This window comes from Astatotilapia calliptera, chromosome 11, assembly GCF_900246225.1.
Source record: "Astatotilapia calliptera chromosome 11, fAstCal1.2, whole genome shotgun sequence".
Lineage (NCBI taxonomy): Eukaryota > Metazoa > Chordata > Actinopteri > Cichliformes > Cichlidae > Astatotilapia > Astatotilapia calliptera.
Window position 1 is genome coordinate 32,325,619 of NC_039312.1, and position 247,402 is coordinate 32,573,020.

The following is a 247,402-nucleotide window of genomic DNA, read 5'->3' on the forward strand; positions in this document are numbered from 1 at the left end:
CGGCTTTAGATACTGTGTAGCAGCAACAGCCGCATTGGGAAGTCTCCTAACAGAGGGCTTTGTGAACTAGCACTTCCTTTTCTAACAGTCTGAATATTACTGTGCACATATATATTATTGTATATATTACAGTAACCTTAGTGCATTTTTTCCTTATTTAATTAATAAATGATCAAGAAAGGTATCCTAATCAGACCGTTTTTGCAGATTTTGCAGAATATTTTGGTGGGCTGGGTTGGGGTTTTAGATTCAGAATAACAAAATAGCAGAGCGTGTGAAGTGTTCCTGGTCTTATTCAGGTTGAATTTCAGATCATGTTATCGCTTTCGATTTTTCACTTATTTGATTTCTAAAGTGCTGCTGCTTGAATGTTAAGTCAAACTACTTTAGTGGGACGAGAGCATGAGTGACAAAGAGAATCAGGGTCACATCCTCGCCCTGTCTACTTAAGCTTGAGACATGTTTGACGTCCTTAAGACCACATTTACTTCCACAGTACAAGACAGAGAGGATGCTTATGTGATGCATGCTAAATGTGTGGCATTCATATTTAAAACTACACTCAGCCAGTTGAGCTGAGCAGGTCAGTAATTCCACAACTGAGTCATGTACTCACTGGGGACAATGAAATATGAAAATGTGTGCTGTTTTATTGGATGTGGTAATTGCATCTTGGGCCATCAGTGAGGACACAAATTGTGTCTTGGTGAAGGCCTGATATGTATTTTGAGGAAGGATAATGGGCTTCTGCCTCATTTTTGTTAGATTCCTAACGAAAACATTTGCACTTGCTATGCACTCATTTCTACACTCATCACGGGGAAAAAAAGACTATTTGGTGCAAAATGAATAAACACTGAGCGGGTTAGATGCATAATTTCTTTGTGAAATCAGAGCCACAAAAATTTGATCTCTTGCTTTTCTCCATTTTGTTTATGTTTTGTTAGATTATTTCAGCAGGGCAGGACACAATTTGCACAATTGAAACGAGAGAGTCCTGGACCATAATTACGAAAAATAAAATAAAATAATAATAATAATAATAATAAAAATAAACTTGTACTTCATGTGCATTGAAACTGTTACTCCTGCTGGCCTCCTTCCCGTTTGAGCTCTTGGGCAAAGATAACATGTCATTTGCAGTATACTCTGTGTGTGTGCGCGTGCTGGTTTGGTAAAATCCATAAAACGTGCTCTGCAACCGTACACATCAGTAAGTCAACAGAAATCATACTGATGTACTGAGCGAAATCTGAGCGACGGTGTTGCCAAACATGGCACTCCAATGGAAACAAATGATTGCGTTCCTGAAAAGAAGAGTCGGAGGAATTCTGTTGCGTGGATTTTGGCTCTTTAAAGTCCAACAACAGAGTAGCATGCACTGCAAACTGTGTTTCCATAAAGGCAGGAAACATGCTGCTAGTAAGCACGGTTGAAAATGTCAGATTTAAGTGGCTGACTTAAATAATTGACCCCTGTTAGCAACTCCACTTTCCCAGCTATACACAGAGTGTAGACGGATAGTTGAACAGCTGTTTTGTGGACCTGTGGTCAAGTCTCGCATGTTTTCAAGGCACAGGTATTTATTACAGGTGAGAGAATTTTCAAAGGATGCCGTATTAATTTTAACATTGATTAAGCATATACTTAATACCATTTATTTTTTTCCTTTTTTTAAAAATTCTATGACTCCTCAGCCTAAATCCTTCAAACATACACGTGACAATCATATAGGGTTCTGTAGGCCCATTTAAAATATGTGTGTGGGAATAATGGGCACAGTGTACTTTTATAAGTCATACCAAATTATTTTTGTGGTCCATTGGCTTTGGGTTCAAATGTGTTGAATACAAGCCAATAGCTTTAATGGACAGTGCTGTTAGAATCAGAGGCCTGATGTTTGTTTGACACTTAAACTGAGATCATTTCTAAGCTGAGAAAAGGTTAAAGCTGTTGTTTATTGTGCTGCATAATTACATTGCATTCATTTATTTATTTACGCTATATCTTGTGTTTGAGGGCTATTCTAATGCTACTGTGAATTAATTTTAAGTGGCAACAAATCCGATGAAAAGATCAGAACTCTGATTCTTTTTCACTTCCCTACCTTGCTTGTGTCAGTGTGTCTTCTTCTTGGTCTTTAGAAACGGGAACTTGATGCAGCTGTTTGGGTGTGGAGTAAAACATGTTTAAAGGATGTAAAGATGAGAGGTTTATAGGTTCCACAGCTCTGTTGTTATTACTCATATTGATACATTTTAAAATTTCCAAAGTTGTTTTAATCTAATTTCGGGCTTCATTTTACTTTTACATTTTTGTATTCGTACTTTGGTAAACTTCACCTGCATGTAATAGATATTTAGCTCTGGGGACTGATTATTTATTTATTTATTATTGCTGCACAGATCCCTGTGTACCTGCTTGGCATGCTGCTTTTTCTCTGTAGAGCTTTGTTGTCACTGGCTACTAATTACAGCCTGAGGACTATGCCTCTGGATGGCCAAGTCTGAGTGAGGCGTGTCCCCATGGTTTCACCTGCCTGTCCCTCATTGCTTCTATTAGCTTACTGTTAGCTCCACTTGGCAGCCATTATTAGCCTGGGTATTAAGGTCTAGCTGACTCACTGTGATACCTAGATAAGTGCCTGTCACAGCACCCACGTGCATGTTCATTGTTCTTTAGACCTCGGGGGGATTTACTGCAGCTTGGAGCGCTAATAATAATAATTACCCCTCTGAAGACTGTTGGGTCCCTGCCCGTGCAGCCATGTTTACAGTCAACTCCATCTGGGTCTGTGAGCACTTATAAGGCTTTGCTCAGGGGATTTATTGTGAGTAAGTCCTGATCTATGCACCGATGTTGGCCTGTAAAACTAAATAATGACAGTCGAAGTTATCCCATGCCGATTAAGGTGAGGAAACACTGATGTTGTGAAAACTAAAAATCATATGTGTGTGAAATTACCAGAGTCCTGTCTCCCTGATGCATTCTCTTAATCTTAGCAGACTCTGTGACGGACAGAGTTCATCGACGAAATGTTTTACCACACATTTTTTTTCTTTCTTTCTTTTTTCAAAAGTAAATTAAACTTTCAAAAAGAAATGCCCTTTACTCAAAGCCATATCAAACATGAACCCCTGTTGGAACTCATATAGTGGTTGAAAAGGCTTGAATTTTTTCCGAGGTATACCAAGAATATTTTTATTGTGTCTTTAACTGTGGGGATGTCTGCACCTGTATAAAAACTATACATTTTGTTTGTGTTCTTCTGTAACACTTGAAGATTCTGACGGGTCTGAATGAAATGTTTTATTTTATATCCCTGTGTTATTTATTTAAAATTCTACTGTCAATTTAACATGTTTACTACCTTAATATCAACGTTCTGCACCTCTCATTAATCGCTCACCTTCACGTTGCCACTCCTACCTGCACTCTGAGCTCCTCCTCTGTTACTCTCCTTTTACCATCTGCTCGCTCCTCTCCATGAGCTCACTCAGCCCTAAAAAGTATATAAAGTCAAATCTGTGATTAAGACCAAATATTAAACATTGTTTGATGAAATTGAAGTTCCAGATCACCCACATGAGATACTCCACTGGCTGTCTATGCAAATAATTTCTTCTGCTGCTGCTTCTTAAGTTTAAAATAAAGCGTTTCTGAATTTTAAATGCGGTCAGTGGTGTTCATGTTCATAACCCTTAAAAATTACAAAAACGAAATCTTCATCGTCACATTTCTCTTTCCGTCTCCTCAGTTCGTTAACTCGCACTCTCCCTTTTGACCTTTGCTAATGTGTCTGTTTCACATGGCTTTCGCTCCACATTTCATCTCTTACACACACACACACACACACACACACACACACACACACACACACACACACACACACACACACACACACCCTGCCAGCTCCCAGTTGGAGGTGACTTGCGATCTCTGGAGATCTTTTTATTTTCCAGCGCACACAGCAGATCTGTCCAGTGCCAATTAGCTTTTTATCAACGCTAACAACTTCACCAACAACCTGTACACTGGGTGACTGATTGACAAGCTGCCAAGCTTTGTTTTTACAGTGAAATCAAGTGGAGAGAATAAAAATTGTCCCAGTTGATTAAATTACGTCTTTCGAGCATGGCCTATTAATAATAATCTCTGTGCCTTCACACTTTTTATTTCAAATCTAAGGACATATGTTCCCCTGTGGTTTTCTTGAGGCTTGAAATTAAGTAGAAACTGAGGTAGAGATGTAAAGATGAAAGGTTTTCTGCCTAATCGGTCTAAAACTTTATTTATAAGACTCACGACCAATAAGTGAGCCGCATCAGTATCCTGTTGTCTGTGTTTGTGAGCAGTTCATGCTTATACTCCATGAATGAGCTATATTGGCCAAAATGCTGTCTTGGAAAAAAAAAAAACATGTAGTTTATGTATTTACAGTATTTTGCAATAGTCTTGAGCTGCTTTTCATATTTGGTTTCCAAGGAGCCAGAGTGTCTTGCATTTATTTATTTATTTATTTATTATTATTATTAACTGTGTTTTTAATGGGCTTGAGGTAGTTCTCCAGGCTTTCTGAAGGTCTTTCATTTTGACATTGGTTGCTTTTTCACTCATTTTCAACTTGGCAAAGAACCCATTTTAAATGGTGTCTTCAGGCTGTTTGTTACTGACAGCGTTTCGGAAAAACAGTTTGTTCCCATTTATTCAGGTAACTCTACAAAAAGTGGCAAGGATGCAAGGTACAGAATTCTATACTATATGTTTGAGTCGTGACTTTACTTTGGGTTACAAAGTTTGACTTTGTTTATGCTTTATATGTTTTCCCTGTGAATTGAATTTTAGACCCAAATATTCCCTCAATTATTTTGCACTCCGTTGATTTTAAAAGTAGTAAAGTTCCAATGGCAGGAAGTTTGCTGTGTAATATGTTACTTTCACTTCCTGATCTTCTTCTCTGTAATTTGTAGAAAATGTGTGCCTAACTGTTGACATTAAGAATGCAATCATTTGTTTTTCAGTGAGTGTTTTAGAGTAGTTTGTCTGTACAGCTGCATTATAAATTATGTTTTGTAAGCCAAAGCAAAAAAATAAAAATGAAGCTCTAAAGGGGAAGGAGTGACGAGAGCGGGATGAATATATCGCAGGGTTTTTGCATTTGAGCAGTAAAATCAGTGACTTTGCAGAGTGAAATTCTGATGTCTTTGTATTTTTTGTGGACTCATACTGTAATATGTGTGGGATATATTTAGGAGCTGGTCCATGGCTGGAAATGACTGTTGAGTACGCGAAGGAGAAAGAAAAGCAACTAGACTTATTTAAGTTTCTTAAAGACCCTTTACTTCACATCTGAGGAGCTCCTTCAGTTCAGTGGAGAGTCCCAGGTATTTAAACCCTAGCAGGAGATTTTCCTTAAGAGGGTCACTGACCTACTATTGATTAGGGCTGGGCGATATGACCCAAAATTCATATCTCGATATTTTTTAGCTGGATGGCGATATAAGATATATATCTCGATTTTTTTTTTTAAGCCATAAGTTAAGAACAAAAAGAGAGTTCTTAGTCACACTGTGTCCCAGATGTCACACGGGCACTTTTATTTACATACAGCGTAGATGTACATGAAGAAATTACTCAAAAATAAATTATCAGCATTTATTAAATAATCATGGTCCATAAATAAAAGAAAACAATGTTGTTTTTGTGCATAACAAAAAGCTCACAATTGTGCAGTCAAAATGTAAACTAATAGACGCTGAGCATAATAACAAAGAGACAGATTTCACAGCTGCACCACGTCTCTAAACAGGTGCCATTTGTGGTCCTTATACACACACAGTACGTATCACTCCGCGAGGCTCCTCCTCTGTAGCCGTAATCCTCCGACATCAAGCGGTGCAGCTCCGTAGCTTAGCAAAGTCATATTAAAACATTTTTTGACAGATTGCTGAGCGCTGTGTACCACATAAAATCGGTTCGCGGTCAGTAAGCACAACCAGAATTCATACATAAGGCGCACTGTCGAGTTTTGAGAAAATGAAAGGATTTTAGGCCGTGCAGCCCCTCCGGGCTGCATGTCGTTAGCGCGGTTAGCTCGCTAACACGTTGACGCCGTCCAGCCCCACGCACGGGGCCATCCGCGGTAACTCGCTAACGGAGATTTTCCGCTTTCATCTTGTCATTGCCTGCAGGTGAAGCTATGGGGGAGGCGAGGCCGAGTAACGTTGCGTAGAGACAAAAGTGGACGAAAGAGAGGCAAACCTGCGGCTCCACAAGTATAATTATAACGTAACATAGGCTATATCGATATAAACGATATTGCCACATCTTATATCTCGTATGAAAATATATCGATATTTTTAAAAAACTCGATATATCGCCCAGCCCTACTATTGATCATGTGCCTCATCACATGATCCAAGGTGTGAAAAAGGGTGTGGGTCATTAGCTCTGTCCCAATTCGTAGGCCGCATCCTTCAGAGGACCTGGCTTTCTGGGTCTATGTGGGCCGGGTCCTTTGAAGACCCAGAAGGCCGGAAGTGCTTGCTCCTTACTTGTCAAGGCGCCAACTAACAACTCTACTCCCAGTCTGCTTGTCCTCGTTGTTTAACAGGCTCTACTTCCGTCGGTCACACTCTCGCTGTTGTAAATAATCTGACAGAGCTGACAGTGATTCAGAAACTATTTCCATTTTCAGTTTATTAAATGATGCAGGATTTTTTTCACTATGCAGAGACTGTAACAGTGACGCTGACACTGATCCTTACATGATCGCCGCTGTCAACCCAGAGAAGGTTCACCACCCACTTAGTGAGCCGTCCTGGAGCCGTGGCTGGTGTGAATGCACCACTTCGATGATGGGATGTGACAGCAGATCCCTGAGCAAGCCTGAAGTGTCCACACACATCTTTATCCCTGTCATACGCATAAAAATGCAGCCACACTGCACCACTGGGCTCACATTGCTGCTTTTGTTCATGCTTATACTGTATCTTTGCTTGTGTGCCTTACTAAACGCTTGAGGTTTTTAGGATTAAATGAACTTGGCATGTGTGTTGCGTGCTAATACAAGAGCAATTCTCAAATACCTGACATGGTGTATCTTTCCAACTGTATGTAAATGATTTAAGATGCAGTCACACAGGCCTTGAGACTGGTTGATGAACCTTGACAAACTGGTCGCAAGAAACAAATGTGTATTCTACAACCAGTTTATGTGATTACTGGGTGTTGCCACGAAATTGGTGTGAAAGAGAGTGCTTCACCGAAAAACCTTGTGATTTGCTTGCTAGCAGATTGCTAAAATCGCTCATATTTTGGATGAAAGATGCGGACTTCTCTGCAAACGCATCTCGTTTCTTTGTTTTTGTTTGGAACCTGCTAGCAACCAAAGCAATTGCAAGGAGGTTTTCGGTGCAGCGCCATATACCTCATTGTTTCCAGTTTCACCTAGCAACTACCTGCAACCTTCATCAACTATTTGCCAGACGGTTGCGGAATACACAGTTTTCCCTAGTAACCAGTATATTAGTATTAGTATTAGTATATTATATAGTAACCAGGGTATTATTGACCAGCCTACAGGCCTGCAGCCTATTTGGCAGTGACTATCAGAAATCAGTGGGGAACATATATTTCTCCGTTACAACTAGTGGTTACCAGATGGTCACATATTGGTTTTTGGGACTTTGCTAATTGGACTTTTGATGACTTTGATGAAAGAACTTTAATTGGCAACAAAGCTCATTTTGTTACAGTCAGAGAGGAGAATTATCTTGTTAGACAGAAGTTGCGTGCTGGTTAGAGTGTATTTTAGGTGATTTACAGCCACGTTTTTATGATCACACCCAGTTTCAAAACACCAAGATGGTCACAGTGCAAAACACTTAGTTTGAGGCCTTATAATGGATCTAACCAACAAATAACATAGACATAGTTAACAATGATATTAGACAATTTATTGGTCTATCCTTATTATATCATTGTGAACTGCAGCATATACATTTTCATTTATAAAATTTAAGATCAGGCTTAAACTGGGTTGGCTCATATTCACGGACATGTTCAACACTTCACAAGATCAGATGTTCGTCTTGAAGCAAAGCTTCTAGTAACCACCAGTGACAAAGCAACTTTAATATTTAGTAAGAATAGTTTGTTTTTTTTTGTTTTGTTTTTTAGGCAGCACAGAGCTGCTGGAACATATATGGATAAAACTTGCCAACAGGCACCACTGACTTCACGTAAATATGGTGTTTAGGCTGTATGTCTGCTTTACCAGAACAAAAGGAAAAGAAAATTGCATATTGTTCTGTATTCTATTCACTGCTTTATTGCAGCTTTTGTTTTTAGTGCACAGACATAGACAGCCGACACTGTCAGACTCCATCTGTCATCAAAGGATGTCAAATGGAAAACGGCTGAATTCCAGTGTATCCTGGAACCATTTCCACCTCTTCCATTTGAGTGAACCTGGGCAGTGATTGTACCACGCCCACTCTTTACACTTAATTATTTAATTGTGGAATTTGGTTCAAAGTGTGTTAGGTGTGCTAACTAGTAATGTTGGGCACTGTATTAAAATACTCTAACAAGACAAGGTCACCTACAAAACTGGAGACTGTAGATGCATTTGCTTTAAAAAAAACAAAACACAAAAAACTAACATGCAGTTAGCTTAGCTAGCATGATTTCCAGGATAGCTTGTTAGCTCAGAAGGTTGTTGATTTCTGTGTGCAATCAGATAAAGCCATGTCTTCACTGCACGTCACTCCAAAATCATACACAATAACCCTTTTCAGTGTTAACAAATCAAAAAGGAGCCCCTACCTCGTGCTAGTATTTAAAAATTGCCATTTAGAAGATTTGTAATTTTTTATTTTATTTTTTTTAACCAAACTGAAATCTCAAGGAGGTAAACCAGAAATTAGTAGAACAAAAGTAACAGAAAACCATTGCTCTCAAAATATCAACCACTACTGGACATGGACATTTGACATCATCCCTGCAAAAAGTGGAGTGTGACTGCACCCTCAGTCACCGTCTTTCTTTGTCTTTCTCTTTAAAATGTTTCGTTTCAAATGAAAGCAACTATGTTTACTATGTGCTAAATGGATCTGAAATTATTGCCAGTGAGAATGTGAAGCTTTGGAACAATTGTAAGATTTAAAAGATAAGTATCTACAAAACAATGGCTCATTGGGGTTTGTTTTCTTTCTTTAATAAACCTGACTTCAAATGCCATTTATCCCACAAGTCTTCACTTAGCCGAGGACTCCCTCCTCCTCACGCCACCACCAAACAGCAGTCCATCTAGATTCCACCCCGTCTCCTTCCAGCAAACACTATTTAAACAACCCGGTAAACATGTCTGTCTTCATTCATTACCCTGCTTCTCATCATGATCAAGCCTCCCGATTTAATGAGGCAAATAGATATTTCTGCGGTGATTGTCTCGCTCTCCCACAAAGTATTAAGACTATTAAATGGACACATCTGTTTTTAATTAGGAGCTAAAGTCACCTCGACGCTGCCTTCCATGTTAATGGACTCTGATTCCATCAAACCTGCCTGACAAACAATGCAGTGCAGTGCGGTTAGCAGTAAACAAAGGGCTCTGGGTGTGAAGTTAAAAAAAAGGACAGAGATACTAACACACAATTCTGTGCAGACAAAGATGCAAAAGACGTTACATCTTTTCAGATATCTATAGGCTATTTTTAGAATTGAATTTCAGTAGCTTACTTAAGTGTGATTGTAAGAGGCCACAGATTTAGTGACGGCACATGTTCCTGATTGTGTCAAATTTGTAAGAAAACTGTCTTACAGATATCAGTCCAGCGTCATTGCTATTCTAGCTGTTCAGTTAGAGCCACTCACTGTTAACTGTCTCACCCAGATGAATATAATTCAGCTATCTTGTGAATAAAGATGCAAAAAAGTCCCGTATTTTCTGTTTTATTCATATGAAACTTGATTACGCTGAGCTTTGATGAATTGCAGGTTGTAGCAACAGTCAGTCTCTCAGGATCGATGGTAAGAGTTTCACACGGTTACCATCAAAAGTTACAAGTCTCACTTCATATATCTTGCCTTTGAGGAGACGGGGGAAGCTTGTATTCATATGCAAAATTTATATTTAAAAAAAAAAAAAAAAAGGCTTCAGCATCCTTCACACCCTGTGAGCTTCCAAGCCTGTCAGCTTTTATATACAGCATGCCATAGTAAAGGTTAAGTTCTGACTTATTTTGTTATTTTTCTTTTTTAAAGAAAGTGCCATATGCTCACAGTGCCACAGCAGTGTTTCCTCACGGAGGGCATCTGCGCTGCATTGTGGGAGCGGGTTACTGCATTCCCCCGGCATGTAGGCAGAAAGGAAGTGGGCAGGTGTGATACTCTGGGAGGCAGTTCCCAGCAGAATAAAACATGATTAGATGGAAAACTCAGGAGCATCTTCAGGGGACGGAGAAACAGGCGGCGATTCTGAGCTCCACCTGCCATCTAGTGGAAATGAGATTTATGTGCAAACAGAAATAAACCACACATTATTTTTTCTTCTTCTTCCATATAAATTTATAAAAACTACAATCATGAGAGCAAGCCAGCATTCTTTTTTTATTACCAGGAGTAAGCTGTACGTAAAGACAACTCTGCTTTGATTTCTAATACAAAAGGTCTTGTGCCTTGCCGTGCTGCAGAGCGTTGGCTGGAATGTGCTGACGCTGGCCTGTTCTCACCTGGAAACGGCAAACATGAAAAATTAAAACAGGTCATGTCTTTATTTAGAGTAGGAAGTGCTGTGTGGACAGGGTGCAGTTGATGTGCGCAGCTGTGCGTTAAGTGTCTGACTCCCCTGTGACTGCACATGATTTACACTACAATGCTCTCCTCTTACCACCAGGTGGCAGCAGATAACCACGTCAGACTCTTCTTCCCCAGACATCAGTTTCCTGTCTCAGTCTGCATCACAGGAGACGTTCCAGACAGTTAAGGATTGCAATTCTGTTTTTTCTTTTTCTTTTCAGTGAGAAAATACCAGCTTTAGTTTGACTGCAATCTTTATTCTGATCATAACTGGGTTATTTGACACATTTTATGCTCCAGTTCTGAATTATTAGTGACCAAAGATTCATGGCCAACTGTAACTATAAGGGCAAATGTCAGAACTATGCAGCTGTTACGGGTTAGCCACAGTGTCTATATTCACATCTCATTGTCACGAGTAGTTTTTTTTGGCACAATACACAGAAAATTGTGGATTTTGGACACAGAGGATCATTTATCTTATGTTAGAACAGTTTTATAGTTGTTTTTATTAAATATTTTCAGTGGTTTGGTTCTTTGGCTCTTTACTGTAGTCATGTTATGTCCTAACTGACACCATTGATTTTGTTAGAAAAAGATATGAGCAGATTAAATCACTTAGAACGTTTTATGTCATATTTATTTGTCCAAAAGTGGTCTCCAAAGCTCCTCAGGATTGGTGCTGCTGTTACCCTTTTCTTGGACAGTTGCTCAGCATATTCTATGACCTACTTGTCTTTAAGGTTTGCTGTCATGTTTTCTTACAGAGCAGCTACTTCTTATTGCAGTACAGCTCGGCTGTGTTCTATATTTTTGCTTACTGAAGCTAATGTGTGTGTCTACGTGACCGATGCAGCTCCATCTTGTTTAACACTAGGCTGGTTTTTGCTGTCTTCATCGTCCCTCGTGACTGAGTTACACTGGTTAAGAATTCTAGCTGCAAGCAAGGAGGAAGCATCCCAACCTGTGTGTGTGTGTGGTCTTTGTGAATGAATCAAAAGACTGGATATATATTAGAAGGTCATGATGCTGATTAGACCATTTACTTTGATTTATAAAAAGAAACAAAGAAGAAAAACTGAGGCTTCTGACAAAGTAAGAGATAATTAAATAGGATTCAATTACGAGTCCAGTGACTTAATAGCAATTATAGAAAGTCACTGAGGTCATAATTCACATCCATCTCCTTGCAGATGGTATATATTAAACCTGTTGCACCCTAAGCTTGGTTTTTTTTCCTTTGTTTGTTTTTTTTTTTACTCGGCACATATTTGAAATGAATACTCCTCCTATATCCCATGACCTCTTGTGCCTGAAGAGTAAATTTAAATAACATAATGTAGGTGTTTACTCAGTGATGACAGCTGGCCAGCATCCAACATGAATGCCTCTGAGAAGCTGTGTTTTGGTCTGGATAAACACAGTCAATGATGGCTCTCTGCTTTTACTGGAGGATGACTGACAACTGACGTGTGTGAAGCAGCTTTGGTAAGAAGCACAGGACACATGTTAGGCCTTCTTTTATTATCATTGTTTATTATATTAAGAAATAGATATCGTACTAGAAGACTCATGGATTAATACTAAAGGGAGAATTTGGCAACAGCAAAGATCTTTTAGTAGAAATATAAATTCTGGAGCTTTTTGAAACTTTATTTTGGTGCAAGGTTATTTATCCGTGTTGACTTTTATGATTCTGTATTTAGTTTTATGTCAAGGTGGCTGTTGAAATTCGCAATAATATAGATAATGCTTGAAGATATTGCGCCTCGAGGTGTAGCAATGTGGCTGCTTGTGGTAAAAACTTTCTTTAGAAATTTCTAAAAGGGATAGTTGCTTCACTAGTTCAACATTGTACTGTATGAACCTACCAAGTGACTCATTGTCAGACAATAAACTCCTGATTAAGGCTCCTCGATTACAGCAGTAATTCTAATCTCAGTTACTTAACATGATTATTCATTAAGTTAACAAACATTTATGAATCTTCCTCTTTTTTTCATGAAAAAAGGTGGAACCCCACACTAGGCTGTGTTTTGATCTTTAATGACCCGAGGTTTCCAGGGGGGTGCCAACCAGTCTCTAGGCCTGTGTGACCGGGGCCTAATGAGAGGTTAAAGGTCAGGTGTAGCTGTACATTGAGAGGAAAAGATTTGCTTTATAAAGTCAGATAATAATGTGGCGCTTTGCAGCAGTGGTTGGCTGACCTGTGCTGATATTCCAATATTCGCTGCTCAGCTGGCTGCTCAGCAGCTAACTAACATCGAGCACAGTTAATGATCACTCTTGGCTGCTTCAGGACTGCAATTTCAAATCCAAAAAACCTCTTTGGCCACCAGCATTCACAAATGGTGACGCACGTTTCCAACAGCAGTAAGTGTTTGTGAACATGACATTAAAATATCAAACATGAAGGAACATGAGCGGCCTTTTATGGGCAAGAACAGGAGCTCCTGCCAGGTATGAGATGCAGTGACGGTCTCCCTCATCGATGAATGGGAATATTTTAAAAAGTATAACATGGACTTCAGTTGTTGAGATAAAAGCTGATGGGACTTAGCGATCAGACACACTGTTTGTCAGTTGTGCAAACACAATTTCACGCACTTCCTCTTTTTCTTGCTCTTTAACAAGTGGTTATTGTACCATGTTTGTTTCCCCTCTTTCTCTGATTCCCCTCTCTCTGGTTTTTCCCCTCCAACAATGGATCATAACTCAGACAGGAACCAGCTGCTTCAGCAATTACATTAATATCTGTCCCAGACTTTATTGGCTTGCCAGCCACTCTAATCAAGTCAAAGGGAACTAGGCTATCCCTCTTCGTAACAGAAAGTTCACCCTCAATCTGCTTTGATTGAGAATGGATGTCATTCCTCTGCCGTTAGTGCTGTAGCGTGCAGTGTTCCTCTTAACCATTACATCCAGGCGATGTGAGCGTGAGTTATGGTATCAGCCCCGAGCAGTGCCTGAGAAGAGCGGCCGAGCTCATATCCTGCCAGTGTGCCTCTGAGCAAGTCAGGCGAGACGCACGTGCCAGTGACCGCACCATTACATCAGCTACTTTCACTCCACGTATTCTGGCTGCTGCTTTGTGTGAGAAGAAGGAGCCATTATGTGGTATAGTATAGTCGGAGTTTGTTTGGAGAGCTGGCGAGGGGAAGCAGAATTCTGACAGAGCAGTTATGGCATTAGTCCAAACAGAGCTACACTGTTCAATGGCAAGAACAAGTCGTTATTGTGTCACACTCTGAGAAATACTGTAGGCTGCACTGTGACATTGTCCCCAAGAACGGGTCATTCAACTCCGCTTCCTTCCTGAAACCCCCGCCAACTTATCATTCTCACTTTTTTTAGCAGCAGCACTGATCACATACATTACAATTTGTTGGATGTACTTTGAACCAAAGCCTCTGAAGGTTTCTGTTAAAGAAAAGCTGCACAACGTTTTAAAAAATGATATTTGTGTTGAGACTTGGTGTTTTTCCACCAAGAAATTTAACTACATGTTGACCATATCTGTGATCAGTCCTTTTGGTGGTAATATGTCATGTAAACACATTATCTTGATTACGTCTTAATGCATTCTCAATCATCCAGGAAAGTAATTCTTCAAAAAGTTGATTCTGTTCATCTGGACGTAGCGTTTTGTGGGAGAAACGTTTCATCACTCATCCAAGTGACTTCTTCAGTCTCAGCTGACTGCAGGTGTCCCCAATCTTATAAACAGTACATTTGCATAATGACTGAAACCAGCCCACTGAAGGAACAAAGGGCTGGGAGGTCAGTGCCTTAATCATAATTATGCAAATTCTCATGACCATTGATCAACAACCACTGACCAAAACCCACTGATCAAAGACCACTGATCAATGGCCATGAGTACCATTCACAGAGAGTTGGGGAATGGCTGCAATCGCAGCATAGCAAGATGCCGAAAGATGTACCCTTAGGCCCCCGTCCTCGATTCAGAGATGGTCTTTCCCTTTTCACGTAAACGGCCTCCTTGACTCCGTGCTCAAACCAGCGTTCCTCCCTGTCCAGGATGTTACATCCTCATCCTTGAAAGAGCGTCCACTGGCCTGTAGGTGTAAATAGACTGCAGAGTCCTGGCCTGACGAGGTAGCTCTTCTGTGTTGTGCCATCTGCTTCGCCAGAGGTTGTTTGGTTTCCCCGATGTATAAATCCTGGCAATCCTCCTGCACTTAACAGCGTACACTGTTACTCTGTTTGTGTCGAGGGACCCACCCGATCCTTGGGGTGGACCAATTTTTGACGCAGCGTGTTTTGGGGTTTAAACGCCACAGAGACCTGGTGTTTAGAAAAAATGCGTCTCAACTGCTCCGATACTCTGTGGATATCCGTAGTTTTTTTCTTTGTTTTGCTCTGACAATCACTCTATAGATGCAGTTTCTTTTATTCATATTGTTTCTAGGGCAGTAACTGTTGCTCAGTATTTATTAACTCCAAGTCCAACAGGATCCGCTCCGCTTGCAGAGTAATTCACAACAACTGCGACGGCCACTTGCGTAGGCAACAGTATAGGCGCTGTACAGATTCAGTGCAGGGTTATAAATCAAGCTTAGAAGTGAGAAGGGAAACAGATCAGTCTTACCTCTGTGAATGAAGTTAATCCTTTAAGATGATTAGTTCAGTTTTGTATAAACAGTTTGCTAGGGTTGGGCTAAATATATTTGCAATCAGCAGCTGGCCTTTCACAGAACCATGTCTCTGTTGTTGTGGCCTTTGTGGACGTTTCTTTATCTAGAGGCTTCAAGGCATCCTTCATGCGACTGTGGTAGTCATTAGCTTGTGGGCTTTGACTCTAGCATAATTTATAATAAGTATTTTTGTTCTTTGACGCAGTGTATGAGGCATTGGGGTTTGCAAACACACCTTAATGAATAATTGTACAACTGTTGGTTCTTGGACTGATGAATGCCAGTAGGAAAATTATAACAGATTACCTAACCCTGCTTGTGCATTATGTTAGTAGACGTTTGGCTCAAACCTGAGTACTGTATGCGGATGTTGCATATGTTATCTGGACACGGAACAGCTATTCCATTCTTTGTAAGCTAGTTTTCTTAGCAACACAATCCACATCACAGTAGCTGGTTGAAAAATGTTAACACTTCTCAAAAGGGCATCCACACAGGTGAGACGGGCAACACGTGGCAACCAACAGAGCAGGAAATACTGATGAAATCCAGCAACTTGCAGCGAAAATGGTCCAAATTAGTAGGGGTGCACCACGCTGACTTTTTCTTGTGCCAATCTGATATTGAGATCTTGGCTTCAGAGTTCTGTCCATCCAGAGTACTGCTCTGATATCAGTGTTAAATTAATATGCTGTATATATTTCTAAGTACAAGGAAGTGTGGTTAGAGTTATGTCACCATAAGTATTAGAGTTGGGCGATTGGATAAATAAATCCATATAAATAAATTTTTACACGGGCGATTTATTAATTAATTTGCCCATGAGTAATTTTGCTAATAATGATGGAGGTAATAGAAGCAGTCAACAGGGAAAAAATAATAATATCGCTGTTTTAAGAGCACCGTTTTTCATCTGTGAGCAAATGCACCCTCCTCAGAGTGCGCCCAGATGTTTGTTGATGGAGCTGCAGAAGCTGGTGATAGCCTTGCATACTTAGACGGATGGTGGACACGCTCATGCTTATGCAAGTTAGTTTGAGTGCTTTGCTTGCACTATACGTCTGCACAAGTGGCACACCGCTTTGGTTACATCCGTAGGTTTACCTCTTTCATCTGGTTTAAAGCCAAAGAGATCCCAAAGTGGCGACCTTATATGTTTTTTTTATTATTGTCAGAGTTAATGCGCAATCAGCACGACTAACGCAATTTAACAATTAACCCATCTGAAGCGCAGACTGAGTCAAAATCCCTGAAATGTCTCTGTCAACCCATTTCGGGCAGTTTGTCCAAAGTTTGTTCATTCTGCGCTCCAGATGGGTTGAGTGTGCTAAAAATTTTAATCGTGTTAATCGTGATGACCAGGTCAACGCCGCATTAATGCCTTAACGTTAAATTTTTGGGGGAAATTAGTGCATCCATGTTTGGATTTCTATGTCGTAAACACGCAAAGTAGTCTGTGCATGATCACATTGCTCCACACATCAAAAAGTCTGCGCATGCGCGAATATATTGCCCACCGTCGATTATTGGACTGACGATTGTCGGTTGGAAAATTTCTACATATCACCCAACCCTAATAAGTATACTAAAAGTTTCCAGACAAGTGTTAGATTGCACACAACAACAGTGACAGTATCACTGAAAGAAGCTGTGAGAGAAAGCAAATCACCATCGTGTTCACAACATTTCATAAATTCTTTACGTGTGGATGCGGTGTAAAAGCTTCCCAGAATCCCTTAGGCCTAACATGTCGATCTTCTTTTCATGCAGAAATGTGAAACATTAGTTTCAAGTCTTTAACATAAGAATATCATCTCCGTTATAAGCAACACAATAACTTAAAGACTATTTTTTTCAGAAAAAACACTGAATATTCCCCCAAATAACACCAAATGTAGATAATTATGAAGCCCTGCTGTGCTGCTTTGATGTTAATAGCATGAAACATTGTTTAGTCAGGCTAAACCTTCAGTGTCAATAAATAAACTTAACTCCTTGCCTTTGGGCATAAAACGCTTCATGGTTATACAAGGCACCCTGTAAAACTAAGTGCCCTGATGGCTGTTGGTGATATAAATTTTCCTTCCATTAAGTGTCTCCTGAGATAAGTCTGCCAAACAGTATCTCATCGTTCCAGAGGAGAAAAACGGTGTCATTGGCTGCTGCGTTATCCATGGCATCTGCCCAGTTTCTTGTGCATTCCTCACATCTTTTGAAAGAGAAGGCTTGTGCTTCAGCCTTAAGATGAGCACTGAGAGTCTGCATTTAGTGAACCTTTCCTGAACATGGCCTGTATATGCCTCCACGGTCTCTCCTTTAACTGCACCATGGGGCTCATGACTGGGTCATGATCATGGCAATGCTTAATCTACTCTAAAATGCACTAAGTGCTACTGAAGAGCAAACACTTGCCTCCCACAAAGGGGAAAGATGGCGCTCTGGGACAGGCAGTTTAGTGTCGAGCAGAGCATGAAATATTCACTAAGAAAAGATGTGAAGGATGGAAGAAGTGACTGCCACAGTGTGTGGCGTTCGTGTGTGCCAGGTCTAGATGCCTCGAGGCGAGGAGACTCGTGAGCACAGACAGAAGTACAAATGTAGTGGGAGTCTGCAGTGATTCGCAGGTCATTTGAATGCTCTGATGTCCTCGTTTGAAAGACTGTCGCTCTCTGGACCTAAAAATAACTACACAATGTCTTTAAAGGAGTTTTAATCTTTTATAGCTACATGACAAAGCCACACTATTATTGAATATTCACCAGGAATTTGTGTTGGGTTATCCTTTGTTGTTTATCTCAATAAGCTTGGGTCTATTGATTAAGTGTTTCTGGTGGTCGATACAGGTCAATAAACAGAAGTTGATAAGTTTATTGAGCTTTTAAACCCAAAAGCATCTCATTTTAAAATGTTTAATTAAAGATGGACAAACTGTTCTGTTGAAGAAAAAAAAAAAAAAAAAAACAAGTTAAGGTCTCTCTTGGAAATGAGATTTTGAATCTCAATGAGATTTGTTTTACCTGAATAAATAAAGGCCTATAAAGGCAAATAAAAATTCTGGTTTATTTTATTTAACCTGACTTATTGTCAGGATAAGGCTCTGAACCACTTTAGACAAACTATGTTTTTTCACTGTACCACAACCAAAGAACGAGTTTGAACCACTAAGGATTGAAACATCAAGGCCTCCACCTGGCCAGTCCAGGGCCAGTTTGACTTGGGAGACCCTGCAGGGGGCATATTGCCCCAGACAACAGAGCTCCTGTGATTCACTGTGCCGTGAGCCAACGTTCCCCCAAAACGTTTTGGAATGAGTTTGTGACCAGAGCTGAGGAAATCAGCTATATCACTGTCGTATTCATGAGTGAGGCAAAGAGGGAGCCAGAGAGATGGTGTCTCTCAGATGATTTACAAACACCTCGCCGTTCCCACAGAAGTGTTGGAGTGGGTGGCTAGTGAGAGGGAGGCTTGGGAATCTCCTGTTAGACTGCAGATGGATGGATGGATGAGTGCATTCATTGTAGTAAATAGGTTTAGCATAAAGTCCATGTTTATCATTCATTTGACTGTAATATAGCATGCATCTTCCTGCAACACACTGATCACTTTCATTCGTGCCTTTCTCGTATTTTTGTATATATTTCTCTTGTTTGCTAATTATTCCTGCTGTCTACTACCTATATTTTAGTCAGCACAGTTGGTGTGGAGCACCCAGAATTTCATTGTAGATGTACAATGATAATAAAGGGCTATTATATTCTAGTCTATTTTTTAATTTTACAATTGGTCTTGTGGCACAGGTGACATCCTATCACTGTACGAGCTCCTGAGAGCAGTCTGCACGCCTAGTTGCTCGATTTTATACACCTCTGACCATGGAAGTGATTGGAACACCTGAATTCAATAATTTGGATGGATGGAGTGAATATTTTTGGCAATATAGTGTATTTCATTTAGGCTGGGAAGGCTAGCAGTTAGAGTGCAATCCACACACTAGGAGATGCGAGTTACCCCTTGGGACCAATCAAATGACCGAAGAGAGGAAGAGATTTTAGTAGACCAGAAGTTTTTTGGTTTAATTAATGCTATGGAAAAATATCCTCATGATAGTTTGTCCTCTGTTTGCTGTGTGGAACCAAAAATGATAAACTGCTGCTGAAAACCACATGCGTGCAACTCGTAATACCCCCTTAGCTACAGAAAACAGAATAATCAACCCTGAGCTGTAAAACAATTTCTGCATTCATCAGTGATAATATCTAGCAGTTGATATGGGAATAACCATGAGTTTGATTGTTTCGATTAGGTTTTTAAATGAACTCTTTATTTTTGCCAGAGTTTGACAACAGGTCTCTTTTAAAGGCTTTTCCAGCCAATAGCTCCAAACCCAAATCTTTATTCTATTGTTTAAAGTCCTAAAGAAACAACAAAACAAAACCGTTTGCGCTTGATAAATGATGCAAAAAATCATTCGAATAATTTTGAGTCAGTCAAATAATCAATTAAACGACTGGTCATTTCAGAGCCACGCGCAATATCGGGTCAATAAAAGGACCAGAGTGCACGCACTCTGTCAATAGCAGCATGTTTTATTTTAGCAATGCATCGTGGGATAAGGAAGGTTTCTGTGACCCATTACTTTTGATATTATTTATTATTAAAATATTAGTGGTTAGTGTCAACCAACAGAAGCTATGCAGTAAATTAATAAAGCGGTCCACAGAAAATTAATCAGGGTCATTTTTGGTAATTTTGTTTCCAGTATTTAAAGTAGGCACAAAATTATCCAGTTTCAGCTGCCAAGTGTGATAATCATCCGCTTTTGTATGTCAGATACCTTTAAATGTAAAGAAAAACCCACATTCATCTTTATCCTAAATTAACAACTAAACCCAGTAGTTCAGTTTTAGCTTTAAAACCACTTCACTTTGTTTTTGTATTGATTAATTTTTTCAGACTGAGCCATTTAAATAAACTTTATGGAAATTACCACATGGAGACTTTTTGATTGATGAAGTTGTGAAATCAAAATCAATTAAAGTCACACTGCAAATGCGTCATTGAAGGTTAATCCTGCTAGTATGCAAGAGCTGGACAATAACTCTTACACTGGCAATTATTCGCTGCCAAGTTCCAGGAAAACAAATATATCAACATAAAAAGACTTCTGGCAGCAGCTGTTTGGATCACAGGGAGTTCTGAACCCAATGGCATTTATTAAACAGTCCAGGAGTAATACATTAGAACCATTACACCACTAGAGTCGTGAACATTTTTGTATTTTTTGTGTTTTGTTTTTTTTGGGTTTTTTTTTTGTCTGTTGGCTGAATAAAACAAGCCGTTATAAAATGTGTTTTTATTTTAAAAATGCATTTATTCATTTTTGTGACTATGAATTTCAGATTAAGTATTCTACATTACCACTCAGAAGTAGTAGTTCTTGATCTAAAAAGTAAAGCCAGTGTGGAACTGCCTCAACCATCCAGTCGTATGAAAGTCTGTGGGACAAAGTAAGTGCTTGGCTTTCTTGCTCAAAGCCTTTATTAAATACTTTGCTGTTTCAAATGTTATTGAGTACAACATTATGCTGATGTTGTAAATTATGGTAGTTTTAGATGATAAAGCAAGGACACTTTGTGGCCATTAAACATACAGTTTATTGTCCCTGTCTGCGTCTTACTTGTTACATTCAGTTTGAAAAGGTGAAGCTGGTGATGGTGACACCAAACATTTTGCATCTTCAAAACAGGACTGTGCCAATTAATCAGTAACGTCATGGTGGTTTATTTAAAATATTAGCGAGATTTTCCCTGGCTTCAGTGGTGCAGAGTCAAGCAGTGTCTTTGTCTTCACCAAGCTGCTACCGAGTGTACTAAAAGTTCCATCCATCCATCTTCTTCCACTTATCTGGGGCCGGGTCGCGGGGCCATGAGCCTAATCAGGGAAACCCAGACCTCCCTTTCCCCGGCTACTTCCTTCAGCTTGTCCAGGGGAAAACCAAGGCATTCCCAGGCCACCTGAGAGATATAATCTCTCCAGCGTGTCCTGGGTCTGCCCCGGGGCCTCCTCCCGGTGGGACATTCCCATAACACCTTACCCAGGAGGCGCCCAGGTGGCATCCTTGTCAGATGCCCCCACATCCTCAACTGGCTCCTTTTCATGTGGAAGAGCAGCGGCTCTACTCTGAGCTCCTCCCAGATGGGCAAACCCCCACCTCATCTCTGAGGGAGAGGCCAGCCACCCTTCGGTGTCCAGTCCAACACACACCGGCAACTAGTCCAACTTATTGCCGGCTATGCAGACCAAGCTCCTGCAACGGTTGAACAAGGATTGAATGGCCCATAGTAATGGGCCAGACACCCCATACTCCCAAAGCGCCTCCCACAGGACACTCCGAGGGACAAGGTCAAATGCCTTCTCTAGGTCCACAAAACACACGTAGACCGGTTGGGCAAACTCCCATGCACCCTCAAGTATCCTTGAAAAGGTAAAGAGCTGGTCCAGTTTTCCATGACCAGGACGAAAAGTGCATTATTGCTCCTGCGTCTGAGGTTCACCTAACAGACGAACTCTCCTTCCCAGCACCCTGGCATAGACTTTCCCAGGGAGGCTGAGGTGTGATCTCCTATAGTTGGAACACCCTCCGGTCCCCCATCTTGAAGATGGGAACCACCAATCCAGAGGTACCGCCCCTCATCTCCATGCAACATTGTAGAGGCAAGAGGCCAAGACAGCCCTAGAACAAACCTCGTCCACCCCAGGGGCCCTGCCACCACGGAGTTGTTTAACCCCTAGAGATAGACAAGTCGTCACCCTCATCCCCAGACTCTGCTTCTTCCATGGAAGACGTGCCAGTGGGATTAAGGAGGTCCTTGAAGTATTCCTTCCACCGCCTGAGAGCATTCTCAGTCGAAGTCAGCAGCACCCCACCCGCACTATACAGAGTGCAGGTAGAGCACAGTTTTCCCCTCCTGAGGCAGTCCGAAAGTCTTTTTCCATGGCCTCTCTGAAACTCTTCCCACACCTGAGTTTTTAGCTTCCGCCACTGACCGAGCCATGTTCCGCTTGGCCTGTCCGGTACCTATCGGCTGCCTCAGAATAACTAACCAATCCCAATAGGATAGTGTATAAAAAGACGTTCCACAGTTAAATTATGTCTCCCATCATTTTCTCTTGTCATTATATTTTCACCATACTGTGTGGTTATGTTTTGTGTGTTATCTATTATCTCTGAATTTTCTTACTCCTGAAAATTCTGTATCCACCAGGCTCTGCTTATAACAACATGGGAATTTAGCCGGTCTTTTCTTTTCCCCATTTTTAGAGTTAAGCTCCACGCTCCAGGCTTAGGGGTCATTCACACCACTCTTCACATTCACACAGGCTTCCTGTGGGGTTTTAAATGTCATCTGACTGCTGACTGACGAGGTGTCAAAGATAAGAATAGTTCGATCTGTTGAGAGGATGGAGGAGGAATCAATAAGCTGAAGAAACAAGTGAGGAAAAGAAGATCATGATACAGAGTGGTATAAAAACAGAAGGATGGAGTCTGATGAACTGATGACCTGTACTCCATCTCAGACCTCATCTGCAAAAGGTATCTGGAGTTTACTGCAGCCAAACAGCGTTGACGTGCTGTGATAGACTCCTCCAATGCAAGCAGGAGGGACACACACTGTTCTGCCAGCGTCGAGCTAGCACAGGATTCAGTGACGTCTGCTTGGAAAACCCAAACAGAACGCATCTTCGCTGACAGCCTATCCTGCACTGCCTTTTGTTTTATGCCTTGTCCAAACAGCTTCCCACAGAGTTCGCTTGAGTGCCAGCGCACTGCTGTAAACATGCAGATGATGATTTAGCTTCAGACGTTGCACTCAAGACCCATCCGTCTATCCGTTCATCTTAACCGCAGTGCTGTTGCTTAACTTCTGGGAAAGTGTGAGCCAGGCTTCGTCTGCTGATTAATTCCAGACGATGTTTAGTGTCATAACCCTCCACCCTTGTATTGTTTGAGAGCCCTCTTCATTGTAAGAAAGCTCTCCTAGGAAGTTGATTTACTCGAACACAAAATTTATACATCAGGACAGCCTCGATTATCACATCGCCACGTTTCAGGTGACGTTTGCTAAATCAAGCTATTTTCTTTTCCAGAAAGGAGTACTTGAATATGTCTTTTTTTTTTTTAGGGTTTCAATTATGATTTGTTATCTAGCACAAAGATAGAAATTACTAGTAAGATTGTAAAACCTGCAGCCTTGACACTATAGAACAACATTTAATGAGTCCCACTGACAGCAGAGCATGGCTCAGAAAGTGCCGATACCCTCGTTTTGAACTCTCTGATGGCTAATAAAAGACATTTTGCTGTATAAACATTCGGGTGACATGCTAACGCTCGTTAAAAAGCTCTTTACAGAAAGCATTAGAGGGCCATTCGGGTCAGTTTCAGTGCTCTTTACACCCATTTAGCTGATTGTCACTGCCTCCACGTGTGGTAGATCATTGAGGTTGACCCCCAATAAAAAAGGAAAAAAAAAAACCCAGCTGATTAATAAATTAAATCTTTTTTAGTGACCATGTGTGAAATCGAGTATTGGTTACTTGCTCTTTACTCAGTTTTTGCAGTTTTCTCAGTTAGGGACTCCAAACATAATACACTCGTGACTCACTATATAAATAAAGTTTGTTTGGTAGCAACTGCACAGCTGTCTTACCCATAAAATAGGGTCTGCCTTTGCTTGCTACCTGTGCATGAGCACTTGTGAGCGTGCATGCTGGCGACAGACCCATCCAAAGCAAGCCTAAGCTTTATTTCCCCAGGCTGGCTCTGCTCAGCTCAACACACAGGGAGCTAATTGATACTGATGGATGTGCAAAAAAAAAAAAACCAGCTGGGGGAGTTGGAACGAGGCATCTCTGCCCTTGAAAATAGTCACATCTTTGTGGACTCACGCACTGTGAGCATGATTGATGTGAATATTAAAAGCGAAACTAACCTTGGGAACATTTAGCATTTAACATTCCAAGGCTGTAATGTGACTTGGAATAAGAGCAGCAGGAGACTTGGGTTTGGTTCCTGGATTAGAAACCATTAGCGAGGCCTGCGTGAGTCAAAGCTGCAGGGAGGGGATGAAAAATAGGTGGAATATTCCTTTAATGCAAGAGGGATTTTCTTATTCTTTGAGAAGGAGCAAATGGGGATTCAGTATGACGCTGGGATGTAAATTACCTAACAGAGCAACCTACATTGGCAAAAATAGGCAGAAGCAGGGCTGACTGGAGTGGGAAGGTCAGTCTGACACGGTGCAGCCTGAAGAAGAGTGGAGGACGGTTGCTGCAGGGAGGCGGGCGAGCTGATCACTGTGCAGCGAGAGAGCAGATGACGGGAAGTAAGTAAACACTGCCTAAGAACGAGGAAGCCATCTCTGCCCCCAGGTTAAAAAGTATCGAGTAAAGTCAAACACAAACACATGATCTATCCAACAATGTTTATTGAGTTCATTTTTTTTTCTTTTTTATTTGACAGGTAAAGAGACTTGAAATACAGCTGAAATGCTCTCAACAACAACTGTAAATACGCCAACTGGCACAGCACTGACGTCTTGTTGTGGGTTTATGATCTGCAGGAGGTGTGGACAGCATTTAAAAGAAAAAAAAAAACGCACATTATCATGAGCAACAAGGAAGAATTTGAAAAAGGATGCAGACATTTATGGATGTGTTTGGCTACACTGACAGCTAGCAGTTAAATCATTTTTATTCTGTGGACAAAGATATTGATGTTCAGCTTGTTTGAAAAGGGCTACCACCCTGTTTTAAAAGAAAAGTCGTGCCACAACCCAACTCATGTTTGTTGAGTGTAAAAGACGGGCAGCTGGTGAGCAGAGTCACACAGTTAAACTTTTTAAGGTTTCAGCTTTATCTCTTCCTAAATCGCAACACCAGCGTCAAAGTCGCACTGACTTAATTTGTACTCTCCTCAGATCATTAAGCTCTCCCCATAAGGCAACAAATCAGATACTTGTTTTGAAAATTTTCAAAACGAGACCTTCTGTGGTCCAATAGATTATTGTTGGACTCGTGTAGAGTAGCTTTCAGAATAATCCTCAGCACTGTCCCTCATCTGTCTGACCTCAACCAGATTCTCTTCATTGGCTGCCCCTCATGAACAAATCATTTAAATAGGTGGGTGAGGCTTCTGTGCGCCTCAGGTGACCACGTTAGGGATATCCGCTCTCACAGTTGGATAACAGGAGGCCCACAGAGGTCACTCACACAAAGGCTGATCTCCATATTTGAAACTGGCCATGTTAAATATGAACATCCACTATTTTTAATGTGTATACATAAAAGACAAGCATAACCGGCCTCCTTTTAAAGGCTCTGAAATGTCAAGTGCATTTTACATCATTTTCTAGGGTTAATTATTTTATATATACTTATTATTTCAGGCCGCCTTTGTCCAGTAATTAAAAATATCTACTTTACTATTGTGAGATTATAAATAGAGATAATATTGGAGGGACAAATGAAAGGCAAGCCGGCGTGTCAATGGAGCAACGTCACAGTAAAGTCATGTTCAAAGACAATGCCCTTTTCTCAGTCCCTGCTTGCACTTGCTTTTAGTTAGCAGTAGCGAGGCACAGTTTAATCAAAGGGTAACTGTGGATCGATTGCTGCTCTGTCACCAGGAATGGATATGAAGCTTTTATTACTTTGAAGTCGGTGTCCTTCTCTACCATCTCTTCAGCCCTGAGTTTATATTCTTACAAAGGGTTGTCAAAGTGCTGTTAATCACAGACAGAATCTGCTTGAGCTGTATGATACAGTTTTTCGTCAGGTGAGAACTTAAAAGTGGATAAGTGGAGCTGTGGTAACTGCAAAATGAGGCATTTCAGGGAAACATCTTTGTGGCGTAAACTGAATCCATAGCCTTTTGTTTCTTCCCATACAAAGTGAGTGCAGCATGTTCTCATACCCGTGGTGTCAAATACTGCCATTCTTATCAAAGCTGCTAACGTCTCAGACACACAAGGAGTCCTGTGGCACCTCTGCCATGGTGCACCGCAGTACTGCAATAGCAAGACAGGTTTCAACTAAAGGTTTGTGGAGGACATGGTGTTACAAATAAATGCACAGGTTACATTTTCAGTGTGCAGGGCTTTCTAAATATAGCCAGTCAGTATTTAGTATTGAATGAACGCAACTAAAACTTGTGACTTAACGTGTACTCACAATGGCTTCCCTGCACCTTGGCCAAACATAACTCTCTCCTACCCAGACCTCCCAGGCACTTGAGTTTATCTCAGCATCTCAAACATGGAAAGTATAAAAGATGGATTTGGCGAAGCTAATGGGCTTTAAACTTGTGTTCTTTCATGGCCAGCAGGGGAGCAATGACTCTGGGTACAAAAAACCTCTGATGGTAGGGGAATCTCTGGTAAAATACCCCAGACTTCTTCGCTTTCTTAATAACGTAAACGCTTCTAATGACGATGGGATCAATCGCTAGCTTTGGGTTGTCTTAAACAAATGGGGAAAGCGCTCGGCTTCATAACAGGATTTTACTAACCAGCGACAAAGTCACGGGGCTGCACCCAGTCTACAATGTGAGGTCCTGTCTCACAAGCTCCCAACACATGAGGTTAGTGATTTCAAGCATGTAGGTCACCTTTGTCCGTATAGATTTCATTACTTAACACAGTGATTGTCATGAAGACGGCTGTTATGGACTGTGTAATGGTTGATGATTATCACTGTTTGTTGAACACTGGTTTTGACTTGTGGTTGTTTCAGTCTGTTAAAAATGGTAGATGCAATAAGATGAAGGCTCATCCAGCACTTTTTTGGGGGGTCAATAATTTGTTCTATTTAATTCAGTTCTTTTGTTAATTATTTTTATTTGGTGTTGTTTTCAAAACCTTTTTCAAAATTACCTATTTGTAATTTTGAAGAGTACTACTGTGTCCATTTAATATCGCTGTGACCTTTGCACCAAGACACTGAGGCCAAAGGTCAACTTGTACGCGTGTCTTCAGCTGTGTCTTAGAGAGCGGCAGTGTTTGAAACCTTGAGATGAGTCCCTGTAGGATCTATTCAATGATTCTGCTCAGCAAAACCAAGTAATTACAAGAAAACAGACTGATGAGTTTTCTTTTTTTTCCACAGCCAGAACAGATTTCTCATTTGGTTTATTTTGAATATCTGTGGAATTGGTTTGGCTTTTTTTCTTTTTTTTTTCTTGGAAGAAATCTAATCTTTTTAATATTTATTACAGGTTTCAGCACTCTCGTGTGGGAGGAGCATGCTCCAAAAATAAAAGCCCCATATATTCCCCAATGAAACGCTAATGTGATTAAAACTGCGAGCTGTTGAGTGCATTAACGTCCAGTCACCGGTTTCTTCCGTGCAGTTGCTGGTTCTGAATTTTGAGACTTTGTTGTTGTTTGCACCAAAGAAACTGTATGAATACATTCTCTTATTCGTCCTTCTGTCTCGACGTGTTGGCGCACTCCACCGGGAAAACTCGGGTCACTTTTCCTCGTGATAAACCTCGTTACCAGATGTCCACAGACAAATAAAACTTTGTATTTCCACAGACATATTCATATATCTTTTATAAAATAAATCTTGTATTTCCAAGTGTACAATAATAAAATGATGCACTCTGCAGAAAAAAAGGTAACAGAAAACTCCATATATACACACAGTATACTGTTTTGGCAGACAAAAACATGGACAAGTTCAGTATTGTAAACAGCTCTTTACTCCCATTCACATGTGTTCGTCTACCATTTATTGACTTCTCCCGTCGGCTTGTTGTTCCTCCTGTCCCGTTACATTCATACAGTAAATCCAGAAAATTGTGCTTTAGGAAATCTCTTACAACAATCCGCGGCTTTTTTTCCTTCATATCTTTTCTTAACACCTGTTCTGCTGAGTAGAAGTGCACTGTCTCCAAACAGCTGAATGTCTTAAACAGTCTGGTGGCTGGTAGTTCACTCATCTCTCCTGGTTCAGTCAGGAGAAGAGTTGGGGTTAGACGAATGGCAGCAAACTTGTGCAGTGGCGTGGAGGATGTAGAGATCTGAGCTTGATGACTGGGAAGGTTTGGTGGCACATGTGCAGCAAATGCTCCATTAGTAATTTGCCAGTTATCTAGACTTGAATTAACTTGCAGTGAAGCCGTGTGGTGAACTGAGCTCGTGCCTGGAAAAGCAGCGTTTTACTGATGGCAGAAGTTAGAGAGGTTAAAGCTGCGCTTGGGATGCAGGAATGTTTGTGATGGAATGTGAAGAAACACTAGCGTGCACGGAGCAGTGATGTCTGGGTAAAGACACAGACTGGTGAAGGAGCAAAGCTTTGGGTTTTGAGCTCAGGAGGCAAGAACAGAGTGGAGGTCTGAAGGTGGGCGTCAGGTCTGCGCGTCTAGTTGTCCTCGTCCGTCAGCTCCTCCTCCGCGATGGCCTTCTCCGGGATGGCCTCAAGGCTGCATCTGCTCTTGGACTCAGAGCCGAAGGAACCGCTCACCGCGCTACCTTTAGTCAGTTTACAGGTGAGCGCGGCATAGTGGATCTGCTTGAGGTTCTCCTGGACTTCGCTTCGGGCATGCTTCAGTAGATCCGCCTGGCCCTGAGAGGTAAACACAGATCACAGAGTCAGACAGCAGCAAATTGGGTGTCAGGAAAAACTGTAGCTTGTAAAACTTCTTTCAGTTTAATTTGTGCAACGCTAATTCACTACACAAACATCTCAAGGGGTGTTACACTGTAAAATAAAGAAAACCATACAATATCAAAGAGCACCCCAAATATTTGATGGTATATTATTAGCATATATTTTCTATTCTCTATGAACAGCACTTGGGAACAGTGGGGTTAAAGACCTCTAGTTGAACCAGGCTCAGGGAGGAAGCTGCAGAGCTGATCGCTCTTACCTCTGTGTTTAGATTAATGTGTTGTAGAGTTGTGTCAGTGTCAGATTTAAGATGTTATTGGCTCCGAAAAGTTTATTACAAATGCTTTGTGAAGGTCACTGACTCACAGTCCATAAACATTCCAGTTTCACTAACGTCCCACAAAGTGTCCTCGTGCCTCTGCTGTGCAGTGACAAACGTAACGAATCATCCATCCGTCCATCTTTTTAAACGCTTGTCTAATTCAAGGTCACAGAGAGGGTGGAGCTTATCCCAGCTGTCATTGGGCGAGAGTCAGACCCTGAACAGGTCGCAGAGCTGAACACGTCTCCTGTATACTTTAATTTCACTGCAGTTGGTTTTATAAGCACAACATACAGTTGAGTTTTTAATGAAATTTGAAATGTTTTTCACACCTAGTTCTACCTGTAACTTTATTTTTCTTAAACATGTATTCACTGCTTCAACATTACCTGAACATCTGTGCAGTTCTAACACTGAAAGTCCACAGCAGGCTTAAATAGTTCATTTTAAGTTGGTTAAAACACAAGTTACATGAGGTTTCTTTTATACGTGAGAGCCTTTATCATTGTGGAACACGTCACTGTTAAAGCAGCATTTACGGCCGACTAGATCATTTTCCTGACCAACAATCAGATTTCCTCCCAGCAGCGTTTCTCTGTCGTCACTTCCTTTAAATGTCAGAGTAGCTGATGCTGCAGTCATCAACGTGCACTTTAGTTCAACTTGTCAGGCTGACTATGATCAAAACTTGATCTGCACTGTAACACCTTATTGATTAACAGTGATCAGCTCTGGTCCTGGTGCTGTGGCAGGGAACACACTCGGTGCTTTTAGCCATAAATCATGCAGCTCACTGTAGTGTATCTATTTATTCCTTTCCTTTGTTTCGTTTGTATACAGTCTACATGCCATTGTAGCAGGATAAAGGTTAAGTAAGCTGAGCGTATACAAGCAATCCCTGTGTCCTGAAAATCTCAAGACTCCTCTAAACACTTGCTGAAAGGCACTTTTTTTTTTTTCCCAACTAATGTCATGATGTCAAAAAGGATCAGAAGAAATGTAGCTTACAGCGAAGTGAGAGGATGAAGCGAGCAGGGCCCATTGTATGATAAATAAAGGTTATTATGCAAAGCTCCTCTAAGCAACGTGGTGGCATTGGCCTCCATTAATAAAACTGGCTTGACTTATAAGTGATGTGACTGAAAATCTCACCTTCAGAATGGTGATGTTCCACGTGAAGCTCTCCACAGCCTTGTGCAGCTTTCTGCCTTTCAAGCCTTCCTTCACAGCCAGGTCGTGGAGGTTCTCGTGAAATTCCATAGCTGCGAGAGAGAAACAGACGAGAATGAGTGTCGAGTCAGTGCGGTGTTTGTTTAGGAAAGAAGAACAGCTGCTGCGAGAGTGGAGTCTGGGATATGCGAGGCTTGCTAGGCTTGTTGTCACTGTGAGGAAACGCATGCAAGCAAAGACCCTGGCATGTACTGTCGACATTCACATTTCTCCAGCAGCGGAAGTACAGAGACTCTCCGGAGGTGGGAGAGCATTACTGTCTCCTCACTGCACGCATACGAGGTGATAATGGATCGCAGTGGCCACAGTTACATACATACCAGGTCTGGAAAGCAGGTGAGATTGTCCTGTAGCACAAACTCAAGCGCCTGCCATGAAAATATTAAGTCGTGTGGAAAGCAGACGTGATGGAAAATGTGCTCTGTTTTTCAGCTTTTCATTGACCGCGGAAGGAAAATGTATCCGACTTTTCTTGGGACTGCTTTGTTTTATTAGAATCCACACAGTGTTTATACATAGATTTTCACTGGGATGTCCCTGTCAGCGAGGGACTGTTTTATGCCTCTCTTCAGCATCATCAATGGGAAATCTATATCATGCAGTGACTAGTGTGCAAATCCTGGGTAAACCCTCCTAATACAGGGATGCTAAGGGACAGGAGTACAGATGAGGAGAAGGAAACAGTGAGGCGGGATAAAAGAGACCCAGAAACAGAGAGAGTGGGAGACGGACACGACGCTCTTTCACTGTGGATTAGCATCACGGCCTCCAACAGAGGAGGGATTTGTCTCCTGAGGAGCTTTCCCACCTCTTCCCTCCTCTCCTATTTTTCCCCCTCCTTCCTCTGCATGACTGAGTCTGACTAAGGACATGTTTAAAGTTGACTTTGCTTTGCAGGGCAGCAACAGGAAACTTCAGCCTGAGAACCATAAACCAAAGGCAGACAGAGCAGAGACTCCATGACTGCGTAACATCTCTGCACTGGAAACTCCACATACATTTCCGCTTGAATCTCTGATAACAGCTTGAGCCAGTCGTAGTTCCTGTCAGTGCTGTTGCCATGGAAACATGGTGTGCACGAGAGAGAGAGAGAGAGCGAGAGACAACAACCCCCCCCCCAAACCCCATTTGTGTGAAATCTCCATTATAGGTGTGTGGTGCTGGGCTGTTTTGGAGCCACTCAACTGAGGATTTGCGTCTGTCACCAGACTTCTGGCATGAATACAACCTCAGGAAGCTGACGGGACTCAGTCAGTTGTGACACATTTATCATATTTGTAGCAGATGTCACGTCACCGCTCCCAAGTTGTTTTTTTGTATTTTCCCCACCATTTTTTGCTATAATCGAATGTGAAATGACATCTGTTTAATTCCAGGTCACTACTGTAACTACAGAGCTGCTGCTGCTGCGCACATGAACCATGACGGTGCTGAAGAAGGTGCACACACACACTTAACTTACACTGAAGGTTGCCTAGCAACGTTTTATGGAGTCTGGCAGGCAAGAAAGGGGAAAGCTCGTTCTTAGCAAAGCATTTGAGACTCTAATCTCTGAGGTAATGCTGCAAGACTGCAACTGTACAGTAAAGCCCGCTTCGAGAAGGCTGAGGCGTAATGTGAAGGATTGCAGCATGACCTGAATTTTTCAATAGGTTAAATTCATAATTCTTTCAGCAAGACAGGATCATATCTACTTATACCACACATGCCACTAAAACCTAATTTTATCAGACATGGAGTACAAATCCAGATTAAGCAATTATCCAGGTCTGGGTCACAGGGGCAGCAGTCTAAGCAGAGACACCTGACCTCCCTCTTCCCACTATATCCAACAGCACTTTCACAGGACACTGAGACGTTCCCAAGCCTGCCAAGAGACACAGAGCCTCCAGGATGTCCTGGAGTGCTCTAGGTAGGACGTGCCAGAAACGCATTGCATAGGTGGTGTCCGGGAGGCGTGAACTACATCTTTCAGTGTGGAGGAGCAGTGGCTCTGCTCTGAGCCCCCCCTCACTGAGCTCTTCGGCCTGTGTCTGTGCCCATACCCCTTTCAGAGTACACTACTCCCAGCTCGTGGCCACGGGTGAGGATAAAGTGTATATTGATCAGTAAATCTCAACTCATTCTTTACCACAATGGGCCAGTCCCCAGAGATGCTGCAACAATACAACAGCTTCTTGGTCAATTGCACTTTTTTCTGTTTGTTTAATATTGCTGAAATTAAGCCTTTTGGCTAAGAACTCACACAACTGTACTTGTATACAGTCGTGTGTCTGTATGTATAACTGGAGTGATGATAAACTGTTGACTCTATGTATAAATGTTCAGAAATCTACATCTTAAAGTAGAAAAGCTGACAAGCAGATAATTAGCCAGAAAATGAAAAGAATCAAAGTAATGGTTATTATATCCTTAAAATATCCACTGCTCTACAAACGGATTAAAGAAAGCTTAAAGGGACAAGATTGTTTTAGACAATTTGATTTTTGAGAATCTGTCATGTTATCTTGTAAAATAAACTTTGGCTCTTTGCTTTGTATTCTGCCAAATGTCACAGTGGCTCCACTTTGCACTGAATACTGTAATTTTGAACTTGGCATTTAAAAGAACATCTTCTGTGCTGATCATGTTAGTCTGCAGCAGCTTTGGCCATCCAGCTCCCCCAAATGTTAATTGGAACCTAAGTGAGTATCGGGTGAGAGAGGTGACATCCCTGTTTGAGCTGCAAACACCTGACTGAGTTCGCCGACACCACCTACGTCCATTTTTTTCTCTCTCTCTCCTCCTTCGTCTGAGCTGATGTGATGGATTATTCACAGCTTTAATAGCTGCTCCTGCTGAAACATTCTGCTTTCTGTAAAGGGGGAATTGGGTTTATACTGACCCAGTTTCTACTCAACAGACGCACAAAACCATGCTGCATGCACCGCTGGGATAGAATTATGTCAGTTTGGGATGGAAAATAAATCAATGTTCAAGTTCATCAGTTTGCCATCTGTTGTGTCCTAGTTTGCAATTGTTGGTTGTTTAATTTTCTCCAGTTGATTTTGGATAATCATATATAAATATGCTTTGAGATTTAAGTCCCCATCATGCTTCTCTGGAAGCTTTTGAAATAAAAAAAAAAAAATAAAATGCTTGTCTTCTTAAATTTTTACTCCCGTCTTACTCGTTTGTTGGACTATGGTTTCATTTAAAGTGTCCTAATATGTCCTTCCATACAGGAGGTTGGCCGCTGCACCCTGCCTACATTTTTGAGGCAGCTCATGGTTTTCACGTGTAATATATGCTGTTTCATGTCGTTCTGCGTTTCTATTGGTCGAAATGTATTCCACACAGGCCATGCAGTTCAACGCAGCTGAACCAGGAAACGCTCGCATTGGCTGCATTTGTCAGGTCGGACCGAGGAGCAACTTCTGAAGCCAAAACAGCGCCAATACCTCCAGTTCCCCTAGTGGCCACTTGAGGCTGGCTTTGAAAAGCAGTCAATTCTTGTCAAGCTCTAAATTTGTAAGATGCAAGGAAACAAAAGCATCTTTGATCTGTACAGTCCCACGTAAAAAATCTCCAAAACATGTTTACAGTCGACCACTGTAGACAGTTTTCCACCCTCAAACAACTCTGAGGGTCCTTTTTTTTTTTTTTTAAAGGTATTCTGGAGGTGGAGGTGTGCCAGCTTTAATTAAAGAGTTTAACTGACTGTAGCGTATAACATTTAATCGACTAGTGAACTGTTCACATGCCACACTCAGTCTGTGTCTGCCTACAACACTTTACAATTTAACTGGATCATAATAGCTAGTTATCTGCTATGAGCCAGGCTGCACTAAAGAGGTGAGAGCTCAACAAGAGTGATGCGCTGTTCTTTACCACTAAAATGTGGTTAATTCAAAACTCAGTTTGGTAACCTGCGCAGGCATACTAGCATATTCAATTATATGATAATAGCCACTTTTTAAATCTCCTCTAAATCAGTAACAAATCAAGATCAAGCATCTGCCCCGGAACACAACAGAACTGATAATGAAATGCAATTTTGTGAGGTAAAAATGATCTAATAATGCCTGGCAGGCATCTTTTTCAGGCTTTTATCTTTTTAACTACTTTACATGGAAGATAAGCAACACAACAGCTGGCACATGTAATCTCACTGTGGTAAGCCGGTAACAGTAACGTCATAGTCTAAATTTGCAAACTGCAGACAAAGAAAAGCCAAAAAAGAGGGGAAAAAAAGGACGCCTTTTGATGTGTACAATGAAGGCCGTACAGATCACAGGGTGTTATTATGGCTGAGGGACACAAACAGGTCATGCATTTAGGACAGAAGCTGTTCTGAATTGTGCATGCTACAGTCCAATTTGGAGCCAAACAGAAAATGCTCTAAATAAAAATTCAAAGGCTTTGGGGGATCTTTCTGATGTCAGTAAGTTCAAGTACATCTTTAGCCCAAAGCCACTGGCTGGTAATTGTTAAGGTCTGGAAGGTGGTTGAAACGAAAAACACCAAAATGCCTTTGATTCACATTGCTTAAAAAGGCACAGTCGTCATCCTCTCTGATGCAGCAAGACAATAGACAATGAATATTTTATAAGTCACCCATCTGAAAGCCAATAAAGCTGAGCTGTGGTAATGATGGTCCATCTCTGCGCCCTTCCATTCTCACTAAGCGTTTCCAGCAGGCTTGCTCAATGTTAAATTAGCCCTCTAGACTACTTAGACAGGATTCATTGCGAGAAAGTGCTACAATATGAATCACATTAGCTTCAAAATTAAGAGGTTTTACCCATATTTTTGGTTCACTGCTATAGCTGCTTCATGAAACAAGAACGGCCCTAAAATAAAAGGCAGTCCTCTTCAATCATTAACACAGACTCAAGAAGAAACGGTGCCTCCAGAGCCCATCTGTGTGCTGCATCTTAAATCCAGTGAGCTATGAGGATGACCAAACTTGAATGGATTTGCTTTTCCCTTATTGACACAAAGTCGAAATGTTACAATCGGCTGGCAGGCCAAGGCTCCATAAAGGCATGGAGCTCTAACTGGTACTGAATGGCGTGTGTGTGGATAGATTGCCATCTATTAACTTCACACAGTCTTCCCCCATTTCACTCGTCACTCAGTCTCGAACCATGTAATTAGAATACAGGACAGAGGCTCTTACAGGTGTGAATTAAACACCTCTATTTGAATGGCAGCTTTTCAAAGAGAAACAGTGACTGGATCACATTAATGAACCTGAATCAAATGGTAATTCCACTTATGCAAATAAGAAAATTCTAATTAATTCATATTGACTGATCCCACGTCACCTCTGTGGCTTCAGAGGAGACATGCGGCCACAGGCAAACACTCAGATGCTGATTAGTGGTGTCAGGAAATTCTGCCTTTTAAGGGTTTTCCTCCTCTCCTGTGTGACTGTATCTTACCTGCTTTTTGGGTTTGTAGGATTCTCTCGTACACCCCCTCTGAGCTCTCTAGCAGCGTCTTGCTGGTCTGGATTACCTGAAAGCACACAAACATATTTGCTCACATTTGCCTTTAGTTTCCACATCAGCAAAACTAGCATCCCACAACAAAGCAGGAAGCAGTCTGTCTGCTAGCAGGCAGTTTCTATCCAGGGAGTGCTTAGAAAACAAGTTGTTATTACAGGGGATGTGAGTGGGCCAGGCTGCTAAATTGCATTTTTGAAAGCCAAAATTAGAGGGTAGGAGACACAAGCAATTAGGTTGTTTATTAAAAGTTACTTTTCTTCCCTGAAACACCACCAGTGTCCTGTTTTAAATGAGAAAAATATATATGTGCAAATCTGACTTTGGTTGGAAAGTATTTTTTTCAAAGGAAGTGCTGATAATTAAGGTCATTTCAATTAAAAACATGTCAGTCATTCTCAAGCAGCAACACCATTACTGTGTTCTCTGTGAAGCTGCAGCTGCGACAGATGCTAAGTTTAGCTCCTCTGGTCTTATGCGCACCTCTAATTGAGTGCACAAACTCTGCTGACCTGCAGACTGTTGAAACTCTTGTGGCAATCCATTTACATATTAAATGCCAGCGCTGCTTCTTCCTAACAGTAAACAAAAAAAATAAAGAAATAACGAAAACATTTTTTTAACACAAGGAAGACGGCAGCAGCATGTTGTTTCAGGAGGTTAATGGTGCATATGTAGGCTGTCAGAGACGGGGGTAAATAAGCATGGAGTAAACAGGGTGCCTGGAAGACCATCTGGATCTTTTGCCACAATTATTTTAGTAATAGCTTCATTTTTTTCATCTGATGGGGATGCTATTTATACCCTAATGTTACTGCACTTTTGATTTCAATTAAGTGCCTGTAGGTTACTGGTGCGGCACGGTCGTAATTGACTTGTTCACTCCCGGTGTGACTTAAGCATATAGAGGTTGTGCTGCGAAGCCAGGCGGCCCGGCTCAGCTGCCAAGATGGAAATTAAGGAATGATGAATAATGTTTTATTGCAGAGATCGGAGAGACAAAGCCAAAAACAAGCATCACTGTGGCCCCAACATCAATCTTTGGAGCCTGCCAGCCAGATCCCAGAGAAGAGGGAAATCAGGGAGGCCCGTATAGAGAGCGATAGAGGGGAAAATATATAGTACTTAATCCAACAGAGGCTGTACTTCACTGCTCTGACAGTCTTACTGTAATGACGCAGTCCCACCTCGTCCTTAACTGGTGCTTAATCTGAACAAAACTTTGCACGAATATTATCACACATACACTGATGATTAACAGTTCTTTGGATTTTCATGTATATTATCTTCATCTCATCATCATCCTGCAATGCAATATTACGTATTCTGTTTGTGTCTGCTTCGCGTGTCATGTTCAGCATACGCCGACCATACGTTACTTAGCAGGCATCAAAATTTCTATCCGCAACTGAACTTTGTTGCCGAGTTACAAAAGATACGTAGGGAGAATTTGAAAAAGTGCGACAGGTCTGGTTTGTATTTAATAAAGCTGTCTCTTTAAACAAAATCAAAACTATGGTACATTTTACTACCATATATCTTCCTTCCAGAAGCACATTAGGCTTTTCTCATTTCTCTATTTGGTGCCTCGCAATCTTCTCTGTCCTCCTGCCTGTGACTCCAAAATCCATCACTGGACACCACATTGAAGGATGCCTTCATTTCTAACATACTTCTCAAGGACAGAGGAGAGAGGAGTAATACTCGAGGATGCACAGAAGCGATTTTGCCATCAGAATGTAAAAGGCGTGGCACGCAGCTGACCTATACAAACACAGGTGACACGACGACACCACAAACAACTAGATCTTTGCACTCGCATGCTGTTTCAGTTATTTGCAATTTGGTTAATCGCCTGCATGATAGCCTACCTTGTCACATTGCACCATGGTGTGAATTGCATCATGTGATCACATATCTGAATCAATAAAATACAGCAGTAGCTGGACTACAACAAAATTTATGTTGCTGCTGTGCCAGCTTTGATGGCTGAGAGGCGAGGATGTCTCATTTTGTTGAATCCCCGTTGCCTCGATTATTCTCTCCTCGCATCTCTGGTAGGAGGGACTAAGATGCACGGGAAGGATACAAGGAAAGGAATCGAGGGTGTATAATCCATGAAATTAGAGAGCTTTGTTTGTTCCTACCGTTTTGGTCTTTTCAGATGTGTTAATAAGGAAAATATGAAATAATGCCAGCCTTATCCTTTATGAGCATGTCGACAGACTTGTCACGGCCTGAGCTGCTATTCTTTCTAACGCACTCTAAGAAAATAAGTGAGAACACAGCAGACGTTTTCTGAAGATAAATATGAACGTGCAGCCTTTTTCCCCCCGAAGCATGACTATGCAGAGTCATTGCCTGATACTGTGCTCAGTATGGGGGACAGACACCGTTGCACAAACCCATATGGTGACTCACCATGTTCTTCTACAGGCAGTCATGACTAAGTGACTGTGGCTGTTTGTCTCACTCTGCAGCTGCAGTTGCGGCACTTAGAGCTGCCTCACACACTGTGATTACTTTCCTGATGGGTAAAGAAATTACTGTCTTGGTGGCAGACACAGCAAATCAAGCGTCTTTAAAGGCATATTCTAGTAAGGTAAGTGGGTGGACTGCTCCCTATTTGCACACTAAACTGCATCCTCTAAATGTTATGGCCGTTGTTGTTATTATTATTATTACCACCCACATTAACAAAGACACAAATGGTCTTTTATTTTCAAGGTGACGTTAGTTCAATGATACATTTCTGCAAACTAAAACTAAAAAGAGAATATATATTGTGAACAACAACTTTAATGTTATTAAAAATATTGTGTTAATGAGTCTTGTTTGATGTATGCGGTTGAACTGCAGATAACAGACATCTTAGCAGAACCATTCTAGAACAAAGTTTATTCCCCAATAAAAGCCTAACATATGGGTTTTGAAGTCCCCTCGGTTCAGTGTTTCAAAGACTTTGTATTTTCTCCATCCACACTCTGTGCCCTTAGTTAATCTGTTGTGAGTACAAACAGAAATCGGACCATATTACCTAAGAGCTCGAGCTGGCATACTACCGAGTCTCTCCAGCTTTTTCTCTTAGCACACAAATGGGCAGCATTGAGACCCACATTCTATTTTTGCCAATCAGGAGCTGAAAGCCTGGCTACTCCCTGCGGTGGATTTTGACACACTACCAGAATTTCTAATTGTACTTATCCATACATTATTTAACATTATTTTAAGGTTGCACTCCCTCTTTTTCTTACGCGTATGCACTTGTCAGCTCATCTTTTGCCGCCACACCTTTCTGCTTGCCATCACTTCTGGCACTCTGCTGATGATCAAGGCCTGCAGCTTCACACCACTTAAGCCCTTGATCTTAATTTATTTGATTTTAGTCCCCAAACACCCGTCATTTTCTTCTTTCTTCCTCTCCAACTCAATTTTCCTGGCGCTCCTTCCATCAGGGCCAATTACCTAGCTTTCCGTTCTCATGTCTGAATAGAGCAGAGGGGTCACCTTAATCGGTCTGCATCAGAGTCCTTTTCCTATGTTCGTCCTTGAGTTGCAAGGTATGAAGCTTTTGCCATTTCCATTTTTTTAGTTTAATGCATAATGTATCATTTGGATAACAAATAATGCAAATGCACAGGTGTATTCTTTGAATCCAGAGTTGAACCTAAAGACAAAAGAGCCAAGAACTGTAGTTTCTCTAATGGCCACATGGGACTAGTAGGTAAGCCAGTGTTGTATTAACACGTCCATCTTTCCAGCAGTAAAAATCATATTTACAGCCTGGTTTAAAAAAAGATTTTGGACTTTCTTTTCTTGAATGTTCATACCTAATCTATGTGTTTATTAAGTTTTCAAATCAGAGACAAAATTGTTTCTCTTGTTGCTGTGCTTTTGCCTCCTTGTTCATGTTGTGCCAAGAATCAGTGTCAGAGAACATCGTGTTTTAAGGTTAATGGTGTAGCTGGGAATAGCCTCAATGGCATGTTGCATAACTTGTAAACATTGATTTTATTACTTAACAGAACTTCAGCCCTGTTACCTAACCATCTCTGTGTGTCCCCATTAGGTCAGTAAGCCCAGGTATTGATCTGATTGGCGTTGGTTTGCCTTGTTAGATCATCCCTTCCTGTTGATGGCAAAAGCATGCATGAGTGGAATGGGTTGCTGCCAAATACAAATTAAGTTTTCTTTTCTATGCACTGCAAAAGAACCACGAGTTTGGACAACAAAGACAGAACACACTTAGATCCAGACGACAAGAGATTAAATTATATCTGCTACTTTGTTTCTAGACATTATTTCAGGTCATGGAATTGAATGCCTCTCTCCTCTTTTTATTTACTGTCATTTTTGATATTCACTAGAGTTACTACTGTGTAAATAAAGTAAATGAATCATGCAAAAAACTTCTCACCATGTCATATGTGGTAACGACTTTCTTTAGGACCTCTGGTAGCAGGCCTTGAGGCTCTAAGTTGGGGTACTGCTCATTGAGGTTGAACACCAGAAGGGGGTTATTGTCAGGCCCAGTCAGTCGAGGGGAAAGGGCCAAGATGCACTGCTTCAGGTTAGCCACCGCTGAAAGGCCGCACAGCTCTTTAAAGGACGCTATGGCATTCTGCAGAGAATGGAGAAAGCGTAATTACAGTCTGGCTTGCATGAACTTATGCTGGTTTACACTGGCATGCCAAGCAAAACATGCATCAAATGGCATAAGCATTACAAAAAGTCTAAAAGGAAAGGAACCTAATATTCCAGCTTTCGAAAATATGCCCTTCATCTGCCCCACAACCGCACAGAACAGCACTTTCTCAAAGGAAACGCCTGGAAGCTCATTCATTACCTGTGGGAACTTTCATTTTGGCTCTTATAAGCCACTCATAAACACTCAATCCTTTTGGACTGACACCAGGTTCACAAAGACACACAGACACACACAGAGACACAAACACCCTAACCTTTCTGTGAAAGGCCAAATTTAAATCCTACATAAACAAGCAGAGGGAAAAACTGGCAGGAGGGCCAAGATGTGTTATAATCACAAGGCCAGTGGCTTGTTATCACACAACGACCGCAATATAAACAACGCTACCAAAATAAAACCTAATACAACGCCTGAAGAAACACAACCTGAGACCATCCACAGTGCAGAGACACTCGAGCAGTGTATTTCCTATGCAGCCCTTTGCATTTCTTTGAAAGCTTGAACAATGACATAAATGCCTCTTTTTCTGAAAAGAGGGATCACAGTAAGTCTGTCTGGACTGGAGTCCATTAAACACTGTGGGTTAAAGCTAAGCAGTTAAAACAAACAGCTTTATATTGTTTTTCCATCACTGGTACCATTAAAAAATGTGGTCCAGTTTACACAATAGAAGTTATGAATAACTTCTATAACATGGATCGTTAAAACATGGATCTCACCATTATGTTTGCTCGTTTCTCTCCATTCCTTGACACACATAAGGACTTGGTCAAATCTAATTCAGTCCAGGGTGGTGGTTTTTGTGTTTCCTTTCCAAAGATGAAGTCTTTTAAATCAACGGTCCCCAACCCCCGGGCCTCGGACCGGTACCGGTCCGTGAGTAATTTGGTACCGGGCCGCGAGAGTTGAGGCTCAGGTGTGAAATGTATGGTTTTCAGGGTTTTTATCGGTTTTCAGCGTTATTTTGTTTTCGTTTTTATCGTTAACTCGGTTTTCCTGGGTCTTTTCACCTGTGTTATGAATAAATCTTCTTTTTTTCGGTACCGGTACTAGTTTTATTTTGTTGTATTTATCCGCGACACCTTAAAGGCCGGTCCGTGAAAATATTGTCGGGCATAAACCGGTCCGTGGCGCAATAAAGGTTGGGGACCGCTGTTTTAAATTACTTTAGATGTCTTGTATTAAATCTAGTTATAATTAATAGATTGTGTTCAGTCTACTGTTCAGATGTGTTCAGACATAAACTTTCCATGCATATCCATGCAGTACAAAATATATCTTGGATGACACTGTTAATTCAGACCCACTCTAGTTAATCACACAAAAAAAGGGTGGGGAAAAAAAAAAAATCAATACTTCATGCCTTACCTGCATGTTTTCTCTGAGGTCTGTTGCCTCTCTCAGTGGCTGAATGGCTGTTTTGAAGACATCATCCAGAGCTTTGATCAATAGCACCCTCATGCTTGCATACTCTCTACTCCTCTTGCCTTTTCGTACAGACAGCCCCCTTTTGTGAGGTTTGCCGCCTCCTCTTCGATTGGTTATTGCCACATGAACAAACAATAAGGTATGTGGCAGCACTTCCCCTGTCAGAGACTGCAGCGGAACATGGCGGAAACCTGGCTGCAGACACTCAAACGGGATTGTGTATTGACCGATAAACTCATCGCCAATATAGTCGTCATCCAGCACCACAAAGCGCACCATTGCAAGTTCGGGGAGGTTTATCTGAAACTCGAAGCTCTCGTCAAACAGAGGGTTGTCCCCGTTTTGGTTGACCGTTTTAGTCCTTTGCTCAGCGCAGTCGGCGGGAATGCCGTGTATTTCGACATACACGTAGGGATCTACTACGTCTCCTTTGGCACCTGAGCCTTTGGGTTTTGGAAAGTTTTGTCCACTGATAATCTTGATGTGCAAGAGCTGTGGAGAAACACCAGGCACTGAATCTTTAGTGTTGGCACTGAAATATGAAACCTGCTCCCTCATGATCGCTGGACGCAGCACATAACCACAGTTCCCATTCTGACGGAACCAGCCAATGTTTAAATCCATCATCAGGCCAGGAGTCTGGTAGTTCATTGCTACAATCTGACAGCCACACTTCCAGAAATCTTGTGGATTCATGTTGCTGGAGTCAATCCGCATGGGACTAGGGTAAACCCGTGCTAGGAACTTCTTGTTATAGTTAACAAAGTCACCTGGGAATTCACTGGCACAGCGACTGGCAAAGACTTCATTGAAAGAGCACAGCTCCCAATGCTTCTGTTTTTGGAAAGATGTTGGAAAGTCTTTGAACTCCACAGACTTGCACAAAGTCACCAGATCAGAGAGCTCCTTGGACAGCTGAAATTTCTTGAGTGCAACTGTTTGTTGTTCAGCAGTCTCAATGCTCATCCTTTGAGACATCTCTGCCCCTTCATCCTCATCTGTCACCTCACCTTCTGAAGCAGTGCAATTTGTGCCCAACTTCTTACCCTTCAGTAGGATCTTCCCCTTCAGTTCATTAGGAGATGGAAGGTAACAGTCCTCAGGTTTTGGAGGATCTAGGTGGAGCTTGTCTCCAAGGATTTTCTTTAGGTGCTGGAACATGACTCTCTGTTGCTTCAAGGAACAGTGGTTTTCTAAGCACAGTATCAATGGAAACTCAGAGGCAACAAAGGCATATTTGTTAATGACGTCAATGACACTGCGAAAAACTATCTGTGAGGTCATTGTGTGACCAGTGTAAATTACAGGTTCATTATCAGGTCCGTCCCACACATCCAGCTCTACACTGCGGCAGCCCATCTTGAGAGCACGGATATAGCCTGTCACATCAGAGGGGCCTCTGAACTGATCTTCTATCAGGTAGGTGTTGTGTGATGCATTGATGTAGTAGTGGGACAAGGGTTGGTTCACGTCTTGGCAGACTGATTTATGTTCAGGGTCAAATATATGGCACTCTGAGGACATAAGATAGTTAGAGAACCCGTCCAAAGACAGCCAACCTTTGAGCTGGCCCTCTTTCGATGGCTCATATTTCTGAATTACGTCAAAGCTGGTCTCTTCGCTGACTTGTGCCATTCCCTGTTCTGCCTCCAGAAATATCATTAAGTCCTTGGTATCAAGAAATTCTTTATTACTGGAAAACTGAACAAAGAGAAAATATATTTCTGGTCTGGTACAAAGATCGTGAAAGACTTCAATGAACTCCTCTTTTGCCACATCCGAACCTGATTTGTCCTTAACTTTATGCAGCTCCTTGAATTTCAGTTCTATTTTCACATTTTTGAGTCCCGGATTCAACTTTTTGACTAACTGTACAGCAGTGCATATAGAAAGTTGCTTGCTGTTTGTAGTATCCTCCTCATCAAAAAGCTCACCTAACCACGATGAGCGCATGTTGTTCTGACTGCTCTCAATCATATTTAAGGTATGTTTCCCATAGGATATCAGGTACCTCAGCCCTGTGACCCACGTGTTGGCTACATCTGCAGTGTTCGCCACCAAGTCTAGGGACTCATAGTTCTCCCCAAAAATGACAGAGAAAGCACAGTCCTCCGAAATCTGATCATAGGTTCCATTAGTTCTAAAAGTATCTGTGTTTTTGCCTGTCCGAACCTCTTTGATAGATTTTACATCGATTTTAGCCTTGTCTACTTCCTTCTTTGAAGGCTCCCATCTCAAAGACTGCATGTCGGCGTCAAGGAGAAAGTAGCGATGGTAAATGCGCGAATTGGATCGCACTTTTTTGAGCTCAGACCCATCAACCATGGCACTGATGCAATCACTTGCGCTACTAATCTTCTTCTCAGTGGGCATGCTGCTGAATGAGACAGTCTTCTTTCTTTCCTTCCGCTGTTTTCCATCCTGCAGAGAAAAGGAAAAACACTGTGTATCAATAGAAATCTTTTCATTTAAAGTACAGGAAACAACAACAACAATGAAAATATGACAGTATGCAGTTATAATCAAGGTTTAACTTTAAAGGGGTAAGCCAGTCTAGGCTTACTTAAATCATATACTAAAAAAGTACTGTTCCGTGTGGATCACTATTTTGTTTTTTCCCCCAGGTTAATTTTAGAGTCATCAATCTCTCTAGCAGACCTGTAGCACAATCTCCACATTTTTTATTTCTTTCCAACTCAAGAAAAATCTAAATACAGCACCCAGCATGCTGCCCACTCTGACATACTGTTTGCCCAGATAGTCCTCCTTCTTGGTCCAACAGCAGCAACCTTGTTGGTTGACTTAAGGCACCTGTCGCTGTGTATTATACAGATACAACAAGGAATCTCCCTTAGGAGAGCATCACCCACACAAATCCAGTCATCTACAGCAGTCACACGTCTGACATTTTCAGTGAACCCTGCTCTTTCCATCGCAGCAGTTCCCTTCAGTACAACAGCATTTTACACTTGACATTATTGAAGTCATTTCACAATTTTAGAAAAACCCACACCCTTATTAATCATCCTGTGGCAGCATTGTTCAGCTATATGATGTAACTAGACTACGTTGCAATACATTCCAGTAGAAACATCAACCTTTATTTTCTTTTAATCTAACGACTGAATGAGTGAAATGCTATTGTTTTTAGAGGCACAAAGGGATTGGCTACTCATTATTACATCATGTATATAGAGGTCAAGATGCAGCAAAAGCAATGGACACTCCTGATAGTTCTCCCTGCTGCCGACAGCCCACTCTCAGTGAGATTGTTTATTAGTTTGTACAATTAAGATGTCTAAGTAGCTGGAATGATGAGGATGGAAGGCTGAAACAAAATCTTCTCTAACATAAAAACCATCTATACAACCAAGCGTAGTAACAAACATCTTACATAACAGAAATGATCAAGCAAATCTGTCAGTAGGCGCTTCTGAGATGAAACACAGACCGAAACAATTATATAATGTAATTTTTTTTCCAAATTGATTCATCAGCATCTGTGTGTTGGAGTATAAAAAAAACAGACACTGACTCTTATCTTGTGCCCCTGTAATGATCATGGATGGACCTTATTTTGCAGTCTGTTGCTTAAGGTCAGTTCTTGCCCCAACCTAAAATGGGAATTCCTTACATAATCCTTCTGATCTGGACAAAAAGGTGGATTTTAGGATAGTCATCAGTAGGCAGTAACCATAATACAGTCAGTATAAGGAGATAAAAATACTGCACACACCCAGTGTGTACCTATTGTAGTGCACACACCCAGTGCACTACAATAGGTATAGATTGCCAAAGCACCCTTGTCTTACCATTTAATGTTTCCTTACAAAAAAAAACTGTTATGCAACAGTCTTTTTTTCAGTCAGGTGATCCACAATACTGCAAGCTGCAAGTGCAGCTTCATTTAGCCTTACATGGTTTTCAAAAGACAACATGATCATGATCAGATGGGCTATTTATAGCTACATTTATTTGTTTTATAGGGTACATATTAATCTCCATCACTTATCTCTGTTCATCTGTTTCTTTGCCAAGTCAAAGCACAGCACCAGATCAAGCTAGCTACAATTTCCCCGTAATGTTAGCAGTTACAAGAAAGATGGTGATCTTTCTTTCCCTGCTGACTTTTAGTCAGATTTAAAGGACCTTTATTTGGGATCCGTGGTCAAAAATTAAGGGCTGTAACTTCATTAGAGTAGAAAAGTTCCACAGGACCATATGTTAGAAAAGTATGGGTGTAAATATATATCATGAGCAAGACATTATAGCACCAGTAAGTACAAGCTGTATTCAGTACTTATCAACCTTATCTAACCCCCGCTCAGTCTGTTTAACATCACTGTGTGGTAACAAGGACTGTAAGCAAACACAGAAACATTATTTTCTTGGGTAAGCATCCAAAATACATGACCGTGCCACGCTATTAGTCATCCCTTCTTTGAATCCTCTGCAACAGAACAATACACAGCAGGACAATGGAGGTTCCGGTTTTGAGAAATATTCTGCATTGATCCTCATTTCATTATGTTTATTACAGATGGTTTCGTTTTTTTACTTTTATTACTTTATTAATTTTGTTGAGAGAAGGAAACCCGTGCTGCATTGTTAGGGCACGACAGTAGAACGCAAATGAGAATATTAAACGTTTTGTTTGTGCTTCACAATGCTAAGATAATACCCTGGGTATTACCATCAGACACCCTGAAAAGAGAAGTTAATTCTAAGCCTGTATGTATGGTTTCAGTGTATGTTCGATATCTGTGTGTGTGTGTGTGTGTGTGTGTGTGTGTGTGTGTGTGTGTGTGTGTGTGTGTGTGTGTGTGTGTGTGTGTGTGTGTCGACAGCAAGATAGTGGGGGAGAGAACCAAGTAAGACTGCATATGTCCAACTGCTCAAAGATCCCATAGGAGTCTGAATTCCCTAACGGACGGAAAACTGCATTTTTTTTCTGGCTCAGCGAGCAGTTATGAACTGTCTGTGCAACTGAAGACATCACATGGGACCCATTACTCTTTGCTCTACTGTTCTACCTAAATCCTCCACAACAACCATCACCTCAGTCTCACTGCAGCATAAATCACCTTTTAGCTCGGTGCCAGGACAGGCTTAAATATACAGTAACAAAAATTAAGTGAATGAAATGAATTTCATCTGAGTACAAATGTAACAAGCAGCCACAAATGTGCCCCTTTGTGATGGTGCATGGCCCTTATTTACTGCTAATTTATAAAATCACAGTCGTCAACAAGAATTCCTACAGTGTCTCAACTGTTAGGGGTCTTAGAAAGAAAACAGTATATTATATATATACCTTTACACAAAGCCAAACTGATGTACTGGACAGCTGATATTGGCCTCGCTCAGATATGGCCATATCAGGGTATATCGCTTTAGATATGCAACAAATATAAACAATGAGGAAAAATTACCCATTTCTTGCAAATAAATAAATAAGAAATTCAAGAGGAACTGTTTTTTGAAGATCGCCCTCCTTTCACAAAGCATTCCCAAATAGTTGTGGCTGATTTGTTACGTGGCAGACTTTGTCCAAACATAAAATGAGGTCTAGTCCAGAGGTCCAAAAAACTACTAACATTTTTGTTAGTAGTCGTCTTCAGATTTCCATGTGTCCTCTGCTTGCATAGCAACATCTAATCTCGCCCCTCTATACAATCTTCTCGTGCCTGGCAGCTCGAAATGCGTTCTTCAGTTTCAGTTGTTTGCCAGCTTCCAGATAACCAGATAACAGTAAAAGCAAGAGAAAGAAATATTGAATACAAAAATATTTGCATATTTTAGCTGAGCTAAGACTTGTGCAGCGCTAAGGGACTACAAGAGCTGCAGAGCTTCCTGACAAACTACCTGATGTAACTCATTGTTACCACCTGGGGGCAATGCTAAAAACTTGTTGGACGACTGGAACAGACTTGTTCCTGCTTGTGCACGCAACGTAAACCAAAGTGCACAAACACCAAAAACAAAACAATACACTGTTTTATTTTATTTTTTATTACGTAAAAAATTATTTTAACTAAGAAAAAGAAACATGAGATATTATATTGCAGTTAAACTGATATTAGCTCACTAATACACTATACAACAACAAACAACCACAATCTTCTAGTAATGAGAATTCGGTTTTATTAAAATTAGCAAATAGGGACTTTTTGTTCTCCAGCTGCACTGCTGTCAAATCCCAGGGGAGTTCAGACCTGGTGCAGACCCAGCTGTTTTTATGTACCATATGGTAAGAGTCTGTTGGTCACATGAAGTGTGAAAGAGGTAACACAAGATAAATCTAACAGCTCTGCCATTTCCTGAGTGGATATAAATGAAACTTGTGACTAAAACTTGTTTTTCACACGAGTTTTCCATGCTGAAATAAAAAAGGAATATGTATTTAAAAAGGCCAACCTGCTGTATCTTTCCCATACAGTTTAACAGATTCAACTTTCATTTATGCAGGTGTTTGTCTTCTGTTTGTTTTTCTGTGCAGTGGTTCAAAATAAGAACTTTTTGGTTGGGTATTTCAACCATCCATTTCTTAATCTCTAAGAGGTTTTGTGTTGTGTAATCTAACTGACATGGAGCGGATTGATCAGCTGTGGCCTTTTTTGTCAGTTTGCTCAAAAGATGGCAGCCTGCAATAACTGTACTATCTACTCTTTTAGGGGCAAATAATAATCCATGCCATTGTCCAAGATTGACTCACCAGACAAGGAGATTAGTGGAAGAAGAAAATCTAAAATCCACCAACCAAGCATATCTTTTCATTTAAAATAGTGAATTACCTATTTTCTATCACATATTAATTTGCTACAGTTATAGATTGGCAAATGATATCTCTTAGACTAAGTAGAGTTTAAGTTAGATGATTAGGAAAAAGGTCAGGGTTAGAGAACAGACCTTCCTAGGATACAAGAGGGGTAATGTTTAACTCCCACAAAGTGTGAGTAAATCAGGACAGGGTGTCCACCACCTAGCATGTGAGAAGCTAACCAAAACAGTCATAATGAACTATGCTAAGAATCTCTACCCTGTTAACGGGCACTCTGGTTATGCCCTCGACTTATTTAGGTCACAATCTGACACACATTTTATTTCCATCTTTTATTCCATCTTTATGGCTTCTCCAGCCAAGACATGATTACTAGCCAGTCAAATCAAGGAATATGATGGGGCTGATCAATTATGGAAAAAATATCTACTTGCAATTATATTGGCATGTTCTGAGATCAAGATTAATTAACACCATAGCTGGGTGTTTGACACAATCGTGCATTTGTTGAACTTTTAAGGAAAACTGGCATTTTTTATTTGCTTGTCCTTGCCGGGCTTCTCGAAAACAAAGTGTGTGCGAAGGGCTGAACTGGTTTTTACTACTCTTTGTAATCAAAGCTGATCTAAACCTGCCACATCCTGTAGGGGGATGTGTTTGAGGTTTAACGAAGAGCAAAGGCACATAGCTGTCAAAGAAAGATAAAAAGAAGATGCAAAACAACACATGATTACAAAAAAAACTAAATTTGAAAATTGTTTTATCTCAATTGTCTTCTTCTTCATAGTTGTTGGATGCTGCAATTATAAATGGATTTAAATTTTGTTTAAGCTCACATCCCTACACCAGGGCTCAAAGCATCCAAAGGAGGGTGACTGCTGTAGATTCAGTGCATGAAAGATCTACTGTGAGCTGAGCAGATCAGCTCAGCCTTGGATTTAATAAATGTTGAACAGTTAACATTACCAAACTGCTGCCACACAATGAGAGAAAAGACTTCTGAGCATACTAAGTTTATATAGGGATTGGCAGAGCTGTGAAAACAAGTAAAGGACAGATGCCGCTCTAGCACATTAGCAGCTGCTGTGCATCCTGATTTTTACGATTACAGCGATGTGGACGGGTCATTGGCACATGGCAGTGGATCTTTAGAGTCAGTTATACTCATCAGCTGGTCCTGGCCAATCAGCTGAAAACCCACCAATTCTAGTCACCAGCCAATCCAGTGGGTGCATCTCAACACAGGATACTGTGTAGGTCATAACATGTAGTGCGGCTAATCAATATGCAACATCAAAAAGCAATTTATAATTTTAAAGTATTAAAAATATTTTTGGCCAATGGACTTTTTCCATCTACTAGTCTGCTTGGCTGCTGAGTCAAAAAGTGAATTTGGATACCGTTTAGGTACATACAGCCACTTGCACAAAATAAACATACATAGGCTTTTATGACATCACATTTTGGGTTGGGTTCAGGGCACTGTGCGGGCTACTCACATTCTCCCAAATACCAAAGTCATCTAACCATTGTTTTGTGAACCTTGTTTTTGTACACATGCAGGGTCATGCTGGAATGTCCAAAAATGTCCTGGTAAACTGAAGCATTAAGATCTCTCTTCACTGGAACCAAAAGGGCCAGCACAAACCCAGAAAAACAACCTCATACCACTATCCCTCCTGCTCCAAGCTTTACACTTGGAATGCTGCAGTAAGGCAGATGATGTTTTTCTAACATTCACCAAATGCAGACTGCATGATTTGTCAATTCACACAACATGTTTCCACTTTTCAAGTGTCTAGTGGCTGCGCGACTTACATCACTCTGTCAAATGTTTGGCGGTGCCTGTTGGCCATGATAACCCATCGCCATCAAGCTCCCAGTGCACAGTTTTTATGCTGATGTTAATACCAGAGGAGGTTAGGAAACTCCGCAGTTAATGAGCAAGCAGAGCACTGCAACTCCTCATTCCTCATTGGAACTTGGCGGTGTTTGATTTTATACACCAGTGGCAATGGGACTGAAAGAAACATATGAATTCAGTGATTAACAGGTGTAGCCTCACTTTTGTCCATATAATGTAGATTCACCCACTGTAGCAGAGACCCTTCTTATCTGCTAAACACAAACTACACCAATCAGAAACAGCTGTTAGGTGAAGTGAAAAGCATATTCATCTTGTTACAATGTAATGTTCTACAGCCCACAATCCAAAGGACTTGCTCTCCTGACAATCAACCAAAATGTGCAACAAAATCCACACAGTTAAAATGTTTCCTCAAATTTGACACTTAAGTCTTTTTATGGCAACATTTTCAGCACTGAAAAAGAAGAGGATACAATTAACAAGGAAAAAATTGCCTTGGGTGGGCTGAGTTAATTGCTTACCACCATTTTCTTCCAACTGTTCTCTATGGAGCTGTTCCAGGCTTTACATCATCAGCTCTCCAGGCAGAGAGCGAGCCTATCATCTTCTCAATATTAGATTGAGACATTAGTCACAGTTACAATAAATGAATCTGTTAATTCTGTGATATTAATAAGAATCTTTACTTATTAATAGTACAGAAAGTTAATATTCCACAGGGTTGATTCTTTACTAAGTTTTAGACAAAAGCTGTCACATTTTATTAAACTGTGTGAACTGTAAAGAGCCGTTGATAGCATTATCTGCAGTGCAATAACATTAAAAACAACAGTAACAAATATGCCTAAATGGGCATACTGATCACCTTATCTCATACCCTGATCAATCTTTCGTGACATTGTGAGGGCAGCCTGCGCAATCAATTGAATTACACAACAAGCGCTAGGACATAACACAGGGGTAACTTCTGTTCAATTTCCTGTAAGGCCCTCACAAAAAGTTAATTTGTTATGGTTCTTTTCAAAACGAGATAAGGAAGAAAAAAATGCAAGACTGAGTAATTAGTCAATTTCCTAATTGCTCATCAAAGTGATGACAATAAGCTAGTAATGAATTTAAACCAGTGAAAATCATACTGTAAATGATACCTGCCCTGTAGATATGAGCTGTTTGAAACGAGAAGCAATAGATTTCTTCTTCTTCTTATCATCAAATGCCCTTTTTCTAAGCCTTTACCCATGACCATGTAACCTTCTGCAACTGGTTTCTTGTTATCTTTATAGCTGGTATGAATTTATTGGACCTTGAGAGAAATGTCAGCCATCAACCAAACATAATTGAGTTTTGATTCATTACCAGTAATAGATCTCATTCCAAGGTCACCACAATATTTTCCATCAATATGTAGGACATTTCTTTAATCCATGAACACTGCGTGCGGCCTTTCATGCTACTCCGAATAAAAAGGGTCAAAGACCCCCTTTCCACAACACAGCATTTCTTTTCCTTTCTACAGTGGTAAACTGGAATTCACTAGAATTTGGACCTCCTTTCAGAGAGTTAACAACATAATGGCTTACAGTCAAAAGGGCAATCAGTACCCTATGGAGGGAAGAGAAGGCCGGGTTAATTCTCATAAGGAAATAATGACTCAGGGTTTCATCTTTGAGGCTTCTCCAGATTTCCGCAGAGAAGTTATGTCTCTTGCCTTGAAAAGAATTTCACCTCCAAACACCCTTTACGCCACAAAGGAAACTCAATACAGAGCTTTACACCTCATGTTTATCATATTTGACAATCTAGGATCTAAAATAATTCTGGTAAAACAGTCAACAGGACCAGTGATGGAAAAATAAACTGGAGCTGAGCGTGGGAGTGACACATGCTCAGAAACATTCCTTCATAGAAGTGGACCTTTCACCCTTCCTCCAGATCTCCTCTATTTAGCAAATATAAAGACTGGGCCATTTGCTACTCCTTTACACTGTATTGTTTATTGCAAAATCATAAGTTTCTTTAATTTACATTTCAAATTCACAATGTTTATAAATGTAAAAATGTGATACTGTTACAATGCAATCACCTAAGCTTCAAGATCTCAGTTGCTTCCAGTCAATATGAAAAATGGTGGCAAGAAGAAGTAGCCATAAATGCATAGGAGGAAACAAAGGTACCTGAAGGTACAGTCACTGCAGGTTGCATCGATGTAGTGTGCAGTTGCAGATGTCGGGCTTGTGGTTATGGCTCACTCACAGTGTAGATTTGATGCAGAAGTATGACTACCTCATTAGACCTCACGAGTAAAATCTTGGGTTATAACATATTGCTTTCTGAGATTCTACTTTGTTAAATAAATAATCTCTGATCCCATCTCAAACTGCTCCTTCCCCATCTCCTTACTTTGTCTGACTCAGCAACCACTCCAAAGAACGCACACATAAACACCACATGCGGTCTGCTGACTTAGTGAATTTTAGAAAGTTCAGTTGCTTCCTTCATTCCAACATGATTCTGAATTTATTACCATTTTATTGCAGTTGTTTCTAGTAAAAAAAAGAATTCATACGTTGCTCAAACACCTGCTTTAAATTTTCATTGTCAGGGTGCCATCTGACATTCATGTTCTGTATTCATTTAATGTATTGTGTTATTGTCTCATTTATGGTTAATATAAAATGTTCTATGCATAACATTTATGCATGTGTTTTCTGCAGTTTTCCCTGAGTCACTTTATACATCTGACTGAATTAATTCAAGTAGCTGATTAGGACTGTTGCGCTTACTTTAAGCACAACAATCTCACTGGAAGAGCAGTTAAAAGGCTCTGCTTACACCAGATCAATGCTATATTCTCCCACGTTAAGCTAATTTGCCTGCAAATTCAGTGGGTCTTATTCAGAGACCAATAAACAAACAGTCATCAGTCGGTCACCTCAGACATTAGGCAGCAATAACATCAAACCACTCCCACATACGTAACATAAAGACAGAAGAACAGCCCACATGCCCACATATTATCTTTTCTACAACCAGTCTGGTGGTTTGACAAATACTCCAAAGCAAAACCTAAACTGTTAAGAGATGCCCACACTGATTTTCTTTACTGACACACATTTTTCATTGCCACAAAAAGAAACCTGAACCTCTGACTGCAATAGGCAGATTGCAACTAAAATAATGATTCCAGAGTATATTATAAAAAAAGCTCTAGTCTAGCCCTGTTATTAATAGGGATGGGTACCGGTATCCGGTGCCACCTGACATAAATGGTAGTAACCAGACCAAAAAGCAGCGCACATTTCGGTGCTTTATTTCGGTGCTTTTTTCCCTAAGATGTCATACACTTTGGATTCTAGCCAATCATTTTACCTTTCCAAGGATAGTAGGCGGGCCCAGGTACATATGTTCTTTTAGAGCAGAGCTACAGATTAAAAACGCCCAAGGCGAAGCGGTCAAATTCTGGCTGTACTTCACAGCAAAAGATGCAAACTCAGCAGCCTGCAACAAGTGCTTTAAGGTGATACTGTGCAAAGGAGGTAACACCTCGAATCTGATGAAACACCTGGCGACGTATAGCATTTTGTTAAAAGCCGAGAAATGCACCGTATTTGATAGCTTGCTGTGAGACCTCACATCAAGAACATCTACTGCGGGTGTGGTGCCTGTTATCGGACCCGGAGTTAGCAACATCCCCCAAAAACCCGAAAAGTAGAGTCCTGGCCCCTAGCCCTGCCAGTGTAGCAGAAATGATGACAGATGATGACGGCAGCAGCAGCCGTTCTTCTCTGGGTCAGTAGCTTAATGTTGTTCGTGTATAATTTACGTTGAGTAGGCTAACCATGTTATTAAATTAATGCATGCAAGGTGAACTAGCAAACACCGTCGTAGTTACATGCGGCTGTCTTCTTGTTTGATGGCAGATACTCCCTTCACCCTGGCCAAAAAGGCTAAAATGACCAAAGAGGAAGTGGAAAACAGCTAAACATGAGAGGTTTTTGGACAAAGTTTATGTTTTTTCCATTGTTTAAGCACTGCTTCCAGCCAAGCGTGATGCCATAAATCCCCTATAGCTGCAGAAAAGGCTAACATTGTTGTCTTTTTACAAAAAAAACAGCTGAACATGAGAGGTTTTTGGACCAATTTTGTGTTCTCCATTCTTTAAGCACCGGTTCGAGCACCGGTTCGAGCACCGTTTAAGCACCGGCACAGTTTCAAAAGTACCAGTTTGGTACTGGTATCGGATAAAACCTAAACGATACCCATCCCTAGTTATTAATGCTCTAAAAACATATATCAGTGACCATCTATAGAATAGCTGCTTTATAAATATCACATTTAGTTTTTGTTTGTTTATGACCTTTGGATTCCTGGATGGGTTAAGTGTGGATTAGATGAACAGGACACACGAGGAAGACACTGGGGAAAAAAAGACACCCTAAATTAAATTAATTGATTAATTAAATATTTTCCAATCGCATTTGTTGCCTCAATAACAAGTTTGAAGTCTCACTCTATACAACATAAAATTCATTTTGTCAATTAAGGTCCCCACTATAGTCAGAAAGGAGAAGGCAATGCTCACTGGACAACAGCTTGGAAATGACAAGTTGTTAGCCAAGTAGTGTCCATGATGTTTGTTTTAAAAAGCTAAGACGGCATCCAAGAACAACTGAACTAGTAACTAACTGTACTAACTGTAAGTAACTAACTAACTGTTCAGTCGACCATGCAGCTGATTTTTCTCCGTCATTACTTGGCCTTTTTGGAAGGCACCATATATTTTTCTATGCAGGGAAAACATTGTACATGGAGACCGACAAGTCTGCTAGAATACTCAGTTAATCTGCTGCAAATTTTATTGCAGGTAAGACAAAGTTAGCGAGCAAATGAGTGCATTTGCGTTGAACCTTTAGGTGCCAAAGTTGGATGTCAGACCTTCTCGGTACCCCTTTTTGTTTTAAGTACCACAGACAACCCGTTTGTTTGTTCTCCGAAGTCTTGGCAATTGGGGAAAAAGACAAAAAGAAAAAACAAACAAACACATTTTAACCGACAAATATAAAAAACAACGTAAAGTTAGACTTTTCTGCAGGATATGTCAGGTTTGGGTAGGTAAGCCTTCAGAGGGTTCACTGCAATTTTATCTGTGATAGTATTGGCTGTAGGGGAAAAATTCACAAGAAGCTCCACACGAGGCTCCATAAATATATCATTATATACTCTGTGAGGAACTCTCCAGTCAGTTCCTCCAGCTGTAGAATAACTTCAACACAACCATTCACAACTGCAGAACTGCATGTCAGGTCCAGCATAGCAGCAAGTAAAACTAGCTCGACAAAAATGTTGGAAGTGGGTTGACAGGTCGTTTAAAAAAAATGAATAAATAAATCTTTAAAAGTATTTGATATATGAAGCTAAAAATTCACAGCAATCATTATTAATTATCCATATTATCATTATCAACATATCATTATATATCCAAACTTTTGACCATACATTTTGTGGCAAATCTGAGATGGTCAAGCAGAAGAGGAAGCAGGAAATGTGGCGAAGCAAAGCAGGGCAAAGACGTGCAGTGAAGCCTGGGATTAACTATGATTTTAGATTGAAAAACTGGCAATTTTGTTTGGCTCTTTACACCACTTATAGACAAGTCTTGCAATGTTACAGCTCCAAGTAGACTGTAAAACTGTGAAACATCGAGAAATTCTCGCATTATTGATGGCAGGTCAACACTGCATTTCACATTTTGGTAAGAACTCCACCAGGCAATATGAAGCAAAACTGTCATGTCAGAGTTCAGTATAAAAAAAAAAAAAAAGACTGAAAAGCAGTGGCACATTCTCAGCATCTGATAAGGCGTCCATGATGAGGCAGCGCGATGCAAGCAAAATTGACACCATCCGTTAGCTGGAGACTGCATCATATTTCCACCTTCAGGAGTCGTATTACCATCACAACAGCTGAACTGATTCATCCGTGGACTCTCTTAAGGCTGAACAGAAGGCACTGAGAAAAACAGAGACCTGACTAACTTTGTTTCATTTCTAAAAGGACTACAAAAGGTTAATATGCAGAATCAATCCAACATATTAATGCACTACTTTTCTATTAATGTTATTGTCATACTAACATCAGTAACATAACTCAAAGTGAAAGTGATCAGAACTCAAGAACAATGTTATTGATAAACACTCCCAGAGAACAGCTGTTAAAGGTCCCTGCAGTCAGGATATTAGTTTGTGATTTTAATCACACAAAGCTTCCCAGTTTATAAAGTCAACATAAACACTAAATGTGATCTAATTACAATAACAGAAGACTCAGTGTAAACAGAGCTGGAGATAATATACACATTAATATCTTCTCACAGTTTATTTTTATGTGAGTATTAAATATTTACTGTGTAGAAGTTACAGTTACCCAAAGCGATCCACGTTAAAAGAACTAATGGGACAACAGAAAATAAAGCATGAAGTCTATAGCAGTGCTGCAAAAACGGTATTCATAATCAATTTATCTGAGGATTTTTTTCATTATTGAATCATTTGAAATTAAATTAATATATTACAGAGACAGTGCTTTCACTTGACAAAAGCAGCCTTGTTTTCCTGAATTAATGAAACAATTATCTCAAAAATTCCAAAACTCAAATTTTATTACTCCATTTTTTCTGAATGAACAAGACATGTTAAAATCCCAGAAAGCCTCTAATGCCCTGAAACCTTGATTTCATAAGCAATAAAGAGCAAACCCTTAATACACTTAGGGGTAATTCACTCAAAATTCATCCACAGAGTCTACGTGGTGTCCAATGATGTTGACTCAAGAGACAAAGGCACAAGTATATCCCAATATTTCAAGAGAAAACTACATTTACAAAAAAAAAAAAAAATCATGTGAGCCATCATTAACAATGAAATCAAGCTTTAAAGTCAACATAAGCTCTTTTAGGATTTTAAGATGTCCTGTTAATTCAGATAGCAAGTGTTTTTTTTGTTTTGTTTTTTAATGAAAAGCGCCGTCTTACGCTTCCATAGAAATTAAGAAGCCAAGTAGCAGCCAGGTGCAGCTAATCAAATACAATCAGTCAACAGCAAGAGTGACCAGGGGTTTTGGCAGTTTGTTGGTCTGGGGCATTCTGGTGTGTTTTAACACGCTGCCAAAATCTTCCTAGAAGAAGACCTCAGAGCAAATTCACCTCAAGGTCAGAACGTTCAAACTCAAGAGCTCTTCGGGCCTCTACAGGCCACATGCATGCATGTAAAATGTTAAGGTTAATAACAGTTACAGTTAGAAAAAGACTGACAGAAAATATGGCTCCTTTGCCAGGAGAAAGTATTTCTCTCTAAAAAGAACATAGCAGCACAGCTTAGCTTGCCTTTAGGTTGCATGTGAGCCAAGTCCAGACCTCATCTCAACTGAAATGAAGAGAGCTGTGCATTAACAAATGTCCACAAAACTTCAGTTTAGTTCTGCCAAACGTGGTTATACAAGCTACTGAGCCATGGGGTGTACTTAATTTTCACAGGACTACCTATCATCCTGTGTAAATGTGTTTGTGAAAAATATGCTTGACTGCATATTAAAGTATAAAATTAATGCCATCCATTACAAGGGCATAGAAGGACTTCTGCCGTTAATGTGGTAGAAATGTATTTGATGCCAAGTTTTTTGAGCTACCCCTGAAATAACTTGGTGAAGCAAACAGCATTTGTGCAAATCAGTGACACCCGACCTGGTAAATTAATAGGCAGTGATTCCGGTTAGTGCTTCTGCAAGTTGCCTTGCATACGTAAACACAACGGCTAGATGTGTGACGCACAGCAGGACATCAAGGACAGCTGTCAAAAAACCATCAATAAATTATACAATCAGCTGCCAGCGGCACTAGTTCAGACAAATGGATAAGACTCCAGCACGCACACCACATTATTCAAGTAACTTTTTGAAGAAGAAGAATAAATTCAGATTCCATTTGAGAAAAATCTCTTCTTGGCAGATTCAGGCTAAATGATGATGGGCCCGTCTGTCGTAACATTTCAGTAGTACATAGTAGCATGCATAATTAAAGTGACAATGCAACAGCAATAACACCACCACTTGCAACATCATATTTAAAAAGGAAAGCGTTTCGCCACCCGCTTTACTCAATCATGCCCTAAACAAGACTTCAGACCTTTTGTCTTTCTTTTTTTTCTAAACTACAGAATTTAAGGATTATATCAGTTGGTATCTTGCTCGGGGACTAGTAAGTTTGTTGAGACTCTTTTTCACACTGCATTTCCCTAATTAATTTTCATACTTATTTCTCTCTGGGCGTTTAAAATAGGACAAGCAGTGACTGTACACTTACACATTCCAGTGTGAGTACTCACATGGAAGAATGTATGGCTGTGCATTCAACAGTAATTATATAGCACAGTTAATTAGAGTGTAGAAGGGAAACACCAGTGCTCAAAAGCTATTAATAAACATGGTAAACACTGATGACTGCAGTATGTTACAGCAGGTATAATAAGAGCATCCTTAATCTATATCTATCGATATTCGAATCAAGGAAATACTTTCACAACACTACAAGCCAGAGAATTTACCAGCTAAGACTGACATTGAATGATGCCTCAGTCTTCAAGTTGTATAAAACCTGATCTTGAAATCTTAAAAGGTGTGCATAATGTAGCATGTGCATTGCATACCAGGAGCTGAGAAGAAACAGCAGGAGAGTGCTAGTATTATTTGTTAAATAGCGTGTGATAACACCAGTATTATCCAACAAGTTGTGTTTCAGTTTTGTGAAGTGAAATTCTAGTATTTTAATAGTCTGGTACTTAATACTAATTACCTGATATTTATGTGTGTGCATTACATCTGTACACTTCACTTGTATTTTTATTTTATTCCTATTTATTCTATTTATCCCCTTCGTATATTTTATTTATATATGTCTCTGTATTTATATATATGTGTGTGTGTGTGTGTGTGTGTGTGTGTGTGTGTGTGTGTGTGTGTGTGTGTGTGTGTGTGTGTGTGTGTGTATTCTGTAACTGTAACTTCTGTCGGTGCTGTGCTTTTGGAAACCGAATTTCCCAGAGGAACCCACCCGAGGGATTAATAAAGTTTTATCTTATCTTATCTCTTATCTTTATGCTAGCGGTCCCCAACCTTTTTTGTGCTACGGACCGGTTTATGCCTTTAAGGTGTCGCGGATAAATACAACAAAATAAAACCAGTACTGGTACCCAAAAAAGAAGATTTATTCATAACACACGGGAAAAGACCCAGGGAAACAGAGTTAACGATAAAAACGATAAAAAAAAAATAATAACGATAAAAACCCTGAAAACCATACATTTCACACCTGACCTTCAACTCTCGCCCGATACCAAGCGACTCGTGGCCTGGGGCTCGGGGACTGCTGCTTTATGGTACCTAACCTTAGCTATTATGTTGAGCTCATGGTCAAATATGTTACCTTTTGCCTCCAAAAACCAACATGGCAGAGACCAAAACTGATGGGTGACATCACAGTGGCTACATTCATCTTTTATATACAGTCTGTGCTCATCACTATAAGGAGGAAACTCTCTCCAAACAGTCTGCTTTTACACACCCAACCACTGCTAGAAAACATTCAGTGTTCTGCATCGACGTAATGTAAAGTGTTTGTGTAAATGTAGATCTTTAAAAATGGAAAAGCACCGCTGTATGAGTTGCCACTGAAACTAAGTCAGCAATCTGATACAATGATGAAGATCACCATGACGTAACTTGTTTGGACTCACAGCACGGCTGGTCCGCCATAATTAATGCCATATTGTTTTCCCTTTTAACAGAAGGACATCACAGTTTGTGTTCTTCTCATACCAGAGCTGTGAAAAAAACTGTTGTTTATAAAGCAAAGTAATGGAGTGATTCAACTTAATCGAAAGGATCTGAGGTGGGACATAGGGGTAAGAAAAGTGTAGCTACGAGATGCACTGCCACCCAAAAGCTTCACAGGTGAATGCTTAAAAAAGAAAAGAAAAAAAAAAGAAAATGGACTGGTCAAAGTAGTAGCCATATCCCAGTAGATAAACTGGGAGCAGCAGAAATAAACTTTTTGTTTTAAATTTCAAGCTGTCAAAGAAGAGTTGTTACTGAATGTGCGCATACATCTGTGAAGACACAACCTTCCAAACCAGGTATACAGAGTGTTTTCACTACAATCACAAGAACCAGTGCCTAAATGTTTTTACAGCACTCAAGCCCAATAAAAAGGGGGGAAAAATGCAGATGAAATGCCCTCAAACATTTTGTTTTGGTGTCATTGAGGGTCTCCTCACTCTTTGTTATATATAAACCACTATTGTGGATTTTATGTCGCAATCGTTTAAAGATGAAACCTACCACCACGTCACTGCGTCCACTTCAATATGTAAACCAGGACAGCTACAGATTACTGGATTTTTAACCTTTAAAAAAAAGGTTCACTGGCTTCATTTTCCAAGTTATTTAGGTTTTTTATAGCCTAAAGACACATAACTACAAGTATTACATGTAGCTACAAGTAAGTACATTTTATCTGAAAGTGTTTCTTTTCTCAAATCCCTTCAAACCTTCAGAGGGTTTGAAACATCACTATAAAAAGAAACTTCATCTTTCATAAAGAGGATGTGGCCACCGGACAATGAAATCATAACAGTAAAAACTGTTTCCAATTATTAAGAAAACCTATAACCTAAAAATAACTCTAATCTCTCCTGCTGCATTATTTTCCACTGCACGAGTGACTTTTCATGTTTTTCCATTGCGTTCAGCTACGGCTAGGCTTTACAGACCAAATTCATATTGACATTTTATGTTTCAGTATTTTCAACAAAAGCAACTATGCGAAATGTCACAAACAAAACTCTGGTAAATATCTAGATAATATTTAAACAGTTGGTTTCTTTATTAAACAATTGCTGCCATTTTTAACAACTGTATTAGAACAGACTTGTGGTAGAACAATGGTAGTTTACCCTTGACTGGGTAAACTACCTCGTTTCAGTCTGTGATAGTTTTTTCTTCCTTCCACTCTGGGGCTGTGTGAAGCACAGATCCACTGATCTTACCAGGTAGAAAGCCAGCCCCAAGCAGAAAGAAGCACCGACCTGCACAGAAACTGAAGGCATGATCGAGCGTTGACATGGACGGCAGCAAAACCAATTTAAGCGGTCTACAAGAAATAAATAATATAGTTTAAGTATACAATATATGTAGAATATTTTCCCTGCATCAGCATGAGGCTCCACTGGAAAAAACAGGAATTTACTTTGCTAAAAATGAGACATGTTTATCTATAGGTTCCTCAATGGGTTAGTTTGTGCTACTCTCTGACTTTGATGACAAAATGTGTTAGTTCAGATTAACCAATAAATTCATTGATGCATCAGCTTTTGTCAACATTATGTAAAATAAGGTCCTACCATCTAGCTTCATACGTCTTAACTTTTATCCATTTAAAAAAAAAAAAAGAAGAAGAAGAAAAAAAACAATCATTTTAAACATGACTACTGTCTTTCTAGAGCAGCACACTGCAAAACTGCACCATTAGCAGGACTGTCATCCGTCTTACTTTTTACCTGAACTGTTTGCAACTTCTCATCACAGTGTAAGGGATGCTGCAGCCCTGATTAGTAACAGGGAGCTGGATAACATCTGAGACGCAGATGTTAACTGGCATTATGAAAAACAGGCAAGATCAGTTTAACTAATGGTATCAGAGTTGAAAAATTTAGTTCAGAGCTTGTGAACTCGTAACTCTGAACCCACATACAACTCTGCCAGCCTGCAACCCCCAATTCATCTACAGGCAAAAAGTTAAATGAACAAAACTATAAAAATGACAATGCTAAGTTGAGGTACCAACAATCATAAACAGCCCACTGAACAGTAGTCAGGTTTGGTAACATTCTATTTTTATTACAAGGTTCAGACATATTTTGTGGCTCCACACGGAATTTTGTTAGTCCAATAAACTTAAAGGTTGCCGACTCCTGGTCTAGTCAACGAATCCATCACAGACCTTCCGAGGGTTCCACAAACCCTCTCCGGTTCTCTAGAGCAGCGGTCCCCAACCCCCGGGCCTCGGACCGGTACCGGTCCGTGAGTCGTTTGGTACCGGGCCGCGAGAGTTGAGGCTCAGGTGTGAAATGTATGGTTTTCAGGGTTTTTATCGGTTTTCAGCGTTATTTTGTTATCGTTTTTATCGTTAACTCGGTTTTCCTGGGTCTTTTCACGTGTGTTATGAATAAATCTTCTTTTTTTCGGTACCGGTACTAGTTTTATTTTGTTGTATTTATCCGCGACACCTTAAAGGCCGGTCCGTGAAAATAATGTCGGGCATAAACCGGTCCGTGGCGCAAAAAAGGTTGGGGACCGCTGCCATAGAGGTCCTGGCACATGAAAGTTTTCTGTCACTGGGATGATGAGCGACAGTCTGAGCGTAGATTTGGGGTGGAGTATAGCATTATTCAGCAACCACCAAATTAAAAGCTCAACAAATGGTGTAATTTTGTCACCCAAGGACTTTGGCTTGACTCAGTATGTAATTTAGGAAGAACGGCCCCAACCATGCAGCTTTAAATGTGCACTGGCTTGTAACTCTTAACCACACACATGTATACACACCCACACTAATTATGTGACACAGAAACCTTTCTAGAAGTCAAGTTGTTAAGCACAGAGGTACTACAAGCTGTTACTATGACACCATGGTGGGTGATGTTCCAACCACATCCTCCCATCGCTTCAGAGAAAGAGTTTAACAAGAAGTGATTGTGTGAAACAAGCCGTCTCGTAAACGCTGGCCTACTCCTTCGCCACCAACATCTCAGTGCATTACTTGATCAGTCATACCTATCAGGAACAAAAACAAATACCTGCAAGAAAGGATTTCCTTGTAGTCAAGGGCACAGCTTGCTGCATTCTTGATTTACTGGATGTATTCCTCAGGATATTCAGAGAGAGTTTAGTCATCACACAAGTGGAACAGTGAATGATTAGCATGTTGCAGTTTTATTTTCCATTCACAGACACATTTACGTATGCAACTTAAATTGTTTTTGTTTTTTTAAATAATTTCAGCTTTAAAAAGGGGAAATTTGGAAGATAAATTCCACTTTAGTTAGCTTTATTGTTAGTGGGGGTTTTCTCTTAATTTTTTTTAACCCATTGCTGATTAATATTTTCACTTCCTGTATGAACACAAATCTTTTTACCCAACTGACTTCTCCTAATGGCGGCCTACCGTAACATATGTTTTGTCTCCAACTTGTCGTAAGTTGTCTCTGCTGTGATTCACTAGATATTTATCCATCTGCGTACTGTGTTGCGAAGGAAATGCCACAAAACCATTTCAAACTACCTGAGGTACATTTCACATATTTCATTATGCTTTGTCATGAAGGCTACTGTTATACAATCTGATATGGCGGTTATTGAATTTAGGTCATTGAGCATTTAAGAAGGATTTCTCATCTGCATGGATAGCCTGGCACTGCACCATCATGTGGAAATCGCTGGACCAGTTAACTAAAATTGGACAGTTGCATGAAGAGCATCGATCTCTGCCTCTCCTTGGACAAAATGTTCTCAGTTCAATCAAAAATATCTTAGAGAAAAAGTCAGAAATCTTTTCATATCTATTACATTTAAATAAACGTGTCTGAATTCAGGGCATTTCTTAACACGTGCCTTCAGATCTCTCGGGAACTAAGACGGACTCTTGCATAGTGAGAGATTACTTGGAATTTTGCACCATTGATTGATGTCGATATTATCCCCGTCAATCATCAGGTAACATCAAAGCTCAGCAGCTGCAATTTTCCAAGAATTTGCCTCCTTGCTGAACCTGTTGGCAAAAATGTGAGCACCTGAACCCTGCCCTGCATCCAGAGCAGAGGAACTTTCCTCAGGTATAACATCACAGATCGAAAACTGGGTGCTCATTTTGTGTTAATGCACAATTAGGACACAGACTTCACTCAAAAGCACGCTGCTCTCTGATAGGTGCCTCTGAATAAATTCCTCACATGGCTCATGCATTTTAAATCTGGCAGGCCCCTGAGGAAATAAAATCCCTGGTCTAACAGCTAATTTACTGACCTCTAGAAGCCAAACGTAAACACGCATTTTAATTAAAAAGGCACACATTTCTGAGATCTTTTGGGAGCCATTTTGAGTCTCTGCTAGGTTAACGTTTACCAGGCAGACAGTATAAATAATGTGAAGAACAGAGTAGTGAGCAGTTTGTTCAGTCTAGACAGCATCTCCAGTGCAGTCTTGTGACTCACATTGTGACAACGACAGTAGCAGTGGGGAAAATTACAATTCAGAGCTGCTGACATTAGCTAAAGAAAATGTCTTGGGGCTTTCGACATAATGTGCAACGTGAGGAAGTGTCATCATCTTTGATACCCTTAAGCAATATTCACAACATCTACACCCATGAGGTGACTAAACCAAAAGACAAAGCTTTAGACTGAGAACCAAAATCAAATTACGAACCAGCAGATTAGACCTCTGTATGTGTCAAATGTTTAGTATTTGCATACCTCGCAGAAACATGCACACTTGTGCATTTCAGCAGCCATATTAGTATTCAGAATCAGCACCTGGAACATGTTAAGTCTTGCTCGCAGACTCTCGCTGACCACATGGCTCTCTCCCAGCAGCATTTTCTCGTGTTACCTTCTACATTATAAATACTATGATAACAGTGTGCAGGACTAATCTTAAAATTGGTGCATAGGTGCAGGATTTTTCTGGCAAAAAACATGCCTTAAGGAAACAGTGACGTTTCTCTTTTTTTGGCGGGGGTGGGGGGTTCAAAAGTATGTCGATCATACACAGAAATTCAGCATGATGAATTCGATTTATGGTGCATAAGTTGCAGATCATTTCTAATCAGACAATTCAGTGGTTGCTTTACAAATGAATTTACAGATAAAATGTGAGAAGTGGTTGAAAATGCAAACCCAGCCTTCTCAAGCCGCTCTTTGCACAGCTTGAGAAGATTGGCTTTGGTATTTTCTGCTCTACAACTCCTTCCAGTTGGAAACGGTGGCAGCGCTGGTAGTTGGAAGTGGACCAGAGGTGCGCAAGTAGACGACTATAAAGAATAGAATGAAGAAATTCAAATCGGGTATGGTTTTTGTTTTCTACTAGTGGAAGTGCAGAACTTTTTGATTACAACAAGCCACGCAAACAATGCAGGAATGTTCTTCTTGTCAGGCGTAGCTCGACATGCATCCTGACAACACTGGAGGAGCTGACTGTTTTATGATTCGTAATGTTAAAGCAGTCACACACAAAAGACCTCTCTGATTGACAGCCTCAGCAGACTGAGGCAAAACGATTTGTTTATATTTTGGAAAATGAGGTTCAGTGAATTAACTATCAACTTTTTTGTTGTTGTTGCTGTGTACCACCAGATGTACTGAAAAATAAAACAGGATTAGTAATTAGTGATTTTCAGGTAAGTTTGGAAGCGCTTTGGTGCAAGCCCAAATTCACTAGCTGCCAAGCTGAGGCATGTTTGGTTGAAGTAAGTTCAAGATAGTTCATTGTTATAAAGACATGTTTTTAACCTCAAGCAATGAAAGATGCTCCCAAAGTCAGTAAGTGACACTGAGTAACTACTATGATTACAATAATCTGTCTGATCTGCCATAATCAGACAGCACTAGGGAAACATAAAACATTTTTAGTCGTGCATAACATTTTATTAAGAGCACCAGCTACTATCATTACCCTTCCACTCTCTCATCCCCACTTTACCTCAGTCAGCTTTCATTTACGGGTATTTGTTGTTCTCCAATTTAATCTCTGTTATTGCACACATTAGTTTTCCCTCCTAAATTAGCACAGACAGCATATTACTTTGAACCACATGCTTCACCTAAACGTCTGTTTCTTCCCTTCTGGTAACTGTATCGTGGCTCTTCAGGCACAAGTGCTTTAGTAGCCAGAATTTCTTGACATACAAGCTAAAGTCAACATACACTCTGCTATAGACATTATATTTAAAGTACAGGATGTGCTTCCTATTACTGGCTCATATTGTGTGAAAATTTCACAGCAATCATGGTGCACAAAACCAAAGATGTACACAGAAGAGACTGCACAGTAACTTCCAACATCCAGTGTCCTGCGTAGATGTGCAACACACTGGCTCACCAGAATGAATGGTATAACACAGAGGCTTGAACTTCAGTGTTTACCTTGATAATGCTGCTCCTGCGTGGTATTTCAGATTTGGTGTCCAGACCGGCAGAGGTGTTGGCGTTGTCCACCCCGGTTTGGCTGCCAGGTGCGACGAGGGATCCCGAGCCGACCATATTTTCAGATATCCCACAGTCTCCATTCAAGACCGACACTTCGCAATGCGTCTTACCAGCTGCGTTGTCGCTGGGCACGGCAGTATCGTCGGGATTCAATGGAGGCAGGCTGCCGTCCTCTTCAAACTCCGCCATAGGCACTTCGAGCACACACACACGCTCCCTTTCTCTCTCACACACACACACAAGCTGACGAGCTGCTGGGTAACAAAGCCGTATGTTTCAGCCGTACTCCCAATTTCCTGCCTGGCCTATTGCCTCGATGTAACATTTACACCAAATCACGCCGTATCATCTCTCGGTGCAGATAGCTGACAGGTTCCTACAGAGAGAGGGGTTTTCTCCGTGCATTGTGCTCTGTGGAGAGAAACCACAGCGATTAGCATAATTAGGCAGCATGACAGTAGTAACAACAGCAACGTGAACAGTGGCAGCTTTTGTACAGAAGGCGTTCAGCAGTGCGCTGAAAGCGGATGTTAACTTGCAATCACTACAGGCTGTCATCACAAATGCAGAAAATACAGCCGGTTTTTCCCCATTTATGTGCATGCTTTCTTGTGCATTTCTGCACAAGTTCGCACACACAGCGACTCCATTACGGTCCATTTAACTGTAATAACAATAATAACAACCCCCCCACACCAGCGTACCGGTGGTCGTTAAGGTAAATAACGTTAACAGAAACTTATCAGGTCAATTAACGTCTCCACTAAAGTCACGATTAGCTTCATGTGACGCTCGTCTGTTTTGTGTACTTGCCTTTTAAAGCGCCTGGTCCCACACTATCCATGAATGACCCGTCTTCTTTGAGCACAGCACCCTTGGCTGTCTTTCACTACTGTGTGCCGAGCAGCGCTTAGCTTAGCTACAGCTAACTCCACTCGCCTGCTAGCTGTTTGAAGTTAGTTTTCCCAGCCAACTAAAACCCTAAAAAGGAAGGAGAGAAATGCTTCCCCTGAATTTTTTTTTTCAGGTCAGACTTCAGCGGTTATTACGTTTTCTTAAAAGAAAAATGAGAAAAGAAACGAAAACGTTGATTTCCCGTTAAATCACGCGCATACAGTAGTCTCCATGGAACAAAGTTGTGTATGTCTCGTGAACGCGCAGCAGGAGAAACAGGCCGAGCTGTCAATCAAACCCATAGACAAGGGCTGCCAAACATACGGCCTGCGGGCTCGTACCGGTCCGCCACAGGGTCCCGTTTGGAACACCACAGGGTCCCGTTTGGTCCACTTGATGGTTTGGCAAAGTGTAAAAATTGCAGAATAAACCTTAATTACTCCTGTTAATCAATAACATGTACCACCGGTCCTTTTGTGGTGGTGCTGAAACTGAAAGATACAGAACGTATTTATAGATCTAGTCCAGTGATTTAATTCTTAAAGGTGTCAAATATGTTTTCAATGTTTTATTACTTTACGGTGTGATCTGTAAAATATAATGTACATGTACAGCCAACGAAATCACACTTATTTATCTCAAAAGACCTCACCTGCTCATCATTAGTGTTATAAATTACTCTCAGGAAATAAGAAAAATGATTAAGTACGAAGTAATACCCCTTGTTTTAAAGTTATAGAAATGTGGTTTTTAATGGTTTTTAAGGTTTTTAAAAATGTGAGCAAAATTTTTAAAAACCTTACCTGTGGCTGAGCTGAATAGTTCTCAAAGTTTTACTTCATGTCCAGAAGAGAATATTTGGACGTGTAATAATATTTACTTATTAAATGATTAAATATAAACAATTACAGAATGTTTTTACTGAGCTTACCCACTTAAGCTGAAATTAGGTTGCACTTTGACTAAAATAAGTTAGAAATCCGTGCTGTAGACTACCAGGAAATATTAGACCCACACACACACATCAATTACTTTCACTTTTCTACATAGCAAACAAGGCTGCGTGCCACACACTGTAAAATACCCACATGCCTTTCACATTACTCTCACATAGTTTAAGTGTTTTCTTGCTGACTTATGTCACATAAGTCAAAACAAAAGTACGTGCAAAAAGGCCACAAAACCAACAGCACCACAAAGTCATCAAGAACATACAGAGAGTAAACTAAGGGTGACTGAACAGCATTTCAATTCCAGGTTTGTATAAACTTTTCAGCCATAAATGGATATAAATGTTGGATGTTACCTATCTGTCTGAGCTAAAATAAAGGTTACAACGTATTCCAAGGAGACACAACATACCATGCATGCAGTGCAAACCAACCCAAATCCTCTTTTTATGGTAACATTTGGATGATTGGAACAGAACTTTTATCATCGTTTCAGCCACGATAATCATTATGTCGAATAATTTGTGTCTTACATGGAATGTGGATGACACAGTGCATTTGTGTTTTCATTTTCGTCACAGGGAATTAAGACAATGTAAAGTTGGTTTTCCTCACTTTCACAGAAACTCCCTTGTGAGTGAACGTAGCTGATTATTGTAATAGCACAACGGCCACCTTCATTGGGCAAGTGTTTCGTGTTATGTCATACCCGGGGAACTATGTGCTAGAGTAGGTCCAACCACCTGGGAAGGGGCTCAGTGTGAATTGTAGAGGTGTTTTGGGGTCAAATGCATTTTTCATGCTTACACCTGCTGTGTCGCTTAGGTCATGTCAGAGCAATGAGAAAATGCAATTTTGATAATGTGGTTTAACAGTTAGAGCTCATTTTCACTTATCAAGTGAGAAAATAAGCCCTGTAGTTATACTGTTCCAGTCACCATTCATTCTACCTACAACATTTAACAAGGATAATACAAAAAAACCCCACCAAAAAACATAAATAAGTCTTGCTGGTGTAGTTCTGCTTTCTTTTTCTTTAATTTTATTATATATTTCTGTATCATGTTATCTTCTTTTCAAGCATCATCTGTGAATAATGCATAAAAAGAAAGTAAACAACACGAAACAAAATAAAAGTCAACAGCAGCAAGAAGCAAGTGCACACAAAAGATTCTTGGGCAAATGTCATTAATCTCACAGTTTTATTCATCAGTTTCACATACAGGAAGTCCTTGAAGATACAGGAAATAGATGGATAACCAAAATATTGTCAAGCTGCTTTTAGGAAGAGCAAAGACAACGTTCCATGGAAAGCCTTTCTACAGCAGGGAATGCTGTTTTCTAACAATGACCTGGCAGGGTTGACTCTACACTTACTTTTGAAAGTAAACAGATTAATGCTTTGAAATATAAACTGCTTTCTCTGCATGACTGTAGGACATGTTCTGAATGACTAATGTTGTTGTTGTCCATCTGAGTGGTATTTATGATGAATCAAAAACAGCTCACATTATGTCTAATTTCCTTGTATTTATACGGACGGTGCTCGGAAGATGTACTAATCTGAAAGGTGAAGTAACGGCTCTTACTACATAACAGTCTCATTGCACTATTGCGTCAGATTTCTTGTGAAAATATTCTCACAGTAACTACTCTTTGAAAGAAAGTAATCGGGTTTTAGGAGGGATGATTAAGCGATTTAAAATATTAGTCATGCATAGTCAACACAGACCTTAAATGTAATTCATAGAGCCTAAATTCATACCCTCCTTTACAAAAAGACACACAGAGTGAGTGATGAGGCTTAATGTTATTTTACATGGTTTAGTAGGCTTTGTTCATAGTCCACTGCCTCAGATGAAAGCAGCCAAAGCGAGTGTTGTGAAATACAAAAGCAGGAGGTGGGGTGAGTTGTACAACAGAGACATCTGCTGACTTATAATGGTACACTGTCTTTTTTTGTGCAGGGCAAAGTTTGTTCTGACTTGTCCTGTGACCATTCGCGTTTGCATTACAAAACACTTATAATAATAATAAAAACAAAACGTCTACCCATGCTGTTATGTTTTAAATATAAAAGAGCATTTTCCTTTTTCAACGTGGTCTTTTTGCACAAGTGTGTAAAACAGTTTAGTTGTCGGTGATTTTCCTTCGGCTGTGGTTCGGCTTAAAGCTTTTTTGGTGGTGCCTCCAAACAGTTCTCTGTGGTACCATGTAAGATGCTACCGTTGTCCCCTTGACAAGAGCTACTATTTGTAGTTAACTATTTGTTTTTAACCAATTTTCTCCTTAGTATAAGAAACAAAACAGTCGGGTACATTCAGTATTTTTTTAATTAATATTTATTCATACATTTGGAAATTGATTTTTACTGTATCCTTATTATTGAGTGTGTGTTCAGTATTTCATTTAGTTTCTTTGCTTTATTGATTGTTTGTTTAATTGTTTGTTTTAGGTCATCACTAGTTAATGAGAAAAATGTCATTTTTGCAGCTTTTTAAACTTCTTGATATTGCAGTGTCATCTTTAACCGTGGGAAATTCTCTGCTGACTTTCATTACATTTTACAATAAAAATGAATGTGAAGGCATGAGCATATTGCATATTAATGTAAACTCAATAAATATGTGTATGTAAATATAATAAAGCTCTGATGACTGTTACATATGGGATCAATTTACTGAAGACTGTTCATATTCAGTCATTTAAAGACAGTTGAACTTCAGCATATGCAGAATATGCTATTTTTAATGTACTAATACTTATTGTATCAGTATGTGCTGAGTCAATATTTAAATGCACCATCTGGTGCTGCCAGCATCATTGGATTAACAATAACACTTTATTTAATGTTTGTTCCGACAAAATACTGCGATTCATTATGACTGTCTGTCCACAATCTGCAAAGTGTCTTTGATTAAAGGTGAAGTGTTAAAGAAATGTCTCCAGACAATAGAACAGATTTGTCTGTATTTATTTATTTTCCATGTTCTCTTTCATATGTCATTGGTATCTTATCTCATGTTACAGACAGAGAGCCAACAAAGAACATGTGAACAGTACTGGGCTGAAGCTCAGTTTGCAGACTCAACAGTTTAGCCTTTAGCCTATTGGAATGATCTCGGTGGTGCATGTGCATGAAGCAGGGCACCAAGCCTTCACCAGCTCATTACTGCATCCAGTGGTGTTTTTCAAGATTGGACAGTTGATGTAATGGTCTATATATGGACAGGGGTTGTCTAAAAATAAAGTAAAGCAATGATTAGCTCATTGTCTTCATTATCAGCAACACATTTTACCTGCCCAGTAATTAAACACCACATTTACTTACTGCAGAGTTTGTCCACACAGTTGTTAGGACAGGAGCCACATGGAGATCCCGGTGTGTAAGGCGCCCATCGCCTGAAGTTTCCTCTGTTAAATAAAAACAGTTTATTACAATTATTTCAGGCTTAATAATTGTAATTTCATGTAATTTAGACTCTATTTTTCGTTTTGTCTGAGCACATATGTCTGTATTTACATATATATTGATATTTGTACATGTAAATGCAAGTATGTGTACTTGCATATATCGTTTTTTCTGTATATGTCTGAAATAAAGATAAAGATACAAAGTGTGCTCCACCCTCAAACTTCAATTTATTTCCATTGCTGTTAAGATTGCTAACAAAGTGACATGTAAAATAAAGCCACTGTAGGCTTTATGGGTGTGAAAGGTGTCACCTACGCGCGATAATAATGGCAGCCATAGTAATAGATGTTGTTAGGGCACAGCGTTGCTCCACAGCCAACTTTGTATGAGCTGTTCCATATGACCTGATGAGAAAAACATAAAGCCGTTGGTTTTAGAGATACTCCAGTGTTGAAATAGCTACTGACTGCTCAAATATGAACATAAGTCATTTATGTTTGTCCTGTTTTAACATTGCTAATTCTTGACTGCCTGGAAACATTTGGGCACTACACTCTGCAAGTTAATTTGTATTTAAAGCACTACATTTGTTTTAGTTAAAAGAGACAAATTTATCTTCCTAAAAACGCAGTGCCTGTTTAAAAGTGATTAAACAACTGCTTTTTGAAATATAAAAATTTCATTTTTCTAAATAGGTTTGGATTCTCTTTTTGAAAGCAGGAAGGGCCACTCGTCTTGAACATACAATCCACCATAAAATGAATACTTAGTAATGAGAAAGACACAAACAGAGTCCTTCGTCATGACATCAAAAGCATCCTGCAGCTCAGATAGCAACATTATACTTTTATTCAACAACGATAAAACTAGAAGGAATTTTTGTACTTAATCATTTGGACTTCTCTTATCACTGTCTGCACTTTCTACTTAATTCATGTATTTTGCATAATGTGAGCCAGAGTTCTCATGTAGCATGTCACGGCCGGGCGGATCGCACACAGTAATTCGGCGTGCCCGTGTGGCGTGCTGGCTAGACCCAAGCGCGGCGAAGGCTAGCGGTGGGTTTGGAGCAGACACGCAGTTATTCTAGTAATGACCTGAGCACGAAGCGTGGCTTCGGAACGGTCGTTACAGACAGAGAGCGAGCGGAGCCGGGAAGAGAAAAAGGATCGAAAGGGGTTGTAACTCACAGTTGCTGGATCAGGCGGAGACTGATGTCGCAGAGTTTCGGAGCTCGTGACACGAGGATACTGATGTCTGAGCGGCGAACAGGTGGGTGGCGTCTCTCTTTTAACCCCGGCCCCGTGATCAGCTGATCACAGCCGATCACCGGCTGACAGGACCCCCCCCCCGAGGACCGGCACCCGACGGGCCAGGACGGCGGCGACGGAAATCCGAGATGAGGGAAGGATCCAAGATGAAGCGGGACGGCACCCAGGAGCGCTCATCAGGGCCGTAGCCAGCCCAGTCCACCAAATACTGGACCCCCCGGCCCCGGGGACGGGAGTCCAAGATCCGACGGACAGTGTAGACAGGACCCCCATCGACGATCCTGGGCGGGGGCGGGGCCCGGGAGGGGGGCGCCAGTGGGGAAGCGACGTGCCGCTTAAGCTGCGAGACGTGGAAAACCGGATGGACCTTCATGGCGGGCGGAAGCCGGAGACGGTAAGCCACGGGGTTGAGCCGGGCGGTGACTTCGTACGGGCCGACGAACCGGGGAGCGAGCTTCTTGGACTCGCCGCGCAGCCGTAGGTGCTTAGAGGAGAGCCAGACGCGGTCCCCCGGCCGGAAGGGGTGACCCGGGCGGTGGCGGCGACGATGCTGCCGGGTGTACAGAGCGTTGGCCCGGGAAATGGCAGCCCGCGCCTTGATCCAGGCCTGGCGACAGCGGCGGACCATCCGTTCAGCAGCCGGCACGTCGACCTCCGCTTCCTGATGGCTGAAGATAGGAGGTTGAAATCCATGACAGACCTCAAAGGGCGAGAGACCGGTGGCGGAAGAGATGTGAAGGTTATGAGACAACTCAGCCCACACCAGGTAACGAGGCCATAGCGACGGTTGGGCGGAGACGAAGCACCGTAAGAAGCGCCCCAACTGTTGGTTGGTCCGTTCAACCTGCCCATTGGTCTGAGGGTGATAGCCGGACGAGAGACTGGGAGACGCTCCGATCAGGCGGCAGAAGGCCTTCCAGAACCTGGCGGTGAACTGTGGCCCCCGATCGGAGACTATGTCCTTGGGGAATCCGTGAAGCCGGACGACATGGTCCAGGAGGAGCTCGGCCGTCCGTTTGGCGGAGGGGAGGCCGGCCAGGGCGACCAGGTGCACCGCCTTAGAAAACCGGTCCACAAAGGTGAGGATGGTGTCAAGACCGTCTACAGATGGAAGGCCGGTAACAAAGTCAAGGCCGACATGGGACCAGGGACGTCTCGGCACCGGGAGAGGGTGAAGGTCGCCAGCGGGTGGCTGGGTGGAGGACTTGGCCCGAGCACAGGTGTCACAGGCGGAAACGAAGTCCCGGACGTCCCGAGTCATGGAGGGCCACCAGAAGGCACGACGGAGGAGCTGGAGGGTTCTGTCGGGCCCTGGGTGACCAGAGAGCGGGGAGGAGTGAGCCCAGAGCAAGGCCTCCTGACGGCACCGGGATGGCACATAGAGCCGCCCAGCTGGGGTCTCCGGCGGAGGCGGTTCGGCGGTCAGGGCGTCCCGGATAGAGTCCTCCAAGGGCCACCGAAGGGGGGCAGCGAAACAATGAGACGGTAGGATAGGCCCAGGGTCTGACGTGAAGTCGTCCTGGGTGAACTGCCGGGAGAGGGCGTCTGCCTTGGTGTTCTTGGAGCCAGGGCGGTAGGCGAGGTGGAAGTTGTATGGTTCGAAGAATAAGGCCCAACGGGCCTGCCTTGGGTTGAGCTGCTTGGCAGAACGAATATGGATCAGGTTCTGGTGATCAGTCCAGATCAGAAACGGTTCTTTCGCTCCCAGGAGCCAATGCCGCCATTCTTCCAAGGCCCACTTGATGGCCAGGAGTTCCCGGTCGCCGACACCATACCGTCGCTGCGTGTCGGAGAACTTCCTTGAAAAGTAGCAGCACGGGTGAAGTTTTCCATCCGGGCCGTGTTGAGAGAGGACGGCGCCAGCGCCAACATCGGAGGCATCCACCTCCACCACAAAATCTCCGGCAGGATCAGGGTGGAGCAGGACGGGAGCTGTAGCAAACCGACGAATAAGGTCTCGGAAGGCCAGTTTCGCACCAGGGGGGAGGCAGAAGGGCTTGGGCAGGTTAGCTGGTTTGGTGAGGGATGTCAGTGGCGCGACAATGGTGCTGAAATTGCGGATAAAGCGCCGATAAAAATTGGCAAAGCCCAGGAAGCTCTGTAGCTGCTTAAGGCTGGAAGGCTGAGGCCACTGGGTCACGGCTTGGAGCTTTTGCGGGTCCATGGTCAGGCCATTGGAGGAGATGGTGAAGCCCAGGAAGGTAGTGGACCGTTGATGGAAGGCACACTTTTCCAGTTTGCAGAACAGCTGGTACTCGAGCAGCCTGCTTAGCACGGCCCGCACATGGCGAATATGGTCTACTTCGGTGCGAGAGTAGATCAGGATGTCATCCAGATAGGCAAACACCCATCGGCCCAGCATGTCCCGCAAGACGTCGTTGATCAGGTGTTGGAAGACAGCAGGGCTGTTGCAGAGGCCGAAGGGCATCACCAGATACTCCCAGTGCCCGTTAGGGGTGATGAAGGCCGTCTTCCATTCGTCCCCTTCTCTAATCCGCACCAAATTGTAAGCGCTGCGTAGGTCTAGTTTGGTGAAGATGCAGGCCTGGGAGAGGGAATCGAGCGCGGTGGATAGCAGAGGAAGAGGATGGCGGTTCTTAACAGTGATTTTATTCAAGCCTCGGTAGTCTATACAGGGGCGAAGCCCGCCGTCTTTCTTCTTTACAAAGAAGAACCCCGCAGCTGCAGGGGAGGTAGAAGGGCGAATGAAGCCCTGTTGGAGAGCCTCAGCGACGTACTCCTCCATGGCTTTGTTCTCTGCGGTTGACAGCGAGAACAGGCGACCACGAGGAGGGACTGCTCCCGGGAGGAGCTCGATGGCCATGTCGTAGGAGCGATGAGGAGGGAGAGCGGCGGCTCGCCTCTTACTGAAGACCTCGGACAGGTCATGGTAAGCCGGAGGGATCCTATCCAGATCGACGGGCTCCGGGGGTGACGCCTCTTCTGACTTTGAGTCCTGTCCAGTCCGGAGGAGAAGGCAGCGGCGTGAACACTGGGGACCCCAGTCCAGGATCTGGCAGGAAGACCAGGAGACGTGGGGGTCATGTCGACGGAACCAGGGGTATCCGAGGATGAGAGGAGAGGAAGGGGCCGAGACTACTAGGAACCGGATCTCCTCCTGATGATCCCCGACAGACATGCGGACTGGCTGGGTCTGGAACTGGACCGGGTAGGGTTGGAGTGGTCGCCCGTCTACTGAGGTCACCGGGAGAAATCGGTCGACGGAAGTCAATGGGATGCGGAGCCGAGAGGCTAGTTTTTGGTCGATGAAGTTCTCGGCGGCTCCGGTGTCCAGGAGGGCTTCGGATGAGAGCTGTTGGTGTTTCAGGTGAAAAGTGACCGGTAACAGAAAACGAGAGGGATCGGAGGAGTGGGAAGGGCCAGGTGGGACACCCCCGCAGTCTACCTGGCGTCGTCGTTTCCCGGCCGTAGCGGGCACTGGGGACGACGGTGTCGAGCTGATCCACAGTAGGCGCAGAGGCCCTCACGCCAGCGTCTCTCTTTCTCCTCTTTGGGGAGTCCACCCAGCTGCATGGGCTCCTCGCTGGATGTGCTGCTTGGGCTAGCCGTGGCTCCATCAGAGGGGGGAGGAGGTTGCGACGACGTGGTCCGCTGAGGCTGGAAGGGTTTTAAGGCCCGAGGGGCATGGCGAGGCCGCGACATCACGCGTTGGTCGATCTTCAGGGCAAGGTCCACGGCCTCATCCAAGGTCTTTGGGGCCTCGCGGCCGGCCATCTCGTCTCTGATGTAATCAGCCAGCCCCTCTAGAAAGATGGAGCGCAGAGAAGCATCTCCCCATTGAAGCTTAGCAGCCAGGGTGCGGAATCGGGAGGCGAAGTAACAGACTGGTCGGCTGCCCTGGCGTAGATGAAGCAGCTGTGACTCCACTTCCACTTCACTGCTGGGGGGAACGAAGGTCTTTTTTAACTCCTCCACAAACAGAGCATAGTCATTACACGCTGCAGACTTATTGTTGTAGAGAGCCGCGGCCCATTCCTGAGCCTGGCCAGACAAGAGAGAGGTGAGCATCGCCACTTTTGCACGGGCAGTGACGTATTTAGTGGGTTGACATTCAAACATCATGTCTAAGGTGGCGAGCAGTCCATCAGGCCGGCCGTCTACTCCGTTCCACTTGTCGGGTAGTCCGATCCGGGGTTCGGCGCTCACCGGCGCTGGCTGACGTTGCAGCGAGGTGACGGAAGAGGAAAGCTGGAGGACAGTTTCGGTGAGAGACTCCATCTTTGTGCTCATCCGATCCACCACACCGCGGAGATATAACACTTCGGCTTTCAGCCGTTCGAATTCCGCTGGGTCTACATGCGGCTCAGACATCCTGTCACGGCCGGGCGGATCGCACACAGTAATTCGGCGTGCCCGTGTGGCGTGCTGGCTAGACCCAAGCGCGGCGAAGGCTAGCGGTGGGTTTGGAGCAGACACGCAGTTATTCTAGTAATGACCTGAGCACGAAGCGTGGCTTCGGAACGGTCGTTACAGACAGAGAGCGAGCGGAGCCGGGAAGAGAAAAAGGATCGAAAGGGGTTGTAACTCACAGTTGCTGGATCAGGCGGAGACTGATGTCGCAGAGTTTCGGAGCTCGTGACACGAGGATACTGATGTCTGAGCGGCGAACAGGTGGGTGGCGTCTCTCTTTTAACCCCGGCCCCGTGATCAGCTGATCACAGCCGATCACCGGCTGACATAGCACTTCGATCAGCCAGTCATTAGGCAGTAGTTAAGTGCGTCATTTCTGAAGGGGCTGACCTTTGGGATTTTCATCATAACTGTCTGTAGTTTACTCAAAGTGGTGCAAAAATGTTTCTTGCAGCATGATAATGCTTCATGGCAAACAGCAAACGTGTCGGACAGACTTTATTAATGTGTCGACCTTAGTGGGTGATTCACAATATAAATGTCTATCTGACAAAGCTGCAGATATCACTATATTATTACCGCATACTATTGTCAGTGTAGATCAAAATCATTAAGCAGCTACCAAGAACTGAGGCTACTTGAGAACAAAAGGCATCCCTGGTGTTAAAATGCTCTGTGAGTAACTTTTCTTAGATAAGCTTATATTAGTTCAGTTCAAGAATAATATGTTCACTCAGTTGGAGTTGTGTTGTTTGGCCACCTGATCACTGCAAGCTTAAGATTCACGCTCTTTTGGGTATGTATTCACTTTGTTATTGTGTGAATGTTTTGCTGAGCAAAGATCTGTAAGACTGAAGCAAGACAGTAATAAATGGAGAAAACAACAACCCCAAAGATGCTGAAAAGCTGTATGAAATGAACAAAGTCGTTTCATTTGTCATTTGATCCACAGTTAACCCATTAAAGTCTCAATCACTAATCCATTGCCAAAAAAGGTCTCATTAAAAATGTTGTGTTTACGGAAGCGTCTGGTGAATAAAAATACGTGATATTAATTTGCATTCCTTTTGCAATTTATTCCTTTCGATGTACCATGCAACTTATTTCAGTTTTTTGGGGAGGAAATAAATCACACTGATGATGAAGAAGTCTTAAAAACTCACAAAGAGTCATGTAATCAAATTATGATGCACTTGGCTTTAATGGGTTAATAAAAAGAAGCAGTTATCAAACAGGTAAAAGAAAGCAGAAACCTTTCTGTATAAGCTGTTGTTACCTGTGTATAGTGACCAATAGATTTTCCATTGGTGGATCCAGTGGGGTAATTGTAGTGTTCTACCTCACTATGCCACGCATTGATGACATCAGTCCACGACTTAAGAGAAGATGAATAGAACAGATTCTCGCCCAAGTGATATCCTTTTTGACAGTGGGAAACATGGCAGCACTGATTATTTATTAGGATCTACAAATGCAGGCTTTCGTTTTCATGTCACAGTAGATGTCACGGCTGGGGCGGCAGTCGTGTGGAGGTGAGAAGGAGGATCCAAATAGCAGCCAGAGGTGGAGGTGCAAGTGAGATCTATTTACAGTGAGTAATAACCAAGAAGCGGGCAGAACCGAAACATAAACCTAAACTGGGAAAACTAACACAAAAGGAGGACACGGGGCGAGGAGCAGAGAGACACGGTGAAACACGGAATAATGCTGAGTACACAGAAGATTCACAGAGAAACACAGACGACGCGACAAGAAGCACAGGCAGGCACAAACTATAAATACGCACACCAGGTAATCAGGAAAAGGCACACAGGAGGGGACACAGCTGGAACTAATGGGCATAACGAGACACAGACCTACAAAGTAAAACAGGAAACACACAGACTGTTTTACAACACAAAACTCAGGGACCCGTACAGAGCACAGAGGGAGACACAGGTAGGGAAAATAAACACGACAACCAAACCCCAAGAACTAATACAAAATCAGAATAAACTAGAAAATAATAATCATAAACTCAAAGCGCTGGGTCACCGACCCACGACCATGACAGTAGATTTAATTTTTAGTAAAACAGGGTTCATTAAAAGCCTATAGATCATTATCTCCTCGTAGATAATATATTCTACTCTGTGTAATTTGTTATTAAAAGAAGGTATTAAGACTGAAGATAAGATAAAGTTCACTGTGATTCTGACCATCAATCACAGGTTTGCTCAGTTCAGAGGGAACCTTTAAATTGAGCCAGATTCAGATATGGAGATGTGGTGCAAGGTAACAAAGAAAAAGAAAGAAAGAAACTGAAGGAATAAAGGGAAGAGACATATACCATTGAGCAGGCGGGTGCTGGGTGCTCCATGATCCAGAATACACTGATCAACCCAAGCCTGAGCACTGGCTGCTACCTCCTCACTATAGCTCTATAAAAGAAAAAGAAAAAAAACCCATTATATTTTGAACATACACCAACAATCCCTAAGAAAAAAAAGTCATTCTCTGGTTAGATTTGTGCTGAAAAGCAGCCCATTTGTGCCTGGAAAAATTGGTGAACTAAGAATGCAAAGTTAGAAAATACATCCTATTCTAATGCTTCAAATATGAAATGGCTTTAACTGAAGTGCCCTTGCTATTTGACACAAGCCAGTTTGCTATTCTACCAAAAGTTCCAACGCAAACGTGCAATTTTTCTTTTTACTTCTCTGCTAAAGCCTCACACCTCTGCACCCAGCTCGTTTGGCAAGGACATGAAACAGCTTTATTCTCCTGCTTTCAGAACTTCTGGCTTGATTTCCTACACTGAATATGCTTTAATAAAAGAAACATCACATGTGATTAATATATAAATCATATTTTAGACTGATTAAATCTATCCATGAAATAAAATTGTCTAATGTATTTGAATATGTCAAACAGCTTCAATACATTTGCATACAATCCGAGTTGCTTGAATAGAACTGGAAAGAACTGGATAAAAACTGGAAGTTAGGATTGAGTCACCTCCTTATCATTAAACTATACAGTCCGGCTTTTATGATTTACAGGACTGTGGGTGAGGTGCAGTAAACCTCTCCCACTTTATCATTTTTCTCCCTCCTACAGGGAAGGAGGGAAAACAAATGCTGAGGATTGTGAGTAAACACTTGTGGAGCCACATTTACTGTTAGAGTTGAAAGCACGACTGACCATTATCAGCATGTCAGACGCCGAAGGCTGAACCGCTCTCCTGAACGCATTGTGCACGTCTACGATCTCAGCCTGAACCATTGCATTTTGTGGGCAAACGCCTGCAGGAGCGCGTGCGCACGCACACACACACACACACACACACACACACACACACACACACACACACACAGACATTAAAAATCAATGTGTAAACACCGGATTACAGACATAATAAGGAGTGGTATTTACTCCCGTGGTTTAATATCCATGATATGACTCACAAACATATCCTGGTTTAATTGCTCTAAAATGACTCGACATACAAAAAGAGTACACAGAGAGAACTGGGCCAAATGCATTAATCTTACTGGGAGACTTACTGGCACAGTTTCAGATGATGATTAAAATAAAATACTTTTGCAAACATGCCTAATGCATTTTTCACAGCGCTTACCTGGCTGTGGACACACCATGGAAGGTAGCATTTGAAAATGAAAAGAAAATTCAAGTTAATTTCTCATAAATGAAACAGACTAAAAATGCTAATTCTACTTGTTGTAGCTATTTTAATGCTGTTATTTGTTTCTTTTTTATCAGTTTCATTCACTGCTCTGTCAGGGAAGTTTATAGACAATTAACACTATAAAACCTTTGAGTCCCAGTTGTCCCCCAAAATATGACTAATAGTGGAGAACTGTATCCTTGTGCATCATTTGTCTTGCATGAAAAACTTAATTCAACAGTACCAAGTGAATGAAAATAAAGAATATTTTAGTCTAAACTCTGCTGAGGACTCACAGAACAAAAAAGAGGTTTTAAATTCTAAAATATACACTTTTCAGCCCATGCAAAATTCTTGCAGCATATGATAACATAGGTGACATTACTGTGTAGTAGAGAAGAAAGCTTTGCACTTCTACTCACCAAAACACATGCTGAGTGCACCTGATGCACTGCCACGATGTAAATGAGGAATGCTAGCATTTTCTCTGAGAACAAGAAAACAAAACAAAAATCATTTTTTTCTTTTTATCCATGATGCTTTTAAACATTGTTGCCATTTTTAATTTCTGTGTAGTTTTTGTAGCTTGCCATTCATCCATGAAATAAGTAAGATATTTCTTCCAAAACAAATCTGAGTGTTTATCTATCTATCTATCTATCTATCTATCTATCTATCTATCTATCTATCTATCTATCTATCTATCTATCTATCTATCTATCTATCTATCTATCTATCTATCTATCTATCTATCTATCTATCTATCTATCTATCTATGCTATAGCTTTGGTTATATGATATATAACAGAAACTATAAAAATGATTAGATCTTACATACCTGCTCCTAAGTCCTCAGGACGATGAGGTGAGTTGGCACTTTCCTCTGCCTCCTTATATAGATCCATGTCAAGTGCTCAGTACAGTGGATATTGTACAAAGACAAGTCTGTCACATTGCATTAAAGGGGCCCTTTCTTCATAAGAGTACACCTGACTGCGAGTAAATGGGGAATTGTTAAGCCCGAGGGTTTAGTGACTACCTGATGTATTGGCCTGTGTTTACACAGCATAGAGTGGAACGGTTTCTGAGGTCAAAGCAAATAAGGAATACTGATACTGATGGATTAGAAGATAAAGTTGTATGCTTTTATATAAAAAAGGATTAAAGCTGTACAGCTTGGGTGGGCTAAAGAGGTGCCCATAACTTGCACTTGCACAAAATGCAATACATTAAAAGATTAATTCACAACGGCATGCAGGAGTGGGAACCAGCAGATCATTAAGGCAAATTCAGTTGTACAATTCACAATGATATTATTTTAACCCAAAACTACAAGTGACAAAGACTGCTTTTTGTACTTTTAGTTTAGAGAGGGTTTGAAAAAATCCTCTCTAAACTAAAAGTAAGTAAGTTTAAAAAGCTACACTAATCAATTTAAGATGAGATCAGTTTGTCAAACAGAAAAAGCATTTGCAAATGCAGAGACATGCAAAGTTCTTTAATTATGTTTTTTTTTTTCTCCTAATATTTTTCTGGGGATGAAATCAAGAATTTTTTTTGCAGTTTGTCTGCAAATAAACTGTGTGAAATGAGTAGCTTACACTGTTGTTTACACTGTTAGGGACTATACATAGGCAAAGTAGAAATGTTATCTTGGAGCAACATTTCTTACAGCATAGCACAATCTTTTTTGTCAGTTCTTCATTGCATGTTTGACTGTACAAAAAGCATTATGCTGCTATCACCCTTATGCTTAATGCATTACTTTTCTCTTTGTTATGCAGAACAACGAATTGCTGGACTCAGTAACACTGGTTACTTTTATCACTGAAACTGGGAGCACTTTTCAAAATGAAGTGTAATGCGTAAGAGAAAATAGGCTTTTTAAACAATTGGGTAAAACTAAGTGGCTGTTGCATGGGTAGAAGACAAACCTACCAAATTCAAGGTCCTGTATGGTAGAACAAGTGGCCTTTTGACTTTTAATATCATCATAAATGCTACACGATGTTAGCATCCTAAGGGGATTAATTAAGACAGGCAGGATGTATTTTTCTAGTTGATTTTATTTCAGTCTTTAGCAACCTATCATTATTAAAGTCAATAGCCTGTCCAAGGTACACCCTGGACGGACAATCATTCATACTTACATTCACACCTACAGCCTTTTAGAATCAGCAGTTAACCTCCTGAGTGAACCTTCCCCATTGTCAGATGGAATAAAATCCAGCCACCTGCAACCCTAAGTTGAGTAAGAGAATATGCATGTAAGACAATGAGATGTATTAAGGTTAAGGTGGCATGACAGCTTACTGCTAAACATCTGGCTTCCCCTGGTGTCTGTGCATGTTTTCCTCATGCAAAAGTAATAATTAATCTTATGAGGTTTACTTTATGATAAATAGAAGTTAAATAAAAGGAAGGAGGATGTTTAAAATGTGCATATACATCAAATAAGCCAATCATTCACTGATTTTTGTAACTACTTATCCAATTCAGGATAAGTCCTGGTCCTGGTGTGTTTTTATGTTCCACAAGAAAAGCTGCTCTCATTTATTAAATTTTTAGTTTAATAAATGCTGACGTGCTACAATCTGAAAATGTGGGTGTTTAGCATCATTACAGTCCTGTAAATCATCCGTTTGGTGTGGTGATGGTGCTAGAGCCCTGAGATAATCAGTTCAAATCACTGTTTATTTTGTACCAACTTTTGGATACCTTTTAAGAAACAGGTCATTTTGACAGGTTTGAAAACTGAATGTTACATAGCCTTATATAACAGATGTTTTGTTTGATGAAAAAAAAAAGTAGAACCTCCCACAGTATAATACTGCCTTTGAGCCCGGTTGTTTTGCAGCGACTTGCTTTTCGGCACAGTCACCAGTCTTTTATTTCTGTGGAGATGTGTGGAACTAGTTCTTGATAAAACTGGCACTGCATTAGCAGTAAAGAGGCACTGGCACTACAGCATCTTAAGGACTTGTCCACACATTTCACACAGACAAGAAGACAAAGGGTCTTAAAAAACAAAAAAAAAAACCCCACTTATAGCAACATAGCTCTCTAACTTTTCAATTACATGTAGTTCTTGTTCTTTTGAGTTTGAGTGCACTTATTGAAGTCACTTTTGACAAATGGGTCTTCCGGATGAATGTAATTTAATATAATGATGGTCCCCACTACATTTCATAGGATTCCATAATAGCTACCCAGATTTTTCACTGAAAAATACAAAATGTCAACTCCATGGTGATTCGAAAGGAAAAGCCAAAATCATTCTTCTTTACCTTCACGGTCCTGTGGGTTTTTATACATTTTGTGATAATCCACCTGATGTAAATGTATAAAGCATGAATTAATGTGAATTAATTTAACATCTAATAGTTTCTAATGTTTTTCAGTGTGAACCAAAGTGGTGGACTGACTAAAATTCAGCACTGCCCTTCTGAAAGCTGTGACACCAACGTGGCTTTACGCTTTAAGTAATGAAATCAAGTTTGCTGCAAGTTCAAACAATGATGTAAGCTATCTTTAAAGAGTGAGATATGTGACGTATGGATACCCAGTTATACAAACTGTAAAGCAATTGTTCAGTCAGAAATACAAACTTCACTCAGTTTGCTCTCTGCTGTCAGTGGTGATAAGTATTCATACAATGATGGATTGAATGGGAGTAGTTCTTCCTGTACCACTGGCATTGTGTACATCCAGAAATGCATATATCCTTGAAACATAAGGTCTTCTCATGAAGTAAGAATAAAAGCACACCATTTAAAGTAATAGTAGCCATTACAGAACAGAAGCAGCTGCAGATGGACACCCTGGGCAGAAAACTGACAGCCTAATGAGGTGTGGCTCTGTGGAAATGTGCAAGAAAGGCTCAAGTCTTTCTTGATTTTAGAAGGAGAAAAAGGGCTGCTGAATGCTTTCACTCTGCAGAAAAGTCTGCACAGCCAACATGTAAGAAAAAAAAAAGAAAAACATGTAACATGTACATTTGTACATTTTTGACATATCTTACAACAGCCCACAATGCACTGACTGAATATCTTACTGCAGGCTTCATCCATGTACATGAATATGTTTGTTTTTGAAAAAGATCTCTGGTGAGAGTGCTAATGCCTTTTCACTAATCTTAAGCATTTCAATACTTTAGCACATAAACCATGTTATAATTTAGTCATTTAGTACATTTGTCTTATGATATGGCTTCAGGAGTCTTGCAGTCAAAGAAAATGAAATTGTTGTCTGCATATCTATATTAAACAAAAGGTCAAATTTGAGTCAAGCTTGTCTGTACGTGTGTTGCTGGTGTGCTGTCTCTTTTGACAAATTAGGTCAAGTGTATGGCAAAACAGTCTGTAAACATAGCTGTGAAAAAGCATACAAAAAGAACAATTACACTATTGACACAAAATCCTTTACTTATCGAGCTAACAGTTTTATTGAGCTAAAGGGCAGAAGATTTTTAATGACTACAGACACAATCCCAGAAATACAACTGACACACTGTACAAGCAGGTGAACACAGCCCCCAGATTATGTGCAATAATATATCAAGAACAAATGCACATCAAGAGCAATCACTCTGACAGAGAGAGCATTTTTGTGCCTTTAAAACTGACTTAAACTGTCGGCACAGGAGGCAGTTCTAATGATTTCAGGTTCTTCTGTGGAATAAGTGGCAGCATAATTTACAGGCTTTTCCCAAAATACTGTTCTGACTCTGGGGGCAAACATATGTAAAATATTGTGAGAACAAAGGCCATACTACTGACTGTGTTACACGTGCATTTATACAGATATGACAAAAACAAAACAAGACAAAAACCCAGCCCATGCTCAGACTGACGGTCAGAGGAGGTAAGTAACGAAGTACAATTACTTTATTACTGTATTAAGTTTTCAGGCATCTGCACTTTACTACCTTTATTTTTTCTGATAACTTTTTACTTTTACTCCCTTTTTTACACAATTTATTTTTTTTTAGCTGTCAAGTAATTTCAAATGCAGTATTTGTATTAGCTCGTCAATGTTTGTGTGCATTTGTCGCACAGTGTGTTGCTAGCTAAAGGTCCAGCTGCTGCATTTCACAGGGAGAGAAAGGAGTTAGAGCTAAATTCAAACAGAGATGGAGAAAGAAAAAGAAAGACAGGACAGGAGAGGAGAGGAAGAGGAAGAGGAGAGATTATATTTAAAGGTTAGTGCTCAGACACACTTGATATACTGCAGATTTAAAGAGTACATGCAATGCGTTTTTTTAATCACAGATTGGATCAGTGTGTGATGTGTTTTGATAAATTATGTATTTTCATATTGTGAAACATCCTGCAGAACAAAGTATACTAAATTTCTGTCATTTAAATGTTGCATGAAACTACTCTGTAGTTTGTTTGGGATAAAGAGGTTAGCTTGCTGTCCTGTGGTGAATTTATAGTAAAGCAGTATGTTGGACTGGTGCACAGGGGCTATGGTCAGTGTTCAGTTACATCATGTGTAGACTAATTTGCATTTAAGATGATTATGCTTAGATTAAGTCACTAAATTCCACCTTTATGCCAACTGTATACAGTCTAGTATAAAGACAATATACGATATACTGTTAGTTTAGCAAATGCAAGTCAGCCAAGATAGCTCCTGACACTGCTGACATCTTGTTCAATTAAGTTGTGTAGAGCCACAAAGAGCAGCAGGTCAGCTGATCACAGCCTGTACACTAAGAAAATCTACTGAAGGTCACATTAGAAAAAAAAGAACTATTTGTGAGTTGTGAATCTGTTCCTCATGCTGAGCCTCTAGAATACAATCTGTTCTCCCACATACCAGATCTCACTTTCACTCCTCACTGTACTCATTTTCCTGTTTCCTGGAAAAGTCCGTCTACAATTTAGATAACAGAAAATATATATATATATATATATATATATATATATATATATATATATATATATATATATATATATATATATATATATATATATATATATATATATATATCCCTTTCACTGTTTGTGTCCTACATAAAAGATTCAAGCTAAGCACATTCATTAGAATTTGAATTTAGATTTGATTAACATTTATAATCTACAAATTCTATCATTATATGAATATAGCACATTTACTCATTTACCTTTGCATAAAACTAGATGGTATATTACTCCTTTAAGGAGCTCATTTTTACTTTCTACTACTACTTTGCCTACTACTCTCAGTACATTTGGGAGCTTTTAGCCCATAACTTAGCATATGTAGCTTGCTATCGCCAGTGTGTGAATGTGTGTGTGAATGGGTGAATGACTGAATGTAGTGTAAAGCACTTTGGGGTCCTATGGACTAGAAAAGTGCTATACAAATGCAGGCCATTTACCATTTACCATATCATGGCAGAAAATTTACATCAAATTTTTAATCACCATGCAATACCAAAAAATTCCTAGACCTTGCCTAAGCTTTCTTGTAAGCTTTCTTGTAAGCTTTCTTGTAAGCTTTCTTGTTTCAGGTTGTGTTGAAGAAGACAGGAGTTCATACCAACTATTAACTTTAAAACTCATGTGTTCATCTTATGTACTGAATTTAAGTTTGCATGCTTTGCAGTCTATTTTATATTTAAAACTCAATCAGTGGAAGGTCAAGTTAATTTATATAGTAGATTTAACCACGACAGCAACTGACCAAAGTGATGCAAGATGAAATCTCCAAGCACAGAGACAGAAGCATACAGGGAATTCTGCAGCCAGCAATAAAACATAAAGAACAGTGGTAAACAGGATCCCACTTCTTCAGATCTGGTACATTCATTAAGGTCAGATAACTGTAATCCGAGTTTTGTTTGGATGCAGGCTTTTCAAAGTGAAATTTAAATGGCAAGTTCTGATTTATAACGTTCAGACTGCTGAACACTCAGTGACTGGACTGACACACACACACACACACACACACACACATACCTTCTGACACCAAGTTACTTTTTGCACAATGCTCAGTCTTTTTCTTTTGCATATTTCTATTGCACTGTTGTGTCTGCACGGTCTTGTGTCTGTACTGTTCTGTTTGGTTTGGTGTTGCACTGTCTTTGTTTTGTTTCTTTGCTATTTTTGCACACTTGCACTTTATGTAGTTCTGTGTTGATTGTCTGTTATATGTCATATGTAGCACCGTGGTCTTGGAGGAACGTTGTCTCGTTTCACTGTGTTCTGTACCACTGCACATGGTTGGAATGACAATAAAGCCATTTGACTTGACTAGTGAAATTTAGATGGCAGTGTTAAAAATAAATAAATAACAAAAATTCACTTTACAGGGCAGAATTATGCCTAACTATATTTTTAATGTCTTTATACATATACGGAAATGAAGAGGGCACAATAAAAATCAAGGCCACATTAAAAGCCACGTTTATGTTCTTTACCATCCAACTAAACACAATGCCATCTTACACACTGAACACTAGGGGGCACTGTCACATCTCTATTTACAGAGGATATGGGAAGGCAGTTGATGACCAAAGACAGAACACAAATGAATGAAACCTTGAGTAATAACAATAGATCCAGTGATTGAACATTCCTATTATTTTACTGCAAAATGAGGGGACCTATTTATGTTCCTTCATTGATGTGTTTCGCTCCACTCATTTTCCCATCCAATCAGCTGTCTGTCTAAGTCCTCAGCCAGTCATGTAAGACTGATGCTTCCACAAACACAGCTTGCATAAACACTATGCTTGGCTGCTCACCTTTATAACTCGTTTCACTTTGTGTGTCCCATTTCCATCGTCCCACAGTTCTCCAGTGGAAAAAAACATTCTGCAGCATGACCTGTGTGTTCGTTTTAGTCATTAGGGTCAAGATTCCCACAAGTTACAGACATGCCTAACTGGCACCTAAACAATAAAACCACTAAAGTGTAAGGTCTGAAGATGGCATCATGTAAATGTCATCTTCTGTGTTGTTTTTTTACTTTTTGTTTTTTTAGCTGTTACACTAAGTTAAATCATGTTGACAATTACACCGTGGGTGATCATTAGTGCCATTCAAGTCTCAGTGCCAGTCGGAGCGGCTCCAGCATTTTGGCATCTGTTTGATTTCATTCAGTTAAAACAGCTGGAAAACCAGTCAAATTTATGCCAAAAATTAACAATTAAACTTTCTTTTATGCTGTGATTTCAGCTCTAAGCCTCCCAGTGTTTGAAAGATATGATTTACCAGAACAACCCCTCACACCGTTTTAGTCTGGAGGTGAAAAATGCCCTTCCAAAATCAGACTCCCATTTCCCAGATTAAGATATGGGTGTTGGCAGTATCTCTGTGTGCTTTCGAGAAGGGAGCTTAAAGGGCAAACAAAGGCAGGACATCTCCATTTTTAAGAGAGACATGTCATTAATTTGCAGCCTGGAGGCTGATTTTCTTTGAAACATCTTAGCAATATGATTAGTGCTTCCTAACAAATGAGCAAGTAAATCACCTCTCAGGCTAAACGTGACATTGACAAGAGCCCAATGTCATGACCGCACTGTATAGGACTGGGAGCATAGTTTGTTAGATCCATCCATCCATCCATCCTCATCCGCTTTGTCCGGGGCCGGGTCGCGGGGGCAGCAGCCTAAGCAAAGAGGCCCAGACCTCCCTCTCCCCAGCCACCTCCTCCAGCTTATCCGGGGGAATACCAAGGAGTTCCCAGGCCAGCCGAGAGATATAATCTCTCCAGCATGTCCTGGGTCTGCCCCGGGGCCTCCTCCCGGTGGGACATGCCTGGAACACCTCACCCAGGAGGCGGCCGGGGGGCATCCTTGTCAGATGCCCGAACCACCTCAACTGGCTCCTTTCGATGTGGAGCAGCAGCTGCTCTACTCTGAGCCCCTCCCGGATGGCCGAACTTCTCACCCTATCTCTAAGGGAGAGGCCAGCCACCCTTCGGAGGAAGCTCATTTCCGCCGCTTGTATCCGCGATCTCGTTCTTTCGGTCACTACCCACAGCTCGTGGCCATAGGTGAGGGTAGGGACGTAGATCGACCGGTAAATTGAGAGCTTCGCTTTTACACTCAGCTCCCTCTTCACCACGACGGACCGGTGCAGCGTCCGCATTACTGCAGCTGCAGCCCCTATCCGTCTGTCGATCTCCGGCTCCCTTCTCCCATCACTCGTGAACAAGACCCCGAGATACTTGAACTCCTCCACTTGTGGCAGGAACTCATCCCCGACCCGGAGTGGGCACTCCACCCTTTTCCGGCTGAGAACCATGGCCTCAGATTTGGAGGTGCTGATCCTCATTCTCGCTGCTTCACACTCGGCAGTTTGTTAGATACTTTACAGAATATCTAAAAATGACTTCTTACTGTTGTCATAAATTTTTACATTTATTTGACAGCAAACTTTGATTGGTGCTTTCTTTCTAATGAAAGCCTCACTGTATATGCAGATTAATAAAACTAAAGTGTGCAGCATGTTAGCATCTCTGTCAGGCACTATTGTCAGGTGTTGTGAGCTAAATGTTAACTGTGTGCTCACCATGACGGTGCTAACATGTTTGCTGTTTAACAGGTTAGTAACAGTGCTTATGACGACTCTCTCTCGGGTTAATGTGTTTTCATTTTGCTGTCTTGGTCTATTCAAACACATTTATTACATAGCTGGTATAAAAGAGTTATTTGGATTGTAAACAGTATCAGAATCCATCCAACATCCGGTAAAAATATTCCACTTTTAACCTGAGCTGTGATTTAACAGACAGGAGACAAGCATGGCTTAAAAACAGCATAATATTTTTTTGTCTAATACCCGAGAGCTGCTGTGGAAACAGCTCTCTTTGTCCAAAGCTTTCTCCACAACCTTGAGAAACAAATGCAAAACTCAGTTAAATTAGTGGCCTGTGTAAAAAATCTTCATTCGGCAGGTATTCTGAATAAGTGACCTCAACACCTCAAGTACCAAGTGTGAAATAAATAAAAATGAAATGAAATGAAAATGAAATGAAACACCTTGTTCTCGAATTCAACCAAATGTATTTCGCTAAATTGAAAAAATCGCTCTTGCTGTCTCGTCCTCATTCGTGAGTGACAATAACTGCAGTAAAGGTGAACATGTTTTTGTCAGTATTTATATTAAGCTTCAACGTGAACTTTATTAAGTTAATTACGGTAAGAAAATAAAGCGACAATAATCATACTTATTGTAAGCCTACATATCAAATAGGAATTTTAACATGAATGCACGCCATAAAAATATAACTGACATTATATTTAATCTGATTGTTCTCTCATTAAATTTGCACACTTCTGTTAGTGCGATATGAATGTGCTGCTGTAGTGCCTGACTCAACAAGATTGTGTTATCTTAAATTAAACACAGCAAGTTTTGTGCAGACAGGAAATGATGATTGCTACATTAGATGTTTTTTCTTACCCTAGCTAACGGTTCCAACTTGACTTTTATCTAATACTCTATACTTGAAGATGACAATCTTTCACCCCACCCCAAGTTTCACACCACATCTGTCCTCAGGGCTTGATAGAACTGTTAGATAGGTAGTTATAATTTCCTCATTAGTCCCGATAATGTTTCCTCTTAATGCATAAAAACTGTTTAGTAGTTTCTCCCCTTCTGCTACAAAGCCAAGATGATGACCATTGACGGTAAGCATTTTACAGTATTTCACATTCAGCTTTTTGCCAGTTATAAACGTTTAAATAGTGCTGTGTAAACAGCACGCAGCGCTGTGTCAGCGCACTAAAAATAGCAAGTTCAAGTACAGAATTACGCAATTTGAACACCATCGTTGTTTCTAAAATTGCCCTTCCTCAGCGACTGCTAACTTGATCGTGGAGTTATTTTAGTTGTTAAAGCAGGAATATCAGATATTAGAGTGAAGCAGAACTTTAAGACTGCGGTCCAGACAATGAAAGCAATTATCCAAAAGGGCTCGATAAAAATCTACACTTGCCTCTCTTTTAGAATAGATTTTGATCTGAATGACACTTCCTGGAAAAATACAGATATTAAATTACTGACAAACCGAAACTATCAAATCTGTCAGCAGATTGTTTCTGTCAATAAATGTTTTGCATTGCAGAGGCAATGCTCAGACAGACGGTCCCAGCATGAATCAACAGTGTTGTTGTTGTGGAAATCATGGTTTATGTATCTAAGAGCTCCTGTTTCCCAGACAGGGGTCAAACATACTAGCTAGCTTAAATAATAAATACAGAGCTCTAACAGGTTCTGACCCAGACAAGTGAAATGCTGAGAATCAAACACACACACACACACACACACACACACATCCATATTCAACAAATCAACCGTTGCAGCCCTATTTCAGTCAAACTTATCACCAGCTCCCAAAACTCTTCAGTCATTCCCACAGCATGCAGGTTTGAATATATCGACTATGTGGCACAGCATTCGACTGGTTTCCTTCTACTTCCCTCTCCCAACGAAATATTGATCACTTTTTCTGTCTGCCCTCGTCTCTTAAGTCTTTTACTTTCTAAACAACACCCACCACCCTTCCTCCTCCCCCCCCCCCTACTCCTCCCCCCTCTCTCTAACTCTGGTATTTCCCAATGAAGACCCCCCTCCCCGCTTCCCCTCTGTCATTCCCCCTCCCTCTTTCCCTTTCCTCTCCCTCCCATCTCTTCTCCCCCGTCCTCTCCTCAGATGGATTCTTCAGTCAGTCGTGTGGAACTGGTGCGGCTGCCGGAGAGACAGACATTGAGGCAGAGAGGCTGCTCTGAACAGACGCTGGGTCAGAGCGCTCAGTTGCTTCAGACAATCACAGGGGAGCGAGAGAAAGACCCAGGAAAAGAGAGAGAGCACTATATAGAAAGATAGGTTGAAAAGGAAAGGAGAGACAGGAGAGGGAGGTAAATATGTGACAGGATGTGGTTTCCCTGTGCTTGCAAAACATTGGTATACAACAGTCATACTTTGAGCATGACCTAAGCACAGTGAGCGTGCAAGTGTGTTTGAGCTCTAATAGGTGGTGAAGAGGAAGACGAAGCAAACCGCTGGAGCTGCTGCTGCTGAGCCCACAGAATCAACGCTCTTGTTTCTCTGCTGCCTGCCTGCCTGCCTGCCCGGAGGATTGTGGTTCCTTTAAACCAACCAGCTCCGCGGCAGCCTTTGACAGCTTGTCGGACAGGACCTGAACCCATCCTGCGTTTGAGCTTTTCTCCCCCCCTCGAAGTAGAATGCGATTCTCTGCAGGAAGCACTGGTCCAGTTGCTGCGTTTGTGTCCAAGCAGTGAACTTTTCAAGCAAATTGTGAAAGAGGTAAGTTTGTTTTGTGTTTCCATGCTCCTGAGCATGTGAATGAATTTGAACTTTCAAGCAGATGTGTTACTGTACGCACGCCCGTGTCTCTGGACAGCAGCCACTGTAAACTTGGACTGCATGGTAGCAGTTGTTTACTGCTGAGATTTCATTCATTAGATCTTGCCGCACGCCACAAGTCTGACTTTTGAGCAGTGTATTAAGCAACAAGCTATAAATTTACTGCTGCCAAACACACGTGCACTCATTTGAATGTATTCATTCACTATCAGTGCCGGGTAAAAGTATTGTACTACACATCACCTAATGCTTTTAAAAAGTAATCCATTATGGATCTACTCTGTAAAAAGTCTTGCAAACCATGCTTTACTTTTTCTTTATCTGGCAGTTAACAATATGATGTTAAACTGTACATCACAGATATCAGCACAGCTCCCTATCACAATAAGAGTACTTGTCTTTAAATCTTTAAGTAATATCACAAAGCTGTTAACAAGGTTACTAAGTTATCAGCCAATAGAGCGCAGAAACATGTAATTTTAACAGTGATTCTACTGCAGAGGCAGCATTTCCTCTTCTTTGTACACTGGTACAAACCTCTTCACCGCTGCTTTTTTTTACTTGTTGAAAATCAAGTTTTGGCTCCTTGGTTGGGTTCGGCACATGATCAGCTTGAAAATCGCTGCTGATCCAGTGTTCTAGCTTCATGTTAACACGTTACCTGTTGCAGCTGCTTGTAAACATTTGATGTTTTGTTCACAGAAGTACATAGCTCCTTCTCTCATGCATAGATGTGGTTTGCACCGACCTGACGGTTACACTCATGGTTAGTAAGAAATGTACATCTCCCCCTCAGAAGTCGTATGACTTCCCCGAAATTATTGTCTCATATCCCTGAGAGTAACTGAGGTCAAGTAACTGTTGTGCAAATGTAGATGAAAAGCATGCTTCATCTTTTTCTTTTTAGATACTTAAAAAACTTCTATAATGCAAGTGACACGACTGATTGTCACTGATTTTAGGAATTATGAGTTTGCCAACAAAAGTAATGTGAATGTGTTACATTGCATCCCCACACCTGTTTATTACTCTATTAATAAACCCTTTATTTAAACATTCACATCAATAGGTCATGCTGTTTTTAAGTTGCACTGCATGTATGATGGATGGTACAGAGTTGTGCTGGGAATGCCAACTATCTCAACCAGGATTCAATCACAGACCAAACCCTGACAGTGCCTTCTATAATAGTGAGGAGAAATTCAAGCAAGTGCGTGATTTGTGTGCTACTGTACTGCACTGTGTCAAGGGAGTGGGTTTCCCCATGTGTTGTGTTGTGCAGCATGCGTGCTGGTAAATCCATGTCTGTCAGCACATGTGGATGTTTACATGCCTAGACTATGTGATCCACTACATGCATGTGTGCATGTATGAGAGGAGGTGGTTTAAAGGGAAAAAACAAGCTGAGGGATGGCAGGAGGTAAAGGAAGGGTGGGGGTTGAGGGAAGGGTGGCAGGGTGAAGGAAGATGAGGGCATGAGAGACAGGAAAAGCTGGGGGGGTGAGGAAAAATCGCTGTGTGTGTGTGTGTGTGTGTGTGTGTGTGTGTGTGTGTGTGTGTGAGAGAGAGAGAGAGAGAGAGAGAGAGAGAGACAGAAAGTGAGTGAACTGCTGTTAATTAGTTCCAGCTGGTGAGTTGCGGAACGTCGGGGTGTGTTAACGCTACAGCGATGGTGGGTCAGGAGTTCTCTCCGTCTCAGGCTGTCTGTCTCACACACACACACACACACACACACACACACACACACACACACACACACACACACACACACACACACACAAACAGCATTTTTATTGTTGTGATGACCCTCATTGCTGCTAGCTTAAACCTAATTCTACCCTCAAACAGCCCTTTAAGTATTTGAGGGCCAGCCAAAATATTCCCCTCTGATGCTTTTACAGTAAAATTTTAAAGAAACGTGTGCACCTACACACAAAAGACATACACACATTACAGTTTTTTACAGACGCTAGGACACATTTCTCAATACTTAGGTCACGTTTGCAAAACTCCTCACACAGTGAGCACAACAGAAGTCTATGTGGGCTAAACTGAGGACCAGTTATCATTGTTTTGGCACAAAATGCATTCAATGACTACATCTCTCAAATTTCATGAATTATCTTCTCACTCAGACACAACAACTGCCAAAAATCTTTGTACGGACAGGACATTTTGCATGTGCTTACATACTGTTTTCAAAACTGTTAAACTTATGGCCAAAACAATAACACAATGCAAAACTTGAAAAGACAGCAAAATCCAACAGCAATATTTTATTGAAACATATTTTAAATCTAAAAATGCAGTTTAACCAGCCACAGCTGATTCTCATTGGAGATGAACATCTACACAGGTGTTACTCCTTCAATTTTTCAACTCCTTCAATTCTGGCAGCCAGAAGATTATTTCCTAGGTGTATTGCCCTAGCTGACATAAGATGTGATGTGGATGAGAACCTGTGGCCAAATGGAGGAGACCGAGTAGATTAGCATTACTATTGTATCAGTGGATGGTGTGTATACAAATTCTTGTATTTTGGGATTACTTAGTGCAAAAAAATAAAAATACATAAACAAATATTAACGAATTCTGCATGATGTCTGATTCATTCCAGTAACATATATTGAAATTATAAACAGAGATGTGTCCTTGTTTTACACAAGAAAACACTGTGTAGTGTTTTTTAGGTCATTGTTTTGTGGGTGACAAAGTGTGTTTGTCGGCTGTCAACCTTTGCTAGTGTTCTGGAAGAATGAGTTTATTTGAGACCTGAATGAAGTGTTTTGGTAGTTGTAGTGCATTTTGAATGTGAAATGAACTGCTTTGCCAAGCTGACGGTCAGTTAGGAGGATTGTGTGAAGTGTTTTGCAAAAGTGACCTAAGTATTGGGAAATGTGTCCTAGCGTCTGTAAAAAACTGTAACACTGACTTAAAGACATTTAAGTCTAAGCCATGATAATTTATTGAGAAAGATCACAAAGTATGTAAACAGAAGGAAACTATAACCACGCAACAGCCATGTGGTCTGTCATCACACTGTGCACATCAAAGTGTACATGTATTAACATGCATTGAACACATGCTGTGCTGCACATGTGAGCATGCATACATACATATGACTTGAGAATATGAACACACGTGCAGCGAACACTGTTAACACAAACACACACACAAAGGAAAAAAAGTTCGCCAGAGAAACCCCATGTGGCTTTCGCTCACATTGACCATTCTGCGGACTGGTTTTTGGAAATGTGGAAGCGTTTGTGGTTTGGAATTCACCCTGCTGTAATATGACATTGAAAATAGCACAATTTCTTAGGGCAAAAGGTGAAGTAACCACATGTCCAAATGGTTAATTCACTGAAATTACAAGAAACATTCTCTCTGTACCACTAGTGATAGTAACTGTATATGCAGATAATTCTGGTTTAATTTGTACAAATATCTACATCTAGTCTTTGTACATTAGATATTAATTTGTATTACTCACACCATTAGAAAACCCCCCACAAAGATTTCTGAAGTTTTGCCACAGTAGCCAGCTTTATTGATTAGTTGCCAGTAATAAAACAATGTATGGTTTGCCAGGCTATGAAAAATCCCTCTGGCTGGTGTTCACCCTCTTGCATGACATTTACGGTGCCTTTGTTTTCTTTCTTAGTACAATTCACACATGCGCACATGTAATCATTCCTCCTGCTCGTATGTCCCCACTCTGTGTTAAAAATGCTTTCTAAAGTTCATTTGAATTTAATATCAGGCTTCAGCAGGTCAAGTTTGTTAACAATGTGCAAATATATACATATAAAACCTCTTCCTTCAACATTTACACCTGCAGCTATGATTGATTATTGTTTTTAAAAAGCCTTTATAAATGATTTATTAACATTTAGAAATGCAAATAACTTGCTAACCTTTGGTGACAGCTTATTAGAGTGTGTCTAATGACTCTTTATTAATGACTTTGACAACATTTATACTACTGAAATGATTTTTTTTTAAATGGCAGATTCATTAACCTTTATTGATGACTTGCTAACATTTATAACGACAGATTTATGACTTTAGTAATGATTTATTATTATTACCTGAAGAAATTGCAAACCTTTTGTACATGAAACTCAAACTCAAACTTCACCACTCTGTGGATGATTGCTTAGGAAGGTTTTTGCTCAACATAAAACTGCAAAGAATTTGGGAATATCATCATCTGCATTACATAAAGTAACTTACACATTTCAGAGAATTGATTGTAGTATCTATATGCTTAAAACCAATACTGAATTGCAGATATCTCTATTTTCTTTTAAATGCAGGCACTACTATAGTGGAAATGACTACACTGGATTAGGAACACATCCGAAACCAGTGTCAATAAACACTGCAGTTAAAAATCCACCATGCAAGGAAAAAATATATAAATAAGACTGCAGTCTTTTCTGGGGCACAGCTCACTTTGCTTCAGCTATTAACAATCAATTGATTGTTAAAGCTAAAAGGCTAATGATAACGTTTGCTGGAAAGGTTAATAATTTAACAGACAACTGTTCAAAAGTGTTGCTGATACACAAGCTTTACTGAGCTCACAAAATTCCTCATAAAATGTCCATTGGTTGTTTTGAATGTCAACTACTGTTTACGTGTTTAGCTGCTAGTGAGGGGAGGGGCTATAAGGCTGCCTGTACCTCCCCTCACTAGCAGCTGAACACATGAACAGTAGCTGCAAATGAGTAACTAATCCGAAAGTAGTTTTAGTATTACTGGGGATACTGGTGCTCAAGTATTTATAACCTCAGTATCAGGTTTTTTGATTAATGCTTAGTGCAGCGTTAATGCTAATCGATATATACAGGTTTTGGAGCAACAGATTATATAATCCAGTCAATGTATTCTTCTTGTGTTCCAGCAGCATTGCAACAGTAGACTACATCAAAACTAGCACAAATTGGTATTGCCATTCATCAAATGCTTACGAAGTATTGTTTAAAGAAATGAGTTGCAGTTGTAAGCACGGCTCTGTAGCAGCTTCAAAAATATCTTCAGCAAACATTTGACATGTTGTTTTTGTACTATTTTTGGTAAAATAAGGTGAACAAATCAGTCTGATATTGTATTCTTGAATGTTCATCACTGAACCATTTAAACCTGTTTTCTACAGCACACAGTAGCAGTTATATATTTTTTCAGATGTTTTTTCATCCTCTCTCTCAGCCAGCAGTTTGTGTATTTCCTAAAGCTGTGTTGATTTTCTTTCACTCCAGTCTTTTAGCAAACATGTTTTAATCAACTTATGTTTGCTATCTGATCCGGGCACAGTCTATCCCCCTGTGGGGTGTGAAATTTGATTAAGGTAATTGGCAAACGTTGGTTGGTACAAACCATAATGTGCACACTCCTCTGCACTGAGTATGTATGACAGAATAAACCATCTATCTATCTATCTATCTATCTATCTATCTATCTATCTATATGTACAATTGGATTTGGATTGTGAAAAACAGTAAATATTCGCTATGCTTGAGGGTGACTAACAACCTTAATATCAATATTATATGCATTCAGAAGGAGAAAATGGATACTAGGGGATATTTAATGTATAATTGCAGAAATTTCCATGACAATGCGTATTTAGGACTCAAACCGATGTCATTTGTTAAACAAGAATTCATAATTGGCATAATTTTAATTGAATGATTAAACAGTAAACATCATGTGCTGCTAGATAAGGCAGGAGGTTTTGAAGTCCTCATGATTGAATCACACTGCAGGTGTCTGCGTCCTGTTTTGGCTACGACACGACCGCCGGAACTAATTGCGTCCACTGAGCCCAATCCTTGTGATTCCACTAGATGCACCGCAGCACATTTCAGAAACATCCCACAAGCGCTTCTTTGCTCTGCATCACTTATACTAAGCACCAAGGTTATTTTTGATGGAAGCTTCGTCATGCTGCATAGAGCTTATGACGAGGGCAGGAAGTCAGACAGAGGAATGGTACAATCCGATCACTTTTTGAAATAAAAAATAAAAAAACAATCGCTATCCAGACTAAATGCTCGACTTCTGAAACACCCCCTTTGTGCTTGGAAGGCAGGCGATTATCAGACAAAACTGTTTTGGAGGTACAATGTCACCGACTCTCTATCAGGGTATTCACAGGGTCAGGAAGTCATCCCAGTGTATTCTCATCCCCAGCTGTAATATAATACTGTTTAAACAGAAACTACCCGCATCTCTGCATTATGCAAATGGTGTTCTTAGGCCTCATTGCCCTGATGCATCAGCAGCGATAATATTGGCCACTAAGAGATGAAGAGGCATGGTGGTGGTAGGTTTGTCAGTGAGGGATTTCAGTGTTTTGTACTGCTTTTCTTTATGCTGTTTTTTGTTTTTAATTTTACGCCAGGCTAAGTTAGGATTTGGAACTAAATTGTTTGGTTAGATTTAGGAAAGCACACCTGTGCACTGAAAAATGCACTGAAATGATGAGTTGAGAGTGACAGAACTGCCTCACTCAAGCCTTAACCAGGTGCATTAAGCTCTGACACCAGCGAACTCCTTTTTTCTGTAAATGAGCAAGGCTAACTGGTGCACCAGGAATGAGACTAGGCTGGCCATCCTGACTGCTCCTGACAGCCTTTGTTGGAGCTCATATCCTTTCTGTCTGAAATGCTCGGTTACAAGATTTTGGGCAAAGATTATTTTCCCTCACTCGGCTGCAATATGACAGTGATCGTGCTTTTGAAGATACAAAGTTATTCAAGCCTCTGGCTTTTTTCTAGACCTGAGACAGCATATTAGGATAAATCCTCCAGGCAAGACGGCAAACACCAGAGAGCCAGTGTTCAGCCAGTTGTGTAGCAGCTTACCCTCAAAGCACAGAAAAAGAAAACAACACCCCTCTTGATATTTCTATAAGGCAAATTGACTTCTGTTGTAATGGGTGGTCAAGAAAATTGCAGCAGTATTGATTGGTTAATGTCCAACACGGACATGTCGATAGGGTGTCTGAAAATCTCAGAACTTAGCTCCGGCTGGCTTTAATAAAAAATGACCTGCCTGGAGCAAGTTCACAGAAAGCAATGAGTCACTCACGGGAAATCTCTTCAAACCCCTCCGTGTTTTAGGGGGCAACCAGCAAGTTTTCTCTGTTTAACAGGATATTCTTTTCTCGTTTTTCTTGAAATGACAAGCTTTCTTTCACCATGTTTCTTTGGCTACAGCGCAAAAACAACCAAGACAGGTTTTTGTGCAGGTTGACTTGAAATAATGTTTTGCTTTTCACTTGTGAGAAATGTACAAATCCCACTGTGGATAGATTATGCATGACAAATCAAACTCATGACTGTCAAAAACATGTGGGAGGAGAGGAGGGAAACAGGTGGAAAGAGGAGACCAGGAAACAGGGAATCAGTCCAGGTGATGAGGTGGGCTGAGAGCTTATAGCAGCCACAACAAGAGAAGAAAGAGAGAATCTGACAATAAAAAAAGCGAGAGGTTGGGACAGATTGGTGCCTATTCTTCTCCTGAGAAGGGAATAGTCATAGAGGGGTTGGTTCCCATGGCAATAGCTCCCTCGATGAATGTGTTTGTGGGGATATGTGTGTGTGTGTGTGGATGGGCTGTAACCGGGCCTTGAGACCATAAGGAGAGGTTGGCCAAGGCTGTAGTAAACCACATAGATGCTATGGGCCTTGAAACGGCTGAGATTCTTGGCTAGACCGCGTTGCTTATTTGATGATTTTCTCTGCCTAAACCCGTTACCCTCTATCTTCCATTTTTACTTTGTGCCGCGCACTTGCCATTATGTATCGTCCTTGGGCATTCACAGGAAATATAAATTCAATGAGTTGGAAGAAGTAAAATGTCTCTTTTAGTAACCATGGCCATCTTTTTGAGAGTAAGTAAAGGTTTGATTTGGAAACATTTCCAATTTGAAGCTTTTTTGTAAGATTCAGTGTTCTCTGAATGTTACTCATCACTTTAATCAGTTTAATTTTTGAAACCAGTTTGTTCTATCTTCTGCAGCTATTGTAACACACTGCAGCATCTCCTTAGTTCAGTACTGACGATTTCCATCACTGTTTTTACCAGTTACTAATTAGAAATGCAGCTGCACATAAATGTAATGCACCTTCATGATGGTAACTTGTGATTATCTACATCCGTAGTAGTCACCAGTGTTCCCTAAAACTGTTTTTAATAATGTAAAATAATATAACTCACCTTCTCTGTCAAGCTGTGCAGTTTTACCCAGAATAATTTAGAATTTATGGGAAAATAACCCAGATGTTTCTGGGGATATAACAGAACTTTCCTCTGAATGCAATATATATTGTAGATTGCAGGTCCGCCATAGGGTACCAGTTTAATGTTATCTAAACTCATTCAAATGTAACTACAGCATTCATAGTTGAAATGTAGCTACATAATGCAGTAAAAAAAAGGAATTTCCCTCAGATGCTAGGCAAGATGTTACTACTGTTGGTGCTTTAAGAGAACTACAGTAAAAGAATTACTGACCAAAGAATGAACATAATCAGTACTAAAACATACTCATTTATCTCAAAGTCAGATACCCAGTATCATGGTGAACATAAATATCAACGATCAGCAAAAATATCAACTCGTGCATTATGATCCAACTTTTCACTGTTCATTTTTATGCTTGCTATGATCCAGTTCTGCTTTTACTAACATAGGCTGAAAGACACTGAGATGCTTGCTTGCGAGCCAGATTGTGTTTTTCTCTGCTTGTTTTCATGCATGATTCCCAAAACACTTTTAAAGATGGATGATGATAAGACCTTTCATAATATACCAATAACGACATTGTGACTTTGCAAACAGTGAAAGAGCAAGTATCAACTTTTGTGGTCATACTAAAATCCCAAAAACTGCAGTTCCTTGATCAGCCACTTGAGGCTTGCTCCAAAAGCGAGTCAATCCCACCATTTTAAAATACCCAACTTTACAGCATGAAACGCGTCTTTGGATTCCATGTGAATTTTCTCCTCTGCCTCATAATTGGTTAATATTTTTATGTTTAAAAATAATAATAAATTCACCCATTTGGATTTTGTAACGGCTTTTAAGTAGGAGGGGCCATGATTGTGGTGACTGAGATGTGTGCTGAGACTGTGTGTGTTGACTGTGGCTCAGTGCTGTCTGCTGGGCCTCATCATCCACCAATTCAGATCGCTAAACCTGACCTCTCAACCGTTTTTGTATCTTCTGGTTCATATTTAAGTAAAATAATTGGTTATGTTTTATGCCTTAATGTGTGGTGCCGCCCATCCAAAGTGCTTCAGTGTCAGTGAGTGTCGAAATGTATACATGTAGTTCATCGATCTAGTTGCTAGCGTTAGCGCGACCCTTTCTGGTCAATATAATAAAAACAAGCCAGCACGGCAGAAATGAAACGAGGCTTTAGTATGTAGAGTCAACAAGGAATCTGTGCCACTATGGTGGCTATGTGCGGCTTTTATATACACACTATGGAAAAGGAAACACAGCTTAAAATAAGTGATGCATGCAAGTCCACCTTGTATAGTGCTCTATATACATCTAAGGAAGTATTTTGAAAGCTGAACATTGCAGCAGAGCCTAGTTCTAGCTTTCTGCCTGTCTGTCTGTCTCTTGCTGTGCTTTACGTGGGCTCTGGAACATGATAAAAAGACAAAAACGGGAAGCAAAATTTACTGTTACTGTACACTTTCGCTGAACACACAATCTGGTTTCTAAGGCACCGAATGAACACATATCTACCATAACCATGATACTACAGGGGATGTAAACGCTTTTAACCTGATTCTCTGAATAACCTGGTTACTTAGTGCATGTAAACGCACTTAGTGTAGGTCGTTCTCTTGAAAGGACCGTGTCATTACAAAAGGTCACAGCGTTAACATCCTGCCTGAGTGTCCGTTGTCTTTTTTCTTTCTTCTTTTCCATCCTCTCTGTTTTCCCACAGTTGAAGATTCAGGGTGGCAAGGGCAAAAGAGGAAAGAAAGGGAAGAGTAGGGGATTTCCAACAAAAGTGTGCAAACCTTCTCAGGCTTTTAGCTCATGCTGTCACCCGAAGCAGCAGAAATGAGACAGAAACTCAGAGGGTTAGTGAAGGACGTTTTTGAGGCCGAGTTATTGGAAAAATCAGTTGTTAATCTGGTGATTTCTCCATGAACAAGGCTTTTTGTAAGAGTCTGTTCCCAAAAAAACACTCGTGAAAGTCATGTTAAATTTAGGCAACTGGTGCTTTCACAACTAAGTTGTTTAGTTCAATCAATATTACCAGTGTCGACTAGTTCATTTAGACCGATGCCAGCCAGTCACTGGTGGAGACTAGAGCCAGGGTCAGAGAGGGTCAGGAAGGGTTTTGGTCTAGCTAGTAAACTCGTGAGTCACATAAGACTGTTGTATAAAAGTAATGCAGAGAAACTGCAGGATTGTGAGATTTTTCAGCAATAGCATGCTGGCAAATGTGAATCTGCTGATGGTGAACTGTTACAAAATCATTATTCAAATATGTAGTCTAGCCCGGAAGTATGGTTAATGCGGTAACCATGGTAACACGTATACGTGGCAGCATATGGTAAAGGGGTTTTCCCAAATATACCAAAGACCGGCAGTGACTTAAGTCAGTGTGCTGAGAGTGTATGTCATCAGTTTTTTAACAGATCACCAACTAAAGGTGAGTGAAATTTAACCATCCAGCAGTTATTATTCTATGGTATTCACTGTTTATACATGATGATATAATTATAAATGGGGTCCAGGTGCAGTCTCAGCTAAAAATTGGACAAAATTAATCGTCACTTCAAACGTACAACTTTGTTTTTTTATAAAGAGAGAACAAAAAGGCGACTCGTGAAAGTCAACCACTTGTGCAAAACCACGCTGAAATTATGACAACAGCAGTTGTTGGTAGTTGAGCAAAAGTCTCTTTGTTTAGCTTAAAGATGTCACACCCACTGAGCCGTACTCACCTTCTTTTTGCTTCCACCTAACAGAGTCACCGCCATTTAAGTGTTTAAGAGTATATCCATCACAATATGTTTTTAAAGCCACAAGCAACCATATTTTAATAAAAGTGTGCAGTGCAAAGTTAAGATAATGTTAGCAAGAACTACAAGTTATTAGTTTTTAGGCTCAACAACTTGGATATAGGGAGTGTCTGAGGATAAGAGACAGAGACACATCATATAGCTTATTCATTTCCAGCCTGAAGACAAAGTTGACAGTTGAGCATGTTCAGGTAAAGCGGTAAATCATTTAATTGGATCAGAGATGCTGGTGTTAGCATAGTGTATGGCAGAAAGACACAGAAACAGGCTAACAAAGTATTCATTTCTCTTGTAAAGTTGGGCATTTTGTCACAGGAGATTGGAACCAGCCTTAAGCGGCCATTCAAGGGGCTGCACTTCCACATTGGTTTGTTCCAACACTGTTTTCTGGACTTTTTGGACAACAAGCAAATGCATTTTTCTCAAAATAAGTCATTACGAGGGGTTGATTGTCAAGAAAGCATAGACATGAGTCACTCAATGCATTTCGGCCAACAACCAGTGCTGTTTTTCCTCATGTGAGGCCGGTCTTGTCCGCTCATTTTCATGGCGGTCTCTCTAACCACTCAGCCTTGTAGAGCTCTTGGCAGTACTCCTCACAATACCCATGGATGATACTGGATCAGCAGTACCCATCACCATACACAGTCAAGCGCCCCTTTACTTGTCAGATTGTAAAAGATCAAAAGTCAGAAGAAGCCAAAGAGGGTGAGGGAGACAAAGCGAGAGAGAGAGTGAGAAAAGAAGAGAGTAGGCTTAAAAGGGAGACTACACAGGGAAGAACACACGAACACAGTGTCCTAATTAATGTCTTCTTGCATTAATCCACTCTGAAGCTTCCCATGCTTCTGGGTTTGATCTCAGCAATGTTACTATCAAAGCCTTGTAACACGGTCCTGTAATGTGGGGAAGGTCTCAGTCAGACAGCATTAAGTAACTCATTTGGTATTGTGAAGCCTGTAAGCTGAAGACGGGGTTTTGTGCGATCATCGTCCACACTGATGTGCAATTTCCTAATTATGAAACTGGAATGTAAAGCTTCTCAATCCAATATTTTCATTAACAGAAGATTAATAATGTTCATATTCTGAAGGCTGTTGGATGTATTGACAAATTTACAAAGACTTATTGTCTTTGTACATTTCAGGAGGCTTTCTGGGCACCTTTTAGACTATTTCATTGTTTTGGTTTTACAGATAGAAGATTTTCAATTGTTCCATAATGTTCTCAATTACCAACCATACACAGTACCAAATCCAAGACACATACAAGGATAACAATTAGAATTTGGTAGAAAGTGAGGCTGTTTTCATAAGTAAAAGGTTTTGATCTCCACCTTTTAGCGTGTTATCCATTTTTAGTTGACTCTGCAGCGAGAGTACGCCAACAATGACTTACCCAGTCTACGGGCTACTCTTCAATGAATGCTTCGTAAATGCAGTTTATAGTTTAAAATCCTTCTGCTGAAGTTCTGAATGATCAGGTCCCATCATATCTCAAAAACCTCATATTATACTTAAATGCTCTCGGACGGCAACTTTCTTGTGCCTTCAGCTGTGAGGCGCCTCTTCTGTGGGCTCAACTATCAGTTTGGGAGACAAACATCCTCTCTACATTAGGCCACCGTAATCCATTCCTGAATTTTGCTACCACAGACTGAAGCTGCTTTTCTGCTCTCTCTTCTAATGTGTTTAACTTTTGTCTGTGTTGTTTTGTCTTGCTTTGTGTTTGGCTTGTTTGTTGGTGTTTCTGCCTTCTCTATGCTTCTTATTCCATACTCTTTCAGCCAACCAAGTGCTTTCTTCCCAGTGATTTGTCATTTACTGTAGGTTCTCCTTCTAATACTGTGGGGTCCTACCCTACGACAGTAAGCAAGTAGAATTGACTTTTGAGAGAGACCAAAACAAAGCTAAAAGAACAGTGAAGTTCATGGCTGTAGACTTTCATTTGGTGGCCAGATGTTTAGCTTTTCAGAATCCTTACTATTTCAATAAGTAAATAATACTACTACTAATAATAATAATTTAATAATAATAATAATAACAACAATGTGCAATAATCAAATGCTAAATTTACAGTCATAAAAAAATAATAATATGTGCCTGGTGATAATATATCTGTGGAGATTTCCAGCCCTTAAGTGTCTGAAAATCAATTTGTTTAGGTCTAATAATGTGCCAAATCCTAAGAGACGACAGGCGATGAACTCAAGGGATCAATGTGAGCACAGAAAGAAAGGCAGACCTTTGGACTGAATCATTGTTGTTGATTGACAGATGGGGAAAAAAAGCAGCAGGACAAGGGAAACGTCTCCCCTCATGTTGTCTATCGCATTCAGCACAATACAAAGTGCTATGGGATGTTTTTGTTGTAAGGGCCAAAACTAAGTGCATCACAGCCACAACAAAGCATCTGAATGTCAATCTTGGCTTATGAGAAGGGAATCTTATCGAATAAAACCTCTTATCAAATAAAACCTCAAAATGCCATTAGCAAGAGAAAAAAGATGGAGCAAAATGGCAAAAGGATCGTTGCTAATTCAGCAAAAGGGAAATCAATGGCCCTCTTCCTGTCTTTTTTTTCTTTCCCATAACTACCCAGTATCTGTCAGCCCTGTAAAGCATCCCTAACTCTCTGTTTCAGAGGGGGGGCAATTTCAGTGCTACAACTGGCCAGAGCTTCAACCTCAGATGAGAGTTTCCTGGCAAGAAAGTGCCTCAAAAATTATAAATAAGTCACATTTCCTCCATCGGTTCAACTCTAAAAATACTCCCATTTGGCTTCACCTCACATTGCCTCCTCTCTGGGCTCAAGGAGCTATGCAAATACGAGTTCCTCCAGTTTTTACTTTGTTTTCCTCTAACACCCCTCCCACAACCCCCCACAACCCATCCCCTTTCCTCCACATCCCATTGTTCTGACTAGTTCTTCTCCATCTCGTGTAGACTACATGACAGAGCCTCGCCTTCCCTCTTGTTGTTCCTTCTCTCTCCAGGGTAGAGGGAGAAATGATAAAAGCTATTTACAAGTAACTGTAGGCAACAGTAGGAATCCAACACTTGGGAAAAAAGATCTTTTCTCTTTTTTTAAACTTTGTTTTCTTTGATGGCAGAGTCATTTGTGATGCTGCGCGATGAACTGTAGCACTGTGTAGTGCAGTCCTGAGTGACAATTTAAGGGGAGACTGAAGCGCTTTTAGAGACTTTGACTGTGCCATCTTCTGCAGATTGTGCTTGGCTTTTGTGTTCTTGAAACGGAAGCAAGACACTAGTCCTGCTTGGCACGTGCTGAGTGGGAAACAGATAATGCCTCAGTACATAAGAAACATGCTGCAACTATTTAGAAGGCTTCTGAAGCTTTCACTGTACAAAACAAGAGGACAACCCCCCCCCCCCCCCCCCCCCCCCCATCAAACATGGATACTGTTTTCTGGGCTAAAGCTGATTGACCAGTTTCTAAAGATTTCACCTTTATGTCTAAATCTGGTTGAGAGTAAAATGCAATATTTTCAGGATATTAAAAGAGAGTCAATTCAGTATAATTTCAACCATTCACTAACATCACCCTCTGTGCATTCCTCTTGATTACAGGTGTAAAAATGTCTACATTAGTAACATTATCACAGCAGTTTGTAAAAACCTGTTCATGCTATTTATCTACTTTCATACACATTTTGTACTCATTATGTGTTGCATGGGGATCTTTTCTCAACCTTTTGTTCTTGCGTGTTAGGTTAGCTGGTTAGCACCATTTCTTTAGAGCTGGACAGTTTGGGGTCTAAATCTGCTGGACATCTGACATGTTTGCAAAAGTATCGAGGAAAAAAAAGTGTCCTTTCACTTTTCAAGCAAACGTAGGCGTTCAGGGATCCAGTGAAGTCATCCTTAGCGTCTTTGCAGTGCGTTATTGCTGGGTTGGTAGCTGTGTGCTTGTGTTCTGGTATTAGCTATAAATCCATCAGCTTGTGGTCCATTTCTGAGCGCTATTACAAGGCCTGGAGAAATATGACTGTTATACACGTTGAGATTTATAAAGCCCAACAAAGACGTCCATGTCGGTGCCACTGGAAACACTGGCACGACAGCCGTGATGAATCTCACTCTTTCTCTCTGTTTCCATCTTGTATGCTGATCATCCTTTTTCTATTCAGCCGACTTTAATTGCACGCTCTCTTTTTTCTCCGGACTCTACTTGCCATGCATTACCCGCTGCCCCCCCCACCACCCAAACCCCTTTTATGCGAACAATCTCCAACCCGGCCACCCCTGTTTCCTCTTTCTGCCTTGATTGATTCTCACCTTTTCATTCTTGCCGTTCACCTCATTAACAGAGCCCCGTCTGCAGCTGGTTCCTTTTTTTGCCTCCCACTCCTTCCTACGTCGGAACCCCCGTGCCCCTCCTCACTTCCTGTCCTGTCGTCTCTGAAGCAACGGTCAACTCCGATTCTGCCAAACCCCTTCGATGTGCTGTAATTAGTACAGAGAATAATGGAGTAATAGAGAGGGATCTTCATTAGGCAAGGTGGAATAAGAGAGCGCCACTGCCATCCATCTGTCCATCTATCCATCCATCCATCCATTCTTGAGTTTAATCAGTGGAACACAATGAAATGTCACCTATTCCCAGATGAAGCCACTGGAGAGAGGCAGTGGTGCTGGCACAAAGCATTTGGGACACGGTGGCATCTGTAGTACTGGCCCTTTAAGGCCTCTCACTCCCTGGTTGTTGCTAATTTGGCCTCCCTAGGAATCAGGTTATAAGAATATTTATTCATGTTAATGTACAGAGGTTTACCAAACATGCTGTCCTTTATTAGTTTTCCTTCTGAAGAATCTTTGCTTTGTGTGTATACATGTCCATGTGCATGTCTGGTCCTTGCTTAGGGATGCTCACTGATATCAATAAGTGTGTTATTTAAACACTTTGTACACTATCAGGTACTAGTACTACAATGGAGGTTTTCCATTATCTGTTTCTAAACAGTTGAGATCCTGTGTAAAATGTTAATATAAACTGAATGCAGTGATTTGCAAATCTCATAAAGCTGTTTGTTATTCACAAACATTTTTTTTTAATGTTGAAACTGAGACATTTGACTATTTCATGAAATAGTAAAGCTATATCATATAGAATGGCCACACACTAGGCATTCACTACAGATAAATAATTATCACCTAAAATTAGAATAAAGAATCAGTGATGCACAAGAACTACACATTCTTCACACTGAAATGGTTAGAAAGTCTATTTGTTATTTAAACAGCTTTATTTTAAACCCTGGCTCGTTGAGGACCTGTGAGACTGTACCTGACCACTTACTTAGGTTTGCCAAAAATCCACAACGTAATCCACAATATTTACCAATGAGATACACAAACCTCTGCGCAGTAATCACTGCTATTGATCCGTGCATTGTAACAGATCCATTAAAGTGATTTTGCCCTACTCGGTCATAGAAATTTAAACTAATGCTCCTTTCACATGCATAGCTGGAAAATGTGATCACATATGCACTGATATGGTTAGGAGATTTGTTTGTTATTTAGACAGCTTTATTCACTTCTGTAGGTCTGCACCCAGGGTTTTGTCCTCTTTACTGTGAAGAGGTTAGTACTCAGTGAAATCTTAACTTTTTTGTAATTTCCCAGATGTAGTCTTCTTCTTTTGGGTGACCACCAGAGTGAATCGTCTGCATTTGTTTGGCATTGGCCATTCAAACGTGTGTGATCATTTAAACACATGAAACAAAAACAATCATAAAATGAGCGGTAAATCAAATTTGTACTACAAATTTATCTAATGTAGCAAAAAAGGTCAATAACTGGACTACCATACGACACTTAACCCCGACCTTCCTGTTTCATTCAGTAAAAAAAGACCAAATTACACATCTTTTATTTTTATCTGCTGACATTTTTACATCTGGAGGAATTTAAAAAAGTTGAGCAGCTTTAACAACTTTTTAATTTCATTGGATCAAAACAGTTACCTCGTCTGCAAATTAATCAATCAATGGAAACAGCTTTATTTAATAGGGTGGTCAACAAGGAATTAAAACTCTCAATTGAAACTCACAGCAGATATGAACACAACAAAATTATACCCATTTTGATTATAGTAGCAAGAGCCAACATTGTACTTTTGGCCATTTGCAAAGCTTGGAAAGCCAAGTTATGGTTTGTAGCTATATATTGTTATTGTATTTTATTGTTTTTGACCACTGGTGCACAAAATCCTGTGCACGGGTGTTGTTGTTGTTTTTTTTTTGTTTTTTTTTTTTTTTTTTGGGGGGGGGTTACAGTTAGTTTTACAGTTCACATAATTTGCTATTATAATTTTTCAAATAAGCAATAAGTTGCAGTTTAAAATCCATCCGTAGTTCCCGTTCAATTTGTTTCCATAGCACAAAGCAAAAGATAAACCTCTCTTGCAACTGTAGCTCGGTTAGCAAGATGGAAAACAGAACACTTATATCTCAGAAGTCTTTGAGTCTTTGAGTTATTTGACTTACTTTGAGTAAGTCTTTGAATTATTATGAACTTGTGAGTGACAGAAACATCACAATGGAATGCTAATTGTTCCCCAGTGATCACAAGAGCCTGTCAGCTGTTAAGAGCTCTACTTTAAATTTGAATAAGTCTTCGCTAGTTTTTTTTTTTTTTTTATAATCTATTTTAAATCATGCTTTTTATTGTTTTTGTTTTTTGCAATGCAATGTCTACTTTTTAGCTCAGCTAAAGAAGCACTTTGTCCATTTTTTTGTAGGGTCTTTGTAAAGAGTGACCTAAAAACTGTGGAGCCATGGGCTGCGGGTTACGCAAGATGAAACCAGTTTCAGAGGAGAACAGTCCAGGGAAGATTTACTCCACCCTGAAGAGGCCACAGGTGGAGACCAAGGTGGGCATGGCCTACACATACCGCTACCTGGACTTCCTCATCGGCAAAGACGGTAAGACGGACAACCTTCTTTTAAATGTGTTCAAAGAAACCTTCGATCCTTTTAATTTCAGAAACCACAGCTAGAGTGCAACCCACAATATTTACCACTGAGGTACACAAATCTCTGTGCAACAATCACTGCTATTGATCAGTGTATTGTAACTGATATGTTAATGTTTTTTTTGTGCTGCTGGGCCATAACAATCTAATCTTTCACATGCACAGCTGAAATTATATGACTAGCTCAAGGCTTTTGCTGCATCATATCTCTGCATAGTAAGGGATCAGCGTGCCTCACACGTTTTCCAAGGGATTACCTGCAACAAAATACACCATTCTGTGCTCTATGTGTGATTTTCTTTACCTCCAGTACAATTAATCTGTCTAGTCCCCTTCTAAAAATAGTACAATATCAAACAGCCAGTAATAAATAAAATATATTAAGGCACAGAAGAAATCTATCACTCGTGGAATAAAAGCTGTAATTTTCATCAGCATTTTCTTGTAATGACAGTGTTAATTAGTGCTTGTTCCCTGTATAGCAACATCCATTATAATTTCTTTTCTGACAATTAGTCAGTCATGCTTTCACGTCATGCTAATGATATAGAACTTTCCAGACCAATCCATGTCAAACTTCCTGCTGGCGACCATCAATTATGGGAGGTAGGGTCCAAGCTGCTAGCAGGGGATGCAAACAAAGTAAAAGGTGGCCTGCTGCGGTGATGGACTTTTTTGTTCAAGGTCACAAAGCTGTTTCTCTTCAGCTAGTTTTACTGTGATTTTACAATGATTCAGCTGCCCTGAATGTCTGTGCTCTCCGACCTGCCTGGTGGGCTGGAAAGAAAGTGGACATGCTAACGATGAAGATTACGCCTAAAGTCAAACTGAGACTGCTTGAGCCATGGAAAGAAATATGGAAATGATTCATTTGTTTTTACAGGGTAGAATCCATATACCGATGCCCACATATTCACATAGATTCAGGCAGAAATCCCCCTGCCTCTACTTCCTGTCCTAAATGAAGGTTGGTGCTGTTTCCTGAGATGCAGAGACCAAACTTCATGGTTTGGCTATTACATTGTATGTTTTGTAATGCATGTGAGGAGCACACATCTTCACTTTTGTTATGGCACGAAACGTCTACTAATAAGATGATTTGTGTGAAAACTGCTTGGATTTCAAGTAAGCGGCACAGAATTCTAGGTACAGTATTTTAAATTGAACTAGTTTTAAGCAATGAGATTACACCAGCTGCAGCTGTGGTGAGAGTACTCACACCACATCCATCTTTGACCTATCTGGTTTAACTTAACCTAAGTTAAATCAGATAAAGATAAACATTATAGGGAGTCTAAAGTGCAGGGAATGACGGCACAGGTGTCAGACTAAACCGGTCTTTAAAGTGTGTTAACAGAATCTGTCCACAGGCAGGCAGAAGGACAGAAGGACACATAGACACAATGCCACTACACTCCAAACTGCCTCTGTGGTAGTTCCCACTGCAGCAGGTGTCTCCTGAGCTGCATTTTGCTGGCATGAATCACACAGACTCACGAGATAAAGAAAATATGTGCTTAGTTACGGTGGCTGCTAAAAAACTCATTTTTACACACTTTGTTCTTCTGTTTGCGTGCTTGGTGCAAACACGTAGGCACACACACACACACACACACACACACACAATGCATATATAAATACATATATTGATATATATGTTATGGTCATCTGAGGAGACAGCATTAGTAGTCTGCACGCACACGGACAAGATTTTGGTCCTAATTAAGTGTGCAATACTAATCAAAGCATGCTAACATAACCATTATTCTTCATGCTGTTGTTACAGGAAAGTAATTTTGCTAATGCCCCCCAAAAGCAGAGCTCCCTCCTCTTTTTCAACTGCAAGGCGTACTTTTCATTTTTCAAAGACTCAGCTTTGCTTCCAGTTCACTCCCATGACATTTTGCAGCTTGCCCGCAGAATCAAAACAAAGAAACCGCACTGAAGCATACACACACCTCGGGCCGTTTAGAAGACTAATCCCACATTATTATTAGGCTATTAGTCATAACCTGGATGATACTTTTAAAAACAGATAAAACATAGGCAAATGGGTATTGTGCTTTCAATGATTAGAATCCAACTGTCAGACTCTGTGTAAACACACTCAGCTCACTGGTTTCTGTGTTGCTGGAAAAGACATTCATTTACAAAGTGTAAACTTACCTGCCGACCTGTAGCTACTGAATAGACAGACGCTGACTCCAGCATTCAGGTGAAGGTTAATTTAACATTATATCTAGAATTGGGATTAGAATAAGGTCACACGCATAATGGAGGTCATAAAGGTTAAGGTGAGCTAATGGGGAATGAATGTGCGCAGGGACAAGGCTGTGCGTTAGTGTGTATGTGTATGTACTAGGCCAGCGGAGAGTCAGGGTGCTATATATAGCTATCACTCTGTTATTTCTGCCCCTGACAGTTATAGCTAAAATGATTGCGGGAGGTGAGTTTTGGTGGGGTGGCGGTTGTTGCAGTGGAGGCGGGGGGATGGTACGGGAAGCAGGGAGATGTAGTGTGCAACGTGTTCGTCCTGGCAGTTGATTAGTCTCCATTAGTTTGTCAGGCGGACTGGACTGGATGGATGAAGGAGCCGGGGAATGTGGGCGTCCGGGGGGCAGGGAGGCTTTCTATCCTCCGTCATATGGGACCTGACATGAGGGTGGGGCTTGAAGGGGTAGCGGGAGGTGGATGGGTGCCTCCCTTTTGTTGAACTGCGTGCGTTTGTCATTGGTTCATGGCCACATTATTATCTTCAAGTATGCTCTTTAATGATGGGGGTTGGTACTTACTGTAATCAGTTTTGTCTTGCCTTATCGCTCTGTCACTGTCAGTGCGCCTCTGTCTATGTTTCTGCCTTTGTTCATCTCTTAAAATATATGTGTGTGTGTGTGTGTGTGTGTGTGTGTGTGTGTGTGTGTGTGTGTGTGTGTGTGTGTGTGTGTCTGCCGAGTTGAGCTAGGAACACATTGCATTTGAGAAATAATCCTGGGAGCACGGTCGAGTGTCTGAATCACTTCATGCATCAGCAGATTTTCAGGCTGAAGGGTTAGTGTGTTACTCATGGCTGTAATTACCTTGTAGCATGTATGTAAGTGTAGGCAATGATTCATGTGTCTGGCCTTTTCTCCAGGAAACCTGTAAAATATTTAAGGCAGAGTCAAAGATTATGAATATGAAAATAGTCTGTGGTAGAGCTGTAGGGCAGGGATATAACTATGGATACTTACATTGTCAGCGCCAACAGAACATTTGTTACACTACATCTTTAGGTAATTACACATACTTTTCTTAATTAATCACTTATGACTCTTAAAATTAACTGTCTTTACTGCTCTTAAAAGGTACCCTGTGGAGTTTTCTGATGTGGGTTTCATTCCAACCCAGTATTGTACCAAAGCATGTACCAGCCCCGCCGGTCCTGCAAGGCATGCTGTAGTCTTTTTCACATGTGAATGTCTGGTGAGTCAGGTTCAAACCACGGCTAAAGAGCAGATAGTATGAAAGGAAAAAGTCTGTTTGTTTTGGGCAGCGGCTACAACGTGCAGGGGCGGGACACATTGGGCCCACTATGAATTCTCTAGACAATTACCTCGTCTGCATTTTGCACATACTTTCACTTTTTATACAATTACTGGTGAATTACTGTTTTACCGTAACTCCTTATGCTGACCATAATTCTTGGTTTGTGTAATGTATTGATTTGTGAAGCCAGCAACAAATTAAAAAGAAAAAACAATCCATCATCTCAGACTATGTGGAGATCAAACCGTCAACCCTCCAATTAGTGGACAACCCGACCTTCCACCTGAGCCACAGACACACAGACAACAATCTTGTGTTGCAAATATATCTCTTGTGCAGTAAAAGCACTGATTATGTTTTTTTCATGAAACACTTTAAAACATTGGTTTACGATCGCCGGCTTGTCGGTTTCTCTTCCATGGTTTTGTTGTCTCGTTCCGGCGTTCGGTAGCATGTGACTGCCACTTGTTAATCAGCAGAAGAGTGAGACCATTACAATCAATGTGCACCGCATCTGCTGGATACTCACGCACAAACAAAAGAGATAAACGTTGACTTCAGTGTTACAAGTGGCCAAAACACTTGAACTCATAAGCCAGGGTTGTCAAACTCAAATACACAGTGGGCCAAAATTCAAATCTGGAACAAAGTCGCGGGCTAACATTAATATTTATTGAAAAAAAAATCTTCCTCCAGATATGAGAATGAAGCTTTTCTTATGGACTCGAACACGTTTTGCTGAAAAACTGAATATGGAACAAGCAAAGCTTTATACTAAACAATATATATATTAGCTGTATAATACCAGTAGGCCAGCTCTAATAGTCATTTGGTATGGCTTTGCGGGCCAAATGTAATTAGGCTGCGGGCCAAATTTGGCCAGAGTTTGACACCTATGTCATAAGCGATTAAAGCCGCAACTGTGCTGCACTGCTCTTTTAAAATAGAACAAAAAACCACCAACGTGTTTAACCAGGAGTCATTTATTATTTCCTGTTTGACCTCAGTTCACCTTCTTTGTCGCAGTACCTTACTGTGATCGTTTTTAAAGCAGCAGAATCAAGAATCCCGAGAAGTGCGTGCCATTTTTACCTCCCTTTCAGCTCAGTGTTACTGTAACTTTTAAGTGGCACCCTATAATGATCCCCCTGTGAGCGTTCCTCTTGTTATCTTTTGATGTCGGAAGCCGAAACTTTAAACTCAGAGTCAAATTCAGATCGTGCTGGCCTTTGCTTATCTGCTTTATCTCCAGCTGTGGTGTTCTTTTACTGTCACAGTTTACATAAAAGCTGATTTATATGTACTGTGATTTCATTAAATATGGCCTATCATTGTGTTTCACAGCTCTACAGTTTTATCCTACTAGAGTAGCTTTGCATTAACAACATGCACCTTGTTTACCCATTAGAACTAAAACAGCTGTCTGAAACAAGTTGTTTTACTTTTGCTTCCTCCTCATATGGGCCGCGTTGCTTCTGATTGGTTGCCCCTCATAAACAACATGTTTGAATAGTAGGTAGTTGGTGGTTCAGTGCCCACAGGCTGTATACACACAGAGACAACGGGAAGAAAAACTGTGCATTCACCGTTGTAACAGTGTACTTATAACTGCAGCACAGGCCTCAGGCTGCTCTTAAAAGCTGTTTCAGTCAGTTTTTTCTACTCTTGGCGCTCAGTGACATCATTGAGAGTAGATATCTTTAATATGGTCATCCTACAGTTCTGGCGTGTAAGCATCACCCACCACATGTTATAACATTTTGCTTGTGAGGGGAGAGCACTACAAAACACTGTGAAAGTCAAGTGGTGATTCAGAAACCATTATCACTGTCTGTGTGAACAAATCTGACATAAGACAAAACCTTTCTTGTGGAATAAATGTGGCAAAGACATCGGCCTCTGTGTCGCTTTTATTTTAACCTCTCTCTTCTCGAGTAAGGCCATATGCTCTCATGATGTTGAGTTTGCATTACTATGACTACTGCTCTGTGAATAATGTTTATAGTAATTGCTTGCCACGGTGTTAGATCATAGTTTTCTGCAACTCCCGCCCCAATGGCCCCTCAGGCTACTAACTGGCTACCAAATGTATGAAAATAACACCTTCTACTGCAGAAAAACGGTGATGAAAGAAAGAGTAAATCAGTGGAAAGCTCTACGTAATAAAAGCTCAGCACTAAACAGGAGCGTGATGAGTTGCTGCTGCTGCCTCATGTTTCTTTATCATTTTAAAGCATGCATTCAGCTTCACGGTCACTCTGCTGATAGCATTCAATCGCCTCTGAAAGACCTGGCAACAAAACAAAAACAGAGAGTCTGTTTGATATTGAGATCATGACCCCACGGGGAACTGAGAGAAAGCTCGCGTTAGATGGTGTGGAAAGGAGCCATTTGACTGTGAATACAAGCGAACACACTCAGGGATGCGTGGCACGAATCTTATTTCCCAAAATGTGATTTTTGAAATGTTAAAAACATCAGGAGGAATGAAAGATTGAAAACATGCTCAATATGTTGCAGCTTTGTGGCATGTGGTCGGGAAATACTGGAGAAATAAAGATGTCGTCCTTGAAATCAAAACTGGTGAACAGGCATAAGACCATAACACGCACACACACACACGCACACACACACAAAGGACTAGACACACCGTTTGATATCATCTCGGGAATGAGACACATCATTTATATGCAAAACCCCTGGAGCCCTGAGTCCCCTTGTTAATATGAGCTGTAGCTGTGGCGGCAGGTGAGTGACACACAGGAGTAGCTCCCTCCCGTCACTCCACTCAGATATAAGACAGAGCTGTGGGAGAGGTCAGCAGGAACGCTGCATGCCGGAGTGGCTTTCCGAGGGGAGATTAGTCCTTGGATGGCGGGGGAGCCTGGATTTATCCCCTGGCTCCCCAGCTTGAGAGGTGGAATTGAATCGCAGCTATTGGAGGGGAGAATGACATTGAAGACAGAATTCACGGTCATCTGGTTTTTACATTATATTTCCATTATATTCCCAGTGCTCAGAGTGTGGCTGTACAACTGAAATCCAAATTGTAAATTAGATGCAGCCCAAAGTGAATTGAATCGGAAATGTATTTCTGATGGTCTGAGAAATCAAAAGGGGCAAGTGGTGATTATGTTAGGAAAATAGTGAATTTATAATCTGGACCTCCTTAAGAACAGTTCGTCTATCTCACACTGAGAGCTCCTGATGAAGGTATTCAGCGTGATTAGTGGAAAATTGTGGAATCTTCCATGAACCGCCGGCCAAACCAGCAGTGCAAATTCAGGCTTGTGTCACAGCGTCTTCTCTCTTCCTCCATCCATAGTAAGTGGCACACTTAGTGGGTGCTGCTTGTATTGTTTCGAGCCACTCAGGCAGCAAAATGCCAAGCCATCGTTTGCTGAGACAAAGATGTCAGAGCAGCATTTTAGGCGCGTGTGACAGAGCCGGAGCTCAGCAGGTTCCATTCGTTAAGCTTCAAACAGCTGCAACTGCTGACAAAGTTTTCAGCAACAGGAAACGCAGATTTCTGCCTGGTTCCTTCCTCTTTCTTCCCCCACCCCTCGCCCTCCCTCCCTGCTCAGCAGTATGTTTAAGATTAGCTTTTCTGGTAATGCTGCATACTCTGTGCAGGCTGCTACGTGTGTTTGAAGGCTTTGTTGTAGTTAACCCAGATCAGCTTCAGGTACATGATGTGTGTGTCTTTTATTTCTCTCCCTCTGCACACACATACACACATTATATATATATATATATATATATATATATATATATATATATATATATATATATATATATATATATATATATATATATATATATATATATATTAGGGGTGCAACGATACACAAAATTCACGGTTCGGTTCGATACTTTGGTGTCACGGTTCGATATTTTTTCGATACAAAAAAATGTTCATGCCTTTTTAATTTGTCATTTATTAAAATTATAGATATATATTTTAACTCAAAAGTACAGTTTTTAAATTTAACCCTAACCCTTGTGCGCGTTTTTTATTTTGACAGCGAATGCGCACCTGCGGACCACTTATGTGCAGCCCTGGTTATTTAGCTCGTCATATTGCAGCCACAGAAATTATTTTGTCCATGAAACCATAAAGCTGCACTTTCTTTTTGCCTTATAGTCTCATTTGTCATAACTTCTCCGTTTTGTGGTAAGCTTTTCTTTGGCTGTCACTTCTTCACCCCGACCTGTCTTATTTGGCTCAGAACTAAAATATATATACTGCTACTTTTACACACGGACTCACATAAGCTCAGCGATTCTCTGCGCGATCAACCTCTCACATGTTTAAGCTTGCTGCGGGAGATTTCACTTGTCATGTTTGCATAGTAAGCTAACAATTAATAAGACGATGTCAGAGGAATTGGTGCACAAATTATCATCACTCACAGATCAGTGCTGTCATTGCAAAGTGAAAGCAAAAAAACAAGCGCAAATTCAAACGCGACTTCAATATGTCACATATTGACAGTGGCTCACCGATGCCAATGACATAATTACCCAGCTACATTTCTGAAAGAATGCAAAAGCATTGACATATATTTTTCCTACAATAGCCCGACGGGCAGGGAAGAGATAGATTTTTGTAGCCTGACTGGAAAGATCGCTAGCTCCAGGACGTCAGGCTAGCGATTTTGCAAGCCCTGTATCTGATTGAGGAATCACTCATCTTTGGAAAAGAGAGTTTATTACAGAAAAATGTCTCTTTCCAAAATAAAAGCTATACTATCCGCTTCTTCTGGGCTATATTCTCAGCAGCATAAGGAGAATCACGTGCTAACAGCTGTCTAAATGACTCCGCTAAAGTTAGTAGCATGCTTGTTGTTTTTGTCTTTGCACTAGGATGATGTCGGCGTAAATGTGCAGTCATATTTGTTATGTTCCCACTAGTGCTTTCAGGTTAATCTCGTTGAAATGACCTTAACGCCACAACACGGCAAATCTCCGTTAACGAGCTACCGCCGATCGCCCCGTGCATGGGGCTAGACGGCCAACACGTTAACGAGCTAACTGCGCTAACACACTAGTTCACACCAATGTAATTAAGCATTGCATGGCACATCCAACATACTGTTTTACTTTAGTCCATGACTCGCTTACCTTCAGGGTCATACGTCACATGAAAACCAAAATAATTCCAAACGCCAGATCTGAATGAGAGTGGGGGAGGTCCATCTTGCAAGGAGAGCTTAACTTCTGTCTCGCTAGCTTGCCCTGCGCTCTTCCTCCTGACTATGCTGTCTGTGTTGAGCGCTCAGTGGATCTGCGCTTGACAGTGCAGCCTAGGCGGAGTAGTCGAACGCAGATTCACTGAGCGCTCAACACAGACAGCATCGTCAGAAGGAAAGTTGATAAAATAAATTACAAATGTTGTATTGTTCGATACATATGCGTACCGAACCGAAAGCACTGTATCGAACGGTTCAATATCGATACGAATATCGTTGCACCCCTAATATATATATATATATGAACTCTGCCTCCTGACATCTGACCCACGTTAAACTCATGGACTGAACATACACACACCCACAATGGACAACTGTACCCTCAAACACAATAATAACATGGACTGAACCACCACTCACAACCACTAGCACTTTATATAGCCTCTGTAGAAACTATCTACACCCTCACTTATCTTAACTGCACTACTGTATAGCTCTGTGTAAATAATCATTCTGTACATTCGATAATCTTTAATCCTACAACTGTTTACAACTTGCATAGTTCCCATTTCTGTATAGCTGTATATCCCAGATTCTGTAAAGTTATTTATTTCATATTCTGTATAGTTTTTCATATTTATATCCTGTTCATATCCTGTACATAGCTTGTACTCACTACAGCCTGTACATACTTATAGTTATAGAATATTCACAACATACTTCATACCGTGTACATTATAACATACCATAATAGACCCATTTCTGTAATATACTCACATATCTATATTATTGCTAATATATATTGTAATATATCTATATCACTAAAGAACTTCTGGATGGATGCAAACTGCATTTCGTTGCCCTGTACCTGTGCATGTGCAATGACAATAAAGTTGAATTCTATTCTATTCTATTCTATTCTATTCTATATATATATATACAAAATATTCTGCACCTGTTTTGAATCAGATTTTTCGAGCCTGCTCACTGAGTGTGTTACAGGTTTCTCAGCTGGCAGTTCTTATTGTGGGAGATGGGAGGGTAGCGAATAAAATGGGAGGTCAGAGGGCCAGAGAATAACAGAAAAAACTAAATGGAAGCAGGTGTACCATGGCAAGTGAGATTTAGAGAGGCATTTTAAAGTTTAAAAAAGCTGCAGAGGCATCTGGATTTTTTTTAATCTAAAAATCCCAGAAGATTTATGAGATTCCAGTCATAACTGCGCTTTCTAAAAGGCCTTGTTATCAAGACTTTTCCCAGTGCTATGGCAAAATAACATATCCTGGGGCTCTTTGGGTTTTATTTTTGAGATATTAATTCTGCATGTGGGTGGGGAACCTGTGTGCGTCATCAGATGAGCAAGTGACTGTGAGCGTCTTGAAAAGAGAGGAAATGAGGGGAAGAGATAGAATCTGAGATAGGGACTGTGGGTGGTGTTTGAGGCTCCTATATGTATGTTTTTGTACATATACACATGTTGTTGGGTGACATATCTGTTCAGAGCCTCTGTGTCTTGGTCCACGTCGGGTTGTCTCGCATTTAGCTGTGTTTGCACGCGGCACAGTTTTGTCGAGGCTTCCTGTTTATTGCTTCTTCTAACGCGGCCTCTGCTGTTTTCCTGCCTGCCTGACAGACAATACGCCCGAGCGCCCCCTCAAAGCTTTATTGGCTCTTATTGCCCTCTCTCTCAGATCCAATATGCCAGTATTGATTGTGTTGAAATGCAATCAGGGTCTCCACAGCAGAGGAGCAAACAATCTAAATTTAACAAAACACCTCCACTGGTCTCTGGCCTGGCCCTGGTAGCACCTCCCGAAGAGGAACAAATGTATTTATGTGTGTGAAAAAAAATAAAAAGAGGCTCTTTCATGCAGCTACAGCTATTGTTAGACAGTGAGGAGCCTTTGAAGCCACACAAGCAGAATGTACAGGAAGTGACCTTAGCCTTGACCTCAGTTCCTGCCTACTTGCAACAACAGAGCGTTGCCCAGGCCAAACATGTTGTTATTCTCTCAGATCTCAGATGATAGCTATTGTATAGATGCTTAGACAAATTAGACAAGTTATCATTGTGAAAAAGTAAAGATATTGGCACTAATGATCTGAAATAAAAAAGGTTGATTTTATCTTAAGGAATGCTTATGCATTTCTCCAGTGGCTGCGAGATGATTTAATGAGCTCAAGAGGTCGGACAATTTTCTCAGCTCATGAAGGAGTCACATGATCTCTCAGCCAAAGTGAAAACAAACAATCATCAAAATCTGAGTGATGATTTTTCTTCCAGCAGCGAGTATTTGCTCAGTGACATTACAAAGCACGGTCTCACCATTTCCGTTCTTTTTCTTAGGAAAGTGAAAATGCTGCAAACACTGTGAATCACTATGATTTTTCAGCTTTATATTGAAAATCTCAGCTTTCTTCCAGCTGACATAGAAACAGTTTCAAACTTGCTTTCAGTTCAACACTGTGTCCTTCACATCAGCTTGGAATGGCTTCAGCTTTAAATAAAGTGTTGAACATTTGTTATTTTCTGTTTAATGCCATGAATGTATTTTGGAAAACAAGCAGCTAACCGAAATTCCGATTTTGAAACAAAAATTACTTATGACATTGACGGGAGCCAGCCTGCTTTTCACTGCCATCAATCACTGTATTAGAAAAGGTGTCATTTTCTGGTAGCACTTATCTGAAAATGAAATGAAAGTCTTCAGTTTTGTGATAATAGACACTGACAGGAAAACAAAGGTTGTTTTTTTCCTTCTTAGATGAGGTGTAGGTGCTGGAGCTTTTCCATCAAAAATGGAGACAGCAACACAGCACAGCGTATGTCTGGTGTTTGCTTTGGCATCAAGATAAAATTGCAATTAAGAAGCACCTTCACTTCTTGATGTCTTCAAGAGTACAGAGACTCAAAACAGCCAAATAAAGGTAAATAAACCAATGACTCTAAAAGCATATGTCAATAAAAACAGAAAACAAGAAATAAAGAGGGAAATTATACGACTAAAAAAGAGTAATACAAAGAAAAGAAACCATAAATAAGCATTTATTTTCATATTTTGGCATTTTGGCACAGTAGTTTATGTAGTGATGAATATATTTATTTCTAAATGTATTTTTCATTTTGGTAGTTGTGGCCCTCCATAGAAACAGACATTCATTAATGTACTTAACGACTGTCTGCTGGACGTAGCACAATACTCGTCCCCTCAATCCAACTTCTGGGCTTGGTTTGTGTGAGTGCTGAATCACCCGCATGGATGAAAGACAATGATTTTGACATATCCCGACAGTTCCACTGTAAATGGTTGTGGAAGTCTGTCTCCTTCTGCCAGATGTTTTCCCACTCCCATTAACCAACTTCAGCTAAAACATCCGTATCTTCTGAAGTCGTCTTGACCCTTCCCAGCGGACGTGTTAGGATTTGGAAAGCAAACGTTTTTCAAAAGCTTGTTTGAAGTTTTTACTCGTTAGAAAGAATTGGCAGAAGCAGTGCATGTTTCTGTAGCACCGCCCCTCTGCGAGACAGTTTACTCTGAAATCAGTTCTCCAGTAAGGCCTTCACTACTCATGACATCAATAAGTGAAAAAAAGCAGCTGCTTTATTTAAGTGTATTTGACAAACGGGGCGAGAACTTCACGGAAAATGTTTGCGGAGCAAAGCTGAATTGAATCTTTGCAAAGCTGATGAGAGACGGTGCCGTGAGTTACCTATCTGCGGGTACGGTGCGCTCGCAGGCCTTTAATGTGATTTCACTCTTGCCGGCACAGAGTAACAATTTGCCCGAAGCCACCGTCAAATAGGAATTGAGATGCTTCAGACCTGCTTATGTTTTCAACCCATCACATCAATGGGTGGCATTCGAAAACAGGGTGCTGATTGGGGTCGACTTGTGTGCACGTTACAGTTTGATTGCACTCACACCCACGTGGGATGCAGGGAGCGATTTGTCGGTGTGATGAATTTGCAGTCACGGGAGAGGGACGAGGGGAAAGCAATCAGAGTTCATCATCCCCAGCTGCAACATGGATGTATAATTCTGTGTTCTTCTGTGACTGAGGGCAAAAGCACACTGATTAGGTAGAGTTTACTGTATGATGATATGTGTAAACATGCTGTGCAGACACTATCACGGGCAGGGGAATGAAGGTTGCGCTCGTCACCTTTGTGCAGTTTTACCTGCGGTAGGTTTGCAGCTGAATGTCAGTTGAACGATTTACGATAATGTTCTGTATTTTTTTTAATTAAACCTCGGTTTTAAAACCATTTTGTCCAGGTTTTATGTCCACATGCACCACAGCTGTGAAAATATGTCTCATTATGTTCCTATCAAGCCGCAAAATTTATAAAAAAAACTAGAAAAATCAAATAAAGTACTAAGTATGTTGAGTGCAGGCACTGTGTTTGCTTCTTTTGACTCCTAAAAACAGAGCACGACGATTCCATCTTTCTGGACTATTACAATGTAAGGCTGCCATTTGAACGCACTGGCTTTTTGCATCCCCTTTTCAGCCCATTGTTAGAAACACAGACAAAAGACACAGACAGGTGTCAGAGTCACAGTAGGTGGTTAATTATGAAATAGATATCACACATGTATGCTCGCTCCATCATAATTATGTACGCGTCTCATATTTCGTGGATGTCTGGCTCCTCTGGTCCACCATTGTTTGCAGGGATTCAAATGACAGTGGTGGGATGCAGGTTCATATGAGGAGAGGCCACCTGTTGTACGGCAGGGCCCCCATCTGGAGGGAGATTAAGGTGCGGTTGCGGGGGTTGTCTATAATTTGACTTAATTATTTCTGTAGAGACGGGTGATGGATTAGCACTGTGTTCCTATTAGCATACGCCTGGTCTCTGGTTCCCAATGGCCCTCCAGTGCAGCCCAGTGAAAATCTCAATTGTCTAAAACCATCCATCCATATACCTCCACCTCAAAGTCTGAATGAGGATTAAATGATATATTGTCTAGTTGTTATATAAGGCTGGAACTACCTTTCTTTGGCCTGTAGTGAAGCTTTGATTTGAACTGAAATGTCTCAAGAACTCTTGAATAAATTGGTACGGACATTCATGGCCATCACAAGATGAATTACAACAACTTCGGCCATATTAAAATCCTCAAAGCTCACAGATACATTCGGTGTTGTTGAGCTGCATTTAGCTGCAGTCTTAGCTGCTACGCATATAGTGATTTAGCTAAAATGTGTACCACATGCATCAATGAATACTACAATAATGTAATTTGTGAGACAGTTAAATCATAAGCTCTTTTGACACAGCTGCACTAACATGCATGTGCAGGATGAAGTGCCTTCCAGGCTGCCTTAACGTCCAACAGATTTGAACTGTCTTTGTTTCTCCTTGCCTCGTGTTGTTCTCCTCCAAGTTTATTTTGCCAGGCTGTGAGGTGCCAGCACTGAATGATGATAGCAGAAGCAAAGCATGATTCAGATAAGATAGATGGCTGTGGCTCAGGTGGCAGAGCAGAGGGGTGTACTAAGAAGCAAGTTTGCTCTGCAACCTCAGATACTGGCTATAAAGTTTCTTTGTAAAACGTTCTCTTTCAGTTCGGTGCACGCTCACATAAAACACGAATCTGATGCACCTCTTCTGTCACACAAAATTGATCAATCAAGTGCTGCTAAACACAGACTAATAGGTCATGGAGAGTTATGAGGAAAATGAAAAAAATATTATGTTAAACTGTAATACATGCAAGAGCGGATCACAGCAAAAAAACATTCTTAATTCTTGATGTATGTATTGTATGTCTCAGTGGAGTCTCGGTGCTGCAGTTCTTTCCTAATGTTACGTGTAAAACTGAAAGTCTAAATAAAACTGGGTTATGTGTTGAGAGACGGCATACCTCACTAACCCAATGCTTTTATTTCATAGTCTACCCCTCAGGTTGGGCATAAATGTCTGGGCTTTGAAGTTCCATCCCAGCTCCGCCACATGCCAGTGTATGTAGTGTTCAGTGAACCTCAAGTCTTCTCCACTCAGAGCATCAGATAATGCTGTTCTGTCAGATCCTGTTGGTGTTGCAGAGATGTGGACAAGGGGTCTTTGTCAGTGGTGTCTTAATAATATGGGTGCTGACAGACAATGTTGCTCTTTTAAAGAGCGGCAACGTTTGCATTTGGAATACGGAGCTCACAAGTTTGTCAGTCAGCAGACTGCGGTTCGTGCCCCATTTGGGAGCTTGGTGTTTTCTACTTTGTTTTCTACTTTCAGCTGCTGGTTAGGCTTAAACACCGATAAGGAGAAGTAGAAAAAGTTAGGAATTTGGGTTAAACGGCGCCCCTTACATTAGAGCTATGCACTTAAAATTGATGCTTTACTGTGCCTTTAAATTTGGTCCAAAAGACATCATCACAGTCATCCATTCATGACAAAAGGGGAGTGAGACATCGGTCTCACTGTGGCCGGTGCATCACAGCACATCGGCCAGTGGGCATCACTTTATCTCTCTAAGACTTTAGTGGCTTTGACAGAATTTGTATTTGGTGCTGTGAGGATTTGAACGGACTGCTGTGTGAATGCTTTATAGAATAGCAAAGGTGCTGTTTCAGTGCAGACAGTCTTATCATATATAAGTATAGAATAAGCGTTTAGCATGTTTCATTTTTACCATATGAAAATAAATTCATCTCATTAAATGCCTGCAAACTATGGTGTTCCTATCAGCCTCAACTGTGCTTGTGCTAATTCGCAAGTGCCAGCTTTTTAATATTCAAATCTACAGTAAGCATGGCAGGATAGTACCTAGTAAATAGGTAGCTTAGCACAGTCACTGTTACTATGTTAGCTGTGTGAATGTTAGCATTTAGCTCAATAGAAAATGATAGTTTTCTAAGTACAGCACCTCACTGAGCCACTGAAGATGCATCAAGTAGTATCTCATTAGTTGTTAAAGGTTGGATATTGATCAGTGATGGCATTCAAGCTTAATAAATGGATGTTATCTCTCTGCCAGGAAATTAAATTTACTGAATTTTTAGTGTCAGTATAAGCAAATCATGTAACATTTGAAGAATAAGTAACTGTTGTGACAAAGAGAAAAGAAAATTAAGCAAAGTCCACCTTGGCAGTCAAACAGCAATTTGGCTTGCTTGGTGCTGCAGGTTTATCGTGCCAACTTTACAACTCAATTTACTTTGAGAGGGTTACCTGACCTGCATCTTTCTATAATGTAAATCACTTGGCTTTTAACCAGAACCACTTCATCTTTGTATTTCGGTTGGATTATTATACATTAATGTACGGTCTGAAGGCAGATTAAGAATAACAGGAAGAAGACGGGCGTCTCAGGTCGAAAGTGGGTTGAGTGTTTCGAGACTCGGACAGAAAAAAGCTTGAATGCACCTTTAAACTGCTCTGTTCTGCAACAAGCAGGTCACCAGAGCCCTTGTACAGTTTCACAGTCAAGAGCAATATGCAAGCCTGAAACCATTTCACACTTTGTTGTTATTTTTAGACTGACTCCGCGACTTGTAAGTGTGGAACAGACTAACGGTTGGCGGAGCCTGTTTTTACGTTTCACTGATGTTACGGCACCTTTTATCTGGTTTTTAGTGGTACTTTTTGTCCATTTCAGGTGTATTTACATTGACCAGTGTTTCCACTCTTCACCCCTCCACTCCAACAGGAAATGATTTCAGTTGTAGTTACTAACCCATGAGCTGTAGCAGAAGCGTAGCTGAGATGTCAGAGGTGAGAGAAAAATGTGACAAGTGCGTTTCTACAGGTGGAAATTCCCAGATGTTTCCCCAAATCAAGATCACAGCACATCTAGCATCAAATTGTGATGTCCCTAAAGCTACCTTTGACACTCCTACTCATACCTGCGGTACTTGTCGCAGCTCTACATTGACACTGAACCTCTCCCAGCCAGGTAGTTTGGACAGGCTTTCTCCTAGCAGAGTATCTGAAGTGACATGTCGGGTTCTTCTCCCGTCAGGGCCTCAGTAGTAATTGAGGAGGCAAAAACAGCTCTTGCTGCAGACATTTCAATGGTTGAGCTGGAGGAATGTCAAGGGCTTGGGGCTTGCTGTAAGAGTGTTTTTGTGTGTGTGTGTGTGTGTGTGTGTGTGTGTGTGTGTGTGTGTGTGTGTGTGTGTGTGTGTGTGTGCGCGCGCGCTCACCAAGTGCTTCATTTTTTCCCCAGTGCCCATCTTTACTCCTGTGTTATGGTGTTACATCAGCAACGTTACTACTATTTATCAGCTGTAGTTAGTTCATAGATAAGATTTAAGACCTGTTCTCCACATATAAATTACGGTATGTGACAGCTTAAATTGTGCAAACAAAATATAAAATAGTAAAAAGTTAACACATGGAAAGAGGCAGTTCAGAATACTTTAAATAATACACTAACAGAAGCAGCAATAAAGTGAAAAGATTAACCAATCAAAATCTTTCAGAAGTCCAGAAAGGGAGACATACACTTAAGAGAAGAAGAAGCCAAAATGGGTAGTAAAGGTCAAGTTTCAACCTGGAATTAAAAGATGGCCATGATGGGAATGTGGCAAATGTCCTCTGGAAGTTTGTTCCACCTCTAAATGCCACTTCTCCGTGTTTATCTTGCACTCAGGGAGTAGTTCACAGCCCCTCTACCTGGTGACCAGAGAGGCTGAGAGGATTATCTGACAGTTGCCACTGACAGACTTTTAGACAAGCAGCAGGAAAAACAAGGGGTGGTGTGTGTGCATAATGACTACTTATGCATTTTATATGGAACGGTAAATGGACTGCATTTCCATATAGGGCTTTTATTCAAAGCTCTTTACAATTTGCCTCTCATTCAAGAAATTACCGCAGGGGGACAGCATGGGTCACGTCAGCCGCCAGTATATGAAAAGAAATGGTAAATTGTCCGCTTGCACATCCCTAGAGTATATTTAAGGACCAAAGGTTAAATGTCCCTAAGAGCTAAAAGACTAGAATTACTGCACTGTGGTTGCACGCATCTGCCAACCAGTCAAGTAGCACTTTACATTAATGTCAATCCTGACTCGTATAACATTATAGGTAGTAACCAAAGATTAGCGTCGCATGTCCCCTTTTGTTTATGAGTTATGAGTTTGAGCGATGTAATAGAAGTGTTTTGGTAGAACACTATTAACTGCATAGACAGAATATAAAAGACTGAACTGTAAAATTAATGGAGGAGCACTTTAAATCTGCACTGAGATGGCAACTTCTCTCATTAAAAAAATTAAAAACATATGTAAGCTTATATCTGTATATAAAAATCTATGAGACAACAATGCTACACTCTAATTATCTGTGGCCTTAATAAACATTTTTCTGATGAGTTTGTGGTCTGAGTGACCAGACTGCAATCTTATTGCATGTAGCATGATGTGCATTTTACAATCTTTGGGCCTCATTAGAGTAAAAATGGAGAATAAGGCAGGATGTGCTTCCGAACGGGGCTTTCTTTGACAAGTCGCTGCACTGTGAGTGTACTACATCCCTCAGTTTTAAAAGTGGAACCTCACAAATCAGTGGTTGACAACACAGCGGCTATGTCCATTGCTCATATTGGGTGTGAATTTTTTTTAATGGTTTCAGAAATTTTTCTATAAAAAATATATCATTTTGGTCATAATTACTACACGGCCAAAACAACGTCTTTCTTTTCTTTTTCCTTCTTGATCTTTGAACCTTGATTCATCCTTTAGTCCAAACTTACCAGTGATTCGGATTCATTAATCATTCATGACCTCCCCTAAGTATTTTTATTTTAGGAATTTACATACAAAGAAAGAGCAGAATGTGAGGTTTTTAAAACTATTGCGCGATGGAAAAACACCGATTGCTGTAATATTTAGACACTGCTTGGTAGAGTGTTAATGATTACATTCGAAAACCTTTGACTCACAAGCACATGGTGAGATTTTCAAGCATACTGTTACTTACTGGCCTGAGGAATCTGGGGGTAACCCTACAATTAGTCATTGAGCTGTTCTGCGTGCTGAGACATAATGCTGATGTTGCTTTTAAGATGCAGCTGCAACTTTTGTGACTGTGATTATAAGCTGTGCGACTTTGATAAATGCCAATGCAGACTGCCATGAAGCAAAACAAGTTTCACCTGAGCAACATGCACCTCTTCACGAAAATTGAAAAACATCAGAGAAGCAAATTGCAACTTTGTAGTAAACATTTTATGCTTTTTATTTCTTTTGGTAATTTTTATTTTTATGTTGAACCTGATTAAACTTTCAAATAATAAGGTCAGGGTGTGCAAAATCTTGTCCCTGTGAACCAAAATCTCAGATGTCAGTTTTTTCAATAAACTTTTTAGTTCAGGGACGGTGCCAAGCAGTAGACAGCTGGCTTAATGGGAAGGGAAAGGGAGCTAAACCGAGAAGCTGAACTGAGCATAATAGGTTAACTACCTGGCCTAAGCCAAATGGCAGTTTTTTCTGGTGCAAGCTGCAATTCAAGTGCCATAGTGCACACTGTTTTCTCTATTGTAGACCATTAGGTCAGGTGCTGAGTAGGATAGTAGTGGCTTGTGGTAGAACTTATGGCAGTTGTTAGCTAGAGGGACATCACTCCACCTTGCTGTTGCCCATTTTAAATACAAAGTGCTGTTACTGGCCAGCAGATGCAGTTCCAAGTGTAGATGAATTGCTTACTTTTACTTGAATGTTTGCTTTCCCACTGGCAGCATACACACCGACCAGACTCTTACAGGCATAACGGTGAAAAATCCTCAGGAGCATTTTATCATACAAGACAATAAGGAGCTGATTTTCTCCTTACCAGCAGTGAATTTGGTTTTTTTTGGCTGACAGGTGACAACAGCAATAACAACAATTGTTTGCCCTGGTTGCAGCCTTCAGAGCAAATTATGCACCACAATCAGCAGCTCCAAGCATCTAATGGCAGACCCACGGTGCCACCAAAACATCCCAAGCCTGTCAGAGAGCTTAATCATCGCAGAACCTCATGTTTTAAAATTCAAATTTGCAGTCTTTTGCATTGCTAATGGAAGAACACCCCACACCCCACCCCCACCCCCAATCAAGCCGGGACGTCTTGGGAGAAAATGCTTCAAATGCAATTTGACAGGAGGCTAATGTCAGGGTGTACTGTACGGAAAAAGCCCACAACTTGTAGTTAGCAGAGAACAGGAAGCGAGAGTGGTGTGTGGCGCCTGAGTGGCGCGCTGTTGAGAACGCAGCAGTGGAGCCGTCGTGGACTTTGATCAACAACCTGCTCATTTACCGCAGCTTGTCTCTCAAGCAACGTCTCCAGGCAACTGAGGGCTGTCAGCGGAGGAGGTGGCGTCGTGCGGACAAAATGCACTCTGGAGGCCTCCTGTCAGCCAGAGGATTGGTGATGGAGGCACACTTGAGTTCCTCAGAGAAAGGGAGCGAGAGATGGAGAATGAAAGAGAGAGAAAAGATGCAGACCTTTTTCCTTTTCTATATAGAAACCTTATTACTGGCAGAACAAATTACAGGTAGTTATCCTCCGATCAAGAGATTCCATGCTTTCTCATTAAGCCGTACAGCATTCAAGTCATTTAGCGAAGGGAACAGTAGATGAATTTCACTTGGTTTTACCCCCATCTCCAGTAAAAGCTTCTCCTGGCGCTCTGGATACAGAGAAATGCTTATGTATTTAGACATTCGCCCAAATAGCCTTAAATGCTGTGTCTAGACAAAGAAAAGCAATTGCATTAACATGTAGCTGGCCATCCAGGCTATTTGTTTTTATGTTTATTTACCCAGAAACCTCTGCTGTGTGCTCTTATCCAGCAGCGCCCTTCACACTCACTTCGTTACGGACATTAAGACCTAGGATTGGTCCAGAACAACCGTAGTCTGGTGCCAGTCAGCAAAACTACCAGGGAAGCTGGCCGTTAAGAACCTTGCTCAAGGGCATCTTAACAGAAAAAAAACATGTCTAGTTTGTTTTCTACTTTGAGATTTTCCTCGCTCCTCCGGCCAAGACTTTGAATTTTTCCCCAGGGCAGATGCTCCACCAATTTTTCATTTACCATTTTCCTCCTGTTTATTCTGTGTGGTTTGATTTTTGAGCACCACAAACTGCAGGAGTCAGGATTTGAAGGAAGAAAAGTGCAGGAGAGTTTTTGCCAGTGTTTGAAATTTCAGCTATTTTTTTTTGCATTCACTCTCATGATTAACAGTATATAATCCAAATTTGTCATAATGAACAAGTGTGTTAATTAAAAGCAAAGGTCAAAGGAAAACAACTTGATTTTCATTCCGGGAATGATTTCATTAGAGCAGGAACTCATTTCTCGAATAATGCCAGACTGATATGAGTGATGTGAAAAATCAATAGCTCCCTGAAAACATGATTAACTCCTGTTTGTTTTCAGTGTAATCGTTATGCTTGAACTGGTTTAATAAAGAGCTTCATGGCTTTGGGATTCAGCACCTAGAAGCAGTTCAGCCCCACATTATTAGCGCATCTATGTCCACTCGCAGCATCTAGGAAGCGAATTATTCTGTTCTGCATGCAGGTGTGATCCCATCAGTTGTGTTACTGTGAGAGTGTGAGGCGGGAGAGCGCAGGAGGTGCAAAAGCACAGACAGAGAGTGCGTCTGGTGTCTAGAAATTCTCTGTAATATAATGTGATTTTATTAGAATAACTGCGCTCCGACGTTCAGTATGTGGTCTGCTGATTAGGTGCTTCTGATTGATTCTGCGCACGTGAGCAGAAGCAGCTCAGTGATTAAGTGAGTGGTTAAGGGGCTAATAGCAATACAAAGCAGGTAAGAAAGAATGAGCTGGTAAAAGAATTAACAAGCAAGCGTAAGTAGTGATTCAAACCAGGAACTGTGCTGCCGGGCAGTGTTGCCTCAGGTAGCAAATCCACAGAGTGCGACTGGCTTTGAAGACTTTTCAGATGACAAAACACAACACAGTGGTTTATAATGCTGCGAGGAGGGATTCTACAAATTATTACTGCTCTTTTTTTTGGCTTCTTTACCAATTCAATGCAGGATTCACTGAATAAATAAATCTGTCTGCAACCACAGACAGACAGACGATCTAAACCTACCACACTGTTTCTCAGGTTTTGGCCTCCAGCTGCACTACAGCAACACTTTTTCACCAAAAAACAGTGTTTGCAGAGTGGAAGCTTCTGGAAATGCAGGCGTAACATTTTAGTAAGAAAATTAATCGAGCCTTAGCAATAAACCCAGCATGCTCTGTGTCTATGTGGTAAAAAAGTTAAGACAATAATGAACCTTTTATTGTAATCATCCGTTATATAGTCAATATAGTTTATCACCCGAGATAGGTGCTGTTATTTACTTGCATTTGTGGATTTCTGTATGTCAGCAGCAGTCCTGGAACTGCTGTTTACCAAGTTATGTGAGCTGCAGTTTTATGTCTTTTGGCATGAACAGAAAGATGTTCATGAAAACAGCACAATGAGTCCTCTGTATTTAAACACAAAGAGAACAGAGGTTTATTCAGAGTCAGCAGAGTAACTGGGCTGTACGAATCCATCACGCTGCCATATGTTGTCTGTGATGTGCCGTATTGTTGTTTGTCAAATTAAAGAGGATAAAGGAGATTTACCAAGAACTGTTTAGGTGTTTAAGTGAGGACAGGTGGTCTTTTTAGTAGTTTCAGATGTGGCCAGTTATGTAGAACACAGTCCAAGAGTCCAAACAAGTAACTGAAAACAGGAATGCTGTTGCTGCAGGAATGGTGACAGAACCAGCAGGTTTTAAGTTGTTCAGCACCATACAAAGGCAGTTTATGTTGGGCTTTCCTTTGTTTCTGGAACTCTACTGGAGGAATGACACTAATTTTACGAAAGTTATTCCCTCATTTGACATATTGATGTTAGTGGAGAGTGATATCTAACAAAGATATTCATCATCCCATTTATTGAGCACCTTGTGGCCTATGGATGAGGAAATTGTGATTGTAGAAGAGACCACCCTCATCAGGATAGAAATTTTTCATCATCATTGAATGAAGGTGATCACTCACAACAACTCTGTATCGATTTGCACTGACCCTGCAAACCCATCCATCCATTTACTTAAGTGCCAGTTAGTATGGCGAGGGGACTGGAGTCTATCCCAGCTCATTTTGCGCAAGCGATGGTACACCCTGCACATGTCTTCCACAAGCAGCCAATTCAGAATCACCAATTAAGCCGTCACGCGTGTCTTTGGACTGTGGAAGAAAGGTGGAGCAGCAACTATATGGACGATGCAGACGACACACCAACCCGGTCTGCTCGCTACAGGGGTCAAAAGTTCAGATTTTTCCTTTAATTTGTCAACCATCCACATGTAAACCAGTGAGAAGGCGAGAAAGTGAGTGAGTGAGTTAAACTGCAGTCATTAGGTGGAAGGAGCAAGAGCAAGTGTGAGATTATATGTGTGCGCACCATAAGTGAGTAAGCATGTAAGTCAAAGGGGAATGGAGTGAATACAGTAGGTTTGTGTGTGTGTGTGTGTGTGTGTGTGAGAGAGAGAGAGAGAGAGAGAGAGAGAGAGAGAGAGAAAAGAACGAGGGGGAGAGAGCGAGGCACCAGCAGGCCCAGTGACTTTCCCAGTGACTCATTAGGTAGGTAATTAAGGCACAAAGCTTTGGCCCCAGGGCCTCACCGAGCTGCACTCTGAGCTGAGACTGCTAATGACGGCGTCCTGGACGAGAAAGAGAGCGAGAGAAAGAGAGAGAGACATAAGATGGGGAGAGAAGCATGGATTAGTCCACACAGCAGGAGCCCTGGCTGCTCCTTACATCCTCACAGACAGAGAGGTGAAAAGGCAGAGGGGTCGATAGTGTTCACACCCTGCAGGGATGTAATGGACAGTAAATCCAACTTAACTCTGTCTCTTTTCGTTTACACAATAATGTACAGTTTACTCTCCTTTGGAGGCCACACAATGAAATGTAACACGGATCTTTAAAGCTGAAAATGTATAAGATCTACATTTTTATGGATGGCTTTGTTAATTTCTTTATCATGTTTAGTGGTAATTACCAGATGTTGGTGTAAATCAAAGATGGTTCACACAGTGAACGTATCTGCTAAACATCTGGAAAGAACAAGTCTGAGACAGTGCTGGAATTATGGGGGAGTCGGGGAAGAGCACACCCCTCAAGAGAGAGCTGAGTTTTCCCTAAAAGCAACTGAATTTCAAGTTGGAGAGCTTTCAAGACAATCAATATGTTCAATAAATAAAGTATCAACAAAATATCAGGATCAGATTTTCATGCAATTTTAAATGTGCCTATGCCACTTTGTCCGTTTCAGTGCAGCTAATTTTTTTTAATGTCATTAATGAGCGTAACACAATCAGTCTGGACATCTGTGCAGTGTTTTTATGCATCGCAGCTCAGGAGCTGCTTCATGCACCGTTCTGTGTGTCTGTGCATAATAATGGTGTCAGATTGGCTCTGCTTAAAGACTAAAGTCTACTAAAGCACATCTCCTCAAACAGCTGACAAAAGTATCCCTTCTGTCTATCAGTGCACCCTGAGCCACTGTACTTTGATCAAGTTAAACTCAGCTTTATGTCAGTCACAGAAAAAGAAATTGAAAAAATAGAGTCAATAAAATATCTTTGTGGGGATTTTTTGTTTTGTTTTTAATTAAACTACAGTCTGAATTTCTCTGTGATTCATACAGGTTATTAATGATCCATGACTGATGACCTTTTTATTTTTATCTTACAAAGCAGTAAACTCTAATAAACTCCCAACTGTCTGCCTTGCCAGAGAAGTTTATAAAATATTGACTATGCCCACCGACTTCTTTGTTTTTCTTACTACACCAGAATTTTAAACCCTGTGTGGGTGCGATGGTGGTCAGATACTAACCAACGTAAGGCAATGTTTCTGCTTTCTAGTCACAGTGTGGAACTGTGATCGAGCTTAAATATTAAAAACTACCTAAAAAGATTATAGATTTATGATTACATCCTGTGATATTTTAATTTAAGTGACTTCTCCCAACTCTTTAGTGTTGGGAAACTGAAGGTAGGTCTTGCAAAGTCTATTACAATAACTGCTTAACCTGTTAACTGTGATTTAAGCTTGAAAGCTGAAAATCCAAGAAGCTTACCAAACATCAGCACAATCTTTTTGTACTGTGTCACAAAATTCAAAAAGGTTTTCAGGCTCACCTTCCACCACCCTCATCTAGTGATAAAATAGTTTCCTATTGTTTCTTTTAACTGTGTTTTTATTTTATTTGTAGTAGTTTCATCATATTCCTCTAAAATATGCATAGCTCGTGACTTTGTGGTTACTTACAATTTTCCCAATGTGTGCAGCACAGGCGGTAGAAAAGGGTGACAGATTAACCTGCAGTCGACCCATAATGACAGCCTTCGCTGCTTTCTTCACAGAAATAGTTTGGAGCTAGACTTTAAGGCTTTACGTGTTTCCTGCAATTCACTTCAATTTTTTTATAGTGCCAGTTCACAACAACAACAGTAATCTGAAGGAGCTTTGTATCGTAAGGTAAAGACTCTACAGTGTTTGAGAGAGAGCCTCAATGATCGGATAATCCCCCGTGAGCAAACACAGTGACAGCAGGGAGGAAGAAATCCATTTTAACAGGAAGAGACCTCCAGCAGATCCAGCATTAGCGAGGAGCAGACATGTGCCCTGACTGAAAACGCCAAAGGAATGAAAAGACAGGAGTGAAGGTGACATGCATCAGAGGTTACCTAGAAGTCTGGTTTGAAAGGCTTCAGATGTTTCAGAGTCACCTTATCCAGCCATAAATATGAGTTTTAGCAAAAATGTCTAATCCTAAAAGTGGAGTTGGAGGTTATGCTGTTAATAGGCTACAAAAATTCAAATTTCTGCACAGTCTCACATAAAATGGGGCAGCTGGTCAACCTTATGGGATGGGCGTACCAATTACTGGTTTATTAACACTCAAAAGTGGCTCAACCACAGTAACAGACACACTGCAAGCAATGAAGTAAAGGCTGGAAAGAAAAAGAGGAGGCTAAATAAAATGATTTTAGCATTCAGTAGATGATTATTGTCTGAACAAAAGAAATTGATCCAGTACAATGACAAACAGGGATTATTGTTATTGGAGCTGTTCCTCGTTTCAGGCTTATAAGGGGCCATAGAAGTTCTGCGCTAGAGATTTAAGTTTGATAATTATGCCACACAGGCCTGTCCGCAGTGGGATTTCGTATTTTATATTCTCCTTGAGAATGCTTTAATTCCATAGGCTTTTTGGACTGTGCACAACTTGTGACTTACAATGAACAGCAAATATTGGTTTTGGCCATGCTAGCCAAGTTGAGGTCTTATCGCTCGCTGTTTTTTTCATTTCACTATCACACTGCTGGTACCTTCTCCTGCCTTGAACCACTATCTGGACATTAAGGACAAGAAATGAGAGGAAAATACAGAATATAGACTCTCAATTGTAGAGGCAGAGAAAGAGGTTAAGAGCAGAAGAGACCCTTCAAAGATTTTGCTCTTCTTAACGCAGTAGGGAATGGATGGCGGGGTTTTTTGTAGGAGGGGAAGCAGCAGAGAGCAGTGGTGGTAAAAGCGAGATAGAGAGAGCGAAGGAGAGTAGATGGTAGTGGGGTAGATTCCCTGGCGAGAGCAGAGGCAGAAAAATGGGCTAAATGTACAGAGGACGCAAGCAGAGAAAACTTCCCCCTCCTGTGGGAGAGGGATGAGAGAAAGCAGAGCAGGGGGAGAGCAGGGAAAAATAAAAGAGGCGGCGGACAGAGGAGTTGCTGGCATTTCCATTTTGAGCTCGTATGAAGGCTAATGACTCAAGGCGGACTGCTGAGGCTGAGAGAGGGTGCTGCAGGTGGTCCTCACAGGACTGGAGCGCTCCTGAGGAGACTAAGGCCATTTTAATTGGACACTGAATAACGATATGACTACTTCACAGAGAGAATAGCAGGGTGGTGCCTTCAGTTCCAAAAGGCCAATTACAGTATATTCATGTTGCTTAGCTTTTATTAAGACTTTATGAGAGAGCACAGACTTGTAAGAGCTTATAATTCTGCTTGGGAAACACATGTTGCAGCACTACATGGTGGTTTCTTTGGAACAGAAAATAACTAAATAACGCTCCTAAAAACAAAGTGTCTCCCTGCTGTGTTGTCGAATGTACACAAAGCCATATATGCATAGATAAAAAGAGCCACACAGTCACCTCTTGAGTTATAGCTGGGTAGCCAAAAACAAGGATTTCTGGAGATTTTTATTTTGCAGTTTGAGTTCAGAAAACAATTCTGAAAACAATTTGTTAAATGTCAGTCATATGTGAGATTGTTTTCTTGATTGAAAAACTATTAGTTATGCTTTAAAAAGGACAAAGTTTTAAATCAGCAATATATATACGTTTTGGGGTTTTTTTGGCCGGGGGGCGGAGCTGTCTCAGCTTCCACAGGGTGAGAGGCAGGGTGTACCCTGGACAGGTCGGCAGTCTGCTGTTGCAGGGCTAACAGAGCAACAGATGATCATTCACATTCATATCCACACCTATGGGCAATTTAGACTCACCAACTAACCTAAGCCATTAAATGCATTTCAGTGGACTGTGGGAGGAAGTCAGAGTACCCAGAGAAAACCCCCCCACACACAGGAGAACATGCAAACTACACACAGAAAGGTCCTGGCCAGATGCTGGATTCAAGCCCAGGACCTTGTTGCTGTGAGGCAACATTACTGCAGTACTCCAGGTGTCCCAAAGAGGACAACATAACAAAGGACTTTACTTTGGAAAAAACAAGCAAACTAATTTTTAATATTATTCACGTTTTATTATCCATCTAATCACCCGCTGAGAGTTTACGCCTCTAATTAGGCCTTGCTTTTTCAACGAATGATATAACAAGAGTCCTTCATTAATTTGTGCTGGAAATGTTGTCCTAACTTTCATTTAGACTTGCTAATGCAGACTCCTTAACTCTCATTCAGGAAAGAGGCAGAAACATGTGTAGAGGACACACAAACTTCCAAAAGTCCCAGTTGGCAAAATATAGTACGTTGTTTGTGGTGTGATTTTTACTTGTGCAAGACTAAGTTCACAGTTATCACTCTGTAGTTATTATAAAAGACTAATCTAATGCAAATTCAACTTTAGAGTAGACAGTAGTAACTGATGCACTGAAGGACTGTGATCCATGACCGAAGAAGAATGTAGGACAGGGGTGTAAAGCTGGGTGACCAGTAACCCCCTGAGATGCCTTATTATTGATGCCATTTTGGACAAATTTTATCGGTCTTTGTCTTTAGGTCTGAGAAAGTAGATCCCAATATTTTAATTGCAGCTGCGATAAAAATGAAGCTAAAACCAATTTTAAATTTCTGGGCTGAAAAACCCAAACAGTCAACTTCATTGTTGCTATGCAAATATTCATTACAGGTACATTACATGAAACAACACTGAGAATCACCAGGTGTCACCCTGTCTGTGTTAACGGGTACTAAGCAACGCTGATGTCGTACCAGGAATATATTCCCCCCGTCCCCAGTGGCACAGCGGCATTTTCAATGACTTCTTTTCATTGGAAAGAAAATAAAGACACTCTGTCCTCTGCAATTCTATCCACCAGTATGAACACATCAGCCACTAATTGAGCTGTTAGTATTAGCAGAAACAAACAATTCTCTAATCATGATGATATGAGTCAATATCACCGAATGAGAGATGTGACAGATAGGAGCAGCAGGATCAAAAATCAGTTGCAGTGGGTGGATAATATATGCTGGGTTATTTTCTCCCCCATGCAAATGTGGTTGAACCATTTCTCCCAGAGGCGGTGCGTGACGTGTGTGAGCGCACAGCCTCGGCACTCCAATCTTTCAGCTTATTAATTTCATATTTACTCATTTATTTTTAAATGTGGTGAGTGATGGAAATGCGGCAGGCTCCAGCTCAGAGGTGCTTACATGGCAGATGGGTTTATAAGGGGAAGTGAGCCAGTGTCAGAGGCAGGGATTCAATTCAAAGTTGACAGATTAATTTTTTTCATTTTTTAACTTTTATTATTCCCAGGAAGTCACATTTATGTATGGAAAGTAGAATAAGGATACATGTGTTGTGCTGTGCTCGGGACTCAATACAGAAGAAACATTTATCCAGTCTAGGATTTAGTGCCCTGCTCAAGAGCATACTGACAAAATCTTGGAGGTAGAGGAAAGTGTTTCTAATTCTGCACAAGCAAACAAAGCCTTACCTACATGCATCCTGGATAAACCATGAACAGAACACAACAGAGTTTAAATATGCAGTCAACCATCCGAAACAACAGACGGTGCACAGGAGAGGTGGAGAGCTGAGTATATGCAGGGTGGAGTTGGTGGAGATGAGTGTCGGCGGTGACTTGTTTAAGGAGGATAGCAGCAAGCGTGAAATGCAAGGTTTACAAGATGGTAAGCAAGGAGCTGAAAAGTGTTCAAACCAAAGCGTTTCAGAGGCAATCATATTTCTCAAAGATAGTATTGAACTGAAGCGACCTGTTTAATTTGGTTTGTGCAAAACTGCCAAAAACTTCAGTGGGCAACATCGTGAGTCAATTCCCGTAATTGGTTAAAATGACTTCATCTTTTAAAATAGCATGTTTACAATGTTGGTACCAAATCTGAATTTAGTCCCCATAGCTAATTTTTCCTTCATGAGAGCTATATGGGGATGAATCATTTTCTTCTGATTTTTTCCCCCCCTAAAATTCATCCGTTTGGATATTGTTAAAGCCTAGAATTAGGAATGCGGCTGCTTTAACTGACGGAAGTGGGGGCAGAGGTAGCTCAGAAGATAAAGTGGTTGTGATCGGAAGGTCGGGGGCTTGAATCTACCGAACGGCTACTCTGAGGTACCTCTGAGCAAGGTATCGTGCCTACACGCTGCTCCCCGAGCGCTGCACTGGTGGCTGCCCACTGCTTCACTGGGTGAATGGGTTAAATACAGAAGAGTAATTTCTCTATGGGGACTAAAACATACACACACACATTGGAAATGCTGACAGGCTGCTGTAGCTGATAGCTGCTTGCTAAATCTGATCTCTGCTAAGTCTGCGTCATCAAATTGGGCCATTTGTGCTGTTGGTACCTTTTGGTGGATTTCTGACAGAGTTATTTGATAGTACAACATGACTTCATGGCTTCCTGTGACGTCTAGACTGTCCAAAAAGTATGTGCTCTAGTTTTGGTCAGTGAAAGTCCCATATTTTACTTCCATAATGTGCTAGTTAGCACTATATCTTGATGCATGCTCAAAACATGCACGTTCCTGAAAATAATACATCAAAATGAACGGAATCAACTCTCTGGGACTACTTAGCACTAATTAGCAAATGTACAGATCTGTAAGTTTCACCTATGCCGTTTAAGCAACCTGCTAACTGCTCATTAGCATCAGCTGAAATGTTAGCACTCTGTTGTCTCGTCTAAAAATGGTCATTTATGGGTCCAAAAATAATTGCACATATTGAACGCGATGCTAACGATAAAGTTTCAAAACATGTAGTCCAAAAACAAATGAGGGATGTCGCACTACAAATACACTTTACACACAGTCTATGATCATATTGGGTTGTAACAATGACTGTGTTTTCTACAGTCATTGTGTTGTAATCACAATGAGTAGAAAGTAGATTTCTTTTTAGGTTACTAATCCAATTGAAAGCTGTAAATGTTTAGATATGTGTTTAAGAAGATGCATATTCACTACATAAAGTCTGCTATGTAATGGCATGACTTTGTATATCTTACACAGACGGTAACATTGCTTTCTGGGACAATCAAATATGTGTGAGGTTGCCTTTAGGTGGTTTGTAATGTGAATACTGTGTTTTGTTGTTGGAGTCAAAACTATTACTACAAAAGGTAAAAATGGATAAATAAATAAATAAATAAATCTGTCTGTGTGTCCAGAGTTGTAAAAACCTGTCTTGCTATGCCACATGCTTTCAGACGCATGCCTCTGTCTCTAATCCTGGATTGCATTTTCCAACAAGCCGTCCAACCACATCATTATATTGGCTATTTGTGCTTATCATGGGCTTTTCTAAAATTACATAGGAGTGTTTCCACCGCAATAGTAAAAGGTCTGCCTGAGGTGGTAGGTGAGGTGAGGTAGTTATGGCACAAACACTGGGGTTTGACTCATATGTTGAACTATTTTTAATGTTTATTGGATGGCAATTTTTTCACTCTCTGTTTGGTTAAGGTTGGACACTGAAAGGAGCTGATTAGGAAAATATGATGGTTTTACAATGTTAAATACATGTTGGAAAGTTCACTTTTAAGGCACCACTATATTTGATCCAATCTCAGGGTGATAACACCAGCACATAAACAACTGTGGTTGATGATGTCGAGCAGGTCATCTAGTAAATCAGAAGGTTGGTGTTTTGATTCCACCAGCTCTTCCAGTCAGCATGTCAAAGGGGTGATGCTATTGAAACCCAAATTGCCACTGATGCCAGCATTTTGAAGGGCGAGCAACACTAGAAAAATGCTATAAAACACCAGTCCCAGTAGGTCATCTGGGTCATATTCAGGGAAAGGACACATTAATCTTTTCTTGTCGTAGCCTCTTGCACTGATATGAGCAAATATTTAGTCTGAATGCACAATGAATGTTGCTGAGAAAAATTGGAAGGCATTACCATCCAATCGCCCAAACTACCTTAAGTAGATGCTAAGGAGGTGTATGATGCATACTTAAAAGGTAATTGAATGCATCTCAGTAAGTGGGATGCAGAGGTTGCTACTTCCAGGTTATTGACACTGTGATAATAGCATTTAAATAATCAAATTGAAATTTGCATATGTATTAACTTTTAAAAGATGCGACAGAGAGCGGCTCCAGCATTCCTGCATCCCCGTCCGTGAGGTGTTGCATGTTGTGATGATCTTGGCAAACGCTGAACATCACGGTTCGTGTTGCTTAGATCTCCTTCGGAGCCCTTTCCCGTTCGTCATCCAGGCTGTCATTTTTTGTGTGACTGGCAAACAGCTTCAGTCACATCTCTAACACATGGGCTGAACTCTTTTATGGGTCTGTGGATTGGCAGGACAGGAAAACACAGACAGATGCGATCAGATTTGTTGGTGTAAATATAAGTCTTTTAAGCCATATCTGGATCTTTTCCAGACATGGAACATGTGAAATGGGGGCTTCTGCCAGTTCCAAGTGATGAGTCAGTTAAATATGTGTGGCCAAGTGTGGAAGGTCAGCATCACAGGAACACTGTAAGTGGAACGGGTGTTTATTATTTACTCTGTTCCTCAGCTGAACTCTCTCATTTACGCATATTCAAACTGTTTACATCTTCACTATGAACTCTGCTGAACTCACTCACACACACACACACACACACACACACACACACACACACACACACACACACACACACACACACACACACACACACACACACACGCAGTCTATCATAGTTAGTTCCAATTGTTTCTTCCTTATTACTTGTGTTAATTGCATTTTCTTTATAACTGATATTCTGTTTCATCTGTGAGTTTGTCATTCTGAGGCTTCAGTCCATTCCTACGCCTTACTCATTACAGGACCTCTTTCTCGATTTAATTTGAATGCCTATAGAATAATTTTTTTGATATGTATAGTGCACTATGAGAATAAATGACAAGCAATATGCAATAAGTTTTAAGAGGTCAGCGAAATGGTGGCAATATAATCACATGCCGCCCGACCAGAAGGCAGATGTTTGAGTTCTGTCTGGGAGAGCTATTTTTACATGTTCAATTAACTTTGGCTTTTGACATATCTTCTTCTCTCACTCTTTTCTTGGCTTCAGGCTACAAAACTATTTGATTAGGTTCAGCAAAATATATTGTTTGTGATTAAAATATACCCATTCATAATGTCTGTGCAGTTCAGATTTCTCCCATTGCTGCAAACTTCTCTGAAATGTTCCTTCAGCAGTGAAGTGTCCCTTGACAGCAACTACACCAGCAGCACACATTTGCCTGCAGTCTCATCCTGTCTATCACAGACATTTAGGGACCTCATGAAGTATATCAGACGACAAGGCAAAATTTAACTAAAGGGAGACCCTGTGCATTACTCTCACACTTAAGGGTCCTCATCATGATGTGGGGAACAGAGAGTGTGAACAGTTTAACGTTTAAAAGTTTAACATTTTTACATCATTTTGCACTGTAATGAGTAAATGGCCAAATCCATTGAACTTGAGACGCAGCAGCAGAAAAGAAATTCTATAAGCTTCATTAAGTAGCTTTTGTAAAGGTTTATGCTATAATCTAGCAGTTATTAAAATAATTATCCACCAACTACATATAAAATATGGATCAAGGCGACATTACCCACCGGTTTTCTGGACTTTACATATTGAAGCCTCAAATATAGCTCAAAGTGACGATATTTAGATGAGAGGATATAGTGCTACGTTAACGCTTGTAAGCAGTAATCACAATATAAATAAAATACAAAAATGTAATACAACAAAATTTCAGCACACACCTCACATTAGGTCATAATATTTGCCAGATGATTCCATCAAAATGCTCCAAAAAAGCACCAGTCCAGTGGAATAAATAACATAAATAAATACGAAATAGAAAAAAAAAAAATTTCAACACTTCACCTTTTTGAATTAAAATTTTGCTTCAAACATGTTTATTTCGGCTGTAAAGTGAAACATTTTAACATGGGAGTCTATGGGGATTGAGTTACTTTTGGTGCCACCCCAAGTGGCCACTGCAGGAACTGCAGTTTGTGACACTTGTGTATGGACTTCATGTACCAGCCCTGGAGGCTGCATCATGGATATGTTGGAAAACTTCCAACATCGTAAACTTTTAACTTCAGTCAGAATGTTTAATAAGTAAGAAATACACCATGACTCGATTAATTTTATGGGCCTTTTCCACAGTTTTTAATTTTAAATGGCTTCAGTTTTTCCCTCATCTGCCTGTAATGCTCAGAGGATCACTGCAAAACTCTGATATTAATAAGTAGTCATACTCATGCAGCACTAAGTTATGCTTAACCATGATCTGTCACGCACAGCAAATGGTGAGTAAATGATTTTGCATCTTCCTGTTATCCAGAGGACACAGCCATCATTCCCCATCCATACATCCATACATACATTCACGCCTTTCCTTTGTCTCCTTCTCTGTGTTTAATGGCAGTCTCTATCTGACAGCTTTGTGCTTACACAATTTTCCAGAAAACCAATTTGTTGGTTGTCAGCCAGAAGCTCTTTTTTTTCTCATTATTTGTCACAAAGCGATTTGTTCCTGTTAGTTTAGGGCTCTTCTCTGTTGATATGTGCAAGAATTTTCTTCCAGGGTAAACAAAAAGATGGAGTGAAGTAATTGGCTGCCAGTTTGCATGTAAGGTTTACCAGATTCGTTGTCTGATCGACCACAGACTCCTTCAAAAAGGCCGGAATATTTGCAGTACAAAAACAACACCGACACTTGCATAGAGGAGTTATAAGGTGGCTAATTTACTCTCATCTACGCAAACAAAGCGATTCTCCTTGGCTAACATGATTTTAGGGCAGAGTAAACATCCTTACAACAGCAAGAGATTCAGAGAAACTCAGCACTGGGCATCATATTGCTTTGGGGACAGCATGATAAATAAAATTTGGTCTGATAAATAAATGTAGAGTCTCTGTATTTAAAGGCCTCTGGTTGAGATTATTAGCAGCTCACACAGTGATTAAGGCCAACTTAAGAAGTTTCCAGTGGCAGTGTTCACACTGCCTAATTGAAACCATTCCTTATTTACTCTTCTCAAATAAGGGGATCAGAGAGCAAGCAAAGTTGGTTTCATTTTCCACATATCTAGCACCTCATGAACCACGTGCACACGCAGTAGCATCCCTTCGGGGAAAGGACAGGGTGTTCGTGTTGCACCAAAATGAAAAGGGAAGGAATGAAAAAGCAAAATCACAGATCACAGAAGGATTAATTCCATTTCTGAAGGCAGTCAGCAGTGGAGGAAAGCAGCAAGAGAGGAGGAGGGGAAAATACGTTTCGCCCATTTGCAATGGCGGCCTATTTCTTTGTGTTAATTCCTCCACGCCTTTTAACTTCTAAAGCTCCTGCATTGTGGCACAGTAGGACAGAGCGTGATTGAGAAATTTGGAGGAGTATTTTTAGCCGAAGCATTCTTCTTCCCTGGAGGAACAGCATGTGATTTTTTTCTCCCTTTCCTCGTCTTTTTCTTCATCATCATCTTCTTCTTCTACTTTAGCCATTCCACAATGAATCTCTGGATTTGTACCCAGAAGGAAGAGTTGCGGTTTGGACTGAATCAGCTCTGTATCTACATCACAGGAGCTGCTGTCTGATTGGCACGAGCACGGTTGTTCCACAAATCCCTTGTGCCTCTGTTGCAAACCTGATGATATAGCGTAGCCAGCTTAAAGCACAACACATCATTGTTGTTATAGCATGCAGTGTCACATGCGTGAGCTTTAGATGACTTTGTCTGCAAAGTGCAAAGAGAGGGCAGCAATGGATCGCATGTAATTGGGGTTACATTATAAAATTATTAAGAAAATACAATCATCCCAGAATACATTTGAGCACATAATTAGATTATAGCTACACAAATAAGATTGCATAAGGATTTCATACTGTAAGCTCACAAAAAGCACATCCTGAAATATTGCATATATGTACCACAGTGCTGGTGTTATAAAAGTGTTTTGGGTTGGTGAAATAAATGCTGAATAAGCAGGCATTGCATTGTGTTGGTATTGAAAATGTTTTTTTGTTTTTTAATATCCAAAAGTACAAAAAAATATAGAAATCACATTAAACGTTTGAAGGGGTGATGTCATCCAGCAGCACCAGCTCTAATTGCTTTTGTTATTGTGATAACAAAATATATTTTTTATTCACACACATGCAGGAGGTATGTCATAATTCACTGCTTCACAAGCACACAATAACAACACTGACTGTGTATGACAGTGTGAGTGTCACGAGTTTAAATGCGCGGTGACTGACTGACTGACCCTAATCTGGCTCCTTGTGTCCTTGTGTTGAACTGTGAGAATATATAAGAAAAAAAAATCCCTGCATCTTGAGCACAAGGAATTCAATACACAGAGAGAGGCTGGAGTATTGAATAGACTATTAGTGTTTGTGGATATTTTTAGCCTTTGCTCCTTTGATGTTCAGGAACATCAGAGCAGTTTCTACACATGAACTTTGGACAACAACGAGATAATCAGGTCAGGATATTTTCAATTGTTGTCGAGTCTTTCATGCAGCACGGAGCAGGAAGTCGTTCACTCAGAGGATATTCTCTGTGTAGTTTAGAGCGTGCTGGAGGCAGGACGTGACGGTCACACTGCAAGTAGGGAGCTGGCAGATTAAAGACTGGCTATGTCAGACTCAACTGTGATGGGCATGTTCTCACATGCACGTTTGTCTAGTGATGTCTTAAAAAGCTCAGAGCCGCATGATTACAAAAAAATAGAATGTGCATTGTATAGTTTGGGGTTTTCTGATGTTTTCAGTGAAAGTGACAGCCAGTCTCACCCCCAGCGTTCCTGTAGCATGGACCAGATAACTTTAAAATGACAAAAAATAATAATAAAATTAAAAACAAAGTGTTAGCAAAAGGCTAATGAATAGGCAAGTTCAATCATTTGCTGATTTAGTAGTAATAATGCTAACTCCATATGGCTTTTGAACCCTGATTTATCACTCTTCTCTACACCTTCTTTGCCTCCTCTGCTAACTCTTCTTGTTGTTAAAGTTTCCACAGTTACTCTACCATCTGCCACTTCAGCTACATGGGCAAGTTACCTATAGCTACTGGGGAAAACAAAAGCGCTATCCTTTTCCTGTTTTGGTAGTGCAGTCAAGCCTTAATTTTCCTGAGAGATTTCGCACACGGTGGCAGACAGAACCGCATAATGAAAGCAAGGCTTGCAGGGAGCCAGTCTAAATGCTGATTATGCCATTATTTCATAGCCACTACACTGTGCAATCAAACTTTACTTGATAAGTTAAGCAAAAAAGCACGCTGATTACCTCTCTAAAGATGATTCATTCTTTTCATGAACTGTACTGGGATCATTTGAAAGGCTTGTTAGCATTGCTGACTCTACCTGAGACCAAACACAAAAAAACAGCACTGCTGGCATCGTCAGTCAGGTGAACCCACACTCGCCCTCGCTCTGACCTCCCATTGAACTTTAGCAGACTGACTTTTCCCATGGATCTGAACCTTTCGTTCTGTGTAGTTTCATTGACTCTAATTAGCCAAAGTGACATTTCCCATGTCTTGTGACAGCTTGTAAAGACAACCAGACCTCCTCATCCTCCTTTTTTCGTCTCTTCCCTCCGCGGTCTCTCGTTCTGCACCCAGCTCTTTATCTTGGCTCGCTCCCACTCACCCCAGCTGTTTAGCCTGCAGTTAATGTTGCCCCATACAGCGTACTGCTGTGATCCGAGCCATCATCTATCCAGGCCCAGGCCCCATTTTTACGTCTTTATGACTTTCTTGTTATGTGGTCACTGCTGCTGTGACTCTCCATCATTCCTCTTCTTCATCCAGATATTAAGCTCTATTTTCTAATGCAATTACTTTCATTCCTGAACTAAACCACTCTCTCTTCCCACACTCATTACCATACATCCAAATTGGCAATGTTGTCTGACAGAAGCTGTGTGTGGCTTGTTGTATTACAGCTGGTTGCTCCCTGAGTGAAACCATTGACAGCTGCTGTCTGCTGCAGGTTTTTGTCCCTCGAGTGTATGTCTGGGGTCCTTGCTGGAAGAAAAATAATGCTGAGAAGGAGCTTTTAGCAGCAGCACTGGCCTTAACTTTCTTTTTTTAGAAGCTCAGTGATTGCTGCTCATTAATGTCGGGGCTCCATCCTCTCTTCTTGGACAGTTAAGTTGAGCTGAGAGCAACTCCGAGTGTCAGAACATAGAGGGCTGCTGTGATACAGAGCCATAGCAATCAGCTCTGACTGGATTTTGTTTAACTCACAGATTGTGGAGCTGGAGCAAAAAGCTAACTGCCAAGAAAATGGAAATGACTCTTAAATCAGTATCTGAAGACAATATCTGTTATGCTTTCTGGTATAATTGTCAATAGATTTGTAATTGTAGGCAGGTCTATCTGGACTAGAAACTTTGTACAGTGACGAAGAGCTCAAGTGAGAGAAAAAAGGGTGAATCAAAAGGAGCTAACAGCCGTGACAAAGGATGGTAATTTCTGTCATTAGGTTGTGTGACAGAAATGGTTCAAACTCCAAGAACTGCAGTGAGAAATATTTCTCAGTACCTCCATTAGTATATTTTTTAACCCCTTAAAGCCTCAACTGTAAAATAATTGCCATAAAAATGCAAAAAATGGAAAGTTTATTGCAGAGTCTGACAAATTTCTTTAAGAAATTAATTACATTTTAATTACTATGTTTGACTTTCAATTTGTTACAGATTTTTTAATTGTTCAAAAGTGTATTGTGAAATTTATTTAGATTTTTCAAGAGAAAAAATTAGAGGAAGTAGAAGTCCCAAAACCTCAAAAAACTGTATGGATTAAATATGATAGCCCAGGCGTTAAGGGGTAAACGCCCTTGTGACCTTAGACATTTCTTTGTTCTCTACACACTGAGCTGCATGAAGGCTAGAATAAGTGTTACAAGTGTGCATGTCATAGTTGATGAAGAAAATGGACCTAAATGAATGCACAGGCAGAATGGGTGAGGTTAAAACATGCTGCTATACTTTGTATGCCGGGATCCAGAAAAATAAACAGGTGTGCAACAGTGAGTCAGCGATGGGTGAGTGTGACGAAAGAAAGAGCAAGAGCAGGTGATTCATAATGGAGGAAAGTCTGAGGACATTGAGTAGAAAGGTAGAGAAGAGCCAAATATGGAAAGGTTGAAAAAGGCCAAGAGACTAAATGGGGGGAAAGGAAAGCATCTGTCACTGTGACAGTCAGTGTCAAAAAGTTGCTATTGCAAGTCTTTCTGTTAATGGCTTAAAATTAATCATTGCCTCAAAAATGTACATATACCTTGTGTTACGATCAGTCCATGAGGGAAATCTGATTTTGTGTAATTTCAAATTGCATTCTGTGTAAATTCCTGTGTGAAAATGTGCACTAAAAGGATTTGTGAACAAATAAGTAAATTTAATTTACTTCATACTAGAGGAAATTTAGTTCATCTTTGTCGTTTTTGCCAGGAGAAAAACCCACTCTTGCAACAGCAGTGATTGCTTTGGAGAGTCTGTAATTTGTTCAGAGTAAACAGAAGAATGGCTGAATTATGAACATAGGCAGTGGTGGCTGACAGGAAAACACAGAAAACTTAAATGAACACAAATACTCCTGATTGCTTTGTTTGACAAACAAATGACACTTAACCTTCATGAGAACTTTTCTGCAGCTATCACTAAGCTGTAAGCTCTCACATTAAACCTGTTCCACATGCAAACATCTTTCTCTAACACACTTCTTCCCCACTTCTTTTCTCAGGTGGGACCTCCACTCTGCGCCTCTCATCAGTGCGAGAGCTGCCAGGTCAGCTGCAGGAGCTTTACCAGCAGGGTTTCATTCTGGCTGCTGTTCATCCATTCATCCATCCCTGTGGTCCAGAGTCTAACAGCCCACAGTACCAGCTCTACAGGGCCATACTGGTCCGATTAAATGACGGGTAAGAGAGTCATTTAAATGTGTAACTGGCTGAGCTAAGACTATTGTTACATAGGAGAGAGTTCAAATATTAATTCCTACTCAACCAACATACAGTTTTCTTCATGTCCCGAAAAGATGGCACACTGTCAGTAAAGTGTTTGTGTTAAAATTGCAAATACAGATATTTGAAAGAGGATGTAAAAAAGTAAACATATTTCAATATTTTAATGTGTACTACTTTAAAGTTTTCTGAAGTTAAATAAAATACTGAAAAAAAGGTTTTGGGGGGCGTTTTTTGGACAAGAATCGGCCTCACCATTAAACTGAGGGCTCTTATTAAAAGTATTTTACCAAACAAAGACTGGGGTCTGGCCCCGAGGCAATCATCTTTCATGGGCCTTAGACATCTTAGCCACACTTGTGGGAATAAGACCTTTCTTTGCACAAAATGATGAAGCCATTATAGTCACTTAAGAAAGCCTGTTAAGATTACTAATGTACCTTAATTGGTGTCATTATGCAGAAAAACACTTAGTGGGAATCAGGTTTTGATTCATCTTCTGCAAAAATGGTAGCTTGGCTTGTTGGTGGCAGACATCGGGGTCTACATAATGGTTATGTTTACGGCTATTGTGTTATAGTTCAGAAATTACTTCTTTTTTTGGAATGCATAATAGTAAAAAGATTTTCATCATTGTAATCTGAAAACACACTGTGGAGGCTCATATTCATTGTACAACCTTCCAGTGTTGCTATATTGACAGCACAGCATCACAACATCTGTTTGCGGCTCTGCAAGCTGTCACATGGGATTTTTCAGCACTCAAGCCAAAACTGGCTGCATGGCCCAAAGTCACCACTGCCCCCTACATCTGCCCTCCAGCCCCGTGCCTGAGCCCCGCCTTTTTTTTCCTGATAACTGTGGGTGTGGGCGCACATTTCAGTTGAGGCAGGACGCCAGGGAGCTGGTCCAATGGTGGTTGAAGGACATAAAGGAGCAGTGAATGACAGCACGGGGTGATGGTTACTTTCGGACCGGTCCGGTTTCTTCTTAATATCGCTTGTCCTGTAAATAGAAGAACACAGAGTTTTGACTGGATTTGATGGCCCCAAGGGTCATGAAATGTGATCAGTTTATTCAGGACCACAAACTGTGAAGTCAGTTAAAATAAAAACATGACAATCCAAAAGACAAAATCTATGAAGAGAATGTTTTTTTCCTTTTTCTGGCAGCAGTGACATGCAGACAGGTTGAAGCCCCAGTGGCTGCTGTGTCTGGCTCTGAAGCCCAGCTAAGAATTCAGGCCTGTTTACCAAAAACTGTCCACTGGCTGCAGGGCATGAACGTGTGTGAGTGTGTACGGGTTGACAGACAGCACTTGATCCTTTCGCCTGTTTTTTGGATTGTTTGTTGAGCCCCATTGACTTGCTGTCTTTACATTTGCGTCTCTACTAAAGTGTCTTGATATAAATGTATGTGCGTGACACTCGGGATAAAGATGACTCTCTGATCTACCTGAGCTGCATCAAATTCAGAAAAATCAAATTCCTCACAGCTTAAAGGAACATTACATCCAAAATCAAATTATGCACTTTACGTCCTGCAGTACTATTTATCTTGATTATTTGGATATGAGTTATCCAGGTTGTAGAAGTCTCTGCCTTTCCCAGGAATGCAATAGAGCTGCGCACATCTTGCAAGTACTGGGTTGGACCCCCTTTTGCCTTCAGGCCTACCTTATTTCTTTGTGGCATAGATTCAATAAGGTGCTGGAAGGATTCCTCTGACATTTTGGTCCAAATTCACATGATAGCAACACACGGCTGCTGTATATCTGTTGGCTGCATCCATCAGCGTAACTTTGTACTGAACATTGAGGGGGGGAGGGGTCAAGATCGCAGTCATAACCCCCCTGGAAATTACACCCTGGCTGCACCTCCAGGATGCAAATCTACTGGTCCATCACACCTCAAAGGTCCTACTGCATTGACATCTGGTGACTGTGGAGGTCAAGTGAGTACAGTCAACCCATCATCAAGAAACCAATTTAATATGATCTGAGCCTTGTCTCCATTTTACCTCGTGTTGAAAGTGCGGACTTTAAACTACAGTATTACCAGTTTTTATTCCTAACAGTGCAGGTTTTATTGACAATGTGTTGCGTAACACACAAAAATAGATTGCAGCCAACAAAATAACCATGTTTGCCATGTTTACACCTTACTGTGAATAACACAGAAATTGGTGGATTCCAGATGGTGGATTCAAACACAGGACCTTCTTCCTGTGAGGCAACAATGCTAACCACTGTGCAAATCAATCTGAGAAACTGAAGAAGTAGTTGCTAAAAAAGCTATCATGTTCAGATCATTTATTATTTCCTGTTTGTTTTAAAGCAGTTACACTCTAAATCCCTCATAAATACTTCAGCTCATCCCTGCATGATGGTGCCACTAAAGAGCTCCATTGTGTCTCCTGTGGCTGCTTGTGAGTCACAGTTGTCATGCAGACCTGGATCTCACACAGATGGAGCAGAAAAGACAGTTGGAGGCATTTGAGATATAATCTAGTTGTCACATTGTTTTTAATTCCTGTGTCACACGAAACAATGTAAATATATAAAAAGCACCAAAGTTCAGAGAAAAAAATTAGCTAAATTTGGAGTGAGCTGTTCCTTTAAACCACATTCCTAAAGACTGACAAACTGTTCCTGCAGATCTTTACTTGATGAGCAAAAATGCAACACCACAGTCACTAATCTACAGTGACATTTCAGTCATTTAGCAACTCTTTCACCCACAGCGACAATGCAATAACTGTAGAAAACCAATACCCAATATTACAAGCAACCAAGAATAAGGAGTGTAATAATAAGAGCTGCTGTGCCCCAACAGTTGTTCCACAACCACAGAGTGATCATATAAGAAAAACTATAAAACTAAAGGGAGGCTTACTCTGACAGGAATACTGATGTTCAAAGAAATAAATATTTGAAAACAGAAACAGGCATGCAACCAGGAAGGTGACAAAGTTTCAATAAAACAACATGAAATGAAACTTTGTTTATCCTTATGGAAAATAAAACAGAAAGAAAATAAACAAGCAAACTAAGCATTGCACAAAAACAGAACAAAAGATAAATAATGCAGCTCAAAAAAAGTCACAAATGAGAAGTAAACAAATTAGTTTGTGCAATTGTATGCTGATGATTATTTAAATTCATCGGAGGAGGGAGCCAGTCTTAAGATACCTCTTTCTTTTTCCTCATCCCTGCTAGTGTTTGCTGCAGATATCAGGCTTGTTTTTCTCCCTTCAGCGAAAAACAAAACAAAAAAGAAAAACCCTCCACTGATTTTTCTTGTTGTACAGTATGAGAAACAGCCTCCACAGTGTGGGATAATTCATCACAGCAAGCATGACAACTTAATTTGGGTTTGTCAGACTTTCTGTTTTATCTTTATTTACAGTAATTTTGGCAGAGTTGAGCAGTGCACGTCGTTACGATATGCCCTGCTTACTGTCACTCACCTGACAGCCGCTGGGAGACAGTGACGTCTCTGCCAGAAAAAGGGAAAAACATTTTTAAAAGACTTAGTTGCTATACGGTCATCTGAGGCATGCTTGCTCTGGAAATAATGAATGGAGAGGAGAGTTCGAGAGAGCGTTTACAGTAGGATGCTCGTCAGAGCCTGTCAAACAAACTCGTTTCTATAACGATTACCAAAACAATGACATATTTTCTGATGTGTCACATCTGTGTTAAAGGTGCAGGTGAGAGAGTGAATGGTAAATGGTAAATGGTAAATGGCCTGTATTTATATAGCGCTTTACTAGTCCCTAAGGACCCCAAAGCGCTTTACATATCCAGTCATCCACCCATTCACACACACATTCACACACTGGTGATGGTAAGCTACATTGTAGCCACAGCCACCCTGGGGCGCACTGACAGAGGCGAATGAATGAAATGCTTTAATTATTTGTTAACTCAAGTTCTAACTGAGGTGACACCTAAGAGAATGGATAATTGGAGATTTCAACATGGAAATCTACAGGAATTGATTTTATTGACTAATTTACTGATTTTATTTTTGGAATGGATCCCAAGTGGCTGCTTCAGGAACTGCAGATTTTGGCACCTCCATTTGGCGTCATTTTTCTGAATCATTGTTTAGCACTTGTTAAAACCACAGTGATAACCATATATATTAGGCTTATACTGAAGTGCATTGCATATAACATTTGTATCTCATAATAAAGATCCTTCCTATCAAAAGGATTGCAAAATAGAACTGAGTTATTCATTTTAAACCTGATGATTAGAGATGCTTTATTTTCTGTTTATGCAGAAAATAAAGCTGACTTTTACTCTGCTAACACCAAATGCATGGATTATATTACAATTACACATTAAAGAAAATTAATGAAATGCCCCTATATGATGCTGTGAAACCTTCACAAGCCAAAAAAAATCACAAGTTGAATCTTATTGAAATAAAGGTCAACACGGTAGCATCTGCAGATTTGTCAAAAATCATATTTATTCAAATTAGTTTCAGTCCTTTTCCCCCCTGGACACCCATGCCCCACCTGCAGGGGTTTGGTGTAGTTAGAATGCATGGCACCTTATCTTCCCTCCCTTCTGTGTCCATTAGTAATCACCTCCGATGCTGTTGTATAGAACACTTCAGGCTCACTTTTGGCATGCACAGATATTTGTGCACATGGTCTCTGCTCCCCTTTGCTCTGGAAAACTGGACAGCAAAAATATTGACTCATTGAGTGAAAGGGCAGCAGCTGAATAGACTGCATTTCTTGTATTTTTTTTTCTTAAAGACATGCTTGCCTTGCTCCTGTGAAAAGGGACACCATAAGGGGGAAGAGGAATGAAAGAGAATCACAGCTGGATAGAAAGAAAAAGACAGAAGGAGGCTGAATGCTGTTTTAAAAAAAAGGAGAGACAGAGATTGAGTGAAAAGGGCAGGGAAGTTTACCATCCTTTGATGGCCTCAACCGAATGCAAGGCCCAGGCTTTATCTGCAGTGTCTGTCACCGTGGAGACAGCTGCTCACATCAGCACCAGCCCAAGGGAATCCAAAACTCCACCAGGGGATCAGGGAAGAGAAATCAGCAAAACCAGAAAGGAGAACATCTCCTCTGCTGTTCGCTTTCCCTGTCAGGCCCAGGGATCAAAAGAAGAAGAAGAAGGTGGGGAGGGGTGCAGGGGTTGGGGGGATGTGGAGGGTTACAATGAAAACATGTCAGCAGGCAGCCATTCATCCATCGCTCCAAAATGAACAGCTTTTTGTGACTATACAGAAAACAAAGTGAAAGTCAAAATAGAGGAGCTGACTGGTGTACAGCAGCTATATTTATATTTGACATGCACAGTATGTCTGCAGACACAATCCCAGTTAAGTCTCTACAGTATTAACCTCAGTGTGAAAGGCTCAGTCAACAAGGCAATTCAAATGGACGGGGTGATGCTGTGGGAATTTAACAGAGAGCTTGTGTACATTCACCGTTATGTCATCTACACATGTTCAGATGCAGTCACCTGACTGACATCTTGTTGGGGGGGGGGTAAAACTTTAAAAACCCTATATTTTAATTTGTCACTGGTGGTGTTCAAGCCCATTACATCCTGCAATGGGAAAGAAGAAGAAATGCATACAAAATGGATTGCACCGTTTGAAAATTTAAAATGTCAACTGTCAAATTTTCCAGTGTTCAATTTGGTCACGATGGAATAGGGTTACAGTTCAGCAGGCAATGTCTGATGGGATATATTCATCATTATTGGGTAATTGCAAAGAGCTCCTGTGTGCTTGCAGGGAAAGTGAGAGATGAAAGAGAGAGATGGGTTGAGAGGGAGGATAAGGATGGAGAGTGTGCAAGAGGGATGGAGAAGGAGGAAAATAAAGAGGTACGGTCTGAAAACCATTACGGGGGGATTCGCTCTGGTGAAATTATTCACGAACCTGTGAAAATGTGACATTAGAAGAGTTGTGCTGTATTATTAAAGCACCACAGTGGCAGAGTGCTAAACATGGGTTCAGATGCACCCTGACTGTGTCGTCATAGCAATAGATGAGTTGGGGTGGGAGAGGACTGACACGACTTTGTTTCTGATGCAAAAAGGCCAGAAGGAAATTCATATTTTGAGTCATTCGCTGACTTTGCCGTGGAATGCTTTTATGCACCCTTGACTTCCTTTCTGCCGTGTGAGTGAAAAGCTTTTTTTGCATACAGAGAGTGCAGTTTAACTATTCTCAAGCCATTTCCTCAATTGGGTGATATTAAAGTAATGACTTAAAGCATTTTACTGAATGCACACATGCTTACTTAGTGTAAGTGAAAGTATGTTTTAGCTATATATTTCTATGAAATATAATACAGGAGGTGAGAGGTTGTGATTTCAGCAATGGTATCAGTTTTTGTGGGCAAGTAAAAGAGGGGATAAGTCATTTGCTGAGAGGTTTTCAGGTTGCTGGAGGCAAGTTTGGCCCACAAGTTGAAGAATATCCATCCAATGCTGTAATCAGGTTTTAAGCAGATAAGCAACAGGGTAACGAGAGTGACAGCTCTCGTGGTTAGTATGTCCACCACTTTGGTTAACAGTGAAGCCACAGCTCCCCCTTAACAAAAGAACTGAGTTGTTAAGTGTCCCGCTGTGGCTCATGAGGTAGAGCTGGTCATATACTAACCAGTCGTTCAGTCAGCAGCTCCCTCAGTGCCACTGAGCAAGATATTGAACCCACAAATAATGTGTGAATAGGTCAATGTGGCTTGTGTGGTTTGCAGCAAAAAGCACTTTGAGCAGTCATTACATTAGAATTAGATTTAGAAGAGTGCTCTGTAAGAACCAGTCCATCTACCTTTATTGTAAAATGTATATTTTGGGTGTCAGCATCTGTGAGAAGGGCACAAGATGTTTGTTACTGGTACCTTTCTGGTTTGTCTTTGTTGTCACTCGATCATCATTTACTAGGCTTTTGTTGGGACTAAAGAGTCCTTGTGCAGAGCAGAAAATATACAACATTTGCAAAAGTGAAACCTTGAAAACACTGATTAACACCTGGTGATGATTTATCATTTGCTTTGCTTTAAATGCATCCATATTTAGTGCAGCTTGGGGCTGCTGTGGTTAGCAGTGTCATCTCACAGCGAGAAGGTCCTGGCTTTGGATCCACCAGCTGGCTGGGGCGTTTCTGGGTGAAGTTTGCACTCTCTCCCCATGTCTGGATACTCCAGCTTCCTCCTACAATCCAAAGACATGCATGTTAGGTGAAATGGTGAGCCCAAGTTGTATCCTCTCCCTGTGATACCTCTGCAGGAGATTCGCGACCTGTCCTTGGTGTACCTTTCCTCTTGCCCTATGACATCTGAGATAGGCTCCTTCCCAAATGCATCTTTAAATTGGATAAGTGGAAGAAAATGGATGGGTGGATGGATGTGTCAGTATTTATAAACAATGACAAGTGCAAGGCCTTCTGCTACACTAGAAAATTTGCCTGTTTTCCCAAGTGGTTAAGTCATCAGATGATTTCCAGTGGGCTCTCAGACTGGATGTTGCAATACCTAACTCTTTATTGAGCAACACTCAGGGGTAAATAGTCTGTTTTTGGTTTATGGGGAGACAGCTATGATCTCAGCTATTACCAAAGAAGTAAGCGGTTATTGCCAGGAATTACCAATCGCTAACCAAATATCTTCTTCTTCTTAATCGAGCTGTGAGTCGCCAAAAGTTATCTTCAGAGCGTTGTTCTGAGAATAATATTTTGAATAATAGACAACAACTAAACTTGTTTTGGACATTTTTTCAGTTTGGTGTCCACTGGAAAACAATAATGTATCAACAGAATCACTTTTCATACTTCAGTGAACAAAGTGTAATTGGAAACCACAGATTTACAGATGATGTTGCCACTACAATGCTAAAACAAATCCCAAAGCAAGCCATTAACAGGTAATATGCAATTAGTTTCCATGTGAACGTTCAGCTCCAGTGGGAGTGATTAGTCTAACAAAAGATGTTCTATGGAGAAACAAAGCATGTGACCCGTCTGTGGCAAGAGACGAGAGAGGATGGAGTGGAGCAGGTGTACTCACACAGGAGGGAGCTCCACATAGGTGGGCAGGCATTTGACACCCGTCTAACCACACGAGGCTTTAGGGGTTGACAGCCGGTGCTGCAAGCTGCATGAAAAGTCACCGTTTCACACAGTGAAGATGGACTGCAGGTGATGCAGCTGCTATTTTTAACCCAAGGCCTCCCTCCAGGACTGAGAGCTCAGTTTGAATTGTTTCCCCTGCCCTTTCCTTCTCTCTGCTTGCAGAAGTCTCTTCCATGAACGTTTAGTATTATTTTCCAAACCTCCTCCATAGAAAACATTTAATAGCACAAAAGTAAAGGAAATGATTGCGCTTCAGAGTGATTTATTTATTTTAAAGTCTTTTAGAGGGACTGAATCACTTTTGTTTGAATGGCAAATGATCGGACGTTGTTTTAATTTTTCTTCAACATCCAGTAAAGTGAAGGACACTTTGTTTCATCCTTTGAAACTTCTGTCACATAACTGCACAATAAACCTCTGGGTGTTTTCTCAAAGCATGTTTCATAAGGTCGAAAATGTGAAATCACATTTTAAAAACTGAGACTGTAACAAAACAAATGCTTCCCTCTCTGCTGCACCGTGTAAACTCTACTAGCTGACAGCATCTCTGTCTCCATTTCTCTGTTTTGTTTCCTGAAGAAGTGCCTGAAGCCCAGCCGAGCTGGTTGGTTCAGATTTATGTCGCAACCAACAGGGGATACATGTACCTTTTCTGGCAGTGCCACCAGGCTTTTGCCGTTGTGCCTTTGATTGTTATGACGCTGCAAAAAAAAGAAGAAGAAGAAGCTCCCAGCTCGTCGTAATGAATGTTTCACAGAGTGTGTGAAATTTTTGCTTAACAAGTCAGCCGGCCCAGTTTCTGCTCTGCTGTATGCTGCGGCAGCAGTATACACTGAGCGATGGGTGTCAGTGACAGTAAAGTGTGTGCGTTCCCTGCTTGTTTTTTTTTTTAATCGATCAAGTGAAGTGACTCAGTAATCCCTCATACTCTGAGGTCTAATATGCAAATAGGCCTGGATTTAAAGTGAAAATGCAATACAATATTTTACTTTACATGCTCGATGTTTTTGACAAGGAAGAAAAAAATAGCTTGAAAATGAGAGTGAAATGAAAAAATATATATATAAATGAGCTCTTGGTTTCCCTGTGACTATAAAAGTGTCTTTTATGCCAAAAAAATCTGACAGTTTGGGCTTTAAAGGGGTGCTATTATGTTCATTTTCAGCTCTGTATTTTATTCTGGGGCTCTACTGGTGAAACCTTTCATGATTCACAGCTCAAAAATAAGTGCGATTTTCATTTTTTACTGGCCATTTATGCAGACTCTCAGTACATTTTCTGGCTGAAACAGCCTCAGCTTCTGTGTCATGATCCTGGGTCTGCTGACCCAGCGTTTTGTGTTTAGTTTATGTAGCCTTCAGGTTTCCTAAGTTTATCATTATCATGCCTAGGTGTTACTAGTTATTTTCCCCTCGTGTTTCCACTATGTTAAGTCTCCCCTGCTTTCATGTATTTTATGTCTGTGGCGTATGTTGTCAGTCCAGGTTGTCATGTTTATATCTCACTGTTTCCTGTCTTATTGTGAAGAGGTCTGGTGTGTCTGTGTTCATCGTGTTCAGTTTTACTCTCCCATTGTCACGTCGTTATGTTCATGTGTGTCAGCTGGTTCCCCATGTGTTGCCACTTCCCTCATTATCCTCCTGTGTCCATTTAGTCTGTGTGCTCTCAGCCATTCTTTGTCAGGTCGTCTGCTCATCCATGTCTCATCTCCAGGTACCCATGTCAGTTCACTATGGTTAAGGTTTTTCATGTTTTGTTATTAGTTCACCCAGTTTAGGTTATTGTTTAGTTTTCACCGATGCCCTATTATTTTGTACCCTCGTTGCTAACCTCAATAAACGGCTTGTTTTGTTAATCCACACCACATTTTGGTCTGCGTTTGAGTCCTCCTCTGCAACACATACGGTCTGCCTCAGCCAGACCGTGACATTCTGTCCCTTTAAGCCTATGTGCACTTAAAGTTCGCTTCTGCTATCTCAGACGAAGTTAGCAGTTCCCTACTCAATCCTGAAATTCCCACCAACTTGTTTTGGAAATTTCAGAAAAATAAGGACATTCGCGATAATGTCAGCTTGGAAAAAAACAGTTTGACAAAGCTCTATAGATGTCATTTGTTCAGAGACTGCAGTTGCCATTTAATTTGTAATTTTCATGTAAGTATGACCCCGAGACAAACTGGCGACTGGGATAGGCTCCAGCCGGCCAAACATTAAAGAAGTATTTTGTAAATGGGTTTATTTTCTTTTTTTGCTTAGGGTTAAATAAAACTATCTATGCCACTCATCTGTGAGCTGAAGGGCCAGGTGATGGCTAGTTCACCAGGGGAAAGTGCAGGGAGCATAAAATAATCCACCAACAAGCATATCTTAATACAAATTCACATTTATTAAATTACCTGAAGAAAACAACTATTTGTGGTCTGTTTGCATTGAAAATATATTCTGACGTATTTCTTAGCACATCTCACCAAAAACTACTCCTTTTGATACATCCAGTGGAGCCGTGGCAGGAAAATCACTGCGATAAAGCATAAGGATCACACAGCGACACACAAAGAGGATGAGACACGTACGCTCACTCAGAGCCTGAACTGAGAAGTTGCAAGGGCAGCCCCTAATACACACAGCAGCTTGCATGCATGCATCTTTTACCCTCCTGCACATCAGGTGTCCGTGTAAAGCCAGAGCTCATGCAGAGCACAGACGTACAGCCCTTGCACGCAAACACGTACTGTATGTGCACACTGACTCAGCTGCACCCTGAGCAAAACTGTGTGTGGGGCTTCTTCGCCTTGTCAACAGGATGAGAAGCTGGGAGATAGAAGCTGGGGCATTAGTCTCTTTGGGGCTGGCTCTGGGATTTCCTGCAGAGGACAAAGTAGGAAAATACAATATCATATAAATAGATTCTCTGCGCTCAAAATACTGATATGGCTTCAAAGGGGAGGGCTGCAGGGGGGAGGGGGGGCAGATGAGATTTGCATTGAAATTTCTGCCTACTGTGTGTGTTTTCTTTCATCCATGTAGATCTTTGCCTCACTTAAGTGTTATTGTATTTTTCTTTTACCTCCCACTGGGCAACAATAGCATTAACAAAGCTTCTTGATGCAGCATAATTTGTTGATAGAGGGTTCTTTGTATTTGATTCCTGGGTCTGTCAATAGCACCCTGTTTGTGACTGTAATTTTATCATTTTAAGCTGGCTGTGAAGGTGGGTTTCCATCGGTGGCTTTATGTATTCTGAGCATTTGCTCAACAGGCCGGTTCACTGGAAGGCTGAAATTCATTGTCACCCCAACTGTGTTGCATGCAGGGTGGAAAGGAGCCAGCCAGTCAGCCCACCATGCAAACTACAGCTGGAAGAGTGCCTGTCTGCTGAGCAGGTGCCCACCCCAGAGCTCATCCAGGGCTACGTCAAGAAGGTAGGTCTGTTTTACAAATGCCAAGCTGAATGTCTTGTTAGGTTGTGCCCAGCTGGAAAGAGGATAGCAAGAGATAGGGAGGGATGATTGCAGAGAAATTGCGGTGGCTTTTACTCCAAGCAGATGAATGTAGTTGGTGGTTTCTCTAGACGTCATTATTTCTGCCACCAAACCTTAAATTGCTTTATTCAGCATGTCACCTTGTCTGAAGAGCCAGAGAACACAACACTTAAATGCCTACAGCTCTGCCAGCAAGCAATCATGTTGTAATCTTTTAATAACACCTTGTCACCGAATGTTTGGAGCAAAGTTGCCAATGAAGAGGAGTGACAAAGTTTGACATAATTGCAACCTTACACCTTGATAAAACGCGGACAGTAGCAAGATGGAAATATTCCACAAATTAATAGCAACATTACAACTTTCATTCTGTTTCATTCTTTCATTCAGTCATATCTGCAGTGTTGAATTGTTATTGGTAAAATACAGTAGAGCCAAATGGATATTGGATACCGATGTTTGGTGATTTAAATGTGAGATAAATGGGCTGATATTTTGTTTTTGATAAGGGGAGTTTCACACAAACAGATTTCCCTGATGTTTGCTATGTGTTGCTCTTTTTTAGCAGCCAGTAGGTGCTCTTTCTATACTCTCAACATCATGTCCACATTCTGCAATCCTGTCTGTTTTTCTTTCGCGAAAAAAATCACATTTCTGCTCTGATGTTCAACAATTTTTGCCATGAGTATGATGGCAAATTATCTACAAAGAAAACTAGTTGTTCTGCAAATGGTGACTAAATAGTACAAGATCCACAGTCTTTGCAAAATATTATAGTTTAGGATTATTAACTAAAAGCTGTGACACATAGAGAGGGCACCAGACCTACAGTAAGTAATTCCGTCTAGTATGAGCATTAGTCAGATTAAAGAATGGTAAAAAAAATCTACCTAAACCCAAGATAATTATTTTATAAAAGAGGGATCTGATCAAAGGTTACCCGAGCATCTCCAGCCTCGACCCACATAATTAGATCCAATCCAAAATGAGATTAGCTGACCCAAATACTGACAGACCACCAACAATTAGCAAATAATGAGCAGCAATAGAGTCATTTTACCTGCACCTCCATCTCACCTCAGAAGAACAGATTCTTCTCCTGCTTGCTAATTTTGTTTTACATTGTTTGGTATAAAATACAGAGTAGCTGGACCGATTCAGTGTTAAACAGCTGATGTATTAAAATAGTAACAGCGTAATCGGCAGCTGTCTTAATTAGTTGGATAATTGCACCACATAACCATAATTGTAAGATTTGTTTGTTTGTTTTTTAGGTTGCTTTTTAAATTAATGTCAAAGTTTAAAATCATTGTTACATTGTTGTTAGAGTTGTATTAAGCTCACTTCCTATATAAAACAATTTTTCACCACTTCAAGCAAAAACACACTATTAAGACCAACAAGGCGATGAAGGAGAAGACACATGCAGTAAATGTAAGCAAATAATTGAACAGAGCACCACTGGTGCACTTGCTAGCTGCACTTTGTTCATTTTTGTTCAAAATGAATGGTGAATGGACTTTATTGATGGGGTTACAGGGTGGAAAAGCAGGGAGTTTAAGCAGCTGGTTTAAAAGCTTAACCCAACATACAATGTCCCTGGTGGAGAATATTTTTCAGCTTTATTATGTGACAATAGTGTGCAGCTTCTGATTAGTTACAAGGTTCTCTTAGTCTAGTTTCTGTTAAACTAAAATGTTCATGAGTTATTTTATACTTAAAATGACTTCAAATACATTTGTGCTTATGTTTGACTTACGCTGTGTCACTGTTGCACTCTAAAGCTGCTGCTGCCACCTTGTTTCAATAGTTTCACACTTCAAACTTGAAAGAGCGTCATTTCCACTGAGTTCAGTGGAAAATAAGGATGGAAAATACTCTTTATTTACTTACACTTAGAAAAGCTGCTGTCAGTAAGCATCAATGAAATGAAATTGTTATCAGAAATATCATTGAAATATTCTGGTAGAATTTTATGTGACACCTGGCGTAAGCACCTGCTGTCTCATAAATTATTTTCTTACAGTAATAAAGGAGCAAACCCAAATTATTAGAACCAGAGTTGTACATAAAAAGTTCTTTTTATTCATTTATTTATTTAGTGAACGTGATGGTTTTTTTTAATGAGAACTTGGTATCAAACTGTGGTCTCATTCTTTGAATCTTAGTCAAAATCCATTCTATTTACAGTTGTCTTTTGCTCTCCACTTATTCTCTGATTGGTTCTGTAGCTGCTAGCTTGTCCACGAGCTAGTTGCAAACAAGCTAGCACTTCAGTGGGTTTTGGTGTTTATGATTTGTGGTATTGATAATCCTCTGCTGGTCCTCATGTTGAGATATGAAGCAGAATAAATGTATTCTGTATTTTAAAGTTATCGTATAACTTTAAAATACAGAATATTGCCCCCGTGTCTCAGTGAAGCTGCACATATCTATCTGTGATAAAAGCCGTGTTTCCCTCATGGTTCACGTCTAATGTTAATTAGCAAACCAAGCAGCTTGCATAGATGTATTTCCCATAGAGAAGATGAAAGCACCAAACAGGAGCCAGAGATTCGAAATCACTGATTTAATAATGAATTGGCTGTGTATCATATGTCACTGTTGTGAATACATTGCTGCTGAAAGCCTGCTTGAAATGGCACTTCAGATGATATATACGACACACCCTCCTCTTTTGCAGGCTGGAAATGCTGCGTCATCATGATTCAACTCTCCTGCCTAATCTATATATTACCAGCCCCGATGCCGGCCTTTTGAGCCCCGCTTCTGAACCTTTCTCTGCATTTTGCCCTTCGATTAGTCATGCAACTGCAGTCCTGTAGGACCTCATTACTGTTGGTTATCATTTTAATCTACTGAGCGGCTACACGCCTGCTGAAGTAGGAGCAGGAGGCCATGCTACAAATCTATTAAAAGGAGAGTGGACATGGATGAGTGGTAGAGAAAGGAGCAAAGAGGGCAGTTTTCTTAAGATACTCTCTTGGATTCTATTGCTGCCTCCATTTTCCTTTCTTCAACTTTCATATTCAGTCCTTTTTCTTCCGTTCTGTCTCAGTCTCTGTCATTATCCCTTTAGCCTCTGTCATTTCTACCCTCACTCTGTCTGCGCTCTCTATCTCTCTCTCCGGGGTTTTCATCTTGACCTTCAGACACCTCCTCCTGGTGCCACTTTAATAACTTACGGGGGAAATAGAAAATGTGGTGTCAAGTCAAAATTGAAATGGGATTTTCACTACAGGCTGTTGATATTCTGGTGGCAGTATCAGGGAAGCTACTTCCTGAATATTTTTTCATCAAGTTTGTGCTCAGCATCATTTCTGCTAATGAAGAGAAATGATGTGATTTCGACCTCAAATCCTCATTTTCTTGACCTGAGGTGGCTCCATCTGGGCCAGAGTGACTTGTGTGTTCATTTAAAATGAGAAGTTCAGAGGAATGCTGATTTTTAATTTTATTCTCCATTTACTCTTTTATCCCCAGCAGTATATGCAGGACACGACTCCTGAATTAGCAATTGTTCTCATTTTCAGAAATAACATTAACCCTTCTTTGATGTGGCCAAACAAGCAGTCTTGTAGTTGCAGTAACTCTCAAACCACTTCTTCTTTTTATCTAAAAAAAATCAAACTACTCTCATTAGTAGACAGTGATATTCCAATAAGTTCAGTTTTCTTATGAAATGCCTTGAAACTGAGTAAAACAAAGACATTTACACACAGGCATTAAGGTGCAGTTTTTAGGTTTAAGCTGTCAAACTGCTTTCTCTGTGTTTAAGTAAATGTAAAGTCTAATTACAAAGTAACTATTCATAATTATGCTCAATAACTGTTAGACGTTAAAGCTCATTTGTTTTCTAAACAAAGAAAAACTAACACTTGAAGACTGGACAGTTTTTGACAGAAACACATTTTCACCATTATTAACATATAAACATACAGTAACGGTCAAAAGTTGGGAGACATTTTAAGGGGTTTTCATCACATTTTGCATTGTAGATCATTGCTGAAGATACAAATAGGTTTGTGGAAGCTGCAGAAAGGTGTCAAAATAGATTCCATTAATGACTTTGAACACTTTCGGCTCACCTGGAGTTTTTTCAAAAGTTTTAAAAGAGTTTCCAAACTTTTTCCACTCTTTAGTTCATCTCATGCCAGAACAGTTGAAGCTGCGCTGAAGTTGGGTAACTGTCGAGGTCAGAACATCTGATGAAGCAGCCCATCACTGTCCTTCTCAGTTAAACATCTCTTACAGAGCCTTAAGGTGCATTTAGGTCTTCCTCAGTAGTGGCTCCTTTGAAGCAGCTGAGCCTTAAAGGCCCGATTCACACAGACTCCTCCCAGCAGCTGGTGCTGATGATGAGTTCCTCCTGCGTGAACTTATGAAGCATTGACTCTAATTTGAGACATTGTTAATTGGCAATTTGTGATGCTGGTAAGAATTAGAATTAGAATTAGAATTCAACTTTATTGTCATTGCACATGCACAGGTACAGGGCAACGAAATGCAGTTTGCATCCATCCAGAAGTGCTTTAGTGATATAGATATATTACAATATATATTAGCAATAATATAGATATGTGAGTATATTACAGACGCTGGACTGACCTTCATGTCATAAACTAATGATGCACTGTTGTTTCTCTACTCATCCAAGTTCTTTCCATTATTGCTGGATTGCTGCTGTAGTTAACATAACTGTAACCTGTGATCTTCTGACTTTGCATCTGTTTACATTGTCAGGTTTTTTTTTTATTGTGTCAGAATGTGCAGCACAGGACACTGAAGGCATTCAAACAAAAATGAAGCATTTATTCAAACTGTAAACAGAATGATAAACTAACAAAATACCCCAAACCCACAAGAGATCATAGAGCACACAGAGAAACATGAAAGCACAGCAATATAGGGGCAAGTCGATACACAGAGGACTTAATAGACAAGAGACAGGTGAGCGAAATAAGACTCAGGTGCAGACAATCAAAACAATCAGGAGGAAATAAAATGTAAGACAAACAAAAGCGATGACACAAGGAAACACAAAAACTGAAACTAATGATGAGAACAATCACAATAGAGCAAGGAACCAAGGACTCGCGGTACACTTGGAACAATAGTGAAACCAAACAGGAGCCAAAAGCTAAAAAAAAAAAAAAATCCCCGAGATCAAATCAGTATTTATGATATGTTGTCTTACTGTAGGGTCTTTACCTCACAATATAAATTAGCCCTGAGGTGACTGCTGTTGTGATTTGGTGCTAACCCCAGCAACACTGTATACACCTTAAAAGTGGTGGTATGGCTTTGTACAGATTAACATTTGTGTTCAAAGCACTTGTGTTGTTAGAAAAAGACAAAGATTGTATATGCATATGAGGAGCAGAAATGAAGAGCAGCTGGACTGCAACACAAAGGAGGGAAAAAGACAAATAATTGATATAAGGATGCAATGCAAGCAAATGTTTGCAGTTTTGATTTTCTAGTGAATGGAAACTACTCTTTTTTCACTCTTTTTGACATTATTTGTGCATGCATTGCTTTGGCTCTGCTGTTGTTGTGTGAACGCACTGTTTGTGACTCTCATTTTGTCATTTATCTTTGTGGTTATCTGCAGTCTTAACAAAAGTCCCGATGCTGGTGGTCTATTGTCAAGATGTCTCTTGAGAAAGAAATCTAATCTGAATGGTTCTACATTGTCAAGCAAGGGGTTTAATGAAATGATGATGATAACAATAATAATGGCACCAAAAATAAATTCAATCATTACAGCCTGCTGTTTGAATCTACTGTTCTATCAACTGCACCAACATTATACAGTCAGAGCCATTCATTTCTCTCTTTGACTGCCTGCATTACCATTAAATGAGATACACCAGTTGCTCCCTTTTATCTCAGCAATTCCATTTCAACATATTGGTATGGGGAATATGATGTGGAAGCACACAGAGAGCATTCAGCTGATATTAAACAATATGGCTGGAAACAATGTGACTGTTTTCCAATTTAATTTCATAGTGAATAACCTGCAATTTGATTTTTATTTTCTTCCCTCAATGTTACTCGAGATAGAGATGGGTGCCGCCTTGGCTTGGAGAGGGGGTTGGTTGGTGGACCAGGGCAGAAATGGAGAATGGCATCATTAACATTCCCTGACAGTTAACGTTTCAATCTCGCTCTGTAGCAGAACCCCAATATTGACGTAAAAGGCCAGACAACAACAAGAGAGAGAAAACAATAGAGCGCTGAATCTGGGATGTGGCCCAGGTTTGAGTACAGGGTTGTGGCTGTTCCAATCTAATCAAAACTGTGATTGGAGACGCTGCCGGAAAGGAATAAAGAGAAGTGAAGGGAAAACTAAAATTTAACAGATGCAAACAACTCCATGAAGCCGTGGAAAGAAAAAAACTATCAATTCAAGTTATCTGATTTCAAACCAACTCCTGAAGTTTAGTTTCAGCTCTCTTGGGAAAGATTTGTTTGGGGGTCTCCTTGTTCTTAATCTGGATCCTGATCACTGGATACTGTTCAAGACATTTCAAGGGCTAAAACAACTATTTTTGCCACTAATTAGTCTGCAGATAACTTAATTGATCAGCTGACTCATGTTGTAGCTTCCAAAATGTCAATAAAATTACAAGTGGACATCTTCATCTTGCATGTTAAACATTAGAATAATTAGCCTGCTGACTTAGCCTCTGGCAGCAATGGTCATTTTTCAAGGTTTCATTTCGAGTCATGACTAAAAATAAAAGTCTGATAAAATTCGATCTTCCTCAGAAGAGTTGTCTTCAGCTGATGATTATAAGATCTCATTTTGGCAGCTACTCTGCATCACCAATAGTAGATAAACAGTTTCTGTGATGAGATGTAACCAAAAATTATGTCCTGTGATCACAAATACAGAGATAACTTCAGATTTGGTACCACCAGGGTTCCAGAACCTCAAAAAGATAATGATTTATTATGTAAAGTAAAGTAAGTATAAAGTGTGCGTGTTAGTCCCCATAGGGAAATAGTTCCTCTGCATTTAACCCATTCACCCAGTGAAGCAGTGGGCAGCCACCAGTGCAGCGCCCGGGGAGCAGTGTGTAGGGACGGTACCTTGCTCAGGGGTACCTCAGGGTAGCCGTTCAGTGGAGTCGAACCCCCGACCTTCCGATCATGGGGCCACCACTCTACCTACTGAGCTATCCCTGCCTAATGATTACATGTTGTTGCCTTAATAATACTGATATAAATCAGCATCTGATTTATTTTCTGTCAAATCACTGATTGTTTTTACTTGAATTTAACCAAAAAATAAGGCACTGTAAATCATTTGTTGTCATCATTCTGGCTTTTAATATTTTTTCTTCATTGTCCTTGCTCCCAACAGCAGATACAGGATGCCGCTGACCAAGGGGTGATGTTTGTAGGATTTGTCCAGGAACCATACGGAGCCCCGTGTACCAGGATCAGAGAACCCGACACCCCCTCTCTGTCTCTGCACTCCAGCCCCTGCTCTGTGCTTGACTCCCTGGGAAGCTGTAGCCCCTCAAACCCCTCAAGCCCCACCAATCATGCAGAACCTCAAGCTGGAGCTGACGTGGTGGAGAAGGAAGGGAATGACGAAGCCTCTGGCAAGGCTGGAGAAGAAAAACCAAGTGGGAAGAAGAATCAAAGTGAGAACACTGGGAATGAATCAGGGCCAGGGGTGGAGGAGGTCTCACCTGCAGCATCTCCTGTGTCAGAACAAAGTGAGGCACTGACAGAGGAGGATTCAGCATCTCATAATAATAACAAAGACAGCAGCACGGACACAAAGGAGAGGCCAAGATACCGGCTGCGGAGAGGTGACGGTAAGTGTTCTCCATGGTTACCGTCATGCGCTGAAGCTAAGAGGGAAAAGATGTGTTAAGGAAAAATCATGTAAATGAGGACTTCAGAGCTGTGAAAAATAAATGAATCTGGGGAAAGAGTGCAGAAATGTGATGATAAGACCTGAAACCTTTTTTTTATTTTTCCACAGAGATGCAAAGATGTCTGTTTTTTTCAAGTAGTGAATTGGTTCTGACAAACTGGCGATATATACAGTGGGGCAAAAAAGTATTTAGTCAGCCATCGATTGTGCAAGTTCCCCCACTTAAAATGATGACAGAGGTCAGTAATTTGCACCAGAGGTACACTTGCACTGTGAAAGACAGAATGTGAAAAAAAAAATCCATGAATTCACATGGTAGGATTTGTAAAGAATTTATTTGTAAATCAGGGTGGGAAATAAATATTTGGTCACGTCAAATATGGAAAATCTCTGGCTCTCACAGACCTGTAACGTCTTCTGTAAGACGCTTTTCTGTCCCCCACTCGTTACCTGTATGAATGGCACCTGTTTGAACTCATCATCTGTATAAAAGACACCTGTCCACAGCCTCAAACAGTCAGACTCCAAACTCCGCCATGGCCAAGACCAAAGAGCTTTCGAAGGACACCAGGAAAATATTGTAGACCTGCACCAGACTGGGAAGAGTGAATCTACAATAGGCAAGCAGCTTGGTGTGAAAAAATCAACTGTGGGAGCAATCATCAGAAAATGGAAGACATACAAGACCACTGATAGTCTCCCACGATCTGGGGCTCCACGCAAGATCTCATCCCGTGGGGTCAAAATGATCATGAGAACGGTGAGCAAAGATCCCAGAACCACACGGGGGGACCTGGTGAATGACCTGGGACCAAAGTAACAAAGTTCACCATCAGTAACACACTACAACAGCAGGGAATCAAATCCCGCAGTGCCAGACATGTTCCGCTGCTGAAGCCAGTGCATGTCCAGGCCCGTCTGAAGTTTGCCAGAGAGCACATGGATGATACAGCAGAGGATTGGGAGAATGTCATGTGGTCAGATGACACCAAAGTAGAACTTTTTTGGTATAAACTCAACTCGTCGTGTTTGGAGGACGAAGAATACTGAGTTGCATCCCAAGAACACCATACCTACTGTGAAGCATGGGGGTGGAAACATCATGCTATGGGGCTGTTTTTCTGCCAAGGGGACAGGACGACTGATCCGTGTTAAGGACAGAATGAATGGGGCCATGTATCGTGAGATTTTGAGCCAAAACCTCCTTCCATCAGTGAGAACTTTGAAGATGAAACGCGGCTGGGTCTTCCAACATGACAATGATCCAAAACACACTGCCCGGGCAACAAAGGTGTGGCTCCGTAAGAAGCATTTGAAAGTCCTGGAGTGGCCTAGCCAGTCTCCAGACCTCAACCCCATAGAAAATCTGTGGCGGGAGTTTAAAGTCCGTGTTGCTCGGCGACAGCCCCAAAACATCACTGCTCTCGAGAAGATCTGCATGGAGGAATGGGCCAAAATACCAGCTACTGTGTGTGCAAACCTGGTAAAGACCTATAGTAAACGTTTGACCTCTGTTATTGCTAACAAAGGTTATGTTACAAAGTATTGAGTTGTATTTTTGTTATTGACCAAATACTTATTTGCCACCCTGATTTACGAATAAATTCTTTACAAATCCTACCATGTGAATTCATGGATTTTTTTTTTCACATTCTGTCTTTCACAGTTGACGTGTACCTCTGGTGCAAATTACTGACCTCTGTCATCATTTTAGGTGGGGGAACTTGCACAATCGATGGCTGACTAAATACTTTTTTGCCCCACTGTATCACTACATGATGAGAACACTTTGGGAAAGCAGGGACACATGAGTACCACTTTATGGAAGTAGCATCACTGCACTCAATCATCAAGGAGAACACAAAAGACCTATTGATTAGAACCAGTTCTAAAGGTTCTCCTCCATCAGGAGGTCAACATGTTATCTTCAAGCCCGACAGCACTGACACAACTCAGATTAACAGACTACAGAGGCGACTGGCTCACAAAAATGTTACCGGCAAATCAGTAGCCCTATTTTAAACAAAATATATCTGTAATAACAACTTTATATCCAAAAATTACACATAAAGTTTCAAGAGTTTTCTTGAGTAATGAGGATACAACTATCTTTTCTAAAAAGAGGTGATAGGCATTTTTAAAAATGTAATACTCACAAAGTCCTGGCATATAAAACAAAAAGCTTCAGCACAGCTGCACATCATTTTAGTCAGTTGAATAAATAAACAGTTTTGTTGTGTGAATAGACCCCTTTAACTAAATAGGACTAATTGGTCCACTGGGGGAACAATAATTAAAGGTCAAAATTTCAAAACTTCACAAAGCTTTCACACTTGACAAGACTCTTAAGTCCAAATGACACGAGACCCACCGCACAGCTATCCCTACAAATTACACAGAAAAGCCTAATGAGGGAATGATAATTAAGATAATTAAAGGTCAAAACTTCAAACTGTGAAACGCCGTAGCTGCTACTATGTTGATATAACCCGGGCTACTTCACTATGACTCATTTCATATTGCAAATGCTGGATGAATGATATTGAAGCGTTTATCACTTCCCAGTAATTGGCTAAAAACACATACTTTGCGGGTTCGTGTTTATTCCTGTTCACATCTAATTTCTGGCCCTATATACTTGGGAATTTACTAGAGTAGCTGTGCATGATTAACGTTTCAAAATAATCTACATTATTGTTGTCCTCAATTCAAATTCTCTAGTTTTTTGTTTTAAGCATTTAGCTAGACAAGTGATTAAAAAACATTCTTATTGACAATTGAAGACACTCAAAATGTAAAGTCACTTGAGTAAATGGCTCATCCTCTCTCTGAAACAAGCCATTTAAGTTCCCTTACCCCTCTCTTTAAGCCAGCCTTCCTCTGGACAGCTGCTGCTTTCAAACACATTTGAGACTCAATTGCATCTTTGATCTTGTTTAATATGAGCATCCACCACTGTAACAGTATGTAAATGACAGAAAACACATGAAAGCATACTAGGTCTCCTTTAATCAAACTATAATTGATAACCAGCTCTGCCACATTAGTTACGGGCTAAATCCTGCTGTCACTGGGACCGACTAAACCGAAGCTTCTTTTGTCACACAGTTTCTAGTCTTAGGCTATTATCTGTCTACATGTCTGTATGGCTTCATGTTTTGATTTTATCTACCTTTTGGCTGTTTAACTGAAGAATAGCATTGTGTCGTACATCCCTCCTGAAACACTTGGCAACTGCGGAGGTGTCATTTCTTGTGATTGCCTCAATGTTACACAACAGTGTGCTGCCTTGGGATGCAATCCTCTCTATCTGTTACACAAAAAGGAGTCATCTTGTTTACGAATTCACACTCATGCTTAACCGATGAAGTGGAGTTCTGAAGTTCTGGGAGGTGCACATTTCATGACTCGACTGATGTCTTTCCAGAAAGTGAGCAAAGCACAGCTACACCTATGAGCTCCCCCTTTCCTGTATGTTGAAATCAGCACAGACATTTATAGTTTCGGCTTTATTTGAGCATTTCAGATTAACAGATGGAGACACCCACCGCTATCACCCCCTACAGTCTCTCATCCCTCCACAGAACCTATTTGTGATATGTGTCGGCGCAATGTGCAAACTGTGCATTAGACACACGTCCCAGTGGGAGTGTTAATGCATTTACTGCATTTCAGTATGCACAGTATGCAGCATGTTTAGGTTCAAAGCACCTAATAAGAGGTGTTGAATAATAAATGCACTCATTGATATTGAAGATTTTGCTTTTGTCTGCATGTATTTTTATCTATATGTGTTTGCGGTAACACACACTTGGCATCGCAGCAAACCACAGCCCACTGGTCCATCTGGGCCTCCATGTAGTGCATTTTGCAGTGAGATAATCCCCCACTGCCTCGTCCTCTACCTCCCTCAGCTTCACAGCTCTCTCTCTATCCCCACCTCCATCGCCCTGAATCTCTGCGGCAACGCCAGCAGCGCCGGCGTAGCAGCCAGCCGGGGTGTTAGGGGAGCCTGCCAAGCTCCCTTGTCGCTCTTTACTAATGCCCAGTCTGCTGAGGAGGCCCAAGAGTCTCTGCTTGTGCTGGCTTGTCCATGCTAATCCTCAGATCTCGGGGTGAACGCTGTGCAAGTGTTGGCAGTGAAGATGGCAAACGTCTGTGGATTATGATTGAAAGAGGAACACCCTCCCTCAGACCAAAGCTCTGGATAGAAACTGAGCCTGTAAGTTTGAAGACTGAAATGGTTTAGTGGAAGAGCAAATGGAAAGCGTATCATGATGGCAACAGCTGAATGACAACTGTGGCTTCTGAAAGTAACTTTTGAATTCAACAGTTATTTTTTTAAGTTATCTTTTCCTGCACTAATTAATCCTGGTCAATAAAGTACGATATGGTTATGTATGTGCATTTGAAAGCACTTAACGCAATCTGCAAGTAGATGCAGGTCTGCTGGGGTCTGAGTGATATAAATTTAGATGTTATAGAGGGTGAACAAAAAGCTCAGTGCTAACATCTGTGTACTCTCCAGTTTCCCTCATCTATAAAAGCAAAACTCCCAGGGCAACAAATGTGCATTAGTCCTTCAAGCAGACATCAAACTGATTAGTATTTAGTATTTAGTATTTATTTATTTATTGTCATTGTCAAGAACAATGAAATTGCGTTTGGGGCTTCCATACAACCCAAAAAAAAGAAGAAAATAATAATTACCCCTTAAAACCCAAGTGTACATATTTAACCCAGTGTGACTCCAATGCAATAAGACAATCCTTAGCAATAATGTTCGTAGAAATTCAGACAAAGATTAGAAATTGTAGCTGTCCATATTCACATCAACACTGGAGTATAATTGCAGCCTTATTTACATTGATGGGTAAAGAAGGTTTTGTTTTGTTTACATACTTTAAAATTCAATGGTGACAAAAGGTGAATGTTAAGTATTTATTGTTCTTCAGTATTTAAGGAAAATGACTTTTTACAACCTTAGCTCAAAGTCAATCTTGATGTCCTTCCCCCACTGACTTTTCTGGTTGTAAAAAAGACAATACCTATAAATGCTGTAAAACTGACAGTGATTGTGTTTTAGATAAAATAGGAGAGCAACACATGGATTTTAACCGAAATTTACCCTGATCGGTGGAATCTGCTGTCAGCTGTTTAAATGCCTGAGATATCTTAAGTTAAATAAAACTACAAATGTGTACATGAAATTCTAATTCTGACACATACAAGTCTGAAATCTTCATAATGCGTACAGAAGGAGTCTTTCAGCTGCTCGGTTTTCATCACTGAGATCAGCATTATCTCTGCTCTGATGGGATCAGTGTCCAGCTTTTCAGATTTAATGATGACATGCGGAGTTGGACAGCTGCGCTGCTAAGATCACGCCAGTGCCGCTGCCACCGACCTCGTTATTTGAACAGTAGAGCTGCCATGAGATGAGCCTTTGAAGCAGCATGCTTTCAAACTCCCAACCACATTCATGCGCTTGTTTTCTTCTTAGCTGGCCCCGTCAGCTGCAACAAAAACAGTCGAGTTAGCTGCACAAACTTTATTCTGAAAGGCCTAGTTGTTGCCTGTTGATGTAATGCGTTCATGTGATTAGGTTCAAAGGACTTAGTCATGCTCTCTGTATCTGTGTGTTTCAGAGATCGTTTATTAGGGGATTAATTACATTTTTACTGCCCAGCAGCAGAAAAAAGTGACACAGGATGTATCTGAAACATTAAGAAAAATTATGGACTAGGTGCATTTATTTGCCCATAAGGTGACTTTTCTGGCTTGAAAGTCTTGTTCTCGGCCTGAATCCAAAAAGCAAATGATAGTCCTGCTATTGTTTTTTATTGTGTGTCATTTACAGGCCACTGAGCACAAGTGCTCGGTCCTGCTGGCTTCAGGAGGAACTTGGCAGGAGATGTGTTTTAGAGATTGATGTTGGTTAGTTTCTTGAAAGATTGCTTAACCTTGTGTTCTTCCTTCAGAAAGTAACTGCTCCCATGCAGTTTACACAAGGAGGATTACAGAGTGTGTGTGTGTGTGTGTGTGCGTGTAGTGTATTATTTTCCTTGTCGTGTAACTGGTATGTCAATGTAACTACCACAAAAGCAAGTAAATGATTATAGAATAGAATAGAATAGAATAGAATAGAATAGAATAATCCTTTAATTGTCCCACAAGGGGAAATTTGGGTGTAACAGCAGCAAGAAAGACACATATACAAACAAACAGTACAAAAGACACAGAACAGAAACATACACAATTTTACATATTTACATCAAGGACAATGGTTACCAAAAACAGAGTACTGTACCGTTATTAAATTAAATAAAATTAAATACAGATAAGAGGAAAGCCCTGCTTATAGTGTGAATCGGTTGATAAAATAGTGCCAAGTTACAGCGCTGATGTAAACATCTATGTTTGTTGGGAGCAGTTTTGATTGTACAGTCTGACAGCTGCAGGAAGGAAGGACCTGCGGAAACGCTCCTTCATGCATCGAGGATGCAGCAGTCTGCCACTGAAGGAGATCTGCAGTTCAGCAACATTTACATGCATGGGGTGGGAGACTCTGTCCACCAGAGATGTTATTTTGGCCAGAGTCCTTCTGTCTCCCACCACCATGCACTGGGTCCAGGGTGCATCCCAGAACAGAGCTGGCCTTCCTGATGAGTTTATCCAACCTCTTCCTCTCAGCTGCCGATAAACTGCTGCTCCAACAAACAACACTGTAAAAAATGACAGATGCCACCACAGAGTCATAGAAGGTCTTTAAAAGCGCTCCCTGGACTCCAAATGACCTCTGCCGCCTCAGCAGGTAGAGTCTGCTCTGACCCTTCCTGTAAAGAGCATCAGTGTTGAGTCCACTATCTCAATGTCCACTCCCTGGATGTTCACCACGCTGACATTGAGAACAGTGTGGGTATGCGTCTCTGGAAATCCACCACCAACTCCTTGGTTTTCCAGTCAGAAATTATACGTTTCTGACTGGCATTTAAAATAAAATTTGCCTAGTGCAATCCGGCTGGTCCAAAAATCAGCCATATTCACAATCTTTATGATGCACTGTAGCAATATAACTAACTATAACTAAAAGTAAAAGCCTCATGCAACAATGATGCTTCGAATGCTTTGTCATGGGTGTAACTGCCACGTGTCTCCACATAATTGTTTCTGAAAAACTCAAGAATCCCAGATGAAAGCCTGGATTCCAGTTTGAGCTACTGTCATCCACCATGATGGACATCTGAAGTCAGTGTTCTTATGTTATATTCTGGTACATTATTCCCTGCCGTGTCCTGCTAAATAGGCAAGGCTCTTAATTCTGTGTGGTTTTTGTGTATTTCCACTGAATAGAGCACTGCTTAAAAAGACTCTTAGAGGCTCAGAAAATGAGGTCCCTACCGTTCTGCCTGAATTATGGTAGCCTTGAAGCCATAATTGTAGCATACTTAGACAGTAATAAACTATAATGCATTTAAAAAAAAAAAAGTTATTACACAGAAAATGACTAATACTGTGAGACAGACAGACTGGCTCTTATATTATGTCAAGCTGTTATAAATGACACATGTAACTACTTTCTACAACACTGCCATCAACAGAAATGAAGTAATCTGTGTTGAATATGGTTTTAATGTTAGTTATCTAATTATGCTGCGGTTACAAAAATTTAGAGCAGTAACCCAAAGCGATTTTAAATCACTAAGTTATATGACAGAATTTTTCATTCATTCAATTTTTCAAATCTTCATGGCCTGCCTGAAGCTCACAGAGATACAGAAAGAATTGATGGGTCAAACTACAGTGATGCACCATCTCAGGCTCGTGCACATAAACTGTAAAGCAGTTAATCCCATGCAGCCCTCCACAAAACCATTCACACTAAGAAATTGTGTTGTTTTGGCAAATCAGAGGTGTGCTGAATGGGAAGTCACTTTGTGGTCACATGTTGTCCAAGATTTCTTTGCCATATTGTCCTCGTTGTAGCACGGGTAACATGAGGGGAGGGTGTGTGAGTGCACTGCTGCTGATTTGACTTTTCTCAGGAGTGACAAATGACAAGATTTAGAGAATTTGGTGGCCAGCTGTCAGATCAGTCAGAGGAGCCAGACAAGAAATGGTTATAAATTATTCATTCTTCCTGGGTGTCTGTCGGACGGATGGACAGACAGAAGAACCAAAGCAACTGAGCCATGACTCCCCCCTACCGCCATCATCCCACCCCAAGTGCGTGTGTGGCTGGGTGGGTGGCACTGCCGCACATTCTGCTCATCCATCTGGTTCACTTGGGGAATGACAGCGTGATATTTGCATTGGAAAGAAAGGGGAAAATGTTACCAGGCTAGATTTGAAATGCTTTCGGCCCGATTCGAACCCCCGCTCACATCTCATGTTCTGTGTTTTTTTTCAAAGCTAAGCAGAGCAAATATTTCACTCACGCACATCACAACAAATAAGGCTCTTTACACTTTGATTTAGTATGATATGAGCAAGGAGCAGTGACATACGTACTGTGGGCAAATTTCCAAGCCTGTTTCTCTCTCCAGAGGCCCACTGCATTATGCATATTTCTGCTTGATGTAAACAACAGCTAGCTGCAGCGCTTTTAATGCATTATTCAAGGTTATACTATGAATTAACTTGGTTACAATGAAACGCTCCCTTTTAAGTTCTGCATCAGCAGAGTTACATCACTTTTGGAAAACATTAAAAAGAAGAGGAGGATAAATTGTAGCTTTAAAATGCTTTTGATTCAACTCACGTTTGTTTTTGGGGAAGCAGCATCCTTGGAAAAGATTTCCAGCGTATTTGTGAGTCCAGCTTGGGGCATCATAAATCTCTGCTTGTATTACTTTCTCATTTCTCGTCTATTTCGCACCTGTCAGATATGGTAATGTTTACATTTTATACCACAGTGTTTTGCATACAGATTTATTCTACACACCGGGTCGCAGGACAACACAAATCTAACACAAAACAATGCAGAAAGAAACATGCACATTTTCCTGAAAAATACTATTTTCACACAAGTTATGTATCAGATTCTTAAAATCTTCTTGACCACCACAAAATGAATGTAACTTTAACTTTTACTTTTATGTGCACTCCAGTTTTGTTGTTGCTTACGGTCATAATCTTGGCTTGTTGAAACAAAAGTAGCACCAAAAAAAGGCCTTAAAATTTTAATTGTTGACAATTCAGGGTGATGTTTATTGAAAAGTCTTTTTGATTCAATGTGACACATCAGTGCTGGCTCATTTTTTTGAGCTTAGCTTTTGTATTTTATCTTTTTAAAGACCAACGCAAACCCTCCCCTCTACTGTATTGTTTATTTAGTAATAGACAGCTTCATGTGGAGAAGTTTCATCTTTTCAGTCTCACATTTTTTCCCCAGGAAATGAAAATAAACTTGCTGAAAAACATGAAAGCACACAAATTGTTATTTGCCTTTGATGGCTGGTGACCATGAACACTAGAGCCAGCTTTTCTTGGCCAAGAAGCTTGTTGACTGTCCACGCATTGGCAGAGTTTCCTTGATAGTTGTTCTCATAGGAAATAAATGTACTTCCAATTTATTTTAACTGTTTTTTTTTTTGTTTTGAAAAGTCTCAGGAAATAGAAATTTTCCAAAGTAGTCATTAAAGATTGAGAAGAAATGCTTCATTTCTACATCCTTTTATAGCTGAATACAGCAGACAGTCCTTTGCTTTACAGCAACAAAACAGGGCTGTTTCTCAGGCAGCCATTTACGCAGATATTTCGTATAACTTCTGGCAGCTGAAGAGAAGGAAAGTCCTCCTACAGACAGTGCCAAACTACATTTTGGATTGCAGCCAATGTACAGCATTGATTCAGTAATAATACAGTAAATTCTGGGGCTTCCATAAAGGCTACATCTGTATTGTCATAAACCTTTGTGAGTTAAAACCAATAAAACTGTGACTGGTTTTGTTTTATGTCTTGCCTAAACAGGGGTTGATCTGCTGGCGCTGTACAACCACCCACCGGTCCGAGAGGGCCAGGTGAAGTACTACACTGTCAAGGTGCCTCTGCGAGTTCAAAATTGTGACGAAGGGGTCAAAGGGGTGGAGGCCAACTGGTTGGATCACATGACCCAGCACTTCAACAACGGAGCCTCGCTGGTCGATGGATATTTCCACCTGGGCAACATGAATGGTAAGCAGGCTTGACTCGCTGTTCCTGCAGCATATACATGCTTTCTAAGAAAAATTATTTTTGGAGAAAATATTCAGTGTGGGTTTTATTTTTGTTCCACACACTGTGATTTTGGGTAAACGCCAGAGGTGGGACCAAGTCATTGTTTTGCAAGTCTCAAGTAAGTCTCAAGTCTTTATCCTCAAGTCTCAAGTCAAGTCTCAAGTAATGTCAGGCAAGTCAGAGTCGAGTCTCAAGTCACTGGTGTAAAAGTCCGAGTCAAGTCACAAGTCTGAAACTTTGAATTTCAAGTCCTTTCGAGTCTTTAAAAAAAAAAAACGAAAAAAGCATGTTGCAGTTATATGCTAAATGTAAATATTAGACCATGTAATTTTTAAATCTGTGTTTTTCTCAACACATGACAAAATAGTGAACTTAGAAAATATACACAAATTGTGAAATTGCACCTCTTTAAAATGCAGCTCAATTAAACCTAGCTCCAAGAATAATTTTCACCGACAGTTCTGAGATAAGCTGCATGTTATTCTTGGATGCGGTTGTAGGACCAGCTTTAAAATCGCATGACAAAAATATCATACACATTAAAAAAAACTGTATCACCAACGTAGCCTGTACAACATTTGCTAGTTAGATGAAGTCAGCTATCTCATCTTAGCATATTTATATGCATATTTATAATTATACGGTTCTTGGAGTGAGTGCATACACTCATGAAGTTTAGTAACTTCAGGTCACTGCAACAAGCCCAGGTACAGTTTACCGACGGATGGGTGCAGGACCTTGAAATGCACCGTGTAGAACGAAAGACCATCGTACGTATCATAAGTTTACCAGTCTCACAAATTGTCGTCATAAATACACATTCGTTAACCGTTTATTAATAGGACCTTTGAGCTCAACGGTAATTAATTAGTAGTGGAAAAAATTTCTGGTAGCATCACAGAAATGTAGCAGTGACAATAATACTGTATGCTGTAATCGTACTGGGCAATTAGTGATACAAAACAACTGTTTTATCCTGTGAATAAAAGTATATGTTTTTGTCAATGTACCATAATAACAGAAGCGAAACGCAATATTGAGTCAGGACAATTCACTATTTATGCACAATAAACAAAGGAGCATAGCGCGACCATATCTGTTCAGCACCAGACTTGCTTGTAACCTATATCACTAATTATGTTATGAAAATGACGTATTAACTACTAAAAAACACTGACCTTCGTGTAAATGCTTGGAGCAGACTAACCTGTGAGCTGGAGTGTTCTGGGACGTTATATTTGATCTTTGAATGGCTGCAATCCAGTCGCGTCTTTGTTACTTCGGAAACATGGCTTGAACAATTTCTCTTCAACGACGTAATCCGATAACAACCGATCTCTTTACCCGTCGGCTTCCCGTGGCTGTCATGCGACCGGCTATTGCAGTTAATAATACAACAGCTTCTTGACATTTTTGTGTTTCTTTTTATCGCTGTATAACTGATTTTAATTGAAAGCCTGCGTGCGCTAGTACCGCTTGCCACGAGTTCCCAGAATCCTTTGCGGTTCTACCCGTGAATGACGTCACATTTTCAATCTCTATATAATATGCATGTTAAATTTTATATTTGGGGTAAAATATCAAGTCTTTTCAAGTAAACCGGTTCAAGTCCAATTCAAGTCCCAAGTCATTGGTGTAAAAGTCCAAGTCAAGTCACAAGTCTTAGAACATTTTTTCAAGTCAAGTCTAAAGTCATAAAATTAATGACTCGAGTCTGACTCGAGTCCAAGTCATGTGACTCGAGTCCACACCTCTGGTAAACGCCACATACACACAAGCAGAATGATAGGTTTGAAATGTAAAAACACTTGAATAATGCATTCATATTCCCTTAAATATCAAAAGAGTCTTTATCGTTGCTTGGCTTCTTGGCTTCAGCAGAATAATTCTTCCACTGGCATGCTCAAAGCTATTACAGTTATTAAATATAAAAAAGTTTCCCAAATTACCCCTTTTCCTTTCACTGTATTGCCAGTAAAAATGTGAATGTCAGGCAGAAGCTCAGTTCACTTCAACCTCTATAAAATGAAAAGACTGTGACAGGTAATGATGCACCTTGCCCTGTATGGCATTAATTATGCATTAGCTAACATTTATTTTCTTCCAGAAAGCAATGAAATTATATTTGATTAACACTAGTAAATTGCTCTTGTACTTTTTCTCCTTCTGTGTCAAGAAGTGGTGCAATCCTGTAGGATGGAAACTTCACATAGACGCTATGTGACAACTGCAGAAGAAATCACTATTGTGTTTGAAATTCTGACCCCAATTAAGGATTATTATTATTTTTTATAAACGTTTGATAAAAGATCACTGGCTATACTCATAATGAGTTCACAGACAATTCTGAAGTCTTTTTGCACAGCTTTTACCTATTTTATGCCATTTTTCTGTCCTCTCTATGACACAAGCAACACAACTGTCTTTGCCAGTCTTATTATTCCAGTCACCTTCCACCAAGTTAGCTCAGTGTACTGCACAATGATATACTGTATTGTGAAAAGTATATGAGTGAATGGTACGACAATACAAAGAACTATTGACTTATGACGCAAACAATTTGGATTATCAGAAAAAAAAGTTGTGCTCTTAATCACATTAGAAATTATATCTTAAGGCAACCAGTAAGATAACCAGTAGGGAAAACTGTGCATTCCCCAACCATTCCTCAAGTGGTTGCTGGAGGTTGCTGGCTGGTTGCTAGGTGAAATTGGTTGAAAAGAGGGTGTTGCTCTAAAAGCCCCCCACATGGTTGGTTTGCCCTAGGTTGCTTTGGTTGCTAGCAGACTGCTGCAGATGCTAGCAGCTGTTCTCCATAGCCCATAACTACTACTCAACAAGTAGTTGGCAAGAGTTTTTGCAGAAAAATTGACTTGAATAATGAGTTAAATTAATTACAGTTGAGATTATCTATAAAACACAGGGAAACGGTAGCTGGGTGAAACACTAGCAAACACACTAGGATGTTGAGCTTGATTATATGTGTTTAACATTGGCATTGTAAGCATTCTACATGATTTTGTAGAATCTGTTTTTAAGTGACCAGAGTTTTGGTAACAGATCCTTCGCCCAAAGACTAAATCAGAAAACTAGCTGAAATTATGCTTATTTTCCTCGTTCTATCATAATATTAGAAAAAATCTCAACGTTTAAACTCTGCATCACATTGTAGCACACATTGAACTCTTTGAAATACTTTTTCTACACATGAATGAAGATGAGATACATCGTATGGCTAACATTAGCTGCTGGTCAGCACTGTGAAATGCTAGAGGCCTTGAAGTAAATTAAGACACTGCATCACTGCAGTTCCATCAGTGTGATATCTCTGACATAATCTTCATACATTTGGAAGATGTAAGTCACGAAGCTGGTATCCTCTTCTAAACTATTTCCTGTTTGGGTTTTCCTCTTCCATCAGACCCCAGCGGCTCTGTGCTTTACTCTGACACTGGAGAAAAAAGCCAGCCAGAGTAAATAAGAGTCATAATTCATTAATCTGGGAAAGTGAACGCCTCAGTAACTCTGAAACACAGATAATTAACCTGATAACAAATTAGTGCCTCCTTGCATATTTTATGTCCTGAGAATGGAGTAATGAAGTGTATTATTATGATTCAATGTTTTCTGCCTGTTAGGGTCCTCTAACATATTTTGCGTTTTTCTCGTGCTGCTAAGATATGCATCTCTTGAACAGTGAATTTACTCGTTAGGATAGAAAGCATATCAGCTGCGCGCTCTACCTTCACTGCCTCACAGCTTATGCTCAACCACTTTGGAAAACAGACAACTTTATAGAGGTGAATGCTGTACTTTTTGGATTTTGGTCTCTTGAGAGCAGCTGGCAGTATGACATCAAAGCAGCACCCGTTTGTTGTTAGCAGCTAATTACATCAAACAGCCGTGCAGCTTAGGGCTTTAGAATTGGTATCCATTCCTGCCGTCTCCATATTTAGCAACTTCTTTGAAAAGAGTTTCTGAATTCAGAACGAGACAGTCTACGTGTTGCAGGGGACCATCTCAACCTCATTAACAACGTGTAAATGTTTGACAGCAATACAATAAAGGAGACGGACTGACAGATATGTGGTTGGATGGGAGGATATAGTGACAGTGACAGCCTTATTTACAGCCTCGAGACAGAGCGGCTAGGTTGTCATGTGTGTCTAATGAGTATAATTATTCTATTTTTTTAAGACTGACCTTTTGCCCTGTTTTTTTTTTTTCACTTTAATTTTGTTGTGCCGCTTTGAATTCTACATCTTTTATTACTTTAATAATACTGAGCTGGCTTAGTTTGTATTAGCTTCATTATAAAATGTCTCACTGAATCAGGGAACGACATCCAGGGTTGAAATATGGAATCAAGTTTTTTATTTCATTTTTCTTTTTTTTACTTAACCTTTATTTGTACAGTTGATCTCTCTTGTAAATGAGACACTGAGTCTCATTAAGAGCTGTTCCCACATGGGTCTCTAATGGTCATTTGAGGCTGCATCTATTGCAAGGGATCCCCAATAGACTCACATGTTAATATACTCACCTTTACAGCAGAAATGAAGCGCAAGGTGCACAAAGTCAGGCATTGGTTGCTGCACAGGTGGTGGAGGAGGCCATGCATAAGTAAAACTGCAGCCCTCTTGGTCAGGTCGCTCTTGAAAAAGCGATTTTCAGTCTCAATGAGACTTCTACCTGGATATATAAATTATATATATGGAGGGAGATCATTTGAGTGACAAGTGGATGTTTTCATAACTTGTTCAAGGTTCATTTATTCTGAAATATACTCAAAGCAGTTGATGAGTTTTTCTTGTACACACATTTTATTTTAAGTCAGTATTTTTTTTAACTCTAAATTCACATCACATATCAGAGTAACCAAGCTAAGAAGAGCTAGTAGTAGCTGACAACTCCCTAGCTCTGCTTTAGGCTTAAAAAATGTCCAGTGGCAGTGTCGAGCTAGTTGTGGGAATATTGTATATAGAGTTTATAGTTAGAATCCTGATGATTTGTTTATGCCCTGTGTTTTCCTTGATGTTGAAATCTTATTTTTATAGTAATGTCTCACCTGGATCGGTGGATGTTTTTACCTGTTTTTTAGCACTATTAAGGCAACATATAAGCTAGACTTGTGACATTTTTTAACTTCACTTGGTAATTTTATAAATACTGAAAACTACTCAGCTATAGTTTGTTCACACAGAACTGAAGCTAGTAGTGCTGTAACTGCCAGAGACCTTAAAATATCAGCAGTGACATAAGTGACCGTTAGTGACATTAAGCTGGCAGGCACTGGGTTAAACTCACCTCAACTTTAAGGCGTGCGATTGAAAGGACTAATAGAAATGAAGAATATTGCTAAATACATAGCGAGTTATCCATGCAGCCAGAACCTGCCATATCTAGTAACCAGCTTTCAGCTACAAAGTGATGTGCACATGTGCAATGGGTCTCACTTGTTGACGGGGCTTTAGAATAGTGACACTGAGCACATTACCATACTGATGTTAGCATGCAGTTGGCACAACTGCATGAAGAGCAGCTAGCATGCATAACGTTCTTACAATATTTTCAAGTTAGCTTTCAGAGACGTTGTAGTGAAAGCTTATAGCCTTTATCTGTTTCAACCAAGTAAGGTTCATAATATGTTATAGTAAATTTGTGGTTTTAGCATGAAGTCAAACGCTAACCTACTGTTATTCAGGAAGTGATCCTGTAATTAATCTACATATTAATATAAATCATTTGTTAATCAAAGCTGCTGCCAGTTGTGTTTGCATTTGAAGTAAATTCATTGATTCAATTAAGAAAACAGAGTAATCCCACAGCTATCATTCTGGAAAGTTTCTTCACAAGATGCCTTGTTTTCATCCTCTCTACCTGTTTGTTATTATTCATAACATGAATTGATTTGCAGCCAACAGAAAAATGACCTGCTAATGACAAAGTTTTCCCCCCAGGATTTTTTCAGCAGCTGTGTGATTATGCATGTCCATTAACATTTGACACAGAACCCTTATTTATAAGCACTGCCAGAAGAAAGGCTTTAAACAGCCACGGGTTCATTATACTTAAGTTATTTTTGTTCCCCTTGTGATGTGTATATTAATTGACAGGGAGCTTTTGACCCCTGCTTTACGCGTGTGGGGAGAGCAAGTCCCTAATAATTCGCATACAGTGTGCAGTTATATTTTGTGAGGTCTTTATGCCACCACAATATAAAAATACATCATTCAAATTGGATATTCCCAAATTAGTTCCAAAGTCTGTTTGTGTTAGACAGATAAGTCCTTTCTTTCAGAAAATCTATAACTCAGACAGCTCCTTACAAAATAGCCTGAATAAAATGAGATTGGGATTGTTACAAAGTTACAAAGTCAAGCTCTGGCAACTGAAGAGCATCTGCCGTGCTTACAGGCAAATAGCCTGAAGGCAGGAAGAGCGTGGCATTTTTTACCCTGGGGGAAAAATGCTCAGAGCATCAGCTTAAAATCTCACAAATGTGCCTGATTGGAAACTTCAGAGCAGTGGTAATGCTGTGTAATCCACAGCAGATTATAAATGACAAGTTGACATTTTTGAAAGTACAACGTGAATTTCATTTTGATATTTTTTCAGTAAAACACAGCTGTGCTTGGAGTAATGACCCATACCAAGAAAACCATGCATAACAAGTATTTATCATCAGCTCCCAAAAGAGCAAAACTAAATTATGGTGAAATAAGGAGTTATGGACAATGAGACTGGCCAGGAGTCAACATTATACAAAGGTTTCTAGAGTGTTTATCAGATTATATATTAAATGATTATTTAGTAAGCCTGGCACAGATGAAACCATCTGTCAAACGCTGGTGGAAAACCAGTAATCAGGTCAGATTACTGGTCAGTAACCAGTAATCATAGAAATTCCCAGTATTTCTCATTTTTGTCTATCATTGTGTTCCAGTTCTGTACTTCTATTAGTACACTTTAACTACTTTGTATTGACAGCATGCATATAGACCAAGTAATGCCAAAAAAATGACCCTCATCTTTTTGACCATTGTCACCCATACATGGGTGAGGAAATATCATTGGCTTTTGATTGGCTCGTTGGGTACTTTGAGGTACTTTTAGTATATTTCATGTAATCAACGTGAACACGTGTATGCACTAAAAATATAGTGAAATGGGGCAAGATACATGTCTTAGTAACAAGAGAGTCCTTGTGGATTATTTTGAAGCAAGGAGATCCGTAACTTAAATTCCAAGAGTTACTGGGACGTGAAACCACAAGTACAGAGTAGACTGTTGTTGACTTTGCCCCAAAAAAAGGTTTGAAATTACTTTTCCCAGTATATGCTCAGTCACCTGACATTCATCCAAGCAGAGGTCATAAAAAGGTTGGACGACCGCCGTGTGTGACTTACAGAATTGTCATGTAGATTTTTATCTATGATTTTATCATCTATCGCTCTTATAATGTTTGTGGTCTTTTTAAATTGATGACACTTTCATATTGTGGTAGAAGTAGCTCATGATTATTTTGTGATACACTAGTTTGATTGTGTGGTTGTATGGTTGGATAATTAATGATTTAATACATTTTCAAACCACAGAATATTGATAAAATATCTTAGCACATAGCATTAATAAGGCTTTCATATCTCTGAATTGTTTACCTATATGTATAGTTCCAATTCACGGATCTTCATGCATTCAAAATTCTCATATTTAGACAAGTTTAACAATTAATCAGTACCATTAATGTGGTTTCTCTGTTTTGTAGTTCAAAGACCTTCTGCTTTTTGCATGGAGCAATAAACCCGTGTATACTTATAAAAGTACAGGTTTGACGTTGAGCATGTTAACCAACCTGTTTCACTGATTGTTGAGACGGACTTTATAAATCATGTTTCTTCAGGCCTTGTGTTCTAAGTGCTATGTTACCTTGACAGTCAGGTCGGTCCAAAGGGATGCGCACTGTGTCCCCATGCTACTTCTAAAGAAGGGTTTCCATGGTGAAGCCGGATGAGAAAGCATTAAGTGGCATTGTTTGCATACGCATGTGTATGTGTGTGCATCAATGAATCGCTCAGCTGGTGAAAGTGCTGGCCGGTGTGGCAGCAGTGTTTGTGGAGACCTCGCCTGATCACAAGGTCGGATATATTATAGCTGTATTAAATTTACAGATTCTAAGCTGCATACAGCTCCAATCTTATGACGTGCATTAAAGATTCATTCACACTGGGGAGCTTGCTGCAAACAGAAACACACATAAGCCTATATCTGCACAAACGCATGCATAAACACAGCATACAAATTTGCACTACCTCCCAGCTGGAACCAAGGTGGGGGGGGGCTGAGTTTGTTTACTAAAGAAATGACAGTAATGGTGTTGACGAGGAGTTTGCTTTTGTTACTTGTATAGCTTAAGCTATCTCTAGAGCCACAATGAGGATTTGTCACCCGGTTGTGAGACATTGAGCTATTCATATGCATGACAGTCAACCTTTACTGCTTTCTAAATTTGGGCAGAGCCAACAGAGGCAGAAAAAAGGGAGAGAGACAGAGAAAGTGAGAGGCAGTGAAGATGAAATTCCAATAAGTTTCTTTTTTTAATCAAACTGTGAAAGAAACTCAGAAAAGAAAAAGAACTGGTGTTTGTGGGTGTGTTGGCACAGGATACATGCATGTATTTCAATACAGTTTCATTTAACTGTATGTAGGTTTTGACAGAAAATCTCAGATTCACACATTTGGGAGCACTTCAGTGTCTTTGGGCATGAGACCAAATACGAATGCACTCAGATGGCTCATGCTTCACACAAGGATTCACTATCACACAGACTGGTTTGATTGAAGAGTAGATTTTTAAAGGAGTTGCATTAAACTTGTTCATCATGACCTGCAAGTGTCTAAAATGACTTGATTGGATTATCCTTTTGTATGTGTCAATATCACAGCAGGCACACAGGTAACAAATAGTCTGACAGTAGTGAGGAAGCACAAATGTTGCTGATGTTTACGGTGGTTTCTGTGAGAAATGCTGTCTCCCACATCAGCTTTAGTCACAAAAATGCAGTTGCATAATTGCCTGTTTTCACGCATGTAATTCCCAAAAGGATGGAGAATCAATCCATTCCACAGCTGTCAGAAAAGAAAAATGGCCACTTTCAGAATTTCTCTTTAGCTGGGTCCAAAAGAGCATTTACAGAGTCTCTGAATAACTCCCATTTGGCTTTATTAGCATAGCAAAAGATGGAAACGAAGGGATGATATTACCGATCACAAATTCATATTTCATATAAAATACACATTATTGTATAAATAAAGTTGTTGTATTCTTACCCATATGTAGTTGTGACCCATGTATCCGACACTCTATGGCATTCCAGTCACTAAGCTGCCCACCCTCTGTTCCCTCCTCACCAGCTGAAGTCTGCCTGGTAACCCAAAGGTGCAGACCTGCCAGCTGTCATGCATCTGGCTCTATGGGGAAGAGCCACATCCAATCCGCACGCATTAGACACTGAAATCCCTTTCTCCAGTTGTCCCTCGCTGCGAATGTCCACTCGTCCTGTTTGAAATATGGATAAGCTGTCAGCGGTTTGTCTCCAGCTCTCTGAGGTGGCACCTGGCATGCATGTTTAAATCATGTCAGCAGACATGACCTGGGGCATGGTCACTTTCCAGCTCGCCAGCAGTAAAGTGGGCTCACTCACATTCACTGGTTTGGCTAATAGCGCTGAGAAAGGTTAAATATTCACAATATGAATTTTTAATGTAATAATAGCAACTAGATTAAATGTATTAATAAATACATTTGGAGTCAGAGATACAATTCAGCTGTTTGTAAACGGGCTGGTTCCACAATACACACCAGCACTACTGTTCTACTCCTAAGTGCTTTTCTATCTAACATTCACACGAACACATCAGAGGCTTGGAGTTCAGCGTCTGGGCATGCTGGAGTGGAGCAGTCAGCGATCGAACAACCAGCCTAATTAGTAGATGACCTGCGCTACCTCCTGAGCTACAGCCACCATTGTAAACTACAAACATGTCCACCAATATGTCTTAGACAACTCCTACAGCTCAATTAACATCTCAGCTATTGATTCACTTGTTCGACCTGTTCCAAATAGTTGCTTTGTTGTCAACAGATCATAAATTATGCAACATTTTAGCTGTTTACAGTTTATAATTGAGTCAGCTAAGAAACACCACATCTAGGAATAGCTATATGTAGGGGCGAGAAAAAAAAGCAGTCAACAGAGGCAGAAAAAAGGGAGAGAGACAGAGAAAGTGAGAGGCAGTGAAGATGAAATTCCAATAAGTTTCTTTTTTTAATCAAACTGTGAAAGAAACTCAGAAAAGAAAAAGAATTGGTGTTTGTGGGTGTGTTGGCACAGGATACATGCATGTATTTCAATACAGTTTCATGTAACTGTATGTAGGTTTTGACAGAAAATCTCAGAGTTCCAGCGAGGAAACGGATTCACACATTTGGGAGCACTTCAGTGTCTTTGGGCATGAGACCAAATACGAATGCACTCAGATGGCTCATGCTTCACACAAGGATTCACTATCACACACACTGGTTTGATTGAAGAGTAGATTTTTAAAGGAGTTGCATTAAACTTGTTCATCATAACGTACGGCATAACAACATGGTATGCAGGGTGCTCAGCTGCGGACAGGAAAGTACTGCAGAGGGTCACCAACACAGCCCAGAAGATCACTGGCTGCTCTCTGCCCAGCCTGGAGGTCACTGCAAACTCTCGGTACCTCAGCAGAGCTGACAATATCATCAAGGACCACTCTCACCTCAGCAATCAACTGTTTTACCTATTACCGTCAGGCCGACGGTACAGGTCACATAAAACCACGACAAACAGATTCAGGGATAGCTTCTTTCCCAGAGCTATCACCGTAGTAAATAAGCACAAAAACAATTGAACCTGCTTAGCTATACCATACCGTCACTGCCATTATATTATGCTGCTATTCATACTGTCATTATATTAATGCTGCTATCCTGTATATATCGTACTTACTATTGTTTGAGTACTTGCGATTGTTTTATTGTACTTTTTATATTTTACATTTATATCTACTATTGAATCTTGCACCAAGGGAGTGGCACTCCAATTTCGTTGTACTCTGTACAATGACAATAAAGGCTATTCTATTCTATAAGGAATAGCTATATGTAGGAGCGAAAAAAAAGCAGTCAAGGCTACAGAGACTCTCAGAACCACATCATTGGTTTGTGCCTCTGAAAATTCACTGTACACTAACTGATCAGAAGCAGCAAGCAAACAGATAAAATGTCATCAACACCCTGATGTAAAATGTTTTCCACTTTTTATCATTTTCCACCTGAAAAATTGACACAAGTTACATTGCTCTGCTACCACAGTGAAAACTGTCTTTATATTACTAATATGTTTAACTACTAATTTAACCAACTATGTCTTGATAGACTGATACAAAAATACACAAATATTAATTAATTTACTTCTTTTTAAAGTGTATCCATCATCAGTTGAAAAATGAAGACGTTAGGATACGTTGGCGTGGACAAACATGTGGATTTGTCCAAAGGGGACATAGAGTTGGAGTCAACTATGGTTCCGCTCCACTCAGAGTCCCAGTGAACCACAACGGTTGAAACGGCTTGCACATGAAACAAAAGAATGCCTTCTGCCAAAAAGAAATAAAATCTGATGTCTAACAGATGTGATAGACTACAAAACTCAGGCCTATTTCTAGTCTTCTGTTTAGTGTGCATATTGAATTGTATGGAAACAAATGATAAATGGAACGTAGGGTTAGAACATTTTTTTTAATATAACAAACAAAACCTTTAATGAGTCTGTTAATTTCAGGTTATGACCTTATACGTCTCACCCTGTTGTTTTCTAGATAGTAACTCCTTTTTGTGTTTGCAGCAGTGATGCACATGAGTTTATTGGAAAAACATCCAGAGTGCTTTCTGTTCCACTGTTTGCTTGATTTAATCATCGTGTGTCTGAAATCAATCCACAAGAGCAGGTTTGTGTACATGTCGATGAATATTAGGAACAAGCAGCTTCCGAAGTGACTTGATGCAGGCGAGGACCTCGCATCTACATACAAACACCTGTGCAGGCAAACACTAAACACTCAGCACTTTAAGTTTCAGTCTGTGTGTGTCAGCACTGTCTACACCCACTAGGTGCCTGCTGTTGATCCTCTCCTGTATCATTTGGATGCTGGTATCGGCTGGTGCGTTTCACTTGCTGTCACCTTGCCACTCCAGCTATCTGACTCTCCCCTGCCATTTGCTTCTTTGTCTTTTAGCCCCGACACTGTCTCTCTCTGTTTTTAGTGCAGCTGTATTTGCATGTCTCGCCCCACGACCTTGAGTGTGTGAGTCACAAGGGGATGGAGAACAATTTTACTGAGGCTGCACTGTGGTTTTTTGCAAGTGTAAACAACTTATTCTCAGTCGGCCCGCTGGCTGCTCAGCTCAGCTCTCAGTCAATAGGCACAAGATAATGTTTATTCGTGCACGCAACCAGCGCATTCCCCTGACGGACTCAACGCCCCCAGCAACCAGCTCCTTCTCTTCCACTTCCCTGGTTCTCGCTCTCTTTCTCTCCTCTGCCAAGAGTCTGTTTGCATTATCACCAGAGACAGGCTGCTCCCTGTAGAGCAACGAGACAGAAACCCTGTCGATCTCACCTGAATGATCCCTGTTGCATTTGCAGAGAACCGACATCAGTCCGTAGTGTGTTACACCTTCCAGAAAGGTTTCTTTGCAGTAATATGCCAAGCAGGACGGGCCAAAGAATTAAATAAAGTGCAGGAATGGGGAAAGAAGGGGGATGATGGAGGGAACAGAGGAAGAGCAAAGGCAAAGTGGCAGGAGGGGGTTAACACTGACCACGTCTGCATTTGAAAGATGTCTTCAATTGTGCATGCATGGGTCCAGAATGGGTTTTGAGGGTGGTGGAAATAAAAGAGAATGTCATTCTCCACTCTATCTCTCCCTGTGTCTTGCTTACTTCCTTCTTCTTTTTCTATCTCCTTGTCCCCGCCTTTCTCCACAGGCTCTCCAGCCACCTCTCATCCCCCTATTATTAGGGCCCAGTAATGAAATGTGGAGTGTCTCGTATTGGTGCCTGGGCCCCAGCAAACTGTATTAGTGTGTAAATGGTGTGAGAGTAATGAGAAAGCTCTCAGGCCTGCTGGGAAGACTGGACCACGAGGCTCGTGTTTTGTCTGTGTGTGTATGTGCGCCTGGATGTAATGTGCATGTGCATCAAGTGAATAACAAGAGACGTTGGGTGGAGAGGGGTCCTGGCTCATGGGGGCCAGAGTGGTGTTTCTTTCTCAGATGCCAATCCTGCAATTGTTAGCCTCCAACAGAAGAGAAGCTTGGAAAATCTATTTGGTCAGGAGCACACAATCTGAAAAGTGGCCTAAAGCATCAATGTCAGTGTCTCTATGTGATTCATTCAGTTTAAGTCTTTTTAAGGTGAATAATGCAGGCTTAGCAAAAGGATTTATGCTTTGTACCTTAACACCCGGCTTCATTAAATTGGTTGCTACATTTTGCCATCGCTAAAATCTGTCCACCTTTCTTAAAGCAGCGTTTCTCAGTCCTCTGGACACCAAGTACATCTAGTTTTTAATCCTATTTTAGCTATAATTAGCCTCTGTTTAACCGTCAAGCATTAAGACCAGCAGGCTCTGGATCCTCGTAACGTTTCATCTTCTTTTTTAACGTCCCAGAAGGGGAATACCTGCTCCTTTCTTCAGCACACTGTCTCCTTGCATAATGCATAAGTGCCTAATGCTCATACAAATGGCTAGGACCACTGGCTATGTAATAAAGGGTTGTGTGTGAATGTGTCTGGCTGATATCATTCCATTTCCGCTGGCCTGGAGGCCCTGACGGAGAAGAGACAAGACAGACACGCTCCATCCAGTAAATACTCTTTTCATGGCTTTACTTTTTTCCCCTTCTCTTTAGATTTGCTGCCTAAGTCAGTGGAAAGTGTCTTCATCTTCCAGGAGGCGAGCGAAGGTGAGCCGAACGCGGCCACCCCGGCGTACGATGCCATCGTTGTGGAGCAGTGGACCGTCATCGATGTGAGTGGAGGGATTTTTGCTTTGTCCTAGGTTATGTTCTGTCTGTCACTAGTAGAGGGGGATTTATGCTCTTGTACATTTCATACATGTGACTGTTTTGGAATTGGAGATTTTGATATTTTAAAGGATGTACAGTCACACATTGAAAGCCAGAGTCCAGTCTGTGCCCCCCTCTCTAAGAGTATAGTCCTTTAGCAATGAAGTCAGTTATCGCTTAGATATCGTGGCCCTTCAGCCAACCGTTTCCTTACAACCCAAAGGCAAATCGGACAAATCTCAATTTATGGGACATGTGTCGCAGTCGCTCCCCTTATCAGGAGCAAACAAGCCTTTATCTACGTGATGATTAGTGTCTCTCCTCAACAAGTTCCGAGCTGGAAATTCATTCCTGTCTGGAGTGGAAGGATTTGTGGCCATTTCGTTGCCTTTCATCTGTATGTATGTGTGTGTCTGCATGTATACATGCTTGCGCATGCAGCTGAGTGTGGACGAGCTCGGTTTTGTGTGTCTGTGTTTTCAGATGCTATCTCTGTAATTGAATTTAGACTTTTTGCAGCCGGTAGCTGTCCAAGTGTGAAAGGAGACTTTTGTCCCCCAAATGTGGCTCTCTGATTGACCAGCCCAGCACCGATGGCCATATGTGGCACTAAAAAGACTCCTGCAGTCATCTGGCAGGAGCAGTACAGCCTCCCCTCGTCTGGGTGAATGGTAATACTGTTACAGCTTAATGGCTTTCAAGACTTCCTCAGACACATTAACCGAGAATGATGCCAAACTAACGCCCAGTTTTCCAGGAGATCCAATCAGCTCCTCCACTGGGACTTTATCAAAAACCGTTTCACCCCACCGATCTGCACCATGCCAAATCAGATTGACAACACACTCTGTCAGGGCGATCAGGGCTGCACATCATCCCCATTATTTGTGATAACTGCCGAAAATTGATATGCAAAGTATCCTCACAGCTCATTATTGTTTTGGTGCCAGGATAATTAAAATGAAAAAAAAAAAGGCTGAATGTTGATTGAAGGTGTTTTTCTTCTTCTTTATATACGTCAATTTCTTTTCCCCTCAGTGCTTAACATACTTATTTATCCAAAATGCTGACAGGTTGTAGGATTTATGAAGCTCAGAGAAAAAGAGTGATAAAACAAATCACTTCAGTGAGGGCATGTGACCATTTATATTGTCATTAAGTAGGAGTGTATCATCTCAGGAATGTCAGTGCTCATCAGTGAAGGGATAAAAATGTCTTTAGTTTCACTTATGAACGAGCTGAATCTGGATGTGAGTTGGATGTGAAAAGTGCTGAGCTTTTAATGCTATATCTCAACCAAAGTGCAAAATAGTGCTATAGTAGACCCTTTTTTCTACACCATTAAAAGTAGAAAAACGAGTCTACTATAGTAAATGTAATAATAACAAAAGTCATACAATTTTAAAAATAATTGGTAAACATATTTTCAGCATTTTCTCATTCAAAAGCATCAAATACTGCCACTGTCAGATGTTACAGAGATACCCACAAGATTTTCTTTGGCATTGTGGCTCTCTCACCGGGCAGCAGCGTTGGACATCGAGTGTGGAAACGCGCTCATTAAGAGGATGGAAAGGCAATAAGTTAGATTTTTGTGAGCCAGGGTGATTGATAAAATGTTAATTTCAGCATCCAGAAATTATTTTAAAAAAAATTTAAAAAGTAACAATAAAAATGAAATATTCAGTCATTTGTTACACACCCAGTTTTGCCCTCCCTGAAAGCTCAAAGTCACTGTTTAGTTCAGCTGGAGCAAAGATGCTACAAAGAGCGCATTTGGCCAACAGGATCTATAAAAGAGAAGCAAAAGTCATAGAAGGTTTCAGTAGGTGGACTTGCTGAAGGATCATTAACAGATGCCTGCAGATGACTTTGTCTCCGAGGGTCTCTCACCCAGCTGTGTGTGACGGAGGTGATAGTTGGTTATCAGCTTTGACTCTACAGTGCTCATCCCGTGGCTACTGTACAGGCCTCTCCTGGTTCCCCCATCCATATGCAGGTGCAGGCATCCTGCAGTGGAGACTGCAAAGTGACAGGGATCAAAAAAGCCACAATAGGAAATTAGGCAATCTATTCAAAAACTATGGGGCCTAACTGCCTATTGGAACTTAGCTCTTTTTTTTTTAGTTATTTGTTTTTAATTAGATTTTTATTATGTTGTTAAAATAGCCGGAACAATGACACTAAGAGGCTACCAATTAAATGACAAGAAAATGTTTGTCTTATAAGGACATTCATTTAGTTTAATGCAGTTTTAATAAGAAATTATTTGACAAAAACAGCTGTGAGAGACAAACAAATATTCATAGGGCAAAATATTCTGACTTCAAAGCAAATTAAAGGAAAGAGAAGAAAACAACCAAGAACAATAAATGTCAAACTGACAAACTAAGACGTAAGTGCTATGGGAACAGTTTCTGTTAAATGACAGCAGAGCAGCGCCTTGAGGGAAACGGCACAAAAAACAACAAAATGCATCCAGTGACAATCAAGAGAAATAAATTGAAAGCATGCGTAAAGTGGGTGAAGCATGTAGATGTGCATAAAAATGCCATCGGTGCTAAAAAGCTCCTGCAGACATTTCCTTTAGCAAACAGATTTTGGTCAGGTGTCTGATGCATACTTGTTTCAATATGAGCAAAAAAAAAAAAAACACTCAAATATGAAACATATGGATTGTGGTGAAGTGTCTGAAAAGGAATAACTCATCAAGAGTCTCTGGTATGAAACTCCAATTAGGCCCAGTTTCTCATCTCTCATGTCCTATGGGAAAATCAATACAGACACTGCCTCGAAACTAATGTAGTGAAAGCCCTCCTTTCTTTCACTGAGCTTCACAGGAGCAATAACCAAAGAAAACATGTGCATCTGCACACTTCAGTCAAGGTTGGTCTTAATATGTTTGCTCGCCATGAGTCACTGCAGGAGAATTTATTTATCAAGAGGAACAAAGTGCATTAGTGTTGTGCTTCAGTCTTTCTGTATATAGATAAAGCAGGCAAAGAGAACCAGAGCCACAAAAACACGCGTGCGTGTGTGTGTGTGTGTGTGTGTGTGTGTGTGTGTGTGTGTGTGTGTGTGTGTGTGTGTGTGTGTGTGTGTGTGTGTGTGTGTGTGTGTTTTATTAAAAGATGAAGTGATATTCAGCTTAGTGGACCTGATGTGTATGAGGAGTGTGATGTTGCTGAAAACCTTTCATACCTCTTAAAATGTTTTTTTAAATAGCCCCATTATCCACTTCAGCTTAGCTGGACACAGTGGTAGGTCTATTATGATGCATGCATGTTGTGCAACAAGTGATATTTTAAATTCTCAACATGGTACAAAGATTTTATGGATAGCTCTAAGATGCTATGGGGGAAATATTTGTTAGATAGTACATGGAAAAATGTTCTATCTAGCCCAAAGGTTAAGCCTTTACAAAATATCGTATTTATATTAAATATGGAAACTGAAGTGGGGAAACAGAAATGGGACATGTGATGCAGCTGCATTTTTTTCCTTATATCCTCCCTACCTTTTTTTAAATTCAGGTCCAGCAGTTTGCAGTTATATGATTATTGCCCAATGCGCAGTCACATGACCCAAACGTGCAGGTTTTTTGTGGTTCTACAAAAGCACAGAAAACTATTTACACCTCTTTAAAAGGAAAACTATGACTTGAAAGGTCTGAAATCAATATGAAGCCACAATAACTGACATTCGTCTTGAAAGGGTCATTCTTAAAGGGTCAATTTACCCAGATCCCAAAAGAACACATTGACCTTTTTCACTGGTATCCAATCATGCACATAATGTTGGTTTTATATGCTTTGCTAGTATGTGGTGCAATTCAATGAAGGTGAAGGAATTTGAACAGTACAATTTCTCCAAAGGTCCAACTATCAACATAGAAAATTGAAATTACACTTCATGGTCACATACAGTACACTGGAGCTATAAGAGAAAATGTGTTTTTGCTGCTGACCCTTTGAAATACCTCTTAGCAGAGCAATAACATTGGCACGGATGTTTGCTACTCTAATTAGGTGCAGCAGAGATGCAGAATGGCTCTGCTACTCCACCTATAATCACAGCAAAATAAATAAATAAACCTTTCGAAGGAATTATTACTTCTGTGCAGGGGTTTTCAGCGTTTCATACATAACTTAGAAAAATGATAAGAGGCTCTCTGGTTACCATGAGAAACTGCCTTCTTTATGGATATTATTAGTACTGCAAGAAGATAAAACACAACTGTGTTCAGTGGCTTTGCTAAATAATTTGAAGCTGAAAGAGCTCGTTTTTCACAGAAATAGTTGTATATAAAACTGTAACTATATGTGTTTTCATCCCAGTTCCTTCCTACAGGTATTTATTGGTAATTATTGGATCTATGCCCAGTTAGTAATTTCTACATGTTTAGACAATTTCTTCCATTTTGAGGTGTAAAACAGGAGATGGTCTCTGTGTTCAGTAAACCTGTAAAATCTAAGTCGAATGAAAAACAAGTTATATTCTCTGTCTTTCTTTTTTATGGACCACAGGGTGCTGCAGACATTAGCACTGCTCTGTTTCCTTCAGCTAATTCTGTCTCGCAGACCAAACGCATGCTTGTTAAGTTAATTGGTGACTCTAGGTTGGCTGTAGATCCAGATGTGAGGTGGATAAAGCTGTTAGTTGTCCTTACAACCAGACTATGCTGTACAAGCACCCTATCAAAAGATGATTGTTTACCGCTATATTAAGGTATAATGTAACATCTCTGACCAGATATTCAAAACTAGTCTTTGTAAGGTACAAATTAGAGTACAAATGAGCAAGCACAAATGGCAGTGCCATAGAGTGACAGGCTGTACCACCAACAGTATAGTAAGAAACTTTATTTTTGTTTGATTGATTTGACCATTAATTACAGGGGGGGCGGTTTGATCCCCCCCCCCTCCTGCCTGCCTGATTGTCCTTGGGCAAACCGATGAACCTTGAGCCACTTCCCACTGCAGATCAAATACCTCCCAGTGGGACGACTCATTTTGAAACTCTTTGTCAAACTTATCTAAGGTTTAAAAGCACTATATTTGTGCAGCGTTTTTACCATCTTATGTGTCTGACTTAAGATTTTAAAAGGATCAAAAAACAGATTTTTAAAAGCTGGGTTTTGTTTTATTTTTTCAAGAAAAGAAAGCAATCTCGAGCACATACCATTTGTAAACAGTTTTTGTTATTCCTTTTGAAAACTATGGATATCATGGTACAACTGCCACTGAGTAAAATGTTCTCTTCGCCACTTCAAACACTGATATTGCCTGCTTGCTCACGCCTTGATCCCAACAACTCCTAACCCAAAAGAAAAACCAGAAAATCTGCAGGGGGACTTTAGAGAAAGTGTCTCCTCCTACAGAAAAACATTAAAAGTTAATATCAGTGAAGTTCAAATTCTAGGAATGGCAGTCCAAAGTCAAAGGAAGCGAAAAGGAGCTTAAGAGCGCCAACATTGTTGTCACTCATTCCAAGAATTCACTTGCATCCCTGGCTTTGAAGAGCAGCGCTTCACAGACTCCAGAAACTAAATGATGTCTAAAATGGGATTAGGGCCCCACATCACAGCATCAGTATGGCAGTGAGGAATCTTTGAAGAAATGGTTTTAACACATCTCAGAAACACACACAAACACACACCTATTGTGTCTGTGCTCAGTCACTCCTATCGTCTGGCAATCAGGTGCACACAAAATCCCTCTCCACCGAGTTCAATAGTTTACGTTTCACATTTTATTTGTTCCGCTCGTGGTCATGGACTTTATTTCGATGGCCCTAGAAACAAAGGATACAAATTATAAAATTACATATTAAAAACATCTGATTTGGTTTATGTTCTGCGAGAGCTGTGGCCTGTGGCCTGGATGTGTACACGTACTTCAGAGAGACGATCGTTAATGTGAATCACCTCTCCATGATATCTCTATTTCCTCAGACTGAGGTGAGAGAAGAGCTGACCTACATAGAAGGAGAGTAATTTGCACTGTTCCTGCAAGTGAGAGGTCGCACCCGCTCCGTCAGGCAATGTGTCGATGATGCTGATAGCTGCAGGACAGAGGGAGAGGTTTAGGCTTATAGGGTGCAGTTTCTGTAAGGTATACAAACAGTAACATGTACCATGTAACAAAATGATAGCATTACTAAATGCACCAAATACTATTTCAACATCTTTGTATTTTTACTTCACTGTTTGTATTGCCTGGAGACTAACCAATGATCTCCTTGCTTCCATGAAACACCTCTCTCCCTTTAAATTTCTCGGATGGTTTCCTTCCAATACATTTCGTATCTCTGTAAGCCCCCAAAATGAAGGACTCAGTTGTAGAGTTTTCTTTTTCTTTTTTACTTACCAATTAATGGTCTCTGTCACATTGAAGGGTTATGGAAAACTTAAATCTAGCAATTAGTTTCATCGATGCACGATGAAACTAAAATCAAGCACATTTTGTTCAGGTCAGCTTAGCCGCAATCCCAGCAGATTTACTCATCTCAGTGACAGCCCAGCTCAGCTGAAGGCTCAGTTTATACCCTTCTACACACCCAGTCTATACTTCTCTGTAGTCAAGTCAAGACACATTTATTTGTACAACGCTATCCAGATAATCCAGTGTACCTTCCAGAGAGATGAAGTGGAAAACAAAGAGACATTTAAAACATCTATGCATGTCACGATATGTCACTGTCACATGTCACATGCACTTCAAGAGCTTCTTCCCCCGCAGTCAGAGCCCTCAACTCACTACCACCACAATACTGATATACACATACCTCTACAAACACGCTACAATACTCACCAAAAGACTCAAAAACAACAAAAACTTTCACAAATCCACTACAAACTGGACCTGGGAACAATATGCTTATTTGCACACTCAGTCACATAGTTACTGAACATACATCTAAATTATACTATATTTGCACATTTTGCATCTTGCACATGTCTTCGTCCTGTCTCGTGTACAATATTCTGACAATAACTTGAACCTGGTATTTAATGCCTACTGCACATTCCACTCTGTATTGTCTCTGTCCTGTCTTTGTTTATTGTACAGTTAGTCTTGCATAGTTATTATTATAGTATTGTATAATTAGTAATTAGTACGTTTTGATCCCTTCATTTTACCAAAATTTAGCATGTTATTTATTTGTAATTCCTAGTTTTATATCTCTTGGAGATATATCGTTTATATACTTAGAAACCATGGGGGGCTTGGGGTGAAACAGCACACTGGTTCGGTACGTTGTATACTGTGTATACTTTGTATACTCTTGTATTGACAATAAAGCTCTTGAATCTTGAATTTTGAAAATAATCATGATAGAAAAACAACAACAACAATTAAAAGTAAAAAAAAAAAAACCAAGACTCGAGTTGCTTCTCATGCTCACAGATGGCTAGTCATATATATCTGGTGCGCTAATGTCTGCTGTAGCCCAGGTTGTTTCTGCTGCACCCTTTAAAAAAGCAATGTCAAAGTGGTGATTAAACTGTGGGAGAACCCCGTCCTCTATGTTGTGTCCCTGGGACAGCTGTTATACTCTGCCTTGTAATGACTAAATCTTCAGACCATATGTGAACACGGGGAACCATCCACTAGACACGAAAACAAATCGAGGATTAAGTTGCAGAGGAAGTTGGTTCATTGATCAGCAACTTCAAATAACACATTTTAAGCCCAGATTTAAATTAAATAACAGTTTAGCTTTCAGGTGTTTGTTCCACATGTTGGAGCCATAAAAACTAAAAGGCTCTAATTCTGAGAATATATAGAAATGTAATTAGGTGCAAGTCCATTTAGTGCAGACTTATTTTTAAAATCTGTCTTTTGAGAGACAGGACATCGATCCAGAGATTTGGGAAATGGAGCAAAGTGCTCGATCTTTTAGAAGCTTGTTGAAATTCTACCTGCAGCATTCAGATGAGCTGTAAACAAGTTTTACTGTGTCAGCTTTAGACACACTATTTAAGCCTGTTGAGAGTCACAGTGCATGCACAAGCCACTTTGCAACACATGTCAACCCCAGCTACTACATTTTAGTGTAGTTTCGATCCATGTCACATCTGTTTCTACTGATGCCTGCTGACTGTACTGTACTGTTCTTTACTGTGGGTCTATTTCGGTACGGCAGGTAGATGTGCTCCTGTGTGAAAGGGAGGTCCTAGAGCTGAAAATGCTGCCAAATAATGCAGATAGAAATCTGTTGCCTGTACTGTTCCTAACTTACACTCAACAAAAATATAAACGCAACACCTTTGTTACTGCTCCCATTCCCCATGGGATGGACGTAGAGACCTAAAATTCATTCCAGATACACAATATAACCATCCCTCCCAAACAGTGGTCACAAATCAGTCCAAATGTGTGGTAGTGGGCACATCTGCTATATTGAGATAATCCATCCCACCTCACAGGTGTGCCACATCAGGATGCTGATCTGACATCATGAGTAGTGCACAGGTGTACCTCAGACTGCCCACAACAAAAGGCCACCCTGGAATGTGCAGTTTTTTGCGCTATTGGGGGTCTGGGGACCCAGAACCGGTCAGTATCTGGTGTGACCACCATTTGCCTCATGCAGTGCAACACATCGTCGCATGGAGTCTATCAGATTGTCAATTGTGGCCTGTGGAATGTTGGTCCACTCCACTTCAATGGCTGTGCGAGGTTGTTGGATATTCGTGGGAACTGGTACACGCTGTCGTATACGCCGGTCAAGCACATCCCGAACATGCTCAATGGGTGACATGTCCGGTGAGTATGCTGGCCATGCAAGAACTGGGACATTCTCAGCTGCCATCTGCCCTGAACAATGTGAACCATGATTCATCCGTGAAGCGCACACCTCTCCAACGTGCCAGACGCCATCGAATGTGAGCATTTGCCCACACAAGTCTGTTACGGCGACGAGCTGGAGTCAGGTCAAGACCCCGATGAGGACGACGGGCATGCAGTTGAGCGTCCCTGAGACGGTTTCTGACAGTTTGTGCAGAAATTGTTTGGTTGTGCAAACCAATTGTTCCAGCAGCTGTCTGGGTGGCTGGTCTCAGATGATCTTGGAGGTGAACCTGCTGGATGTGGAGGTCCTGGGCTGGTGTGGTTACACGAGGTCTGCGGTTGTGAGGCCGGTTGGATGTGCTGCCATATTCTCTGAAACGCCTGTGGAGACGGCTTATGGTTGAGAAATGAACATTCAATGCACGGGCGACAGATCTGGTTGACATTCCTGCTGTCAGCATGCCAATTGCACGCTCCCTCATTGCTTGTGGCATCTGTGGCATTTTGCTGTGAGACAAAACTGCACATTCCAGGGTGGCCTTTTGTTGTGGGCAGTCTGAGGTACACCTGTGCACTACTCATGTTGTCAGATCAGCATCCTGATGTGGCACACCTGTGAGGTGGGATGGATTATCTCAATATGGCAGATGTGCCCACTACCACACATTTGGACTGATTTGTGACCAGTGTTTGGGAGGGATGGTTATATTGTGTATCTGGAATGAATTTTAGGTCTCTACGTCCATCCCATGGGGAATGGGAGCAAAAACAAAAGTGTTGCGTTTATATTTTTGTTCAGTGTAACTACAACTTCATAAAAAGTGGCTCCACATCAACCAGCCATAGCAGCGAAAGCTTCTCAGGTGATTATATATTCAGGCCGTACAAATTTGGTTCAGTTAGTTATTTCTTTCTTTTGGGGAACCATGCACAAAAGCAGTATCTTCTGTTTCAGATTTACCAATTAGCTCAATAACCTGAATTCAGTTCAGTTTTATTTATACAGCACCAAATCACAACAACAGTCGCCTCAAGGTGCACAACAGCACTCCCTCATTTAATCTTCCCAACTGCGATATCATAAATAATAATTAGTTAAATATCAAATAAATTTTAAGTACTTTCTACCCAAGCGTAGAGCTGCCACCCAGGCAAAAGAAAAATAGAGCTATATCACATTATAACGTGAAAAGTTTATTGTTCTAACAAAATACTTTTCATTTTTGTACAACATAATATCACGTTATTACAATATACATAATTATCATGTTCGTACAATCTAATATTTATATTGTAAGAACGTGAAAGGTTTTTTGTTATAACGTGATAATTATGTATATTGTAATAATAACGATATTATGTTGTACAAACATGAAAAGTAGATTTTTAGAACAATAAACTTTTCATGTTATAATGTGATATAGCTCTGTTTATCTTTTGCCTGGGTGGCAGCTCTACGCTTCCGTAACTTTCAGTAAATTTCACTGATAACAAATAATTTCACTTTCACATTTTTAATTGTGGGATTTTCCTTGTAATACCAGATTTGTCTCTCACCTCTGCCAATGTATTGTAGCATGAAGGGGTGATGAGAATAGAAAAAAGCATTATAGGAAAATAGGTGTCAAGTTCAAAGTGTCTGAAGTATCTGAAATGAATCCCTTCTGATGTGTTTGTACGTGTCTGAGTTAAGTCAAAACCTTCACTGTTTGTTCCTTTCCTCTCCAGTTGTCTAACTGAAGAGAAAAACAGCCTTTCCTATCACAGTTGTTCTCTTGACCTCTCTTTTTTATAACATAAAATAATTGAATCTGCTTCTTTTAAAGCTGATGGCTTTTCTGATCTTAGACTGATTTTTAATTGTCGGCTCCAACCATCAAATGGCCATATTTTCTGTGTCTTCTAAAGTGCATAATAAAAGCCCTCACTGACATATGATGAACACTAACATCTGCACCAGCTGATCCTTTGTTTGCCCAACCACCTCATCATGTGTTATCAGGTTACATGGCCTAGTCTTGACTCAAAAGTAGGCTAATGCCTTATAAAAGCCAAAGATTGAATGCACTCTGTAAGCTTTATTATTGTTGCAGTAATCCAGTTTTAAGCTCAGGAAAGGTTCCCCGAGGGACAAGGGAGGAAAGGAAGAAATACAATTATAAAAGTAAATGCACATAAATGATAACGGTAGAGTAATGGCAAATAAAATCAATTAGATAATATTAAAAATATCTTGTTTACCAATGACAGATAGTATTGTTAAAGACTGTGTTGCACAGTCACAAGTAGTACTAAATGGATCTACTGATTATATTCTTTCATAAATGTATGTTTTGAAGGTCAAAACTGAGGCTTTAACCTCAGGAAAAATTAAAAGTTGAACATTAGTGTAAAAGTGAACATGAAACATGATTTTCTGTCTGTTAAAACTGCATCTTATACCACACCCCTAAAGTCATTAAGTTGCCTTTGTAGGTCTTGAAAATGGGTCATTATCTCTCAGTCATCTATGTTGCCCCAGCTGCGTCACCAATGCCCCAAAACACCCTGTTTGTAAAGGTGAAATACATCTAACAAAGCAGCATTATGTGGTGCCTGAAAACACACCGGACATGTGACGTTCCTTAATAATTCCACTTTGTGTATGCTCAAACATAACAAAGTGGACACAATGTGCCTGTTTTATTAGCACCAATGGGTCTGTCTGTAGACGTACACTTTCTAATGTCACAATGCGTTTTTATGATTTGAATTTTTTGAAGTCTTTAAGGACCTCTTGCCTCTACTGGAGGAGCATGGTTGCATGGTAGCTTTTCCATTAGCAAGCTGACAAATTGGACATGAAAAGCATCTAAGACCAGCACTCAATACGCTGCTATTCAGTGTTTTAACACTGAAGACAATACCTTTAAAAGTCAGCTAAAAATATTGAATATTTTACTTTTGCGATGAAGGCTGCTGACACTCAGAAAAGGTTGTTACAGGGCTTTAAAAAGTGGATGCTGAATCTTCTGTTGCTGTGACAACACACCGGGTTGAACGAACCTATCAGGAGCTGCAGAATCTGAATGTCTTTTTATTAAATGGTATTTGCTTCATTATTACTGGACTGAGTCTGCAAGCCTTTTGACCTCGATTGCCTTCAAATATAGTCAGAGACGGTGAAAAACAGAATTATGGGCTGTTTTGTTGTTCAGAGTCAAGGGTTTAAAGAAAAAACAGCCGAGCTGTGTTTTCGTACCACTGATTCACAGAGTGCACGTTAAACATCGAGCTGATGTGAACCCTCGTCTGCTGCAGGCCCGAAAAAATACTTTGTCTAAAGGTCTATGTTCACAAAAACTGGGTAGTATATCCCCGTGCCTTGTCTGAGAGTGGTAGAGGGGAGGTTAAACAGCAAGAAACCAGCTTTTAAAGGCTGAGAAAGAGAAGGACAGAGTCCTTCATTCCTGCTAAGATAGCCCAGCTACTCTATTACAGGATAAGGCGGAAATGTTTTTAGAAAAAAATGGATTTAATTTTAACTAGCTTTGACCATGGCGGTTAAAATACTTCTTCTCTGTCCTCTGACTGTGTGGCCCTCCTTTATAGTCACACTCAGATAACATCGAAGGCAAAGATGGCGGTGTGATTGCTTTGTTTTTCAGCCTCACAGGTTGGTGCTGGAGTGCTGATGCAGCGAGGTGGCCCTGCATAATAAGTCAGGGAGAGCAAGAGCCACACTCCAGGGACTGTGATTAACTTTCACCCACTCCAAAGAACAGCAAGCCATTACAGAAAAATTATTTCTCAATTTACTTTCTGGGCAGGCTTTGAAAGAGAGCCTGTTTCTGGGAGTGGTTCCAACATAAACCACCGAAAAATGTAGATGCACCGCTCCCTGTAGGAACTTAGAAAGTAATGCTTGTGTAAATAATGTCTGGAGCTGTGTCTTGTATCCGAACGATTAGCTCTTTATAACCTACAGCTTGATGTGTGGCTGCTTTAGGTCTGTTTGTGCATGTTGCTTCACTCTGATCAATAAGAATCTCTGGAAGAAAAATGCAGAGTTGCATAATGGGATGGGTTTAAGTGTTTTTGCTTGAAGTCTGTCTCGTAGAAAACAATGAGCATTGTGTGCTGATCAGTCTTTTTGTCAGTGATGTGCTCATTCTTCTGTATGATTACCATGAAATCCAGTCGCAGTCAGCAGAGGGTAGTAGTGATATAGTCACAGCAGCTGGAATAGTTATGTAAATTATCCAAGTTTCTAGATGTGGAATTATAATTAATCAGCTGAAGTTATATACACAGACTGCATTAGTCGAGGTAGTGGTAGAGGCATTAAAAGTATCAAAGTAATAAACTATCGAAACACTTGAGCTGAGTATTTTTAGTTATACACAGTGTGCATTAAAACAACAAATGCTGGCCATAAAAGCTAGTCAAATAATAGCATTTCAGCTGTAGCAGCTGTATTAATACTAATAGTAGTTCATGTAATAGTGGTTGTTCACATTTAGGGGATGTGGCACAGCAGAATTGGTTATCTAGTAATCTCAAAGTTGGTAGTTTGATGCCTGGCTGCCCTTGAGAAAGACACTGAATCCCAAATTGCTCCTGTTGTATCCACTGGTGTATTAGTGTAAGCGTGTGAAAGAAAGTGCTGCATGAATGTCTGTCTAAACGGGTGAACGTGGCTTATACGAAAAAAGCACTTTGAGTGTTTAGAATAGCGAAGCAGCAAGTAAGTGCCAGTCCATTTATCATTCTCATGGTTGTTTCTTTTATTCATATTTGTGTGCGATTATCGCACAATAAGTTAGTGTTTCATGGTGTGTTAGCATTGTGATCCCTTAAAAGCTGACCTGTTACTTGAAACCAGCCTGTACTTTTGGCTCAAGGGGATTACTTTTACTTACTCTGACCTCATTATTTAATAACCTGGCTATGTTTAATGTGAGTGTCCACATTAAACATTGGAGAGAAAATTTGAAAGCTCAGTAGATCACATTTAAGCGTTGGTCACATTTAAGAGTTATTTCCCAAAATATGAATGCTACAAAACAAAATCAAATTCTTACAGTAAATATGTCGTGACGATAATGTCTTCTGCACAGTGGTCACTTTTTACTGTGTATACATGTGTGTTACATCATTATATAATGTAACCATTGTATGCCACCGCTCAGAGAAATAGACCCAAAAGCAGAACAGAAAACAGGCAGGATAAAAATAAAGTCAAGTACGCCAGGTAAAAGTCTCTTACAGGGTGAAAAGCAAGCTGGCAGCCAAGAAAAAAGAGGCAATATGAGCAGAAAAAGTAAAAAAAAAAAAAATACAAACAGATGAGGAAAAAAATTGCCATGCTGAGGGAAGGTGCATAAATACAATCTAACAAAGGAGGGAAATGTTGCCAGTGTATATGCAGGGACTAATGGGGGTGAACAGAAAGGTGGGAAAGTGTGGAAGGTAGGAGTGTCAGGCCTGAAATGACATGTGAGTCAATTCATGATAACAGGCAAATAGACATAAATGAACAACATAACAGCAAATCAGGACAATTACACATGAAGTAGACAACTGATAAGAGCAGAAGAACTAATATTATGAGTCCTCTCATTCACTACAACTAAGTGTGACTGTTGCGATTACTTACATCACAGTTATTTTGTGAATGCAGAAAAATGCAATCATATCTACACAGCCTACAAACCCATTATACAACATAAATGTCTTAAACATGCATCATTTAAAGGCCATCAGGGGGGAAATCCTCTGGTTTAAAAAAACTGGTTATATAGAGGTCTGTGAAGTAAACAACCTTACCGGCTCCCTTGTCTGTGTCTACCTCAGTTTCTCAATAAGCTCTACTCCTCACTTTGGGACTTCATATGACGGTGGCCATTTCCATCTTTTATATACAGTTTATGGCTGTAATCTCTGTTTTTTTTTAAAGCCTCTCAACTCTCTCATGCCATACAACCAAAAAAGTTTAGTTCCAAGACTACGTTTTTAATATTTGTGTTACATGCAGACGTCTGTGAGAATTCAAATAAGAAATAAGAAAAGTGTGTGGCCTCTAGATTGCCAACTCGATCTATTATCATAAAAAATAATTCATCACCAGACAAACACTATCACCGGCAACATTGCAGTGGACAACTATATACAATCCCTGCTACAAAGCAGGGGTAATTAAAATAGACTGCCTTCAGAAAATGGCATGATTAACATAGCTCATTGATTTGTTTTTGTACTATTACCAAACAAAGGAAGAGTTTTTAAAAAACGGCTGGTCTGCCTCTGGTTTGGATTTCACTGTGAAGCCTATATTCATGAATTTGCGGCAGCTCGTTCAGTGAGAAAGGGACGCTCGTCTGGCACAACATCTCTGTGACGGAGGCTGAAGAAAAAATTTGCTGGTGCAGCTTTAAATAGAGAAGAGCCTCATCTTTCTCATTACCATGACGTCTAATGCAGCATGTGTAGGTGTGAAATATTCTCAGGTCTCTTGTACAGATGATCGCTGCACTATGAATAGACCCTGTGGAGTTCTGTGGTGTAGTTTATTCATGTTCGCTGCCTTCTTGACTCATATCAGACCTCACACTGCACCACTGAGCTTAACAGTCTGGAAATGATGAACTGTAACGGCTTGAATGCTCTTTTGTTTTATTTTTGCCTTTCAAGTGATCTTAATTATACATAGCCCCTAATTTCTAGGAGTCCTGGTGAAGATGGGGTCTTTCTTTGAGGTGTTTAAATAAGTAGTAAATCTGTTGGTGTGTGTGTGTGTGTGTTTTGCATGTGTGTGTGTGTGTGCGCGTGCAAATGCATTTGTTGTTGAAGGTGTAAAAAATCTGTCTGACACGCGTTGCGGTTTTTCATTTTTAGAAGACGTCTAACATGGCACGATGGCAAACCACACACACTTCCTCTCACAAAAGCGTGTGTCCATGAATTTGTGCGTGTGTGTAGGTGCGTGTGTTTTCAACGTAGCGTTGAGAACGTTAACGTTGAACAATGTGCCCCCCCACCCCGAGCCTAAATAAGCTCCTGTGTTTGATTTAGATCCATCACTCAGACAACATGGATATGGTTCATTTAATTGTATTTTAATAGCTCAAATGGTATTAAAATGTTTTCACAAAGTGAGCAGTGTCACATGAGTAGTGTGTTTGCTCAAGGACTTACAGTGCTGACAAATACCTGTTGGGAATAGAGATGGTTGCAATGTTGACTCATGGCAGCCGGGGAGTTTCTGTAGCACTTGATTTATGTCTCAGTTTTTATTCTTTCCTGTGTCCGCTGCGGTTGAAAACCACCTTTCAGACATACATGGTATGAAAGCCATCATATCTGAGAGGGAGGCAGTTTTTCTAAATGAGACTTGAGTTCTAAGCAAAGCTGACAGCTCTTGATTGCATTTCATAGCTTGATGCTTCATAGCTGTAATCACAGTTGCACTCTGGAATATAATATGCTCGCTTATGTGGCGTTTAAGGGATAAAAGATCAGGATTATGTGCATTTTTAGGGCTGTTTGAGTTGATTGTAAGTTGTAATGGGCATCTTATTTTCTCCACAGGGTTTGCAGGTCAAGGCTGATTATGTTCCTCTGCTTCAGTCTCTGGCCACATATGGATGGAGGCTTACTTGTGTGCTACCAACTCCTGTAATCAAGACTAACAGGTAATCCCATTGTCTGACTATTAAAGGGGGATCAAGTAATCTGTGACATCTAATGACCTCTGTTGGCAGCCAGGAGGAACTGCAGCAACTATAATGATGAATATTGCTTTAAGTCCATTTACAAGTGTGAACTAGAGCTGCAGGATTTCAGTGTGTTCCAAGAGGTTAATACTTACAACTACATGTATGTATATATTGGAATCTAAAATCTGTTTCGAGAGTTCTACACATTAGAAAATAAACACTGAATCCCATTTCCCTAATATAACCTTGTCCAAAACGCTTTATTTCACCCCATATGTGTGCATAAATCTCATGGAACAGGACTCCAACCTGGCCCACTGGACAGCTTTAGAAAATGTGAAGGAGGGGATTGATTTTGAACTTTTAACTGTATTTTAACTGTTTTATAACTTTTCCTACTAATAAAGTTTAATATCCCTGCCATAGGGATACATCTAGCAACAGGTTGTCTCCCTTAAACGACACACTCATTAAAAGAGTGCAGGCTTATGTTGAAGGTGTATATAAAACAAGTAGTTACAGCATTTTTGCTCTTTTTGCTTCATTGAGGTGAAGCTGATCATAACTTTTGCATGAATAACTAGATTAATTTCAGTAGGTAGCAAAGTAGTAACATAATATCTCACGTGTAACAAAAGAAACATCAAATGGAAATCTGGGTCTTGTGTAAAAAGCTTATCGTACAAGTTAAAATTCACATCTAAAGTTATAAACTTGTAGTTATATGCTACATTCCTGTGAAAGCTGGCACATGGTGCGATATATAATATGCGCAAGTTATTGTACAAAGAAATATGACAGTTCTGGCAGAAATTGACCTAAATCTCTGCTAATGTAGGCTGAGCTTTGAGCAGCGCAGCAGCTGCAGCTCTGACTGTTGATGGAAAATCTCTTCACAGAAATGTAACGGTTCCTCATCTAAGCCTGTGCTGACTCATCACTCATCGCTGCTGTATGAGTGTACATCCGCTTTTGGTCAAAGGCCTCGCATGCTCTCAGTCACACTGAAGGCTTCACTTCAAAACAGAGTTTGTTCCACAACACGCAGAGGATGATTTGTGCCGTTTGTGACATCCAATTCCTGAATGTTTTAGTCGTTTATATTTTTAACATTGTTGTAACACAATTTTTAGTTTGTGTGCAACAGACGTTAAAGATGACTCAGTTCACACATAACATTGTGAAGACATGAAGCCAATATAACTCAGCATTTCCTGTAAATTATCTACCTGTTCCAATCATTTGATTGCATTTTATTTAACAAGCTACCAATAATTGGCATTGTTTGTGTGTTAACCTCTGATGTGAAAGACAAGAATTCTCAGCCTCCTAATTTAGACATTTTCTTAGCATTACCTGATTATTTATATCTCCCACTGTGGTTTGTAGCGCTAGAGAAAGCATATGACAGGGTGCCCCAAGAGAGGAACTTTGCAACAGTAGCAGAAAAGTATGTGAGGACGGTGCACAACATACATGAGGACAGGGACTCAGAGCCATCAGGAATCTTCTTCTTTGCAGTGGTGATGGACAGGCTGACAGATGAGGTCAGGCAGCAGTCTCTGTGGACTCTGATGTTCACAAGCAACTTTGTGATCAATAGTGAGAGTAGGGAAGAGATGGAAGAGAGCCTGGAGAGGTGGAGGTATGCTCTGGATAGAAGTCAGTAGAAGTAAGACGGATATGTGTGCGAATGAGAGAGACAGGTGTAACAGTGAAGATGCAAGAAACAGATGTAGTGATGGTAGACGAGTTTAAATGTCTGGGTCAACAATCCGAAGCAATGAAGTGAAGAAGAGAGGGCAGGGTGGAGTGGATAGGTGTGAGCAGGGCAGCAGCAAGTGGGACACGGTTGGGGCACAATCTGGTCTTGAGGCCTGCTATAATATATGGTTTAGAGATAATGGCACTTACAAGAAGACAGGAGGCAGAGCTGAAAATTTTAACATTTTCATTGTGAGAGACCAGAATGGACAGGATTAGCAATGAAAAGATCAGAGAGACAGCTCAGGCTGAGTGATTTGAAGACAAAGTTAGAGAGGTGAGGCTCAGAGGAGGGATAGTGGATATATTAGACTAATCTGCCAGGCCGGTAAGAAAAGAGGAGGACCACAGAGAAGATTCATGGATGTAGTGAAAAAGGACATGCGGAGGGTTGGTGTGACAGAAAATGAGCCTAGGTGTTGGGTGAGATGGAGGCAGATGATCCACTCTGGTGAACCATAAAGGAACCAGCCGAAAAAACCCAACCAAAGGAAATAGAAGGTGCACGAGTCCCCTGATATTACAAAAGTGTGTATGAGTTAGTCCCATGTGGTCACAACTGATATTTCTTATTTTTACATGTCAGTTTGTGTGATGAACAGCTCAGCAGTGTCCCTATGCTTTGTCATTTTTGATATACAAAAAGCTTCAAATGCTTGCAGATCACATGCAACATGTGCCAGAAATATCTTGATATAGTACACGCAGCCCCAAAATGCCATGTAACACTAACCTCAGCACAATGTCTCTGTGGTGCTACAATAAAACACATCCGCTAAAGTAATCTTTTTGAATCATGAGCCATGTCCAGATGCAGGGACAGGACACAACGTGTCACATAGTGTCAGGTAGGGATCTCACTGCATTTAGATGCTTCCCATCCCAGCTGATGAATTTTCATTCAAGTAAGGGCTCCATCTTGGGTAAAAAGTTTTAGTCCAGATTCTCTCTTTCTGTCATGCCCCTCAGCACCGAAAAGAAGTGGAAGAAATACGAAAAAGACTCCAGATCACGCCATCTTGATTTGTCAAACTTAGACTGCTGGCATCTAATTTATGCACCCATTTAAATTTAGAAAGCAATTTAATGCAGAGCAAGAGCTGCAGATAACTTACAGAAGAATCGCTTAAGAATAATCTCTCTGCACCCAGTATGAGGTTCAGTATGGGCTTGAGGAATGACGTCAGCTGACAGTAATTCTTTTAATGTGTATACAGACACGAAGCATCGTTTTAAGATCGGCTTTGAATAATGTGAAGCTGTCCTTTCGTAATATAGGGTACTTTGATGTATGCAGTAATTCTATGAGTGCAGTTACCGATTGTTTGCTCTGCCCCCACCTCAGCTGGTCATGTTTGCTGTTGTTACACTGCATCGCTGATTAATTACCTCTATTTTTTCATCCTGTGTTTTTTTCCTACGGCCCCCTCTCTCCTCTCTTTCAAAATGCCACAACACAACAGCACAACATGGCTAATTAATCAGAGTCGGCCTAGATACAGTACAAGACAGCGCTCATTTCTCTCCCTGCCTGAAAAACATTTTGCGCTCCAAAATAATGGTTGATGATCTATTTCAGATTAGCAGTAGTCATTACACTTGTTTTTGTGCTGTCGACTCCTCCATTTTTAAACGCAAAATTTGCAAATGCATGCTTTGCATAGTGTGAGGGTTTCCAGGCTGCACTTCATCTGGAGGGTTCAGATAAGTGTCACTGATCTCAGCAGCGTCTGAAATTAATGCTAACTGGTGCTCAGCGGCTTCTCCACACAACATTAATTCATGTAGTTGTCTCAGAGCATGCGTTCATGTTCTCCACATTCAATTAATGTAGATGGTAATTACATTTTAAAGCCATTAACTACAGTGACTGCAAATTTCTCTACATTAACTGGGGGGACAACAACAAGGGAGACAAAGAAGGTTCTGACGAACTTGTTCGTTATTGCAGGTATCCAAACGTATTAAAAGCTTAATATCGGGAATAGTGTGTGTGTTTTACACAGTGTGTTAATTTTGTGGAGCAAAAATTTGCTCCACTGGTGTTTGATTGCATGTGTCAGGTTTTTTTTGTTCTTTTTTTATTTCAAGAGGCAATTTCCAGCTGAGTTCTGTAGCGGGCTTTTCCCCCTTACAGATGAAGCCACCAGCAGGTACATTTACACATAAAAAAAAGGCACAGGCTATTGCTGTTCTGTATAGCTTCAGGTTATAATGGTGCAGCTGACACTGACAGCCAAAAGTAGGTTCAGTAAAGGCCTGTGATTTTCTAAGCCATCCACTCCTTTCTAACTTAATGGGCTGGGGCTTTTTGCTGGAAACTCCAGCTAGTTTTCAGCTTTGATTCACCAGTAAGCCATTCAGCATTCTTGACAGCTTAGAAAATAGCTTATGTATAAATGGTGGAAGGAAAGAGGTAATGGAAAAAAAAGAGGTTGTGGTAGGCTTTGGATGGTTTAGATAGTAAGCCTTCTGCTAAAGGAGCCTCAAGTCTATTTGATGTTGGGAAGGGGGAGATTTGTAGCAGGCTCCTAAGGTTCTGCAGTGATCATAAACCTGCCATCTTTCTTCAAGTGCAAAGTTGAGCAGGCGGCTTAAGTTTAGAAAGCATCCGACTTTTATGCGCATGTGTTATTGAACCTGTGGCAGATATTATCACGGGACATATCTCCTTTTAAGCCATATCCAATCATAGCAAGAGAAAATGGATTGAATAACACAGAAACAAACAATAAAACTGTCACAAAACAGGCTGTCACATGAGATAAGAGTTAGAACTGAGCGGGCAGCTATTTACTGAGAGCACAATGGGCTGAGAAAAGGGATGCACATGACAAAATATGAGCAGACTGGAGAGTGAATGTGTGAGACAGGAAGCCCACTCAGAAACAAATCTGCATTTCCTGCCACAATTAATCTGTCAGTACTGTGCGAGTACTTCTGCAGATTATCCTTCTCAGAACACAGGAGTGAGACATGTGCATGGGAAGAAGGATTATGTCGGGGGAATACAGAAATAGAGAAGAAGTGCGTGTTTAGAGCAGCAGAACATGTTCATAAGTTGCAAAAAGGCAGGCTGTCTGCTTCCATGTGAGCTGCTTTTCTGCATCTTTCAAAGGCAAAGTGGAGAAATGATACTTACAGATGACAGCAGGGAAGAGGTTGGGCTACAAATGTGTGCCTATATCCTTAAATGTCAGATAAGAGTGTGAAGCATGAGCAGTGGCCGGCAGTTAATTTGACTATCTTGATGAATGGTCAGAAAGAGTGCGTGTTATCTCAGCATTTTACTCCAATCAGTTGTGCATATTTATCTTGGATTAAGAAAGCACTTTTTCAAGCACTCAGAAAGAAGAAAAATATTGAAATAAGAAAAATCTGTCTGTGCGTTGCAGAATTTCTAATTGTTTAAACGTTGATAAGTAAAATGTTTTTTAAAAAATCATGTCTTGTTGAAGATCCAACAATTTCAGCTGATGGTCTGTTCTCTTTCCCTTTCTCTTTTTGACCCCGTGTCCTTTAGTGATGGAAGTCTGTCCACCAAACAGATTGTTTTCCTGCAGAGGCCCGTTTTAGGCCGAAAGAGGAGGGAATCAAAGGTACGTGACCTCACATTCCTCTTTGTATCTCTTGGATATCGTGGGATCTCCCACTAGTCGTTCTGTCACCTGCTCTTCATACATCCAAGGTCAACATCACCTTTTGCTACCTCCAATTCCACAATTTTTGTTTTAGCTGGCCAACACACAGCACTGGATAAATGTGAACCAGCACCTCTTTGTTTTAGATATAAGGCGCTCTCTAGCAACAGACAAGTGTGTTGTTTTGGGGAATGAGGCTTATAATTCTTTCTTGGCTAGCCTAAATAACAGTGATAACCTTTAAAGCTAACCTTTGTCTGCAGTGGAATGAATCTATGCTGATGCTTTCTGTGACCCGAATTTAAACTGGCATCACAGCAGCAAATTTAACAGAAGAGTCAGGGATTTGCTTTCTTTTTTGCTTTTTCTGTGCAGTTTATCACTATCCCTGTAGTGTGTGTGAACCCTTCAGAAGTTGTTCAAGTAATTGAGGACATATTGCATTCAATTTTTGCCTGTTTGTTTGGTCAGTCCGAAGGCCTCAAGGCCACCAGTAATTCCCCTCACAATAGCCTCAATTTCCTTCTCTGCATCAATGAGACTCGTCTGAATTAGCTAGTTATCCCAGCGCTATATTAGATCTACAGTGATCCATTCTTAATTAAGTCTGCCTACACTGCTTTGTGGCCAAAAGCATATTTGCAGAGTTACAATGCATTCCACTAACATACTAATGTAAATGTTTCAGAAATTAATCTTCAAGCCCCGAAGCAAGTCCAACAAGAACTGCATCAAAGATAGTGCAAAAAATAAGAAGAAAAAGAAAACAAAAGTTGAGAAGGAAACAGAAGATTCCAAGCCTCTTGATGACAGAGAGAAGGTCGAAAAGGAAGAAGATAAGAGTAGGGATGAAAAGGCGAACACAGCAGAGGGAGAGACAGCAAGAGAAAGTGAGACAATGACAGAGAGAGAGGCAAGGTGTGAGGAGGATAGAAAAAATGATGATGGTATTGAAATCAGTATGGAGACTGTCACAAAGAAAGATGGAGGAGCATCGACAACAGACAAAGAAGCAGAAAATGGCACTGAAGAAGAAGCACTGGATGGAGAAGGATCAAAAGTGAACGGAGAGCCTTCTGAAAACAGAGAGTTCAAGGAAGTGATGAAAACCATTGCAACTGTCGAGAGCAAGACCAAAGAAAAGGAGGACGAGGGCAGAGCGGAAGTTGAAGTTGTGATAGAAAATGGGGTAGAGACAGATGAGGAGAAAGATGAAGGTGGAGATAATGCAGTCAGATGCAAAACGGAAGAATCAGTACACACGGAAATCATTGCCAAGGAGATTGTGGTTGATCCACAGGCCACATGTCAAAGCCTAGAGGAGACTCAAGAGTAGCCCCAGTTGTTAAAGTTAAGATTCATTCCCCACCCTACCAGTCCCCATTCCTAAGAACTGGTTCCCAGTGTTGTCCCTAATCCAAATTAATGGGGCTTTGGTCCCCATCGCTGCAGCATTCTCCAAACCTCCCATTGCTCATTGATGATACCCCCCACATCCTAACTCAGTGTAGCTTGGAAAGAACTTCATTTAAAACCACACATACTGAATGTATATACTATCTAAAACAGGAAATGCTGATGCGTGGTAGTCAGGGTGGCGTCGCTGGATGAGGAAGACCAGAGCACTGAGGAGGATGCCAAAATCAGAGCATGTGCAGAATGAAGCTAACATTTAAAGGCCTGGTCACCCAGCATTTAAAATGTTTTCTAATGTGGATTCATTTTGATTACTGGATTTATTGTTTGCGAGGAGTGTTGCTGTTGACCAAATTGCTAAGAGTAAGATCAAACACTGTCTTGGACTCACTGCTAAAGGCGTTCCCCAAAGAAGCTTATTGGTAGCTATCCGTCTAAATTTACATGAATTTAGCCTCATCTATCAGACTGTAACCTGCTCCTGATAAATTGAATGGTTTGTTGACAGTTTTAGTGAAGCAGTTTATAATGTAAATGCACCTTTTGAAAAAACTAAATGAACTTCTTTCTTATTGACAGCCAACCTAAGTTATATTTAGAATAGCTGCTAGCTTAAGAGCTTTTTTTACGCTCCCAGTAATGGTTTAAAATGCTGACAGCAAAACAACAGGGAGCAGACAGCCCAGACGATCTTATATTAAAGATGAAAGACGAAATGAAAGAAGCTGATTTAGGTAATGTGACTTAACTAATGCATTTAGCTAACAATCTAGCAGCTTCTCAACAAGAACTGCTGCTACTGCATGTTGCTAATCTTCTAAAATCAGGTATTCAAAAAGGAATAGATTCACTTTTTTGTGTTACTTCCTGGTGTTCCCAGGCCTTTGACAAGGCCAGGGGCTTTGCATTATTATTCTTGTTGCAGCCCACTTGCAACTTTTCAATAGGGTTAAATAGCTAGCCTAAATGATGTTGTTTTACACAAACACAAATACATATAAAAGTAAGTCCTAACAGAGAGAAAACAGAGCATGGTGAGCTTTTCCTGTCTTACAGCGATAAAGTTACCTGTTTGACCAGCTCTTACTGCTTTATGAAGCTGTGAAAACAGAAAAAAAAAGAGGTAGGGTCTTGGCTGCCTCTTTAACCCATCTGACAATATAAAGGGCAAGTAGGCTTAGAAAAACATCCTGAATCGTCCTAAACCCTGCTCTCGTGTGAGTTCGAATGTGAAGGGATGAGAAAGCTCATAGAGGTGATGGGAAAGGCATTTGTTGCGACAGGCAATCCAAAGTAGGCTGAACAGATAATTGTTTACGCTGAGCTCTAAGCCATCAAGTGCTTCAAACAGAGCCGATAATCACTCTTTGGTGTGCTCACCTTGCATACAGAATGTTCCATATTCAAAGCCAAGCTAGATAAGGATGTGAAATTCAGCTGAATGTTTGCACCTCGAGGGCCGAACTCATATTCAGAGTTAGCTTTTACATACAGGAGATCTATTCCTGCGCAAAGTTGCATTTTTAATTACATTCCAGTCAGTCGCTGAAAATGAAAGTAGTTGTCAGTGTGGAAACGAGGTTAAGCTGTGTGGTCAGAACATGTCGTAGCCTCGTTGTTTATTGAGACCAGATTTGAGAGGTAGAAATTGAAATAAAGAAGAAGGCTGCAGTAAAAGAGAAAGACCACAGAGCATAAGAGAGTCAAATAAAAGAAATGGATAGGCTCATTTAAAGTAACAGCCGTTTGTGTCCCACATTCCCTGTTGAGATTTCCTTCATTATTTTACCTCCAGCTCTTTAAGCACCTCTTACCAGACATCATTTCTGACAATAACCAAGTCCTAATGTGCTGTTTCATGGCATCGTGTAGCTTTCCATTTTAAAAGGTGGAACAGGAGGGGAGGGAAGTGGCAACATTCACGGTGTGGAGCTCTCATTAGCTCACTAATGGATTTTGTCAGTGGGGTATCTGTCAGTAATCATGCATTTATAATGGGGGTCACTTATTGGGAGGAGGTATTGACAGCAAAACACCTCAATGTGAAGCAAATAGCCTTCATATTAACAGTGATGTCATGGGGAATCATTTGCACTGAGGAGGAAGAGTTTGTGTTAAAAAAAAAAGTGTTGCATTTTTGCAAAGAACTTATATCTCATCACAAAGATGTCAGAAAGCCTATTTATTAAAGCGTTAGCATTTGATTTATAAAGAACTTAAACTACCTTTTGTCTGGCTTTATACATAGTATAATTTGTCACAATTTGGATATTTTGTTTCATGAGAATAAATGATAGCTTGGTCAAGAAAAATGGATCCTTCCTGGAGAAGAAACTCTTCAATTACACACAAGTAAGATCGATTATGCTGAATAAGTGCTCTCCTTTCGGGAGATTAATCCACCCGCCGCTGAGATTTTTCAATGTAAAATGGCAGATGTTTTTGTGTAGAGTAGAATATAAAACTGTGACCAGTTTAGCCTTATCACTATACTGTAAATGGCCCACAGTCTGCTATTAGAAATGTCTTTTAGAGGCACCATGGTGATTTAAGTGTTTGTTATAGTCAAACGGGAACGTTTTGCTACAGTCAGTGTTGGTATTTTGAAGATGTTGTTAAATGTTTTATTGCTGGGATTCAGAAGGACAGGATAAAGATGTGTGTGTCTATATGAAGGTATTATATTTTGGATCATTCTTAACATGTTTTGAACATGTGTTTTTTTATTGTGAATGTTCTGTTTTTGGACATTTTTATTGTGGGCTTTGTGTTGCCTCTGCTAAAGCTTGCAAAAATGTATCGCTGACTGACGCTTCCAGCTACCTCCCGAGGGCCGTTGTGGGTTTTGAACTGAGGGGTCGCTGCATGCGTGACCCCCCTGAAGCATATGCTCCTTGTCCTCTCGCCCTTCACTATGACGGAGACCAGAACTGTGAGCGTGAGGTCATCGCTAATGGCAGACGAGGTCAAGGGTCATGTTTGAGCCAGAATGGATTTTCCACAGCTGTACACAGGAGTGTGCACGAGCACGTGACAAATAACCACTCCGATATTGAATGAAGATATGAAGTCATATTATAGTCACATTATAGTATTCTCTTTTATTTTCTTTCCGTCTCCTTAAACGTCATCGACTCAGCTGCTTTTGACTGTTTGAACTTTAATAAGCATAATAATAAGCAAGAAATATTTAATGCCACCTCTTGCATCAGAGAAGCTGACGAGCAAATAGGACTCAGCTGTCACTTTCACGGTTTTAGTCGGAATACAATAAATATAAATTATGAAAGGCAACACCTGTTAAATCCTGGTCAGCTTATTTCCTCAGATTGAATCAATTTTTTCTTTCTCCCCAGTGTCACGGTAAACATTTTAACTGTCATCCATCTGTTTTATGAATATGAATTTATTTCAGCGTTCCTTTCTTTCGCCTTTTTTGCATGTCTGCACATTTTTAATCTAAAAACTGTGACATTTATTCCTCTTTGGCATCCTGTGAAAACACATAGCTCAGATCCGTCTTTATCTATGGGAACAGAGTTTGGAAAATGAAAACGATGAGATGATCTCAGCTGACACGAGTGCTTTGTGACTCCCGCTGCATTCCTGTTGTTCATCCACAAATATGGATGATCATAACCTTGACAAAAAGTTACAGCCGGCCCTGTATCCGTCCATCCAGCATGGGGCCGTGGCCTTAGGGGGCTCCGTCTCCCCCTGATAAGGGCTGATTGGTTGCTGTGCAGTCTAACCTCTGACATGAGTACACTCCAGAGACTCTGGGTAATTGTGATTTTTGTGGTCTACAAAAACAAAACGGAAAAAAAAAACAGAGACAGGGAGAGAAAAGTGAGATAGGATCTGACACTTCATCAGTTAAATGATGTTGAACCGTGTTAACTTAGCCGTCTGTGAAAAGAAGGAGATCTAACGTTAGTATTAAATATACGGCCCTCTCCCCTTTCTTGTAAGGAAAGGTAACATACTGTCTTATATCAGCATAATTGTCTCTGAGCCTCAATAGTGGCGCTGGTGCAATCATTCTTGGTAATGCTGTAAAAAGAAAAAAAAACGTAATGGTTCATTTCCTGTGTGCTACTATGGTGTGAAATGGGCAGAGCAGAAAAGGCAGAACATGATTTAATAGGATGCCGTCATTTATTTGTTTTGTTTTTTTCTGTGTTGTCACTTTAGCTTGCTCACAGCCTCTGCAAAATGTATTCTTAGATTTTTGTCTCTGATGTGAGTTTTTTTTTATCACCTCAGCTGCCATCTTGAATGTTGAGTTTGATCATGTGCCGTTGTCTTTTGCATCGCTATCGCGGAAGAAAAAAAGTATTCTTTATCTTTGCTATCCTGAGTGTGTCAACATTCCTATTGTTCATGACATCTGTACAATTTGTATATTATAAAATGATTTATATTTAATGTGTACACGTGTCCGTGCTTCTTTTATGTGAAAGTTTTAAAGGAGCCTTGCTTAGTGAGACAGCTGCAAATAAAAAGAAGCTAAGGGGCAAACATGCTAAAGCATTTTCATATATTATACTTTATTTCTAAGTATGACTTATATATTCATTGAAATAAAATAGTGAAAGGAGGAAAAAAGCTTAAATACTCTGGTGTTTTTGCCCCGACATTAGATTTAAAATGCCCTCTTCTCCAAAACTTTCACTTCTATGTTTGTACAGCATTTCGTACCATTATGGCTTTGCTATGACTCCTCCTGTAGGCCGACAGTCAGAGCTCTTCATTAAAATTTGAAGCTAATGAAGATTCAGGTTGCAGATACAGTAAAACATAAGTACACTTACCTCCATCTGGCCTCCTGTAACAAGTAGATCTATTTGTCACCACACTGCTGAAACTGCCCTGAACCTCAGATGTGAGCTTGGGGAAAGACCTACAGAGAGCCATTACACACTTCCTATTAATCCCATTGTATAGACATTGACTGCAATTTAGCCAGAACTCAGCAAGGGACACTCATGACAAAGTGCAAAATGGAAAGTCATGAACAGAGTTAAATAGCTAAAATAATATTTACACCAATTTCCAAACAAAAGGTTTGAAAGCTTGTTTTTCATACTTTTTTTTTTTTTTTTTACCATCCAGGAGTTTTGGGTTATTATCTCAACATTTAATTCAAACATCTGAGAAAATAATTTGAAATTTCAAGTGATTAAATTAAAACATTTAAATAATCAAAAATTCTGGCTAAATTCAGTAGCAGAAGTTTCCATTCAAAAAAAGCCTTTTTGTTTCAACATCGTATACATTATATAGTATAGTAGTTTTGTGAATATAGCATTGATATGTAAATTGAAATCAAATTAATGGGTTTTTTGTAATTGAAAAAAAAAAAGACAAGGAGCTACTAGTGCCCCAAAAAGACTAGGTTTTTTGCTAATGCATGCACAGCTGTGTGTAAGAAGCAGGAAGGTGTGGTGGTCAACAGTGACTGCTGTCAGTTGGTTAGAAAATCAAAATGGAAGATGGTGCAATGTAGCTGTAACTGTATAAACTGTCTTGAGCAACTTTCCTAAATAATAAAAAAAAAAACTCCCCACAAAATGCTCAGTTTTGGTCAACAGCTCATGCAAGAAATTCTTGCAAGCAGGCTCTCCTTTGACTTTAGAAGTCCAGGGAGTGGGAGCTTTCCTGTTTCAGTTCCTGGTGATTTGCTCATCGATGGGAGGAAAGCAAAAGCGAATCCTTCCATTCATCAACCACTCAACCACTTGTTCAATTCAGGGTTGCAGCTGGCGCTTGTCCCAACTGTCACAGGCCAAAGTAGCAGAGTGCACCCTGATTCGGGTTGCCAGTCTGTCACAGGACTAATACAGAGAGAAAGAGTCATCCACACTCATATTCACAGCTTTGGGTCTTTTTAGAATAACCAGTTAAATTAAGAAGCATGTCTTTGGACTGCAGGAAGGCACAGGGAGAAAATGGAAATGTTACACAGTTTTTGCTGTGAGGCAACTCTCCTAACCACTGCACACTGTGACTAAATTCTTCAACTTCTATTAGAGATTCTTTGAGTGCCACGTCTATCTCTTATAATGTCTCCTATACCAATTTAGTTATTCAATGTAACAACATAAGTTTCCTCTTCTGTAAAACTACGATTCTGAGAAAAAATGTATCTGGCCACAAAATATTTCTGCAGAATGTTAGAAATGGAAGTTTAATATTTCAAATTATACCTCAAACACAAGGATATTCATACACAGCACAAGTCACACTGTGGCATATAGACATAAGATCGTGTAAATGGCTTTCAAAGGGTACTAGCAGCAGAAAAGAATTTGAGCCTTCCAGCCATCTACGCACACCCTGCAGAATCATGAAACACAATGGCTGTCCTTCATAAAGTGCTCTGTGTCAGAACCCAGAAAAGAAGTTATTCAGAACGCAGAGTTCTCGCTCTGCATAAGGACAGTCTATCCTTGGAGGACTACAGAAAGACGTGAAATGACAACTTCAGGCCACTGAACGCAGAGAAAATGTTGAAAGAAGCATAATGCAGCAGAGAATTATAGCCTCATATTAAGATTTTCTCTCTGTGAAAGGATAATTTTTAAAGTTCTGCTCCATCTGGTTATTACCTTCATTACTGTGTGAACCTTAGAATAGATCAACATGATAGTTATTACACACTAACACCACAGAAATACCATTTTGTTCTCTTGTTCTTATATCAAAACAACCCAATTCAGGCTGAAAACTGTCCCTTATGCATCACAGTATCACATAAAATCTCTGACCGACACGCATTATAATAACCCTATGGTGCTTCTGAGCTGAACTATATTTACAGTTGATTCAACACAGCCGGTGTGATCTATAAGTCATGAGCTGAGAGCCCAGGGGAGAGTAAGGTCATTACGAGGAAGGCTTTGCCTTCAACCAAAACACCATATCCATTCTCCTCACTGCAGGAGGCATTAATGGCTCTTGAGGCAGATTGGGGACCCACCGGAGAGCCACTAAAATGGTAAGAAACACAGTGATCCTGTGGTTTGTATATTAAACTTGTGACCTCAGGGTGCTACATCCACAAGGTTCCACTCCAGGGCCCACAGGTAATGACATAAAACAGTTTGCTGAGGGAAGCATGTTTTTGAATAATGAGGTTTCTCTGTGGCTTCAAAAAATGTTGTTTTCATGCATATGCTGGGGGATGCTGTAACAGTGTTCAGGCAGGGGTTGACGCTGTTCCAATGCTGTCCCCAAAGGGTCTCTGGAGTGGAGCCTACAGCGCTGCAGTGTTTTCAGCTATGGAGTGATACATCTAGAACTCACAGCACTCAGTGAATAAAATCAGAGTACAATGTTTATGTTGCCAGCATCTTGCCATAAAACTCACTGTTACAGGTGAGATGTTGGTTAAAGTCCCTTTCAGTGCAGCACTGCCATCTAGTGACTAACTGAGGCCTAATGCAAAGAGAAATTATTTTCAAAATAGACTGAACTCCTAATGGTTTTGTTAGTATTGGTGCTGAGTCAGTTAATATTTATTTGATTGAAAAAATCCACTGTCTGACGTCTATTCTGTAATTAGTAGAGTCAAATCCAATGTTCATCAAAGAGAGAGAAAAAGGTCTAAGAGTGTTGGCAGCACTGCTGTAATACACAGAACAATGACTTTACATTTTTTCAGTTTGTGGAAAAATGTCAATTTCATAATATGAAATTATTACAAAGAAAGAATCTTTCGGTTTTACAGAAACATAATGTCCAGACTTTAGCTTTAAATATGTCTAAAGGGGGACTTTAACGGTCTCATATATATATAACCAAAGCCAATTTCACACACTGCAACCATGGACTTTTTTTTTTTTTTTTTCAGAGAAGCAGAGATTACCCAGCAGAGGTTCATGTCAAAATGTGAACACCTGATTGAGTGAGAATGGACATTGTTGTCTTTAACCTGCCAGCTCCCTGCTTCAAAGTCTGTGTGGTGTCCAGTTGAAGCCATGTGAGAAATAGAGCATTCGTGCTGCCTTCTGCAGATTTGAATATTTATTTTCGTAACAATATCAATGAAGGTCGACTCTTTCAACCCAAACTGAAATCTTTCCTCAAACCTACCTGTGATGTTTTGCCCAAGCGGCAACACCAGCAGCCTTAAAAGCCGATGTGTGATTGTCAGCAACTGCAGGTCCTCCAGGAGGCATTTGAGACTGACTCCAAAGTGAGTCAATCCCCAGAGACTCCTATGTTAAAATGTTCAACTTTAGTGCTTTAAAAACATTTTTACACACACACACACAAAAAATAGAAAATAAAAAACACTTTGAGCCTCTATGGATCATTTACTCCTTCAGAATAACTCTGAGGAGAGTAAATGGTTTTTAGAACTACTTCAAGCCAGTACACAGAACATCTCCACTGTGTTAGTGCTTTTTGAAGCATTTTTAATGGATCATCACCTCAATGTTGCGCAGACCATCTAAGAAGTTTATGCTTTATTTTTGCTGAGTTAAATTCTAGTCAGTGGCCAATATGTGTGTCTGTGGAGCTGATAACTTATCCCTTTTATAGTAGCTTCTTGCTACAAAAGACCAAAATGCTAACTTCCAAGATCATATTCAGGGTCTATCTTTTATACCGTCTTTAGTTTTATATTCAGTGTGATGACTCAGTCATTGCTCAGGCTGGAGCACCTATTGTAAATGTAGAAGCTTTATCCAAACAGTGACTTAGGAAATAATCAGTAGGGTAATTTAAAAGTTTTGAGGGTTTTGGATTATTGCACTCATTTCTCTAAAAATCCACCTTGTGTTGCTGGTGCCCTTAGAATATTCATATCTCTACTCTACTCCATTAACTCTATCACTTTATTGTTTTTTAACTGAGTTTGGCTGCATATAGCCGAGTTTATAATGACTTTCACAAGAAAGATGCTATAGACAGAAAATAAGTTTTTTGCACCTTAGGCCATCTGCGCTCATATATATCATTTCCCTTTACTTTTTAGACATTTAAGGGAAAATTCAAATGATGGATGAGATGTATTTTTACTTTAAACACAACTATATGCCATGTGACCTCTCCTCCTGTCAAAGTCAGCATCTCTGTTTTTCTGAGGATGCCAACAAGTGCACTTGAGCATCAGCACCAGTAAGTACACTTTGAACTTAGATATGAGGTCAGCACTGCTGTATTAATTATCACAACCAAGAGGCCCTATGTAGATGAAGCCTACGTGAGAGGCTGTAATCGCTTTTCCTTGACTTGCAAAATGTTCTGAAAACCATTACCTCGGAGTTTGATAACGTCCTCCACTTCCCTCCCCAACCCTCCGTACGCACTCTGTGTTAGCAGATTAACTGCTCACCGATTAATTAGCAAAATTACCTCTGTGTGTGCCAATCGGTGTCTTATCAACCTTTGTCAGGCCTTAAACTGTAAATTAATTAATACCCCCTCTCTTGTCGTTTCCTAATTACCTTAGTTCCAGTAGGAATTCTAGGAAATGGCTGTGTCAGCGGCTGATGCTTGTTATGACTTTACTGTGAACTCATTGGTTCACTTGACAGGATATGAAAACATGCCGCTCTCATGCTGATGAGGGGATGACATGGTGGATCTTCAAATGAGGGCTTGATCTGAGGCAGAGCTCCTTAATCGTTTTGTTTTTGATGTTGAAGGTGACACTCGGCTATGTTTTTGACAAATGAAAAAAACACGAGACATTGCAGGTCCTGAAAAAACATCACAGGGAACGTCACATTTCAGATGAGCTTTTTTATTATTCGTCTTCTTTGAGTTTTAGATGTTGGACTGAGCTTCTTAGCTGGCAGTCACTGTGGAAAAAAAATACAAATCATACATTTATAAAGCAACAGCAACATTTTGTATACACCACCAGTTATGTGACATTTAAATATTTCACTTCTAGCTTCATTACTTTGCTCTAACTCTCTGACAACTTTTGTAGCAATAACTAATTTGAGTATTCAGTTGTGAAGGACTTTGTACATACGGAGAAATTTAAAGTTTTGTTATGAGCAAGTACTTGGAGACAATGGAGAGAAAAAACTACCTTTTAACAGGAAGATTCCTCCAACAGAACCAGCCACGTGCCATGACCAGCTGGTTTAAGCCAAACAAAAAGGCTAAACTCTAATCACCATCGATAAAACCAGCTGAAATTTCAGCCAATCTCTACTGAATAATTCACCTCTATTGTCTTTCAGAACATACGATACAAAGAATGGCTAAAATCACGTAGATTTCAGCGCGTAACAGTGGCAAGTTAGCAATGTAAGCAAGAAAATATTCTGAAGCATTCCTGCGTGTTACATTTTTTTCTCACTAATACTGACTTGTGAAATATATCTGAATGTTTCCAAATATGTGAACATCTGGCGGTAAAGTTCCTCAAGTAGTCAAACCTCCATCTCCATCATACAGAAACATCTGGAGAAAATTTCATACGATCATCAAAAGCTCTTAAGCTAATTAGAAATCCTGAGGCAGAGTCGCCCAGCTGGCTGTGATTTTAAAAACACTCAAAATACCACATGTGTAGCGTTCTGGGATACAGACATGTTCTCTGTTTGTTATTGCATATATGTGCAAAGGCATCATGTAAAAATAGCTTTTTTTGCAGCTTTTTGCAATTTAGTTGCTCCAGATTTCATTGAGCTGATATTATGTCCGTAGGTTAGAGTCAATGTTACCATTTTACCATTTTGGTTTGGTAACATGTCTGAAATAAAATTGTTCTCTCTTCCACAGGTCATCTCAAATATAGCCCTTCACACACACATTCATGTAAATCTTCACGTGTGCTTCACCAAATATTTGTAGTCTAACAATTTAACCTTCATCTTACCTGCTGAGATGCACAGCAGTGGAAACGCACATCATTCAGGGTGGAGTCATCCAGGCCATACTGGTATTCTTCCATCTTGGTCTCGATGCCACAGATGCCTCCATCAGGGCATTCCTCACTCCAGTGGCCATACTCTCCCCATCCCATGCCGGGCCCCTCCAGCGTTGGGTTACTGCTGCAGCGGAACCTGATGTTGTTGACGGCAGTGTCATCACCAAACAGACCCTGATGGGGTTCCACACTAATCTGGAAAGAGGTTAGCACTCCGCTCGGGCAGTACTGAGGCTGGGACCAGTCACCGAAGCTGGGCGGGAACAGATTAAATAAGGGGAAATGAAGGGGAGGAAAATAAGCTTCACATTTAAACATCCAAAACATATTTATGATTGTGGCAGAAGCAATGCTTTCATTTCCTCTCTGAGCGTAGTACAAAACTATTAGCCTCCAGCATCCTGCTGCTTCCAAAGTACCTTGAACCATAAAAAATACAAAATATTACACAGATCATTAGAAAGTGTGGATAGCTCCAACCTCAACATTTTGATCATACCTCCTGAAATAAAACTTGTACAAATGAGGCCACTTTCCAATAAGACACAAAGTATTTATTAGCCGTACCTACCTGATAATGGTAACAAATCTGTTGTGAACAGGTTAAATGAGATCTTCACAACAGAGAGAATCCAAACTGCTAATGTGGGTGGCACAAACAATCAATGCCATCAGAAATATGACCACAGGGATTTATGCTTGATCTACTGTGGGTTTTCTACATAAATGACTATGGAATACTTAAATATCATTTTTATGCTTGTTTTTGCTGATCACACAATTGTATCCATGTATGCCTCATTCAGGAAGTTCTGGGAAAAAACGAAATGCAGAAGGCACAAATTGTAAATGGACAAGGAAATGAAAGGAATGAGTGGCATACACTCATGAAAAACTAAAAAGACAAATAAAGACAACAAAGCAAAAAATATAACAGGGACCAGAACATAAAAATACATGAAAAACATGTCAGCCTATTTAGATAGAACTGAAGGCTGTCTGTAATGTTTCACCCATAAATCTGTCTGTCTGGCTCAGATTATGAAAATATTCTGTACCGTCACACTTCTCCCTGAATACTGAACAGCAGTGAACCCTTGTCTATCACAGTGCATCACAACTTTTCACATCTACTGCTCATTATTATCTGTATTCAAAGTTAGGAAAGACTCGCCTACACTTAAGAAGAAAGAGCCCTTTCATATTATTTATTAATGGAGATCTGCTTCTGAAGCTTTCAAACTACCTTGTATTTCATCTCTCATTTCAGTCTGGTTCAACAGATATTCCACATATGCATTAACTTTGGTAAAACTGGTTTCCTGACACTTTCACATGGAAAGACATTCAGTCTGTTCTCAAGTTAGAGATATATATGCCTCTATCTCACCCTAGCATCCTCCACTGCTACATCAACCATTTCTGCATGTCCTCTCTCAGCGCATCCATCTTCTCTGAGACCTTCGTCTTTTCCTCCTGCCCAGCAGCTCCAAATTCATCACGTTTTGCCAAATATATCCACTATCCCTCCTCATCACGAGTCCAAACCATCTCAGCATCACCTTTCTAACTCTGTCTCCAAACTGCTTGATCTGAGCTGTCCTGCTGATGTTCTCGCTTATAATCTTGTCCATCCTGATCACTCCCAGTAGAAATCTTAACATCTTTAACTCTGCCACTTCTGTTAGTGCCACCATCTCCAAACCATAGATCACAGCAGGTCTCACTACCATCTTTAAACCTTCTGTTTCACTTTTGTTGCTCTCCTTCTGTCACAAATCAGCCCTGACAGTCGTCTCCACCCTCTCCACCCGGACCGCGCTCTCTTCTTCACCTCTCTTGTGCATTGCCTGTTGCTTTGGATGGATGACTCAGGGTATTTAAACTATGTATCTACTCCTTGCAGCTTCACTGTTACACCTGCTCCCTATTCTCGCTACAGATTACAATGTCATGTTTATTACTATTGTTATGATTATTACTATTATCTCATAAGTTACTCACATTTTGTGTTTAACATGTTGTTTTCTTGCCCATCTGTTTGTAGAGAGTTTGTGGAGGGTTTTGCTTTTCTATGATGCTTGAAAAATACCATAACCATTATTCATAAAATAATCTAAAAAAAATTGTTCTTTTTAATACATTACACTACAAATTTATTTCATTCCACTCTATTTTTCTTTTGTAAAATTCTCAAATATTTTCTACCTTTGTAAATAAATTTGTGTTTATTTATTTTGCACATTTAATCTTTATTGTGTATTGTATTGCATCTTTCTTTATTTTTGAAGTATTTTTATTATTTGAGACCTGATTTGAAATATGTAGCACTTTGTAGCAAGAAAATTTAGGTTAATATATAAATAAACTTGTATACCAGGTACACAATGGAGGAAAATTAATTATTTTAAAAATTGCTTTTACATATGTTACACCTAACCTAGACTAAAACACCTCCAAATTTCATAATCTGGCAACCCAAATTGTAGTTCATGGCTTATAACTGAGATTTAATGCATGAATAAACAGTTCAGGCAAATATTAAAACTGGATGGAGATTAGTGTAATTCATGACTGCTTACTAGCCAGTGTGGGACTCAATAGTGTACAGGAAGTTGCGGTTTCCATCTTTTGCGCAGACAAGGCGAATCCCATTCAGAGCAGTGTCATCACTCCCGTACTGGTTAGACTCCACCTGAGAAAACAGAGGACAGTTCCCAGAAGCAGAAACGATTTTCATCAGCCCAGTTTGTTATCTGCTTCTCGGTAAAGCAGCAGATACATTGAGGATAAAAGTTCACGTCAGGTTACACAACACTTTCAGGTTCCACTTTCATCTTTGCAGAGTATCTGAGGCAGTGAGAGAAATCCAGTATCTACACTGCATGCTGTTTAATGCACAAAAAAGATTTCGGCTTTCATCTTCTTTACTAGAATCATGCAATGAAGAAATCATCAGGCCAGTATGGAGAGGATTAACAATTAAATTTATGGTAAATATGATCTGGGAACCAAAATTTGATTTTTAATTACAAATTTTAAGTTTATTTATTTCAAATTCTAAAAAGATCATTTTTTTCATTTCTTCTGACAATAAAGGCTCATCAAAAGTCAATCAAGCAAACATATGAATTAACCAGTAAAAGGAACAACAAAGAAAGATGAGCAATAATCCAGAAAACAAACATCTAAAATAAATAAAGTATCATAAATTGAAGCATGGAAGTAAAATCAATTCCTCAATTCCTGTTAAAAATGATGAGACAAAAAACAAAAAAACGGTGTAAACAACAGCATGTACCAAAAGTATAATAATGGCTACGATATCTTGATCTTCATGAGAAGTTTTTTGAAGAGTTTTATGTCATGGTTTTTTTGGGTGGGGTGTTTTTGGTTTTGTGTATTTTTATTTAATATTCAGTATTACTGGGTTGGAAAAGTAAGTGAAATGTGAAATTGCTGGAAGTGTAAAACCATCAGATAAGGCATTCGTTTGTCATATCAGCAGCAGTAGAGGCATTTTTAATCAAAGTAACGTTTATAGCATTTTTGAGAGACGTTGTTTTACCCTGACACTGAATCCAACAGCAAAGAAACTCTCTGGGCACATCTCTGGCCAGGTCCAGGTTCCAAACCTCTCTCCGTTGCTCACAGTAAGCAGAGATTTATACTCCCTGCTGTTGAAAGCCACTCCAGCTCGCTGCAAGAAGTTCTTCTGCTCCTCACAGAACCCAGCGGACAGCACAGCCAGCACGGCCACAACGGCGAGCAGACTTGTCATATTGACAGCAGTGAGTCAGTGTTTCAATCTGAAAGGCCAACTAACAAGTGAAAGGGGCCTCGGGCTCAAAGCTCTTATAGCTTCCCTGTTGATTCTGAAATACACCACTTGTAGCAGGATGAATCATTTACAGAGGAACATTACAGAGTGATGTGGGAATAAACAGCTGGTGTTGGAACCAGAAAAGATTTCGATTTTAGTGACGTTTGGAGAGATGAAGGCTCTGTTTTTAGGCTTTCAGACCACTCATCTTTTACTTCACAGAATGCATGGAACAGAAACTCTATAAGGACATATTTCTGCATAATCAAACCTTTGCACTTATAAATTCTTGAAGTTGATCTTGCAAGGATTAGAACTGTTAAATACTATTCCCAACAAATATAGACTGCAGAGTTTGTCTGCTACAACTAAGCAGAAACAGTGTCTATTAGTAATGTTGACATACGCTGCTGTTCATTTTGTACAAGGCTGACACAACACCATCAAATCCACTAAAATAATAACCAGGTTCCCATAATTCGACTCTTTCTTAGAACTATTGCTGATGCATTTCAGTTTGGAAAGGGCTTTTAAACATCCCCAAACTACAGATTTCACAAATTTAACTGGGCTCGGGTGTGCCAGGAGAAAGTCATTTCTTTTCTGAAAGAACATTAAAGGATAACTGGAGTTAGTGAGTGAACCTACAGGCAACTCTTTAGGGAAAAATCTGCAGTGTACAGATGACTCAGAGATAGAGCTGTTTGGCTTCAGTAACAGTAGGCACATTTCAGAACAACCTCAGACCAGCTGTGAGCCACGGCGGGAAAAGTGTTGTAGTTTGGGGTTGCTTTGTTGCCTCAGGGCACCGGCTGTTTATAAAAGATGCATCTAACCACCATGACATCATTCACTGGTTTGTGGACTACTGTTGAAAACCATGGATTGAGCATTTTGTCCATCACTTTTTTTTTCATTAAAGGTTGAGCTGACTGAAAAACTGAGGTCAGCACACACACATACAGTAATGGTTTATTAGTCTGAAAGTAGTGGTGCTCGTTTAAAAGAAAAATCATCCTGTATTAATTAATATAGCGTGACATAATCCATGTTTTCACATAGATTTCTACACAATCTGGCTTCTTTTTGAAAACAGACCAGTCGCTCCCTGTTGACCCTAGAAAGAAGTTTATGGCATCTTGTCTGGTTTCATTCCCAGAAACTACATCAGTCAAGTTATAACCGTTTCTTGAAATGCATAAAGAAAAGCTCTACTGGAGTAAATTTATTTACAAAGTAACAATAAGTAAAAACATAAAATGTAAATGAAAACAGAAGCACATACACTTTGGGATCTCCAAGCCAATAACAATGAACATAACCACTCCCACTCTTTCTAGAAACCATAGTCTCTTTGGTTAACCACAAAACAGGCGAAAAGGTTGTTAAAGATAAATTGACAACTGCATTATAGGCAGATATAAACAAACACAAAATAAAAGGGGCTGTGGTTTTACAAGTTTGCCACACAAGTCACTTTCCAGAAGCACATTTCAAGCTATGCTCAACAAAATCCAAACCTAACCTCACCCAGCACAGAGCCCAGCAGCCAAAAGGCAAAGCCCACCTGCTGCTGGATCTAGATATTGACTAAAGAACAGAGCGATGTTTGCTTGTCACATTCAGACCTGGAACACACAAAGAGAGACAACGAGAGGACCAGCAGCTCTGTTTCAACAAAAGGACAAAGGATCAGAGAATGTAACATATTTTACATCCAGTCATTGATTCAATTCAAGTAAAAAGAGCATGAAGATAATCTGAGCGCATCCCCTGAAAGCTGAACACGAAGTGGAACATTAACCCTCATCCTACTGACATATTTAATATACACAGACTACTGATTGAGGTCCTCCAAAAATAAATTAAGAATAAACCTTATTTCTTTTCAGAACATCATTAATGTCATCCAAGAGAGAATAGTATCCAAGAATAGTATTATTACAAAAAATATATAATTAATATGCAAATTAGAAATGACCATTTCACCAAAACTGCAATTATCTAAAAGCTTGTTTACCATCCTCTGACTCTGACATCATTTATTTTTCAGAAATCTCAAGCAAACATGATTTGTGTTGGATTTATAAGATGAAACCAATCGATGCAATTCTGACCTCAACATGAAATACTTGAAATAAACACACAGTAAACATCGTGAGGCCCAGACATCTCTCGGGTGTGTCCTGGTCTCCCCCGGGGCCTCCTCCCAGCAGGTCGTGCACCTCAGCTGGCTCCTTTCAATGAGGAGGTGACTCGGCTCTACTCTGAGACATTCACGAATGACCGAGCTCCCCACCTTATCTCTGAGACTGAGCCCAGACAACCTTCAGAGGAAACTCATTTTTGCTGTTTGTTTCCGCAGTCTCATTCTTCAGTCACTGCCCACAGCCCATGACCACAGGTGAGGGTAGGAACATAGATCAGGCTTTAAATCAATAGTTTTGCTTTCACACTCAGCTCTCTCTTCACCGCAACAGACTCGTACCACATCTGTGCCAATCTGTCTGTCAATCTCCCACTCCACTCTCCCTTCACTCAGGAACAGGATCCCAAGACTTAAACTCCTCTACTCTGGGAAGCAACTCAGGAACTGCCTAGATTTGAATGGAAACTCCATTCTTTTCTGGCCTACAACCACAGCCTCAGACTTAGAGGTGCTGATTCTTATCTCAGATGATTCACACTCAGTTGCACACCACCCAGTGTGCAGGAGGAAGCTGAGAGAACCACATTATCTACAAAAAGCAGAGATGAAATCTTGAGCCCACACAATCTGATACCCTCCAACCCTTGGCTGTGCCTCACAATATTGTCTATAAAAATTACACGACCAGGAATGAGCATCATTTGCAAACCAAAGGCTCTCTGTGGTTGCACAGGGACAAGAAACAACTAAAATATGACAAAAAAATATACCTCTGGGTTCTACATATTTTGTTTAACCCTCATCCCAGTCATGGGAATGAGGGCTGGGGGTTAAACAGCACACTGACCTTTAATATACAGTGTAAACAAAGAATGGTGCAAAAAGAAGAAATGGAGTGTGATGGAATGAGCTAGTAGACGCAAGGATCTGAATCAATTTAAATCTTGTGATCAATTTGGAAAATGTAACACATGCAAAACCTTAAAACATCTCACAGCTAAAATAATTTTACATGGAAGAGTGTTCATTGCAAAAGGTGACTGGGGTACGGTTATGCATAACGCCTACAAGAGGGTATTTCTGCTAAAGGGAGAAATACAAGGCTCTGATGCCAAGGCTTTAGAAGAATACTATATGTATTGATGTTTTTATAGAATACATCATGGAAAACCTTGTTTTCTTTGGGATTCTGTGGGATTCTGTATCCCATCTTTATCCTCAGGTGCTGTTTAAAAAACAATCAATTTCACTTGTCTACATATATCAAGGGGAAAGAAATCTAACAATCCAACAGCTTCACATGACTGTAAGAGATCGAGGAATATTTTAAATAGTTTGTTTGTCTTGTCTGGATGTGCTCAGACATCCAACCTTATCGCTGTTTTCAGATAAAACCCAACAAACCCATTTTTCTTGAATTAAGGAGAACGGCCTTATCTTATGAAACAGACTGTCAGTGATAAAGTTTTAATGCATTCATACATTTATCCTCGCACACTGATGCTCATATTTTTACACCAAATATCTTAAAGTCCCTTCGTGCACAGACAATTGGTAGCCGCTTTTCAGTGCAGGATAAGAAAAGACAGAGATGGATTCCAATTTGAATTTGAAGAACTTTTAGTCGACTACACTCTTGTATATACTTGTGCATATATATAATCATACTACCTGTTCATACACATAGAGCTGTTGTTACTAATAAAAGAGGTCATATCCACAGATTGGTGTTAATTACACAGCCTGGAGAGGAGTTTTGCTCCAATTATGTGTACGTTGTGTGATTTTGAAAGCTGAATATAATGTTATTTCACTCAACAGCATTAGACTTTGAATTAGTCGAGCTAATTCATTTTTGGGGCCTAATTACATATCAAGAAGTAATAGAGCAACATCAACATGCATTTGGAGTACGGTAGCTTTTCTGGCCAGTGTTCACTTTTCTTTAGACGTTTTTTCAAGAAGCCAAGCATGACTTCAAGCATAAAAAATGATGCATGATTTCAGTAGTTACAATTTACAGCTAGTTATTGCATTATTTCACATATGAATTTATGATCATTTTTGTTGATCTTTTTTTTTTTACTTTGTCTGTGTGCCATTTGGTGCTCTGAAGGTTTTCTTTGTTTTTCATTAAATAACTGCCTGCTGTGTCCATACTGTCATATACTGTGTGGATGAAACTGTCATAGTCCTGATTTTTTGTTGAGTTCTGGTTGCAGTTATATTTTTGGGGTTTTGTTGTGTTTCTAGTTTTTATGATTACTGTTGACCTTGATGTCTGAGTCTTATTTGTCTTCAGTTGTCTTGTGGGTCTTGTGTCTTGTTTGTTTTGGTTTCACTTCCTGATGTTGGTTCCTTTCCCTTCTTTGTAATTGTTCGGCCTGTCCTCATTAGTTTGATTGTTCCCTACTGTGTGGGTTTATTTCTGCTTCATGTGCGTCAATGTGTTTTCGACTCTTCTCTCTTTGGGTTGCCATTTTTGTTTCACCCTGATATTTATTTATTAAGTCTAATAATAATTCATTCATTCATTCCCTCATTTAGTTTTCATGTCTTGTGTTCTCTCACCTTCACCCCGACACCCCCCTCTTCATAAAGCTGAAGGTGAACTGCAGTCTGGTGATAATTCTCTGTACTAACATACTGTGTAATATTCAATTGTTTAAAATCTATTTATGGTTAAAATGGAACAGAGAAGCTTTCCAACAGCATCACTGTTAGAGGAACAGCTAAATAACAACAATACATTATTGCTATTGTTATTATTTTGTGATTAACTGTGACTTGATTATTTGGTACCAAGTTAAAACTTTTTAGATATGTAGGAGGGAATCAATTTCCAGCTGTAGCTGAGCTTACCAGTACACATATTATCAGACACTACCGCTGTATATTTAAAATTAGACTGCTGTCAAAGTTTGACTTTGAAATGGTCTTGTTTTTTAATGATATCAACTTTATTTAATACACAAGTGTGAAGACAGAAATCTTATGCTAAGGGGAAAAATATTGTGACAGGTCTGACACTTTATTCTTATAAAATGATTATAACACAAAGCCAACTCTGGTTCTGGCTATTATTCAGTCTGGTTCATTTTTTTTTTTTTTTTTGAAGGATAATGTGTCAGTCGAGTCCTTGGCAGAAATGATCAAAGAGGAGCTCTGCCATGTCACAAGGTGAATTACGCAGAAAAAGAAACAGCAGAAACAGCATGTCACCTTCCCACAGTGCCATTTATCTTTACTGTGTAGGTCAGGCAACTCAACTGCATATTTGTTATATATATATATATATATAATACTGCACTGCTCGCTTTTCATGTGCATCAAACAGAGGTCTAAGGCACTACTACATAGTTACATAGGTAGTTACATAGTTACTATGTAACTACAATTCCTTCCTTAGCCATTCATCTCAGAGAAGTTTATAAAACGTAAACTGTGCCCTGTTATCTGAGACACAAAGTTACCAGAATGTATTACATAACTGGTTACACCGAGCTGTCAGGACACCAGGACTGCTTGTAGCATTTGGAGAGTTTCACATTTCAATTTTGCTTCCACTTGATGTTTGGTTAAATTTCAGAAAAACGGGTTTTCCTTCAAAGTAAGAGCTGTACAGCAATAAACCACTGTTAGGATTTGGGTCGGGTTACATAAAGTCAACAAATGCAGCAAGAATGTGTCCTGAAATGTCCATTTATGACAAGCTGCATAATGCAACACCAAATCCAAAGGACAATCTTTTTGCATCTCTCTGATATTAGCATTTATAACGAAACTGCAGTATTTCATGAGATTGGCAGCTGCAGTAAAGCAGATCCGAAACAAACTGCCTTCTTCGTGTATTTAGTGCTGCACCTAGGGCAAAATGACCTGGTGAAATCTCAGTGTAGTCACAGAATGAGCATGTGATTTTCTGATCCAGTGCCTTTTCAGACAGAAATATTATTTTATTAAGATCAGCAAGCATTACTTACACAGAGATGCAGAAATACTACAAAGATATTCAAGACAACTACATCTTAGGCTGAGTACATAATAAATGTGTGGGAAAACAAATTTAAAAAAGAAACCACGTAGACATGCACAATCCATGCTGAAGGCAGTGAAAGGTTGGCAGGTATACAACAACAGCTGGTGACATAGAATTTCAATTTCAGACCACATAGACAAACTGGCTGGGAGAAGATGGAGCTGGTGTAGGGAAGGAATTAGGGGCAAGAGAGCAGGTAGGTGTGGAAGCATGGCAACACAACAGGGACCACTCCTGGAGAAAATGTGAACTGCGGCTCTTTTGAGAAGCTCATGACTGCCATGTTAAGATCAGCACTGAGTTACTATAATTATGAATTTCCCATGGATGGCATTCATGTCAGCGGAGGTCTAATGACTCTTTTAAATGTGCAATTTGAAACCTAATGATCCTGAAATGCCAGCCAAGTCCACTATTCAGTGTAAAGTACTGTAATCTCAATCGATATGCTGCCAATTTTAGTATTTTTAATCATACAATCATAAGAGCTTCTTGAATAGTCAGATAAAAATTAATGCAATAAAGCTATATCCATGATGTGAACGCACCAGCAGACTCAACACAGAGAGCAGATCACAGAAGCTGGCCGGTCTCCTGGAATTATGGTCCTGAGTTTAATTGCCTACACTTAACTCAGTTTTGTGAGTACTGTTATTCATTTTCAGTGAATCTATTATCACTGAATTTTCAATTAAAGCACACTTGAGTTAAAAAAAGACACATGTAAGTCTACTTATATTTGGGAATTTAATCTCTCTGAATAAAGTTCTTTCTCAGTCAGCCTTTTTCACTCTGGAAAGTATTTGCCTGTCTTAGGTGGCAGCTCCAGGTATGATTAAAGTCTTGAGTCCAGTTGGCTGAGAAACAAATGAGAGCAGACAGCTCATAGATGAGGACCGCCACCTCTCGGCCAGCTCACTTCACCTTTTGAGGAGAAAATCCAAAAGAGCTGTAATCAAGCCAACTTGGTCAGATGGACCTCAACATTTTGGAGGCACTGGGGCATAAAAAGGATTAGAGCAAAAATTGGCTAAATTAGCTGCTGGATAGCATGTTTCAAAGCAGAGTGAGTCAGGACAGAGAATTATGGGTTAAATGATTTTCTTCGAGCAATTTAATGAAAAAAAATGGACGGAACGGAAGCACTGCTTCCTTTTTTAATAAAGAAATCATCCAGATGAAGAGGCACCGGCAGGCATGTAGAGCCTTGTGTTCTGTGTCCATGTATTTATTTAAAATATATATTTGGCTTTTTTTTTTTTCAATGGTTGTCAAGCATGATCATTCACTGAAGAGGCCACCTACAAGACCTAAGACTAAAACAGATGTAGGGCAGGTTGTGGTTTATTTCTACTTGTCAGAGGTGAAGCTGAAAATTTTTAGAGCAGGTTCAGTCTCATCAACCGTAAAACGATGAGTCAGTGTCACTGATGCATTGCAAAAGGAGGTTTAATGTGCTTCTCATCCATAGAGCTCAGGGTTGTTCATTTAGGCTTTCATTACTGTTTTGCAGCTGTTACTGACTAAATTTGGGATTTCTTTGTTTTTTGTTTTTTTGAGGTAGAAATCAGTTGAAACAAGGGCTTAATTTTTAGGAGGAAAGAAAATGCTGAAACACCTACATCTATATAGTTTTTCCTTTGATACTGGAATGAGTCTCCACTACTTTCCTGACCCGGTTCTCATAATGAGCTACAGTCTGAGTCTCATATATACTTTTTATGTTGTGTTTTTGTTTGTTTGTTTCCACAAAGAAGAGAGTGTCTGTGATGTTGTCACCATTCTCATAGTCATATATCACCTGGTACACACAGCCACCTGTAACAGTGAGAAAATCGCTTAGTACAGACAACTGAGACACTATGATCCATCATGTTTTATTGCACATCTGCTAAACAAATGTAGACCCTTGTTCTGCTGCCAAGAGGAAGCATTTGGCAAAACAAATAAAACATTTTTCTTTTTATAATCCTCACTTTCATTGTCATGTTGGTGAATGTTAAACGAAGGCTAACTGATATCTTGTGTCGATGCATGTCACGGGAAATGAACAAAACAAAACAGACATCTGCCAGTAAGACAAAAGGAATAGTGGTAGGTTAGCTGTTTAAAGGAAGCCACTCGTTACTTCATCAAGCATACTCATAGGTACTAGGAGAATGTATGTAGTAATAAATCAGAATTAATTATTAAAGGGTTTATTAGGCTTTTCAGATGTGCTGTTAAATTAGTGGATGCTGGGTTAAGAAGTTTCAAATAATGAGGTCAGTGCAAGTACTGCTTAAAATACTTGATTTTGGACTGTTGATTCTACTCTTGGAGATGTATAATGTAAACAAGAGCCAAAATATCATGTCATAAGCCCCAGCCACCTCCTGTTCACACCCTCTGTGTGTGAATGTCAGCCAATCAGAAGACAGCTGGCTTAGTTAAAAAAGGAATAAAGAGCTTGTTTCACAGAGAGGATGAACCGAGGAGCTGGACCAGGGCCCAAAATACGACACCACTCTGGAAACAAAGTGAAATTAAAAACAAAAGAAAAATTATGAGAAAATATAAAACTGTAGATACCATGCTGATAAATTGTGTGCTCTCTAAAAGTCATGAAGACATATGTCAGAAATATTGCAAGAAAAAATGCATATTACATCAATAAATCAAAAGAATGGTTTATAATTCCAAAAGTAAAAAATAAATATAAGTTATGACTGCTTGTGATTCTTTTCATCTCCAGTATTATGTTGGAATTCTTTGTTTCTTTACATTGTTCTCAGTTTTTGTTTGTGGCTTCGTCTGCTTTCCCTTCTGTGTGGTTGCTCTGCCATCATTAGGCTCACCTGTGGTCAGTTAAACAGCCAGTCACCTCAACCTACAGTGGCTTGCAAAAGTATTCGGCCCTCTTGAACTTTTCCGCGTGAATCAATTTTATTGGGATTCCACGTGAAAAACCAACACAAAGGGATGTACACGTGAGAAGTGGAACGGAAATCATACATGATTCCAAAGATTTTTTACAAATAAATAACTGAAAAGTGGGGTGTGCGTAATTATTCAGCCCCGTGAGTCGATACTTTGTAGAACCACCTTTTGCTGCAACTCCAGCTGCCAGTCTTTTAGGGTCTGTCTCTACCAGCTTTGCACATCTAGAGACTGAAATTCTTGCCCATTCTTCTTTGCAAAACAGCTCCAGCTCAGTCAGATTAGATGGACAGCGTTTGTGAACAACAGTTTTCAGATCTTGCCACAGATTCTCGATTGGATTTACATCTGGACTTTGACTGGGCCATTCTAACACATGGATATGTTTTGTTTGAAACCATTCCATTGTTGCCCTGGCTTTATGTCGTTGTCCTGCTGGAAGGTGAACCTCCGCCCCAGTCTCAAGTCTTTTGCAGACTCCAAGAGGTTTTCTTCCAAGATTGCCCTGTATTTGGCTCCATCCATCTTCCCATCAACTCTGACCAGCTTCCCTGTCCCTGCTGAAGAGAAGCAGCCCCAGAGCATGATGCTGCCACCACCATATTTGACAGTGGGGATGGTGTGTTCAGAGTGATGTGCATTGTTAGTTTTCAGCCACACAGCGTTTTGCATTTTGGCCAAAAAGTTCTATTTTGGTCTCATCTGACCAGAGCACCTTCTTCCACATGTTTGCTGTGTCCCCCACATGGCTTGTGGCAAACTGCAAACGGGACTTTGTACTGATGTTAGATTACACACAGGTGCACTCTATTTAGTTATTAGCACTCATCAGGCATGTCTATGGGCAACTGACTGCACTCAGACCAAAGAGGGCTGAATAATTACGCACACCCCACTTTTCAGTTATTTATTTGTAAAAATGTTTGGAATCATGTATGATTTTCGTTCCACTTCTCACGTGTGCACCACTTTGTGTTGGTCTTTCACGTGAAAGTCCAATAAAATTGATTCATGTTTGTGGCTGTAATGTGACAATGTGGGAAAGTTCAAGGGGGCCGAATACTTTGGCAAGCCACTCTACATGCCTCCTGTCTTTCATTTGCCTACTTGTCCTCTTTTTTCCTCAAACCTTTCAGGGATTTTCTCTTGTTTTTCTTCAGTTTGCAATTGATTTGCTTGTGCATGCATTTTGAGACTTTTGTTGGTTTTTGCCTTTTGCCTGCCCCTGGTGAGCCTTGCTTTGCTTCCTGTGTGCAACCTTGGCATTGATAAAGAATATAGATCAACTCTCTCTGCCTTTTGTGTGTCCTACATTTGGGTCATCTTCCCTGTGGTTTGTCACAATTGTGAGAAAATCACTTTTACAATTCAGCATTTCTATTCCATTTTAAAATATGGCTGTAATTTCATCAAACTATCTAATACTCTAACCAGGAATACATGAAAAACAACACCACCTCATCATTCCTGCAAAATCATATAGATACAATCACATTCCTAAACCTTCTTGTGCTCTAGAACTAAACTCCATCCTGTTCTCGCAAAATAAATAAACCAGCGGATATGCAAGGGCCATGCTGCAGTGAACAAGTGCTTTGGTTTTGCACAGCTGTGTTTTTGTTGTCATGCCTAAAAATACTTAATAGCAGCACTTACATGTAAATGAGCAAACAGAAAAGTCGTCAGTCTACTTCGATTCTTTCCCATGTAACATAATTGCCATTATTGCGGTACTCGGCACTGCTACTTCCAGACACCAATCTGCTGTTCAGCATTTGTTCTGTCTGCTCCATCAGTGGAGTCCAATTGAAATATTGATCTTGTTTTACAAAGCCCAAGGTATGAAAGACTTTAGCCCTTTGAATATATATGTTCTGTTAATGCAAAATCAAAGCTGCTGAATTTAGATTTTTGGGGGGGTTAACACACAGGAATTCATTCCTCAGAAGCTGCACACACTCCCATATTAAAATGTGGCAGCTATCTCATCCATCACTGTGAAAATAATTAGATTCAGGCCTGAGCCAAATAAATCCAACAGAGACAGAGGCAGTTTGGAGCATTGCCATTCTGCGCCGGTGTTAAAACACAAGCAAGCAGACACGACAAACATTATTTACTGATCATTTGTGTCAGGCGGTGACTGCAGGAGCAGAGATCTGCCCAAAAGCTTGTGATAATTGATGGTGACTACGTGAATGTGCCAGTGATCACAGACTGTTGTGATGAAGGGTTAATACACACGAGACTCTGTAATACAATTGTCCTTTTTCGTTTCAATGTGTTTTGCTTGCAGTGCAGAATAAAGGAATAACATTTTCCACTTCCCTTCATGTGTGCCATGAGTTCACAAACGCAATAACCTTAAATGCATTACAGCACAATATGCCAAAGCACGCATTTGCTTATATTTTATTAGATAAATAAACACATTGTGCCGCAAAGTGGAAGAACACACGTTAAAGTGTCTGCATCATTGGTGCTTTCAGTCTGAAATAGTAATTAAAGTAACAACAAGAAGTTTGATATTACTATTATAGTTCTATATTGAAAGCAGATGCACAAAGACTTTGAAAGTGTGAGCCTGATCCTAATAGTGACAACATTCATCTCTAAAACTGATTTGTTATAAACAACTGACAGTCTAATATTTCACAGTTCATTTATTCAGAACTACTGCTTTGTAATTAGCAGTGATATTGGAGGGTCACTGGTCACTTCATTAGTTACAGTTTGGTAGTACCAACAAGGTGCTGGAAACAGATTGTTGAGTATCAGAGATTTGGGACATGATAGAGTCACACAGTTGCTGTAGATTTGCCGGAGCACATACATGACAGTGATCTCCCCTGGCCAGTTAACGTCGTCTCAGCATCTGACTAGGATGCCTCCTGGACGTCTCCTGGGTGAGGTTTGAGTATCTGTGCTTGTACTGCTCTCTGCACTATAAGTTAAAATTAAGAAGATCAATTAATGCCAGGATTTCATACTTCTTTGAAAACACAGAATATATAAATATTTTAAGAGCAATGTCAATAGGCAAAAGAGTCGACACATAGATTTTTAATCATAATGATTTTAGTTTAATCTGTGTTCACACCAAAAGAAGGATGCAAGATAATTCAAAACAGTGGGTTTCACTTTAACTTGCACTCATAATATAAGTACGATTACAGGAGGATTACCTGCAGCTTGGGGATTTTTGCTCACCTGCTTTTCTATCAAACATCAGAATGCTCCTTAATGACTCCTTTCAATAACAACACTGCACTCTTTTGCTCCCTTCATACTGCTACAGTTTAATTTGGTAGAAAACTGATTTTTTTTTTATTAATAGTGGCCTATTTCCAACAATTGTCTAGATATTAGAATCATTGTTTACTCACAACAATATGATAACACAGAATATGACATTATTATAAAGGTGGAACACCTTTACTTTTGATGCCTTTAGTACATTTTCCTGTTGCTTCATTCAACATTTTTTTTTATTATTATTATTTTTGCCAAAGAAAAACAAAATCTCTATTTCAAAGTTAAATTATTTGATCAGTCACTTCAAGGTGCTTTGTACTGTAAGGTCAAAACCCTACAATAACACAGAGAAACACACAACAATTAAGTGACCCCCTTTGAGCAAGCACTTGGCGACAATACGAAGGAAAAAACTTCCCATGAAGAAACCTCCAGATAACCAGGCTCGGGGTGGGGTGGCCATCTGCCGTGACTGTTTGGGGGGTTAGGAGAGGCAGACAGGAAGATTAGACAAGCACTATGAAAGAGAGACAGAGATTAATAATAACTAATTATTAAAGATTAAATGCAAACTGATCTATAAACACACAGAGAGTGAAAAGAGATGAGTGAAGATGCCAAATGAAGTCTTTTCTCTCCTCACCTATGAGTCTTTGCCAGTCTGCGGTGACACATCCATTGCCCTGCAAGGTTTCAGGACATACACTACAGGTGATAGGATCAACATAACATAACTGATGACTGGACTCCAACCGAGGACCTCCTTGCTGTGAGGTGACAGTGCTAACCACCACCTACGATATTACATGATAATATAACATATTTTTGTGCGCAGTCGAGCTGTTTAAAGCAGCTTTTGTGAGCAATACAGTGTCTGTGCATGAGCTAAATATGGGCTGAGAATTCAAATAATGTGGAGCATTACTTATTAACACCAGCCAAGCTGCTCCAAAAATTGTTAGCAGCCATGCTTTTTGGCTCCATTAGACACTGGCAGGTAACCAACCATGATGCTTTCTGTTGTTCAGATGTAGCCTGGCTGGGAAAATATTCAAATGGATAAAAATAGTAACATTTTAGAACGAGAGGCATTCAAAAAGTCTCTTGAACACTAGTTATAATACTGATGCAAATGCCCCTGCTGGTAAATTTTAACTGACCACAGGATGTATTCCCTTTTTTTACAGCATACTCCATTTCAGCAAAAACATCACTGTGTTGTTTTTGCTTCTTCTTCTTTCTTTTTTTTTCAAAGGTTTCTGATATAAAAAGTTGCTCCAGCACCATTATGGGTGGCAGTTAATCAGCATCACTGGCAACACATTAAACACCTTCTGGTATTTTTGAGCTTCAAAATAACCAACAGAGCAGGTTTCACCTTTTCAAGGTCGTCCCTCCCCAATATCAAACTGGGTACCAGTGGATTCGGAGATGACGGTCTTAACATGAACCAGTTGCTGGTTT

General features: G+C 40.4%; 4 protein-coding genes across 5 annotated transcripts; 1 reads left to right on the forward strand and 3 right to left on the reverse strand.

Moving 5' to 3' along the window:
• Window positions 1-28,201: 28,201 nt before the first annotated feature.
• Window positions 28,202-67,681, reverse strand: plcl2 (phospholipase C like 2). Its single transcript, XM_026183506.1, has 6 exons — window positions 67,208-67,681; window positions 42,253-44,733; window positions 40,594-40,797; window positions 36,114-36,189; window positions 30,610-30,719; window positions 28,202-29,090 (listed from the first exon to the last, which is right to left on the reverse strand). Exons 1-6 carry the CDS (start codon window positions 67,457-67,459, stop codon window positions 28,887-28,889), a joined length of 3,327 nt encoding a protein of 1,108 aa, XP_026039291.1. The 5' UTR covers window positions 67,460-67,681; the 3' UTR covers window positions 28,202-28,886.
• Window positions 67,682-70,313: 2,632 nt separating this feature from the next.
• LOC113032403 (cysteine-rich venom protein) lies at window positions 70,314-120,894 on the reverse strand. The gene is made up of 10 exons (XM_026185314.1): window positions 120,882-120,894; window positions 109,532-109,975; window positions 82,677-84,080; window positions 82,257-82,325; window positions 81,355-81,455; window positions 80,501-80,591; window positions 79,448-79,590; window positions 72,845-72,933; window positions 72,446-72,528; window positions 70,314-72,353 (listed from the first exon to the last, which is right to left on the reverse strand). Exons 3-10 carry the CDS (start codon window positions 82,741-82,743, stop codon window positions 72,217-72,219), a joined length of 780 nt encoding a protein of 259 aa, XP_026041099.1. The 5' UTR covers window positions 82,744-84,080; window positions 109,532-109,975; window positions 120,882-120,894; the 3' UTR covers window positions 70,314-72,216.
• rftn1b (raftlin, lipid raft linker 1b) lies at window positions 78,279-223,285 on the forward strand. 2 transcript variants are annotated; one of them, XM_026185312.1, is made up of 12 exons: window positions 78,279-78,432; window positions 79,670-79,762; window positions 93,493-94,107; window positions 111,999-112,182; window positions 151,444-151,621; window positions 163,093-163,201; window positions 170,637-171,099; window positions 181,134-181,337; window positions 195,385-195,503; window positions 211,905-212,008; window positions 217,320-217,395; window positions 218,126-223,285. In XM_026185312.1, the coding sequence occupies exons 4-12, from the start codon at window positions 112,035-112,037 to the stop codon at window positions 218,771-218,773; spliced, it is 2,049 nt and encodes a 682-aa protein (XP_026041097.1). In that variant the 5' UTR covers window positions 78,279-78,432; window positions 79,670-79,762; window positions 93,493-94,107; window positions 111,999-112,034; the 3' UTR covers window positions 218,774-223,285. The 2 variants fall into 2 exon arrangements, with proteins under 2 accessions (XP_026041097.1, XP_026041098.1); XM_026185313.1 differs by having other exon boundaries at window positions 79,673-79,762.
• A 5,309-nt stretch (window positions 223,286-228,594) lies between these two features.
• LOC113032179 (vitelline membrane outer layer protein 1 homolog) lies at window positions 228,595-233,664 on the reverse strand. Its single transcript, XM_026184887.1, has 4 exons — window positions 233,322-233,664; window positions 232,336-232,448; window positions 229,703-230,006; window positions 228,595-228,668 (listed from the first exon to the last, which is right to left on the reverse strand). Exons 1-4 carry the CDS (start codon window positions 233,532-233,534, stop codon window positions 228,666-228,668), a joined length of 633 nt encoding a protein of 210 aa, XP_026040672.1. The 5' UTR covers window positions 233,535-233,664; the 3' UTR covers window positions 228,595-228,665.
• Window positions 233,665-247,402: the final 13,738 nt, after the last annotated feature.

Bases quoted from the DNA above. Each gene is read 5' to 3' on its own strand.
- LOC113032179 (XM_026184887.1), bottom strand. From the start codon at position 233,534: ATGACAAGTCTGCTCGCCGTTGTGGCCGTGCTGGCTGTGCTGTCCGCT. The intron at 232,449-233,321 runs GTAAAACAACGT...CTGTTTTCTCAG, and splicing joins CTGTTGGATTCAGTGTCAGG to GTGGAGTCTAACCAGTACGG. The intron at 230,007-232,335 runs GTAAGCAGTCAT...GTTCCCGCCCAG, and splicing joins ATTGAGTCCCACACTGGCTA to CTTCGGTGACTGGTCCCAGC.
- plcl2 (XM_026183506.1), bottom strand. From the start codon at position 67,459: ATGGCGGAGTTTGAAGAGGACGGCAGCCTGCCTCCATTGAATCCCGAC. The intron at 44,734-67,207 runs GTAAACACTGAA...TTTTCTCTGCAG, and splicing joins GCAGGAGCAGCATTATCAAG to GATGGAAAACAGCGGAAGGA. The intron at 36,190-40,593 runs GTGAGAAGTTTT...GTGTGCTTTCAG, and splicing joins TCGTTACCACATATGACATG to GTAATCCAGACCAGCAAGAC.
- LOC113032403 (XM_026185314.1), bottom strand. From the start codon at position 82,743: ATGGATCTATATAAGGAGGCAGAGGAAAGTGCCAACTCACCTCATCGT. The intron at 82,326-82,676 runs GTATGTAAGATC...TCTTGTTCTCAG, and splicing joins TCCTGAGGACTTAGGAGCAG to AGAAAATGCTAGCATTCCTC. The intron at 80,592-81,354 runs GTCAGTCGTGCT...TTTCTTTTATAG, and splicing joins CGTCTGACATGCTGATAATG to AGCTATAGTGAGGAGGTAGC.
- rftn1b (XM_026185312.1), top strand. From the start codon at position 112,035: ATGGGCTGCGGGTTACGCAAGATGAAACCAGTTTCAGAGGAGAACAGT. The intron at 112,183-151,443 runs GTAAGACGGACA...TTCTTTTCTCAG, and splicing joins CTTCCTCATCGGCAAAGACG to GTGGGACCTCCACTCTGCGC. The intron at 212,009-217,319 runs GTAATCCCATTG...CGTGTCCTTTAG, and splicing joins CCTGTAATCAAGACTAACAG to TGATGGAAGTCTGTCCACCA.